This window comes from Molothrus ater, chromosome 17 (assembly GCF_012460135.2).
Source record: "Molothrus ater isolate BHLD 08-10-18 breed brown headed cowbird chromosome 17, BPBGC_Mater_1.1, whole genome shotgun sequence".
NCBI lineage: Eukaryota > Metazoa > Chordata > Aves > Passeriformes > Icteridae > Molothrus > Molothrus ater.
The window spans coordinates 969,229-1,194,865 of NC_050494.2; the positions used below are offsets into that span (position 1 = coordinate 969,229).

At 57.6% G+C, this 225,637-nt stretch overlaps 2 protein-coding genes across 10 annotated transcripts; one reads left to right on the top strand and one right to left on the bottom strand.

Annotated features, from left to right (window-relative positions):
- The first annotated feature begins 5,822 nt into the window (after nucleotides 1-5,822).
- TGIF2 (TGFB induced factor homeobox 2) lies at nucleotides 5,823-10,462 on the top strand. The gene is made up of 2 exons (XM_036395969.2): nucleotides 5,823-6,097; nucleotides 9,373-10,462. The coding sequence occupies exons 1-2, from the start codon at nucleotides 5,897-5,899 to the stop codon at nucleotides 10,177-10,179; spliced, it is 1,008 nt and encodes a 335-aa protein (XP_036251862.2). The 5' UTR covers nucleotides 5,823-5,896; the 3' UTR covers nucleotides 10,180-10,462.
- Nucleotides 10,463-14,760: 4,298 nt separating this feature from the next.
- DLGAP4 (DLG associated protein 4) lies at nucleotides 14,761-168,596 on the bottom strand. 9 transcript variants are annotated; one of them, XM_036395941.2, is made up of 15 exons: nucleotides 168,515-168,596; nucleotides 140,630-140,798; nucleotides 84,500-84,590; nucleotides 74,900-75,917; nucleotides 73,543-73,689; nucleotides 68,010-68,227; nucleotides 65,048-65,162; nucleotides 62,367-62,417; nucleotides 61,028-61,274; nucleotides 22,794-23,155; nucleotides 21,419-21,510; nucleotides 20,591-21,000; nucleotides 18,760-18,851; nucleotides 17,460-17,612; nucleotides 14,761-16,387 (listed from the first exon to the last, which is right to left on the bottom strand). In XM_036395941.2, the coding sequence occupies exons 4-15, from the start codon at nucleotides 75,848-75,850 to the stop codon at nucleotides 16,172-16,174; spliced, it is 3,054 nt and encodes a 1,017-aa protein (XP_036251834.1). In that variant the 5' UTR covers nucleotides 75,851-75,917; nucleotides 84,500-84,590; nucleotides 140,630-140,798; nucleotides 168,515-168,596; the 3' UTR covers nucleotides 14,761-16,171. The 9 variants fall into 9 exon arrangements, with proteins under 9 accessions (XP_036251834.1, XP_054372639.1, XP_036251827.1 ...); XM_054516664.1 differs by having other exon boundaries at nucleotides 65,048-65,165; XM_036395934.2 differs by lacking the exon at nucleotides 73,543-73,689 and adding an exon at nucleotides 74,309-74,362 and having other exon boundaries at nucleotides 168,515-168,595.
- Nucleotides 168,597-225,637: the final 57,041 nt, after the last annotated feature.

The window sequence follows — 225,637 nt, forward strand, 5'->3', positions numbered from 1 at the left end:
CTGCTCAGTCCCTGTGTCAGGATGGGCAAGTGCCAGCCATGCTCCCCACATCAGCTGGCCCAGGGTCCCAGGGGCTTGGCCACCTTCTGTGTCACCCTGCACGGGTGGGGGAGCAAGAAACAGAGAGGATAAGAAATGGGGAGGAGCTTTGTCCCCTTGGTTTGGTTATTTGTCACCTCCCTGACAGGGGTGTGGGAGCATGGGGTGCTCCCACCTTGTGAAGCTGTGGTCTTAAAATGCTGCTTGAAGGCTGCCCTGGAGGGTGGCAAGAGTTTCCAGCAATTCTTTATTTAAAATGGGGGGACAAACCTACAAAGCCTGGTGAGGGCATAGTGCATGGCAGAGATGCTACCAGTGCTGGGAAAGCTTGGGTAGGGTCTGTGGGAGCTCCAGGGGCATATGCTGGGCTCAGAGGCATCAGAGACACTTCAGGCCCCAGGTGATGCTCTCTCCCCTGGGAGATGATCCATGAATGAAAAGCTTCTCCTTGGTCTCAGTGCTCCAATTTTGCAGGCACTACCAACACCAGGAAAAAGGAAGTAAATTGTTAGATGTGAAAGGGTGACCTGCGGTCTCCAGGGAGTTCCCCAGGGTCAGGGCTTGTGCTCTGCAGAAGCAGCCCCAAACCAGCCAACCTCCAGCCTCATGGGTACCAAGCTTGTTCCTTAATTCACTGCTGTGCCAGGGAAAAACTACAGTTCTCCCACAGCCAGAGAGAATTCCCAGGCCTGAAGGCTTCTGGAGGCCTGGATGATTTATAAAACCTTCACTGCGACACCCAGCAGAGTGAACATCCACAGACATCACTTTGGGGCAGAGGAGCTGGTGCTGGAGCTGGGGCCAGATGGGCTCCCAGGGCAGCTGCATGTGGGAGTGCTGCTCAGCCCCTCTGACCCCAGGGATCCCCCTGGGTGAGCAGCCCAGGTCCTGGCAGTGCAGGGGTGGGATGGACTCACTGCTGCTCCAGCTGGGAGCTGCCACTGCTCCAGCCCGGGGCTGTCAGAGCTACTGCCTCAAGCAGCTGCCAAAACTGCTGGGTCTGAGCTGCCTCTTCACTGGTGAGGCTGTGGTGGCACCGTGGGACTTTCAACCCTGATGCAGCAAAGCAGAACAAATTGGTTATTGGACACTGAGGTATTTATGGGAAGAGTAAATAAACTTACTCCACTGGCACAGGTTTCCCAGAGCAGCTGTGGCTGCCCCACCCCTGGAAGTGTTCAAGGCCAGGTTAGACAGGGCTTGGAGCACCCTGGCATAGGGAAGGTGTCCCTGCCCATGGCAGGGGGAGGAATGAGATGAGCTTTAAGGTCCCCTCCAACCCAAACCATTCTGGGATTTGATGAATGTATGAAACTCCAGAACTACCTGGGCACAGGTGAACCTCATGGAGCTCAGCCAGGCCAAGGGCAAGCTCCTGCACCTGGGTCAGGGCAGCACCAGCACAGGCTGGGGCTGGCTGGGTGGGGAGCAGCCCTGGGAGAAGGACTTGGGGGTGCTGCTGGTGACAAACTGGATGTGACCTGGCCATGGGCACTGGCAACCCAGGAAGTCACCTGTCCTTGGGCTGCATCAGAAACAGCAGAGGCAGCAGCTGGACCTGACCTGACTTGTTTCAAAGGTATCAAATAGCAGCAAAATAAAGACATTCATTTCAGAAATGTTCACTTGGGGCAGGGGGACACCAAGTCATGTGAACCTTTTGGTCAGTCTAGAAGAGCTGCAGAGCTGCTCCCAGTGCAGAAGTGTCTCCTGAGCTCGCAGGGCCCCTCCTGTGGGTCACTTTGTGCCCGAGGCCCCCGGGGCTGTCCCTGGCCCTGTCCCCTCTGCAGCCTCCCCCTGGCTTTTCATCCACAGGGATGAGATGCCCTGAGCCTGCTCTGCTCCAGGCTGGGCAGGGCCAGCTCTCTCAGCCTCTGCTCATGGCAGAGACGCTCCAGTCCCTCCATCAGCTTCATGGCCCTGTGCTGGACTCTGTCCAGTCTGTCCCTGTGTCCTGTCCTGGGCAGCCCAGCTCTGGGCCCAGCACTCCAGGGCTGGCCTCACTGGTGTGGAGCAGAGGGAAAGGATCCCCTCCCTCTGCCAGCTGTGACACAGCTCCCAGTGCAGCCCAGGACCCCCCGACCCCAGTGTTTGCTTTTCTCAGTGCTCTCAGCAGTGCTGTGAGCTCACTGCAGTCCCCACACTCCTCTTGCCATGTCCAGAGATGTAGATTGAAGAACATCAGAGAGGAAGAGGGTACAGCAGTGCCTGCTGAGAGGGTCTGTCCTGCCCTACGGCCTCCAGGAAGGAATCAGAGCAGAGCTTCCCCGTGGGAAGGGGCAGGAGGAGATGGAGGGGCTGCAGTGCCCAGGAGAGGGGCTCCAGCTGCATCCCAGCTCCCAGGACCAGGGGTTTTTCCTGCTGGGGGAATCCAAGCCTGCAGCAGGTCCAGTGGCCCTGAGCAGGGAGCAGGGCCTGCTGCTGGAGCAGTGGCCCCAAGGGCAGGGTGGCAGCAAACAGCCAGCACAGCCAACCACAAATCCAATTTGCCTTGCTAAAAATGCAGATTGAAGATCAGAGAGTGGGCAGAGGATGGAGAGAGTCCGCTCTGGGAAGTGTCCATACCTGGGAGGCTGGCTGGGGATTCCAGCATCCCCCTGGGGTGCCAAACATCCCCCTGGGAATTCCAGCTTCCCCTGGGAGTTCCAGCTTCCCCGGGATTTCCAGCATCACCCTGGGGTTCCCAGAATCCCTCTGGGTTTCCAGCATTCCCCCTCAGGCTCTCGTTGGCTGATTGTTGTTCAAATTGCTGAAGTTTAGCAGTATTATCATGTCAATGGGCCCGGGCAGGGCTCAGCACGGACAAGCTCGGAGTGGGAAGGACAGGGAGATGCACCTCAGCCCCTTCCCTGGCCCCTCATCCCCGAGGCTCCCTAGTCCCCATCAGCCGGGAGCTCTCTGGGATGCCAGGCTGGGCTTGCCCAGGGATTCGGGCTCCTCCCATCAGGCACCCGATGGGATTTTTCCAAAGTTGCTTCCACACTACCGGTCCGGGGAGCAAAGGCAGGTGGAGGGACCCAGGGGTGGCTCATGGCCCAGCCTGGGGGGTGGTTGAGCTCAGGGACCGGGTCCCGGTTGTCTCAATTCGGTGGAAGACTGAACTAGCATTTCCCAAAAGGTGGGAACACGAGCAGCCTGCTCAGGACGGTCCTGCTTGGGCACTGACCCAGCCCGGGCAGTCCGGGGGTGTCGGGGGGTCCCGGACCCGGCTGCAGAGGGAGCAGAGGGGCAGGAGGAGCCCATCCCTCCCGGCCGTGGCTCACAGCGGGCAGGACCAGCCCGGGGGTGCTCCCTGCCCGGGGGGACCCTGCACAGGGTGGGAGGTGCTGCCAGGGCTCCCCACACCCACCTGCGCTTCACCAGCCCTGCTGCCTTGGCATTAATGCAGCCATAGCAGGTTGGGACACAGTTCCACTCAGGTCATGGAAGATTTAGAAGCAACAAAATAAGTGATTTAAGGAGTTCTCTTTTTTTTTGCTATTTAATCCCTTATTGCACCACATATCCTGCTCTTCTCAGACCAAAAATAGCACATAAAAGAAGGGGGTTTGTAGCTTTTTTTCAACACATGAAGGGATTCCCATCTTTTAGTCTGCAAGCAGCAAAGAGGGGAGGGAGGGGAGAGCTGCCCCTGGGGCAGGGTGACATCAAGCCAGGGGTTGGTGGGGAGAGGTGGAGCAGGACCTGGTGAGCTTTGGGGGCTGTGCCCCAGCAGCACACAGGTCCTGGGGGGTGCCCACACTGTGCTTGTGCCCAAGACAGGGGAGGGACATCCCAAAAAGGACATCCCCAGGAGATGCCCCCCAGGACAGGGGGCTCTGGGCTGGCTGCAGGACAGGGTTCCCATGGTGGCACTTTGTCCATCACAGGCGCTGGGATGTGGCACCACTGCTCAGAGCAGCTCCTCTCTCTTCTTCCTTCCCACTGACAAAGGCGCCGCTCCAGGGGACCCCTGATGGACCCATCCCCTTGGGCTCCACGGAGCACCTGGCAGGGGGTGGCAACGCAACCCAGCCCCACAGCACACAGGGGCACACAGCTGTGCTGGGGAAATCTCATGCTCGTCACACCCTGGACCAGCAGCACATAAACGGAGCAATTTGGTCTCCAAAACTCCAAAGGTGACCTTGGGCTCTGCTGTGGTCAGGGAGAGGCACAGGGAGAGCAGAAAGGCTTCCAGAGACCTTGGCCAGCCTGATGGCCATGGCACAGCAAGGGCTCCACCTGGATCCTTCTCAGTCACCACCTTTGCTTGAAAACACCTTCCTCTGTCATGGGAGCAGTGATGTGCTGGGCTTCTGATTTCCCATCTGGTAAAGAAAAAGCGAGGCACTGGTGGAATTTCAAGGTGCCCAGAGGTCCCCAGGGTCGTCACCCACACCTGTCCCTGCAGCTCCTGTCCTTGTCCCTGTCCCCTGCCCACAGACACCGGTGACCCCTGGGGCCCAGCTACAGCATTCAGCCAGAGGAAGGAACTTGTGCAGTGCCTTGTGGGGCACCCCTGCGTGGGTGTCCCTGGGTGGGAGTTCCAAAGAGGGTGTCCCTGCTGGGTGTCCCCAGGCTTGGCTGTCCCCACGTGGGTGCCGTGGCTGGGCCCCCGTGCGGGCGCAGCTCCGCGGGGCCGGGCGGCTGCGGGGGCTCCGGGGCTCCCTCTGTCCCTGCCCCCTCCCGCCGGGGGCCGTGTCCGGCAGCGGGGCCGAGCCCGGGGCTGCGCCGGCGCCAGGTACCGGCCGGGGCTCGGCGGGGCGGGGGGGGCTCGGCGGGGCGGGGGGGCCCCGGTGCCCGGTGACAGCCGGGGGCGGGCGGGCCGGGGCCGGGGCCGGGGGCGGGGGGCCCGGCGAGTTCCTGCCTCCTCGGGAACAAAGGGAACTCTGTCTCGGCATCTGTCACCGCCGCCCACCCAAAACTTTCCGCCGCGCCCGGCTGCCCGCCCGCCGCCGCGGGACGGCCCCGCACCGGCCCCGGCACCGAGACCCCGGCGCGGCCCATGCGAGCGCCCAGGCGGCGGCGGCGGCCCGGGGGTGAGCGCAAAGATGGATCCCGGGGGGCGCGGGGGGAGCGGGGCGGCCCCGCGCCTTTGTGCGGGACGGAGCGGGACGGGCCGCGCCGGCGCTTCCCGAAGTTTGCGGGAGCTGCGGCCGGGGGTCCCGCCCGGCCCCGCCGCCGCTCGGAGTCACGGCGGAGTTTGCCCGCCCGGGGACGACTCGGGGCCGGCGGCGGAGCGCGGGGGCCGCTCTCCGGCCGCTCTCCGGCCCCTCTGTGCCCCCGCCGCCCGGGGGGGCCGCGGCCGCCGCTGCCCCGCTTTGTGTGGGCGGCCCCGGCCCCTCACCGCCTGTTGCGGCCGGAGGGGCGGCGGGGCCCGGCCTCAGAGTCCCGCTCCGCCGAGCCCCCGGCCCGTGACAGCCGCCCCCGCCTCCATCCCCGCCGCACAATGACCCCGCGTGGTTCCTCTCCCACTCTCCAGCTCCGGCCTCTTTCTCCTGCTGAGATTGTTTTTGTTTTTAACTTCCCCTCCTCCACTCTACCCCACGCTTGATTTTTTTTTTTCTCCCCGTTGCGGTGCCCCCCGAAGCCCGACTGCCCCCGAGCCCCGTGCGTGCGCTGAGATCCCCCGCACCCCCGGGGCTCTGTTCGGTGCCCCCGTTGTCCCGCCGGTGCCGGTTGTTTGTGTCCCGCCCCCGGGGGTCTCTGCCTCGGGATTCCCTCTCAGGCGGGCCCGAGGGGGTGAGACCCCCGTTGGAGGCGGGGGGAGGTCGGTGGGAGGCCCCTTCCCCTCCCCCGACCGGACACCGCCTGAAGCTCCCTTTGGTTCCCCTCGCCAGGCTTCAGCCAGGGGGGTCCCGCGGGCAGCTCCACCATGTCGGACAGTGACCCGGGGGACGAGGACGGCGCCACATCCCCCGACCCCGCGCAGTGCAAGAGGAAGAGAAGGGGCAACCTCCCCAAGGAGTCGGTGAAGATCCTGCGGGACTGGCTGTACGAGCACCGCTTCAACGCCTACCCCTCGGAGCAGGAGAAGCTCAGCCTCTCGGGGCAGACCAGCCTCTCCGTGCTGCAGGTAGGAGCCGGCCCCACCCGCTGGGGACACCGCTGGGGACACTGCCATGCTGGGGACACTGCCATGCGGTGTGGGACAGGAGAACCCTACCGAGGATCCCAAAGGTCTGGGCAGGCTGGGATCATTCGCCACGGGCAGGGCAGAAAGGAAGCAAGGGAAGGGATGTTTGGGAAGGAAAGGCACCTGTGTGAAGGGAGGGTCTTTCGTGGGAGAGGTCTGAGCCCTGGGGACCAGCTCTGCTGGAGCTGGAAGGTGGAGGGACTGGAGTGGGGACAGGCTGGATGTTGTCAGTAAAAGCTGCACAGGTGGGAGGGTTTTGGGGGATGCCTCTTTATCCGGTTCCCCTGGACACCCCCAGCAGGATGAGCACCCCCTGCACACAGAGCTGGGCAGAGAACAGCCCTGGAGTGGGCAAGGCCAGGAGTTGGACTTGATGATCTCTGTGGATCCCTTCCAGCTGAGGATATTCTGTGATTTTAGCCAGAAGGGAGAGGCTGGGGTGTGCTTGGAGTGCCCTGGGCTGGCTGACCCATCTGGTCCCAGTTACACCAGCTGCATTAAAGGGGAGCCTTGTCCAGGAGTCTCCCTGTCCTGCTCCCAGCTGTGGGCTGATGTTCTCCATGTGGCACCAGGGTGGGTGCCCAGGCAGGAGCCCTGGGCAGCAGTGGGGGTGAGAAGCATTTGTCCTTCCCACTCTGGTGTGGTCCCTGCTGTGTTTGGGGTGGCTGGGAGGGCCTGCCCAGCTGCTGGCCCTGTGCTCTGTGCTCAGGCCTGGTGCCCTGGGCCCCATCCCCCTCTCCCAACCTGACAGGGTGGGGGGTGCAGGCAGAAGGCAGGGGCTGGTGGGTTTGCTCCTCTCCTGGAGCTTCCTCTGTACCTCTGGCTCCTCTCCCCGTGGCTCAGCACAGTCCTGGCCAGCTGTCCCAGCCCAGACACAGAGTGTGGGCAGGGCTGTCTGCTTGCCCTCTCCCTGGGCAGCAGGGCAAACCTGCTCTTTCACTTTAGTGTGTTTCTGTGAGTGCTGGCTGTGCCACAGAGCCATGTCCAGCAGCTGCTCGGGGACAGCCTGGAGCCCCTGGCTGGGCTTGAGGCTGAGTCAGGGGAGCAGGGACAGGCCTGGCCTGTGGGAGCTGGGCTGGTGCTGGCCCGGGTTGGCCTGGCAGTGCCTGGCACACGGGGGTTGCCCCAGGCCTCGGGGGCACTGGCAGGTGCCCGGCTCTCGGTGCCTGAGCCCCGTGGGACCTGGCAGGGGTTGGCACACGGGTGGGCTCTGTTGAGGTGTGGCCCTGCTGTGTGCCAGCTGCTGTTTGCTCCAGGTGAGCCCAGAGCCAGCATGTGCCCCCTGTACCCGCTGTGCAGGGGGTCCCAGCCCGAGGGCATCCCCAGTGCCAGCCTGAGGGGCTGCAGCAGGAACCCCTGGGGTTCCCTCTGCCTGCTGGGGGAGGTGTGGGACACCCCATGGTCTGGCTGTGGGGTTCAGTCTGTGATGCTGATCTGGCCCCTCCAAAAATCCTCTGGAATGCAGGGCTCTGCCACAGCCACTGGCCAACCCCCCCCCCCCCCCCAGTTGTTTCTTTATGCCCCCACCTGGCTGCTCCATGGCCTGGGGAGCTGGAGCTGTGCACGGCAGCCAGGGATCAGGGGGAGCAGGAAGCCCTGTGCCTCCCTTGCAGGAATTCCAGCACTAGGAAAGTGGCACCTGCTCCCACTGAGGCTTCCTGGACAGCAGCAGCTTTCCCAGCCTGTGCCCTGGATGGGCTTTTCCTCCCTGTGGAGGAGATGCTGCTCTCACAGTGCAGGGGACAGACACTGCCCAAAGGGACAGAGCAGGGTGTGCTGGTGGGAGGAAAAGGGATGGACTGAACCCAATAAACTGCTTCAGAGCCAGAGCGTGTCCCAGCTCTGTGGCAGTGCCTGCTGTCACAGTGGCTGTGTCCCCCCATCTCCGTGCCCCGTTCTCCAATGGGAATTGAATGCTGGAAGGAGCATGGTGGTGGGGACAGGCTGGATTTTGGGGGTTCTCAGCCCTGAGGAGTTGGGCTTTTCGATGGGAGTCCATCTCTCTAGTTGGGGATCACAGTGGTGGATGGCCAGGATCGTGTCAAGGGGACCCAGCCAAGGCCTGCAAGGGAGGGGGTTTGGAACAGAAAAGGGAGTAAGACTGGTGTGTTTGAGAGTTTTAATGCCAAATATTGTCATAAAAAAAAAAAAAAAGACAACTGAGATCTTGCTGTGGTTGAAGTTGTGGCAAGTTCTCTCTCCTTGGGGGAAATATTTTCCATAGCTGTTGATTTAGGAAAGATCAGACTTTTTTTTTTCCCCTTGATTTATTCTCTTCTAATTGTTTTCTAGGAAGAAGGCAGTTATTTAAATGCAGCATTTTATATAAAGATGCTGAAACAATTCATGGCCAGGGCTCAATAATGGCAAAGGGCTGCCAGACGTGCAGCCTCCATGCTGTGCAGTTTGGGAGAGCCTTTAGCATGAGTTGTGACCCTGCTCGTGGGCAGAGGCACAGGAAGGTGTCTCTGCTGTCCCATCCCCGGCCCTATTAGGGGCTGAGGGGCTGCAGCTCCATCACCTGATGGCTTCTAGGGTTTTCCATCTGTGCTGCTCTCCTGCCATCCATCTGCTCTGGCAGCCTTGGTGCTCCTGTTTGGGTTGGCAGCAGTGTGGAAACAGGGCTGAGCTCCAGGATGGGTCACCTGGAGAAGGAAAGCCTGTCCCCAGGTTGGGGACCTGCAGGGTGGGCTCTGGGCTGGCTCTGTGCAATGCCCTGGGTGCAATGCCCTGGGCTCTGGCTGGGGCATGGCAGGAGCTGTGCTGTGCCTGCAGCCGGGGCCTGTGGCACAGCACTGAGCCCCTCCTGCCCCGGGGGCAGCTCTGCTGAGAACCGCCCCAGCTCCCGGGGCCCCGGGCACGGCTGCTGTGCCTGGGGGCGGCTCGGCCCGAGGCAGGGCGGGCTGTGCCCGTCCTGGGCTGCGATGGAGAGCAGGAGCCGCGGGCACGGGCCCGAGGGGCGCTGGCAGGGCCGGGGAGGAAGGGGCTGCCCCGGGCAGGCGGTGCCGTGCAGGAAGCAGCCGGTGCCGGGGTTTCCGTGGGTGCCAGCGCTAGCTGTGCCTCTCCGGAGCCGCACGGGAAGGGGGTGCAGGGCTGAGGGAGACCTGTGGGAGTCCGGCCGTGTGGGAGCCGCTCGCCTGCTCTGGAGGAGCTGCTGCTGCTCTGAGCCGGGGCTGCACCCCCGGCTGACCCCGCCGCGCCCTCTCTCCCCGCAGATCTGTAACTGGTTCATCAACGCGCGGCGGCGGCTGCTCCCCGACATGCTGCGCAAGGACGGCAAGGACCCCAACCAGTTCACCATCTCCCGCCGTGGGGGCAAAGCCGGCGACGCGGCCGTGCCGCGGGGCGCTGCCGCCGGCCCCGGGGTGCTCGTGGTGCCTCCCGCGGGCGCCTCCAAGGTGCTGTCGATGTCGGTGTGCCCGCAGGTACTGTGCCAGCCGGCGCGGGCGCTGGCCGTGGTGAGCGCCCACAGCCCCGAGTGGGAGAAGCCCCCCGGGCCCGAGGCCAGGGCGGGCCCCCGGCAGCAGCACCCTGACCCTGCTGGCGCGGGCCGAGGCGGGCAGCCCCACACCCGGACTCTTCAACACGCCGCCCCCCACGCCCCCCGAGCTCTTCGGGGACGACTTCAGCAGCTTCCAGCTGCTGGTGGAGGTGGCCCTGCAGAAGGCGGCCGAGCTGGAGCGGCAGCGGCAGGGGGGGCAGCTGCCCCTGGCTCCGCACGCCGAGCCCCCGGGAGCCTCCAAATAGCCCCGGGCCGGGTCCCGCAGGGTGCCCTTCCCGGGGCTCCGACCCTCCCTCACCCCCATGGCCCATCCAGGAGCGGCTCCTGCCCCCGGGGGCTCCGGTGTCTCTCGGCAGCCGAGGCGGCAGAGGAAGGCCGGTCCCACCCCGCCATCCTCCCCGGAGATGCCCCGGCTGCCGAGCACGGTGCCCCGGTGTGTGCCCGAGCCCAGCGCTGGCAGTGCCCTGTCCCTGCCGCACGGCCGGAGCGGGCACGGGAGCTCCCCTGGAAAACCTGCTGATCTCCTCCTCTCCTGCAAACAAGGGTCCAGCCAGCACCGTTTCTTCAGGGAGACAGAGAGAACCTGGCTTTTTAATGCCAGTGTAAGGACTGTGGCTGAAGAGCTTTGTCTCCCATATCTCTGATCCTTTCTCCCTGCCACCCTTCCCCCCTGGCGCCCCTTTTGTTTTTGGGGGCTTTTTTGTTTCCCGGTGCTGGCCAGGGGGCCTGCCTTGCCCAGGGAAGGGCAAAGGACAGATGAACTGGAAACATGGAGTCTGTGGCATTTTATCATGGAAAAAATAGGATCCTCCTCTTCCTTTTTAGGTTGTTCTGGATGCTGCCAGTAGAAATCTCTATGGTGCTGTTTAGCAAGTTTTTTGTTGAAACATTTTCCCTTTAATTGTGATTTATTCCATGATTATTACTTTTTTTTTTTTTTTTTTTTTTTTTAATCTGTAAGCATTTCCACACCCTCCCCGCGCTCCCCTCGAGTTCATGCCGAATGTGTGCCCGCTGTGCCCGGAGCAGTGAGCGCGGGGCCAAGCCCGGGCAGAGCTGAGACTGTGAATTTTGTACCCGATTTCATTTCCTTTTATATTTTATTTTTTATTTTTTTTTCCATAAAACCTTTGGAAGGAGGCGTGGTGCGGGCACGGCCATGTGCGTCCTGCAAGTGCAGCGCGGGGCTCCTGGGAGGCAGCGCGGGGCGGGCGGAGGATGGAGATGTCGCTCCTTGTCCCCTCCCCTCGCAGCGTGGCTGTGCGGCGCTGGGGACCTCTAGTGACAAACTGGCGTGAGCTGGGATGGCCGGGCCTGAGGGGCTCCGGGGCAGCTCCTGGCTGGGTGTCGCTCGCTGTCCCCGGGCGCTGTGCCGGGCCCTGCGGGTTGTTCAGTGACTGTACCCTGGCCATGGCAGCGCCAATCCCCTCGGTAATCACCGAGCCAGATGAGGTGATGGCTGGAGGGGGTAAAGCCGCAGGACTGGGAGCTCTGCGGGGCAGGGGGAGAGCACCGGAGGGGACAGGGCTGGAAGGGAAAAGCACTGATTTGGGGGACTGGTGTGTTCCCACCCCCAATTTCTTCAGAGTGCCAGGGAGGGGCTGCTGTGGGAAGGTTTCCCAACAGCATCACCTGGGCAGGTGCCCTGTGCAGTGCTGGGGGACACCGGGGTGGGTGGGTGCCCATCGTGTGCCTCTCACCCCCACCTCCCTTTCTATGTCCAGCCTTCGTTTGCCCTTGTCTCCTCCCCAGGGAAAGTCCTCTGCTTTGGGACTCTCACCTCGTCACCCCCCTGCAGCTCTGTCCCTTGTCCTGGGGGAGGGAGAGGCTCTTTGGCCTCCTGCTCTCTTGCCCCAGTCAAACCCAAGTGGTTTCCTTCCCCCGAGCAGTGCCTGTGCCAGGGGCTGGTGCTGCTGCCCTGGCACGGACCAGAGGCAGGAGTTATTGGAATTAAATTTATGGAGAAATAACAAACTACTGTAAATATCTTTTTGGTTTTTTTTTCTATTGTCAAATAAAAGTTTTTTTAGTTTTGGTTGTTATTTTTAAATATGAGCTGTGTGTTGGAGCGAGATTTGTCATTTTGTGGGTGCCTCACCTGGTTCTCCACCCCCAGATAAACCCCTGGGCCACCCTGGAACAGCACCCAGGTGTCCCCCACTGTCCATGGACTTTGTGCTCGGGGTGAGAGATGTGGGATGGGGCACATTCCCATGGGGAGTGGGGAGCTGGAGCCAGGGCAGGGTCTGCCAGCCCAGCTCGGGGGTCTGCACTGTGACAGGGGGTCACAGCTGGGGACACCACAGCTCTGCTGCCCCTCCTGTGGGCCCCAGGCAGACCTCGTGGTTCCTGAGCTGCACACGGGGCTCTGTGCCTCCGGCAGGGCCTGGGGACCCCCAGGCAGCTCCAGCAGAGAGCAGCAGCTCCCGGGGGCTCGGGGACAGTGAGCTGGGTGGAGGTGCCGAGGGACAGCATGGGGCACAGGGGGAGGCGCCGCTCTGACCTGCCCCACACCCACCTGCACCACCTCCCCGGGCAGCAGCTGGGGCTGGGAGGGTCCTCCAGGAGGGCCCCCAGCCCTGCAGCCCCCCAGGCCCCGGGCTCTGACCCAGGCACACACACAGCCCATTCATGTGACACTCTCATACTTCCCAGGGTGGTTTGGGTTGGAAAGACTGTAAAGACCATTTAGGCACAGCCCCCTGCCATGGGCAGGGACAGCTTTTCCACCATCCCAGGGTGCTCCAAGCCCTGTCCAGCCTGGCCTTTGATTCTTCTAGGGATGGGGCAACCACATCTTCTCTGGGTAACCTGTGCCAGGGCCTCCCCGCCCGCACAGGGAGGAATTTCTTCCCAATATCCTTGATCTCTGATAATGTGAAGCCATTCCCATCCCTTGTCCCAAGTCCCCCTCCAGCTCTCCTGGAGCTCCTTTAGGTCCAAGAAAGGTCTCTGAGGTCTCCGCAGAGTGTTCCCTTCTCCAGGCTGAACACTCTCAGCTCTCCCAGCCTTTCCCACTTCTCCAACTACTCCGCCACTGCCAGCCCTGCCCCAAAACTCCCCACGAGTGGGTGAGGCTCTGGGACCCTCCCTGGCAGTGCTCCCCCATGGCTGGGCCGGGGCTGTGCCCAGAACAGCGCAGGAAGCGGGGAGCGCTGTGCACCCCCGAGGGTCCCGGACCGCTGTGCACCCCCGAGGGTTCCGGGACCGCTGTGCACCCCCGAGGGTCCCGTGACCGCTGTGCGCCCCCGAGGGTTCCGGGACCGCTGTGCACCCCCGAGGGTCCCGGGACCGCTGTGTACCACCGAGAGTCCCGGGACCGCTGTGCACCCCCGAGGGTCCCGGACCGCTGTGCACCCCCGAGGGTCCCGGGACCGCTGTGTACCACCGAGAGTCCCGGGACCGCTGTGCACCCCCGAGGGTCCCGGACCGCTGTGCACCCCCGAGGGTCCCCAGCCCCGCGGTTGTGCCGGAGGCAGCGCGATCCCCGCGCATGGACGGAGCCGGGAGCCGTCCTGGGGTGGCCCCGGGGACAGGCGCTGTCCCGCTCCGGGCGGGGACCGAGCCGAGCCGGGCAGAGCGAGCCGAGCCGGCGCCACGGGGCATTCCTGGGGATTCCCGGAGAATGGGCCTCGCGCGGCAGGGGCTGGGCCCGGGGAAGCCGCGGGAAGAGCCGAGAGCGGCTCCAGGAGCCGGAGAGCGCGGGGCTGCAGCGCCCGGCCGAGACGGGGACGGGGACACGGACAGCGGGACAGAGACACGGGACAGGGACACGGATCCCAGACACGAAGAGGGACACAGGCGGGCACCGCGCCCTCCGTGCCAGAGCACGGCACGGAGCAAGAGGAGACCACGCCCACCGCCCCCTCGAGCCCCGCCCCCTCCCAGCAGCCTCACGGCCATTCGCCGCAGCAGTACGTTCTGTGCTGTGATTGGTTGATAGGGCCCGGAAGTACTGTGACACAGAGCCTCACCCCTTGTATCCACTGGGGGCGGCCATTTTGTTTCACCCGCCATCTTATGGGAGGGCGCAGCCATTTTGTTAAACGTCACACCGTGCTGTGATTGGCAGGCAGCCATCTCGTGACACCACCATCCCCACGTGATCTTAGGCAGCCCCGTGATTGGCTGCACCTGTCCTTTGGGCTCAAAACAGGTGGATTCAAGGAGTAGGCATGAAATTATTTATAAAAGGGGTGTTAAATATCTGCAACAAATAATTCTCAGATTTATAAGAGGTGTGTCTAAATACGTATAACACGTTTTTGTACACGTCTTACACATATTTATATGTATATGCATATAGAAGTATGTAACTCTACCTCTGTATTTGTGTATGCATTTTAATACATGTAGGGGAATTTAAAGTATTGTATTAATTATAAGATACAAAACCATATTAAAATTAATTAATTTTTGCATCTTTATAAATTCACTTACATGTTAAAATATATGCACACATATATATATATATAGATATAGATATATATAGATATAGATATATATACACAAATCCATATTATATAAGAACATAAATATTATGAGCAAGCCCAGCCCAGGGCAGCAAGGAGAGCTTGACCACTCCATGAACAGCAGCAGGGAAGAGTAAATGATAAAATAAATAAATGAACTCCCACATCTCCTTGGTGTTCCGTTTCTCTGCCAGTGATTCCTAAAGCTGCATCCGCCCCAAAACCAGACAGTGCAACCCAACAAAGTCTCTGCCCCCACAGAATCTTTAGGTTTGAGAAAGGCCTCCAAGAGGAGTCCCAGCTACTGCCAAACCCTGCCATGCCCACGCACCACCAGGTGCCACCTGCACAGACCCTTCCAACACCCCCAGGGCTGGGGACTCTCTCCCTGCCCTGGGCAGCCCTGACCACATTTTCCATGAAGGACTTTCCCTCAGTATCCAATGTAAACCTCCCCTGGAGCAACCTGAGGCTGCTTGCACTTGTCCCCTGAGAGCAGAGCCTCATCCCCAACTCCAGCCCAATTTGAATCCCAGCACAGCCAAGCTTTGGGAATTCTATGGCTGGGGCAGAGACCTCAGAGCAGTGTTCATGGACAGCCCCAGACAGCACACAATGGGCAGCAGGCATCGTTCAGGATTTCACTTTTATTTATTTTTTGCCTTCTGGATCACCAACACTCTCACTGAAACCACTGGGATTCCACCTCCACCCCCATGACAGTAGCACACAATCTCCCAACTTGTTCAAACGTGTGAAGAGGAAAAAAAAAAAATCCCCAGCAAGATCCCTCAGGATGGGACAAAAACCTTCTGTGTGAGAGGGTGGCAAAGAATCAGGGGGTGGCAGCTCTGGCTCTGAGGAGCCAGACCGGAAAGGAGACCTACAAAGGGGAAGAAAAAATGGGCTAAAAAATATTTAGCAATCCTTCCTCTACCCAGAGAGCAGGGAGATAAGGAAAAAATAGTCATCTGCTTACACACAGGGTATATATTTTTACACACACTTGGACACACATCTAGATATAGTACATGTAAAAATATATGCTATACATCTGCCCACCCCCGCGGTGGCGTGGGCAGGATCCGTGTGTAGGAATTACTATACAGGTACTACTAAGTGTATATGTGCATATGTACACCCTCCTGTCTCCTCCTGGACACGCTGACCCCACAGCCCCCGCTGCAGCAGCTCCTCTCTCCACCAGCCAGCCAAGGACAACGGTGTGGGAATGGGAAGAGGAGGGAAACCATAGTGATGTGCTCGTGCTCTGTGCTCCTTCAGCTCCGGCCCGGAGCGGGTTCCGGCTCTCGGGGTCCCCTGCGCCAGGTTTATTGCACATTTTGCTTCTGGGCTGCATTTCAACCCCACATTCCACAGCCCCGGCGTCCTCTCCCTCCAACAAGCTGAAGATAGGGCCCCCTGTGCCCAGCCTCCCCCAACCCCAGCATCCCCATCCCAAGAACACAAAGCCCAGCAGGCTGCTGGCTGGAGAGGGCAGCAGGAATGACACACCACAGGTGTTCTCTGCGGGGACAGGGGGGTCCGGACACGGGAACCGAAACCATGCAAAGGGTGGGAGAAACGGGAGCAGGAGGAGGGAAAAATAAAGGATGAGAAGGGCAGAACAGATCTGAGGAGGAGGAAGAACACAGCATGGCAAGTGCTCAAGGCTTCGTGTTTTCTTGTCCTCTTCTTGTAAACAAGCTAATAATTCTCATGAGATAGAACAAGTAAAAAGACTGAAGTTCCAAGTCGAGGGGCTGGAGTTCCCAGGAGTCTGTCCAGTCCATTCAGCAACACCACAGCTGGGGAGAAAACGAGGGGCATTTTTTCTTTTTTTTTTTTAATTTTTTTTGTTTGTATTTTTTTTTGTTAAAATCTTCATTACTTAAAGCTGAGAGAGAAAAAAGCCAACTCAGGAGCCCTTTTCAAGGATGGCTCATTGTCTCTAGACTGAATAAATCACACTAGTTTCGAGAGAACCTTTTTTTTCCCATTTAATGACTTATAAAAGCCGCGGGCTGGCCGTGGCTGGGCTCAGAGGCGGGTCTGGGCCTCGGGGACGTAGATCTCGATGCTGTCGGCGCTCTCAGTGGCCGAGTTCTGCCGCACGGAGGCCGCGCGCTTGGCCGCCATCAGCCGCTTCCGCGCCTCCTGCCGCTGCTTGTCCGAGTCGGAGCCTTTGTCCCGGCTCAGCTGCGATTTGGACTTGGCTGGCTTCTTTGGCACTGGAGGGGGTGGCTTCTTCTCTTCCTTTAGGGAGACAGTAAGGAAAAACCCACAACTGATACAAATGTGCGCAGCTGGGCGCCGGCTCAGCCCCGGAGGGACTGGCATGGTGCTGGGGAGAGCAGCTCTGCAGCCAGACACCCCTCAAATCAACTGCCCCTGTTTCTATAAGGAGCCATTTTGCATTTCACAGAATCACAAAATGTCCTGCATGGGAAGGGACCCACAACAATCATGGAATCACAAAATGGTCTGGGTTGGAAGATCACTCAGTTCCACCCCCTGCCATGGCAGGGACACCTTCCTCTAGACCCTGTCCAACCTGACCTTGGACATTTCCTGGGATGGAAGTCCACAATCCAGGGGCTGATGATCCACAACCAGGATGATCAAGTCCAACCCCTGCATGGACACCTGCAGGACAGACACCCTGTGCCTGAGAGCAGTGTCCAAACACTCCTGGAGCTCTGGCAACCTCGGGGCCGTGCCCATTCCTCGGGGAGCCTGGGCACTGCCCAGCACCCTCTGGGGGAGAATCTTTTCCTGTTATCCAGCCTAACCCTCCCCTCCATGCAGCTTCCATGGTACAGGATTCTTCTGGAATGGCCTGGAGCTCAGAAATTGTCTGGTTCAGCTGCAGCTCAGAGCACAGCACAGGCAGCACGAAGACACAACTTCACATGGAACTGCAAAATTTTAATAAGCCACCGTGCCCTGAGTCACAGTCCTCCCTACCCTTACTGGCAGAGCCAGGACCTCACCTCTCCTGCATTTTTCAAAGGTTCAACTTGTTTTTCACATTACTTGGGCACAAGGGATAGTTAAATCCATCTACACAGTGCTAGGAATAGTTGAGGCCCCTGCACCACTGCCCACCACTCTGGGCTTTCTCCATCCAACACCTTTTCCCCTTGCACAAAACTGTTCCCACTATTACTCAAGAGGAATGGCCTTGGTGCCTTACGAGGCTGTGAGATGACCAGTGCAGGATGGCAAAAGCCCTTGGGAGCATCTGTTTGCAGACAAAACCAGACCTCAGGTACCCCAAATGTGTACAGCAAGGTGCTGTGGCCACTCCCCAGGGCCCCTCACTCACCTTTCTCTCCGGTGTCTCTGCCAATTGCCAGCTATTAGCTTTGAGGTGGTACAGCTCGTCAAACTTCATGCTGATGTCTTCGATGGACAGCTGGAGGAGATCCCAAAATCCAGCCAAGTCCTGGGCTGTGGGTCTGGGATTGGCATTAGGGTTCTAGAAAGGGAGAAGCATTAAAAACGCCATTTCAGAGAGAACACACCCAGCAGAGCAGCATGAATAGCACCTTCACCCCTTTTATGTCTGCCTGCAGCCAAACTCAGTGAGAAGCCACAGGAGACAGCGGCCCTGAGCATGGACACACAAAGCCATCATTTACAGCCCAAATAATTTCTGCCAAGCTCAGGAAGCAAGTCCTGACTCCTTGTAAGCGCTCCTCCTTACAGCAGAGTAATCCTGAACCAGACACCCAGTGCTGGCACTAACCCCACAGCAGGAACCTCCAACAGTAGGTGCCCAGCGTGGCAATCAGAGTGACAACACTGGCTTCTTACACAGAGACTGCCATTTCAGGGGGGGGAATAATGGAAATGGATACCCAGCTCTGATGCCTGGATGTGCAGCACTCTAAGGAGCCAAACTGAGCTTTCATGAGCAAAATTATTTTGCTACATTTCTGCCCAAAACAACCTGAAAGCATCAGTACTTCTCAGGCTGGGTTGAAAAATTTTAAGTAGCTTAAGTTTCTTCCAAGAATAGAATTTTCCCAGTTCCCAGACAGCTGAACCACCACCACAGACCCTGGAAAGCATGGGATCAGATCCAAGCAGCTCATACAAAGCTCTGCTGGTGCTGCTGCTCAGCTGGGATCAGCACTATACCCCCTCCTGGTCCTTAAGTCTCTCCAAGATTATTTTACATCTAAAGAGGAATTCACCCCTGAGGAAGTTTGCAAAATCCATATTACCATAAAGCTTGAGGGGAAAACTAAACCACAGATTCCATCAATCCCCATTAGCCAGGTCAGCTCTGAGCAAGGGCAAAGCCCTGCATTCCCTTTCAGAGATCAATTCCAGTGGCCTGGGGACAGTGTCACCAGCCACACACGCAAAGGGAGCATGTGTGGTCAAGAGCAGACCTTTCAAACAGGCCCCCCTATCCAGCCAGCCTCAGGGGTTTGCCTCAAAAAGCCCTTCAGAAGCAGGAGGCCCCTCTGTGCTAACCCAGCCTTCCCCCAGCTGGCACTGCAGGCTGTGGCTTTGTTTTCACAGGGACTGCAGCCTGTTAACACTGACCAACTCCTTGTCGTACTGTTCAAAGAGAGGCATCCTCTCAGAAACCAGGAAAAGAGATTCAGACTCACCAAGTTTTGCTCACAGAGGCCATGGAATTGCTGGAACTTCTGTGACATTAGTAACTGTGCACTGCCCACTGCACTCAGGACTTTTCCTAAGACTGTGAGGGACAAAAAAAAAAAGAGGAAATAAAAAGACCTGAATTGAATAGACTATTAATTGTAGCAATGAGGTCCAGCATTTCTGGAGCAAACACTGGAGTCATCATAAAAGGAATTTCAGAGATCCTTAAGGCACCAACTGCTCTCACGAACTACATTTGCAACTACATTTGTCTGCCACTGCTCCTTCTGGCAGGCCAAACACAGACCTGGCTGAGGACATTACAATATCCAAGCTGGCAGGGAGCTCCTCAAACTGCCCTCAGCCCCTCAGAGAAGCACCAGCACCACCTCAGCAAAGTCTGCTGGCACCTGCTTAGAGATCCCAGCCTGCTCTCCCAGCTCTGCCCAGGGGAAAGGTGACAAAGGTGACACAGGGACCACTCTCCAGCCTCCCTGTACCAGCAGGGATTAACACCCAGGCCAGGACTTTTAACACTCAGGACTTTATGCTGCTCTTAATGGGTTTTCCAAGCAGCCTCTGGGCATGGACACGTTCCTCTGCTCATTAGAGGAAATACAGCCTGGGCTTTTCCCTCCCAGAGGCAGGTTCAGAGTCCCAAGCCTGCAAGGTGCATCACCAACAGGGACCACTGAGTCCTGCTCCCGCTCTGCTGCTGCCCCTGAGCCTGCTCAGCAGATCCTGGCTGGATGAGCACACCCTGGGCTCTCCCACCCACCAGGGCTGTGGTTACACAACCAAGCAGCCTGCTCCTGGCACACAGAACAATGCCATGCAGGTCTCACTGTCTTTCCTTGCCACAGGTCAAGCCAGGCCAGCCCCAAGGCAGGGAGATTCCCTGCCAGGCAGCACCTCAGGGAATCAGATTAGGGATTAGCTCCTGGATACCCAACAGTGACAGTGAGCTAAAACTGAGCCTCACCTTTGTTTCACCTTTCTCAGGTTTTAAAAACATCAAAACCAGGCTCCACACAAAGATCCTGCCTTTTGCAGCCTTGACTCCCACTCCTGTCACTCTGTATGCACCAGAGGCATGATTCCCACTGCAAAAAGCCCAGGGGTTTTGCCAAGGCATTTGAAAATAGAGGAACAAGCCTAGCTGGGACTGAACCCCATAAAATCAACTGGTCTCTTGCTCCCTGTTCCATGCTTTTGGTGTACCCAGCATAAATTCAGTGATGCTTTCCCATGTGAGGAAACCTCTTCTTTGCTTTAAAGACCAGTTCACCAACTGAACTGAGCAAACAAGCTCCAGAGTTGTGCTCCTTCTGCCCCACTGCCAGCTAAGGTCTCCCCTGCCTGTTTGAGGGTAATGGGTGAGGCAGGGAGATATCCCACAGCCTCCCTAAAAGCTTTTTCCATTTGACCTTTTTTAAGATTAAACCAATTTAAGCTTTTAGCAGTTTTGAGTGGTCAGAAGTCACACCATGCCCTGTACATCTTTCATGCTGCATCACAGCATTATGTTGTACTCCATTTGCCACAGGAACTACATTACCCTTTCCAAGGAAAAAGCATTCCTCATCTCATCCTCATCTCCATGCTCTGGCTCTGTGGGCTGTCAGCAATTTCACAGAATGGTTTGGGAGGGAAGGGACCTTAGAGCTCATCTCATTCCATGGGCAGGGACACCTTTCACTAGACCAGGCTGCTCCAAGCCCTGTCCAACCTGGCCTCGGACACTTTCAGGGATGGGCCAGCCACAATTTAACCGACCCAATCCTCAGCTCCAACTCCTTCTTGAGGGAGGAGCTGCTGGGCGGGTTCCCCACCCACCTTCCTCAGAGAGATTGTTCTCTTTGGTCTCCTGGTCCATCTGGCGGCACCAGCCCTCCAGGCGCTCGGTCTCTGCCTGCAGCAGCTTCAGGAACCAGAAGCCGTCCCGCCGGCAGGGCCCCGCCTGCGCCGGCTCCGACGGCGACGTGGAGGAGCTCTCGAGCCAGGGGTCAGGAGGAGGGAGAGAAGAAGGCTCCAGGGCCGGGTCGTTGTTTTCTCCATAGGAGAGGTTTCTCTTAATCTGTGAGGGCTTGGCTGGTTGCCTGGTGGAGGCATCAACACCAACAGAGTTGTTGTGCTGGGGGCACTCAGCGAGGCTTCTCTCAGATGATTTACAGCTGGAGTTATTGGGCTCCTGTGTGTCAGAGTCTGTGTCCTGTTTGGAGGACATGCTGCGAGAGTGGCTGTTTCTGCAGGGATCAAAAGCCATCGTTCAATAGGGCTCAGCCTGGCTGGCCTTCCACACCGACAGCAAAATCCATGGGCACAGCAGAGCCCCCCCTGCCCCTCCTCACACACAGACACACCACACACTCACAATTACAAGGTTGCCTGCTTACTGCAGCCGGCCGTTCAGACGAGAGGCTGACGCATGACTATAATTACAGCCCGGAATTTTTTAATTTTTGATTTAATTTCAACCTCCCATTGATTTGGCTGTTAGAGAACAAATGCTTTTTGCAGCAGGTGTGCACTGTGGAGGAAGAGTTCTCCGTGGGCCCCATTCAACACCACTCACTGGCACAAAGCAGGGCAGAAGGTCTAAGCACAAGTGGGGGAGGCACCATTTAAAAGAAAAGGAAACTGCACAAGTTGCGTCTCACTTACCGCCACTCGTCCTCTACCTGTACCCCGATGGACTGGAATTTGGTGGCTGGTGGAGGAGGCTCCTCTTTTGCCACTGGCTGAAGGCAGTCGACCTTATTGAACAAAAAAAATACAGACAAAAACAGACAGAAGAACTTGTGGCTGGAATCCACGTTAGCAGATAGACCAGGAGTGTGCACACACAGAGCATGCTGACACCACACGGGAGGGCTGGCTAAGGACAGGCACGAGGCTACTGCTCAGCTCTGCTCCCACCTCAGGAGCAGGGCTGTGTCCTGCCAGGCTGCTGCCACCACCTGTGCCAGGAGCCCTGGGCTCTGCATGGCTGTGCCTGTGGCATTCCACACAGGCAGGCACCATGGCATCCAAGGGAGGACAGCAAGGTGATTGAGACTGACAGCAAAGCCTCTCTCCCAGGGATTGACACCCTCCATGGCTCTGGATAAGAGGGTTAGAAGGTTTTAGGAAAGAAATCCAGGTGACTTAAGAACCAGCTCAGAAAAGGAAAAGCAGTGGAAGGCAGTCAGCCTCTCCAGTGGATTCCCTCCCCTCGCTGCCCTTTCAGGTGTTCTGTCCCACCAGCTTTGCTGAGAGCCCCTCACTGTCACCTGTACTGAGCTGGCCTTGCTGTAAAGCAGATGGAGAACTCGTTCAGCACACACAGAACAGCTCAAAGCTCAGACCCTGCACTTGGAGCTGCCCAAGCTCCCCTCTGCTGGTAACCAGCACCTGGGACAGAACCAGAGCTCACAGCCACCTGTGACTGAGAAACCCGTCCCAGAGGATGCATTCTGCTGACTAAAGCACCAATTTACACTACTCACTGGGCTCTCATTTCACTGCTTTATCCACAGCTCTTTTCCATCTATTCCCACAGTTAAATGCTTCCAGCAAGGGAAGCATCAGCCGGCTGGGAACATGGGGTAGCAAGGAATTGCACCCTCCTGCCTGCAGCCCTGGGACCATTTGGCACTGCAGCAGCCCTTCCCACATGGACATCAAGGAGAAGGGCCCACCTCTCAGGGGAGAATTGTCCCTACAACCATGATGGACAAGAAGCAGACTGATTAGAAGCAACACAGAGTACAGGGCACAGGCAGAGCAGCAGCAAAAGGCCTCTTCAGAGGGACTCACCCAGTTAACATGGCCCCTCTGCTCTAGAAAACATTTCAAATTTGTACTGAAAGAGCTTAATCCTTTTGGGGCTGTTAAGGGAAAGTGCTGCTGTCTCTCACCCTGGGAACACAGGCAAGGCAGTGAATGTCCCTTGCTATTCTAAGTGAGCTCAGATGCACACCTGGTCAAGCAAAGGCACATGCTAAATGGATGGGGCAAGGACATTCCTTGGGACAAAGGAGAACAAACTATTCCATACTTGTATTCCTATAGATGATAGCTTTCGTTTGGGGATATTCTCCACTTTAGGCTCTTCGTTAGTCAGAGTCCCTTTGTCACTTTTCAAAGTTGCATTTTTCTGAGGTAACTCTGGAGTGTCTCTGGCTGGAGTCACGACGCTGCCCCTGGTGACGCTGGGCGTCCTGGTGCTGTCCAAGCTGTCTGAGGAATTGCTGAGCCCCGACTGGCTGGTGACCTCACTCTTGTGGTCCTGGCTGTCCAGGTAGGTGTCCTGGGCTGACTCAGTGCTGCTCTGCACAGTGACAGAGATGAAGGGCTTGGACGTGGTCCGAGGTGGGACGGGAGGTGGAGTCTTTTTATATGCCACTAGGCATGATGAACCTGCAGGGACGGAGGGGGACAACGGAGAACGCAGGAGACAGATTGGAGGGAAGGAGATACAGTGGAAGAGAGAGAAAAAGCAGGTCAGTCACAACATCCAAGAGGAGCCTCCGAGCAGCAGCTGGAGGCAGAGGTGCAGAACCAGCCCACAGGCAGCAGCTCACGCTGGGGACCCACACCAAAGCATAGGGGAAGCGAAGGCAGAGCCAGAGCTAGCTTGCAAAAGAAGTCAAAAGGAATACCATGATGTGTGGAAATCTGGAAATGGAGAAGAGGGATAGAAAAGCCTCCCAAGAATGCTACAGGGTTTGGCAGGTGTAAGCTTCCACAGTGGGGAAATATTCTTTGGCTAAACCCTATGTTTTAGTGTCCTAGTACAGCCAAGTGTCTCAGCTCTTTGTCCCATCAGTTGACGAGTTTCAATGTCTGGATCAGGGTGATGTTTTTTCCTATAAAAATGGAAAGAAGCCATAAAAATTGTTAGATGTTGATGGCAGGAACACACATTTGAAGCCCCTGACAAGCCCAGCTGCTCCTTGCCAGAAGAAAAGGCATTATCTGGATGCAACAGCCCAAGAGTGGTGAGGCTGCTACTCCATGGCCCCAGATCCAAGTGGCAGCAAGGCTGGAGACGTGTACCCAGCAGACACAGAACACACATATCCCACCTGTAGGGATAGATACGTGGCTGGCTGCACAAACCCAGACAGCAGCCACAGCCCCACCCTGCTCCTGTCTCTGGCCAGGATGGAAGTCCACCAGTGAAAATACATGTAAAATACAAGTAAAATCCATGTGGATGCTGCAGCAGCCATGTTTAGGCTCTCAGTCTGACCAGGATATACAAGCCCCTGAGGCCAAAGTCCCACCCCAGGTGCTGTGCATGCAGGACAGCTGCACTGGGCAGGGCATGGCCAAACACATTGAGCAGCCACCTTCCTACACACACCTGATCCCCTTTCCCCTCCTATCCATGCACTCTCAGTCCTCCCCAAGTCACTAGACTCCCTTTCTAATCCTACCTCCACCTCTATCCTACCACTAGACTCCCTCTTCTTATCCCTCCTGCTATTAAGTCCTGTGCAATCCCAAACTGGTTTTCACTCGCACCCCATAACACATCCCAGCCCTTGCCAGCAGTCTCCTTAGTCCCAGAGATCTGCAGTTACTCCCCACTCCACACCTGCCTCACCGTTTCCAGCAGAGCCAGAGCCAGTTCTGAGCATCCCTGGGAGCCACATTCCCTGTGGGGCAATCAGAGCTGCCCCAGGAGCCTTACTGACACTACGTGGACATGCCTGCACTTACACATCCCACTATCTACCATATTAAGAGCTAAAGCTCCACTTCAAAGGAGGACCTAAAAGGGAGGAATCACAGAGGAGGAGATCTGTGTTTCCAGCAGCATTTCTGTGCCCAGAGATGCTGAGCAGCACCACAATGGTGCTGCTGGCAGAGGAAAAGTGAGAGGCCTGTGCAGGGCTGCCAACCCAGCTGTCTCCAGCCTGCATCTGCACAGGAGCTCAGAAAGCACCTAATGCATCCCAGTTTCCTCAAGCCACTACACCAAGTCCAGCACAAACTGAGCAGTGCCCTGATGGCAGAACCCACCACCCTCTGCCTCACAGGGGTGAGGGGTAACCACAGTCCCCCTGCCAGAGCTGCCTGACGTGGAGCATCACCTCCAGCAGCAATTCCTTGGCCCAGTCTCACGGCCTGACTCACACAGCCCATCTCAACAGAGCAGTGTAGGAGCAGCCTGACCAGAGCCATGGCAGGGGGCACTCCCTGGATCAGCTGTGCCTACACCCCAAAACAACAGGTTACTCTGTTACTGCACCAGGGCTACAGCAGCCACTGGCCAGGGCAAGCCAGAGCCACCCCAGCTGGCAGAGCTGAAAGCATGGCACATTTCCCTTCAGTTAAATCCCTCCACATGGCCCTGCTCTGCTCCAGGCACAGTGCCCAGGGTGCCCTGCGACCCACAGCCCCTGTGCCACTGTCCTCCTTGGACAGCCCTTGGTGGCTTGGCTGGCACAGCCACAGGAGCCCAGCACAGCTACCCAGCTGCTGTGGGCACTGCCAGGGCTGGGGACAGGACACTGATGGCTCTTTGCCATAGAACAGCCTGGCCAGGCAGAACAAGGGGAGGGCACAGCAGCACAGAGCTTCTGAGGCAGATCAGTGGTGTCCAAGGCCAGGCAGCCAGACCCAGAGTGGTTGTCCACCTACCAACAGACAGCACAGACACTCTTTGTGCTGCTCTGCTAAAGGGGGAAACCACAGTACCCCCTTAGCACGTTCATGGGATCCCTTTGTGCCACCTGGCTTGGCTGAAGGGCAGCACAGGCTTTGCTGGAAGGGAAAGGCCCAGGAGCAACAAAACACACCCCTGTCCATATATGTGTGCTCAAAGGGTTCACTGCCTGAGCTACTAAAGTAAGTCTAAGTCAGGCTCTAAGAAATATTGCAAATGACAAACACAAAAGGATCAGGAGCTTTGAACAACTGGGCATGCATTAGTTAGTGCAATTGCAAATTAACCCCACTGAAGCCCTCTGCAAATATAAAACAGGACTTCTGACTGCCCAGCAATCTCAGAAACCACACCTTAGAGAATGGGCTTCGAAAACCAAACTCAGAACAAGCCCATCCAGAAGAGTCTGTCCTTGGCTCTCAGCACAACACTGAGCTAAGGGTCACTGCTTCCTGCATCTGTGGGAAGAGACAAACCCTGAGGAAGACAAGAACATCCCAGTGCTTCCACAGGAGAAGCAGGCAGCATTCCCTCCTGGCTCTGAGGCCAATCCCACCAGTCAGGAGCATTCCAGTTGCTGATTTACCCCTCCAAAGGGCTACAGCTCAGCAGCCATGATCTGCTCTGGATTTGCTGAGGTTACTCACAGCTTGTGCTGCAATGTAGAACTACAATTCCTGCGGGCACTGGAGCAGGACCATCAGCTCAGTTTGCTTGGGAACATCATCCCTGCTCCAAAAAGTGTAGAACAACAGGAGAACATGGAAATCATGCTTAAGCTTCCAGTTTTGCAGCACTAGGCTTTTCCTGCTCACAGGATCTTCTGAGGCTTATTTCAGCAAGCAGGTGGAATTCACAGCATGCTGTGGATGATTGATTTTGGGGAGGAGGAGGTTTGTTTATAATCTTTCTTCTGTAATTACTTTTAGAAAGCAGCATGCTTCCAAATGAGCACCTTGCACCTGCCCTCAGGGGCTTGGGCAATGGCCACAGATGCAGCCCTGGGCAGGGGAGCTGTTTGCAGAGCCTTGCACTGGAGAGTCCTCTGCACCCTCAAAATCCAGCTGGGCATGCTGGGCTCCTCTCCCTCTCCTTCCAGAGGTGTTTGCTTCTTGGAAGACTAAAAGTAGAGTCACAAGAGAATGCGAAATCCAGCCCCAGTTCCCCCCACGAGGCTGGTACCTGCTCAGTACCTGGCAGCACCACCAGGGTCACAGCCAAGGTATTTGGGCTCAGATTTAAGCACCACAATTGCCCTCAAGTGTGTCTGGCCTCAAGTGCCAGTGCTCTGCTGCTATTGTTGATTCAGTACAGCCTGGTGACATTTCCAGTCCTTCCAGGAACTTCAAAGACCTTCTCAAACCATCTTTATTTTTGTTAAATCACCTCAAAGGCCCCAGCCAGAGTCAGCTGAGGAGGCAGAGTCAGCTGAGGAGCTCCCCTGCCCTCAAACATCAGGGCTGGCTGCTATCCCTGTCCTGCTCCATGCATCCCCCTTTCCCCTCGGGAAGGGCTGGAGGAACGACCTCATTTCCTCACACAGAAAGCAGAACACTGAAATAATCTCTCCTACAAGGCAAGCTCATTTGCCTTTTAAATAAAACAGCCATAGAATAATCTTGCAGCAAATGGCATCAGTGGCATTATTCCCTTGGAGATCCCAGCTGCAGGGCTTTGGGCTGGCCTGTGCCACAGGGTGTCCTGGCTGGAAGGAGCTGCTTTGGGAGGCACTTTCCAACAGCAAAGGGAACTGGAACAGCTGCATTCCAAGTGACCTGACCTCTGATTTTCATCAGCTTCAGGAACACTTCAAGGTTGGAGCTGTAATGAACTGTAGGATGTTTTCTTTGTAGAGAGTCCAAGTGAAAATGAGCCCCAGGGACAATTCATACCCAAGACAATATGGACACATTGATTTTATGGGTCACAAGAATCACTTCAGACCTGATTGTTCTCCTTCTGCAGGTGAAGATACCTGTACCAGTTAGAGGCACTGCTGAGAAACCTACCTAAATTTTGTTAGTCAAGAGGAAAATAATACAAGTTAGAAATCATAGAGGCTTGGGTTGGAGGGACCTTAAAGCTCATCTTTTTCCTACCTCTGCTATGGCAGGGACACCTTCCACTGTCCCAGGTTGCTCCAAGCCCTCTCCAGCCTGGCCTTGAACACTGCCAGGGATGGAGCAGCCACAGCTTCTCTGGGCACCCTGTGCCAGGGCCTCATCACCCTCACAAAGATAATTTTTCCCCTAATATCTAACCTAAATCTCACCTTTTAAAAACAATTTCTGCTTGTTCTATTACTATCTGCCCATGTGAAAAGTCACATGGCTCCCATGTATTTCCATCTAGACACAATGGGAAATGCCTGTGAACTGCCACCTCCTGCTCTGACAGAATGAATGTCTTTAGAGAGCTGGAGGAGATTTAAAAGAAGTTTTATAGTGATTAAACAAAACTCCCAGAAAACAAAGTCAAGTGACTGCATTTGTTTATAGAGGCAGTTTATGGAAATGCTATAAAATACCTCAGTGCTTTCCCTTTGTGAATCTCAGTAGCAGTGATCTTTGAAAAACTGAAAATCTCACCTTGATACTACACTGAGTAAGAGACACACACGAGGGGCTGTGGGAGCCAGGACAGGGCTCTGGGCTCTCCTGCCCAGGGAAGAGCCCTCTCACCTGTTGTGACAGCCCTGCATAAACCCAGCCCAGACACCATGAGTACTTCTGAAGGAGGTCAGAGGAGAAACTCAACACTTCCCATCCTCAGCTTCCAGCCCCAGCATGGCTGGAATGGCAGCTGGGACAAGGGGACCACTGCAGGCCGGTCACTTCTCCCACCATGTTATCCTCTTGTTCCCAGGACAGGGCCAGGCCCTGGGCTCTGCCACCCTGAGCCCACAGGGACTGCAGAGGCAGGAGAAGCCCAGCAGGGTCAGGGAGCAGAGCAGAGGGCAGGAGGGATGCAGCAGGGACAGAGGAGAGCAGAGGGGCAGCAGGCTGGGGTCACACCCTGCCCCTCCAAGGCAGGAGTGTCACTCCAACCACTGCAGCTGTTCCCACCAGCAGCTACAGAAGATGAGCAGCCCTCACTCAGAATGACACCCCAGACACTTTTCCTGACCCATGGCAAGTGCCCATTTCCCCCTGAACAGCATCAATTCATTGGTGGGAAAAGCACAGAGAGGGGAGATGCCATTCCTGAGTACCCCTGCTCCCACAGAGGCTCCTCTGGGAGCAGCCTCCACCCAGCCCCACGCTGCAGCTCCCCTGGCACAGCTGGTACCCCACGCTGCAGCTCCCCTGGCACAGCTGGTACCCCACACTGCAGCTCTCCTGGCACAGCTGGTACCCCACACTGCAGCTCCCCTGGCACAGCTGGTACCCCACACTGCAGCTCTCCTGGCACAGCTGGTACCCCACGCTGCAGCTCTCCTGGCACAGCTGGTACCCCACGCTGCAGCTCCCCTGGCACAGCTGGTACCCCACACTGCAGCTCCCCTGGCACAGCTGGTACCCCACGCTGCAGCTCCCCTGGCACAGCTGGTACCCCACGCTGCAGCTCCCCTGGCACAGCTGGTACCAGGCTTGCACACTGCCTTTCAGCAATCTGGCATTTTGTTACACAGAGAAATAAGTTGTTAGCTTTAAGCAAATGGCCTCCTCCAAGCCCTCCCTGAGCAGGCAGAGAGGCTGTCCCAGCACTGTCAGACCTGTGCCAAGCACATGGCCATGGCTGGGAGAGGTTTGTTACCCATTGCTCCTGTTCAGGTCCTGGCCACAGCACTCCTGCACACCCCAAAGCTCTGCTGGCAGGACAGTATTTTATCATCCATGTATCCATCTGGCACTTGGTGTCAGGAAAAAAGGGACTGCCCTGCACTTGCCTGACCACTCCAAGTACAGCACGTTCCTGTGTATCACTAGAATGAAAGAACTGGACATATCTGTAGAAAAAGGACTTCAAACTCAAGGGTGCATCTCTCAAATGTTGCAATCAGAAGCAAATGCAGAAGCAAAGGCTCCCTCTGAACATCAGCTGTGTTTGTAGGCCAGCACTAGAGCTCTCATCCAGAAATGCACCACAAAATGCTCTGTACAACCATTTGTGCTCTCTGATCAGCCGTGACTGAGATGCCCTCAGTGAGAGCTGCAGCCCTGCTCACCTCAGAGCCACAGGGTGCCCAGGGATGCCTGGGGCAGCCACAGGGACATTCAGGGCTGCATGAGCCCCAGCAGCCAGCTCCAATCACAGATCCAACCACAGACCCAGTCCCTGTACTTTGGGAGGGAACATTTCACCAGAGAAGGAAAGGCTGAGGGCTGTGAACTCTTTACATGAGGGACTTTGGATTTTTCAATGATTAAGCATCATGGAGATGCTCCAATTTGGAATTCCTGAGCACAGAAATGATAATAAGCACTGATATACTGAGAGCTATTACACTGGGAAGGCAAAGCAGGTTGCTTTTTTTATAAAAAAAGCCACTTGTAGAAGGTCACCAATTTAAAAGAGGCATGAAGCAACAGAAGACACACCCCAAGAATGCTGGGTTAAAAATAAGGTACCTCACTGCTGGCTCCTGACAGATCTGGCCAGCCCTCCTTTCAGCAGAGCCTGCTGCAGAGTCAGCAGGGACACAGCAGATGCTGCAGGGGACACCAGGCACAGGCACTCCCACAGGCAGCTGCAGCAGCTGACACTGGGGCTGCTGTGTGTGCCACAGGAGACACTGGCATTTCTCCCCAGCCTCCCCAAAGCCATTGTCAGGGGTTTTTAAGCGAGCTGAAGCCATGGTGAGCAGCTCCACCCTGCTCCAACCACACATCCAGCAAGTGTCCCTTCTGTCCTGCGGGCTCAGACAGGTCTCCAACCCAGCCAGCACAGGGCAGCAGCCCAAAGGAGCATTCCCTGCCTCTCCCTGCCCCGGGGTGAATTCATCAATAACCAGCAAGGCCCCCAAGCCCAACCATTCTGCCTCAAGGAGTCACCAGGTGGGAGGAGAAAAGCCATGAGCTGGTGCCAGGAGGAGCAGCCTGCATCTCTGGGTGGGGGTGCCTCATCCCAGGGATGGGTGCCCTGCCAGCTCAGTGCCCATTTAGTGCTGGCACACACTTCTTCCACAGAGGGGCTGGGATAAGGTGTGGTTTCTGAAGCTCATCTGCTCTGTGCTGGGCCTCAGGATGGGCTGATCCCCCTCAAGAACACTCACTAATGAGGGCTGAGGCCTTTCACACCAAAGAGGTGAAGCAGCACAGATAGTGGGAGCCCTGGCATCTCTGATCAGCACCACACTCCTGCTGTGCACCCAGCCCAGGACCCTGCCCTGTCCTGCAGCACCTGCACTGTCCAGGTGGGCACAAGAGAGTCACCAGTGCCTCCTCCTGCTGCCACATCCTGCCTGGCTCCTCCAGCACAGCCAGGGCTGCCAGAGGAGCTGAGAGCCCAGCCAGGCAGGCCTGGAGCTCAGTCCTGGTGGCCAGGCACAGCCCTGCACACGGGCACCCTGCAGCACAGCAGGGTGGGCAGAGGCCATGGGAGCAGGGCCAGTGGAATTCTGATCTCATGCAGGTTTTGTAGGAGCACAAAGCTCCAGGCAACAGGAGCTCAGCTGGGCTTTAAGGCCACCCCATTCCTCCCTGCTGGCCTTTGTGCAGAGGATGCAGAAATGGGGTCCCATAGTATTAAGGAGCACCAAGTTGTGAGACCCAGGACTTGCTGCATCACCCACAGCCTGTTTGCTTGCTACAGACTCCTCCTCCTCACTCCAGGCCTTCCTCACTCACAGCTCCAGAGGGCTCTGAGCCCTGGCAGCACAGGGGGAAGGAGCAGGTCCCTGGCTGCAGCAGTGGGGATGCCAGGATGGAGGGGTTGGAACCTTTCTGTGCACACAACTGGAACATGGGAGAACAGAGAGAACCCACACTGCTGCTTTTCCTGCCTCTGCAGAAGGCAAGGAAGCCCTGCAGACACCCTGCCTACACATCTGCACTGAACAGCCTCAGCAGTCCTCTTCAGAGGGCCATCAGGAAGGGCTCAGCTCTGAACCATCTGTGCCACAGAGCATTTCCAGAGAGAGCAGGCACTTCCATCAGCCCCTGGCACTGGAACAGGGCACATGGACCTTCCTGCAGCCAGGGGCAGGTAAGAGAATGCAGGACCGGACAGACTGGAGCACACAGCACCTCACAGAGCCTGCCCAGAGCCTGCCCACAGAACCTTCCCACCACTCCCAGGAGATACCAGACCTACATGGAGCACAGCTTAGGGACCACGTGTCAGCCACAAGCTCCTCAGACAGTGAGACAAGCTGTGCTGAAAGGTGCTGCCACAACAAGAGCAATCCTTTCTGCTGATGCACTGAAGCATCATCCACTTGACCTGCCTGATGCAGGGTCCTGTGCCTGCAGCATCTCATCCAGATGTGGCAAATAAAGCTCAGCAGCAGCACAAGGAAGTGTCCACTGGACTCAAGCACACACACAGGTGGTCAGTGCAGCAGCACAAGCACACAGTGCCCAGGGCAGCTCTAACAGCATGAGCCAGCAGCTCAGAGACAAGAGGGACCTGCTAGCACAACAAGAGAGGGAAAACACAACTGAAGATATGTAGAGATTTGCATTCCAGAGAGTATTTCCCAGGAGTGGCACTTATTGCAGGCAGGCTCCATCCCTCCTTGCTTTTAAACACTTTCTAAACATTGAGTGGCAGTCCCAAAATGTCGATTCTGTCACTCTGGAGCTGCAGGGTCTGTTCTGCCAACTGCACTCTGAGCTTTGTGTCTGGGCTGGTTTGGGCTCTGCAGGCTTGAATGTCTCTAGGATGTGCCAGACCATGGAACCAGGCAGAGAGGGGAAGGGAACTGGGTGCCACAGGATTCCTGTCCCACAGCAGTGACCAGCCCCTGTGTCCCTCTCCCTGTTTAATGCTGCCCTTTCTGCAAGGTTTGCTCAGGGTTATCCAGCACAGACATGGAATTAGGGCATAAATGTGAACCAGACAGGAATTAGCCAGTGTCACCAGGTCACAGGCTGCTCCCCTATCCCTCCTCCACGTGGGATGGTTTCCAGCTGCTCTGCAAAGCAGCAAACTGCAGGGAGGAGGGGATGCTTTGGGAGGGTCCATGTAAGGAATGATGGCAAATCCTCCATGCACCCAGTACTGCAGCCACTCCTAGGTGCACCAAGGGTATCAGCATTAATCATCCACGTTTAGTGCAATTAGGGAGGTCTTGTTAGTTTTTCTCTAAGCTAGCAGTTTCTAGAATCTCCTGCAGAAGTAAATTCCACCAGCTAATGATGCACTGCATGAAATATCCTCTCCCTTCACCATCACTTCACTTCAAGCACTGCCACATCACTTGGAGGATGGCATATGTGGATGCTTTTAACTCACTTCCCTGCCACTGCAGAAGTCCAGGGAATCTCAACACACCTCCTCAAAGTCACAGCCAGTCAAAATCCATATGGCCAGAAATGGCTGGAAACCATGGCAAACCAAATCTCTTCTTATCTGTGTCAGAGCTCAGCAGTTGAAACAAGCTATTTTAGGTTATGCTGATTGCTGAAGCCCAAATCCAGTCACTCCCAAGCATCTGCTCACGTGTCACAGCAGACACATCTCAAGCTCTCCATGCACAGGCAGCAAGATGCACCTTGAGCACACAATAAGTGCAATATCCCAGGTGCTGCCATCTCAGAAAGGTGAGTGTGCCAGTCCAGCATGGCTGAACAGCACTGAGACTCCCCACACGCCTCCCCCAGCCCACCAGGAACCTCTGCCCAGGACTTTGTGACAGCTCCAGGAACAGGAGTTGCTCCCCTACAGCAGAATCACCCCCAAAGCTGTGGGACAACCAAGCCCACAGAGGGGTCCACAGAAGGTTTTGCAAACACTGCCCCACTGCTGAGGCATTATTGGCACATTCCCACTTATGGACAGTCCTGGAAGCAGGGTGGAGCGGTCACCATCATTTGAAGTGTGCCACTAAACACTGTTCACAGAAGAGCTGGCCAAGAGGGTGCTGAAAACACTGATGGCAGCCAGCAGCTTGTCAGCACAGAGTGTGATAACAGGAACAGGCCTGTGCTGATGGCAGCAATCACTGAGCTCCCCAGCACAAATGGGGCTCCCAGGGAATTGCTGCATCCCCCAGAACATAAGTAACCAACAATCCTACAGCCCACCTAAAATTCTGAGAAATTGCCACCATCACTGCCAACAAAACCACCCTCAAGGTAAGAATTAATTTCTCCATCACTTTGTTCAGCATCAGGGCTTTTATCACTGTTTTCAGTTACTGTATCCCAAATTTTTCCTGATGCAGGAAATCTGCTACTCTCCCTTGCTCACAGGAAGATATTCCACTGTTTTAGGCAAGGACAAGCATTTAGTGATGCCACCAGAGGAGCAGCAGAGGTGGTTTTCCCAGGACATTATGAAAAACCTTCCCTCCCCACACCCAGATGACGAGGGATTCTTTGCAAGCTGAAAACAAACCCCACCCTGTAGCCATAGGGCCAGGGAAAGCACACGTGTCAGCAGCTGAGGAGACAGCACTGAACAAACTCTGCACCTGGGACATGGGAAGGCATCAGGCTGGACTCATCTCACAGTGCAAAATTCCAGCCTTTAGTCAACACTCTTTCCACTTGGACAGTGGCTGTCAGGCAGCCAGCACCCAAGATTTACATCTTCTAAGCTACAATCATCAAGAGGCTTTAATAGCCAGATTCAGTTGAAGCTATTTCCTCCCTTAAGTATGTACAAACCAAGATGTGGCAACATTATGCTAATAGTGAAGAATCAAAGTCAAAATTGCTGGGAAACTTCTGTTGGCTGAGGCACAGGACAAGCTTTGCATGTTAGAGAAAGCTACTCCATATTCTATTTCATTGTTTAACATGGCATTATCCATAAGATTAAAAAAAAAATCACATGAACAAGCACAGAAAAGACTGTAGCAGGCTGCTCCCTCTCCATTAGCATTAAATTTGACAGTGGTTCAGCTGTTGCAGCACAGTCTGGTCTGATCTGGAGAGGAAGGGAAGTCCTCAGACTCGGAGCAGACAATTAAGCAAATATTCCAACCTTTTATTCCCTTTGGGTAGAGTGCTAGGAAGCTTTGGAAAGCTGTGCTCATTGCTTGGATTGCCCAGGGCTCCCAGCTGAACTAACCATGGACCCTGCAGAGCACAGAGCTGTCCTCCCTGGTGACAGAGGCACACAGGAGCAGAGCCATGTGTCCCCAGTGCCACTGCTCATACTGCTCTCCCAGAGGCCAAGAGTCCCCAGCTCTGAGTACCTGAGAATTCCAAGTGTCACAAGCAGTCCCTGAACAATGGATGCCCCAAGGGAGGGGGTATCTGGAGCAAACCCAGCACTTTCTGCAATAGCTCATTTCAGGAATTGAGCAGGATTGACAAGAGGAGCCACTGTGCAACCCCAGCTCTGAAATCAGAGAGCACAACAGACCCCAGGCCTGCACACAGAGCCTTCTTCTGGGGCTCCAGTACCTGTGACCTACAAAGCTCCCAGCCACCACCAGGTCCTCGTCTTCACAGCTCGCTCTGCTTTTCCTGGAGGCTCCAAAGCACCACATTCCTGGTTCACAGGCCTCAAGAGTCCCCAGAAGCTTTCAAGTTCAGAGCCCAGACCACCACTTAGCCACAAGCATGGGTAGCAGGTCTGGATTCAGGGTGCAGGACCTGTTTGCCCACAGCCTGGCCCCTCCAGCCTGCAGAACCTGCCATGAAGGAATGCCAAGGATCTGAGACTTTGCTAGGAAAGGGACACAAGGGAGAGGCCAGAGCCCAGCTCTGCCCAGCACATCCAGGGAACAGACTCAGTTCTAGCCCACAGAGCTGAAGGCACTGCCTTAATCATGCTGTTCCCGTGGCACTGGGACCTACTCCCTTCTGTCCCCTGTCTGGAATTCAGGATGTGATAATGACTCCCTGGCCTTCCAAGGAGGGTTATCAGTAAAGCCCAGCCTCCAGCAACAGCATTAAACATCACCAGAGCACTCCCTGCTGCTTTCAGGAACCTGCTCACTGTGGAACAGACCATTCTCCTGCCTTGGCAGTTATTGCCAAAAGCCTTCTTGGCTTCATTTCCCACCTTGCTTATATTTATTCCTGTTTCCAAATGAGCGATCTCCACTCCTTTCAACTTAGGAGTTGTGTAACTCCAGCTACAAAATAAAAACCATCCACACCAAATTCAGAAATCTCAGGGTGTTCTGCAGGATATTCCAAAAAGCTTCCTCTCCAGGAAGCTTTTCTCCTTCCTCCCTTCACCTGTAAACACCAAGTACCAACCAGCAGGTGAAGAGAGGCATTTTGGCTTTTCCTGATCAGTGGCTCAGCACTGGTAGAGAGTGAATGGCAGGATAGAGAACATGTAACAAGTGATTTAGAGTGGCTTAAGGAAGGTGATGAGAATGATCCAGACAGATCATGTTTTGAAGGTGCTCCTGAAAGAGACAGTTAACCAGAGGTGTCTTTGGAAGAAGCCACTCCTTGCTCAAGCACAGCAATGGGACCTTCCCACAAAACAGTGCTCACTTGGTCTCCCAGAGCCTGAAGGAAAACACACTAGCCCAGCTATTCCATAGTCCAAGGAGCTCTAAACAGATCAAGAGCAGCCTTGAAAGAAGCCTATCCACAATGCCCTCTTCCTGCTCATCTTCAGCACTCCCTCCCAGCATGTTCCAGGTGCTCTGAGGCATCTGCACCCACAGCAGGCACCACAAGGAGCACTGGGGTTCTCAGGAATGTAAAGCCCCTGCTTTGGCAGTTCTGAAGTGACCTAACCAGGAAGCACAATGGGGCCACAGCAAAAATGTGGGATCTGCTGGACTCAGTTTAACAGAAAACATCAGTCCAAGGGACATTCCAGATAGGAATTTCTGGGGCTCTGCTTACAGGTCTGCAGAGTTACAGCCCTGCCAAGAGCCGTGTGCCAGCCTTTGAAGGCACTGAGAGGTTCAGCAGGCTGGTGATGTTCTAACCATGTCCATACCCATCCCTTCCCCTGCTCCCAGCCCAGGTCCCAGGCAGCTCCTGCTCCAAAGCACACAGGGCAAGTTCCTCCTGCAAGGGTAGATGGAGGCAACAAATCAAACTGCTCCTTGCAGACACCTCCTCACCCAACCAAGGCCATAATGGTTTTGGAAAGAACCAGCTCAAGATTTCTAAAACTTGACTACTAAGAGCTGACACACCAAGGAAAAGATGGTGCCATCAGTTCTCCAGGAAAAATCCCATCTCTACACTTCTCTGAAAATCCCAGCCAAACTGCAAAGATTGCCCAAGGCTGCAGTTATTCCTCCACTTGGCCATCTCCCCACACTTGGCCTGGGAACAATTTTAGACTTGGAATGCATTACTGCATTCAAGCAGCCACTCCTTGTCATGCCAGTTGTCCAACCCCCAGACCAGCTGGAGGATGAAATTCCTAGGAACAGTGACATGCCAATCTTTGGATGCAGGGCTTTCCAGGGCAGCCACCAGCTCGGCCTCTGCTGTGCTCAGCTCCAAGGCATTGCTGAGAACAGCTCCTGTGGCCTCCCAGGACAGACTGACTGTGTCAGCTACTTGGGGTGAGTCCAGCAAGTGCTTTCACCTGAAGTGGCCTCGTGAAATAAGAGCCACCAGCCAAAAATAACCCAACAGTGAGCACCAACAGAGCCCCAGAGCAGCACTGAGCTTGTGGGATACGAGGGTGGCCGCAAGGAGCAGGTCTCCAACTGCCTGCTCAAGGGGCTTGTTTGCCAGGAGGAATCCTCCATCAGACTATGGCAAAATGCTCCAGAACATGGTGCCACTGTGGGGGCACACGGCTGGGAAGGACAGAAGGACACTGCTCTGCCCTTGTCACTGCAGGGGGAAGCACAGAGCATATCCAGGCAGGACCCTCAGCACACACAGTGGGTCCCAGTGTCACCTGTACAAGGGCTTGGAGTCACTTCTAATGACTGGGACACCACATTGGGAAACAAACCCACTGTATCCCTGCTGCTACATTTTCCTGGAAAGCACTTTCAAGGAAACATCGGGTTGTTTATGTAGCAGAGGCCCAGTTTCAGAGGAAGAGCTGCCCAGTCAAGTTTCTTGGATCTGGGCCCTGCAGAAGCCTCAAGACAGGCACAGCAGATACTGACTGAAGATGAAGGTCAGTGGAACAGGATGACTCCACCAGACAATTCCTCTGTAGGGCTCTGGCAGCCAGGCAGGACCAACACTGTGAACTTGCTGTCAGCAAGAGACTGATCCAGCAGGGAGAAGTCCAGTGCTGGAAAGAGAGAGGGGTTAAACTCTCACTACAGCCCAGGTTACTGGAGACCTGCAGCTCATACTGCAGGAGTAACTGTCCTCCTCAATACACCTAAAAAAGTCTGCTCTCAGCTCTGTCACTGTATGATAGCAAGTGAAAAAAGTCCTTTATCCAACATCCTTTCCAAAGCCAAAACCAGCCACAAATGCTTTTGAAGATAAATCAATGGTAAACTGAAGGCGGCAAAGAAGTGGGACATCAATGAATAAGAGCATTAATTTTCACATCTGACATCTCTTGTTTCCAATGGCACAGAGCTGGTGAAGAGCTGGCAGATCTTGGACCCCAGTCAGAGGGGGCTGGTGCACCCCAGAAACGTGTGGGGCCCAAAGCCCTGCTGCCCCACAGGGCCCCCACACTGCTGCTGGGTGGGGCTCCACCTGCTCCAGGGGCATCCCAAACCCACTGGAGGTGCCAGCTGCTCTGGGATTAGCCTCTTGTGGCCTTTCAGGGAGGCACAGCAGCTTTGCCAGCCCTTCCCACAGTGGCCATTCTCCAGATGCTATGGCTGGTGCCCCCAGCAGCACCATCACACCAACAAATCCTCTTCTCAGGGGTGTTTCTATTCCTGTCCCAGACATGCAGCAGATACAGGATGCCTATGAGATGACAGCAGACAAGCTTCATACCTACAAGCCCAAGGCTTGAGATGGAGAAGACAGCTCTGCATTAAAGCAGCCACAGGCAAAAAAACCCAACAACCCCTTTTAGCAAGAGATTCAATACTAGTCTTTAGCTGTAACTATGACACACAGCCCAGCTGAGGAAACAGAACAGCAACACATTATTTTGGATACTGCTTTGTAAACAGATGTGTGGCCAGTTATCTAATTGTGGGAACATGGACGGGAGTAGGCTTGGAGGGAGCAGCAGAGCACTTGCAGGGTTATTTCACTGCAAGCTCACAGCAGTTTGCATCATCTCCATCAGGAAATTTCCATGGACTGCAATGTCAGCAGCTTTGCTGCAACATGCCTGGGAGAATGTGTGAGGTGCCACCTCCCTTGGGTACCACAGGACCATCCCCTCCTACTCTGGCCACTTACAGACACAACTGAGGAGACAGTTACAGGAGGTATTTCCTCAGCTAATTGCTAATTACATTAATTGGCAAGATGTCTGACTCAGCTGCTCTAGAGCCTGGTGGAAGCTGGGCCTCCTTCTCCCTGTAGCAGGAATGCCTTATCCGTGGGGACAGGGTGTGACAGCAGTGAGTCACCTCAGCCACAGCAGGCCACCACAACTGGTGCCAGCACAGCGTCCTGACTGCAGGAGGATGTGTCTGCCCTGGCAGCTCCCAGCAGGCAGGCAGTGCTGGCAGGGATCCAGCACCAACACAGGTGTTCTGCACAAGGTAACACAGCCAGCATTCCTGTGATGGCATCCATGGACAGAGGACAGCAGCCAGAACCACTGAGCTCAAAGGAAAAATGGACAAAATAGCCCAGGATTGGGGTGGCACAACACAGAACATAGAACTGTGCTTGCACTCTGCCCTGCCACACAGTGTCACAGCCACAGGGACAGCAGCAGAGCTGGGAACAGCAGAGCCAGGGCCCTTTTGCTCCCACCTGCACCAGACTCCCCTCAGTGCTGAGCAGCCCCTGCCCACGCCCAGGTGCCAGATGGACACACAACCCCATCCCACTGTGGGGCCGTGGGGGGCTCAGGTCTGAGCTCTGTTAACATCCCACTCATGAGGGACAGAAGATCCAGGTAACTTCTGGTTTCTCTAGGTCTGGCACCCAACCAAGCATGCTCCAATTTAAAATACAAATATCAGTACTGTGTTAAGTACCAGCTGTCCTGAAAGCCAGGGTGGCATCCCAAATCCAGCACAGCCTCTCAGGCTGCTGTCTGGCAGGACATGTGCCTGGCACAACAGAGTCTTCCCCAGGACTGTTCAGCTGGAGTGTTTCAGAAGAGCTCCCTGTTCAGAACTCAGGAACACAGTTCAGTGCTATGGCAGGGCTGAAGGAAACATCTCAATACAACTCTGCTGGGAGTTTTGGCCAAGCTGGTAAATCTCCCACAGGAGCACCAGTGCATGCCAGTTCTGCAGGCACAGATATGCACACAGCATTTCAGGGAGTGGCCAAGAATGGACTGGACACTGAGTACCCCCTTCTAAACTAACAGCACTCTGGAATTGTCTTACAGACTTCAGTCTGAGCTTTCTCTTTGCTCACTTCTGCTGTGATTTTGTAGCACAAACATGATTTTAACAAACAATTTTAACAGGGTCTGAATTCACATGCTGGCTGGAAGCCTTGCCTTAGCAGGCTGCCTTTTCTTCCTTCAGCTGCATCACAGGACACCTGTGCCCTACCTCCTCAATACATGGAGCACTCTGAACACAGAGGAAGGCACAACAGCACTTCCTAAAGCTAGAGAGGGGCTCTTGTGAGCAAATGATCCTGCACTTCCTCATCCAGGCTGTTATCAGAGAAATAATGCTCTCAGGAATCTAAGCAGAGAACTGCTTTATGGTTTGATTCAGCAGCCCCTGCCAGAATGAAGCACTGTGCTTTAGGCCTTGGTTCTTGCACACCAGATGCCAGGAGTTTCAAAACCCTCAAGTTATTTAGATTTCCCCGTATACCATATGTTCTCTGTAAGGGTCAGAACAATCCTTAGTTACTGTTAGGTGTAAGAGCCATAAAGTGCAAAGAGCAATGCCAAGGAACAATAATTGCTTCTGCAGTGTGGAAGCTCTCAGCCTGGCTGTGGCAGGTTTCAGTCAGACTTTGTCCTGCCATGTCCCACTGGGATCCCCCTGGATGAGGGATGTTGACCTGCTGGCTCCCTGAAGGTACCAGGGAACAAGAAGACAAACTGAGCAAACAAGAAGGCTCAACCTGAAACTCTGGAGAGAGAGCACACCACAAAAATTCCCAAACCACTACTAAGTGTAGGTTTCCCTCCATTAAGATGACCCATCCCTGCTCCCCTTCCAGCCAGTAAGTACTGTGGGGATCTCTGTGCAGCCCACCAAGGTGAGCAACAAGCACCTGCTGCCCCTCAAGACCAGAAACAACCACAACACCAGCACACACCGTAAAGCAGCCGCACTCTGAGGAGCAGGTGCAGAGCTGGAACCACAGCACTTGAAGAGTCATTTCCCATAGGAGAACATGGGCCCAGATTTTCATGCCTTGGTGCCTAACAGGATATCAGGTAGCAGTTCAGAGGTGTTAAGCACTATGCTTTATCAATACCAGAAAAATCAGACCTCCCAAGCAGAAACTCCTTACTAAGGAAATTCACTTGCTTGTCTTACCTGTGAGAGTTCATCATAAAGCCAGCTAAGAAGTTTTATTAATAAATCTCACCTGCAAGAGGAAAAATAAGTTCTACCTTCAGTTTTTAGTTACTGGAACATGCAGAAATTGTGCAGAGACCAGAGTTGTCATATGCACAAGTTTCACTGCAGAACATGCAGAGTTCCCCCTTCAGCAGCTCTGTGCTGGACTATTTCCTTCCTACAATTCTGACTGTAGCTACTTGAAAACCCCAACTCTGACCTTCCCCACTTAGAGATGGAGGAAAACAGCAACCAAGAGTTCAGAACTGCAGTCAGTGCTTGCCAGCAAGAGAACTCCACTGGCAGCCTTCCAAGCCTGTGCACTGGACCTCGACGTGTTACACACGGCCAGCTCCAAATCCAGGCAGCCAGAAGTACCATGGTCCAAGAGCAGGGCCAGGTCTGGCAGGAATCAGCTGTGATGCAAATGGATGGCTCAGAGAACCTCAGCACAAGAGGCCAATTGAACAGCAGCCATGACCCCTTCAAATAAAGAAATCTGCTGGTAACTTGAAGCCAAGTGCACAGAGAGAATGTGCAGAACAGCTGAGCTCAGGTGTGCCCACGGTGCAGCACAGCACACACAGGTATTCCCAAACCAGCACAGACCAGCCTCCTCCTGAATCCATCCCCTCTCCAGGAAAACCTCAAAGGACTTGGAAAACCTGGGCACGGGGTTATGGCTTCTGGAGTTTACTGAGAATCCCAGGAAGCTCTGGCTGGAAGGAACCCAGAAGGTCATCCAGTCCCACACACCTTCCACTAGCCCAGGCTGCCCTGTCCCTGTGGCCAGGTGTGCAGGCTTCCCAGTTTACCAGCCATTCCCAAGTTTCTGGCAATCCTGCCAAGAGGATTAAGCACCCGTCAGCCCAAAGAGAGTTAAACTGTCAGCTCAGCTTTCAGCACCAGGAGCACAGAGGTGTCTGACAGCACTGCCAGCTGTGCTTCCCTCCAAGCTCCAAAGTTTCTCACAGTGTTGCACAACACACAGTGCAGCAAGTCTGCCTAAAATATGCAAATATTACTGACACACAAGTGATTCACAGCCTGGCTGGACAAGGAGATCTTTAAGACTGAAGAGCAACCATGTGCCACCCTTGCCCATTCTGGGCTTGCCCCACCAGTACACAGAGCTCAGGCACAGGTACCTTGGCTCACTGAGCTATCTTCCTTCTGCTGAGGGCTTAGAGAAGCACAGACAATGAAAAAGCAAATGCATTTCTCTCCAAAGCAGCAGGAAGGATTCTCTTCTCTTTAACCACTCACTGACCAGTTACCAAGAGGCAAAGGGACACCAAGGGAAAAATCCTGCTCTGTGTGGCAGCTTGTCCAGATGGGAACCTGAGGCTTCACCACATTCAGTAACTTCACTTTTCTACTCATCTGCCAGCTCTGCAGCCTCTTCTTCTGTTTGCTTTGAGCACAAACCCATATTTGTTAACCTCCATCTCTGGGTGATGCTTGCAGGAGCCATCACCTGTATATGAGTACACAAGGCCATGGCTGCAACAGGATCAGGCAGCTCTGGTTTCACAGCCTTTATCAGAGATCACACACAACAATTTGATGCCTGCTGCAAGCCAGGACCTGGAGACAAGCAATCTCTTGACTTGCAATCTGAACAAGCACTCAGTGTCACAACCCTGAACCAGCTCCTGCTGCAGGAATGAAGGAAACTTCAGTGCTGGGGAGATGCCCAGAGAGACTTGTAGCAATTTTCACTAATTTATCTTTCAGGCAAGAACACCATTTCCCTGTATCTTGGATATTTTTGCAGATATTCTGTAAACACTGTCAGTGTCCACTCACTCTTCCCTTTTAAGTCTAGACACTGTTTACCACCCTGTAGGTGACCCTCTTCTACAAAGACATTTTAAAAGTTGTTTGAACACTGGTCTGAAGTTCAGATTTGCAGAATATTAGGTTTTATGATTCTGTTCCCATCCTCAAGCACTCAGCCTGCCTTGGTTGGCACCTCAGGTTTTCCCTCTTTTCCTTTTTCAGAGGCCAACTGAGCTCACCTGAGGGGCTTGAGGAACCTGCAGGTCCTGAGAGAAGGGGGTTGGCACAGGGGAAAGAACATCACCCAATGCATTTGCAAGGGTAAAACCCTTGCACTGCAGCCCAGGGGGGTCTGTGCAGCCCTGCAAGGAAAAGCAGATAACAGCTAATCCTCTAGGGCTCAAATCTAGGGGATAAGGAACTCCACACAGTCCTATTCTGAGAGAATAAACCATTTCCCAGTGACTTACTCATGCAATAAAGGAATTTGATGAGTTAACTATTTAGACAAGCCCATGAGTAAGGACAGAATCAACCTACTCTTCCAGGAAGCAACCTACTCATAGCCTTTCATGGAAATCTCCAAATACTTGGGAAGTAGTTGTTTTGCTGTATTAAGGGAAACTTCATCACCCTTCCCTGTGGCTGAAAATGTTAAACATGCACACACTGAAAATGTTAAACATGCTACAATATAGCTAAACCTACAAAGCGTGCAGTTTGTAGGTGAGTTTTTAACTCCTTTCCTGAACAGCCTCTGTCTGCCCACTGCAGCCATAAACAATGTCAATCCCAGACCTTCATGCTGTTATTTTCTCCTCTACAGGAACCTGAGTGCTGGAAGTCAGAGTCAAGTAGCCTTGGAATGGCCTTGCAGCCACCAGGACAGATGTGACCAGTGTCAGGAGAGAATGAAAACATCTCCTGCCCTCTGTTTTTCTAAGCAGTGCTGGTTAAAAAGCAGATTTTAGCATCTTTAGCCAGACAGCAGCTACTTTAAAAACAGCAGCAGTATAAATTAATATGATTCAAATGCAATTGGCCTTTCAGTCATTTTTCCCCTAAACAGGACATGTATCAAATGTTTCAGGGGAACAGACAAGGTAAGAAAAACCTTTGTCTTCATGCTAAGAGCTGTTGTAGCCTTTAATCCTGAAGACCCAGCAACCCAGAAGAAAAACTAGGAAAAGAAAAAAGGATGAGACTGTCAGCAGAACTGCTGGAAAACAGTTCTGATCTTTTCAGGAAAACAGCCAAAAATTTCTCTCACACTGAAGAAGTCAACGCGTTTGAGCTTCCACATTACACAAAGTTTTGTCCTTTTTGCCTGAATACAAGGTTGCTTAAAGCAAGCAAAGCTCAAGGGAGCTGATACACTTGCCAAGGAAGTGTCAACCCTGAGAGATGACAACCCGGAGCAGCCCCAGCCAAACTGTGCAGGTGCCATGCACAGGTCCCTGCTGAGCAGTGGGACCAGCACACAGCACCCCAACCTCACCCAAAGACACCCCACAAACAGGGGAAATCTGCTTGTCCATCCCCCAATATCAAACATTACAAACAGAACAGTTACAGGTAACAAGCTTCTGTGTGTTGTGCTTCTTGGTACGACAAAGCCCTCTAACAAAACCAAGAAATAACTGGAAAGCATCAGCTCCCTGCTTGCCAGGCCAGGCACTGACACCAGCCTGTCTCCCATTAATCAGGAGGAAGTTAGTTAATATTTGAGTAGGCTATTACAGCTCAAGGCAGAGGATCGAGTACACCGTGCCATGCTCTCAACCAGACTCCTCACAAAACAGTTAAAACAAGATAAAGCTGGAGACAAATGCACAGCAAAGACTGTACAGGGCAGAATACATCCTCACAGTGTTTTGGTGACAAATCATGGTATTTCAGGAAACAGGAAGTTCCCCGGTTTTGGCAGAGTAGAATTAAGCCATGAAATAAGCCCAGTTCTCTGCTAATCCCTGCCTCTGCTGAGCTCACATAGACCGTGCTGGCTCTCCTGGTCTCATCACCCAGCTCACCCCACTGGGTGCTTTCCACAGAGGAGGCAGCTGTCTCAGGAGTGCTGGAAAGGCAGGAGGCCCCAAAAAAAGCTCTTCCAAGTCACACCCTGGTGAAACACCAGCTTTTCTGACTGATGTCAGAGCTGACACAGCTCAGTGTACCTGTCCCCCAGCCCAGCAGCACCATGCCCAGGATGTGACCCAGTGAGGGCCTGGGTTTTTAGCACCACAAGCATTTGACAACAGAGCCCACAGCATAGCAACTGCTGAACATTTGGGACTTCCTGGCATTAACTTAAGTGAGCTCAACAACACACGAGGAGAGGGAGACAGTTTTGAGAAGGAGAGTATATGAGATCTTTTCTGCCACCACTGCTCTGGTAACAGCCTTAAAATCACAGCTGTAATTCAGGCTCATTTCAAAGCTCCATATCTTCCCTGAAGTCTATTGAGCTGTTCTGCTTTCTGCTCCAGCTATTGATTACTGGGATGGATGGGGTGAGGGGGAACATGAGCCACTGCCTCCCAGCCACTTCTCAGTGATGCCACATCTTGTGACATCACGACTGTCTCCATGGTGACACAGCAACACAACTGAATTGAAACAGGAGGAGGCCAATTAGAACAAGAAAGCTCTTTTGTGGCTGGAACCATAGTAATGAGCAGAAATAAGAGAAGCTGTTATAAAAAAGACATGGTTGTAACAATAAAAAGCTTGCTTTTAGCTTGCTAGGTGAATCCCAAACCATATCTGTATGTAAAATCCCTTCTAAACCAGGAAACCCATGATACCACTAGCTGCATTCCCAGATCCACAGAACGCCTGGATCTAAGAGATCACTTTTCATCTCCCCTCTGTCAAGTTCTCCTCTCCCCTGGAGCTTGCTCACACACTCAGGAGGCTGCTCAGCCCTTGAGCTCGAGCAGAGCACCCAAGCTGAGGTGCCTTTCAGCCTCCACAATTAGCACACACACGTGTGCGGGGGCACACACAAAAGAATCCAAGCCCAGGCCGCCAATGCACAGTGACTCAGCCAGCAAAGGCTCCACCCTCAGGGATGAAGCACACTCCGGGTTTGGAATGGATGACATGAACAAGATCTGGACCCTCTAAATATCTATTCTGATTTATTTTCAACCTCCAAATGAGAGACACACACAAGCCATCTCAGCCAGAGCCAGCAGCACCACGACAGTGCCAAGTCCGACTCCAGCTGATCTGTGCTTCCCATCCTACGGCGCAGGTTGGTCAGGAAGCACTTGCTGCAGTCCCACAGATGAGACAGCTGCTCCATTGCTCCAGAGTGCCTAGAAGCAACACACAACTCCAGGAACTCCCCAGGGAGAGCAGCTGCTTGGAGTGTTCCACAGCCAGGCTCTCAGCCTGAGGCACCTCCACTGTGGCTATGCATTCAGCCCATTAAACACCAGTGACATGCCGTACACTCACCGGATTTTTCTTTTCTCAACCAAGTCTAAAAGCTGCAGCAGGAGGGAACAAGCTGAGCACAAGCTTCCCAAGAAAGGAAGATTGAAGGTGTGAGGCACAGCACAAAGTCAGGGCACCTGGAGCAAGGAGAGCAGCCAACAAAGCCACTGAAGCACAGCAACTCTGCACACACTGGAGGTTAAACCTGCACGGGAAACGCTGCCTCCCACAGCTCCTGGGAGCAGCCCTGTTGTGCTCCTCTCCTGCAATTCCATGGGAAAGCGAGGCATGCAATGCTGCCAGGGCAGGCAGAGCACACAGGTCCCTGGTCCTGGCACCCCCATGGCATGAGGAGGCAGGGCAGCAATCTGCTTGGCAGCTGCTCTGTGATAAGAGGCACAGCTGCCCAAAACTGAGTTGCCTTAGAAAAAAAAAAAGATGCTGAAAAGCACCATAAGAATTAGGATAAATTAGATTTAACAGGTGCCCTCAACCTCTGCAGAAGCATTTTTTGGTCCTAATCCATTCAAGTGAGTCTTTGTACATAACCCTTGTACCAGCCCCTGCATCTGTCAGGTGAGGTTATTTCACATGCAGCAGCAGAACCTGAAGTAAGGCACTAACAGTGACTGGGGTTCTTGCTGGGATTCACCATTAAAAATGAGCCATCCTGTGGCACATGGCTGAGAAATGGGACAATGGCACTTCCTCAAGCCACTGTCACCTCTGAACACAGCTGGTTCAAGCACAGCTTTTGGCACACGGCTTCTGTAGAGCTGCACCTGAGTGGCTCCAATTTCCAAACGGCAGAGACCCTTCAAAAGGTTTGTGTTCATGTTTTAGTACATTCTGGACCCTGTGTTTCTGCTTTACCAGCTCCTTCACCCAGATCTGCAATCACATGCACCTGCTGCCTGCACACACCATCACCCACACCCAGAGCATGTTTGCTAACAGAGCAAGAACTAGCACAGAGCAGAAAACATGATTTTCTCTGTGAACCAGGCCTTGCAGCAGTAGAAAAAGCATCAACTACAGAAGGGAAAGAAACAGGCAGAGGCAGAAAAAATGGCTTTGGAAATAACCAGCCTCTAAAGTTATTTTTAGAGCTGCCTCCCCCAACACCCAAGATATTCAGAGCCGTTCAAAAAAAATATAAATCAAAGGTAAGTGCACAAATAGCACTGCCAGGAGCAGGCAAACAGTGCTTCAAAGTTACTGCTGCCACCAACAGCGATGGCTGGCCTGCTTCTGCTCCATTCAGGCAGCCTCCTCAGCCTGGGCTCTGCTTTGCTGTGCCACAGTGAGCTCAGGGCAGCCAGCCCAGTGTGCTGGGCACTGCACACAGTGCCAGGCGGGCACTGCGGTCCCGGGGGAAAGAACAGCGCTTCCATCCCCTTGGAGAGCACACAGGTACAGAATCAATGAGATTGGAAAAGATCCCTGAGACTGAGTCCAGTCTATGACCGAACATCATCCTGCCACCTAAACCAGGACTGAGCCTCCTGAGCCGCCTCCTCTGAGATTGAGTCCAACCTGTGACCGAACATCATCCTGTCAACTAAACCACGGCTGAGCCTCCTGAGCCGCCTCCTCTCCAGGCTGCTCCAGGTGCCCCATTCCCTTCCCTGGACAACGGGACTGTGTCCCTGCGCACTCTCGGAGCTGCACTCGGAGCTCACCCGGCCCGGCCCCGGCCCCGCGGGCAGCGCCTCAGCAGCGGCCCGGCCCGGCCCGGCCGGCGCTCAGTTCGCCCTACGGCCCTGCTGCAAAGCGCGGCGGCCGCAAAGCGCGCCCGGCGGCGGCCAGGGCAGGGCAGGCAGCGCCCGGGGCCGGGGCCGAGCGGGACCCCCCGGCCCTGGGACCGCCCCCCCCCCCCGGCCCGGGATCTCCCCCCCGGCTCCGGGATCAATCCTCCCCCCCTCGCCCGGCCCGCAGCGCCCGGGGCTGCCCCGGCCGCTCCCGCTGCGGCCCCCGGAGCAGCACACCGCCCCCGTGCGAAATGCGCCCTGGGCCCGTCTCGCCAGCAGGCACCGGGCAGCTCCCAGCTCCAGCTCCCGGGGCCCAGGCGGCTCCTGCTGTCACTGAATCACTTGGGCTGGAAAACACCTCTGAGACCACTGGGTCTAACCTGTGATCTGTCCTCACCTTGTCACCGGCCCAGAGCACCCAGTGCCACATCCAGTCCTTCCCTGGACACTTCCAGGGAAGGGGACTCCACCATGTCCCTGGGCCAGTGCCTGACCACCCTGTCCGTGAAGAAATTCCTCCTAATGTCCAACCTAAACAGCTTAAGGACAGTGTCCTCTCATCCTGTTGCAGGCTGCCTGGGAGCAGAGGCTGGTCGCTGCCCTGAGGACACCACTCAAGATGTTCTCCCTTGTATCTCTTAACCTGCACATTTCATCAGTCCTGATGCACTACAAAGAGGAATTAAAGCATCCACAGATGAACACCCAAAAGGCAGGGATCCCTTCTGGCTGGGGCGCACACAGGGCCCCAGTGTGCCAGAGGGAACGTGTGACTGTCAGAGCTGTGTGTCCAGCAAAGCCTCACACGGCTGGGACAGCAAGCAGCAGCCACAGCAGCAGCCACCCGGGCACGGTGACAGCAGCCACAGCTCCATCAGGCCTTTTGGCTGCCCTCCCCAAAGCCCTGATTCCCCCAGCCAGCCTGGTTCAGTGCTTGACTCGTGTGAGAAGAGCTCCTGGGAGGGAGCAGGGCCTGGAGGGCTGCTCTGGCAGCATCTCCTCAGCACCTGGGTGCTCTGCAGCACTCATCTCCAGCAGGGCCCTCAAAGGAGCAGCGATAAAAGTTAATGTGTGGCACCACACTGCTGGTCGTGCAGCAGCGAGAAGATTGCAGGGTGACAGCAACGCTGACACTGAACCTGTGCCAAGAACAAAGGCCAACAGCAGCAGCACCGTGGCCAAGGCAACAGGCTGCTGGTGAGCAGGGCTCTGCTTCCCAGCATCCAGGATTCCCTGCTCAAGGCCTGGCGCTTGGCACGCTGAAAACCTAAGCATCACTGAAACCCAATACTTTGGAAATAAAGTAGCTGCTTTGTCCAGAACCAGAAGCTCAGAAGGTGCAAGCACTGTCCCAACACCCTCATACTTCCAAGGGATCAGACTAAACACTGTTTCAGGCACTGGGAGAAGTTTTCCAATTCCATTCCACCAGCATCCATCTCCCCAGAGCCACCTTCTTCCCAGGAAAGCATCAGCCCAGGCAGTACAAGGCTGGGCATTACAGCAGTCCGGCACTGCCAGGGAGCTTGCTGTGCTGAGAGGCCAGAATTCCCAGTCTGGGCCTGCTGCTGGAGGGGCAGCTCAGACTGGCAGCACTGGCAGCTGCTCAACGGAGCACACCAAAGCCTGGAAGAGTTCCTGCACAGAAATGTTTGGGGCACACTGAGGGACTGAAAAGCCTCAGGGTTCAAACAAGGGAAAGGAGGGCTCCCAACAAAGCAGCCACTGCAGTGACCTGAGAGCCCTGGCAGGGCCCAGGACCTGTCCTGCACACATTGTTCTCCACAGAGCAGCACTGACCAGGCTGGCAGCCAAGCACAGACACAGCTCCTAACGAGGGCCTGCAGCAGGGTCCAGGCACTCCCTCAGGGACAACCCCACAGCAACCTTTGGGACACCTTCTCTGGCTTCAGATACAGGTAGCTGGCTTATGTGTAAGGCCTAAGAGGGATTTACACTTCAGCCTCTGAATTTTAACTTCTAATTCAATGCAGCTCTAGATATGCCCACTCTGGGTATGAAGTTTAGGCTTGGAGATCCCTCCTGCATGCAGCAGATGCCTGGCTGGGCCCCGTTCAGGTAGATCTTAACCACTCCCAGAACAGAAACAAAACAAGACAAATAATACTTAGAAGTTTGACTAATCTTATGAAAAGAACTTGTAATAAAAATTCCCTTTTATGAACTCTTAAATAGCTTTCAGCTTTCATCAAACATCACGTTGCACTATGACAGTGCATCAGCAGAAAGGCATAAGCAACTTCTGATCTCCACTTCAATTCCAGCTCTGACAGACCAGCACCACAGGTAAGAATTTACCTTTGAAACATTCACCACTCAAGTTTCTTGGTCAAACTTCAAACTGAAGAGACAAAACAGCAGCTTAAGCTTTGATCTCTTGGAACTAGGTTCAGAAAAGATGCCACCACAGTGAAAAGATTTTCACTGCAGTGAAACCTGGATATCTTAATGAAGAGCACTAAATGGGATACACAAGACTGACTGTCAACACACCCTTGATGTAAATACTAGTGCTAAGGTTTAAAACTTATGCACATTCCTTTTCAAGTACTGCTGTCTGATGCACCAAGAGACTCGGGTGAGTCTCCTTAGAGACTGGTTTCATGTTCTTGGTGTTCCCAGAGAAACTGAGAAATTTCACCCCCCTAGACCCTGCAGAGCAGAGGGGATAACCCAGTTCTGCATGCACGGTCTGCTCAGGGGATGCTGCAGCACCTGTGCAGGCATCAAGCACCCTGCCTGGGTGCCAGCAGGTGCATGTGCCCCTCTGCCTTTACTGGCAATTCACACTGCAAGGCTAAGGAGGAAGGAAGGAGGAGAGAATCAGAACTCAGCTGCTTTCTTAGATATACAGAAATTTGGGAAGAGGCCTGGCAGTGCATAACCCACAGCCCTGTCCTCTACAGAAATGGAGCAGTCTCCAGACCTGGGGGGCCATTAACTCCCTCAGCAATGCTTGTCACCTTCTGTGACAGCAGATCAGCAGCCACATTGAGCTATGTCGGCACTGGGACTGGCCTACCTAATGCTGCCCATTTATTTAATTAGAGACCAGACTCATGTGGGCAGATGGATCTGAGCACTTACCTCGCTGTTTTCAGTGAAAATCACAAATACTTTTCAATTGTGCCTTTTTCATTCACCAGCCAGACCCTAGCAGAGCAGAAGTTGTTTCCTCTTGCTTCTCCAGGGACAGAAGGTTGGTACTTAATGCACCAATCTGCACCAAAGGGCCAGCAATTAATTAATTCTGCAAGATAAACTGAAGTGGACAGAATTTCTGAATATTTTCTCCTCTCCTAAACTGGCCCATCTGCAAATAGTTTAACTTTTGCCTGTTTAAAGGCAGCTTATGTTAAACCCTGGTGTCATTCTGCACCCCACTTCTTCTGTCTAGGCGGGAGACCAGGAGAGAAGGGAAAGAAACTCATTTTTCCATGAGTGCTTCTGGAGAGACCCAAATTCACCACTCCCAACTGCAGCTCTCACAGAACTTTATCCAACGCCTGAACTCTAATCGCCTTTCACAGCGAAGAGCAATCATACTTAGCACTGCTCCCCTCCCTTTTAAATCTGCTCTGATAGAAAACACACTGACAACTTTTCACTGCAGAAATTACAGGGGATTTTTCTTGAACAAGGCCACCCGCCTGCACAGCCTTAATCCTTCCAACTCACATATGTCCCTGTAACTTGCACTGCTCTGAATCCAATTATGCCTCTTCAATCCATTAAAAATATTTGAGGCTGTTGTGCAGGTTGCACATAGCAAGAGTATCAGCTGAAGAGGCACAACCAGGCCCTGCTGTACCATGGCTCTGCAGGTGGGCATGAAGTGGGTTATGAGAAAAATTAAAGTGTCACGGTGACTTTCACACAATCCAGTGACTAGCTCACTCCAGACCATCCCAGTCTGGGCTCAAACAACAAGAAAATCCATACAGGAGACAAGACCTGACACCCAGCTGTTTGTAAATGCCCAGCTGTCATTAGTTACCCATGAAAGCTTTCACAGTTCTCTTGCTCTGGCAGCACACATGGCTGGGAACATGCTCACAGAGCAGCAGGTCTCCTGTGCATCAGCTGGGGCAGCAGAATAACCTCGAGCTGAGCAGTCAGAAGTGTCCACAAACCCAAACTGCACACCACACACAGATCAAGCACCCAACCACTGACATACAGAGCTGTGAGCAAAGCAAGCTGACAACGTGTGCTGTGACACCGGCTACAGGGACCTGTGGGGCTCGCAGCACACTGTGCTTCGCTGATCCCACTGGACTGTACAGACAGACAACCCACACTTCACAGAAACCAAGTTCTTCCCTTATCACCTTTGCTACCCAGGGTCTCCTTGTCCTTTCCAGGCTGGCACAGTGCACAGTAGTTACACTCCAGCACTTCCCCAGATCCTGGGGCCCTCAGCTGCACCCCAAAGTTACACTGCCATGACAGAAGTGGGATGAAGTAGCAAGCTAGATGCAAAATTAGCATGCGGCAGTTCGGCATTTGCACCTTAAAGATGAGGTTTTAGGTTTTCCACACCTGCCAACAACAGACAAATTCTGCAGATAACCCTCCTCCAAGTATCTGGGCGCAGACACACATCAATACTTATCTGAAAGCCAAAGAGACTGAATTTGATCAATAGTTACAGTTTTCTCCATGCCTTCAAGCACATGTAACTTCATAGCACCAAATGCCTGTTGGAAGAGCAATTACCAGCAAAGTAATTTGGACCCTCTGGAATCAAGTCTGCCAACTTACACGACTTGGCAATCTGGCTTGTTATCATCCCACATGATTGGAATTTATTTTAGGATTCAATGCCACATGCTGTGGTTTTTTTTTTTCCTCCCTTTTCTTCTTTTCCTCTCCCAAGTGACAAGCTACAGCCTAGGATTCAGAGGTCCTAATTCCATTCTCATCTCAAAGACATTTCCTGCCCACCTTGGGGTCAAGGTCTTGGCAGAATAAGTGATATTAGCACTACCAACAGCATCCTGCAAACAATCCTCCTTTTTGAGCCTCTTCATCAAGCCTAGAGTAGAAATTAAGAGCTACATCCCCTGACTGCTCACAACCAACCGCAACATCCTCACCGTCCTGCAAGGCACACTAAAGCCGGGTTGCACCTGCAGTTAAGTCCCCAGGGGTTCAGCCTCAACTCCTGCACAGAGCGAGCCTGGGCTGCCACACCAGGTACCTTCAGCCAGGACCTGTTCTCCCAGGCTAAAAAAAGAGACTTTTCAGAGCCAGCTCTGGGCGGGAGGTGCCAGCTCGCTGCGCTGCGAAATGTCAGCCTTCAGCTCCGTGCCTCGCCCAGACAATTCGCTTTTCTTCTCCAGGGGAGGAAGAATCCGAACGCCTCTCCAAAGAAAGGGCCCGTGTCCCCCGGCGGGGAACCCATTTCGTGAAGCGCCGCTTCCCTCCCTGCGGCACCCAGAGCCTCCGTAAGGGCCCGAAGCCCCGGGCCGGGCACCGGCCTGACCCCGCGCGGCCCCCGGGGACGGCTCCAGCGGGGCTGGCAGCGGGCAGCGCCCACCCCCGCCCGGCCCGGCTCCCGCGGCGCAGGCGGCATGCGGGGGAGGAGGAGGAGGATGATGGAGCGGCCCCCGGAGCCCAGCCCGGCCCGGAACCGAGCGGGGCGGCCCCGGCGCTCCCACGGAGGCCCGGGACGCGCGTGGGAAGCGGAAGGGGCGGCGGGCCCGGCAAGCGGCGGAGCAGCGGCAGCAGCGAGGGAAGGAGGGAGGGAGGGGGCGGCACCCCCGCCCGCAGCCATGCAGGGCCCGGCTCGGCGCCCCGCTCGCGCGGTCACTCACATTGCCTGAGGAGCTCCAGACACAAAGCCATGGGAGACACAAAGAGGGGCGGAGGGGACCAGAAAGACGGGGGGGGCGCGGGGCGAGGGCGCTCGGCCCGGCCTGGGTCCCGCGGAGGGGAGGAAGAGGAGGACGAGCCGCCGGCGGGGCCGCTCGCGGTCCGGGGCCGCTCCGGCTGCTCGTACGGCCGCCGCTGGAGAAGGGAGGAGACGCGCGGAGCCGCCGCCGCACTCACCGCGCCCGCCCGCCGCTCCGGCCGCGCGCCCGGGCGGGGCCGCGCATTAAACGGCCGCCCCGCCCCGGGACCGCCCCGGCACCGCCCCGCGCCCGGGCACGGCACCGCCCCGCGCCCGCCCCGCCGCGCTCCCACGGCCGCGCGGGTCCCTCCGCCCCGCCGGACACACGGCGGGACCCCCGGCAGTACCGAGAGGGGACACGGGTGGCGGCGGCCGCTGCCTCAGCGCCGCTGCCGCGGGGGGAGCCGAGCGCTGCTGAACAAAGCGGGCGCCGCTCCCACCCCACGCGGGAGCTTTGTCTCCTTGTCTCGGTGACATCTTCCCCAGCGCGGCCGCGGTCCCACCCACGCGCAAACGCGGGTTTGGCTGAAGGAACCCTCCCGTTTTCCCCGCTCCAGCCGCGGAGCGGGCGCGGTGGGACCCCCGTGGGCGGTGGTGCAGGGGCGCAGCGCTGCCGCCACGCACCTCCTGCAGCATCGCCGAGAGGAACCCTCCTGTGCAGAGGGAAACACATGGAAAATGAACAAGTGGGACGAGGAGGTTTCCTTTGTGGGTGTTTTCCCCTGGTCCTAGATTTGCTGGTGGAGTTCTTCCCCGCTGGGCGTGGGGAGAGGGATCGGAGGCTCAGCGGGTGCGGGCGGTGTGTTGGGGCTGTGCTTTGAGCCTCCCCTGGGGCTGCCAAAGCAGGGCTGATGGAGGATAGAGGTGTGGAGGGGAGCAGGGCTGGCACAGCGTGCGGGCTTCAGGAAGAACCTGCTAGGCAGAGCCACCCGGCTCTGTGCCCCGGGCACAGCCACGCTGGGTGCTGCAGGAGCATCCAGCTCTATCCCTCAGATCCTGCCCTGGCACATGGAGCTCATGAGCACAAGGCTCCCCCGGCCCGGGACAGCTCTGCGAGGCCGGAGTCGCTCTGTGTGGCGTCTGATCGAGACGGGCAGCACTGGCGGTGCTGGGCCCTGGGCAGGGCCGGGCCGTGCGAGCCCCGGTGCTGCCTCGTGGCCCCTGCCAGCACAACGTGTCCTGCCCTGGCCCCTCGCTGCTACCATCACTCCTCGGTGCTGGGATTTATTGATGGCTCGCTGGGCTCCCAGCACTCGGAGAAGGGCTGGTGTGCAGCAAGGAGCGATCAAAGCGCCGTGGGAAACAGCACGCTGAGCTCAAGCGCTGCCGGCTCCGCAGGCAGGACCGAGCCGCCGCCGCCCTCGGCGTTCAGCAACAGAATCGCTACGGATTTGCTGCTTCCACTCTTGGAAGCAGCATCACAATGGGGCTGAAGGAGAATTTGGTCACAGAGTCAGTCCTGAGCCTTGGGACCCTCAGCCTAGGGCCTCCCCACTCCGCTGCCTACCAAGGAAAAAAGGAAACTTGTTTTCAGTTCAGGGTCTCCCGCGTAGCTCTGAACTGCCAGTCTCTTCCTGAACCTTCAGAAATACCCAGGTCATGGCTCAGTAGATGGAAAAGAAAATGGGAAAGTGTGAAGGAGAAGAAAACAACCCAAACCAAGACATACACAAAGAAACCCTCATTTGCCTGCACTGTCTGACATCCTGAAAATGCTCCAGGCTGTTTGCAGAGCCTCACTCAACCCCACCCAGCCCTGCTCTCCTGGCACATGTGTGTCTGTCTCAGCTAAGGCTGTCCTTGGCTGCTGCAGGGACTTCCCCAGAGATGGCACAAGCCTTGTGGCCCTGGGGAGCCACAGAGGGGCTGAGCATCACCAACAGAGGGGACACAAAGGGGCACCTGTGACTGTGTGGTGTCAGGGCAGCTCTCTGCTCACCTGGGTCACAAGGATGGCCAGCATGTGGGGATGCCACCAGGCCCCTTGGCCTGAGGAGAGACCTCAGGAGTCTGTGTGCCTGACATACTGCCCTCCAGCCAGCTCTCCTCACGGGCAGAGCACAGCACTGTGCATGGACTCCTGGTGCTGCCCTCCCAGAGGCTCTGAGTGAGCTGAGGCACCCCTTGGTGCTTTGGCTTCTCCTCTCCCACGAGGACAGCACCAACTCCCTTTCCTGCTATCAAAGCTGATAAAAGCAAGCAACAAGAAGGACTTGTCTTTCTGACCATGTCAGCAAAGGGAAATGCTGGCAGCTGCCTTTGTTTCTACTCCTTTGTAGATGATCCCTGCTGGGAGAAGGCAGGCTGGGCCAGGACCTTGGAGCCGTGCTCACCTCCTGTCTGTGCCAGCACAGCATCCCACAGCGTGGCTGCAGCCCCCCCTTCCCGGGGACCTGGGCATTTCTGTGGGCTCAAACCCACTGCAGCTGGTTCTGCGTGCCAGCCACGTGCCTGCAGCAGGCAGTGGGCTCAGAGCCCTTGGTGCTGCCTGTGGGAGTGCTGAAACCTGGCAGCAAAGAGCACCGGGCACATAAAGACAGGGATGGTTTGGGCTGGGGGTGGAGCCGAGAGCGGGGCTGTGGCCGTGGCTTCCGGGGGAAAAGGGAGCGCTGGCTGGGCACAGGGCGGTGCTGGAGTTTCCATAATAACAAGGCAAAGATCAGAGGTGAAAATTGAATTGACAAATGTGGACAGAAACAGCTGTCATGAATTTCTTTTTGTCCCACAGACACATGAATACATCACAGAACGTGTGTGCGTGCCCTTTTTTCCTCTGCAAACACTGATGGAGCATGCAACAGAAATCTTTCCCTGGCACACACACATACACACACACACACTCTCCCTCTAATCCCTTTCCTGCTTGTATGTCAGAGAAAGCTATTTCTGGAACGTGAAATCTAGGTCAAAAAGAAGGAGAAAATCTGAAGGGAATGATAGCAGTCCCTCCCAAAGGCCGCGTGGGGTCAGCTCAGGCTGAGGGGATTAGTGAGGGGCCGCAGTGGTGCTTCAGCCGCGGCCCAGCCATGGCTCCTGGCCTGGTGTGAGCTCCCTGTGCCTTCCCACCGCTGCTGCTTCCCCACACAGGAGAGAAGGCCATGACAGCCAAAAGGAGTGCAACAGAAACTGCCTGCCCACACAGAGCCCGGGATCACGGCACACCGAGGAGGAGAAGGAGGAGGAAGATACACGACTTTCCCAGAAGCTGTGGAAACTCATCCCACAGTGAGCCAGCCCTTGGAGGGTGCAGGCACTTAGGCACTTTGTCCTTCCTCCTAAGCACAGCCCTGCAGCCCCTGCAAGAGCACCAATGCCAGGGTCCTGTGTGCCTTCCCCCAGCACAACCATGGGCCCTGAAGCCAGCTCTCTAATTTAGTCACAAACAGGGAAACAAAAGCAATACAAAGAAGACAGGAAACAGGTGGGGGTGGGAGACAGAGGGCAGTTGTTCTGTCCTGACCTTTGGGAGTATCTCTCCCAGGCAGTGCTCTCCTGCCCAGCCTGGGCTTGGAAAAGTTCTGGTACATGGAGGGCACAAGGTGCGTGCAGCCCTGGCCTCCCTGCAGGAGATCTGGACACAGGATAAGGAGCTGGACACCTGAGCTTTTTGGGAGCAGGCTGCTGAATCCCAGGGCAGGATGCTCTGAGCAAGGGTGGTGTTACCAGATGGCACAAGGAGGACTGGGAAGAGCTCGAGTACAAGTGGCTTGGTGTGAGCTTTCCCTGCTGTATTTGCTTGCTCACCTCTGCTTTCCTGTTTCCCCTGGACATCAAATACTCTGCTCTGCATTGCAAGCAGTCTATTAAACAAGTAATTCCCAGAGCTGCCTCTAATAAGCAGGAGCCGGGGCTGGGGAGCCCTTTGTGGTGCTGGGAGCGGGCGCGGCTGTCACTGCACGCCTGGCAATTAGAGGAATGGGTTCCACTGGGGCTTTTGAGTCTCCGGCTGTGCGAGGCACAAAGCTTTGTTTAAGGCTGATCAAGGGCAGCTCATCATCTGTCTCGCTGGCTGTCAAACGGGAGCTAATTGCCCTGTAATGTGCCGATGACACAGGCATTAGTGGGAGGAACTGGCGTGGCAGGGGTGTGACAGCTGTCAGGGCTCTCCCCCGTGCTCCCCACACACCGCGCATGCAGCTTCCTGCCCCTCCTCCTGCCCTCAGACGGTGCCCAAATCCCTCTGCTTCAGCATCCAACCCCCACATGGCCCTCAAGGAACAAGAAGCCTCTGTTGGCCCCAGAACTGCTGCTGCTGCTGGTGCCTCTTTAGGATGTGTCCCTGCACAGACAAAAGCGTGGTGGTCCCCATTGCTCTGGGCTGGTGCACAGATGCTGGATGAAGGAAAGTGTCCCTGGGATGTGTCAGCCAGGTGGGATCAGGGCTCTTAATGGTGTCATCCCAGAGCCCTGCGTGGAGCAGAGGCCTCGAGTGATCATTACACCTGCGGGTGACAGTGCACCCACCCCTCCCCATGTGTCCAGGCTGATGCCACCAAGCTGCCACCCGCTGCTTGGGAGGCCCCTCCCCTACACCAACCAGCCACTTAGAGCCTCAGGGATGCACAGAAAAGGCCCTGGGGGTACTGGTTGACAGCAGCTGAACATGAGCCAGGTGTGCCCAGGTGGGCAAGAGGCCAATGACACCTGGCCTGTACCAGCCATGGGGTGGCTGTCCCCTGTGACTGTCCCCTGTGCTGAGCACTGGTGAGGCACCTCATGTGCTGTGTCCATTTGGGCCCCTGTGACAAGAAAGACATTGAGGGGCTGGAATGTATCCAGGGAAGGAAATGGAGCTGGGAAAGGGGCTGGAGACCCAGGAGCAGCTGAGGAAGCTGAGGGGCTCACCCTGCAATAAAGGAGGCTCAGGGGGGACCTCACTCTCTGCAACTCCCTGAGAGGAGGGTGCAGCCAGGTGGGGATCAGGCTCTTCTCCCAAGTAATAAGTGGCAGGATGAGAGGAAATGGCCTCAAGATGCACCAGGGGAGGTTTAGGTTTAGGTTGGGTATTAGGGAAAGCTCTTCATGGAAAGGGTCAGCTCAGGCACTGGCACAGGCTGCCCAGGGCAGTGGTGGAACACATCTCTGGAAGTGTTCAAAAAACTTGTGGATGTGGCACTTGGGGACATGGGTTTGTGGTGGCCTTGGCAGTGCTGGGTTAACAGTTGGACTCGATCCTAAAGGGCTTTTCCAATCAAAATAATTCCATGATTTGCAAGGGAACTGAACCCAGATGGCTGATTAGAGGTGTGAGTGCTGTCCAGATGTGTCTCCTGCCTCCCACATCCTGTGCATGCACAACCACAGATGCTCCTCTCTGCTCCTCAATCCTCCACCAAAACCCTTCTCCTCCCCAAGGCCCAGCAGCCAATGTGAAGGGCTGGGAGATGCTCTGGGAACCAGCAGAACTGTGCTGGGTCATGTCAGAGAGAGGTGGCACCCAGGCATTTTGGAAGCCCCCTCTGTGCTGTGCCTGCTGCTGCTGCCCAGTGCCAGCCTGGACCTGTGGCAGCACCGAGCCCAGCAGCACTGAGAGCAAGGAGAGGGCTGTGGGACAGGGGCAGCCAGGTGTGGGGAGTGGGACAGAGCAGAGCAGAGAGGGTGGCAGGAAGGAGGGACAGGGCTGAGCAAACAGCCCATCCCTCCCAGGGATGTCCTCCAGTTCCTGCCTCATCCTGGGGACCTTGACTGGGATGGCTCTGCAGCTCAGACCACTGAAGAGAGATGTTCCATGCCCATATCCCTGGGGAGGAAGGCCTGCAGCCAGGCAGGAAGGCTGCAGTGTCTCCTCCCCATTCCCCACTCTACCCAGAGCTGGGATGTGCTGTCTCCCACTGACAGCCCATCCCATCCCATCCCATCCCATCCCATCCCACCCATCCCATCCCAGTCCTGTGGCAGCTTTGCCTACAGCAGATGAGCTGAGGCTGCTCTGAACCCCCCTTGGTGCCAGGGCTGGTGCTGAGAGGCTCCATCCTGCTGGGGACCCATGGGGATGGGATGTGCTGCCTCCACAGACAGCCCTGGGGAGGTTCTGCATTCCTCCTGCCTGCTCTGCCACCTGCCTTGCACCATGAACAGGCGCCACCATGTTCAGGAACACCAAGGCATCACCTTTGCTAACCAGTTCCCAAAATTATCCCCAGGATGGGACCTCTCAGCTCCTCACACCTTGTGCTACACCTGAGCCCCATCTGGAGCACCGGGGCTGGCCAGAGCTGGGAAGGGCACAGGTTGCCTTGGAAAAATTGATGCAAAGTGATGCAGATCAAGTGACTTGGAGCATTATGGAAATGCTGCCATGGCTCAGCACAGGGATGCTGGGCTCTGGGGCTTGGGAACGCTTGTTGGTGCCTTAAAACTCAGTGCAAGATCTGTTTGTACTCCACAGCCAGGGATGTTGGGTTCTCTCTATGTGTCATCACAGAGTCACAGAATGGTTTGGGTTGAAAGGAGCTTAAAGCTCATCCAGTCCCACCCTTGTCCTGGGCAGGAACACCTTCCACTAGACCAGGTTGATCCAAGCCCTGTCCAACCTTGGATCAGCTTTGTCCAGCCTCGGACACTTCCAGGGATGGGGCAGCCACAGCTGCTCTGGGCAACCTGTGCAAGCACCTCACTAACCTCTAAGACTTTCCTGGAGCCTTCTCTTTTCCAGGTTGAACATTCCCACCCCCTCAGCCTATCTCCAGAGCAGAGGGGCTCCATCCCTTGGAGCATCATCTCCATGGTATCCTCTGGAGTTGCTCCAGCAGCTCCACATCTTTCTTGTGTCAAGGGCCCCAGAGCTGGAGTCAGCTCTGCAGGAGGGGTCTCATGAGAGCAGAGTAGAACAGGAGGAATCTCCTCCCTTGACCTGCTGGTCACACCTCCTTTGACACAGAGCCCAGAGCCCGTCTGCCATTCCAGCACCCACATCCAGCTGCTGCCCATCCTCTCGGGCACACAGCAAGCCCCAACACGCCCCAAAAGTCACGGTCAGCCACGGCCGGGGATGCAGGTAGCCGAGCCCAGCGCCTCGCATGCCCGAGAGCCCCCAGGCAGTGCCAGCCGTGTCCCTGTCCCCGCACGCCGCGGCACTCACTGCTGTTGGTGGGCAGGGTCCTGCTGCCGCTGAGGCTGCCCGTGGGCGGCGGGGAGATGGAGCGGACGGAGCCCGTGTCGTCCTCCTGGGAGCAGCCCGCCTGGATGGCACGGAGGTAGCTGTGGCTCCGGGATCGGAAGTAGCTGGGCAGAGGCAGGTCCAGCACCTCCGCAGCCGCCGACTCGGCCTCGCTGTAGGTGGAGTCGCAGACGGGCTCGTACTGCTCCCCCAGCTCCGGCTCGGGCGCCTGTACGGGGACAGCACAGTCAGCCCCTGCCTGCGGCCGCCCTTCCTTTCCCTTCCTTTCCTTTCCCTTGCCTTCCCGTCCCGTCCGTCCTGCTCCTCGCCCTCCGGCCGCTCCTGCAGGTCCCGCTCAGGGCAGGGGGGACGGCAGGTCCAGTGGTCAGTGGTCAGTGGTGCTGGGCACAGCGTGCCCGGGGCTCTCTGCTGAGAGGGAAGAGGGCCCCTCCTTGGAGGGGAGAGGGTCCCAGCTTGTGGAGTAGGGGACACTTACCAGCACAGTGCCTGTGAAACACCCCCAGTCCTGCTGCTGAGAGCACCTGTGGCCAAGATCCCAGTGCAAACTCTGCCACGACCCCATCCCAGCACAGCTGGGATACCTCAGCCTGAATGTTAGAGCTCACCAGGGCATGCTTGCTCCTCGGGGGAGAATGTGGGGAGACAGCAGGGGAGAGCTGTGGGCTGGGGGACAGCCCCCACACTTGCCTAGGGTGGGTCTCGGAATCCACCCCAGCCCCATCCCTGGTGAGGGCCAGGAGAGGGCTTGGCTGTGGCCAGGGGTGAGCAGGGCAGGGGCAGCTCTCCCACTGCACTCCCCTTCCTCCCTCCTGCCCACAGCCCTGCCTTGCTGTCCCATGGCAGCTGCTGGGCAAACTCGGTCTTGGGAGAGGCTCAGCCAGGTCAAACCAGACCCAGCCCAGAGCAGACTGGTCTGAAATACAGGTGAGAGATGCTGAGACTGGCCCTGTTGCCCACATCCATCTCTCCTGGCCCTTTCTTTCTCCTGGCACACAAGGACATTGTTTCTGCCCAGCACTGGCATCTGAGCTCCATGAGGTTTGGCTTAAGAAGTTCATCTGCTTTCCCCTTAAAACTGAGGGTCCCTAAGCCCCTGCTGGGCCCAGGACTCAAGCTCTCCAGCTGCCTTGCAGTGCCTGGGTAAGGAGTGCTGTCTCCTTCTCCTCCTCTTTTCCTTCTCCTGCCACTGGCCTGGGCATGGGCTGACCCCAGAGCCCACCTCACACCCTGCCATGGGTGTCCAGGCTGGCCCCAGAAAGCTCCATGAGGAAGGATGAGAGAAACGCCAGTGGGACAATACCTGCTTTCCATGGGTAAATATCTGAGGGATAAGTGAGGGGGGTCCAAAGATCTGGAAGAAAGAGTTGGAGATGGTTAAAGGCCAAGAACAGGGAGCCCCTCACACAGACAGTGACTGCACAGGGACTGAGCACAAGGGGAGCAGGGGGCTGTCCCCTGGGGCCACTGCTGCTGACACTTCAGTACAAACTGCAGAGCTCGTAAGATGCCAAGCGAGGCCACACGCCCCTCAGACAGTGGCACGGACACGGCAAAGCTCCACAGGACACCTCAACCACGGGAGAAGCTGCTGAGCATTCAGCCTGCTGTGTGCACCATATCCATGTACACCACAGGGGACACTGGGGACACTGTGCTGGGACAGCCCTCTGCACACAGGGGCAGCTGCACAAGGTGGCCGTGGCTCCCACTGAGCACCTCTGGGTAGCCCCCAGCACTGGCCACACCTCAGAGCCCACAGAGCCGTGGGCAGCCCGAGTGCTCCGTGTGAGGGGAGCTGTCCTGCAGCCTGCAGGGCTGGCCTGGCCACCTCACTGCTGTCCCCCTGTGCCAGAAGAAGCCACACAGAAGCTGTTCTGCCTCCCCAGCAGAGCAAAGCCACAGCACACATATGGACAGAGTCCTGACAGACACTGCACTGCCCGGGGGCACGGCTGCCTCCTCCTCCTCCTCTCCACCCTCAGGGCTTTGCCTGGCACCACCTGCCCTGGATGACCCTCTTGGGGAGAATGTAGGCTCAAAGTGTGCCTGAGGGAAGAGGCTTGGCTCTGGGAATGGGCCTGGCCCTCTTGCACAGGGCACAGCTCATGGTGGGGCTTGGCAGTGTTGGGGCCACCAGCTCTGTCCCCCTTGGTGTGACAGGAGGTGCTGACACATGCACCTGGTGATCCCCGGACTGCCAGAGGTGGAGCTGAGTGGGACCGAGCAGAGGGGACTTGTCTGTCAGAGTTGGGGGTGTTTCCATGTGGGAAGACACTGGGGTCTGGCTGGACACACAGGGAAGGTGGTGGAGGTCACACTGAAGTGAGGGCAGGGCAGGAACTGCCTCTGGCACTGAGATGGATGAGACCAGCACACACTGACCATGAACCAGCTCCATTCTGAACCAACAGACATGCAGTTTGTGGGAGGCCTCTCAATCCTGACCAGCTGCAGCTGAGCTCTCTGGTTTTCAGGGGACAGTGGCAGAGTGCCTGTGTTGGCAGCAGCCCCCCGTGTGAGCGGGTGCTGTGGCAGTCGGGGTGTCCCCAGCAATCCCAGTGCCACCAGCCTGGCTCTGGGCTGGCTGCCTGTGCAGCTTCTGGCTCATCATGGGCTGCTCAGACCCTTCAGCTCCAAGACCCTCCTGATGTCTCTGTGGGGCTGCTGCACTCAGCTTCTGGAAGCAGCTCTGGACATGGACAGAGCACAGAGCCATGGTCTCCTGCAGGGACTTCAGCACGGACTGACACGCAAAGGACGAGGACACGGCGGTGCTGACCCCGCTGTGCACTGAGACACCCAGCACATGGCTGCTGCTGCTGCTGCTGCTGCTGCTGCTGCTGCTGCACAAGGGTCAGGACTGGCCACAGGGAACAGGAATGCCCAGCAATGCCCCTGCTCCCCCAGCTCCCCTCCAAGGGCTCCGACTGCTCTGGGACAGCAGCAGACTCCAGCCAAGGGGCTCAGTGCCCCCCACACCTGGATGGGAACACAGGCAGGACATGCCCTTGTCCCCCCTCCCCCAGGGCTCCTGATGCTCCCTGCTGCTCTGGTCCCCTGCACACACAGAGCAGCGTGGGGGTGCTGCCCATGCAGACACACAGGAACAGATGGGACAGAGGCCCGGGGTGACAGGGCTCGCTGGGCAAAGCCGTGGGGCCATTGCTGCCCTGCGATGGAAGGGCTGAGATGAGCACGTGGAACCTCTGCTCATCCTGGCACCAGTTATCTGTGGCCTGGGAGGCAGCTTCAGAGCAATCCCAGCCCCAGGGAGCTCCAGAACAACCCCATAACCATAGTGTGGGAAGTTAGACCCATTTTGCATCAACTACATCCCAAATGTTGCAGTTGGGGCATGAGCTCACCTTGTGGCAAGGGGTTTGCCACCCTCTGCCAGCATCTCACAGGCATCCTTGGCTTTGCCATGGTGCCCAGGAATATCCAAAAGAGACATGCCCAGCTGGCTGGCAGGACAGCCTCCCCAGCTGTGGGCTCTTTGTTCCTGGGGCCAGTCTGCTGCACAAGGGGCAAGGTCCTGAGCTGAGCAGGGTGACTGTCCCTGGTGACCCTGCAGGGTCCCAGGCTGGACATCACCAGATGAGGTCGGCTCTGGACCAACCCAGTGGGCATGAGGGGCTTGCAGCAAGGTTGAACAGCCTTGTGGATGGTTCTGGGGGTGACACAGTGAGACCCTGCACCTAGAGAAGCCATGAGCTTCACCCAGCACTGTGGGGCATCCTCTGGGTTACCATATCTGTGGCAGAGGGGTTTTGGCTGCACCAGCAGTGTGAGAGGAGGCAAAGCTGCAGGAAGGAGGTCTAATAGGAATCCTGATTAAAGAGCTGGCTATGACACTGGTAAAGCTGCCAGGGAACAGCCTGTGCATCTCCTGGAGCACAGCCAGTGCCTTGCTTTGAAGAGGGAAGAAGATGCTCCTTCCCTCCTGAGCTGGCCTCCTCACTGCCTGTGCCAGCATCTCACCTGGTTGATGCAGCTGGACTCGTTGGCACTGTCAGAGATCTGGTTGTATTCTTCCTCCCAGGTGGGGAACTTCGGAGGTAGCAGGATCTCGACAGAGTCCAGGCGGTCCAGGCTCCTGCTGGCAGAGAGAGGGTGTGAGGGTGTCCCCATGGCAGGGGCAGTGCTGGGGCAGAGCCAGACCCCCCGCCCACAGCCAGACCCCCCTGCCCATGGCCAGACCCCCCAGCCCACAGCCAGACCCCCCTGCCCACGGGCCCTGTGCCAGGCACAGGCATGGGCACAGGCTCAGGCACGTGTGGCAGCGCTGAGGTGATGCTGGGCGCTGTGCCCACTGCTCGGCTGTGGAGAAGGCAGCTCTTCCTCGCCCTGCCAGCCCCTGGCTGGGAATGGCACACAGGGAAATGGTTGTGGGGTGCAGTGGAAGGAGAAGGGCAAGATTTTGGGTCCTGCTGCCCCAGGAAAGCACTGCAGATGCCAAGTTAGTCCAGCAGAGCCCCGGGGACCATGTGTGATCTGTGCCAGCCTCCAGCCACAGCACTGCCTGGATTGCTGGAAAAGGGGGGAGAGGCAAGGTGAGAAATGACTTTTAATTTGTATTTTGTGGACTTTGCAATTTGAAACAACTGCAAGATATATATATTTACATTTGTATAGATTATCTGGAAGAAGTCCAGTGGGAACCTAGCTGGAATGACAATGCTGCACGAGCAGTGGATCAGTATTTCCAGTACAGCTTTGCTGGGAGAAACTGCCACTATGTCCTGGGGCAGAGCTGCAGGCTGTGCACAGGAGAGCAGGGCTCTCACTGAACCTGACCCAGCCCAGATCTCAACTGAAACCCAGGCACATGGGGGCAGGGAGGGATGGGGAAGGATGGGGCAGGGAGGGATGGGGAAGGATGGGGCTCCCCTGGGGCTCTGTTCCACTACAAGACCATGTGTGAAGGAGTCCTGGGCACAGGCTGGGTGCACACGGAGGGGGACATCGCCAGCCACAGTGGCCCAGGACAGCTCTGGGGCCTCTCCCTCTGGAATGGCCTGTGATCCCAACACAGGCCCTCATGGTTGCCTCCCCAATGTCTGCCAGGGCCGTGGGTACAGAGCTTTGATTGTGACCTGCCTGGGGACAGCAGAGCTGGGGGCACGGCAGGCCCTGTGCAGCCTGTGGGCATCCCACAGGGACTCTGAGGTGTCCATCCCGGGGTGGGATGGGAGCGAGGAATTGTCCCCTCTGCCAGGAGAGATGGAGGAGACACCCCTTGGAGGGTCTTGGGGACCAAGGGCCTTGCGACTCCCCCAGCGTTGGGCTCTCTGCTGACTGCTGGCTTTCCCTCATGCTGAGGTTTTTATGCCATGAGCCAGCCGCGTCCTGGCGTGGGCAGCGTCCCTGTGCCACCCCTCCGGCCTTCCCCCCGCCTGCCCGCGAGGAAACCGAGCCACCGAGCGGCCAGCAGCCCTTGGAGGGGCAGAGACCATCGCAGAGGGCCGGCCCTGTGCCTTGCCCTGGCTCTGGCTGGCCCTGCGGCCCCCCTGTCCCAGCCCCGGCCCGGGGTCCCTCGGCTGCCGGGGCTCGGGGCTGCGCTGGACGGCGAGGGCCGGGCACCAGGTGGCGGCCGCGCTCCGCTCCCGGCTCCGGCCGGGGCCCGGCCCCATCCCCGGTTCTATTCCCGGCTCCGGCCTCATCCCCGGTTCTATTCCCGGCTCCGGCCCCGGCTCTATTCCCGGCTCCAGCCCCAGTTCCGCCTACATTCTTGGCTCTATCCCTGGTCTCAGCCCCGGCTCTATCCCCAGCTCCAGCTCCGGCTCCGTTCCCGGCCAGGCTCTGCCGGGTCCTGCCCCGCAGAGCTCCTGTAGGGCTCGGAGCCCTCGCAGCCGATCCCTCTGTCCGCGCTCCCCAGAGCTTCCCCAGGCCTGGCCCGGCCCTGGCTGAGCCCAGCGCTCAGGGCAGGCCACATCCCGAGGGACAGGCTGCATGGGCACAAGGAGCCCCAGCCTCTCTAGGTGGGTATTTTTCACCAGAGACTCCAGGACCCCACCCTGCTCCCCTGAGGCGAATGTGAGGGCTCAGAACAGGGATGGATCCAGAGCAGGCATTTCCAGGGCTCCCTACAGCTGATTTTGTCACCGTCTCCCAGCAGAAAGCAGCACCTGGTCTTGATGCGAAGGCTCTGTGAGGTGCCCCCGCGCTGCCTGCACCCCACTTCCCTCTGCCTGCTGACCCTCAGCAGTTCATCCCCAGCAGCTCCTCTGTAGCAGCCACAGCTGCCCCAGCTGCAGCACCCGGAGCACTGAGAGCCCCCAGGTGCCTTGTCCCGGGATGTGGAGCAGGTGCTGAGGACTCTGCACGGCATCACTGCCCAGCTCATGCAGAGTCCCTCCTTCAGGACCAGCCTCTGGCCCAGCAAAGCTCCTGCTCTGCTCCCCTGGCTTTGTCTGGCTCAAACCACTGTGGGTCTTCCTCCTTCAAAAACCTCTCAGCCCTTCAGGATATTGTCCAGCCCAGTGTGCCACCTTTCTGTTCCAGAGGGGGAACAGCTGGAACACCTGCACACCTCTGGAGCAGAGCAGCTCGAGGCACAGTCCCAGCAGGCTGAGTGTCCTCAGCCATGCCAGGTGAGCAGCTTCCATGGCCAAGAGGCCTCTTGGGGTTGGGATCTCTGCATTCCCCCAGAGCAGAGGATGCTTGAAGAGGAAATCCCCACAGCTCCATCAGAGGAGTGCTCCCCCCATGGCTGAGGGGACAGAGACCTAAAGCAGCTCCTAACGCCAGGGCTACTGGGAATCACCAGGATGGGGTGCCTCATCTTCTCCTGTCCTGCTGTCTCCTCATCTCTGTTAGAGCTGGGGTGCAGGAGCCCTGCTGGGCTCTGATGCCGCACTCTGTAGGGTGCTGCAACCCAAGGACTGCTCCAGGGGTGGCCCTGAGGGCCTGTGCAGAGCTCCCAGAGGAGCTCCAGCGTTACCTTTGTGTGGTGCTCTGCTCACTCAGGGACTGTTGTGTGGCCTTGAGGTAACTCTGCCTCCGAGCTGCAGTTTTTGGGGATGGTTTGGGGCTGGTTTCTGAGTCCTCGCTGTCATCATCCCCCATGGCTTTGATGTAGCTCCCGCTGCGCATGCGCCGGCACGGGATCTCGCTGTCCTTGTCCCGGGACAGCGTGCTGTTCCACTCCCCGTGGGGCACCTGCAGGAGGAAGGGCAGCATCAGCAGATGTGAGGGAGGGCACAGCCCACCATCCTGGGACCAGCAGGATCGTGGGGAGCTGGGGACATTGCTGTGCTTCTGCTGTGGTGTAGTGGGAAAAAGCAACACAATTCCTTCACAACCCTCCCTTAGCAGCTCATGCCAGGCAGCCCTTGCTTTGGTGGCCTCTGTTTTAGCACATCACAGCCATTCCCTGCCACTGGACACCTCCATCCCAGACATGCTCACACAGCCAGGACAAGCTGCACAATTCCAGGCGTCACAGGGGGAGGAGGGGACAGTCTCACTGGGCCTCTGTGGGACATTGGGACAGGGCTGGACCCGGCTGTTCATCACACAGACCACATCACTGAACATAAAGTGCTGCTGTGGAGCAGGGCTTGGGGCTCAGAGCCCAGACCTTCATGGGCTCTTTAAGGTTTTGAGTTGAATGTGACTCTGAGTGGCTGAAATTACTTCCTGAAACAAGTCAGGCTCACAAGTCCCTCTAGAGCAGCTTGGGCACACAGACCTTGTTCTGGCCTCTCTGCTGAGAGATGAGTGGCACCTTGGGCATGAAAAGCACTTCTAACCCCAGCAAGATGACAACTCCACAATTAATTTAAGGCAGACACAGTCTCTTGTTCCCTCACTAGACAGGAGTGAGCTGTTGGTGCCACAGGAGGCCTGAAGCACTGAGCAGCCACAGCAGCCTCCACCCCACCTGCCCATCCTGTGGGGGGGACCAGAAGCAGAGCCAGGGCACCCAGGACTGACCAGGATGAGCCACAAGTGGTGGGGGACAAGTCAGGAGAAAGATGGGGAAGCCCAGGCTTCCAGGAGCAAGCCTTGGCTTTGTGGCTCACTTGGATTGCTGCTGACCTTTGTCCTGCCCTCGAGGACATGGCCAAGGAGCAGCCAGGCCAGATGTGAGGATACAGCCATGTCCATGCCACACCAGTGCCAGGGCAGCCCAGACTAGGGCAGCAGCTGGGATGCCATGGGGAGAAGTGTCAGCCCTTGTGCTGAGCACAGCTTGTGCTGACAGGAGATTCCACCTTGGCTCTGCTGGATGGAGCTGCTGGACCTGCCCTGCTGCCCAGGGAGCCGTGGGGCTGAGCAGCCATAGCTCACACGGTGCTCTGGGGATGCAGGGCTGTGCTGCAGCTGTGAGGAGCCAGCCCTGCATTGACTGTTCCCATCCCTGCTCCCAGCAGGGCTTCCCTGGGAGCCAGAGCCAGTCTGAGGCTGTGTCTGATGGTGTTGGGTTGGAGCACCTCCAGGTGAGGCTCAGATCTGCTGGCTGTGTCCAGGTGCAGGCTCAACCCACAGCTCACAGCTGAGGGTTTGTTCCTGCCCGAAGGAGCAGGGACTCAGCCCGTGTCCTGCCAGCCTGCTCCATGTGCCCACTCTGGAACAGACCCCAGACAACCCCTGGGGCTGCTTTGGGGACAGGCCCCTGCCTGGAGTGCACCCATGACTCAGCACCCACATTCCTGGGGGTGTGGAACAGAGGCAGGGCTGATCCAGGTGTGTGAGATCCAGCTGGGACCCAAGTGGAGCGAGTCTCCCACATGAGACCCACACACTGGCCAGGCCTCCCTGGGCCCACTGCTGCTGGTGGGAATCTCCCAGCTCTTTCCACTCTGCTCCTGCCATCTTTATGCTTGGCCATGGCTCCCAGGCCAAGCTCACACCACTGTCCAGCTCAGGGGCTGTGGCTGTCAAATCTCAGGTCCTGATAAATGCAAGAGCTGAGAACCCTTTCCCTGCTGGGTAGGAGTGCTGCCTCTGTCTGTACTGGTGGCCTTGAGGCCAGGAGGGACCCCACTGGCTCCAGCTGAGTCCTGCCACTGGGAGGATCCCACAGGTCACTGGGATGCCTGGCTCTGACCCTTTCCAGAGGAGACAAGGACCCTGAGAATCACTTTTATATTGATTACCATCAGCTCTAACTGCAGATTGCATTTTGCTGCCTGCCTTCTACTCAGGCTAAGCTGCACCTCCTCCCTGTGGGGTCTGGGCCAGCATGGGGCTGGAGAGGGCAGGCAGGGTTGGTGAGGGGCAGGAAGGGCTGGTGAGGGCAGGAAGGGTTGGTGAGGGCAGGAAGGGCTGGAGAGGGCAGGAAGGGCTGGAGAGGGCAGGCAGGGTTGGTGAGGGCAGGAAGGGCTGGTGAGAGCAGGCAGGGTTGGTGAGGGCAGGAAGGGCTGGAGAGGGGCAGGAAGGGCTGGTGAGAGCAGGCAGGGTTGGTGAGGGGCAGGAAGGGCTGGTGAGGGCAGGAAGGGTTGGTGAGGGCAGGAAGGGCTGGAGAGGGGCAGGAAGAGCTGGTGAGGGCAGGAAGAGCTGGTGAGGGCAGGAAGAGCTGGTGAGGGGTGGGAAGGGTTGGTGAGGGCAGGAAGAGCTGGTGAGGGCAGGAAGGGCTGGTGAGGGCAGGCAGGGCTGGCTGCAGCCCCTGGCTGAGGAGGGCAGGGTCAGGCAGCAGCCAAGTGTGCCATGAAGGACAGGGGCTGCCTGGCTGTCTCTGTGCCGGGCCAGCGCTGGATGGTGTGGGGCAGTGTGGGGTGCTGAGCCCAGCCCAGGAGAGTGGGGGCTTTCAGATCTCAGGGTTCTATAGCTGCTCTGCTGCCACTGCTCAAGGGCACGGGCTGGGGGCTGCTCAGTTCTGCCATGGCTGCTCCATTTGCCCCCTGGCCTTGGGTTCCCTGGGCACAGCAGCACAAAGGCAGTTCCAGTGGCACCTGGCCCTCACCAAGCTGCCTTAATCCTGATTTCCCTGCCTCTCCTCTGCTCTGTGCCTTGGCAAGGCAGCAGGGCACAGAGCTGCTCTCAAGGTGCTCTGCATTCCAGCTCAGCACTCAAGGAAAGGAAGGTGCTTGGGAGGACACCCCTGAATCCACTGCCCCACTTTGGAGCATGTCCCACCTCTGCCTGCACAGGGTTCACAGGTATCACAGCTCCCGTGGGACAGAGAGCAGGACAAGTGTTTCCTAAGTGTCACACCTGCAGAGACAAGCAGGTGCCCTCGGGGCCCTGCAAAAGCAGTGCAGGTCCTTTGGGTGCTGTTTGGGGTCCTCCGGGTGCTTCTGTGCAGGAGGATGTGAGGAGCCTGTCTTGCAGTCTGCAGCTCTGACATGGGGGTGACAGCCAGAGCAGCTGCTGTGATCAAGGACAGACGTGACAGTGGCCAGTGCAGCCCCTCGGTGGCAGCAGAGCTCCTGGCAGGTGACACCCGGGGCTCTGAGCACTGACTGTGTGTCATGCCCAAGTGGGATGAGGGCACCCAGGCAGGCACAGAGCAGTTCCTCACAGGTGGTGGGGCCCTGCTGCCCTTCCTGTTGCTCTGCCAGGTGTGGCCTTGGCTCTGCCCGTTGTGCTTTGGCTGCTGAAAGAGTGGGGAGCAAGAGGATCCCAGGTCCAGAGACACTTTATGGGGACTTGGGGGCTGCAGGATGTGGGTCCTTCCTTGTGCTCAGTCATGGTCCGTGTGGTGCCATGTGGTGCAGGGGTGTGGGATCCAGGCACGTGTCCACCCCTGGAGCTGGGCTCCACTGCTGCCACAACACTGAGCTGTCACCAGGTGCTGCCACCACACTGCACTGTCACCAGGTGCTGTACAGTCCCCAGCCAGCAGCACTGTCTGCCTGTGCTGCTCTTCTGTCCCCCAGTCCCTGGAGCCCTGACAGAGCAGGGGCAGGGGGAAGGGGAGCTGCTCTGCTGGGCTCTGGCAGGAGCTGCAGTGCTCCCTCCACTCGGGGCAGGTCAGGGGGAAGAGACTGGAAAAGCAAACAGGGTTTCCATCACACAAGTGCCAGCTCTGCCATGCACACACGGACATGCAGCACAGAAGGCCCTGCTGAGTGCAGCAGGGCTGCAGGGCCATGCACAGGCTGCATTGCTGCGGGCACAGCACTGCTCCCTGTCCCTTGTGCTGTCCCACGGGCTCAGCCATGTCCTTGAGAAGCAAGCTGCAGCCAGGCTGTCCCTCTGGAGGGCACCCTCTGGGAAGGACCTGGGCTGTGCTCCTGCTCCGTGGCAGCTCGGTGGGGCTGGCGTGAGGCACTCAGCACCGTGGAGTGGCTGGCACTGGTCAGGCCACTCACTCTGGATGAAGAATTATTTTCAGGGCTCCTGGGGGTTAAGGAAGCTCTGGGGTGGTCTGGCTGTAGGTGGGGTTGGGGAGGCTGGTCTGGATGATGCATCAGGTCAATGGTGACTGTCCCCTCTGAGCCACCACACTGCCTCACTTCGGTGCTGTCTGTGGATCCACAGCTCCTGCTCACTCCTGCCTGGGGTATCTCCCACTCCAAGGAGCTCCTCAGCCTCTTTCCTTGTACTCTCAGCTGCCCAAGGGGCCCATGGGGACAGGGGGACCGGGGATGTGGAGCACAGCCTCCCTCCTTGGAGACTGTGCTCTAAGGATGGAGCTGTGTCATCCTAGGGACTGATCTGAGAGTTCCCTATCCTGATGGGACAGGGCTGGACCTGGGGCTGGGCGATCACCAGCTACAACATCTGGCTATGGATGTTTCCAGGGCCTGGAAACATCACATGGACCCCTAATAGTTGCTGATGAATCCCCAAAATACCCCCAAAGGACCTTTCAAATGGGGCAGGAGAGGTGAATAGCCTTGGGGCCTGGGCTGTCCTGTTTGTCCCCATCCCATTCCTGCCCTCCCCTGTGTCCCTGCACCTCTGGCACCCACTGGGCATTTCTGCCTGGCAGCAGCGCCCTCTGCAGCAGGACAGGGCCCCGTGTCCCCAGGCACTGGGAAAGCAGATCCTTGCTGTTCCTCCCCCTGGCACATGGAAGGAGTGGGCTCGCTCTGTCCCCAGGTGTGACAGGGGACATTTGGCCTTGCAAAAGGACATTCCCCACACACAGGCTCCAGAGGTCACTTCTCCATCGCCTCTCCTGTGCCAAGGAGGGGCAGGGATACAATGACCCCATGCTCCCGTGAGGTCCCTGAGCCCTGTGTCCTGATCTTTGGGGCTGACATTGGACACCTGGGGACAAGGTGAGCCCAAGCAGCTTGCGGGGGGGCACCAGGCACCGTGGTTTTGGGACTGGGTGCCCGAGGTCTTGTCTCTGGTGGTGAACCACTGGTGAACCAAGCACAGGGCCTGCCCCAGGCACTGGGGATGTTGGTCACACCCTGGTGTCCCCTGTGTCCCTCCTGCCATGCCAGTCGTGGCTGTTGGCTGCTCCCTGCCCGCTCCAAGTTCGGTGGCGCAGGCTGAGTCCCTGGCCAGCGGTCCCAGGAGGATCAGAGCAGGAGGAACTGGGCAAAAGCTCCTGCTCCAAACAAGATCCCTACCTGGGCGCTGCCTGCGTCGGTCGGCGCGGGGCTGAGGGGCTGGTCCCAGCTCTGCGGGGCAGCCGTGTCCTCCCAGCCGAGCGGTGGCGCTGCCCAGCTGCTGGCCAGGCCCGTGCCACCCAGCTGTGCCCACAGCCCTGCGTCAGGCTGTCGAGAAACGGAGGCTCATTACATGGGGGGAAGGAGCAGGGCAGCCTTGCACCCCAGAGCCCAGGGGCTGTCGGGGCTGCCTGCTGGGCTCGGTGCTGCAGCCTGAGGGAACAGGGCCCTCGGAGAGCTTGCCTGCAGCTCTTTAACCTCAAATGCTTAATGGGAAGGAGCAGGGGGAAAGAAAAAGAAACCAGGCCAAGATCATTTTCCCTGCTGGTGTTCCTGATGCAGTCAGTTCAGTCCCTTGGAAATTTGATTTGCAGCCATGGCCAGCGAGGTATTGGGAGCTGAGTGTGCTTCAATAATTCATCAGTTTTTAAAGCCTCTAACCTGGCTGGGCACAGCCAGGAAAGCCCCTGGCACCTCTGCATTAAAAGGATGCTAGAGATTTACATGCACAGGCTGGTCCCCTCCTCCCCCCACCCAGGCCTGGCTTATTTGTCTTCATTCCTCTCTCTGGGCACAACCAGGTTCACGCCGCTCCAGCGCCGCTTTCGGAGCCTGCTGCAGACCTGGAGCTGCAGGTGCCAGGCTTTCAAACCAGCATCAGCCATGCAGGCCATGCAAGCGGGGCTGGCACTGCCCTGCTGCCCCACCCTGCCCGCTGGGCTCCTACCAGTGCTCCGGGGAAGCTGGGCAGGGCAGGGCTGGCCGGGCACGCCGGCGCGTCCTGGGATGCGTGGAGATAAGGGGGGAGCGTTAGTCAGGGCTGCTGACCTTCAGGCACAGGGGGCTCCGTGGGGCCTGGGGGCTGTGTCTGGTGAGATGTGGCCCCTGAGTGTTCCCGGCTGTGTGGGCACTCAGGGCAAACAGCCACATGGGGCAGCTACGTCCCCACTGCTCAGGAGTGTTCCCCAGCAACTGCAGGGCCTGGGCAGGCAGTGGGGACACGTGGGAGCCCTGCAGGGAATGGGGTCACACCCAGCAGAGGAGGTGGGGTGGCATGTCCCCTCCACAGGGACTGGAGGCGCTGGGACTGTGCCGCAGCTGTGGGAGATGGACCCCATTAGCATCAGTGTCCCCACAGGAGGAGTAGGGGCCTGTTCCCAGGGCCCTCCCCAGCCCTCTCCTGGCAGTGTGACCCAAGCTGGCAGCTGAACCATCTGGAGATGTTGGATAAGGTCACATGGGTGCCCACCAAGAGGATGTCCCTGAGCTCCTGTGCTCTCCCTGCACGGAGCACCCCAGATTCCCCCGTGGCACCCACCTGCAGGTAGTGGTAGGCCAGGTCCTGGTGGCAGGACTTGGATTTGAGCAAGGCTTTGTCGATGGTGGCGGAGGCCTTCTGGCACACCTCCCGGGCATGGCTGAGCGTCAGCGTGGACCAGGAGCCCCGCTTGATGTAGTTGGAGTCGTTGTTGATGGGGATATTGGTGCAAGGGGTGACCTTGAGGTCGTTATTGCTCTTGGAGGATTTCAGCATGTGCTCGCTGATGGTGTTGTAGGCGTGCATGAAGTACTTTGGCTGGCTGTGGTCGGGCTGCCGGCCCAGCGTCATCAGCCCCATGGGGTTGCGGTAGCTGCAGGTGTCGCTGTCCAGGTTGTCATCGGAGCTCCACCAGCCCGAGATGTTGGACCTGGTCCTGCGCTTGGGCTCGGAGGTCTTTGCCCGGTCCTTGCTCTTGCTCCTCCGGTTTTGCTTGGTGTCATCTGCCCCCTTCTTCCCGTTCACGTTGCCCTTGGCGGGGCCCTCCAGGGACTGGGACTTGGCAAAGAGCTTCTGCACGGAGTGCACCAGGTGCCGGATGCGGCCCGGGCTCTCGCTCCGGTGCTTGGCGTCGCTCCGCTGGAACTGCAGCGTGCTGAAGCCATCCCTGTGGATGGGCAGCTGCTTCTCAAACTGGTCGAGGAGGTTGGCAGGCAGGCGGTTGATCTTTGTGGCTTGGGCGTGGCTCGGAAAAGGGTTTTCATCCGGGACCTCGAAGTGGGAGTTGTAATGGATGCGGGGGAAAGTGCTGCTGTTGGAGATCTGGTTGTTGAGCGGCAGGAGACAGTCGCCGTGTACGGTGTTCTGGGCCGGGAATCGGGGATCCATGGTGAAGGAGTCGGTGGGGCTGAGGAGATAAGGGTTCCTGTCCTGGGGGGCATAAAGAGAGTCTTGAGGGGAGTCCAGGTTTTCGGAGAGATGGCGGCTTCTGTTGTCTCCTAAGCCCTTCATGGTCCCGGTGCTTCCTAGACCATGGCTCAGGGACGGTGTGGCAGAGCCCTCGCAGACCTCCCTGCAGCTGGAGGAAGAGACCAGATGTTAAGAGACCACTGTGAACCCCTCTGGCAGCCCACTCCTCACTGGGGGCACATCCCTGTCCCCCTCTGAAAGCAAATGCCACCACGGTTAAGGGACAAAGGAGAGAAGCAGGATGGCAGAGGCAGGAGGGGAGGAGAAGGGGTGTGAGACCAGGGGCTGGAGAGAGCAGGCCCAGCAGAGGAGGGGCAGGATTCACGTTCCCACTGCAGCTGCAGCGCTCGTGTGCCTCAGTGCCCAGCCACAGGCTGCTCAGCAACACTGCTGCTGCTGCTCTGCTGCTGCACGTGGGATTGAACAGCGTGACAGAGGCACTGCCAGCAGGTCCCTGCTCTGTCCATCTGCTCAGCTGGGAGGAAAGCCTGCTGTCAAAGCCCAGCAGGTCCTGCTGAGCCCAGCCAGTCTGGAGCTGAGCACCCCAGCTTTGCAGGGTGCCTGGTGTTCCCAGGTGATGGATCCCAGGGCTGGCACAGCTCCCACAGCTGTGCTAATGTGACACCATTGCAAACACCTCTGCTGCCTTCCTGGCAGGTTCTGCCCTGGAGCACAGCGTGTCAGTAGCTCCATAAGAGCTGAGGTGTTTCTGAGCACTCAGAGCCTGACCTGAGAAGCTGTTGGCTGCTCAGACGATAATTCCTGCTGGGCTGCACCACTCCTTAGGAGCTGTGTCACCAGTTCCACCCTCCCAGCCAGCCCCTCTGTCCCCTCTGCCACAGTGAGGGGCTGGGGTGGGTCCTTCCTTTCAGCAGGTACAGAATCCCTGTGGGTGGTGGAAAGGCAGCTGGATCCCCTGAGGGATCCTCACTGAATATCTCCCCAGTGGTCTTGCCCCATCCTGCTTGGTTCAAAGGGATCCTCATCTTTACTGTGTTATACAGGGAAAAATGACAAACCTTTTGGGTTTGCTTAAAAGAAAAATCAATGAACATTTATATGAGTTGAGCTGTCAATCAACAAGTTGATTTTCCATACTCAAAACTTAAAATCACAGAGTGTATAAATGAACTCTTATTTCCTGTTACATTTTAGTTTAGTTTCTTAGTTCCTTTTTGGTTTAGTTTGAGTGTTGCTCAAAAAAGAGAGAGTGGCTTTTAAGAGATGCAGATGGTATGTCCCTGTGAGGAGCACAGGTGGCAGTCTGTGCTCCTAGCTTCTCCCTTTCAGCCATGAATGCGTCTCCAGTCTCCTCCAGGAACTTGTCCCCCACGTGCAGCGAGGCCAGCAAAGGGGTGTGGGAGTGGAGTGACCACTGCAGGGTGGCAGGAATCGACAGGCTCGTCTTCCTCACTCAGGCAAAAATATATTAATAATGAAAAGCAGCCAGAGCTTTAAATAATTGTTTGGAAGCACGAAAGAAAAAGAAGTAGAATTTATTCCATGGCTTAATGGGCTTTGCAGTCTCCATTTAACTCTGTCACTCCCAGTGGGTTGGCAGAGCCAAGCTGGGCTTTGTAAAGCTGCAGCAAGCACAGCCTGTGCTTCCCACCCTGCTCCAATGGAGACCCCAGTCCCCCTCCCCTGAGCCCTGCTCAGAGGGTCCTGCCCAGGCTGACCTCAGCCCACCTGCTCTGGGCACTGCCCACTGCTCCCTGCACCCATGGTAACTTCCCAGCACTGGGCATCCCTGGGCATCCCAGGCCCATGGGGCTGGTCCTGACCCGGGCCCTGCAGAGGCTGCACGGCCCCATGCAGTGGCTGCTCCTTTCCTCCTGCTGAGCTGCTCCAGCAGCCTCCACCTCCAAGCTGTGCCCTGCCCCTGCTGGGCTGTGCTGCTCTGGGAGTGAAGATTGGCCCCTCTGCCCCACACAGACAGTGCCCAGGCATTTGGGGATGGGGACATGGCCTGAGCTGGGAAGAGCTGACACCAAACCTGAACTTTCTGCCCAAACACCAAATGCAGCCTTAGCCTTGACTGGGGCCCAGCTGCTTCTGGTCCCTGTGGGTGCAATCCTAATGCCCCTGTAATTCCCCTGTGGGTGCGATCCTAATTCCCCTGCAGGTGTGATCCTAATTCCCACTGTGCTCTCCAGCAGCATCAGCCCCCTGGAGTCCCCTGCCCATGGGACCCACTGGGCTGGTGGATCTGGGGTGGTGCTGGTTGGGGGGTGCCAGCAGGGAGGCTCAGGCTGTGCCAGCTGGCACCCACAGTGCCCACAGAGCAGGGACAGAGAGTCCCAGGTGATGTTCCCAGAGGAAACCCTCCAGGCAGAAGGGAAGGATGGGGTGTAGGACAGGCTCCAGGCTGAGCTATTGATCTGAATTCCAGGTGGCTTTGGATGGCCAAGCTCCACCTGCACACCTTGGAGAGAAGCCCTGCAGGAGGCAGAAGCTCAAATCCTCCCTGAACACCACCCAGGCTCAGCTCTGCCTGCCACAGCCACTCTCCCTCCCCTCCTTCCCCCAGTAAATCCCAGTAAAATCCTTCCCTTGTGCCCAGGGCCCTCCTGCTCCAAGAGATGCTGTGGAACCAGGCTCACAGGAACCACCACAGGAACCAGGCTCCCTGAGGAGACTTCACACCCTGATTTGATTACAAAGGGATGTCTCTGGATATTGATAGTAAATACATCTTTGCCTTCTGAGAGCAGGTGATCTTTGAAGCAGGAATCTCCTCCAAAGGCAGCCCATGACTGCCTTGTGCTCACTGGGCTCCAGATAAACTCAAACTGCCTTAAGAATCAAAGGAAGTAGGGACATGAAATGGAATGAAGCAATGCAGATCAATGCTGTGCAGTGAAGGTCTGGTGTGCACAGGAGGAGGAGAAGAGCCAAGGCCAGGCTGGTTCCAGGTGCTGGAGAGGCAGAGGGGCAGGGAGGAAACCCTGAGGGGCTGGGGGATGAGTGGGAAAGGAGAGAAGAGAAGGTTTTGGAAGGGCAGGAGCAGAAGGGGTGGGAAGGTGGGAGCAGGGGAGGGCGGGGAGCTCCCTCTCTCCCAGACTGGTTTCCCCCTGCCAAGGGTGGGCACTCACTGCTGTGTGGCAGAGTTCACTGCTCCCTTCTGCTGTGGGGCTGCCCCAGGTGTGATCCTGCAGCCTGTCCTGCCTGCTCCAGGATCCCTTCCCTTGGCAGCAAGGGAGGTGTGAGGTGCATCCCTGCTGGGGGCACATCCTAGTGCCCACCATGGTGTCTTTGCTGCCTCCTCTGGCAGCTGGCCTCCCTCTAAGATGGATTAAACTGTTTTCCTACATTTCAATTACCCTCTGCAATCCTTGGCACTTTGTTGAGACATGGGGACAGGGAAAGGAAAAGTCCAGTAAGATCTTCCCCACCGTCTTTTGGATTTGGAAGAATGGAAAAAGCTTGAAACTAAATCTCCCAAATCCGAGATCCTGCAGCTCACAAACTGTCAAGGTCTGTCTCCTGGGACAGGTGTCAGCCCAGTGTCCCTGCTGTGTCACCCTGCCCTGAGCCAGGCACCCAAGCAGAGGTGGTCAGCCCCTGCACCACAGAGGGGACACCAGGGTCACTGCAGGAGAAGACCTGTCCAGAAGAGGGTCCCAGAGGGGCTGCCAGGGCCAGGACAGGACCCCTGAGCCCATGGAAGGGACTGGTTTCACCCCTTACCTCTGTTCCCCTCAGTCTGTTTCCTCAGGACTGCCCTTGCTCCTCCCAGTGGCTTTGCTGATGCTCAGAGGGGATGGACTGACCTGACCTGAGCTGATTTATGGCACTTTTGTGTGCACCAGACCCCAGCCAGAGGCAGCTTCAGGGCCTGGTTCACAGCCTGCAGGTTTGGGTGGGCTGCACCCAACCCACCTCCAGCAGCACCTCCAGCAGCTCCAGACACCAGGCAGGGCCTGGAACCACAGAACAGAATTCCTGAGTGGCTTGGGGTGGAGGGACCTTAAAGTCCATGGGCAGGGACACTTTGCACAAGACCTGGAAGGTTGCTCCAAGCCCCAACCAACCTGGCCTTGGACACTTCCAGGGATGGGTCTCCAGGCAGTGAGGCACCACAGGCTGTGATCAGCTTCTGGCTGGGGCTCTGCACCACAGGGGAATTGGGCAATGCCACTGCCCACCATGCCCCTCCTCAACTCCTGGGGTGGACGTGGCTTTCAGAAGATGCTGCTCTATTTCTATTGTCTTCAATGTTGCAAATCCACCTTAGACCAGCTTACCTGAGGGCACAGAGAAGGCAGAGAATGAGGAGACTCCCTGCCCTCTCACAGCCTCACCCCACTGCTCTCTGCTCCAGGATCTCTCTTTGCAGCTGGCTGGCATTTGCCAGCCCAAACCATGGCAGAGGCCCTGGGCAGGGCTCAGTCCTTCTCACCAAGCCTGCCAGATCCCAGGGAGCTCTGAGAGCACTCCACACTCTAACTACTACCCAGATTTCTGCCCCTTGTATGTGCATGTTGTAGCCAGAAGTGTTCCACAGGTGTGTGGATGTGGCACTTGGGGACGCGGTGTAGGGGTGAAGGTGGCAGTGCTGGGTCAATGGTCAGAGTCCATGGAGGCCTTTTCCAACCTCACTGGTTCCATGGGGGCACATCCAGCTCCATGTGGCTGTGGGGTGTGTGTGACACAGTGCTGTGTGTGACACAGTGCTGTGTGTGACACATCATGGCTGCCCAGGTGTACGGGCTGTGAGGGGGTGCATCTGTGACTGGGGTGCCCTGGGTGTTTCAGGGCTCCTGCAGAACCAGGGAGCGCTGGGCTGGGGGCTCATTTCACCCTCCAGGGCAGCTCTGTGCTGCCTCCCTGCTGCCTTTGCCCCTGCCCTTGGCACACAAGTGCCACACAAGGACTCCCTGTCCCCTCCCTGGCCACCGCGCTCTGCTGATGCAGCCATGGCTGCCACAGCTGAGCCATGCCTTGGCCCAGAAAAGGGCACTTGAAGAGCTCCCCACATGGAGCTGAGGCCCTGGCACAGGGTGCCCAGAGCAGCTGTGGCTGCCCCTGGATCCCTGGAATGTCCAAGGCCAGGTTGGATGGGGCTTGGAGCAGCCTGGGACAGTGGGAAGTGTCCCTGCCATGGCAGGGGGTGGGACTGGATGGCTTCAAGGTCCCTTCCTACCCAAACCATTCCAGAATTCTCTGGTTTCCTGGTTCCATGTAGTACTGAGGCAGGGCTGGCCAGAAAGGGCTGGGAGCCACTTGGGTGATGCTCAGGAGGGGCTGGCAGCACATCAGGAGATGCAGCAGCCTGTGAAACTGGACTGCCCAGAGCACACATCCTCTAGGAGGAAGCCACCCCGGGCTGATGGGGCTGAGGGCACCCTTGGGGTCAGCCTGTCCTGCCCTCTGCCCATCAGCTCCTCCAGGGCTGCACATCCCCCGGCCCAGCCATCCAGGCTGGCTGCAAACACAGAGGTGCCTTTTGTACCTGGAGCCAGCAGCTCGATAAACACGGGCTGCAATCCGGGGAGGTGATTTGCCACCTGCAGGGGGAAAATGCCTCCCTCTCCTGCTGTGGGAAGCTGAAAGGATCTGCGAGCTGTGCTGCAGGTGACGTGGGCCTGCCCACGCGGAGCCCAGCGTTCCCTGAATTAGCAGGAGCTCTGGATGTGCTGCTGGGGCCGCTGCCTGCCAGAGCCCTGCATTAATGATGATTCAGAGTTCACAATCTGATCGTGGCCGATAAAAATAGCTGGAACAATTCCTTACACAACAGAGCCCCCTCCTGCCACGCTGCTCCTGGGATGCTGGGCAGAGCCGTGCCCAGGGATGGGCAGCAGAGAGCACTGCCCGTCCTGGGATGGAGGCAGGGGCTCCTGAGGAGGAGTTAATGCCACCCACCGTGACAGTGCCACCAGGGAGCCAAGCACAGCAATGGAGGGGACAGCGGCTTCCAGCAAGCCAAGTGTGTCACCTTTTGGGATCCCTGCTTAGGGGACAGGGAGTCCTCAGTGGGTCTTCCTAGTGCCTAAGGGTATCCAGGGCTCACCCTGCCCATCCTCACCCTGCCAGGCAGGTGAAATGCAGCCAATGCCAGCCTGAGCTCGGCAGTCTGATCCCTCAGCTGCATCCCTGGGCAAGGATTTCCCCACATCCCTCCTCATGAGGGAATACATGGCTGGTGCCCTTTGAATGAGGCATCTACACACAGCTCCAGAGGCCCCATAACAGCTGAACACCAGTGGGTGATGAGAAGGATGGGATCTGACTGGCACCATCCCAAAATGACAAAGAGTAATTTATCTTAAGAACTCTAACTACTAAACTCTAACTACTATCTTTTTTTGTTTGTTTGTTTGTTTTTTGTTTTTAATCTACCAGCAAAACCAAATGCTGTGAAAGTCAAAGGCTGTGATATGCCAAAGATTTTTGACTTCAGGTGTTGTCTAAGCTGCAGGAGCAGATGAACTCCTGAGAGAGACAGAGAACTTATTTCCATACAGATGTCACTGGAAATATAACCAACTCTCCAGGGAACAAAACCCCAGAAATTCTGCAACCTATTTGTCTGTCCCTAAATAGAAGTTTCTCAAAGTTCTCTGTGAGATGGGATTTGCTCTGAATCAGGAAATGCAAAGCATTAAGTAGGTCAAATGAGACAAATGAGACAGATAAGAAAGGGAATTTTCAGGAAGGGAGCAGGACAGCTGATGAGGTGGCTGGAGGGGAAGGACCAGGGCAGGAGCTGGATTGTTGCCTTTGAAACCCACCTGCAGCCTCTGCTGCCTTGCAGAGCACTCGGGGCACAGGCTGGCGACCACATGGGGCATGTTCCAGCTTGGCTGGAAGAGCAGCTAATGAGAAAGAACATCCTGGCCCAAAGCCAACCTGTTCTGGCCAGTGGTGTTCAAGGTTGGTGTTCAAGGGGTCTGGAGGGGGTGAGGGGGTGTCTGCACGGCCTCCAGGGAGCGAGTGTGGGATGCAAAGCCCTCAATGCAAAGCCCTGACCATGGCTGCCCTTGAGCTGCCTCTGTCCTGCTCCCAGGGGTGGACGTGTCCAGCCTTGCACTGAGAACTTGGGACCCAGGCAAGCCAGAGACTCTGCTTGGCCTCCTGTGCTGCCAGCCTGCCCTGACCCCATCTGAGCCCTCCTGCCTCTCTGTGCTGCCAGAGCCATCAGCAGCCCCAGGGCCACGGCCCCAGTGCCCCTCCCAGGGCACAAAGACCACACTGAGGAGGAGGAACTTCAGCCTGGAGAGAGGAGACTGAGGTCAAACTCCATTGGAGTCTTTGAGGAGGAGGAACTTCAGCCTGGAGAGGAGGAGACTGAGGTCAAACTTCATTGGAGTCTTCACGGGGGGAAGGTGCTGAGCTCTGCTCTGTGTGACCAGTGACAGGACAGGGAATGGCTGGAGCTGGGCCAGGGCAGGCTCAGGCTGGATACCAGGGAAAGGTTCCTCATCCAGAGGGTGCTGGCACTGCCCAGGCTCCCCAGGGAATGGGCACGGCCCTGAGGCTGCTCCCCAAGGAGTGTTTGGACAGTGCTGCCAGGCACAGGCTGGGACTGTTGGGGTGGCTGTGCAGGGTCAGAGTAGGATCGATGATCCTTGTGGGCCCCTTCCAACTCAGCTCATTCCATGATTCTCTGTGTCGTTGCCCTTAATGTGGGTGGCAGAGTTGTTACAGGATGCTCTGAAAGGCCGTGTCTGTCACTGCTGCACCACCAGCTGAGCAAGGACCTTCCTGTGCTCCAGGGCAGAGGTTCCCGCTCCCTAAATCTCCACACGAAGGCAGGCAGGGCCCTGCCTGCATTTGGGATGCAGCCTGGAGATGCTTTTGGCACTGGCTTTGCTCAGGGCCTCAAACAAAGCAGCTCCTGTAGCCTGAGGGTCCTGGGATGAAGAGGAGCAGGAGGAAGAGGCAGCAGCTCCCTGTGCCCTCCCTTCGGAGCCGGGCTGGGCCCGTGTGCAGAGCTCGGAGCTCGGAACATTTCCTTTGTCTCAAAGTGGGTCAGGCGGAGGCGTGACGTTACCATGGCAATGGGCAGCAGATTTCATAACTTTATTTTGTGGGGCGTGGCGCAGGATTCTCCAGGAGACGGAGGGAGGGTTGTCATTGAATCACCCTCCAGCTTCCCTTCCCCAGGCTGCTCCCGCAGGAGCTCCACTGCCCCTTGGGCACACGCACAGAGCCGGGGCTGTGCCCCCCGGGCCCCTTGGGAGTGCCAAAGCCACCCAGGGCCATCCCAAAGCCACCCTGGGGCCATCCCAAAGCCACCCTGGGGCCATCCCAAAGCCACCCCAGGGCCATCCCAAAGCCACCTCAGGGCCATCCCAAAGCCATCCCGGGTCCACCCCAAAGCCACCCCAGGGCCATCCCAAAGCCACCCCAGGGCCATCCCAAAGCCACCCCAGGACCATCCCAAAGCCATCCCAGGGCCATCCCAAAGCCACCCCGGGGCCATCCCAGAGCCACTCTGGGGCCATCCCAAAGCCACCCCAGGGCCATCCCAAAGCCACCCTAGAGCCATCCCAAAGCCATCCCAGGGCCATCCCAAAGCCACCCCGGGGCCATCCCAAAGCCACCTCAGGGCCATCCCAAAGCCATCCCGGGGCCATCCCAAAGCCATCCCAGGGCCATCCCAAAGCCACCCCGGGGCCATCCCAAAGCCACCCCGGGTCCACCCCAAAGCCATCCCAAAGCCACCCCGGGGCCATCCCGTACCTCTCAGCTCGCTGGGCTCAGCACTAGGCCAGACTCAGCATCCTGAGCACCGTGTGTCCCTCTGGGCTCCAGGGCTGTCCCTCATGAAGACCTGCAGGGCAGAGCGAAAAGGGGCCGTGTCCTCCCAGGGATCAGAGAGGTGTCTGTGATCCCTGTGATCAGAGTTCAACTCCCTGACAAACATCCCACCGCCCAATGCTGCAAACACTCGACTGCTCTGCCTGATACCCAGGCTGTGTCCAGCAAAGGGCAAATGGCAGAGGGGGAGGCAGAGGCAGTGCCCACAGGATGGGGAAAGATGTGGGAGTGAGTCCTGTGTCACTCTGGTGTCACATGGACTGAGAGGCTGAGCTGGAGATCAGCCAGGTAGGGAGGAGAACATCCAAAATGCTCCTTGCTGGGGGCTCAGGCCTGGGCAGAGCCCCTTTGTGGGAAAGTGCTCTTTGTCTTCCCTTCCCTTGTTTGTTTATCATGGACTCAGCCCCTGCAGTCCGTGGCGATGCCAGGAGCCACTGAGCTGGGCAGGGGGATCCTGTCACCCTCTGTGCCTCAGCCTCTGGGCTGTCCCCTTTGAGCCGAGCCCAGGGAGGCAGGAGGGACAATCCTGGGGACAATCCCCCTGCCTGGGGTGGCAGATGGCACCTCTGGTGCTCCCCTTGCTGTGTCCCAGCACAGCAGAACCTGTTCTGACTGTCACCTCCAGCTGCTCACGGCAGCTCCCACTCAGCCTCTCCCATCTGGTCACTAGGTGCTACTGTGCTGCAGCTAAAGCCTGCTGCTTCCTCCTTCCCTGCCACCCAACCACGCTGCAAACCATGGCAAAAATGCTCCCTCTGTGAAAAACCAGCTAAATAAGTCTGGGAAACCCCCCCATGTTTCTTGTGTCCCCAAAACCCCACTGCCCCACAGAGAACACAGCCTGAGTTATCCACTCAGTGGTGTTGGGGTTTGCCTTGATGAGCACCCACAGCCTGTCTGCCCTGCACTGGGAGCTGCTGGGGCAAATTGGGCAGCTCCTGCTGCAGGGAAGGAGGGGTTGGAAATGGCATGGGAACCAAAACAGGAGTTAGCCTTCCTAGGACAGCTTTTTCATTCCCACTTGAATGGAGGAGGCCATCTAGGTTTGAGAAGGTCTGTGAAAGCTCAAAGAGGGGTGAAAATAGGTGAACCCCAGTTTCTTGGCTCGGATGGAAGGCTGGGACAAGGACACAAATCTCAGCAATTTTTCTAGGAAAGCCAGATCCAGGTGCTGGGCTTGACTCCCCCCCCCCGGTGATGCAGAAGAGGAGCAAACCCAGAGATGAGGCAGCAGCTCTTTGTCCCCAGAATGGAGAGATGGGCACTGCAGTGCTTCTGAGGCCCTACTGTGCCCCTGCCACACCCAGCCAGAGGGGCTTCTCCTGCCTGGGGCACACCCAGCCCGGGTGCCTGGCTGGGGCACCGTGCTCTCCTCAGACAGGCCCAGCAGCCTCCTGGAACCTGTGCCAAGGAAGCAAAGCCTGGGGAGATGGAGAGGCACAGTGCAGGCAGAGAACAGAGGACTGTGCTCACTCCAAGGCCCTCAGAGGGGATATCCCAACAGACAGAAGAATGGGAAGCCTGGGCAGATCAGCAGACTGGCCTCCTAAAGTGGGTACAAACCCTCATCACCTCCCCACTGTGGCCCAGCACTGCAGAGGGAAATGCTAAAGCAAAGGGATGTGTGCTGGGACAGCCGAGCAGGGCATTTGCATCTGTCCCCAAAGCTCCCCTGCCTCCTACACCAACACCCCCCTCTCTCCCCTGACTTTCTTGCTGCTGCTGGGCTGTGAGGTCAGAGGCCGAGGCTGAGACAGAGTGAGGCACAAGTGGCTTCACCCAGCCCAGGAGGCCTCTGCTGTGGCCCAAGGGACACCTCCCCAGCCCAAAGGCAGACATTCCTGGGCTCAGGGGTGTCCCTGAGGTGGCTGTCAGCACACTGTGTGTGCCAGGATGAGCTGTGGCAGGGCCAGGTGCCACGGGCTGCACTGCACAGTCACTGCACTGGCACTGCCTGGCCCTCTCACAGCTTCTCCACGGCAAAGGGAATTCCAGCACTGGCAGCTGTGCTGAGTCTGAGCCCATGGTGCAGACAGCAGAGCCACCAGCACAGCCAGGATCCATGGCCAGTGCTGCCCCCAGTGTCAGCACCCAGCTGTCTCTGTGACCCACTGTGTGACAGTGCCCTGCTCTAGTGCCACCAGTGCTGGGATGGAGGGCAGCAGCACCAGAGCCACTGATGGCCACCATGGAGCCAGCAGCGCCTTCTAGGGACACCCCAGCACCCTCCTGGCTGCACAGGCACCAGCACCAGCACCCAGCATCCTGTAGCAGCAGTGGTGGCCATTGGGATGGAAGTGCCTGTCCAGAGCTGGCACCCCCCATCACGTCTGTGTGTGTCACCAGCACTCTCAGGGTGCCTCAGGCCCCCAGGAACAGCCAATCCTGGCACCCCCTGGCACATCCAACAGGTGGGAGAAGCAGGGCCTGGGTGCCAGGCCTCCCCTCACCCAGCAGGTTCCTCCAACTAAACAAGGTCATTGAAGCTCTGGAGCAAGAAGCATTTTGGTGTGGAACACTGTTTTTCCCTTTGCATGCTGTTCTTGCACAGAGAAAATGGCACCATAATTGCTTTTAATTAATATCAGCATCAACGCCCAAGAAAATGCAAATGAGCAATTGTGTCAGCAGCCCAACCACCTGATGTTACCAACCAGCCAGACACCTCCAGTGCCCCTTTCCTCCTCCCTCCACCCAGACACGTCCATTGTCCCCCTGTCCCTGCCTCCACTGTCCCCCTGTCCCTGCCTCCATTATCCCCCTGTCCCTGCCTCCACTGTCCCTCTGTCCCTGCCTCCACTGTCCCCCTGTCCCTTCCTCCACTGTCCCTCTGTCCCTGCCTCCATTGTCCCCCCTGTCCCTTCCTCCACTGTCCCTCTGTCCCTGCCTCCATTGTCCCCCTGTCCCTGCTTCCATTGTCCCCCTGTCCCTGCCTCCACTGTCCCCCTGTCCCTGCCTCCACTGTCCCCCTGTCCCTGCTGTGCTCACAGCAGGGTGCTCTCAGCTGGGTGTGAGGGGTGGGATGGAAGCTGCTGTGTGGAAGGACAGGAGAGGGGCTGGAAGCCCAGGGAAGGGGAGGGGGAGCAGGGGCCCAGCTGGGGCCCTGCTTTTCCAGGCAATGAGGGCACAGGATGCCAGAGGAAGCAGTCAAGGGTCCATCCAGGACCCTGCTCTGCTCAGGGGTGCCTTGCTGATGAACTGGTGCCCCTTCAAGACAATTTTGGTGAATGAGGTCTCAGATGCTCTGCAGCCAAGCCTCACTGGAGAATCAGCTGGTGATTATTGGTCTAAGGGAGGAGGCCACAGCCTGCCCTGCTGCAGCCTGGGTGGTTCTGTGTGGCTGGAGAAGGCCTTGAAGGGATGGATCTGGTGCTCCTGGTCCCACCTCAGAGGTGGCTGCAGGTTGGTGATGAAATATGAAGCATCAGTGTCTGCTGGGGCCTCCTGAGGAAGGCAATGGGGTTTCAGCCCAGTGAGCAGATGAGGAGGGCAGGGTGGTCCTTCCCCTTCTGCCACTCCAGGGCCACACTGGTGTGGTCACAGCCAGGGCACAGCAAGGCCAGCAGAGCTGGGCAGGTGCAGGTGGTGCTGGGATCTAATTCTAGGGAAATCCTGTGGAATGTTACAGCTCAAACAGCAGCATCTTGGGATGGTCCCTGTGAAAGAGAGGACCCTCCCAGGCTGGGCTGTCACCTCCTGCTCCTTCCTGTTCTCCTCCAGATTTGGAAGAGCCTCAGCAAACCACCCACAGCTGCTTTTGGTAAACCTGAGAGGAGATGAAGCCTCCATGCCAGGGAACAGGCACAGTGACCTGGCAGCCAGCCCAGAGCTGGACCCAGAGCTCTGTGAAAAGGCTGAGAGTCCCTGTGGGATCCCATGAGCACAGCAGGGAAGCTGCAGGGCTGGGGGATGAGCAGGCCTGGCACAGGGGCAGGGAGGAAAGGGTGAGGAGCAGGGCACAGCCCCACAGGCAGGTGCCCAGCAATGGCAAGGGGCTGAACAAGGGCCCCTTCCTCCTGCTGCCACCCCTCCTGCTGCTGTCCCCAGACTGAACCCCCTCTAACACTTGGATTTACAGACTGTAAGATCAGGGACAGACATTGCCAACCTTTCTGAAAGTGGCCACAACAGCATTGTGTGCAAATCCAGCAAGAGAACTAATGAAAATAAATATACATGGGCTCTTGTAATCTCTGCACCACTTCTCTGGGTAAAACAAATGCATTGAGCTCCTTTGGGCATCCCAGAAAGAATCACCAGGGAGGATGTTTGGGGCTGAGCTGGGGGCAGCACCTCCAGGGAAGGACAAGAGGCTGCTTGGAGAGAGGGGAGAGCACAGGTGAGGTATGGCTGAGCATAAGGCAGGAGATTTGTAGGCAGGATTAAGATCCTTCTGAGGAGGCATGGAAGGAAAAATATGTGTGCGAAAACACCAGAGGGAACAATGGAGCAAAGGTGGGAAGGGTGGGAAGTCCTGCTGAGCTCTGAGGAAGGTGCTCCCCTCCCCAAGCCCAGAAGGTTCCCACGCAGATGCCTCGTCAGCAGGGTCCTGTTGGGGCAGGGCAGCAGGGAAATGAGGTTACAGCACATGGAACGGGCTGTTCCTGCTCCTGTCCCTGCTCTCCTGACAGGAGGGTGTCCTGAGCACAAGGACAACACACACTGATCCTGCTGAAGATGGAAGTTGAAGTCAGCGAGAAGCTGAGGCAAAAGATCCACCCTGACAACTCCTACAGGTCAAACCCCACATCAATGTCAACAGTGATTCCTCTCAGTGTCCTTGGGGACAGAGTGGGGACCTGACAGTAGCACTCCTTTATACACAGGGGGGACTACCAGACCTTGGAGACACCTCCTAAAGGAAGAAGAGTGACTTTGAGTGCCTGAAGTCTGTTTGATTTGAAAGAAACATCACCCTCCCTTCTGCTGAGGTCTTATATTAAATTTGCTGGCACCAATTTACTAAATAAACACCGAGATAAGCTCTGCTCTACTCAACTGGTTCAGATTAGGTATTAGACAAAACAGTTTCACTGAAAGAGCGGCCAGGCACAGGAATGAGCTGCCCAGGGAGGAGGTGTGGAAGTGTTCAGGAGCCACTGGGATGTGGCACACAGAGATGTGGTTTAGGGGTGGCTATGGTGGGACTGGTGATCTTGATGGCTGGACTTGGTGATCTTGAAAGTCCCTTCCAAGTTGAGGATTCTGTGAGAAGGGAGCACGGCCAGGCCAGCAGCCCTGGAGGGCAGGGGAGGGCACTGAGGGCAGGGGTTACCTGTCCTTGGCATGGGAACAGCAGCAAACAGCCCTGAGATCCCAGGGCAGGAATGGGGGAAGGAGCTGGAAGGAGCGGAGCTGAGCCTCTCCCTCCAGGCAGTGAGAGACCTGTGCCCCCAGCAGGGAGGACAATGCTCCTGCTGAGGGACCCCAGGGGGGTGGCACATCCCCTCCCCAGGGCCCATCAGGGCATGTCTGTAAAGCTGGGCAGCCTGGAATTGTGAGCAGGGATTCTGCACTGGGGCCACAGCCCAGGGACAGGAGCTCCCAGGAGAGGCAGGGCACACCTGAGGCTGGGGACTGCAGGGACCTGGGAGAGGCTTCCTGAGGGCATGGGGGTGTGGGACAGACCACAGGACAGGAAATAGTGAGGGAGAAGAACAAACAGGAGGGACTGGGAGCCCTCACCTGTGTGACATCATGATGTGGAGAATAAAATTGGTCCAGACGAGGGACTTGGAGAGAAGAAATTCCCTAAGTGCCTTCCCACCAATGCCAGGGAGCCTGATAAAACACTCTGCTCACATATGGACAAGGATCTGACCTAGTTGTGCTCCTGAAACCTGGCTGGGAGCGTCACATAATTGGAGTGTTAAAACCAGCAAATGCTAAAATCAACAACTTGAGGGAGGAATGAGGGCGCAAAGGGGCATCAGATGTCATGGCAGGCAAGGTCAGCAGTTTGAATCATACCCACCTGCAAAGCTCTCAGATCTGCTCCAGCAGAGGAGAAGAAGGTGCAAGAATGCACAGGGCCCTCCCCAGGCTGGCAGCTGCTCTGCCAGCAGCTCTGTGATCTGCAGGGGAAACAGGTTCCCTTGCTATGGGAGAGACCAGTGCTGAGCCTGCATCCCAGGGTGAGCCCACCAGGGATGTGCAGGACACGGTGGCTCAACAGCTGGACACATCTGCACAGAATCCTGGCTAAGGTGAGACCCTGCCTCAGCCAGGGAAGGCAGAGGAGCAGGGCCTGTGTGGCACCCACAGTGCCCTACTGGAACAGGGAGTCAGTTTATGGCAGCTGGGTGTCTGGGAGGACGGTCACAGAATCAGGGAGTCAGTAAAACCAGAAAAGCCCTCTGAGATCCCCAAGTGCAACCCTTAACCCAGCACTGCCAGGTCCACCACTAACCCATGTCCCCAGGTGCCACATCCCCACCTTTTTTTAACACTTCCAGGGATGGCGGCTTCACCAGTGCCCTGGGCAGCTGTGCCAGTGCCTCAGCACCCTCGCTGTTAAGAAATTTCCCCTAATATCCAGTCTGAGTGACTGTGGAAAAGAATGGAGGCACACTGCCCCAAAGCCAGAGGAAGGCTTATTTCCAGTGCTACAGCTGCCCCTACACCCAGCCAGGGACTGTCCCTGGTGCTGCTGGCTCCTTGTGCAGCCCTGGGCTGAGCAGCACAGCCAGGGCACAGCGGGCTGGGACAGCCAGCCCAGGCTGCAATGGGGCTGCAGAGGGAGGAGAAGGCCAGAGGTGCTGCCTCAGAGCCACCTCCTGTGGCACCCAGCCTGTCCCCAGCCTGTCCCCACCGGGGAACCCTGGGTCCTGCTCATGCCTGGGGTCAGGGGACAGAGCCCAGCCCATGTCCCACATCCTGGCCCTGCTGGGAGCTGCCCTGCTCTCCTGTGCAGGAAGGATCTGTCCTGCTCCCTGTCCCTGACACTGCCTGTCTGCTGACCAGGGACAAAGGGCAGCATCTCTCATTGAGGCTGGGCACAACCTGACATGGCCACACCAAATTCAGCAAAAACCCCCTAAACCGGGTCAGACACACCACACAGGTGCCAGAAAGCTCGTGCAGTCCTGCTGAGAAGCCTCAGCTTTGCTCTTGCTCTGCCTCTGGCAGGGAAGGGACAAAGAAGCTCCTGGTGTGACTCCTGGGAGAAGCTGCAAACACCCGGCCTGGCCTGGAGCAGGTCCCTGCTCTGTGCTGGCCCTAGCCCCGCGCTGAGGTGGCCACAGCAGCACCTTGGGCACAAGGGATGGAGCGAGGAGAGGCAGGGCAGGGCCGGCCCCGGGCTGGGCTGGGCTCTGGGGCTGGGCTCTGGGGCTGGGCTCTCTGCTCTGGCTGCTGTCACAGCGATGTCACCGCCTGCCGGCCACCAATTCACGGCAGTGCGCGGGAGGCGCGGGGCTGGTGGCCACAGGGTCGGGCTGGTGGCCACAGGGCAGCACTGGTGGCTGCCGGAGGGGGGGACGTGCCGTGCCCATTGGGGCTGCCCCAGCTCTGTCACCGCGGAGCTGCCGTGTCCCTGCCGTGTCCCTGCCGTGTCCCTGCCGTGTCCCCTCGGCAGTGTGGAGGATGCTCGTGTTCTGAGAGCAGGGAGAGCTCTGCAGGTGCTGCCTTTAACGATTACGATGAGTAATTCCCTTTCAGTCCTTTAATCAGTCGCTTTTAATTAGCGTGCCAGTTGTTTTTTCCTTAGCAAACAGCTCTTTCAATGAGGGTTTTCGCTGCATCTGCTGGGTTGGGAAAACACTGCTCCCTGATGGGGCTGTGCGCTCATTCTTTGGCAGGAGCTTCCTCCTGTGCAGGCTCTGGGTCTGGGCTCACGTGCAGAGCATGGCACAGGTCCTGCTCGTCCTTGGGAAGCCCCTTGTTGCCGGGATGGAGCCATTCCTGGAGGTGCCCCGTGCTGGTGGCATCCTGGACGTTGCTTTTTCCAGAGCCCCTCCTGCAGGCAGGGCCGTCCTCCTCATCCACACCCCTTTTGGCCTTTGCCATTTCTCCTTTGAAACTCCCTTAGCTCTGTGACTCTGGTATCTCAGGGCAGCAAGTTCCCCAGGGGAATTCTGCCTGTGGAAGAGGATCCCAGCTTGGTCCCTTGGGATGCTTTGTCCCCTGGTGGGGAACAGAGTCCCCACAGCAGCTGCTCCCTGTGGGCCAGGCTCTGTTTCCCAGCTCCAGCCCCTCTGACAGACACAGAGGTGCCCTCACCTGCAGAGGTTTGTTCATGGTGCAGGTGTTTCCCTGCTGCTCTGCACAGCTGGGCACTGCTGCCTGTGGGTCACCCAGCCCCACATTCAGAGCCAACACCCCAGTGCTCCTTCCCCTCCTCAACTCCGCATCACTGAACTCCTCCTGAGCTCATCCTACATCCATGTCAAGATCCAGCTCTTGGGCCAAAAGATTTGCTTCCATTTTCCCTTGAATAATAGCCTCCTTTTGGATGGGTTTTCCCTCTCCCTGGATAGGCTTTTCCCTCTCCTTGGGTGGACTTTTCCCTCTCCCTGGCTGGGTTTTTCCCTCTCCCTGAGTGGGTTTTTCCCTCTCCTTAGGTGGGTTTTCTCTTCTCCCTGGCTGGGTTTTTCCCTCTCCCTGGCTGGGTTTTTCCCTCTCCCTGGCTGGGTTTATCCCTCTCCCAAGGTGGTCTTTTCCCTCTACCTTCAGAGGACCCTGTCCCTCACTCCTTTGCCCTCTGGAAGCTCTGTCTCTCCGAGGGGCCCCAGCCTCTTCCCTTTTCCTGCCCAGGGCAGGATGTCCAGACTGGCCCAGCTTCCCATGAGTCACCAGCAAATCCCAGCTTCCTTCTCAGGGCCCTGGCACCAGAGCCCTAATTACAGGGCAAGACTAGCGGAAACAAGCTTATTATTTACCAGGCTAATGAAAATTAATCATGCCTCCCCCTCCTTTCCTGGGAGAACAGTCACGGACAAGAAAGCAGATTATAAAAGCATTAGGGGTGCCTGCTGTGCTGGGCTCTGGCACTACCTGAGGGCTGTGTGGGGCTGTGTTTGCAGTCACCTGGAACTCAAGGGTTAAAGCTGCCCCCCAGTGCTGCCCGTTCTCCTCCTGGTCTGCTGTGGCTGAGGCTGGGCACAGATGAAGCCCCCAGGCACTGCCAGCCAGGCTGGAGAGCCCTTCCCTGCCTGTCCAGGCAGCTGCTGGATCCCCAGGGCCTGGACCCCTCTGGCATCCTTGCAGAGAGCAGTGTGGGGTGCAGAGAGCCCCCAGCCCAGGGCAGTTCCCAGCACAGCCCAGTTTGCTCCATGCAGGCAGCCAGTGGCTCCAGGCTGCTGCACAAGGCAGGGAGATGGGGAGCGAGGCTGATGGAGGAAAACATGACAAGGAATGGCTCACATTGCACAGATGTGGAAAACCAGAGCACCCTGTACCCACTGCAGCCACTGGTTCTGGAGAGAGTGCTGCGGCAGAGGAATGAACTCTGGCAAATGCAAAACCCACCAGCCTCACTCAAATTATCACCCCCACTCAAAATATCACCCTCACTGATAGAGGGGAAACTGAGGCATAGGATGGGGCAGGTCAGCCTGGAGACAGGAAGAGAGCTCCAGCCTGCTGAACCCTGCCAGGACCTGCCCCCGTGGTCCAGCTGGGGAAGGAGATCCCAGGGAGGCAGCACTGCACACCCAGTGCCCAGAGCTGAGCCCAGAGCTGCCCAGCCTGCCTGCCAGGCTGGGCACAGCCCTCCTTTTCCAGGCTTAAACATCTCCACACCCATGATCAGCCTCCCTCTCCCTGAGGCTGCACAGGCTGGGACTGGGGAAGGGACCAGGAAGGGGAAGATTGCCTGGATCAGGGTGTGGGATGGAGGGAAGGAGGTGAGGCCCAGGTTCCAGGGCTGGCCTGGAGAGCTGCTCCCTGCCAGGCCTGTCCAGGGCAGTGTTGCCCACCACAATAATTAACTGTTGCTGTGAAGAAGACAGGAATGAGCAGGAGGTCAATTTTCCATTTCCCAGTTGTGCATAATCAGTTCCAAGTACACAGCCTGCAAATAAATCTCCATCAGGCTCGTTACCTCTTAATTAGCGTCACCAGCTCCGACACGTACTGCCCAGCCCAGCCCCAGCCCCTGCCTATGTACAGTGACATGGAGCCAGGGCTGGCCATGGCTGCTGGGAATTCTCCAGCTGGAAATTCCAGCCCTGCTGTCCAACAGGCTGATCCTGCCCTGCTCAGACAGGAAAGCTCTGCTCCAGCATGGGGAGAGCTGCTGGATCTCCCCAGAACCAGCTGCTTTGGGGGCAGCTGGCACACACAACTGGAAGGAAGTTGGTGACACAACTGGAGTTTGTTTTCCTTTTGAATAGATTGGAATAAAGAAGAAAAGAAAGTCCTGTGGGTGAAATATTAGATTAGAGGGATGGAACCTCACTCATGAGGAAAGGCTGGGAGAGCTGGGGGTGTTCAGCCTGGAGGGCAGAGGATCCAGGGGGACCCCTGAGCCCCTTCCAGGGCCTAAAGGGGCTCCAGGAGAGCTGAAGAAGGACTTTGGACAAGAGCCTGGAGGGACAGGACAAAAGGAATGGCTTCCTACTGCCAGAGGGCAGGGACAGATCAAATAGGGGATAGGGAAAAATTTCTTCCCTGTGAGGGTGGGTAGGCCCTGGCACAGGGTGCCCAGAGCAGCTGTGGCTGCCCTGGATCCCTGGCCAGGCTGGATGGGGCTTGGAGCAGCCTGGGACAGTGGGAGGTGTCCCTGCCATGGCAGGGGTGGAATGAGATGAGCTTCAAGTCCCTTTCAATCCAAACTTTCCATGATTCTCTTTCCCATCAGTGATTTCCCTCTCAGGCTGTCCCCTCCCCTGCCTGCACCTGGAGCAGCCCTGTCCCCCCAGGTGAGCTGGCACAGGGAGGGCACAGGGGCTGCCACCCTCAGTGAGGGGAGGAAGGAGATGGGATGCAGGAATCCAGTTCTGCTCCTACCACCCTCCCACCTGGCTCTTCCCTTCAAAGCACTACGCAAACATCAACTCCTTAATCCTCCCAACACTCTCGGGAGGGAGAGACATCGACAGGGCTCTGTTCTAGACACCTGATAAACACAAAGGGAGGCTGGAGGAGATGCCAGACAGGCAAAACCTGCAGGTCACAGGAGTTGCTCTGCTCTTCCTGCTGCTCCTGGCAGGGCTGGGCAGGCAGGGGACGTGCCAGGAATCCTCCTGTGCTCTGGGATGGAGGGGGCACAGCCATGGAGGAGAGGGGTGCAGGGCAGAGCAGGGACTGTGGCAGAAATATGAGAGATGGTAAAACAAAATGAGAATGGGAGGAAGAAGATGAGCCCTGTTGTCCTCACAGACAGACAGACAGACAGACAGACAGACAGACATTCTGTTTCCAATTCCAGCTTTGATGGAATTTTGTAAGTATCATGAAATTAGCTGAAATGGAAGGAAACCCTAACACTGCTGCTGAGGCATCCTGGAGGGAAGTATTGAGAGGAAGCACTTGGACTTTAAAAAAAAATGGATTTTGACTTGCTCAGTTTGGCAGGTGAGCTCCCCAGAGGATCTGAAAAATCAAACCATTGGTTTCCAGCCTGAACATCCCCAAACACTGCACCAGTTCTTGTGTCCTTTAGCTGAGCTCTTTCTTCTCCACCCCCGTGTTTACCCAGGAATGCATCAGGAGGCAGCTGCTGCAGCCCCTTCCTTTCACACAAGCCAGGCATCCCAGGATTGGCAGCCTGGCTCTGATCCCTCTGGATTGGCCTCTCTGGAATCCTGCATTTGTGCTTCCTTGCCTCCATCCCTAAACCCTCCTGGAGCTCCCTGCGTGCCAGGATCCACTCTGTGCTCCCCAGGGCGTGCCCTGCATCCAGGCTCCCCCAGCCAGCTCTTGGGAAGGACCCTGGCTGCAGGCAAATCCCTGTGCCAAGGGATGCAGCTCCAGCCAGGGAACCCCTCCAGTGCTGCTGGGGCTGCCTGGGGACCTGCCCACAGCCCTGGGACCTCCTGGGCCTCTCCAGCCTGCCTGTTCCACGGATCCCCAGCACAGTGGGATCCCCAAAGCCCAGCCAAGGTCCTGCTGCTTTCCTGGGAGCTGAGTTCAACTGGTCCAGTCCAATTGTTTCCAGGAGAGATTTGCCTGCTGTGCCTGAAATCAGAGCTGCTGAATTTTTAAACTCAGCAGCATGGGAAGGCCAAAACCGGAGACCAGGGGCTCCTCCCAGTCACTGCCCAGCTCTGCAGAGACACAGCCTTGGGTCTCAGTCCCCTTGGGGGGTTTTTCTGGAGATGGAAAACCCTGGCAGAAACCTGCCATGGCACTGGCTGGATTTTGGGCTGGGCCTGGAGCCCCACCTCACTCAGACACACACACTTGGCAGAAGGGGATGTGCTTTGCTCTGGTTCCCCAGCATACAGAGCAGATTCTGGGATAATTCCTCCCTCTTGCCCCAACGTTCCCCAGGGGAAAAGCTCCTTGAGGGTTTCTGCTCAGCTGCCCCTGCCCAGGGACACCTCACTGCTCCCCAGAACCACAGAAGAATTTGCTCTGCTGGTGTTTCCCCATGAGGCTGCTGGTCTGGTGCAGCTCAGAACCCCAGTGGGGAAAGGGAAGGTGACATGTGCAGGGGTGGCAGGACAGCCCTCTGCCCAGGCTGGTAATGCTGAACCTCCAAAATCCTCCCCAAACAGAGGGATGAAAGCCCAAACCCTGATGTTTCCAAAGTAAAACCCAGCCAGGAAGGGTGACTGCCCCTGGCTGCCAGCACACAGGCTCCAGGTGCCTGAGGCCCCTCTGAGGGAGCTGTGGGCTCTCCTTTCTCTCTCACAGGACGTTTTTTAGCAGCTTGATCCCATTCTTGCCATGTCCTGCCCCAAAGCACACCCACCCCAGCAGCCACAGGCACCAGGCAGAGCCAGGGCAGCCCCTCTGTGCCCAGCCTGGGACAGGGGCTCTGCAGCAGAGCAGTGCTGGGGCTCCCCCCTGCTCCCACACCAGCCCTGTCCCATCTGGGAGGGGACACAGGAAAAGAAGAGCCTTTCCCAGGGTGGTCATGGGCCTCTATCAAGGACTTTGAGTACTAAAGTCACCCACTCACTCTTACACAACCTCCCAGAGAAGCTGTGGCTGCCCCTGGATCCTGTCCAAGGCTGGGTTGGACAGGGCTTGGAGCACCCTGGGCAGTGGAAAGTGCCCTGCCCGTGCCCATGGATGGTTTTAAGATCCTTCCCCACCCAAACCACTCTGTGATCTCCTCTGTTCAGCTCAGCCCCTGCTCCAGTGCCTGTGTGGCAGCAATGCCTCCTGCAAACAGCTGGGAACAGCTGTCCCCTCACCATCCAGGGGGAAACTGAGGCAGGCAGCACACCCAGACAGGTCTGCAGTGCTGCATGCAGCTGTGCAGCTCCCCAGCTCCCTCAGTGCCTCTGTCCTGCCAGCCCAGGATGGCAGAAGTCTCAGTTTCAGTCTCTTCTATGGCAGGTGATGGGGAATGCAGCTGTGGGCATTCAGTGTCTGCAGCTCAGGCTGGAGCAGAGCTGAGGCCAAAGGTGGGAGGCTGAGCAAAGCCCAGGGTTCTGCAGCTGAGAAAGATCTGAGTTTCCCACTCCAGGAGAGTGATCTGGGGAGGGGATGGAGTCACAGAATCAGAAAACCACTAGGGTTGGAAAAGCTCTCTAAGGTCATCAAATCCAACCATTCTTCCAAGCCCACCATTAGCCCATGTCCCCAGGTGCCACATCCACACCCAGGAATGGTGACTCCACCACTGCTCTGGGCACACTACTCCACTGCCTGACCACCCTTTCCATGAAGAAATTTTCCATAATATTCAACCTAAACCTTCCCTGGCACAATTTGAGGCCGTTTCTTCCTGTCCTAAAATATATTTGGGGACACCAGCAGCCTCTGCATGCTCTGGGAACATGGGTTGAGCATTGGAGCCCCCATCCCCAGGTTTGCAGCCCACATTGCCGAGGTCTGGGGTGCCCAGGTGGCTCCAGCCTGCTCCTCTGCTCCAGTTTGGGGATCAGGAGACAGCTGGAGCCAGAGGAGCTCCCATGACACTGCAGATGTCACAGATCTGCCAGCAGGCCCACAGGTGACACAGCTACCCCTGAGCCTCAACCAGCCCCTTCTGGGCCACGGCTTTCCTTGTTCCAGAGCACAAAAGAGGGCAGGCTGTGTGCCCCGGGGTCACCTGCTCCCACTGCTGCCTGTCTGCACAGGTCACAGCCCCAGGGCCATCAGCAGCCCCAGCCCCCAGGCTCACACCCTGCCAGAGCCCAGGGAATGTAGCCCTGGTGGCCAGGACAGGCTGATGGCAGGGCTGGTGGCAGTGCTGATGGCAGGGCTGATGGTAGGGCTGGTGGCAGTGCTGGTGGCAGGGCTGGTGGCAGGGCTGGTGGCAGTGCTCATGGCAGGGCTGATGGCAGGGCTGATGGCAGTGCTGGTGGCAGTGCTGATGGCAGTGCTGGTGGCAGGGCTGATGGCAGTGCTGGTGGCAGTGCTCATGGCAGGGCTGATGGCAGTGCTGGTGGCAGTGCTGGTGGCAGTGCTGATGGCAGTGCTGATGGCAGTGCTGGTGGCAGTGCTCATGGCAGGGCTGATGGCAGTGCTGGTGGCAGTGCTGGTGGCAGTGCTGGTGGCAGGGCTGATGGCAGGGCTGATGGCAGTGCTGGTGGCAGTGCTGATGGCAGTGCTGGTGGCAGTGCTGATGGCAGAGCTGATGGCAGGGCTGATGGTAGGGCTGATGGCAATGCTGGTGGCAGTGCTCATGGCAGGGCTGGTGGCAGGGCTGATGGCAGTGCTGGTGGCAGTGCTGATGGCAGTGCTGGTGGCAGTGCTGGTGGCAGGGCTGATGGCAGAGCTGATGGCAGGGCTGATGGCAGCGCTGGTGGCACCCAGCCCAGGGAATGCAGCCCTGGTGGCCAGGACAGGCCGATGGCAGCCACTGGTGGGCACCAGCAGCCTGGGAACAGCCACAGGGGCTCTCCTGCAGCACTGGGCGAGGCAGACGGGGCTGAGGTGCAGTGGGAGGACAGGCTGTGGGATGCAGGAGGGATGCAGCTGTCTCAGCACGCACACAGCTCCAGAAATCACAGGGAATTCATGTGAGCCCTCATCCCCAGCCTGTCCCAGGAGCTGGGGGAGGTTCTCCTCTCCCAGTGCTTGGCACAGTCCTGGCACAGTGACTCTGAGTCCCAGGATGCAGCTGAGGTGGCAGAAGGGCTCCCTGGCACTGCTGCTCCTCTGTGGGCACCCTGCAGCCGTGCCCAGCTCCCTGTGGAACCTCCTCTGCTCAGGGGGATCCTCCCTGGTGCCTGGGGCTCAGAGCTCTGCTGGGGTCCCCTCCTCACACACTGGGCAGTGTCCCGAGGTTCTGCTGCCATGGAACACCAGGACATCAGGCAGGGGTTGGGGGAGGCCCCGGGCCAGCCCCAAAGCCCAGTGGGTGACCATGGAGAGCCACAGGCACACATCCACTGGGTCCAGGGACAGGGAGGTCAGAAACAGCCCTGGGCTCACCCCAACAGGGCAGGGACACACCTGAGACACTGACTGCTCACAGGACAGGCAGGTTATAAACAACCAAAGCCTTTCACCCCAAAATATGCAACAGATGTGCCTCAAATCCCTCCAACAGTGTCTCAGAACCAGGATTCACAGCCCCAGCCTACACTGGCACACCTGCTCTCAGCAACTCCCCCGCTCCTCCTGTCCCCACCATCGCTACAGCACCTTCCACCTGGCCTTCAGATAAAAGGAAAGGAAGAAAACAGCACCAGAATTCTATTTTTTGGCTTGCAAATGCTGGTTTGCAAAGCTGAGCACTGCTCCACAGGGGAGGGGGTACCTGGCCTTGGCCTGATGCTGTTGGGCCTTGAGACCCCTCCAAATGGCCCAGCCTGGGCGGGGGTGAAGCAGAGGGGCTGTTCTGTCACACAGCAATTCAGACCCAAGGGTGCAGGAGCCCCTCTGGGGCACCACAGCAATGCCCCCACACCCTAAGCCCAGCCAAGAGCCCCTCTGGGTGGGAGAGCATCCCCCCCATACCCTGAGTTCATCCAGAAACCCCCGTGGAGGGCACAGCACCCTCCACATCTCTGAGGGCAGCCAGGAGCCTCTCTCCAGCCAAGCTCCACACACTGCAGGGCCTCTTTGCACTTCCACAGGAAATTACCAAACCTTTTCTGCAGCTCAGAGCTCAGGTTACTCCTCCCCACAGCACTTTCTGGTGCATGAACACTCAGTGAGGGGTCCCCCTGCCCAGCTCCTGGGGTCACCCCAGCCTGCTGTCCTGTATTTAATCAGCAAAGCTCTGGCCTCCTGATCTCAGCATTCCCACGGGGTGCCAAACAGCTTGGAAAGTCAGAATGCAGCAAATAAACCTCGACATGAGGTGTTTACAAATTCCTCCCTCTCTGGCTCTCTGGAAGGCCGAATGTGACACCTCAGCACCCAGCAATGCTTGTCCTGTGCCCATTTCCAAACCCACCTCAGTGCCCCTCTGCAGAGCAACTCCTGACTCCCCAGAGCACGGGAGAGCTGGGCCCAGGGCTGGGCTGTGCCAGGAGAACAGAGCCAGGGCCACCTGCATGGCATGGCCAGTCCCTGGGGACACAGCCCTGCCCTGGATGTCGGCAGGGATGGATCCTGGGTGAGCACAGCCTGTGCTCGGGCTGGCAGCACTCACCCTGCTCCAGGTGAGCCCCTCTCACCCCCAGCCCCTGCCATACCCTGCAGGGATGCTGCTGGGCATCCAGGGCTGTCCCCGTGTGCCCATGCCCACGCAACCCTGCTGACATGGGCACGCACACCGGGCACGTGCTGACACAATTCCCCAGGCTGTGACAACGAGCCAGAGCCACCACAGTGCCCACGAGAAGGGGGAGCAAAGGAGAGGGAGACAAACCCCTTGGCATGTGCCCAGGAGAGCTCAGGTGCCAGCAGCAGGCGGGGGACATGCAGGATGACAGAGCCCCGGGCAGACAGGCGCCCTGGGATCGCCTGGCTCCCTCTCCAGAGCTCTCCTCCACATTCCAGTGGCTCCTGGAGCTGCTCTGGGGTGGCTGGGCTGCTCCCTCTGAGCCACTGATGGCAGCAGGACGGTGGCCTTCCCAACCTTGGCACAGGCAGCACTGCTGCCCCCCTGCGTGGCCCTGCACAGGCAGGGACAGCTGAGCAGAGCAGGAGGGGACACGGCTGCTGCTGCCTGGCCAGGTCCCAGGGGCTGCCTGCAGCCCACCAGCCTCGTGGCACGGGGGGGCTGGGGGCTCCTGGAGGAGCTGGGGGCAGCTGAAGGATTTGGGGGCACACAGAGGAGCTGGGGGCTCATGGAGGAGCTGGGGGCACCTGGAGCAGGGCTGGCAGCTGCAATTCTCCTCTGAGGCCACCTCCTGCTTGTGCCACCCGGTGTTTTTAATGAGGGGACACTGAAAGGCCACACCTTCTTCCAGGGATGCTTCTGCACCTGGGCTCTGAAGATGTCCTTCTCCAAATCCCTTTTAAGTCACTTAAACCTTTTGGTACCTCAATTCCTCATCGGTAAAGCGAGGCTTATCCCATTTCCTCTGCCTGGCTTAGCAGGAGAGCTCCTAAGCCCTGCAGGGCTGGAAAAGCCTGTGGATGTGGATTTCTGTCTGCCTGGCACAGTGGGGCCCGGCCTCATTAGGGACTAACGTGCTCACTGTGCTGTGTGTGGCAAGCAGAGCCTGATGCTGTGTGCTGCTGTGCTTGGAGCTGGCAGGGGAGCAGGGGTGACCCTTCCAAGGCCTCCTTGTCATTTTGATCCATTCCCATGTAACGGGGGTGGTGAGCTCAGCTCAGGCAGCCACAGACACCAATTTACCTCGTGCCATTATCTGACAACAGACTCTTAATAAGGAGTCTGGATGGGTGAAAAACTCCCTTCCAAGGCAGGGGGGCTACAGTGCTCCTGTATTCACACATATTTACATTGTGGAGAAGTACAACACCTCAAATGAGAAGGATGGTCACCTAAAAACACCCTCCTGTCACACTTCCCTTGCTGTGTCCCTGTGCCTGTCCTCCAGGGAAAGCTGTGTAAGGATGTGAATAACCAGAGAGCAGCCTGAGGAAACAAGGTGGTTCTGGCCTCAGCTGCCCCTCAGGCAGCCCTAAAACACCCCCTCAGACATAAAAACCTCTAAATCATCACAGCTGAACATTTACCCCTTTGCACTGCACCCCTGGGGGAGCAGCAGAAACTCTCCAAAGGGTGAGCAGGGTAAGGGGGCTGCTGCACCAAGTGTCTCCTGGGGAAATCTGGGGATTGTGCAAAACTTGTTACAGCTGTGGAAAGGGAAGGATCTTGGTAGAAAGGGAGGAACAAGCATTCAGGCTGTCCTGCCTTCTTATTTTCCTGTCTGGTCCATCCCATGTGGTCACTGGAGATGCTCACAAACTCCAGCGTGGCCTGTGAGTGCAGCAGGCTGTGCTGGAGTCAGACCCTGGGAGACTGAGGGTCTGGGAGCAGATTCCAAGGAGGCTCAGGGGGCTTTGTCCCTGAGCTGTGAGCTTCAGGAGCAGGATGGGCCTGTTCCTGGTGCCTCTGTCTGCTTCCTGCCCTGGCTGTGGGTGTGTGCCCAGCAGGGACCTGGCCACAGCGCTGGGAAGAGATTCCTTATCTCAACCACATCCCTGGGCCCTTCAGCCCACAGCACTGAACTGCTCTGAACAGTCCTGGCCAAGGACAAGCTCAGGAATGACCCCTAGGACAGGAGAGGCTGAGAAGCCCATCAGTGCTGGGCTGGCTGTGGGAGAGTCCTGCAGCTCAGGGGTGTCACTGTCCCACTGGCACAGCAGCCCTGTGACCAGGCCAGGCAAGCTGCTGCTCGAAGTGATGAGTGAATGTGAGATGAGAATTTATTGAGCTCTCCTTAGGCCTGTCTTTGGGACCATTTGTCATCAGGGCAGCTCATGCTGCTGGCTGGGAGTGCAGGGCAGGGTGAGCTGACCTCACCAAGAACACCTCCAGAGCCAGGCCAACATTGGGATGCCACAGAGCACCAGCTGGAAACGGCTCCTGACTGTGTCCTCCTTGCCCCCTGCACACATGGAGATGATCAGAGCCAGCAGGTCCCTGTGGGAGCTGATGGGACATCTCATCACATGCTGCTACCCAGGATCTTCCTTTCCCAGCTCCCCCACAGGGCAGGAGGCTCCACCCTCCCTTTGCCCAGGTTTAGGAGCCAGTGCTAATCCCATTGGGGATCCTGCAGGAAGCACCCGGTGGACTTGGGAGGGCAAATTCAGGTCCCCATACCCAGGTGCAGCCCCTGCCCCAGCCTGGAGCTGTCCCAGGGCTGCTGTGGGGCTGGGAGGGTGGAAGCTGCACCTCCCTGCAGTGCTCCATGTGCTCCTGGCAGTGCTGGGTGTCTGTGCCTGCATCTGCCAGACAGCAGCACTGCCAGGCAGCTGAGAACAGCTCCTGCAGCGTGGGCACAGCAGCCACAGTGCCACTGGCACAGGAGCCACAGTGTCACCGGTACAGCAGCCACAGTGTCACCGGTACAGCAGCCACAGTGTCACCGGCATTGCAGCCACAGTGTCACCAACATGGTAGCCACAGTGACACCAGCATGGCCAGATGGGCAGTGACACTGTGGGCTCCCACAGCCTGGGCCAGGGAGCTGCGAGCAGGAGCCGGGCCAGAGCAGGCATGGGGGGCCAGCATCCCCCTCAGAGGGCTGGAGAGGGGCCTGTGCTGAGTATGGAGCCAGGATCCCCCTCAGAGGGCCAGGAGAAGGGTCTGTGTTGAGCATGGAGCCATCATTCCCCTCAGAGGAGAAGGGTCTGTGTTGAGCATGGAGCCATCATTCCCCTCAGAGGGCCAGGAGAGGGACCTGTGCCAAGAAGGAGCAGCACAGCAAAGATGAGAGGGAGGCCATGCTCAGGGCAGGGGACGACGTTTCAGCCCTCGCCCACTCAGAAGCAGCTCTCCAGCTGTCCTTTCTTCCTTTTTCTGTTTCCTTTTGTGACCCACAGATATCAAAGTGCCTCTTCCAGACCTGCTGCAGCCTGGGCTCCTGCTGAACACTCTCACAGCCCATGGGGACACAGGCAATGGCTGTGGCACTTGTGAATGCAGCTCCTCTGCAGAAACACACAGTCAGGAGTGACTGATCAGCAAAAATCCCAGAACAAACCATCTGCAGGATGAGCGAGACAGAGCCACCCCCTCCCTCCACAAGGGACACGTGTGCTCCATCCCCAGGACATGGGACAGGCTGTGTCCCCAGTTGTTCACCCTGTCACTGCATCCCACTCTAAACACTGCCTGACTCTTTGGAAGGCACCTTTGGAAGAATTATTTTCCCACCAAGAGTATGAAGTAGATTTTTGGCAGGGGGGCCATTTCATCAGGGCTGCCTGGTCTCCTCCAGCTCGGCTGGGATGGAGAGCAGGACCAGGGAACAGCAGCACTGGGCAGAGCTGGGATGTCTGTGCTGGCAGCAGCCTCAGCTTCCCGGCCATCTGGGGCTATCCAGGAACAGCTGCCAGCGCCAGGCATGGCTACAGGCGGTGCAAAGCACCACGAGTGTGCAAAAGTGCAAGGGCAAGGACACGCAGTCACTCACCTCCCTCTGCCTCCCCAGCAGCAGCACCCAGTCCCCAGCTCCAAGGGCTGTGGCTGGGGCCCTCTGTGACCCCCATCAGCTGGGGGGTTTTGAAGAAGCTGATGTTGGAAGTGGAGGCAGAGAAGCGACAGGGCTGAACTCAGTGGCAGCCTGAGAGCACCATTCCTGGAGAGGCAGCACTACCTCCCTCTGAGTCCAGCTCCACACAGCTCCCACGCAGGGCCCCATCCCAGAGAGACACCGGGGCCACATCTGACATAGCCGGGGCCTGGGGGGACACAGCTGGCCCTGGGCTTGGTGTCACCATGACTCAGGAGCTTCTGGAACCCCAATTCCATAAAAAATACATTAAATTTTCCTCTGCTTTGTGGTCTCTGCAGAGCAGCAGCCACCCTCAGCTCAGAGCTCTAGTGCCCAGCAAGCCTCTGCCTCCTTCGGGAGCTGAAGGGCATCAGCAGCCCTTGGGATGCCTTGAGAATCAGCATCCCTTGGGATGTGCCTGGAGGCTCAGCATCCCTTGGGATGTGCCTCTCCTGCAGTTGCCCAGTTTCCAGGACTGGGAGCAGGGTTTGAATTTGCAGTTTGGGCCCCCTGAAGAGCCATCCCTGCCCCCCAGCAGCATCTCCTGAGGGCAGGGCATTGAGGGTTACTGTGCCTCTGTGCCTGAGCCAGAAGAGGTGGGAGGAGAGTAAACACCTCCCCCTCTCCAAATAACAGAGCCCTGGTTTTGGAAGATAATTCTCCTGTAGAACCTCAGCTCAACCTGGGTTTAATTCACTGCATCACCCAGCACCTGCAGGAACCTGGTTTGTCATGGGAGCCCCAGCAAATGGTCCTGATCTGGAGCTGACCCTGCAGTGCTCATCTGTCCCAGCCCAAGCAGCACACACACACCTGGGCTGGCACTGTGCTGGGACCCTCCAGGACACCAGGTTTGCTGGCACCTCTGGGGTCCCTTACTGCCCCAGAAGGCACATGGACCCAGGAAAGAAATCACTGGGGTCACTGCCACCAGCCCTGCCACCAGCCCTGCCACCAGCCCTGTCCCTGCTGTCAGGCCCAGTCCCTCCATCAGCCCCAGCTCTGCCTCCAGCCTCTCCAGCACATGGCCCAGGCAGGGCCTTTTTCTCCTCCTGCAGACAAAGTCTGGCACCTCCAGGCTCTCTGTGAGCCCTGCCAGCCTCACACTGCCCAGCCCATGGCCTCCTCTCTGCCAGGGCTGGGGACATGGCCCAGCCCAGGCTGTCCCTGTCACTGTGGGCTGAGTGAGCAGAACAGAGCTGTGTGGGGAAGCACCGAGGCTGCTCCTGCTCCTGGGCTCCCAGGGCTGTTGTGGCACAGGTGGGCTCCAGCCAGCAGCACCACAACACACCTGGCTGGCAGGGAGGTGAGCAATGCAGGGCAGCCTTGGCTCAGCTGAGGAAAAGGGATCAGCATCCCAAAGAGCACAGCAAGGGATGGCTCCAGGGTCTGCTTCTGCCTCTGTGGGATCCCTGCTTGTGCCTGCTGAGATCCAGGAGGAGAGGCATGGCAATGGTCAAGTGGCAGCAGGGTGGGGAGGGTGTGCAGCCCCAGCTGCAGCACAGAGCAGCCTCCTGGGGCTCTCTGTGCCCTGTTCATACAGGAAAGCACAGAGCAGGTTTGTGGCTTTGCCAGGGCTCAACAACCCTCACTCTTGAAGTACTTTACAAGCCCTTTCCTATAGAAAATACTTTCCTCACACCAAATGCCCCTGCTCCCTGTTAAAATGCACAGCTCTTGGAGAGGAGCAGTGCAGGTGGGAGGGTGGTGTCCCTCAGGAAGCTCCAGCAGCTCTCCAGCCTGGGAGGCCAGCTGGGAATTCCAGAGGACACTGAGGGTCTGGGTGAGAGCTCTCTGGCTGGGATGCACCCTGTCTGCCATGGCTTGCTCTGTGCTGGGGATGGCACAGCCTCCTCTGCTGCCTGGCACAGGAGAGAGAGGGGCACAGCTCCCTGGGCTTCTCTCAGTCCCTCAGCAGCCATTCCTGAGCCCGCAGAGGTGACAAAGCTCCCTGGCTGCCGCTGTTCCCTGTGAGGCCCTGCCCTGTCCTCCCCCCGCCCAGCCAGGGCTGGGCCTTGTCCCAGAGCTGCCAACCCCGCCTGGACCTGCAGGACCTGCACGGGGAGGGTGCAGGGGATGCTCTCAGCCCTGCAGTGACCTGGAGCCCTGCACTGATCCTGAATCCTGCACTGATCCTGAACCCTGCACTGATCCTGAATCCCTGCACTGATCCTGAATCCCTGCACTGATCCTGGATCCCTGCACTGATCCTGAACCCTGCACTGATCCTGGAGCCCTGCACTGATCCTGAATCCCTGCACTGATCCTGGAGCCCTGCACTGATCCTGGAGCCCTGCACTGATCCTGAATCCCTGCACTGATCCTGAACCCTGCACTGATCCTGAATTCCTGCACTGATCCTGAATCCCTGCATGGATCCTGAACCCTGCACTGATCCTGGATCCCTGCACTGATCCTGAATCCCTGCATGGATCCTGAACCCTGCACTGATCCTGGATCCCTGCACTGATCCTGGATCCCTGCATGGATCCTGAATCCCTGCACAGCTCCTGAATCCCTGCACTGATCCCGAATCCCTGCACTGATCCTGAACCCTGCACTGATCCTGGATCCCTGCACTGATCCTGAATTCCTGCACTGATCCTGCAGCCCTGCACTGATCCTGAATCCTGCACTGATCCTGAATCCCTGCACTGATCCTGAACCCTGCACTGATCCTGCAGCCCTGCCCCAATCCTGCACCCCTGCTGTCCCTTGCAGCAGTGCTCAGCTCACCTCCTGCCCCGGGATCTCTGGCATCCTGCAGTGCCATGGGCTCTGCCCTGGTGCCATGGGCACTGCTCTGTGCCACCACCCACTGCCAGGAATGGGAGCAGCCCCTCCAGCCCCCTCAGACCCAGTGCCTGCTGAGGGGGTGGCTTTGAGCTGCTGAGGCTTTGGCTACAAATTGTCCCGTGGCTGGTGATGATTCCTTTCCAGTCCCACTCAGCTGGTCCTGAGGACTGGCCTCTCCTCATAATTCCTGCTTTTGCTCATTCCCTGCAGTAACAGCTCCAGAAGAAGAGGGCTGAGCTCCCTGACGTTCCTGGAGCAGAAACAAGGGCTCCCTTCCAGATGTGCCCTACCCAGTTCTCCTTCACGTTGTCATGGCTCTTCCTACTCACCTCTGGCTGCTCCATCCCTGGTGCCCAGCGCTCCCCAGCTGGTGTGGGCTGAGTGCCAGCACTGGGACAAAAGTCAGGACTGCCCAGGGCAGAACGTGCCAGGAGCAGCCGGAGGGGAGGGCATGGCTGGGGACTCATTGCACATGGAGGGAGCTGCCCTGGAGTCCCCAGAGGCCACCGGGCTGGTGACAGCTCCCTGCATGGCTGAGGGGCTGCTCGCGGCCCCGCAGCCCCTGTCAGCTCCAGCTCCCTGCTCGGCTGCCTTTGTTCGGGACCGTGGCCAGCTGCCCGCCCCAGGGTCCTGCCTGCTGAGTGCCCGGGATGCCACAGCGCCCGTGCCAGCTGCGCGGGTCACAGCGCGCTCAATGTCACCTTCCCGAGCTGCGGGGGCAGGCAGGGACTGCGCGGCTCCGGGGGCAGGAGGTGCCGCAGGCTCCCGAGCCTCTGATCCCGCAGCAGCTCCAGGGACATCTGCTGACATTCAGAGACACAGGCTCTGATGCACGGACTCCACATTTGCACAGTTTGCAGCAGGGAGCTCAGGGACTTCTGTTTATTCTCACAAACGGGAAGAAACCCCCACATTTAGCTGCAGTCACTCCTCATTCCCAGCGGTGACCGACAGGGAGCGGCTCCCTGGCTGTTCCCAGTGACCCACCCCGCTGGCACAGGTGTACCCTGGCTGTCCCATCGGGAATGCCCTCCCCTGTCCGCTCCAGCGTGAGCAGAAGGCACTGTTGCAGCGGAGCCAGCAGTGCTGGGCGACACAGGGGCCTGAGAGCCAGCACTGGGCTCCAGCGCAGCCCCTGCCCAGCCTGGAGCGGAGCCTCCCTTCCCCTGCCAGCCGGGGGGCACAGGGCTGTGACAGCAGCCACTCCACAGAGCTAAAAACAACCACCCTGGTCCTCCAGCGCTCACCACAACACCTTCACCTGGTGCCAGGCCTGCTGAGGGCTCAAACCACTGCAGGAGCCAGTAGCGAACACAAGCAAACACCCAGGGGTGGAGCTTGGGCAGCACTGGGAGAGCCCTGCACTGTCCTGTTTGTGGGGAGAACTCCCAGAGCTCCCCTGCAAGACTCAATCCCCACGAGATCCTGCTGATCAGGGCTTGGCAGTGCTCATAGAAACAGCCAGCAAGACACCCAGGTGTCCCCAGAGCAGGCTGTGAGTGCCACCAGTGCCCCTGCCCACCACGGCCACCCTCCCCTCCCTGCAGGGAGGATGGAGCTGCTTGAGTGTTGCTCAGGCTCTGGCTTGACCTCCCTCTAATGAGGGAGGTGATGGAAGCTGTGCCTGGGTCTCTGCAGTTCCATAACCCCTGGAAAGTCCCTGCAGTGAAGAGAACCCTCAGCCTCGTGCTTGCAGCTGGCCAGGGCCCAGGTGTCCCCAGAGCCAGCCCACCCCATGGCATCGTGTCCCACGCTCTGTCCCAGCCCTCTGGGGGCTGGAGGTGGGCACAGAGCCCTCTCAGGGCTCCCAGGTTGGGTTCCCAGCACAGACACCTTGCTGAAGGGACTCGGTGTTTTTGCATCTGGACAACACTGTGGGATCAATGGCATCAGTGGGATCAATGGGATCAGTGGGATCAAGAGGATCAATGGCAGGTGCCATCACTGCTGATCATTGAACAACAAATGTGTTTCCTTACACAATTCCTCATCAATCCCTGCCCCACCCACTCTAAAAATGCAGTTTTGCCTTGCTGCCTATGAGCAAGAATTTCATTCCAGGTGATTTCTCCCAAGGACTTCACTTTCTTAGGTCTCCTCCACAAATCCACCAAGCAATTGTGTCAGCAAGACCCAGAGATCACTGTGGCCATAGATCCTGCAGCAAATGGCCAATAAACCTCTGCCCTGGGCTGTGTGTGCACCAGCCACAGCAGGGAAGGTTTAGTGAGAGCAAGGAGACTCTGGAGTGTTTGATTTCTCAGTGTTTCACCACAAAAGAGATGAAGGACAAGAACATTGTCTTAAAGCTCTGGGGGAAAGGCACAGCTGGTAAACAGCAAAGGAAATGATCACCTGTGGCCTTCACAAGTCTCACCTCACCCATTTCCTGATGGACTTGGGCTCATCTTTCCCTTCTAACCACTGTAAGACACAAGCATGAACCAAGCAGTGAGGGAACGAGCCCTGGCACGTGGGCAAAGCACTGCTCAGCCCAGCACTGTCCTGGCAGCGCCTTCCAGTGCCTGACCACCCCTTCCATGAAGAAATTTTCCATAATATCCAACCTAAACCTCCCCTGCCACAGCTTGGGGCTGTTTCCTCTTCTCCTGTCCCTTGTTCCCTGGAGCAGAGCCTGACCCTCACCTGGCTGCAGCTTCCTGTCACAGGGACTTGGAGAGAGCAAGAAGGTGCCCCCTGAGCCTCCTTTTCTCCAGGCTGAGCCCCTTTCCCAGCTCCCTCAGCCTCTCCTGATCAGATCTGTGCTCCTCAGGCAGGCACTGATGGCTCTGCTGGACACAATTCCCTCCCTCCATGGGAGTCCTGGCAGCGTTTGGAACCTCCAGAGCTGCCAGATGTCACTGGCACCTCTCCTGAAGAGGTCTCACTCCTCTGTGTGCTTCCAGAGGAGCACAGACTGAATCACAGAATACAGAATATCCTGAGTTGGACCCACAGGGATCACCCAGCCCAGCTCCTGGCCCTGCACAGACACCCCAACAACCCCACCCTGGGCATCCCTGGCAGTGCTGTCCAAACCCTCCTGGAGCTCTGGCAGCTTGGGGCTATGCCCATTCCCTGGGCAGTGCCCAGCACCCTCTGGGGGAAGATTTCCTGATATCCAGCCCACGCCCTCTGAGCCCCCCAAACTCCTGTGATCCTTTGGGTCAGCAGCAGCTCAGAGCTGGCCCAGGGGGAGATCTCCAAATTGCCAGGTGGTCAGACAGTCTCTTCCCTGGCCTCCTGAGCTCCCAGAGCACTGCCATGGCTCAGGATGGCACTAATATATATTCATACATATAAATTTGGAACCACAGCCTGCTCAGGTCATTACAACCCTGCTTTCCTCACCCAGCTCTGGGCCTGCTGGTGCTCCCACTGCTCTCACAGGGGCAGGGGCAGCAGATGAGTTCTCCCAGCCCTGCTATGGCAGCATGAGAAGAGGAAAAGCTTGATTTCCAAGGAGAATGATGGATTTGTGAGGACCTCTGACAGCCTGGGGGACAGCATGGCAGCTGGGGCCCTGCCAGGGGTGGCCACTGTGGGTGACAGGGATGGGATCAGGAGCAGAGCATGGGAGTCAATGGCTCCCAAGGCTGTACTTCGGGGCTCTATCTGGGGCTTTCAGGGCCAGTAGAACCTCTCCTGTCTTGAGAGCAGCCTGCAGGGTCACAGCCCTGTCCCTTGGGGCCAGACCTGGCTTTTGTTACTCTTTCTTCTACCTGAGGCCCCTCACCTTCACAGAGCACAGGGGTACAAAGTCCCTCCTTCAGAGGTGACATTTTACTCCTCTGCCTGAGACAAAAACTTGTAGAACCTCCCAGCTTTTCCCCTCCCAGCTGGGTAGCTGGGTGTCCTATTCCAGCTCCAGAAATAGCAGCAGCCTTTTAGTTCCCATAAGATCTCAGAGGGGTGTTAAGGTGACAGGTGAACTGTACCTAAAATGACCTCAGAACCAGGTGAAACAGTCTCTGAGGGTCAGAAACATCCTCCCAAAATAAAAGAAGTGCTGAGATCCATTTATCTTTCCATGGGGTTTGTGTCTTGAGGATGTCTGTCATTTGTGCCTGCTGAAAGAAGCAGTGAATTCTGTTTTATCACCCTCTGTGATAAAACAGAGGGTGATAAAACACCCCCCCTTTGGCCAGGTTTCCCCAGTTTCACTCATTGTATTAATTTCTTGGATAATTTTTCAATGAAAGCTTGGCTCTTTGTGGGAAGTGAGGATTTTGGGTTGGATGAACATTGAAAAGGAGGAAAAGAAAGAGAAAGAAATAAGAAGAAATCTCTCACCATAGGGACCCTGTGCTCAAGTTATATGTCATAAATTGTTATGCCACATGGATTTCTGTCTGATACAGGCAAATGCAGCTTATGGACAAATAGGGAAATGCAGAATTAGGGGAAGGCTGAGCTCCTGCAGGTCACCTCTGCTGCCAGGGCTGTTCCTGCTCCTGGATGCACTGTAGGGCTTTGCAAAGACTCTCCCCTCGACCACATCCTGCAGACAGGTCCTGCAGCCACTCCTGCTCTGGGAAGCCCTCTGGGAATGTCCTTTCCCAGGACACTGTGTGTGGGGTGTGCTGCTGTTTCGGGGTTTCAGCAGAGACCTGAGATCCTGCACCTGTCAGAGCTTTGCTGAAGGTGACTTGCAGGTGGAAGGGACTAAACATGGAATAGTGGGTGGAGGGGACATGGGAGAGCTGTGGGATGTGCTGGGGTCATGGTGGCAGTGATGGAGCTGTCATCAGGCCCCAGGCTGAAATCCCAACTAAATCACACACACTTTAACGTTCCTCTTGTTCCAAAGCCCCTGCCATGGGCAGGACACCAGGTTGCTCCAAGCCCTGTCCCACCTGCCCTTGAAGACTTTCAGGGAAAACCTCCAAGAATCAAACGTCAGTAACCCTCTGTGAACCTCCTTCCCAGCCAGATGAATGAGCTCCTTGTGACCCTTATGCTTGGCAGGCTGTGTCCCTGTGGCCACCCCAGAGATGGGAGGGGGCTGGGTCTGCACAAATCCCCCCTGCCCCCCTCGCTGTCCTCACCCACCCCACCCACGGCAGGGCCGGAACGTTCACACCCCACGGGCAGGGCCAGGATTTCCTGCTGCCACCACGGGATCAGGGTGCAGGGGCTGCTTGCAAGGCTCTGTGGGGACACTGCGGACAGCCTGGGATGAGATGGTCCCAGAGGCAGCCCAGCTCCTCTGCAGGAAGCTTTTCCATGGGTTCCTGGGGAGCAGTGTTCCCAGCGCCACGCTCCGCAGAGCCGTGGCTGGCTGCAGCCTGGCGGCACCAGGGCTGTTTGTTATTCACTGACTTCCATCCTCCAGCCAAAAGAGCTTTGCAAGTAGTCATAAAAGAGGATGAATGGGATGGCATGGGATGATTAACCAGGACTGTGGAAGATGGGCCAGCACCTGGGCTGCTGGCAGCACAAGCACCTGGTAAACAGGGCTGTGTCCCACATCCCATCCTCTGCTGGAGGGGCTGCCCTGAATCACTGAGCCAGGGAATGGTTGGGGTTGGAAGCGACCTTAAAGCCCATCCAGACTCACCCCATGCCACGGGCAGGGACACCTTCCACTATCCCAGGCTGCTCCAAACCCTGTCCAACCTGGCCTTGGGCATTTCCAGGCATGGGGCAGCCACAGCTGCTCTGGGCAGCCTGGGGCAGTGTCCCAGCCCCTGCACAGGGCATTTGGCACTGCCCATTCCCAGCACGACACTCCCAGCAAAGCTGGGCTCTCACAAACAGGCTCTCTTGTGTTGCTGTGTTCAGGTTTTTGATATCCTTCCAGCAGAACCTCTCAGATTTATCCCTGCTCTCCCTACACCTTGCCACGACAGTTGGGATTTTGATGCAGTTCTAATCGTTCTGGACTATAAAAAACAAGCCCTGTCTTTCACTAGCATATGGTTCTCCCCGTACAACAACAGACACCAGAACTTTCAATTAAGTTTCTGGAAGCGGTGCTGAAGCACACATGACTCATTTCACAAGTGCACTAACGAGTGAAACGATCCTGCTTTTTGCCAGATCTCCATTCCTCAGGAAACAAGCAGTATCTGATGTCTTGCTTGCTTTACACGCTGACGAAAACAACACCCTTCTCTGAGGCTGCCGAGCCCGGGTAGAGATCGCCCAGCTAAATATTCTAATATTTGATAACAGCCCTGCCAGCATGGAGCTGACTCATTCCATGGCATGTGCTGCTCCCTGAGGATTGCTCTCAGCACAGTGAACAATTAGCTGCTTCATTCATCCCAGCTTGAGAATGGCAGATAGTTACAGGACCACGGGCATGCTCCTGACGGGAGGGATTTATCAACACTCGTAGTTGTTGCTCCTGTAATTAATCTCACGCTATTTCCACACGCTCTCACTCACCCTCTGCTCCCACTCTGCTCCTGGCTCCCAAACACTTCTTTATGGTCAGAATGGCACAGAAATAATTTTGGTTTCTGGTCAGTCACATGGAAATGACCAGGAAAAAAGGATGTAATGTGGGGGCTCTGCTCCCCAGCATTCCTTAAATCCTTTGGGGCAGAGCAGAGGCGTCCAGCCCCAGCCCCAGCCCCAGCCCGCGCTGCCCGTGGGCCAGCACAGCCCTGTGACAGCGATGTCACACCTCCCTCCACGTGCCTGGCCCCACAGCAGCCCAGGAACACACGGCTGCTCCATCCCAAGGCAGCTGCTGGCTCTCGGTGTCTCAGGGCTGCTGCTCCTGCTCCTGCCTCTGGGGTGGAGCTCAGCATCCCTCTGGGATGTGCTTCCTGGCTGCCTGGGCAGTGGGAACCCCCGGCAGTCCAAACCCCCCCGGCAGTCCAAACCCTGCCGTGCCCCTCCTTCCTGCTCAGGAATCTGACACTTGCATCCTCCAGCTCACAGCGAGATGGCAAATACCAGGCAAAGCATTTCTGTACCCCACATCCCTGCAAAACAGACAGCTCCTGGGATCTTCTGCCTCTAATTTTGTCCCTTCCAAGTCCTCAGACTGAGGCTCCAACTGGAGATTTATTTTATTGGCTGTTCATTGCTACAGTGATGGCCAGTGTGAGGACGGCGTCCTTGGCACAAGTGAACACAGCGCTGACTTCAGCATCCTCCTCTTGTAATTACTGCCCAAAACCTCGCCATGGAAACCACGAGAAAGGGGGGATGCTCAGGAAGGCATGGGAAGGAGCACTCCCAGTGTCCCCAGGAATCACCCCAGTGGCTCTGAGAGTGGGACCCAGGGTGTGTCTGGCTGTGAGGAGGCAGCCCCTGGCTGCAGAGGGCTGGTCCTGCCACCCCACTGCCACGCTGGGCTGCCCATCCTCCTGGGACAGGGCAATTGTGTCCCCACAGCTGCCATTGCTGCTTTGGGATCACACCCTGACCCCACGGAGGTGTTGCCACAGGGGATGGAGCAGGGACACCTCTCACATCTCCATGGACACCAAGAGGCCACCACGGAGCACATCCATGTGTCACAGAATCCCAGGATGGTTTGGCTTGGAAGGGACACTCAGGCTCATCTCATTCCAGCAATCTGCCATGGGCAAGGGACACCTTCCCTGAGGGCACAGCCTGAGCCTGGCCCGGGCTGTCAGAGCTCTGTGTGCTCTCATCCCTTCATGGTGGCTCTGACTGTGACCCATGCTGCTCTGCCCTCCCTGGGCACATCCACCAGCCCCTGCCTGCACAGCACACATCCCTGATGTCCACACTCCCCACCTCCCCGTGCCAACCAGCAAGGACAGGTGTCCCAGCAACCTCCCAGCTGTGGCTCATCCATCCCAGCTTCCAGCACAGCCTGACAGGAACAGGGGCCTGGGCAGGCACCAACCGTTTCCCAGGGTGGCACAGCCCCTGGGGCTGGCACTGACCTGCTGTGCCCTTGGTGCCAGGTGCCCTTGGTGCCAGGTGCCATCTGTGCCCGCTGCCATCACTCCCTGGTTCTCCACTGGCTGGACATGGACACAGGGCAGGGGACACCTCAGCAGAGCACTGCTGGGGCAGCTGCCCAGCTATTACTGTCACCCTCAGCTGGACCAGTGACAGCTCATGGATTCTTTGTAGGAGCTGGGGAGATTGCTCATGGAAAGGGGTCCAGGCATTGGAATGAGCTGCCCAGGGCAAGGGGGAGTCACTGTCCCTGGGGGCATTTAACAGATGTGGGGATGTGGCACTTGGGGATGTGGTCAGTGCTGGGTGATAGTTGGACTCAATGATCTTAGGGGGCTTTTCCAACCCTAATGGTTCCATGATTCTGTGAGATTTTCTGTAAGAGCTGCCCAGTCATGTCCCCACTGTGTTCAGCCTTCAGCTCCCCCCTCCCAGAGCCAGCACCTCCCTCCTGGAGCTCAGGAGCTGGGACAAGGACCAGCCCCACCAGCTGCCTGCCCTACCACTGCCAAACCAAACCAAACCATACCAACCAAACCAAACCAACCAAACCAAACCAAACCAAACCTAAACAAACCAACCAAACCAACCATACCAAACCAAACCAAACCAAACCAACCAAACCAAACCTAAACAAACCAAACCAACCAAACCAACCAAACCAAACCAAACCAAACCTAAACCAACCATACCAAACCAAACCAACCAAACCAACCATACCAAACCAAACCAACCAAACCAACCAAACCAAACCTAAACAAACCAAACCAACCAAACCAAACCAAACCAAACCAAATCAACCAAACCAAACCAACCAGACCAAACCAAACCAGACCAAACCTAAACAAACCAACCAAACCAAACCAAACCAAACCTAAACAAACCAACCAAACCAAACCAAACCAAACCAACCAAACCAAACCAAACCAGACCAAACCTAAACAAATCAACCAAACCAAACCAACCAAACCAAACCAAACCAAATGAAATCAAACCAAACCAAACCAAACCAAACCTAACCAAACCAAACCAGACAAAATCAAACCAAACCAAACCTAAACAAACCAGACCAAACCAAACCAAACCAACCAAACCAAACCAAATCAACCAAACCATACCAACCAAACCAAACCAAACCATACCAACCAAACCAAACCAAACCTAAACAAACCAAACCAAGCCAAACCTAAACCAACCAACCAAACCAAACCAACCAAACCAAACCAACCAAACCAAACCAAGCCAAACCAAACCAAACCAAACCAAACCAAACCAAACCAAACCAAACCAAACCAAACCAAACCAAACCAGCTCCCCCTGCCCCTCTCAGCACTGCCCCAGGGAATCTGCTCCAATGCAAGAGGGAAGAATCACAGAATCACAAACTCACAGAATGACAGAAACTCCTGAGCTGGAAGGGACCCACAAGGGCCATCGAGTCCAGCTCCTGGCCCTGCACAGGACACCCCCAGGACTCACATGAAGTGGATCACCTGCTGAGAGCTGTCCTGGGCCAGGGTGAGGAGCTGAGGTTTGGTGCTTGGCTGGAGCAGAGCAGACCCCAGACCATGCCCCTGCTCAGAGCCCGAGTGCCAAACCTGCTGTAGCTCCTGCTCACCTCCCCTGCACAGGAGAGCCAGGGACCATTAGCACTGGATGAATGGGAAAGAATTGAAATCAGCTTGGAGACAATCCCCAGGCCGGAGCAGAGGCAGAATTAACCAGCTTATTATTTTTATTTAATGCCCGCATTGTGTCCCCAGATGAATAATTGGTGTGTGGGGCTCTGTGCACAGGGCTGTTATGAAGTTTAATTCATTAGTGCTTGTAAAGTGCCTGGAACTCGTGAGATGAAAGGTGTTCTCAGAGCGCCAGGAGCTGTTCCAGCTCCAGCACTGCGGATCTTTAATAAGGATATTGAACGACTCCTCTGAGCCAGCACATTGCTTTTTAACTTCTTTATGGCTGTTTTTACAAGCAGGATCCTAGAGAGCCAAAAAAAAAAAAAAAGTTGAAAGAGAAAGCCCCATCACAGTGCACAGATCTGGCTCTGCACAGCCGCAGACCAGGGTGTGCCACCCTCAGCCCTGCCCTGGGGGACAGTGCCAGGGCTCTGTCCCCATCACAGCCCCTCCATGGGGACTGGGAGCTGGACAGCTCTGGGGATGTCACTGGATGGGTGCTGAGAGGGGCAGGTGGGAAGAAAGGAAGGTCTGGAGGAAGCTGGGGGCTGCTTGCCTGGTTTGCCTGCAGGGTCTGCGGGGCCCTGGCCTGTACTCCATGTCCTGAGTTTGGCTGATGCAGGGGGAGGGGACAGTGGGGGCCATCTGGCCATCCCTGACACCAACTCACCCGTCCATGGATCCATCATCCATCCATCCATCCATCATCCATCCGTCCATCCATCCATCCATCCATCCATCCATCCATCCATCCATCCGTCCATCCATCCATCCATCCATCCATCATCCATCCATCCATCCATCCATCCATCCATCCATCCATCCATCCATCATCCATCCATCCATCCATCCATCCATCCATCATCCATCCATCCATCATCCATCCATCATCCATCCATCCATCATCCATCCATCCATCCATCCATCCATTCATCCATCCATCCATCATCCATCCATCCATCCATCCATCCATCCATCATCCATCCATTCATCCATCCATCCATCATCCATCCATCCATCCATCCATCCATCCATCCATCCATCATCCATCCATTCATCCATCCATCCATCATCCATCCATCATCCATCCATCCATCATCCATCCATCCATCATCCATCCATCCATCCATCCATCCATCCATCCATCCATCCATCCATCCATCCATCCATCCATCCATCCATCATCCATCCATCACCCATCCATCATCCATCCATCCATCCATCCATCATCCATCCATTCATCCATCCATCCATCATCCATCCATCATCCATCCATCCATCATCCATCCATCCATCATCCATCCATCCATCCATCCATCCATCCATCCGTCCATCCATCCATCCATCATCCATCCATCCATCATCCATCTATCCATCCATCCATCCATCCATCCATCCATCCATCCATCCATCCATCCATCCATCCATCCATCCATGCCTGTTATCCTACTCTGACCCTCTCTGGCACAGTCAGACACCTGGGTGAGTGGAAGATTTTCATGGAATTACAGATTCATGGAATGATTCATGGAAGGGACATTAAAGCTCATCTTGTCCCACCCCCTGCCATGGCAGGGACACCTCCCACTGTCCCAAACTGCTCCCAGCCCCATCCAGCCTGGCCTTGGACACTTCCAGGGATCCAGGGGCAGCCACAGCTGCTCTGGGCACCCTGTGCCAGGGCCTGCCCACCCTCACAGGGAACAATTCCTGCCCAATATCCCATCCATCCCTGCCCTCTGGTAGTGGGAAGCCATTCCCTGTGTCCTGTCCCTCCAGGCCCTTGTCCAAAGTCCCTCTCCAGCTCTCTTGGAGCCCCTTTTAGGCACTAGAAGAGGCTCTGGGATTTCCTGGATCCTTCTCCCATCCAGGGGAACACTCCCAACTCTCCCAGCCTGGCTCCTGATGGTGTTTCCTGCCAGCCCCATTTCTCTGCTCAGTGCAGCCACTCAGTTTGTGACAGAACCATTGCACTGAGCCCAGCTGTGCCAAGGCCAGGAACACGAATCCTTTGGAACACCTGCTTCTCCCACATCCATCTTCCTGCAGCTACTGCTGCTCGGTTACCTGGCACAGAACCCTGGCTGTGAGTGCACAGAAAACCCTTCCAGCCTCAGCCAGGTGGGAAGAGCTTTCCTTGTCTGAAGTGCCACCTATGGCATCTCCAACTGCTGCTGCATTTCCCACCACAACGAGCTTGGAGCAGAAGGTTTTTTAAATGTCCCACTGGGAGGAGAGCGAGCTGTTGTAAATTAAAGATGACTCTGATGAAGGGGACAGAATGATGTATTTGACTCCATGGATATCAGAAGGTTAATTAATTACTTTATTATACTATATTATTTTATATTATTATACTATATTATTTTATATATCTAAATCTGCTGATATTTTATATATCTGAATCTGCTAAGTATTTAACCCTGCACACACTGCACACACTGCCCTGAATCTTGTGACTGTCAGCTGACACACACACACACACCTGGCTCTGATAGGCCAAGGAAACAAAACATCCTCACTGTGGGTAAACAATCTCCATATTGCTTTCTACTTTGGCACCACACAGGCACAGCAAGTGATAAGAATTGTGTTTTCCCTTTCTCTGAGGTTCAGCGAATGTGAATCTCAGAAATCCTTGGAAGAATTGTGCCTTGCTTTTCTCTGTGAAGGGAAATGTGGCAACAGCGAGCAGCACCAAGGAAGGATGCAGGACGGGGCCGAGAAAGCAGCAACTTCTTCCCTTGAGGGAAAAATGGATCCTCAAAAGTGGAGGCTGAGACCTCCCCACCTGCCTGCCACTCATTGCTCTCCTCCTGCTGCTGCAGAACTCTCGTGTTTCCCTGGGAGCTGTTCCCAGTGCTCCACACAGCACAGGGAGTGCAGGGAGCTCCTCCTGCCCTGGAACACCGGGAACAAGCCATGGCCTTGCCCCTGCTCACAGGAGAGGAGGACTCATTGTTTGCTTTAATTATCCCAAAGCTTCTTTACTTGGAGGAAAATAAAATATTTATCAGGGACTTGTGGCTCTGGCGAAGGAGATTATACTCAAATTAAATTTTTAGATGCCTGTAAAATTTAATTGGCCTTAGTGCAGGGCAGTTCCTGTCTCTGACAAGAAGGGTTTCTCTGACCAGCCCTCAGCCTTTGGAGAGCTATCCCCTCCAGCACTGCCAGTGCTGCCCAGGGGTCAGCTCAGGCTGCTGTGCCTGTGCCGCCAGCTGTGCCCAGCCTGGCAGCCCCTTCCCCACATCCTGGGAGCACAGAGAGGTTGATCAGTGTGGGGGAGCACAGAGCTGCCCAGCCCAGCTCCACAGCCCAACCCCAGCTCCTCTCCCACCACCTGAGGGATGGGTCAGGTCCTCACCAGCCTCTGGAGGACCCTGCCCCTGCCACATGTCCCTGACTTTCTGAGGTTTTTCATGGACAGCCTTTGGCCCTCTCCTAGTCCCCATTCCTGACTGAAATCCCTCCTGTCCCCAGGCCAGAGCCTGGCTTGGCCCTTCCCTGGCTGTGTCCCTCCTGCCCAGGGGGATGTCCCTCCTGGGCAGAGGAGCCTTCTGCAGACATCTGGAAAACCCCACTGTCTGTGGTGGGATGCTGTGGTGCCACCATGGTGAGGGGACAGGCACAAACCCCCATGGACACTGTCCCTGCTGGGGAGGGCCCAGGGGCACAGATCAGTTTATAATGACTGAACTGTTTGTTATCCCACGCCAGCCTTGCAGAAAATCCTTTTGCCCATGTGTGTGGAGTGATGGGCTCCAGCTCTCCCCTGCTGGGAGTGATGGGCTCCAGCTCTCCCCTGCTGGGAGCGATGCTTTGTGTCCAAAAAAAGTCAAGGATGGAGAAACTGTGCTGCCAAAGGGATGGAGAGCCACTGTCCCACTTGGGCTGTTCCTGACAGACAGGATCTGTCCCTGTGCTGTCCCAGGCTGCCCCACAGAGCCCTGTTGTGCCCTGCCAGCCTGAGCACTGCTCCACTGGGAATCCAGGTCTCCAGGCTCCTGCTCCTTGCCCTCACACTGTGCTTTTCCCATTGCTGCTGACAGCTTTGCCAGAGCTGGGGAAGAAGGATTTCATTTTGCTCTTATCCCTGGAGCAGAAACACACAAGCGCCGGGGAAAGAAATCTGAACCACAACGTGGAAATCCAGAGGGATTCAGGTCTGGCATGGCAGGGATCACCCAGGAGCCTCACTGCCAGTGAAATCCTACACTGAGATCACAATCAGGGAGTTTGAAAACACATCCTATCCCCTTTGTGCTGTCCTTGGGCTCCCAGCCCCACAGGTGCTCCCCCAGCTCCGCTGCCTTCCCAGCAGTTCAGTGGTTTCCTTTCCCAGCCAGCCCTGTCCATGCAGGTTTTTCATTTCAGGATTAATGTCCCCAGCTCCAACGGCTTCCCAAAGGCTTACAGGGCCATCAAGGGGGTTAACCCTTCCCTCTCCAGCAGGCAGGAACCTCCCCGGCATCACTGAGGGAATTAAACAGAGACATCAAAGGCCCTGTCAGAGCCAGGGGAAGGCAGAGACATTCCAAGTCCCAGCAGAGCCTCTGTCAGATTTAAAGAGGACAAATCCTTCAGAGATTTCTCCTTTAAGGGAAACAAGGATGGAAGCACGAGGGTGCCAGGGGTCTGAACAGGCAGAGAGCAGCAGGAGTGAGGTGGGGCTGGGGGCCCAAAGGACAACACAAAGTCTGTCCCCAGGGACACCCTAGAGCCACACCCTGCATGGGAGGGGACCCTGCTGGATCAGGCTGAGGCACCCACAGGGGACAGGCTGTGTTTGGTGTCCCCAAGGACAGCCAGGTCCTGCCCTGGCATCCCCCCAGTGCCCTCCCACTCAGCTCAACCAACCCTCCAGTGCCAAACCCACTGCAGCCCCCCCAAATCCACACGATCCCGTGGGATCCATCAGCCCTTGGGCTGGATGCACAACACCAGCCTGTGGATCATGGAGCAGCTGCCTGGATAGTGAGTGAATTTAGGGAATATAAGCCAGGCAGGCTCTGGGCCAGAGGCTGTTGTGACAGGGACACTTTGGAGCGTCTCAGATAATCAGCACTTAACTGCCCCCAAGGTTCTGGTAAAGTGTCCAAGCCCCAGGAGCTGCCCTGTGTGTGCCCCTGGTGTCCCCACCGGCTTGGGCAGCTCAGCCCAGTCCAATGTGGCTCCAAGGGGGGCTGCACAGGGAGCTGCAGGCTTCACCCAGCCTCTGCAGTCCTCCTCATCCTCAGGGGAGGCTCTTCATCTCCCCCCTTCCCAGCTGGAACAGATGGATGTGCCAGGGATGAGAAACAGTGACATGGTGGCATTTCAGGGGACTGAACACCAGAGACCCCTGAGAGCTGCTGGGCAGGGAGAGGGATGGGGAGGGATGGGATGGGATGGGATGGGATGGGATGGGATGGGATGGGATGGGATGGGATGGGATGCATGGCATGGGCATGGCATGGCATGGCATGGCATGGCATGGGGGCAGTGGGAATGTTTGGGAGCCCAGGGTAAGGTGGGATGGGAAGGTGGGGATGGCTGTGGTAGCCCAGGGCACTGCAGGGCGTTCAGTGCTGGGGTGGGGGGTACCAAGCCCTTCCTCCAGGCTGGTGCTGAGTCCAGGGCTGCCTCTGCCAAGCTGGGCAGGTGCTGGCAGGACCAGGAGTGCTGGACATGGGCATCCTGAGGTGTGACAGGGCCTGAGTGCTGGTGAGCCCTCTCTGCCTGCTGGGAGCTGGGGGACCCTTGGAACGAGTCCCCAGAAGCTGGGACTGGGACTCCTGAGGCCCCACAGCACTGGGACCACACATCCTCCCCTTGCCTGGGGCTGTCCTGTCCGTGTGACCACGGCAGCCCCACAGTGCCAGGAGGGGGGACACTGCTCACAGAGCAATGCTGCAGGGTGCTGAAGGGTGGGGCATCCCCCAGAGCTCCCTGCAGAGCCTGGACACCCTGCAGGCAACAGCCATGAGACACCTGAGCTCACACACAGGGAAGGGTCAGGAAAGGACAAGGAGACATCACAGGAGAACAGAATCCTGCAGGGGAGGGACAGGGACAAACCCTGTCCCTGAGTGGGGTCAAACCCCAGCTCATCCCCTTGTCCACAACACCAGCCAACACAGGAGCACACCTGGGTGAAATCACAGCCTGGCAGAATCCATGGACAAACCCCGGGAATGATGGATGCAAGAATTACAGAAACCTTTTTGATTGTTGGGAACGCCCAAATTTCTCCCAAGAGGTCACTCTGGTCACCAGAGCAGTGGTGGGAGCTGGGGTCTGTGCCAGGCAGGGGCTCTGCCAGCTCTGCCACGGGCACCCCACGAGCACCCCACGAGCACAGGGCACTCAGCTCCAGAGCCAGGGGAAAGCAGCAGCAGCAACTGCAGATGGAATCTGTGTTTCCAGGGATAATGGGAATCAAATGGAACGTGGCTGCTGTGGGAATGGCTGCAGCCCCTGGGGAGCCCTGCCTGGGCTCTGTGACCTCTGTCACACCATGGAGCTGCTGATGTTCCTGTGCTCCCCTCCTGCCACTGCCCCAGACTGGCAGCGTGGGGCAGAGCCTGGAGCAGGGAGGGCAGGGATTGGATCCCTGCATTCCAGGGAGGGATCAGGGACAAGGACACACCACAGCACAGCTGGCCTCTTGCAGCCCTGTCTCCTACAAGCTCTTCTCTTCTCTTCTCTTCTCTTCTCTTCTCTTCTCTTCTCTTCTCTTCTCTTCTCTTCTCTTCTCTTCTCTTCTCTTCTCTTCTCTTCTCTTCTCTTCTCTTCTCTTCTCTTCTCTTCTCTTCTCTTCTCTTCTCTTCTCTTCTCTTCTCTTCTCTTCTCTTCTCTTCTCTTCTCTCTTTTCTCTTTTCTCTTTTCTCTTTTCTCTTCTCTTTCCAAGCAAACTGTCTGGAACTCCAGGACGCCCCAACCCCCCCTGAGTCCCCAGGCCCAGGGTCTGGCACCAGGGAGGAGCCTCTGCTGTGCCCCTGGTGCCAGGCACTGCCTGGGGGACGCTGGCACACCTGGTCACAGCTCAGGGGAGGGACTGCCCCAGAGCCACCTGGGGCTGCCTCAAGCCAGGAGGGCACCCTGGGAGATGCAGGCAGGAATTCCTGATGGCTGCACACCAGCACTGGCACCACACCCAGGCCCCACATCTTCCCTCCCTGTGTCCCTCAGCGCCGTCCCAGAGAAGTGCCAGGACATCAACAAGGAGATGAAGTCCCTGAGACAGCCCAACACCATTGAGTAATGGGGTGTCACCTGTGGGACCACACGGCCTGGGTGACCCTGAGCCATAAGTATGGCATGGATGGGGGGTCAGGACACACAAGTGGGGATTTAGGGGGTGCTAGACACATAAATGGGTGTTTGGGCCCCATAAATGGGCTTTGGGGAGTTGTTTGTATTCACATATGGGGGTCAGGGAGTGTTGGGATCCATAAGTGGGGAGTTGAGGAGAGTTTGGATCTTTAGATGGGGTGTGAACCTCACAGATGGGGGTCAGGGGGTGTTGGGATCCATAAGTGGGGAGTTGAGGAGAGTTTGGATCTTTAGATGGGGTGTGAACCTCACAGATGGGGGTCAGGGGGTGTTGGGATCCATAAGTGGGGAGTTGAGGAGAGTTTGGATCTTTAGATGGGGTGTGAACCTCACAGATGGGGGTCAGGGGTGCATTGGGCCCCTCAGACTGGGTCTGGGGGGGTGTTTGGACCCATAGATGTGAGGTTAAGGGGGAACAAGGACACACAGAGAGGAGTCAGGGGGGCTTTGGGCTCCATAGGTGTGGGACTGAGGGGTGCAGGGGCCCATAGGTTGAAGGGACACCATCACCCTCAGATGTGGGGCAGAGGGGTTTTGTGACTCATATCTAGGGGTCAGGGTGCACTTGGAGGACGCAAGAGCCACAGCCAGGCTCGGGGGCTGTTCTGGGGTCTGGCATGGGGCAGGGGCCACCCCAGGAATGGTGTGGGGCACTGGAGGCACAGGTGGGGCAGGCAGGATGTGTCCCTGTCCAGCTGCTCATGGAGGCTCAGTGACAGGGACAGAGCTGGGGGTGTCCCACAGAACCCCCAGTGCCAGGAGCTGCTGCAGGAGGTGGGGCTGAGCTGGGCACCCGTGTGGGAACAGGGCACAGAAGGGTTTGCAGCTGGGAGCCCAGAACAATCCTTCACAGGACAAAACAGCTCCTAATCCTATTTTTATGCCGTGGTAAGAGCGTGCCCTACAATTCCCAGGGAGGCTCTTACAGGGACAGAGACATCAGGCAGGAGAAGGAAAAAGCAAAAAGCCGGAGGGAGGCAGGGCTGGGAGGATGAGTTACAGCAGAGACTGAGGGAATCTCATTTGTATGGCCTAGAAAGGCAGCGCTGCAGGGGAACAGGATAACACTGTATAAATATCTAAAGGGCACTTGTGTGAGGAAGGGGAAAAAAGTGACGCATGCAGCAGCCGTGGGAGGGACGCGATGGGCCGGAGCCGGGAACGCTTCCCGAGGAGCGGCGGCTGCTGCAGCCGGGCGGGCAGAGCAGGAGCCCCCAGGGCTGCGGGGGCTCCAGGGCAGGAGGAGCCGGAGGGAACAGCCTGGCACGAGCAGCTGGTGAGCCTGGCACAGCTGGGAGGCCGAGGTGGCACTGTCCCCACAGCCCACTGTCCCCACAGCCCACTGTCCCCACAGCCCCAGCAGTGACCAGGGCTGACCAGATCTCGGAGGTGCTGTTCCTGCTGCCTCAGCACAGAGCTCCAGGTGCCCTGGCAGAGCCTGACCTCTCCATTCCCTCTGCCACCACAGCTTCCCAAAGGATGGAGTCATTAAGGCTGGAGAAGCCCTCTGAGACCATTGAATTCAATCCTTAACCCAGCACTGCCAAGGCCACCACTAAGCCGTGTCCCCAGGTGCCACATCCACACGGTTTTTGAACACTTCCAGGATGGTGACTCCACCACTGCCCTGGGCAGCTGTGCCAGTGCTTTTCTATGAAGAAATTTTCCCTAATACTGAATCCAAACCTTCCCTGGCACAACCTGAAGACTGAGGCATTGAAAATGCTCCAAAAATTCACCCCGAATCCTTTCTAGCACAGAAATTCCCTGCAGAATTCCAGCCTGAGGCTGACCTGCTTCCCCTTGGCCATGAGGAACCTGCCCAGGCTGGTTTGTGGTGTCCTTGGAGCACAGCCCCCAGGCTGGGCTGTGTGGGATGAGCAGGAACCACAGCGGTGCCAGAACGGAGCGCGCTCCCATCCCTGTCTGCATTCCTGCCCCTCTCCCGGCTCTTCCCTGCAAATTCGAGCTGCTTTTCACAATCACATTTGCTTTTGCTTCTTCAAAATAAAAAAAAAAAATAAAAGAAGGTTTTTCTCTGTGCCGTTGCCATGTGCAAACCCACACAAACACCAGGAAAAGCCGGCGCCGGCTCTGCAGAGCCCGTGCCCGCAGAGCCCCTGTCACAGGCAGAGCCGGGAAACAGGAGAAAAATAGATTTTCCCTTCAGCCCTTCCAGACACATGACTGAGACTTATTATAGCAATAACAGGCACGGGGGGTTGCAGAGGCTGGCCCTGTGTGTTCCTCCCCTCGCTGCTGGGCCCCTTCCCTCCCCAGGGAAGGTGGGGCAGGTTCTGTGCAGCTGCCCCAGGGCTCAGCAGAGCTCGGGAAGGATTCTGGGCTCAGGAATCCCTCAGGCTCCAGCAGGAAGGCAGCCATGGAGCAGAGCTCCATCAGGAGATGGTGCTCCTCAGGAGCATGGTGGGGGGTGTTCAGCTTGAAGAAAGGAAAGAGCCAGGGAGAGCTCAGAGCCCCTTCCAGTGCCCAAAGGGGCTTCAGGAGAGCTGGAGAGGGACTGGGGACAAGGGCCTGGAATGCCAGGACAAGGGGAATGGCTTCCCACTGCCAGAGGGCAGGGATGGATGGGATACTGGGAGGGAATTCTCCCCTGTGAGGGTGGGCAGGCCCTGGCACAGGGTGCCCAGAGCAGCTGTGGCTGCCCCTGGATCCCTGGCAGTGCCCAGGGCCAGGTTGGACACTGGGGCTAGGAGCAGTTTGGGACAGTGGAAGGTGTCCCTGCCATGGCAGGAGTGGCACTGGCTGAGCTTTAATGTCCCTCCCAACCCAAACCATTTTAGGATTTCCCTAGGATTCCCAGCTGTTTAGCTGGCTCTGAGCCCAGTGCATGTTCCTGATCCCCCAGTTTGCAACAACACAGCACAAACCATAGGATGTGTGTGTGCTGGCACTGGAAGCCCTTCCTCTTCCTCCTCCTCCTCCTCCTTCTCAGTCTCTGTCTCCTTCTCCTTGCCCTCTTCCTCCTCCATCCCCACCCACCAGCCCAGCTCTGGGGGACCATGGGCACACACTGCCAGGGGCAGGAGCTCCAGCAGAGCAGCCTTTGGGATGATTATCCCCTATGCTTTTATCTCCAGAGGTTGGAAAACACCAGCACGTCTGGCTAGGGCCATTTCCGAGTGCATCTGTAACGAGCCAGGCTCCCTGGAGGAGGGAAACGGTGCTGCCTGCCCTGGAACTCCTGCCCAGCCAGCTGTGGGTCGTCATGGGAACCACATCTGTCACATCTGTCACTCACTTCTCCCCAGGCCTGGAAAAGAACCCAGGTCACCCCAGCCTTCCCACTGGGCTGTGTGCCCACCCCAGATTTCACCCTCCCCTCTGCTTTGGTGCCACTGTACCCCCAAAGAGCAGCTGGGGTGGCTCCTTTGCCTGCAGCCAGGGAAGGGGGAGCACCCCAGGGCCTGGGCAGGGCAGAGAGCTCCCCAAACTGCTGAAGAGAACAGCAGTGACAACAGAAGGACACAGGGCAGGTGTCACTTCTCACTGAATCCTGGCACATCCATCCAGTGCAGTGTGGATATCACAGCTGGGAAGGGCTGTCTGTGTGTCCTGTCCATGTCTGTGTGTCCTGTCTGTGTGTGTGTGTCCCATCTGTGTCTGTGTGTCCTGTCTGTGTCTGTGTGTCCTGTCTGTGTCTGTGTGTCCTGTCTGTGTCTGTGTCTGTGTGTCCTGTCTGTGTGTGTGAGCCCTGTGTATCCTGTCTGTGTCTGTGTCCATGTGTCCTGTCTGTGTCTGTGTGTCCTGTCCATGTCTGTGTGTCTGTGTCTGTGTGCCCTGTCTGTGTCTGTGTGTCCCATCTGTGTCTGTGTGTCCTGTCTGTGTCTGTGTGTCCTGTCTGTGTCTGTGTCTGTGTGTCCTGTCTGTGTGTGTGCGCCCTGTGTATCCTGTCTGTGTCTGTGTCCGTGTGTCCTGTCTGTGTCTGTGTGCCCTGTCTGTGTCTGTGTGTCCTGTCCATGTCTGTGTGTCCTGTCTGTGTGTCTGTGTGTCCTGTCTGTGTCTGTGTGTCCTGTCTGTGTGTGTGTCCTGTCTGTGTGCCTGTGTGTGTGTGTCCTGTCTGTGTCCGTGTGTCCTGTCTGTGTCTGTGTGTTCTGTCTGTGTGTCCTGTCTGTGTCTGTGTGTCCTGTCTGTGTGTGTGTCCTGTCTGTGTGCCTGTGTGTGTGTGTCCTGTCTGTGTCCGTGTGTCCTGTCTCTGTGTGTCCTGTCTGTGTGTCCTGTCTGTGTCTGTGTGTCCTGTCTGTGTCCGTGTGCCCTGTCTGTGTGTCCTGTCCGTGTGTCCTGTCTGTGTGTCCTGTCTGTGTCTGTGTGTCCAGGCTCCCCGCAGGCCCAGTGGCCCCAGGACTCAGAGCTGTGCCCTCCCTGCCCTGCCCTCTCTGGGCTCCTGGGAACAGTCAGGGCAGCACCTGCTGGGCACTACAGAACCACGGCTGCCCAGAATGCTTTGGGTGGGAAGGGATTTAAAAATCATCTTGTTCCACCCCTGCCAGGGCACAGACACCTCCCACCAGGCTGCAGGGGTCCTGGAGCCCCACCCAGCCTGGCCTTGGGCACTGCCAGGGATGCAGGGGCAGCCCCAGCTGCTCTGGGCACCCTGTGCCAGGGCCTCACCAGCTGGGCACAGCTCCTGCCCTGCCCAGGGCAGCCAGCCCTGCTCAGCACAGCCCTGCAGGGCTGGTGTGAGGCCACCTGAGCAGGAGGCTCTTCCAAGGTCTCTGCAGAGGGTGTAGGGGCAGGGGAAAATGAGGAACCACCCCCAGTGTGGGTCCACTGGGGATCACTGCACCCACAATGTTTCTCTTGGTTGCACATGAAGGGCTTCACAATGTCATTCCCAGAGCCAGCTCAGAGTCCCTCACTATGGAGCCAGGCTGGGAGAGCTGAGGATGGTCAGACTGGGGACAAGAAGGATCCAGGGAGAGCTCAGAGCCCCTTCCAGTGCTCAAAGGGGCTCCAGGAGAGCTGGAGAGGGACTGGGGACAAGGGATGGAGGGACAGGACACAGGGAATGGCTTCCCAGTGCCAGAGGACAGGGATGGATGGGATACTGGGCAGGAATTGTTCCCTGGCAGGGTGGGCAGGCCCTGGCACAGGGTGCCCAGAGCAGCTGTGGCTGCCCCTGGATCCCTGGCAGTGCCCAAGGCCAGGCTGGAGGGGGCTTGGAGCAGCCTGGGACAGTGGGAGGTGTCCCTGCCATGGCAGGGGGTGGGACTGGATGAGCTTTAATGTCCCTCCCAACCCAAACCATTTGGGGATTCCATAATTCCCTGACTCTCCACCTTCCTTCATCACTCCTCCACAGCTTTACCTCTTTCAGCCAAGCTGAGAACAGAGGGGAGTGAGTGACCCCAGGGTTCTGCAGCCCCCTGTGCTGTGCCAGGGCTGTGGCTGTGCCTGCTGGGGGAGGTGGGGCCGTGCCTGGTGGCACTGGGACACCCCCAGGGCTCAGGGCCAGCTGTGGAGGGTGAGGGGTGGGTGCTCAGGGGTGTCCCCCCACACAGGGCTGATGCAGGACAAAGGGATCAGCCCCAGGGAGCCCCTCCAGGGGGTTTTTCTCCAGCTGCTTTTCCCCAGCAGAAACCAGCCCAGAGGAGCAGCCATGGCTCCTCCAGGGCTGAATCCCTGCCCAGATGCCCCCTGGAGCAGGAAGGACTTGTCCTGCTCCCAGGCCTGTCCTGAGGCAGGGGCAAAGCCCTTGGCTGTGCCTGGCAGAGGCTCCTCAGCCAAGGACACGCTAGAGTGGCCAGGATCAGGATCCTCCCATTGCAGCCCAGACTGGCTTTGGCTCCTGGCAGGGATTGAGCTGCAGCCCCAGCCCTGGGGGAGCCTCCCCAGCACCTGCAGGGATCCCCTGTACAGAGCACCCAGGGGTGCTGGCCCTGCTGAGGCACCCCTGGGCCCTGGCATGGGGTCAGGGCACTGCTGGGACTGCTCCTGAGCCAGCACATGCCACACTGCATGTCCCTGCAGAGCAGAGGGAGGGAGAGGAGCTCCAGGAGAGATCCAGGCCCAGAACTCTGTGCCAGCCTGCCCTGGGCCCTGGGAGCGAGCCCTGAGGGGCTGGGCTGGGCCACCAAGGCCCCAAGGCCTGCACCAGCTGCTGCCTCTGCATCAGGCCCATGGAGGAAGCTCCAGCTCTTCCCTCCATGAAGGATCCAGCCTTTGTCACCCTCAGGTGACAAGGAGGAGCCCTTCCAGGGGCTCCAGGGCAGGACTGCCCCACTCACAGCTCTGCTGCAGAGCAGAAGTGCTGCTCCCAGTGCAGCACATGGCCCATCCCAGGGGCTGCCAGGCACTGAACAGGGGAACAGCCTGTCCCCAACCTGTCCCAGCCTGTCCCCAACCTGTCCCAGCCTGTCCCCAACCTGTCCCAGCCTGTCCCCAGCCTGTCCCAGCATCTCCCAGCCTGTCCCCAGTCTGTCCCAGCCTGTCCCCAGCCTGTCCCCAGTCTGTCCCAGCCTGTCCCAGCCTGTCCCAGCCTGTCCCCAGCCTGTCCCCAGCCTGTCCCCAGTCTGTCCCAGCCTGTCCCAGCCTGTCCCAGCCTGTCCCCAGCCTGTCCCAGCACACCCCCAGCCTGTCCCCAGCCTGTCCCAGCCTGTCCCCAGCCTGTCCCCAGCCTGTCCCCAACCTGTCCCAGCAAACCCCCAGCCTGTCTCCAGCCTGTCCCCAGCCTGTCCCAGCCTGTCCCCAGCCTGTCCCCAGCCTGTCCCCAACCTGTCCCAGCACACCCCCAGCCTGTCCCCAGCCTGTCCCAGCCTGTCCCCAGCCTGTCCCCAGCCTGTCCCCAACCTGTCCCAGCACACCCCCAGCCTGTCCCAACCTGTCCCCAGCCTTCCCAGCACGTCCCCAGCCTGTCCCCAGCATGTCCCAGTCTGTCCCCAGCCTGTCCCAGCCTGTCCCCAGCCTGTCCCCAGCCTGTCCCCAACCTGTCCCAGCCTGTCCCCAACCTGTCCCAGCCTGTCCCCAGCCTGTCCCAGCATCTCCCAGCCTGTCCCCAGTCTGTCCCAGCCTGTCCCCAGCCTGTCCCCAGTCTGTCCCAGCCTGTCCCAGCCTGTCCCAGCCTGTCCCCAGCCTGTCCCCAGCCTGTCCCCAGTCTGTCCCAGCCTGTCCCAGCCTGTCCCAGCCTGTCCCCAGCCTGTCCCAGCACACCCCCAGCCTGTCCCCAGCCTGTCCCAGCCTGTCCCCAGCCTGTCCCCAGCCTGTCCCCAACCTGTCCCAGCAAACCCCCAGCCTGTCTCCAGCCTGTCCCCAGCCTGTCCCAGCCTGTCCCCAGCCTGTCCCCAGCCTGTCCCCAACCTGTCCCAGCACACCCCCAGCCTGTCCCCAGCCTGTCCCAGCCTGTCCCCAGCCTGTCCCCAGCCTGTCCCCAACCTGTCCCAGCACACCCCCAGCCTGTCCCAACCTGTCCCCAGCCTTCCCAGCACGTCCCCAGCCTGTCCCCAGCATGTCCCAGTCTGTCCCCAGCCTGTCCCAGCCTGTCCCCAGCCTGTCCCCAGCCTGTCCCCAACCTGTCCCAGCACACCCCCAGCCTGTCCCAGCCTGTCCCCAGCCTGTCCCCAGCCTGTCCCAGCATGTCCCAGCCTGTCCCAGCATGTCCCAACCTATCCCAGCCTGTCCCCAGCCTGTCCCAACCTGTCCCCAACCTGTCCCCAGCCTGTCCCAGCCTGTCCTGAGCATGTCCCTGTGCTCCAGTGCTCAGCCTGGGCAGGGGAGACATCAGCTCCCACCTCCTACCTGGGGCCAGAGGGATCTGTTCTTTTCCTGCCCCAATGTCTTTCCCTGGCTGTGTCCATGGCCCCCGACCCTGTGCCACCCTGTGTCCCCTGTGCCACCCTGTGTCCCCTGTGCCAGCCCGTGTCCCCTGTCCCCACGGCCAGAGCCGGAGGTGGGCGCTGAGGGCGGGCATGGAGCCCATCCAGGAGGGGCTGTTTGAGCACTAATTAGATCCCAGGAAACCTCCCGGACGGCGAAGCTCCAGCCCTGCCGCCCCCTCAGGACATTGGCCATGCCTGGATTGCTGCGTGATTCCCATCTCCATAATTCACGCGAATCCTTGGGAGCGGCTCTGGCGGGCTCAGCTCACGGCTCACCGGCTCTGATCCCGCTGCAGCGGCGCCAGCGAGGCCAATGGCACAGGGGGGACACGGGGATGCTCCCGGGCACGGATTCCCCATCCAGCCCACCAGTGTTCCCAACCTGCCCTCCTCTTCCTCCCTCACCCCAGCACAGCAGCACTGGGAGGAAGAGGAGGGGAGGAAGGCTGTCCCCCGGGCTGGCTGGGCTCAGAGCCCTGCGTCCCCTGAGTCCCGGCTGTGGCCAGGGCTCGGCGGGGCTGGGGACCCGAGGGAAGCTGGGATTGCGGATGAGGGGAGGGGACAGATCCCGCTGAGGGAGGTGGCACCCGGTGTCATCTCCAGGGACAGCCCATTGACCCCGGCCCAAGCATGGACAGGCGGGCAGGACACCAGACACAGCCTCCAAACATTCCAAACATCCCGTGTGCCTGGAGCCATCCTCGCTGTCACACCTGAGGGATGGGGACAGGAACCACACCTCCCTGTCACACCTGCGGGATGGGGACAGGAGCCATCCTCGCTGTCACACTTGTGGGATGGGGACAGTCGTGCCCAGGTTCCCACACGTGTCCCCCCAAGGCAGGTGGCAGCAGCCCCCCTTCCCTGCCCCTTTCCCGGGTGCAGCTGAAGCAGAGCACAGAGCCCAGCGCTGCCACCCCCACACTCCTTGGGCATCCCCCCGGCTCTCCAGCTGTCTGACAGCAGAGGGGAGCTGGGGGGACCCTAAATGCCCCCCAAGTGCCCCTCCACGGCCTGCCAGCCCTGGGCGTTGGGCAGGAGAGGTTTCAGGGAGGTTTCAGAGAGGTTTCAGAGGGGTTTCTGGAGAGGTTTCAGGGAGGTTTCAGAGAGGTTTCAGAGAGGTTTCAGAGAGGTTTCAGGGAGATTTCTGGCGAGCCCAGGGCCCGGAGCAGGACAGAGCCCTGGCTCAGGATGAGCCCAGGCATTCAGGGTTCCCCGTGTCTCTGTGCTGTGCCTCAGGAGAGCCAGCACAGCCCCACCCTGAAGCCTCCTCAGCTTGAGGGGCTGCTGGGAAGGGCTGGAGCCACCAGCCAGGCCCCAGGCTCTGCCTCCCCCAGTCCCCAAGGCTGGTAGTGCCCGTGGGAAGCAGACCCTGCTGTGGCTCCTTGGGCATTGCCAGCAGGGAAAGGTGCTCTGCAGAGGCACTCAGAGCCCAAATTAGCCACTCTGGGCTCAGTCTGAGATTCTGACAGCGGATGCCAAATTTATTTCCAAACGCACTGTGGAAATGTCAGCGTGCTGGTCGGAAGGAATTGGGTACATGCTCCCTTTTAAATAGCACCAAGCATATGGGAGGAGGATGATTAGATTGCTTCCAAGCTGCCAAATTTCTTTGCTGCAGCTAAAAATCTTCTCCAAAATGTCCCAGCCCACAGTGTTTCTCAGCACTGAAGTCTGTGCCGAGACTTTGCCATTGACAGTTGTGCTCTGAACAGGAAAACATAGCCCTGCCGAGCATCCCGGGGGTCCCACTCCCCAGGGCTCTCCAAGGGGGAGCTCTGCCTCCTCTCAGAAGCTGGAGAAATTCCTCCCCTCCTGCCAACCCACCCTTTGTGAGGGAGCAGAGCTCCTGATGTAGAATCACAGAATATTTTGGCTTGGGAGAGACCTTAAAGCTTATCTAGCTCCAGCCCCTGCCATGTGCATCCAGTCCAGAGGGACAACAGCAGCCCAGCAGTGCTGGAAAACCAGGAGAGCAGGGAAAGCCCCTTCACCTTCCTGGACTTCCATGGAAATGTGTCCTGCAGTGTCCCCAGCAGTGGAATCCAGTGCTCCAGCACAGGTCCCTGCAGCTCCCACCCTGACTCAGCCAGGTGACAGCACAGGTGACAGCACAGGTGCCAGCTCAGGACAGAGCAGGGCATCCTCCACTGCCCAGGATGGGGCTCAGGCCTCCTGCTCAGCAGGGTGTGGGGGCAACGAGGGTGGGAGGAGATGGGGCTGTGCTCTGGACTCCTTGTTCAACCCTGAATGTCCTGCCTGGGTCAACCCTGAATGTCCTGCCAGAGCCCAGAAATCCCAAGGCATTCCCTCCAGATCACCCCACACCCCCCTCAGCTCAGGGGGAAGCAATGGGAGCCACCACAGCCCATTTCCCCAGGATCAGCAGCCCAAAGCACTGTGATGTCCTTCAGCCCAGCCTGAGCAAAGGGGTGACCTTGAGATCACCCAAACCTTCCCAGTCCCATGGAGGGACTGAGGAGGGCACAAACAGCTGCTCTGGGCCTGGCAGGGGTGTTCTTCTCCCCATGGGTGACACTGAAGCTTCTGCAGGGAGCAGAGCGTGGTGGCCTTCCCAGAAAGGATATGACCAACATCCCCAAACCCAGGGATGGTTCCCTCTCCCACCCAGCCTGTGGGAATTCCTGGTTCACTAAGGACCAGACATACACTGTCCCTCCAAAACCAACCTCCACCAGCCACCCTCACTCTCCCAGCAAGACCTGAGGGCACCAGGAGCCGTGTCCTGCCTTTGGATGTGGGACTGACCTGTGACACCTTGGGGTCCTTCCTCCTGCCAAACACCCACTCATGGGTCACACACGGATCTGCTGGATCCCAGACCCCAGACTCCCTGTCCTACACCTGCACTGCCTCCCCATGCCCAGGATGCCAAGAAAGGCACTCAGTGATGCCAGCCATGCCAGCTGTGCCAGCCACCCTGTCCCTGCTCAGTGGCTGAGGGAATGCAGCGCTGGAAGGAGACAGAAGCTCCAAAGCAGCAGGGAGCAGAGCATCACCTCTGTGGTCCCAGGGCAGAGCCCTGTCCTGGGGCACGGTACCCAGAGGGTCTCCATGGTCCCTCCTGGCAGGGAGGGGGTGCCAGAGGCAGGACTGGCCCAGGGTGGGCCGGGGCAGGGCAGGGTGTGGGGCCCAGCCCGTGGGAGTGCAGCCGCTGCCGGCTCCGCTCGCTGCCCACGCTGCCGCGTGGCGGGTGGGAGGTTTCCTCTGCATTGCAAATCCTTCTGTGTGAGTGCTGCAGTGCTGCTTGGGAGGAAAACAACCCCTCTGGAGCGAGCCCAGGGGTCTGGAGCAGCACCAGCACCTCCTCCTGCCCCAGGCAGGCCTTGGTTCCCTTCCCAGGGTGCCTGGCTCGGGAGATAAAGCCAAAGCTTCCCTGGCAGGCAGCCTGGCGGGAGCAGCACCAGCCGTTCCCATTTCCCTGTGCTTGTCTCTGGCACAGACAGCCCCAGCTGAGCTCTCCCTCCAGACCTGGGAAGTGGGAGGAGGAGGAGGAGAAGGCAGAGGGAAGAAGGCTCGCTGGTCTGCGGCAGCTGGCTGGAAGCAGGACAAGGGCTTTGCGAAGGGCAGAGCATCCCTGGGAGCACAGGCCAGGTGCTGTGGGGGCTCTGGGCCATGGGGACACTGATCCAGGTCTGGGGGAAGCTGGACTGGGGGTGGAGGGATCTGTTCCATATGGCATCTGCTGTTGGGCAAGCTGCTCACCTGCACAGAGCAGGGTTGGTGCTGAGCCCCAGGAGCAGGGCTGCCCCCTCCCAGAGCTGTGATTCCATGCTGGAAGCCATCCACTGCCAATCCCAGCCTGCTGATGCATCCCCACACTGCCAGACCCTGGCAACTCATTCTGCTCCCAGACTCATGGCACTGCTGGGCTGGGGAGATCTTCCCAGACCCACAGAGAAACAACCCCCACATCTGCTGGTGCATGAGATCCCTCATTACCAGGGGTTTGGGAGCCACCCAAATGTTTGGCACAACTCTCCAGGAAGACAGAGACTGGATTTGAGTTCCTCAGGGACTGGTGGATGGAGGAATCCAGGGACAGCAACCTCCTTTCCAGGGAACAAGATTTCAGGGGATTCAGCCCAGGGCAGGAGCACTGTGGAACCCAGATTCAGGAAATGCAGGGAGCCCCTCAGGAGGAGATCTGCCCCTAAAATCCATGGCTCTTCCTGCTCTGGGCACTGGGACCGAGCAAAGGGGATGCAGGGAGGAAGGGGGGTGCCTCTCACAAGGGACAGAAAATTCCTGTAGGCTTGGCCCAGCCCACCCATTCCTAATGGGAATGCTCATGCTGATGAGGGCTGAGGAGGAGGAAGACTAAAACATCAAACCCTAACAACAAGGGACAGCAAACCCTGGTAGCAGAGCCGTGTCTGGGGCAGGGTCCTGGGGAGGATTCCAGGCACCAAAGCCCCTGGGATGAAGCCCTGAGGGATGCGTGGGGTTGGATCCACCTGCCCTCAGTGGAGCCTGTGGGTCTGGCTCTGCCCCATCTTCCCACCACAGCATCCACCACCACACCTTTCTGGATTCAGGCAGCTCTTTAGGATAAATCCCTCCATCCATCCATCATCCATCCATCATCCATCCATCATCCATCCATCATCCATCCATCCATCCATCCATCCATCCATCCATCCATCCATCCATCCATCATCCATCCATCCATCCATCCATCCATCCATCCATCCATCCATCCATCCATCATCCATCCATCCATCCATCCATCCATCCATCCATCCATCCCGCATCCATCCATCCATCCATCCATCCATCCATCCATCCATCCATCCATCCCGCATCCCTCCATCCATCCATCCATCCATCCATCCATCCATCCATCCATCATCCATCCATCCATCCATCCATCCATCCATCCATCCATCCATCATCCATCCATCCATCATCCATCCATCCATCCATCATCCATCCATCATCCATCCATCCATCCATCATCCATCCATCCATCCATCCATCCATCCATCATCCATCCATCCATCCATCCATCCATCCATCCATCCATCCATCATCCATCCATCATCCATCCATCATCCATCCCTCCATCCATCATCCATCCATCATCCATCCATCCATCATCCATCCATCATCCATCCATCCATCCATCATCCATCCATCCATCCATCCATCATCCATCCATCCATCATCCATCCATCATCCATCCATCATCCATCCATCATCCATCCATCCATCCATCATCCATCCATCCATCCATCATCCATCCATCCATCCATCCATCCATCATCCATCCATCCCTGCCTGCCTCTGTCCTCCAGCCATCTCTCTGTCCAGTTTCCTCTTTTATCTCCACACAACCCAAATCCATTTCCTGTCTGGATCTCTGCCTATCCCAGAGAATCTCCATTTATCCCCTCCCAAGTGCCCAGGGGTTTTTCCCAGGTGTGTGACTCCAGCTTTGGCTTCAGCCAGGAGATGGATCTGCAGAGCTTTGCTTGCACAGACCCTGCTCTGAAAGCGTGGCCCAGGCCACAGACACCAACCTTTAACATCCATCCTGGCCTTTCCCCGTCCCCAAAGCAGGAAATGCCACCATTCCCACCCAGGGGTATCCCAGTGGCACGGGCAGGGCAGGAGCACATCCCATGCACACAGCCCTGACCTGACCCTTGAGCAACACAAGCAAAGACATCCCAGGGCTCTTGTACCCTCTCATCCCAGGTGGAGAGGGATTGGAGAGGGATTGGAGAGGGATCACCACTCCTGGTCAGGAGCAGCAGGAGAGGATGAAAGGAATTGAGGAGAGAGGCTGGGGGCACAGAGGAAAGAGGCTGGGCACACACATGCTGGAGGCATATGTGGAGTTTTTTCCCTCACCCTTTTCTTACAGGATAGAGAAAAGAAAAAAAAAAAAGAAGGAAAAAAATAGCAAAATAAAGCAAACCCAACAACTCCAATTTCTCTCTTAATAATAATAAGAATAAATGAAATGCATCCCAAGAGGCAATTAAACGCTTTGAACCAAACATGTGTCACATACATTAAAAAAACAGCCCAGAGAGAAATCCAGCAGCTGCAGTGAAGGGAAGGAGGCAGCTGATGACTGCTGGGGGCAGGGCACTGGGGCTGCTGCTGCTCCCACCATGGTGTTCGGGTCCCCCAGGGGAGGGGAGTCCCACCCAGGGGGTCTGGGGACGCCCCAATACCCAGGGGCATTCCCAGAGGTTTCTCCCACCCTAAGGACCTCACTGTCCTGTGAACCTTTCACCATTGTGCCCCATGGGAACTGGGACCATTTGATCCCAGGTCTTCCTTCCCAAATCCCAAAGTAAGTTTTGTCTCATGCTTCCTCTTGATGTCACCTCCAGGGAACACCCAAACCCACCCGACCTCCTGTCCTTGTCCCTGTCCCTGGTGCTGCCCAGAGTGTGGCTGGGTCCCAGCCTTCACCAGGCACTGCCCAGCTGACACTGCTGGGAGGAAGAGGAGGGCTGAGGAAGGCTTCCCTGCCATACAGAGGGGCTGTGATTGGGTTGGGCAGGGCCTGAATCCTCATCCCAGCACAGCAGCCACCCCATGGGTGGGTGTCTGACCTCCATCCTCATCCCCAAATCTCCTTCACATCCCTGCACCACTGCCAGAGCCTTGATATTGGGAGAGCCCTCCAGAATCCAGCCTGCAGAGCTCTTCTTCCAGAATGGCCCAGAAGGCTGCAAAGACCCCTTGGATTGGCCCAAAGAGGGGCAAAGAGATCAGCTTGGCCAAACCCCCCATGGATTATCCTGTGACACACTCACAGCAGCAGCTGCAGTGAGGAAGAGCCGTGCTGGGAGCGCCTGAGCTCCCCACACAGCTCTCTGGGGAAGCTGTGCTTTACTTCTGGCTGGTGGCACAGCAGGACAGGGCACCCAGGGCAGGACAGGGCACCCAGGGCAGGACAGGGCACCCACAGAAGCCCCTGCAGCACTCCCAGCCCTTGGGCTCCCACAGCTGCTGCCAGGCTGTGAAGGACAATCCCCTGACATGCTTTGGAAGCTCACTGGGTTTTCTGCCCATCTTCTCCCCTTGGGAGGCCAAACCCAGACTCTTTGAGTGGGCTTTTGGTGGGCTGGGCTGATGGAGCTGGTGTCACTTCTGGAACACACCAGGAAATCTTTGCTGATGTGGGAAAGCCATGGGATTCATTCCTCTGCAGGTCTGGCCTGTGTGTTCACCCTGCCTGTGCTTTCAGAACACGTCCCTTCCCCAGGGGCCAGCAGCTGCCACAGCTCTGCCCAAGCCCAGAGCCCTGTCCTTTCCTGAGGGGGAGCACAGGCTTCCCCTGGGCTGGCACGTTCCCTGCAGGAGCCTCCTTCCCTGGCCAGTCATGGTGCTGAGCCCCTGCACCCTGCTCGTGCCCAGCGTGCCCACAGCGAGCCCAGAGCCTGGGGAGCACATCCCAGGCTGAGGGTGCAGAGCCCAGGGCAAAGCACGGCCAGGGCAGCCCCAGGGAGCCCATGCTGGGCTGTGGGTCTGCTCCCCACCTGGCTGGGGCTCCCTGTGGGCTCTGCCCCCGCTGCTCCCGGGCTCTGGCATTGCTCACAGCCCTCCCTGCCCCAGGGACACCTGCAACAGTGCCCTGCAGTGTCCACAGCAGTGTCCTCCAGCCACCCTGTGTCCCCATGCTGGGGCATTGCCAGCCCCTCACAGCAGCTCAGCCCTGTCCCCTTAGCAGCCCCGTGCCCCTGCTCTGCCAGCAGCACCTCTGCTGCCACACTGGGCAGAGAGCAGCACCCCACGAGAGGACACAACCCCCAGCGTCCACAGCCTCCTTGTGCCCCTCACCCACAGAACCCCTGGAGCCACCCCGTGTCCCCAAATCCTGCCCCGAGCACTCACGGGCTGGGCGTGGCTCTCCTGGGTGGCACAGCTGCTGCAGGTGGCACAGCTCTCCTGGGTGGCACAGCTCTCCTGGGTGGCACAGCTGCTGCAGGACGCTGCCGTCATCCGCGGCGGGCGGGGGGACGCTGGTGGCCCATGTGCCGGCTGTGGGTGGTGGCAGCTCGGGCTGAGGAGGGACAATGCACACGTGAGCCCAGGGAGCTGTGGGTGCACCCCAGGCTCTGCCCTGCCTCAGAGCACAGAGCTGTTAAGGTGGGAAGGACCTGCTGGATCACTAAATCCAGCCAGCACTGCCACCATGTTCACCCCTGTCCCCAGGTGCCACTCGCCTTTTGAGCACTTCCGAGGACAGTGACTCCACCACTGCCCTGGGCAGCTGTGCCAGTGCCTGAGCACCCTTCCCATGAAGAAATTTTCCTAAATACCCAAACTAAACGTCCCCTGGCACAGCTTGAGGCCATTTCCTCTCATCCTGTCCCTGTTCCCTGGGAGCACAGCCCAAACCCCCCCTGGCTGTCCCCTCCTGTCAGGAGCTGTGCAGAGCCAGAAGGGCTCCCCTGAGCCTCCTTTTCTCCAGGCTGAGCCCCTTTCCAGCTCCCTCAGCTGCTCCTGGTGCTCCAGCTCCTTCCCCAGCCCCGTTCCCTTCTCTGGACTCTGATTGTGAGGAGCCCAAACCAACCTGGGGCTCCACAGAGCTGCTCTCAGCAGTTTGAGGAGCAATGGGGTTCAAGGCTTGAGAAGAGTCAGAGATGGCACCAAGAAGGGCAGGGCACCTCCCCACTGCCCTCTGCCACCCTGGCTGCTGCAGCAGGGACAGGCACATCTGTCCTCCCCATGCACTTCCCAAAGAGCAGCTTACACCCGGATCGGATTAGGGGAAGAAAACGGCATTGCAATAAATCCAGGGAGGGAACTGGCTGCTGGGCCTTTAATCTGAGAGGAGCCTTCAAGATAAGAGCATTAGGAGGGGATGAAGCAGTCTTGGTGCAGGAATGGTGGGGTTGGTCCCTTTTCTGGGATTTGGCAGAGGGAGAGATGGCTGTGCCATGCCCTGGCATTGGGAGGGTCCTGCCACACCTGAGCAGCTCTGCATGGCTGCAGGACAGGGCACAGCACTCAGAGCACTGCTGCAAACGGCAGGAGCTGGAATGCCACGTGGGAAGGACAGCACTGTGCTCAGTGGGACACCTCGGGGCAGGTGGGATGTGTCCTCCAGCCCCTCCTTCCACGAGGGGACCAGCCTCGAGTGCACCTCAGCCCCAAGCAGCCACGGGATCCCTTCTCTGGAAGTCCCTCCCTGGAGCGTGGGCTGGGAGGCACAGCGCTCATGGCAGGGCTCTGCTCCTCCCCCAGAGCCATCCTCTCCTGGTGACCTCCAGCCCAGCCCGTGCCCGGGGATGGATGGGACAGGAGCTGCTCCACAGGGCAGGAAGAAGCTGCCTGCTCTCCAGCTCGCTCTTTGGAAGAGGCAGGCACCTTCCTCGTGTGCATGTAGAGAGAATCCCCACAGCAGCACTGGGGCACAGGGAAGGGGAAGGCTCCCCCTGCATCCCCGGGAAGGAGGAGGGGAGCTGCCTGCTCCCACCCCCTGCAGGAGCCCCTCGGGATGGGCTCAGTGCTGAGAGCTCAGGGAAGGCCTCCCCTGCCAGGGGCAGGACAGCTGGGCACCAGTGGGGGCTGGGGAGGAGGGGACAGTGGCTGGGGTGGCCCCTCCTGTGCTCTGCCAACTCAGCCACAGATGGATGGAACCAGCCCTGCAGCCTGGTGTAAGTAATTGAGGGAAGAACATTTGTAAGGCAGGAGACAGCTGGATTAAAAAGGTGAAGCCCAAAAAGTAAATGAAAAGAGCATCACTGATGATGGATGGGAAGGCAGTGCCTGAGTCCAGCTTCTCCCTGGATGCTCTGGTGAGCAGCAGCAAGGCAAGGTGAGCTGAGATCAAACCATGGCAGAAACCTGGGCAGCCATGGGGGCTTGGAATCACAGATAAATAAAGGTTGGAAAATCCCTCTAAGGTCATTGAATCCAGCCCTTAACCCAGCACTGCCAAGGCCACCACTAACCCATGGCCCCAGGTGCCACAGCCACACCTTTTTTGAACACTTCCCAGGGATGGTGACTCCACCACTGCCCTGGGCAGCTGTGCCAGTGCCTGAGCATCCTTCCCATTAAGAAATTTTCCATATTATCCAATCTAAACCTCCCCTGGTGCAACTGGAGGCCATTTCATCTCCTCCTGTCCCTGTTCCCTGGAGCAGAGCCTGACCCCCCCAGCTGTCCCCTCCTGTCAGGAGCTGTGCAGAGCCAGAAGGTGCCCCCTGAGCCTCCTTTTCTCCAGGCTGAGCCCCTTTCCAGCTCCCTCAGCTGCTTCTGGACCCTTCCCAGGCTCATCCCCTGCCCTGGCTGCAGAGGCTGTGCCTGTGGAGAGGTGCCCAGGTGCCAGTGCTGCCTCCCCGGAGATGCCTCTTCCCCTGCCCTGCCAGGGCCTGCCCCTACCCCCGCAGAGCTCCAAACATCTGCCAAGTGTTCCCTGAGGCTCTGCAGCTTGCTTTGCTAATTGCTGCTGATCAGATGCTTCCTTGGCAAGGTAGGAAAGACATTTGGGTCAGAGAAAAGTAAATTGAATTTGTAAGACAGAAGAACTCCCAATTGCTTGGTCTGCAGGAGGGGCTGAGCAGACCCAGCCCCCCCCCCCCAAAGCAGGGGCTACTCCTCCAGGCAGAGCCCTGGGATGGGTCCCATCCATGCTGGGGGAGAGCAGAGGAGCCAAGGTGAGCCCACCTGAGCAGGGTCAGACGTGCCAGAGCAGGACATCACAGCCCCAGCACCCCAACCTCCCCTCTGTGACCCTGCCCCTGCAGCCTCACCACAGCTGTCACTGGAGCCCATCACAAGGCACAGAGTGCTGTGCCACCCTCTCTGCCAGGATGAGGCCACCACCAGGACACCTCCACACCCTCCCAGCACAGCCCAGGGCCCATCTCCCCACACTCTGCTGCCTTTTCTTTCAGGATCCAGGCATCTCCAAGAGGCTGCAATTCCTGTTCCCCATCCCAGGACAGCAACCAGAGCCTCCCAAACCATTCCCTGCCAGCTCTGACACTCAGCAGGTCCCAGCAGCTCACTGTCCCACTTGGTTTCCTTGGTTTGCTCCAGTGCCCTGGACGCCCCAGGAGGCCCCAAAGCATTCTCCAGGAGGTTTCCCAGACTGATAACCACAAGCAGACTGATCTCAGTGGGCACTCTGGGGACAGTGGCATGAGGCTGTCCCCACACACTGTGATTGTCCCTACACACTGCAGGTCCCAGCAGTGCACGGCATCAGCACCAAGCCCTTCCCCAGCATGGCCAGTGAGCCCCACCTCTGCCTGCAGCTGGACATCATGGGGGATGGAGGGGCAAGGCTGTGCCAAAGAGATCCCAGAGAGCCAAGAGAAGAGCCAGGGATGGTGCCTGGCTCTCCCAAAGCCCTGGCTCATGGCCCTTGATCCCACACATGAGGACAAGGAGATGGAGCAGCCCAGGAGCCTCCATCTCCCAGGGAGGGGTACAGTGGCTATGGCAGCACTCAGGCTGGGACATCACTGCCTGGAGAAACGCCCTGGGCCATGCCCAGCACCCTGTGGGCAGTGAGAGGCACAGAGCAGAGGGGCAGCACATCTGGGCAGTGAGAGCACAGAGCAGAGGGGCAGCACATCTGGGCAGTGAGAGGCACAGAGCAGAGGGGCAGCACATCTGGGCAGTGAGAGGCACAGAGCAGAGGGGCAGCACATCTGGGCAGTGAGAGCACAGAGCAGAGGGGCAGCACATCTGGGCAGTGAGAGCACAGAGCAGAGGGGCAGCAGCCCCCAGCCAGCCGTGGAGCAGAGCTCCAGGATCAGCATGCCCAGGATCTCCGAAAGCACCCCTGGAGCACCACCAGTCCAGGCTGGAATATTGCAGGAGTCCAGCTTGAGCACCAGGTGTGCCCAGCCTGGGGACACTGCCCTGGGGTCTGAGTCAAAGGGCAGACACAGCCCCTGCCCCAGCCCCAGGGCAGTGGAGCACCCTGGACCAGGTTCCCCTTGAACCCAACAGAAATGTAACCAGGAGAGGGGGCAGGGCACAGCCAGCCCTGCACACCCCGGGCAGCTCCAGCCCCCAGGGCAGGACAACTCCAGAGCTGGAGGAGCAGCAAGGCAGGAACCACCGGGCACAGCCAGGGCGGAGGTGGTACCACACCAGGGAGCAGCTCTGCCACTTCTGCCACTGCCATGGGACACTGCCACTGCCCAGGGACACTGCAACTGCTGAGGGACACTGCTACTGCCCTGGGACACTGCCACAGCCATGGGACACTGCCACTGCTGAGGGACACTGCCACTGCCAAGGGACACTGCAACTGCCCAGGGACACTGCCACTGCCCAGGGACACTGCCACTGCTCAGGGACACTGCCACTGCCCAGGGACACTGCCACTGCTGAGGGACACTGCCACTGCCAAGGGACACTGCCACTGCCGAGGGACACTGCCACTGCCGAGGGACACTGCTACTGCCCTGGGACACTGCCACAGCCATGGGACACTGCCACTGCCCAGGGACACTGCCACTGCTCAGGGACACTGCCACTGCCCAGGGACACTGCCACTGCTGAGGGACACTGCCACTGCCAAGGGACACTGCTACTGCCCTGGGACACTGCTACTGCCATGGGACACTGCCACTGCTCAGGGACACTGCCACTGCCCTGGGACACTGCCACTGCTGAGGGACACTGCCACTGCCAAGGGACACTGCAACTGCCCAGGGACACTGCCACTGCCAAGGGACACTGCTACTGCTCTGGGACACTGCTACTGCCATGGGACACTGCCACTGCTCAGGGACACTGCCACAGCCATGGGACACTGCCACTGCTGAGGGACACTGCCACTGCTCAGGGACACTGCCACTGCTCAGGGACACTGCCACTGCCCTGGGACACTGCCACTGCTCAGGGACACTGCCACTGCTGAGGGACACTGCCACTGCCAAGGGACACTGCAACTGCCCAGGGACACTGCCACTGCCCAGGGACACTGCAACTACACTGGGACACTGCCACTGCCCAGGGACACTGCCACTGCCCAGGGACACTGCCATTGCCACGGGACACTGCTACTGCCCAGGGACACTGCCACTGCCCAGGGACACTGCCACTGCCCAGGGACACTGCCACTGCTGAGGGACACTGCCACTGCCCAGGGACACTGCCACTGCACTGGGACACTGCCACTGCCCTGGGACACTGCCACTGCCCAGGGACACTGCTACTGCTGAGGGAGGGACACTGCCATCACTGAGGGACACTGCCATCACCATGGGCACGGTACTTGCTGAGGGATGCTGCCATTGCTGCAGGGCACTGCTGTGGCCATGGGGCACTGGCACTGCAGAGGGCACTGCCATGCCTGCCTGCCCTGCCAGGCTGTTCCTCCCTCAGCGTGGCTGTTCCCTGTTCCCAGTCGGGTCAGATCGGCTCTTCCTCTCTCCAGCACTGAGGGCACCGAGCTGGAACAAACCCACCTGGCCAGGGAGCCAGGCAGGGTGTGGGGACACAGGCAGGGTGTGGGGACAGGCAGGGTGTGGGGACAGGCAGGGTGTGGGGACACAGGCAGGGTGTGGGGACACAGGCAGGGTGTGGGGACACAGGCAGGGTGTGGGGACAGGCAGGGTGTGGGGACACAGGCAGGGTGTGGGGACACAGGCAGGGTGTGGGGACACAGGCAGGGTGTGGGGACACAGGCAGGGTGTGGGGACACGGGCAGGGTGTGGGGACACAGGCAGGGTGTGGGGACACAGGCAGGGTGTGGGGACACGGGCAGGGTGTGGGGACACATGGGGTGCTGTGGGGACACACGGGGTGCTGTGGGCACCCAGTGCCAGCCCCCAGCCACACCTCAGCTGTGCCCACACCTCCCCACAGCACGGGGGGAAGGCCTGGGCATGGAGAGGCATCCCTGGAGCAGAGAGCCGCCGGTCCAGGCACGGCTCTGCCGTTCCCTCTTCTCCTTGCCCGTTTCCCATTTCCCATTTCCCATTTCTCATTTCCCGTGCTGCCTGACCGTCTTTCCAGCTAATTACCCCCACTCCTGCGGGCATGGGCCATGTGGCAGCTGGCATCTGCACCGGCTCCAGAAACGACCTTGGCTGCTCAGAGGACAGCAGGAGCCTCTCTGCCTCCCGGGCTTCCCCCGAGGCAGACAAGGATCCTCCAGCAGGGGGGACGAGGAGCCCTCCCAGCCCAGCAGCCCTTCCAGCCCCAGCAGCCCTTCCAGCCCAGGAGCCCTTCCAGCCCAGGAGCCCTTCCAGCCCCAGGAACACTTCCAGCCCAGGAGCCCTTCCAGCCCCAGGAACACTTCCAGCCCCAGGAGCCCTCCCAGCCCAGGAGCCCTTCCAGCCCCAGGAGCCCTTCCAGCCCCAGGAGCCCTTCCAGCCCCAGGAACACTTCCAGCCCCAGGAACACTTCCAGCCCCAGGAACACTTCCAGCCCAGGAGCCCTTCCAGCCCCAGGAGCCCTTCCAGCCCCAGGAACACTTCCAGCCCCAGGAACACTTCCAGCCCAGGAGCCCTTCCAGCCCCAAGAGCCCTTCCAGCCCCAGTAACACTTCCAGCCCCAGAGCCCTTCCAGCCCCAGGAGCCTTCCCGGCCACAGGAGCCGTTCCAGCCCTGCTGCCAGCTCTGCTCTCCCTGCTCGGGGGCACCAACCTGTGGCTCCCTCCCGTGCTGGGGGTCACTGTCACCTCCCCCAGGACCCCCAGCACTGCCTCCCTGCAGAAATTCCCACTTTCAGGTTTGGAGATCTTTCTCCCACAGTTTCCTGTCCCGGTTTTGTGGCAGCGCTGCCCTGAGCCAGGTCTGGCTGCATCCCCTGCCAGCTGTGCCATGGAGAGGGGGCTCAGTGTAGAGAGCTTCGGGAGGAGCAAGGGCTGGGTCTGGGGTCCTTTAGGGAGCCACCTGGGGGTGGCAGCGCTGCCACTGTCACAGCCTGTCTTCCCTGGCATGGGGAGAGGTGGAGCAGAGAGGAGGCAGACACAGAATCTCTCTGGGATGGCAGCCCCTGGGGACATCTGACAGAACAGCCCCAAGCTCCCCAGGATGGGAGGGAGCTGTCAGCTGGCACATGGCTGCCAGGCACAGCCTGGGGGTGGAGGCAGGGCTGGCTGGCCCCAGGGAGGGACAGGGGCCAGCTGAGGTCATGGGCAGTGATGGGACACGTGTGGGAAGGAGCTGGGCATCGTGGGGACACCTCTGGCACCTTGGCCCCTGCCCTGCTGGGAGGGAGGGCAGGACAGGCAGTGCTGGGGGCTGGACATGCTGAGGGACTCCAGGGAACAAGGTCCTGGGTGCTGCCCATCCTTAGGAGCTGGGGCAGGGCCAGGGCAGTGCCTGGCCAGGTGTTTCACACCTTCCTGTCCTGACCTGGCTGCCAAAGGCTCAGCAGCTGCACAGGCTCCTGTGGCACCTGGGGAAATGCCCCCTCCAAACACCTCGGTGTGGAGGTGCTGGACTCCCCCGGGGCTCGGGCAGTGACACACAGGTGACACACTGGGTGTGTCCCCACTCCCAGGAGCTCAGCAGCTCCTCCTGCCTGGCTGCTGCCTTCACCTCGAGCCACCGTGGCACAGCTGTGTTTGTGTGGGGGGGTTTCCTTCAGTCTCCTCCCCAAACAGCCCCCATCTCCCTCCAGCTTTCACATCTGCACATCCCTTTGCCTTAAAACAACCAAGGCCCTGCTGTGAGGGGCTCACTCCTGCCCTGCTGCAATAGAGGGAAAAGACAAGGGAAAAATTTGCTTCTCTAGCACCTCACTGTTGCTCCAGCTCTGTGCTCTCCATCCTCATTCCTCATTCTCCTTTCCAGGAGCTGTCAGTAAGCCTTGGATAACACCCTCCTCTCTCCCAAAGCCCGTGTTCCCTCCTGCCTGTGCCACCAGAGACACGTCACACAGCCCTGTGATGTCAGGCTAATGTACAGCCAGCCCTGTGTGCCTGTGTGACAAACACCAACAGCCAGCTCTGCCCCACATCTGCTAATTCAGGGAGAAAAGGGGCAAAAACACATCTTCACATGAATTCTTGCTGTCCAGCACACAGGCTGGGCTTCCCAAGTGGCTGAGCCAAGGATGTACAGGGTCCCACTGACCCCCACCCTACTGCGCCCTGGGGGCAGCCCTGGCAGGTCTCTGTGCCCAAAAGTGCCACCTTGCAGCCTGGGCAGGGGGTGGGGCAGCTGCCAAGTGCCCCCTTACAGCAACCCAAGCAGCTCCACCCCAGGTTTGGCCTAAGGCAGTATGAGGGTGGATTTGCAGGAAGCCCCCACCCGCTGGCAGGGCAGGTGCCAGGGCTGTCCTGATGAGCCTGGCACCCCCACAGGCCACATCCCTCTCCAGCCCTGCTCCAGTGCCTGTGGGGCTCCCAGAACCTTCCACTGCTCCCTCTGCCTGAGGAGGGGTTTCTCTGATCCAAGTGAGCCAACACATTCCTGGGCAGGATGGAGGATGAGCTCCTGCCCTGCCCTGCCAGCCTGGGAGCAGCCCTGGCTCCAGCCCCCGGCCCCAGGAAACCTCCCCAGCCCCAGGGACCAAGTGCTGCCCCCTCCAATCCCTCAGAGCTTGGGATGAGCACAGGCAGGAGCCATCCTAGGAAGGCTTTGGATGTATCCAGCACCCAAAGATTGATGGGCACACACAGAATTCTGTTCCCACAGCCCTGGGTCTCCCCTGGGTGCCAGCAGGGTCACACCCTGCTGCAGACAGGGCACCCTGTGAGCCTGGAGGATGGACAGAGCAGCCCAGCTGGGTGAGGAGCCCCTCCAGCCCCCCAGCCCTGCAGGGAGCAGCACCAGGAAAGCAGGCAAAGCTCCTGTCCTTCCCCTCCCCTCCTCTCAGAGCCCAGCACCGTTTCCTTTCCATCCTCACATCCTGCTCCTGCAATGGCTCCACAACCAACCCAGCACATCCCTGACCCTTCCACCCCCAGCCCCCTCTGCAGGACCAGAGCTGTGTGTGCTGCCAGCACATGGAGGAGCAGGGGCTGACCCCACCAACCCCGGCCCATCCAACCCAGTGCCACCATTGCCACTGCTGCTGTCACCATTGCCACTGCTGGTGTCACCATCGCCACTGCTGCTGCCACCATCCCCACTGCTGCTGCCACCATCCCCACTGCTGGTGCCACCATCGCCAATTCTGGTGCCACCATCGCCACTGCTGGTGTCACCATCGCCACTGCTGCTGTCACCATCCCCACTGCTGCTGCCACCATCACCATTGCTGCTGCCACCATCGCCACTGCTGCTGCCACCATCCCCACTGCTGGTGCCACCATTGCCACTGCTGCTGTCACCATCACCACTGCTGGTGCCACCATTGCCACTGCTGCTGCCACCATCCCCACTGCTGGTGCCACCATTGCCACTGCTGGTGCCACCATTGCCACTGCTGGTGTCACCATCCCCACTGCTGCTGCTACCATCGCCACTGCTGCTGCCACCATCCCCACTGCTGGTGCCACCATTGCCACTGCTGGTGCCACCATCACCACTGCTGCTGCCACCATTGCCACTGCTGCTGCCACCATTGCCCCATTGCCACTGCACCCAGAGTGCCAGGAGGGAAGGCAGGACCAGTCCTGCTGGGCCAGTCCCTGCTTTGCCTAAAGCTGCCAGTGATGCTTGGGGCCACCAACTCGTCCCCAGGGAGCGTGATAAGTGTGGCAGGCTGGCAGGAAGCCCACGGCAGTGATGAGGCTCCGTGTGACTGCCTCAGGCTCTTGCTCATCCCGGCTCCATGACTCACAGCCCTGGCAGTGCAGGAGGGGCTGGGGGGTGTGTGGGGTGTGGGGGACACTCACCCAAGCACGGGGGTCAGGCTGGGACCTTCTGCCACCAGCAGGCAGCGAACAGCAGGTCCCGGTGGTGTCCCACAGGGTGACCCTGTCCCACACAGTGACCCCATTCCACACAGTGACCCTGTCCCACAGGGTGACCCTGTCCCACACAGTGACCCTGTCCCACACAGTGACCCTGTCCCACAGTGACCCTGTCCCACAGTGACCCTACTCCACACAGTGACCCTGTCCCACACAGTGACCCTGTCCCACATGGTGACCCCGTTCCACACAGTGACCCTGTCCCACAGTGACCCTGTCCCACAGTGACCATGTCCCACACAGTGACCCTGTCCCACAGTGACCCTGTCCCACACTGTGACCCTGTCCCACACAGTGACCCTGTCCCACACTGTGACCCTGCTCTGGGGTGATGTGACACTGTGACCCTGCTCCCTGTGGTGACCCTGCTCCCTGTGGTGACCCTGCTCCTTGGACAGAGACCTGCTCCATGATGACCCTGCTCTGGATATTGACCTTGTTCCATGGTGGCCCTGCTCCACACGGTGACCCTGCTCCTCTGCTTTGTCCCCTGCAAGCCACCCACAGCCAGGCCTGGCTTGAGGCTCATCTTCCAGTTCACCCCCAAAGGAGCTCTCCTCTCCTGACCCACAACTTTCTGTAGGAGCAGGGACTGCAGTGAGAGCAGCTCCTGAGGCTCCTCACTCCCTACTCGGGCCATGCTGCCCCTCCATCCCACAGACACCTCCTGCTGCTCCTCCAGGAGCTGGGGGCTCTCACTCTCCCCTGTCCTGGGGTGCAGCCGTAGCTGGGTTACCAGAACAAGCTCCAAAACTGGAGCATGTGGTTCCTGAAACCTCCAGTGACTGCAGCCTCCCCACAAAATCACTTCCTTTCTCCTATCTCCTTTCCCCTTTCTCCTCCCTCTGGCTCTGGAGCAGATCCTCAGCATCGGGGGAGCTGCGGGGGTCTGGGACTGGGGGGAGCACGGCCAGGACGATGTTGTCTCTCAGCTGCCCTCTCGGAACGCCCCGGACGGCCCTGCCCTGCTAATGGCAATGTGGGAGAGAGGCTGGGTTTGGCTAAGCCGGAGTCAGCGGAGCCCCGCTCGTCATTAGCGGTGAGTAAAGCGCGGTGAGTCACTGCTGCCATTACCACACTGCTGAAGGCAGGGAAATGCAGCAGGAGAGGGCAGCTCCTCGGAGTCACTGCCTGAGCTCCTGCCTTCCCCGGCATCTCTGCACTGCCCCCCGGGACGGCTCTGTGCCCCGCCTGCCCGCGGGTGGCTGTCCCCAAGGCCGTGTCCCCAGCGCTGACACCCTGCCCGTGCCCGCCCCGCTCCCCTGAGCTGCCCGGCTGCTCCTGGCCCGCGGCGTTTCTAAGGTCAATGCATGCAGGACACTTGTGCTTTTCCCCAGCTCACTGGCGCTAAAGACACGGCCGGCACGGAGCTGCTCGGTGCCACCCTGGCGAGGGCACTGTGACCCTGTCCCACTGCTGCTACCCCGGCTCTGTCACAGCCTGACCCTGCCTGTCACCCCTGCCCAGGAACCCAGAGCTATCTGTGAGCCCAGCACCCGAGGCCACCCTGTCACCACTGCCTGTCCCCTTCCCCGGGCTCAGCCCCACTCCTCGCCATGGCCACTGTCCTGTCCACTGCTCCTGCAGTGCAGGGGAGCTGCTGGGAGCCCTGGGAGTGCTGCTCCATGTCCAGCCCTGGGAGTGCTGCTCCATGCCCAGCCCTGAGCCCAGCTCCATCCTCAGCCCTGGGAGCTCCATGCCCAGCCCTGGGAGTGCTGCTCCATCCCCAGCCCTGGGAGTGCTGCTCCATCCCCAGCCCTGGGAGTGCTGCTCCATCCTCAGCCCTGGGAGTGCTGCTCCATGTCCAGCCCTGGGAGTGCTGCTCCATCCTCAGCCCTGGGAGTGCTGCTCCATGCCCAGCCCTGGGAGTGCTGCTCCATCCTCAGCCCTGGGAGTGCTGCTCCATCCCCAGCCCTGGGAGTGCTGCTCCATGCCCAGCCCTGAGCCCAGCTCCATCCTCAGCCCTGGGAGTGCTGCTCCATGCCCAGCCTTGAGCCCAGCTCCATGCCCAGCCCTGAGCCCAGATCCCTGCCCAGCCCTGCCTTGCTCCTGAGCTCTGTCCCAGGCCCACCCAGAGGCTCTGACACGGTTCAGCTGTGGCCTCACACCAAACTCCTGCTCCACACATTGCTGGGCCAGCCCAGCTCAGCCTCTCCCTGCCCATCCCACTCAGGGCTGCTGCTGCTCTCTGCCTTGTCTGCTCACCTCACACCCTCAATCCCTCTTCTTTCACGTCTTGTTTTTCAACCTTTTGGCTTTTTTCCATGCCTCTGCTCCAGCTCTCATTGTATCCTCGGCACTGAGAACACAAACACGAGCACACCTGAGAGCAGAGCCCTGCCGGGATGCCTTTGCCCTGGGGGGTTACCCTGGCCCCAGCCCATCCCAGCCCCAGTGTGGCCATGCCCAGCTGGTGCTGCAAAGGGCCCTGGTGACCAGGTACAGTGCCCTGCCACTGCCACCACTGCGGGGACAGCAGGAGGTGACCCTGCTGCTGGGGATGCCGTGCTGGGTACCACAAAGAGAAATGAAAATGCCAAAACTCCAAAGAAAGCAGAAGGCTCATGGAGCCTGAGAGGGCAGAGCAAGTCCTGCAGGCGCCAGGAGGACCCTGGGCACAGCCCTCATCCCTGCCCTGCTCCATGCTGCCACCCCCACGTCCTGCCCAGGCTCCAGGGCGAGACGCTCCGATCCTCCTATCCAAACGGATTACAAATTACTGTCTGATCCACTAATTAGGACGGGAAGATGAGTGTGCCTCTGACAGTGCTGTTTAGCAGCCATTTAGCAATGGCTGGGAAGGCAGCGTGGCCGCGAGCACCGCACGGTGAGCGGCCACATCTGCTCCAGCAGCGAGCCCGGCAGCGCCCCGGGACCACCCCCAGGGGCAGCCCTGCTGCCAGCAGCTCTGCCCGACCCCATCCCCGCTCCCAGAGCTGCTCCTGCCCCGCTGCAGAGCCCCCCCGGCTCCCGAGGATGCCCCCAGGCCATTTGGCTCCCAGCCCCGCTGCCATTACTCTGTATTTATTTAACAAAATTAAACCCTGCTTAGTGGGGCCGGCGAAGGCAGGGCAGGCAAATCGGATCTGCCGCTGCTGCTGGCACCAGGCTGGAGCCACCCCAGCGGCCGTGGGGGCACACGGAGCCTCCTTCCCGGGGCTGGGCAGCAGCACAAGCCCCGCAGCTCCCTGGCACCCTGGCCTGCTGTGTGACAGAGGCTGGCTCTGCCTGGGCACCACTCCAGGAGCAAAGCTCCGTGCTGGGCTGGGCTCCCTGAGAGCCCTGGGTCATGGTGCCAGGCATGGCCACGGCTCTGAGAGCAGCCCCCAGCCCTGTGCCCGCCTGCTGGCACGGGGGCAGCCGCCTGTGGGGTTTGGGTGATGCCAGGTGTGTGGGGGCTGCTCTGGACCCCTCCTTCAGGCAGTGCCCAGCCATGGGACACTGCCCCAGCCAGGACAGCCCTCGCTGTCCCTGGCAGGGCCCCTGTGTCCCCTGTAGCTCCTACAGGACCAGGCTCCTCTCTCCTTGGTGAGAAACCAAGGGTCAGGCAGGAGCTTGGGGGACCCAGGAACACCTCAGAAACAGCTCTACAGCCTTGGCCTTCCCAAAACTCATCCATCCCCCAGCATCAGAGCCCTTCCAAAGCCACCCCAGGGCTGGGCACAGGAGGCTCAGCTCCCACGGGACAGAGTCCAGAGCCAGCAGCACAAACCACATCCCCAGGGCACCAGGGCAGGGATCCCCCTGCCCTCCAGCCCACTGGGACCCCTTGGGTTCTCCCAGCCTGCTGCCCCTGGGCACTGAGCCAGCCCTGGCACAGCCCTGGCACAGCATCACCCAGCACAGGATTGCAAAGCCATTGGAAGGCAGAGGGAGGGGGGAAGCCTCAGGTGCAGGCACAGGCACCCAGAGAGGAAAAGCTTCAGCACAAAGCCTGGCCCAGCCATCACCAGAGGAGTTACAGTGCCATTAATGGATGCTTTCCATTTTAATGAAGTTAATCTACCTTTAAAAGCTCTTTAAGCCCATAAACATATGAGCTGAGAGAGAACAGGACCTGCAGCCACATTTTTACAGCATTTGAGCATGGTTTTTGCAGCCACCTATTTCCCAGCAAAGCAGCTGGAAGAAGAACATCCCTGGGCAGACTGCAGACCCTCCACTGTGCCAGTTACATGTGGAGATCCATGGCCTTCCAGGAAAAGTGAGATCCTATGTTCCCATTATGATAAAAGTTAGAAAAACAGTGAGTTTCAGTGAAAAAACACATACTGTCTTTTCTCAGCTGGGGAGGAGATGGTGCTGGCAGAAGGAGGTGCTCAGGGGGTGGTGAGAAGCCCCTGCCCAGCACAGCCCCCTGGCCCTGGGCTCTCCCTGTGCCCCCTGCTCCCATCCCAGCCCATGGTGCCAGCCAGGCTCTCACAGCAGGAGCTGTGCTGGGGCTGCCTCCAGCCCCCAGCAGGTCCCTGCCTGCTTTGCCAGCTAAGGATCATTTTCCCAATCTCCTGTTACTCCTGGACAGAGTGCCTGGATTTGATTCTCTGGCTCCTTTCCAGTTTCACCTTTCCCAGCACTGGGGAAAACAGGAGAGTTGGAGCTGGATTTAAACCTGGCATGACCTCCTCAAACACACAGGTCTGGATTCGTTCCTCCCTCCTCCTTGGGAATCCTGTGGAATTCCTGTGCCCTTCCAGCAATGCCAGCCAGGTGTCAGTGCCAGCAGCCCCTTGGGGAGCTGCTCCTTCCTTCCTGCAGGGGAGGACACACACAGAGCCACCTCCCCAAAAACCTCCAGCTGAGCAGAAACCTTCCCATCCCACCTGCAGAGCCAGGCAGGAGCAGGAATGGCACTGGAGGCTCAAACATGCCTAGGGACAGAACAGATTTCCTCCAGGAGAGGCAGGCAGGGGCTCTGAGGGCTCCTGTCACGGCCTGGGTGAGGGATCCCTGGGTGAGGGATCCCTGGATGAAGGATCCCTGGATGAGAGATCCCTGGGTGAGGGATCCCTGGGTGAGAGATCCCTGGGTGAGGGATCCCTGGGTGAGAGATCCCCGGATGAGGGATCCCTGGATGAAGGATCCCTGGGTGAGAGATCCCCGGATGAGGGATCCCTGGATGAAGGATCCCTGGATGAGAGATCCCCGGATGAGGGATCCCTGGATGAAGGATCCCTGGGTGAGAGATCCCTGGGTGAGGATCTTTGGGTGAGGGATCCCTGGGTGAGAGATCCCTGGATGAAGGATCCCTGGGTGAGGGATGGCCTGGGTGAGAGATCCCTGGATGAAGGATCCCTGGGTGAGGGATCCCTGGGTGAGGGATCCCTGGATGAAGGATCCCTGGATGAGAGATCCCTGGGTGAGGATCTTTGGGTGAGGGATCCCTGGGTGAGAGATCCCTGGATGAAGGATCCCTGGGTGAGGGATGGCCTGGGTGAGAGATCCCTGGATGAAGGATCCCTGGGTGAGGGATCCCTGGGTGAGGGATCCCTGGATGAAGGATCCCTGGATGAGAGATCCCTGGGTGAGGATCTTTGGGTGAGGGATCCCTGGGTGAGAGATCCCTGGATGAAGGATCCCTGGGTGAGGGATGGCCTGGGGCTCTCCCTGCCCCCAAAGCCTCCACTGAGACCCCTTTGAGGGGTGCCTGAGCTGGGTCCAGGGCAGAGCTGAGTCCTCTCCAGCCACACTGGTGCTTTGCTCTCCACCATTCTGTCTTTCCAACCAGAATTGCCTCTCCCTCCAGCCTGCCCCAGCCTCTGGCAGCACTGCCAGGGCAGGAGGTGCCTGTGCCATGGGAGCCCCCAGCAGCACCCGCCTTGCTGCCTCCCCTGCTCCTCTGGCACTGTTCCCACAGCTCTGTCACAGCCTGGTGGGTCTCAGGAAAACCTGGGAGGTTCCCAACACCCTCCTACCCTGGGGCCTCACCACAGGCTGCTACAGGGCCCCCCCTGCGCCAGCACTGAGGCAGGACAGCCCCACGTGCACCCCAGAGCTCCGGGCACTGCTCAGGGCCAGCACCCAGGGCTCCTCCTGCCACCAAACTCCCCAAAGGCCACCGTGTGCTGTGACTTCTCCTCATGGAGAATGTCCCCACGTGCCCCCAGCCCAGGCAGCCCTCAGGGAGTGACTCCCCGCCCACAGGGGCAGATGTCAAAGCAGCTGCCCCTCTCCCTGCTGCCCCTCTCCCTGCCAGAGCAGCCCTGAGCCCAAGGCACAGGGAATGTCCCCTCACACCCCTCTGAGGCAGGAAGGTCACAGCAGCTTCCCAGCCCCAGTGGAAACCAATAGCTCAGTGTAAACAGATGCTTGTGGAAATGAAATTCCTCTTGGCTTGCTCTGACATTTGCCTCTGTCCACAGAGCCTTGGCTGCTCCTGCCATGGGCCATGGGATCTCCTGGAGCACCCACAGACCCACCCTAGACCACGATGGAACCTGGCAGAGGGATCCTGGTTTGGTCTGAGCCCATCCTTGTGGAGGTGGCTGGAGGAATGGGGATGCCAAACACATTCCTGCCTTCTTGGCAGGGGGAAAAATGGCGGAGTTTGATCTGATGACACACAAAGCAGGAGTTCCTACACAACCATGGAATATCCTGAGTGGGAAGGGACCCACGAGGATCATAAGCCCAGCCCCTGGCCCTGCACAGACACCCCAGCAACCCCACCCTGGGCATCCCTGGCAGTGCTGCCCAACCTCTCCTGGAGCTCTGGCAGCCTCGGGGCTGTGCCCATTCCCTGGGGAGCCTGGGCAGTGCCAGCACCCTCTGGGGAAGAGCCTTTCCTTTATATCCACCCCAACCCTCCCTGACAGCTCCAGCTGGTATTTCCCTAATAGCTAAAACTCATCCTCATGGGGATGAGCAGTCCTGGAGGGTCCAGCCTGGGATGTGTGGGATGCTCTGGAGCAGAGATGCTCAGCCACACTGGGTGCCTCAGGCATGGGCACTTCTGAAGACCAGGATGGGTGTTCAGGGCTCTCCAGAGGCAGAGCAGATGCAGTTTGGGGTGTATTGAGGTTAAAGCCTGACTCAGAGTGACCCCTCCAACCTCTGGTTTGCCTGTGGGACTTTGGCTCCAAGACCAGTCCCATGTCCTGCAGCTGTGGCAGGCACTGGATTTGGAGCACCTCTGAGCTGTATCCTCACTGCCCTGCCCTGCAGGAGGGCTTTGCTCTATTGCATTGGATTTTTGGAAAAAATTCTTCCCTGTGAGGGTGCTGAGGCCCTGGCACAGCATGCCCAGAGCAGCTGTGGCTGCCCCTGGATCCCTGGAGGTGCCCAAAATCAGGATGGACAGGTCTTAGAGGAGCCTGATCTGCTGGAAGGTGTCCCTGCCCAGGGCAGGCAGATGGGGCTGGGTGGTCTGTGAGGTCCTTTCAACCCTTTCAGTCCTGGCAGGGAGGTGGGATGAGCCCAGGTGGGATGAGGGGCTGACCCAGCTCCCACCACCCCCTCCCTGACCCTTTCCTGCAGGTCACAGGGTCTCCCAAAGCCACCAAAGCCCAGCAAGGAGAGGACACGTGGCCCCCAGGCAGGAGAGAGTGAGGGAGGAGCCCAGCAGTCAGCGCTCCCGCTGGAAGTGGCTCACCTTCCCTGGGACCAGCAGTGCCACCAAAGTAGGGCTGCGGGCACGGAACAGGGCGTCCCATCTAATTATATCAGTGTGTCCCACAAAGAGCAGCTGCCACTGGGCTGCCCTATTTCCTGAGCCCTCCTCTGGGCCGGCAGCGCCGCGCTGGCACCAGCCCTGGCACAGCTCCGCACCCGGGACAGCCTGGCCTGGCTCACACTGGGCTCCCCACAGGCTGTGAGTGATCCCACAGTGCCACAAGGTGCAAACACCAGAGCGGTGCCATGGGCACAGGAGCCAGCCCAACCGTGCCCTCCCACAGGAAACTGCAGTTTGTGTCCCCACCTCCCACAGGACACTGCAGTTTGTGTCCCCACTGCCCCACCTCCCACAGGACACTGGAGCCACGAAGCCACAAAGGGCTCTGCAGGGACTGCCCTGGCTCCAAATGGGTGCTATGGGCACTCCAAACCTGACAGTGCCCTCACACCTCCTCCTGCCCCTCTCCCAGTCCAGCACTCGCTTTCCAGCTCAGCTCAGCCCGTGCCCCAGGAGAGCCCATCCCCCTCAGGGCTGTGGTAGGATCACAGAATCCCAGAATGGTTTGGGTTGGAAGGGACCTTAAAGCCCATCCAGTGCCACCCCCTGCCATGGCAGGGACACCTTCCACTGTCCCAGGCTGCTCCAAGCCCCATCCAACCTGGCCTTGGGCACTGCCAGGGATGGGGCATGGATAGCAGCCCTGTGCCAAGATCCTCTGGAGGTGGCTGGAGCCATCAGGAGGTAAACGGCACCTCAGGCAGCAGCAGGGCTCTGCCAGGAGCAAACCCCTCCTGCCCCTGATGGAACAACTGCAATGAACACGCTATGCTGGAATCATTCTCTGGCTCGGACAGCAGCAGGCAAGGGACCAGGCTGGAGCCAAGAACGCTCAGAGTTGCTGGTGGAGGGGGTGACAAGAGGTCAGCAGATCCCATCCGAAGTTCTCTGTGTTCAGTCTCCCAGAAACTTCACTCTGGAGGTCCTGGCACAAGCCTCTCTCTCCTGACAGAGGATCTCTGGGTGCTCCCCACTGCCAGCAGCCTGTCCAAGGGGTGCCAGAGACCTGGTCCCTCTGTGCATGCTTGGAGATGCCCCTTGGACCTCCCTGGGAGCTGCTCCTGGGGGACCAGGACCAGGTGCAGGACCTCTCCCTCCCTGCACCCAGCTGAGCCCTGCTGAGCCCCTGCTGCTGGTGTGTGGGTGGCAGGCACGGTCCTGCTCCCCACTTTGCAAACTGGACAGCCCTGAGCCCCTCTCAGGGAAGCCCAGGGGCTGGGGAGCGGCTGGGGGCTGCCTGGCCCCTGCCACACAGGGGGATGATGGTTTAATCCGAGACTTATTTTGGTTGCTAGGTGATCAAATCATCCATCTGCTTGTGACTGGAGAGCGCCGTGAGTCAGCCCCTGCCACCAGCAGCAGAGGGTTCACTCCAGCTCCAGCCTGGCCCGGGCCTGGCGTGCCCAGGGCTGCTCTGACAGCAGGGCCTGCCATGGACATGGGAATGGCCCTGCCATGGGCACGGGAATGGTCCTGCCATGGGCACGGGAATGGTCCTGCCATGGACATGAGAACAGGGCCTGCCATGGACACGGGAATGGCCCTGCCATGGGCATGGGAACAGGGCCTGCCATGGGCATGGGAACAGGGCCTGCCATGGGCACGGGAACAGGGCCTGCCATGAACATGGGAATGGTCCTGTCATGGACACAGGAACAGGGCCTGCCATGGACATGGGAACGGTCCTGCCATGGACACGGGAATGGCCCTGCCATGGACACGGGAACAGGGCCTGCCATGGACATGGGAATGGTCCTGCCATGGACACGGGACTGGTCCTGCCATGGACATGGGAATGGTCCTGCCATGGACATGGGAACAGGGCTTGCCATGGACATGGGAACAGGGCCTGCCTGGACAATTTGGGCCGCCATGGGGCTGGCCCCATCTGCCCACGTGCTCCTGGAGAATGAGATCCCCACAGCAGCGTGGAGAGCACCTCTGAGCTGTGTCCTCACTGCACTGCCCTGCAGGAGGGTTTTACTCTATTGCATTGGATTTTTGGAAAAAAATCTTCCCTGTGAGGGTGGGCAGGCCCTGACACAGGGTGCCCAGAGCAGCTGTGGCTGTCCATGGATCCCTGGAATTGTCCAAGATCAGGATGGACAGGGCTTGGATGAACCTGATCTACTGGAAGATGTCCCTGCCCGTGGCAGGCAGATGGGGTTGGATAGTCTGTGAGGTCCTTTCAACCCTTTCAATCCCATTCTGGGATTTAGTGATTCAATCAGAGTGACTTGGAAGGATAAGATGAGCCCCACTAGAAGTATAGGAAGGTTTGGTGTTCCCCCCCAGCACAGCTCAGCCTCCCAGCACAGCTCAGTCCCCCCAGCACAGCTCAGTCCCCCAGTAACTTCCCTCTTCTGCAGGGACATCCCTACCCCTGCAGACTGGGAGCCCAGGGAAAGCCAACAGGCTTCTCAGGAGAGCAAGGCAGAAAGGCAACAGTTTGGGAGAAAATAACATTTTCATAAAGTGTTTGAAGTCATTTGGAGGAGGAAAGTGGGAAGGGAGAGGAATCAGAGTCCCTGTGAGTGTGTGATGCGTGCGTATGTGAGAGTGCGACAACAGGAGCCTCCCTCTCCGCAGAGGAGAAACCATCTCAGCTTCTCAGCTTTGGGAGAGTGTTGAGACACTGGGAAATTAAAGCAATGCCCACAGAACGTGTTTGCAAAGTCCAGCTTCTTTGGTGAGGCACCACGTGTAGGTGTCACACTGCTGCTGGCAGCGGGCACGTGCTGGGCACGGGCGCTGGGTGCGGGCAGGGGCTGCCCAGGACCCTGCGCTCTGCCACGTGCAGCCCTCAGGACCTGAAGGCCACCAGGGCCAGTGCAAATCTCCTGTGAGATGCCCAGGCCTCTGTGGGAGCATCAGTGGCTACCCCTTGCTCATGGCAGCCCCAAAAGAGGAGCACCACGGATGGCAGAAATGGGACAGAACCACGGCAGAGCAGCTGGAGCTGCCCCAAGCTGCTTTCTCTGCCTCCTGCCACTGCATGTGGGCAAAAGAGCCCCGACTGTTCCCTCCCTCTTCCCCCAGCCCTGCTGAGCTGTGCCAGGGCTCAGCCAGCACCCAGGCGGCCCCACAGCATCCCAACCCCAGTGTCGGCATCCCAAAGCCCGGCAGTGGGGCCGGTGGCCACCCTGCTGCTCTCCACAGACCTGCCAGCTCCCCCGGCAGCTATCACGACTTCTTAGTGCAGAGAGACTCACTAATGAAGTGGAAAAGGAGGAGGAGGAGCAGGCTGAACGGTCCGTCCTGAGGGACAGTGCAGCAAGGAGGAGGAGGAGGAGGAGGAGAAGGAGGAGGAGGAGGAGAGCCTCAGCGCTGATCTCGGCTCAGCAGCCACCCAGGAGGGGAAGCAGTGGCGGGGCAGTGGCGGGGCAGTGCCGGGCTGGAAGGGCCGAGGGCCGGCAGCCGGGCTGGGAGCCGTGCCGTGGGGGCAGGAGCTCGGCCCCACTGCCTCAGGCCCATCGCAGCGGCCTCGCCCCCAGGGCGGGAGGGAAAGGGGACCTATGGGCCCAGGGACACCCTCGGCACCCTCTGGAGCTCAGGAGTGCCCAGCCCGCAGGGCAGCAGCCCCGGCAGGGAGCGGCAGCTCCTCACAGCAGCACGGCAGGGCAGGGGAGGGGAGGACAGGCTGGGCTGTGTGGGAAGGGGGTTTTTCTCCACATCAGGCGGTCCCCGTTCCGAGCTGCCTCTGCAGGGCCTGGCTGCTGTGCCTGTGGGCAAAGCACGGCCGGGGGCTGCAGGGAGCCACCGACCCCCGGGCACCGGCCCTGGCTGGGCAGCAGCCCCAGGAGCTGCCTGCTCCTCAGGGGGCAGTGCCACAGGAGGGGCAGGTTATCCCAGGCCACAGCTCCAAGCAGAACCTGGGAGACATGAGGGTGACGGGGGCACATGGGCAGAGGCTCCTGCAGCTCTGAGGCCTCGCTCCATTCCTTGGGGCCCTGAAGCTGGGGAGCCCCAGAGTGCAGCAGCCTCCTGTCCCCAGGTGACATGGGGGGCTCTGCGCCCAGCCGGGCCTCCACCGCTCCTCTGGGGGCAGGGGGGCTGCTGTCCCCTGCTCACAGCCCCAGTCCAGGCTGGGGACAGGACTCCTGAGCCTGCCCAGGGCCAGGAAAGGACCGAGGAGCTCATGGGGAGCTTGGGTGCCCCATCCCTGCCCATCCCTTCTCTCGTCATGGAGGGCATGCAACTTCTGGGAGCATCATCCCTTCCATGAGCACCTCTCCCTCAGGGAGTGTCACTCCATGCTGAGCAGGGCAGGACACACCTCTGTGCTGTGAAGGTCTGGCTGTCCATGTCCCTCCCATATATCCTGCCTGGAAAGCACAACCCCAACCTTGGCTTGCCATGAAATCCGTGTTCCCATCCCAGAGGCTTTCCACACAACAGGCAGGGCAGGCAGGGAATGGTTCCAGTGGCTGTGAGGGGACAGCTGAGAACTGCTCCTCCGTTCTCCAGCCAGCTGAAACATCTAACACTGTCACTGGGCCTTGAGCTCTGCCCAAACCAGCAGCAGTGCCCAGCTGAGACTGAAGGAGGGTGGGATATTTAGAAAATGCCAAACCAGCCCTTTCCGATTGTTCAGAAAATTGCCTCAAACTGTTCAGAACAAGAAAATCACTGGACAAAGGGCCTTGTCCATCAACTGGGTCAGTCCTAACCCCAGCCCCGAGCCCTGGCTGCCCCAGCAGCTCTGCCCAGGAGGGAGGTGATCCTGGTGCAAGGCAGTAGGTCCCTGTCCCACCTGGCTGTGGTGCCCATGTCCAGGACTTGCCCAAGCCAACGTGGCCCAGCTGCAGCCCCAGAGCAGCCACCCAGCCACCATCCCACCTCCGGCATGGGGAGGATGAGTCGGTCAGGCGAGCAGTGAGGGAGCGTCACCTTCGCTCCCGCAGTGAGAGCGGAGCCATTCGAATCCTCTCTCTCTGACACACACTGAGCCATTTCCGGGAGTTTGGCAGGGAATAACATTATCTATAAATATATAAATAATGTTATATAAATATACCATTATCTATAAATACCCTGGGGTGCTGCTGTGCTGACGGCCCTGCCCACCCCAGGAGGGCTCAGCCTGAGGGTCAGGGACAGCATGGCAGGGCTGTGCCAGCCCAGACTGCGGGCAGTGGGCACAGGGCAAGAGCTGGGCAGGACCTGGGGGCATAGAGTGAGCTGAGGAGCACAGGGGTAAGGGAATGAGGGGGTTCCCAAAGCACATCCTGAGGGTCCCTGTGGCTGCAGCCGAGGACTCTGGTGTGGCACAGAACCAGCTCATCTCTGCCTCCCCAGGGGGACCCCAGGCACAGAGGGGCTCTCACACCACAGCAGGCACCAAGAGAGGCTCCTCAGGGCACCAGGGGATGCCCTGAACACCCCAGGGACACTTGCTGCAGGCATTTTGCAGCTCTCCCAGCGGAGGGAAGCTGCTCCCTGCACACTCCTGGCCATCAGCTGGGCAAGCCCAGGACCAACATGAGGAATCAGTGACACCTCCAGCACCTGCTCCTCTACCAAGGCCCTGAGACACTGGGTGAAGAAAACCCTTCAGCCCAGATAAGAGGGAAGCAGTGGGGAGGGACCCAAGCCTCCCCACCCCCAGGCAGACTGTCCAGCCCCCCCTGGAATGGCTGGAGCCTGGTGCTGTCACCCGTCTGTCACCTGCCAGGGAAAATGGTGTGGGTGGTCCCAGTCCTGTGGAGACACACGAGACAAACAGCTCAGGGGCTGGGATATTAAATACTTGACGTAAGGAGACTCTCATGATGCTCACCACAGGCCTCACCACTCCTCCTCAGCACAAGTGTCACTTCAGAGCTCCTGCAGAGAGCCCAGCTGCTCTGAGTCCTCAGCAGCAGCCCTATGGACAGCACGGGAGAATGCAGGGGACACCAAACCCAAAGGCAGCTGTTGGAGGCCCGAGGAAATGGGGTCCTTCCCTGTGGGAGTCGATCAAGAGATGTGCAGAAGGGTCCACACATCCCAGGGACTGCAGAAGCCAGGCCCAGGAATATCTAAACCATCCCACAGCCAGCACAGCGTGGGTTTGGGGCTGTCTGTCTCTTTGCCTCCATCCCATTCAACCCCAGAGGGCATAAACCCACAGAAGACCACAGAACCATGGGATCAGGGACTGGTTTGGGTTGGAAGGGACCTTAAATATCATCTAGTTCCAACCCTTGCCCACGAGATCTCCACAACAGCTCTGGAAGTTGTGCTGTGCCTCCTTGCAGCAGCTTTGCTTTCCTGGCCAAGAGCTGCAGCCAGGCAAAGCTCTCAGGAAAGACAATTTTCCTGACAGCCCATGGTCCAGAGCTACCAGACAAGCACAGGAAAGGCTGACATACATGGGAGCCTTCCTGAGCAGAGCCAGAGCTGGCACAGGAGGGCTCTGCATGGTGGGAACCTTCTCTCTACAACATCTCTACAGCAGGAAGAGGCTCAGGACCTTCTCCTGCACACCCAAACCGGGGGTCACACAGAGCCCACAGCAGTGTCCACTGGGAGCTGCATGGTTGCTGTAGCCACAGTCTGTGCCCACAGATGGACCCAAGGGACCTCCCAGAGCAGAGCTGTGGGCAGCTACAAGGTGAGGAACACAGACATCTGCAAACCCTGCCATGGAGAGCAGCACAGGCCCCGCCTGGGCTGCAGGAGCTTGGTGCCAACCCCTGGAGTGTGGCTTCAGCAAAACTCTGCTGTAGGGGACCCAGATTGCAGCACCTCAAACCCTGAGCCAAGGGCTTCCCTCACAGACCTGAGCAGAACCTTCACCTCTGTTTATTCTGCACAGAGCTAAACACACCCCTGAAATGAGAACAACAAAGCAGCCTCAGTGCCCAAAATTACTGCCCCTGAGCCCCCCAGTGACAGCCTGAGATCTCCTGCAGCCCCTTTGCCTCAGTGAGTGTGACCAGAGGCCGCCTCCAACAGGCTCCTGGTGGGTGGTGGGCAGTGCTCAGCCTGCCCTGGGTGCCCAGCACAGAGGGGCAGGGGGGCTGCAGCTGGGGGCTGCCCACCCCAGCATGGCTGGGCCAAGCACAGCCAGCTGTGGATCCTGGGCAGGATTCCCCCTGGAAACAGGGAAAGAAAAACCCCACAAGCTCGGAATGAGCTCCTTGAAGCCCATCCAGGAGCAAACGGGAGCCAGCCCAGCTCCTGGCAGCCAGCACTGCCCGGGGCTGGCGGCCCTGGCCTGGGCTGGGCAGCAAACGGGGGACGCAGGTGGCTGTCGAGGCCAGAGCCCTGCCAGGGCCAGTCCTGGCTGCTGCCCTGCGCTGTGCCCTGCGCTGCGGATGGCACCGGGAGGATGCGGGGAGGCAGCTGCCATCTGGATCCAGGGCTCTCCATCTCTGCGGCGTGGCAGCAGCGCTCGGTGCTGATTGTGGGCAGATTAGAGGGGACACAGCGTGCTCATCCCGATCCTGCTGCGCTGCCGCTACCCAGGCTGGAAATAAAGCCTCGTTTTTCATGCAAAGATGCACAATGGTTAACAGGGAAAAGCTTGCCTGGGAGGCATGCAGGTAGCAAACCAATTTCCAAACGGGTCTCCAATTACTCCTGATGGTTATTCGATTTACATTTTTTTCTGGCTCACCAGATGTTGATGCTCCGAGGGTGAAATTGGGCCCAGCACGAGGGTGTGGGAAGGTGCAGGAGTCCCCTGCTGCAGAGTGGCACGTTTCCCTGGAGCTGCTCTGTTCCTCACCACTCACAGCCATGCTTCCAACCGTACCGTGCGTCACGGACACGGAGAGGAGCGAGGGAGCCGGGCTGCTGCAGACACGGAGCCACATCTGCCAAGCCCACAGCTGGAAAAGCCCCATTTTCCTGCCAGCACAGGCGGCAGCCCCACGTCCCAGAGCAGGAGTGGCAGCTCCTACCAGGTGACAGCTTCCTGTGAGAAGCCCCTGGGCTGGCTCTGTGCTCTGCTTCCTCGGAGGAGAAGCAGTGGAGGTGGATTCACGAGGCTCCGAGAGTCCATTTTGCAGGAAATGCTCCAAACTGCCTGGGTCCTGTGGAATGCCAGCCCCACGGACACGGCTGCCCCTGGCACTGCAGGTGCCAGCCCCACACCAGGCATGGGGTCAGGAAGGTCAGCAGGGCTCTGCTCCTCAAAGGCATGCTGGTGCCAAGCTCCAATGGAAACGATGGCAACAAGGCTCTGAATCCCATTCCTGCCTGGGCCTCATCCTGGCCCTGAGCTTCCAGAGTGCGTCACGGCAAAGGCCCAGAGCAGAGTTTGTTATGTGGTACCTCTCTCCTGCAGGGGACTGGCACGGGGAGGGGACATTTGTCTGCCCCTCCAAAAGCCTAATGATAGTGCAACAACCCAACCACAATCCTGGGACTGATCCCGGCCCTTGGTGCAGCTGGAGCGGCACCGGGGGGGGGCACACGGGGACAGGGACAGCAGGCACTGACCTGCCAGGCGCTGCCACTCGCTGCCAGCCAGCTCCATTCCCCATGGGCTCCACTGCTGCCCACAGCCCCACCAGCTCTGGGCAGCCTGGAGCACCTTTACACAGTAAATCCACTGGGAGAAGGGTGAGGGTCGAGCACAGGGTGAAGGTCAGGGAGCTCTGCCCGCAGCCACTGCCCACACACTGCAAACCATCCCTGCCAGGGGAAGGACAGGGCACATCCCAGGCACGGCAAACACAGGCCAAGGCCATGCTCAGTGCCAGTGGCCACTCGTGACATGGGGACAGGTGCCCAGAGACCACCAAGGCTGCAGCCAGGCTGGGGCCTGGGCACAGGTGTGCTCACACAGCTCCCCACACGTGCCTGCTGCCTCCATCACCCCTGAGCGTTCCCTGGCACACAGCTCCAGCCTTGTGCCCTGCACACCCACAGGGACATCACCAGTGACCGCTGCACACGCGTGTGTGTGACACACACCCCCAGAGGGACACACGAACCCCAGAGGGACACACAAACACACCAGAGGGGAGCACACACATATCCTAGGGGAACACACACACCCCCAAGGGGAACACACGCACACCCAAGGGGAGCCCACACATATCCTAGGGGAACGCATGCACATCCAAGTGAAGCACACACATATCCTAGGGGAACACACGCACATCCAAGAGGAACACACGCACATCCAAGGGGAATACACGCACATCCAAGGGAAGCACACACATATCCTAGGGGAGCACACGCACATCCAAGGGGAATACACGCACATCCACGGGGAACATACGCACACCCAAGAAGTGCACACGCACCCAGAGCGGAGCACACACATATCCAAGGGGAACACACGCTCGCCGATGGGAGCACACGCAGGCGCGGGCCGCGCACACCCGCACGGTCAGGCTGGGGCCGCTCCCCCGCCCCGGCTCGCTGCGGAGGGCACGCACCGGGAATCGGGGCCACCCTCAGCCCCGCAGCTCAACCCCGGCCCCGCGGGGTGGCTCCCGCAGCCGGCACGGCTCCGCAGCGGGTCCCCGCACACGCGCCGGGCCGGGGCTCCCGCACACGCACATATTTGTGATATTGGTGATGCGGGAAGCAGCGAGGCAGCGGCGGGGCCGGGCTCTGCCGTGGCTCCCGCACCCCTGCGCAGCCGCGGCCCCGCCACGCCGCAGCCCGCAGCGGCAGCCGGCCGCCCTCTGCCCCGCACGGACACGCGTGGGGTGGGCTGGGCCACGCCCCCGGGGTGCGGGATGTCTCTCTCACACACAGACACACACACACACACATTCACACTCACACACGCTCTGAGCCCGGTTGCTCCGCAGCCACTTAACTCTTTGTTGCTCGTTCCCGCACCAGCCAGCCCAGCCCTGCACCAGCCAGCCCCTTCCCGCACCGTCCGGCCACACACCCCGCTCTGTCCGGCCATCCCTGCCGCACCGTCCGGCCACACACCCCGCTCTGTCCGGCCACACACCCCGCTCCGTCTGGCCACACACCCCGCTCCGTCCGGCCACACACCCCGCTCCGTCCGGCCACACACCCCGCTCCGTCCGGCCATCCCTGCCGCACCGGCCGGCCCCTTCCCGCACCGGCCAGCTCCTTCCCGCACCTCTCAGACCTTCACCCGCACCGTCCATCTCTCCATCCCGCACCGGCCAGCTCCTTCCCGCACCTCTCAGACCTTCACCCGCACCGTCCATCTCTCCATCCCGCACCGGCCGAGCTGTTCCCCGCACCGTCCGTGCCCTGGCCCCGCACCGTCCATCCCCGCCCCGCGCTCCCGCCCCGCTCCCGGCGCCCCCGGCCCCCCGCAGCCCCTCCTCACCTGGCCCGGCTGTGCGGGTCCCGCGGCGGGGCAGCGCCCGCTGCTCGCAGCGCCCCGGCGGGCTGGGCGGGGGGCCCGGCTCGGCTCGGCCCGGCCCGGCCCGGCCGCGGCCCCGGCCCCGGCCGCTGGCCGGCCCCGCTGCCCCCCTGCCCGCGGCGCGGTGCGGCCGCCTCGCCCCTATGCGGAGGCTCGAGCGGCACCGAGGCGATGCCCATTCATTCAGCTTGGCCCCCGCAGCCCTCCCCTTCCGCCCCGCGCCCCAGCCGCCTGCATGGAGGGGGCTGGCGATGCTGCAGCGGTACCCAGAGCCCCCGGAGAGCACAGTGCGGAGAGGAGGGAGGGAGAGGAGGAGGAAGGAGAGCAGAAGGAGGGAAGAGGAAAGAGGGAGAGGGAGATGGCTGCCCCCAAAACCAGAGCTGGATCTGGAGAAGACTCTGGGATTTCCACCAGGAAATCAGGGCAGGGAGCGGAGCGGGGCCGGCGCAGCACCCCCCGCCCAGCTCGGCACGGCAGCCCCAGCCCCGCTCCCGGCGGTGCCGAGCCAGGGGCTGGGGGCTGCGGGCGGTGGGCACGGCCCCGAGCGGGGCCAGGGCAGGGCACGGCCCCCCTGCCCAACCCAGATGTCCCCCCTGAGACCGGGCTGACCCAGGTGGGGGACACCAACCTCCCCAGCCAGGAGCTTTGCTTTAAGGGCATGGAAAGCTTGGGGGGCACCTTTTGGTGGTGTTGCCAACCTGGTGTACGGGGGCTGCACGCTTGGCCCACACCTGCATTTTTGCAGAGCCCAGCTGTGCTCAGATGGGCCCCCTTGACCCTCACACACAGTCAGGACCCCCTCACACGCACCAGGGTCCTGAGCCCCAGGATAACGTCCTGCACGCCACATCAAAATTTCTCAGTTTTTCCTAATCTGGGTCTTGCCTAACCCTCTGGAAAATAATCCACTGACCATCTGCCACAGTGAAATTCATTTACAGCCTCGCACAAATTAGGCTCAACTGTTCACTTCCTGCTCCTCTTCTGCTCAGGGCTTTTGGTCGCTCTGGTGCACGTGTGTCTCCCTTCCCATGGACTGGGGGTGACCTTACCATGGACTGGGATGTCCTTGCCGTGGACTGGGATGTCCTTGATGTGGACTGGAGGTGACTTTGCCAGCGCTGGGCTGCAGGGCAGTGCCTGCTCCTGACACACTCTTGGATCTCAGGGTGCTTTCTCCATTCCCATGCCAGGATGGCATTCTCATGCCCAGCTTTGCCATGGACTGGGGGTGACTCTGCCATGGGCTGTGATGTCCTTGCCCTGTGATGTCCTTGCCCTGGGCTGGGTGTGACCTTGCCATGGAGTGGAGGTGACCTTGCCCGGACTGGGCTGCAGGGCAGTGCCTGTTCCTGACATGCTCTGAGATCTCGGGCTGCTTTCTCCTGGTGGGATGGCATTCCCATGCCAGGATGGCATTCCCATGCAGCCATGGCATTCCCAAGCCAGGATGGCATTCCCATGCAGCCATGGCATTCCTATGCAGCCATGGCATTCCCATGCCAGGATGTCATTCCCATGCCAGGATGTCATTCCCATGCAGCCATGGCATTCCCATACAGCCATGGCATTCCTATGCCAGGATGTCATTCCCATGCAGCCATGGCATTCCCATGCCAGGATGGCATTCCCATGCCAGGATGTCATTCCCATGCAGCCATGGCATTCCCATGCCAGGATGGCATTCCTATGCAGCCATGGCATTCCCATGCCCTGATGGCATTCCCATGCCCAGGGCACAGAGCTCTGCCCGCGGGAGGGCTGAGGAGCCTCTTTGGGGACCAGCCTGTCCCTCTGGCTGCCCTTGGAGGTGTGTGCAGGGCAGGTGAGGAGCCTTCATGGGTCCAGGCAGGACAGAGCAAGAGCTCCTGGATTTCCCTCTGCCAGGGATCCCAGCCTGACCTCGGGCAATCCAGGTATTGATCCAGGTGTTGGTGGTTTCAGAGGTGATTCCAAACCCGTGGATTTTGCTGGTTTGGGATGCCTGGCCAGGGCTGCCCCGTGGGAGTGAGGGCTCAGAGCCAGGACTGCTCAGTTCTGTGAAACACCTCTGCAGTCCCTGCACCTGCTTAAAGCCTGGCCTGGGGGTGAGCACCGTGTGGGAGCAGCAACCATGGGGATTTTCCCATCCCTTTGCCCTGGTGCTTTTGCAAATGGAGAGCTGGCTTTCTGGGGAAGAGGCTTCATTCTCTAAGGAAAATGGAAATATACAGATTTTTTTTTTCCTTCCTGTAGCAGATTCAGCAAAAGTGCAGCTGCCTTCCCAGTCCTGAATACAGAATTGACCATTCAGTTCATCCCTAAGGGGAAATGGCCCAGCAGAGAGGAACAACGAGCCCCACAGTGCTCTCTGCACCCTCCAAAGTCTTTCTCAACCCTGGAATTTTCCTCTCCCAAATTCCAGGGGTGCCTGGCTCCCTTTGCAGGGCAGTGAAGGTTTTCCTCATGCTTCCAACCCCCCTCTCTGAAAAGCTATCAGCTTCCAAATGTATAGTTTTTTCCCCTTAAACTGTAATTTTCCAGGTTATTTGTCCATGATGGAGCCTGGGGGGCAGAGGCACTGGCGCAGCCAGAGCAGGAGCTGGGTGGGTGCTGGAGGGCACCCCAGGGGGACAGGGCATTCCAGCCATGCCAAGGGCATGGAGGGCTGGCACCAGGCAGCCCAGAACCTTCTGGCTGTGAGGAGCAATGCCTCTGACATCCTTCTGCCTATTCCTGAGCCTCATGGCCACTCCAAGTGGCTGGAAGGACATGAAAGGAAGGCACAAGGGATGATGTTTGCTGCTGATTTCACAGTGAGTGTCCGGGTGCTGCTCAAGAAAGTCACTCAGTGTCCTGAGCTGGCCAGGCCAGGTGCAGTGCCAGGGGCATGGAGCAGCCCTGGCAGGCTGCAGGAGCCCCTGCTGGGCTTTCAGTCAGCAGCCCAGCAAAGGCTGTGTGGAGGAAAAGAGAAGAAGGGAATTTAGGAAGACATTTAGGAATACATTATTTTATAATATTTAAGAAGAAATTCCTCCCTGTGAAAGTGGACAGGCCCTGGCACAGGGTTCCCAGAGAAGCTGTGGCTGCCCCTGGATCCCTGGAAGTGCCCAAGGCCAGGCTGGATGGGGCTGGGAGCAGCCTGGGATAGTGGAAGGTCTTCCTGCCCAGGGCAGGGGGGTTGTAACAAAGATGTTCTTTGAGATCTCTTCCAGCCCAAACCATTCTGGAATTCTGGGATTCTATGAATGAAGGGCAGCTGGAGAGGTTGTCCTGTGAAAGAGCCCAAAGCCTCATTTCTCAGCTATACCAGAGTGAAGAGGGGGCTTAGGCAGCTCCAGAGGCTTCTCCAAGTGAAGACAAATGGTTCTCATTCCTGGTGATCCAGGAAGGAGAATGGAGGGTGACACAGTTCAAGGCAGAGGGGAAACGATCTCTGCAGGAGCTGGTGTGGTGAGCCCTGGTTCACTGCCAGGCCAGGGCAGCCCCAGTGCAATGGCAATGTCCCTGAGCAGGGCAGTGCTGTCCTGAGGCACTGACACACCTGGAGCACTGATGGCACAACAGGAGGGACTCAGGCATGCCTGGGCTCCAGGGGGAGCAGAGCAGTGTCTGCACAGCAGGGATGGGCAATGGGCAGCAGATTTCATAACTTTATTTTGTGGGGCGTGGCGCAGGATTCTCCAGGAGACGGAGGGAGGGTTGTCATTGAATCACCCTCCAGCTTCCCTTCCCCAGGCTGCTCCCGCAGGAGCTCCACTGCCCCTTGGGCACACGCACAGAGCCGGGGCTGTGCCCCCCGGGCCCCTTGGGAGTGCCAAAGCCACCCAGGGCCATCCCAAAGCCACCCTGGGGCCATCCCAAAGCCACTTCAGGGCCATCCCAAAGCCACTCTGGGGCCATCCCAAAGCCACCTCAGGGCCATCCCAAAGCCATCCCGGGTCCACCCCAAAGCCACCCCAGGGCCATCCCAAAGCCACCCCGGGTCCATCCCAAAGCCACCCTGGGGCCATCCCAAAGCCACCCCAGGACCATCCCAGAGCCACTCTGGGGCCATCCCAGAGCCACTCTGGGGCCATCCCAAAGCCACCCCAGGGCCATCCCAAAGCCACCCCAGGGCCATCCCAAAGCCACCCTAGAGCCATCCCAAAGCCATCCCAGGGCCATCCCAAAGCCACCCCGGGGCCATCCCAAAGCCACCCCAGGGCCATCCCAAAGCCATCCCAGGGCCATCCCAAAGCCACCCCGGGGCCATCCCAAAGCCACCCTGGGTCCACCCCAAAGCCACCCCGGGGCCATCCCGTACCTCTCAGCTCGCTGGGCTCAGCACTAGGCCAGACTCAGCATCCTGAGCACCGTGTGTCCCTCTGGGCTCCAGGGCTGTCCCTCATGAGGGGACACAGAGAACAGGGGCCGTGTCCTCGCAGGGCACAGGGTGGGTGACTCTGTGCTCAGGCGGGGCCCAGGGGCTGTCCCTGCAGCAATGGCAGCCAGGCTGGCTGGGTGTCAGGGCAAGAGACGAGGCTGGCACAGCACGGGGGAGCTGAGAGTCACCATAGTGATGTGGCTGGAGCAGGTGGGTGCTGGGGATCACCAGCCATGGCTGGGAGAGGAGACAGGCAGGGCTCTGGGCAGCCAGCAGGACAGGGAGCCAGGCCAGAGGCAGGCATGGATGACAGAGGCACGTAGGAAACAAGGGAAGGGCATCAGAGAGGCTTTCTGAGCCTTTCTGAGCATGGCTGAATGTGTGGAGAGCAGGAGAAAAATCAGAGAGCTTTGAAACCTTTGTGAGAAACACAGGGTCAGGACTCAGCTGGGCAGGGGGGACAGAAGGCAGGGACAGTGTGAGTGTGGGGTGGAGAAGAGAAGGCCTGGGAGATGGGGCAGCAATCCAAGCAATCCAAGGGGACTTCTCCAGGCTTAGAGATGTTTGTGCTGCAAACCTGAGGGGCCCTGGCACTGCTTATGGGGACAGCAGAGCAGGGGGAGGTGTGATCAGGCTGTGCCCGTGGCTGGGAGCTGAGGGTGCTGCCAGGACAAACAGAGGGATCCAGAAGAGTCCCAGCACAGCAGCAGGGCACAGCACAGGAGGGTGAGGCCCTTGCATCCCTTATGGAGGATGCTGTGTGGGAGGGCTGAGAAGAGCAGGGTCCTTTAGGGAGGAGGAGATGGGAGCAAATCCAGAGGAGCTGTGAGGAGCTGAGGAGTTGGCTCAGGTTGGGATCTTGTGCTATGGTTTGCCCCATGGGCACAGGGAGTGTGTGACCCCCCAGGTCACACCAAGGCCCTTCTGTTTCAAGTTTTGGCATGGCAGGGTTCAGCTGGTGGTGGCTCTGCAGCCCACAGGACAGGCTGGGGGTGTCACTCTGCTCTGAGGCAGGAACAGCTCCCCTGGCACTGCATTGCTGCTGTCCCCAGGGGTGACAGAGCGGGTGAAATGTGACAATGGCCAGTTCAGTTATAATGGGCCAGATCTTCAATGCCAGCAGGAGAAAATGATGGGTCTGGATCCCTCCAGGAAGCTGGGGAGGGATGGGGGAAAATATGTGGAATGGAAGGTGAGAGGAGAAGGAGGCAGTGCCCAGGGATGGACACAGTGCTGAGCATGAGCAGGCACTGCTGGGGCTGTGGGACAAACAGCCAGGGCTGGCCCAGGAGCTGGGGACAAGAGCAGGTAAGTGAAGGCAGGGGAGGCACTGCAGGTGAGCAGGGTGCAGAGCTCCCATTCCCACAGAGGGGCAGGAACAGGGATGGGCACTGAGCACTTGGCTCCCCCAGACTCAGCAAGCTCTGAGCCCCTCCAGGGAGATCCTGCAACCTTCTGCACTTCAGGGTGCTGCAGGTACCTCTGGAGACCACTGAGGGGTGGAAGGGTAGGAAATCTGAGGTGGGCTGTAAGAGATGAGGGATGTGCCTGGTGGGTGCAGATATCCCCCTCCTCCCCACCAGGCAGAGCACTGCCCTGCTTTGCTTTGCTCTCCTGCCCATAAATCTCTCACAAGTCAAATCTTGCCCTTTCTGCTCCTCACTGCAGTCAAACACTGGTGAGCAGCAGCCTGTTGAGGCAGCCTGGTGCCCAGAACCTCAGTGTCCCCCTGCCCCTGCCTTGCTCTGATGTGGCAGCCCCTCCAAAGCCTGGTCCACATGAAGGAACCTCTGCCACAGCAGCCTGTGCTACCCTTTGTCCCAGAATTCCTCCTGAGCAGGTAGTGGCTCATTCCAGGCCATGTGGCTCTGCTGAAGGTTTGAAATTCTCTCTGAGCACAGATGGGAGTTTGTTCTGTGGGCAGCTCTGGGCAGATCAAGGGGGTCTTGCCCTATCTGGAGGCCACCAGCCCTACTGAGGACAGACATGTTCCATGCAGACAAAATGCATCATCTCCATTCAATGAGATCTTGGAATGAAAAATGTCCTGTGCCCTGTTCTTGGAGCACACACAAAATAGGGCACAGCAAGGGCTGAATACCCAGCAGGGTGAGAGACTGAATGGAAGGCAGTCCAGCTGTCCCATGTGAAATGTTCAGTTCCACCCAGGATGAGCCAAGGAGCGAGCACAGCAGGGCTGGAGTGTCTCTGCTTAGGGAGGAGCACTGAGCAGTAATGGGATAGAGCTGCAGGGAAGGGCTCAGGAGGGCTCAGGAGGAAGATTAGGTGCTTAGGGAGCAGAGGAGCATCTGCAGCCTCCTCAGGCCCCGGGAGGAAGCACAGAAGGGATTGCAGCTCTCCTGCTGCAGCCAGGAGCTCTCCTCAGGGCAGGGCTGCAGCCCAGAGTCAGGAATGTCCTGCAAGGAACCCACCAGAGCCATCAGCCCAACTCCTGGCCCTGCACAGACACCCAGCAATCCCTGGGAGCAGTGTCCAAACCCTCCTGCAGCTCTGGCAGCCTTGGGGCTGTGCCCATGCCCTGGGGAGCCTGGGCAGTGCCAGCACCCTCTGGGGGAAGAGCTTTAGGTGTATTTAAGGACTTCCTTGGGACTGTTTGCCACTGCTGGACATGCAGACAGGGCACCAGTCTGCTCCAGTGGGATGTTTGAAGGTTTTTACAGCAGGAAACCATGGCCTGGGCATGAGGACACAGCTGGCCACTGTCCAGTGCATGTGGCATCTGCACAGCTCTGAGTGAGACCTGTGAGAAATGAGCCTGTACCAGAACAGAAGGAGGACATGAATAGGGCAGCTCCAGTGTTCCCTGCACCGCTCAGGAGCTGACAGTGCTGGTCCACTCACAGCAGGCTGGGGAGCAGCTGCCCTGAGGAGCTGCAGCCCCTTCCCTTCCCTGCCAGGGCAGGGCAGGGGCACCAGGCAGGGCAGGGGGTCCTGCTGTGCCCATCAGCACCTGCAGCATGGCCCTGAGCACCACAGCTTCACAGGGCTTTGCCCCTGGAGCCCAGCTCAAGGTGCTCCCCTGTGCTGCCAGCCTGGGGAGGTGCCAGGGCAGGGCAGTGCCAGGAGTGCAGTGAGCCAGTGGCTGAAGGGAGGCAGGAATCCCTTCTGGAAGGAGAAAAGGAGCAGGAAGGTGGTTGTTGTGTAAGGATGAGGCCAGAGCAGGATGCACAAACCTCCCTGTGCCCCGACTCCTGCCCTGTCCCCACGGCTCCAGGTGTGGCAGCTCAGCCCACCCACTCCTGTTTGCCCCCTGAACCAGGTCAGATCCTCAGCTCTGGGAATCCTGGGCTCCTTCATGGGGGGATCAGGCTGCAGGCTCAGAGCATCCCAGCTCCTCTGGGGGGGAATTTCACCCCCACCCTACTGAACACAGAGTTCTGCAGCTCTGGGGTGATGGAGCCCTGGGTCACCCTGTGCCTTGGGTGCCACCCAGTGCCCCTGCCCATGTCCCCAGGGCTGAGTGCCCGAGCAGGAGGGGCAGGCTGGCCCTTCCCCAGGCTGGGAACACGGGTCCCACCATCTCACAGCAGAGATCAGCTGCTGGATGCTCGTTGCTTGGCAGCCACAGGCTTAGAAATGTCAATTTCTAATTAAAACCATGCACCCAAAACCTGCACAGCCCCCCCAAAGCCTGGGATTTTGTACCCTGTTCTCAGCTGGGGGGGCATGGCAATATCCCACAGTGTGCCAGCACCTGGGCATGAGCCGGGCTTGTGCCAGGGAGGAGCCAGGGAGGCACAGGAGGGCCTGAGCTGGAGGCACCCAGCTAAAAAAGGCAGATGCCAGCTGAAAAGAAGGGAGATGGAAGATGTGACCCAGAAACAGGAGTGAGGAAAGCTCCCCTGGAGCACATGGCAGGGTGCCAGGGTGCCAGGCACAGAAAGCAGGGCAGTGGGGTGGGAATCCATGGCACAGGGCAGTGCTGGGGCCTGGTGTGGGAGTGAGGGCACTGAGCAGTGGGCAGCCCCTGTGCCAGGGCAGTGCCAGCACCCTGGGCCAGCCTGGCCACACTCCCTCCTTGGGGACCCCTGTGTCCCCTGGGCCCCTGTGCTGGGCAGTGATGCCTGGAAATCACCAAACCTCAGAATATTTTGCACGGGAAGGGACCTTAAAGCTCATCCAGTGCCACCCCTGCCATGGCAGGGACACCTTCCACTGCCCCAGGCTGCTCCAGCCCTGTCCATCCTGATCTTGGGCACTGCCATGGACCCAGGGGCAGCCACAGCTGCTGTGGGCACCCTGTGCCAGGGCCTGCCCACCCTCAGAGGGGAGAATTCCCTCCCAATGTCCCATGCAGCCCTGCCCAGGTGGTGCTCCTTGTGGGAAGTGGTGTTTGCAGTGCTGGGAGCTGGGTCTCAGCTGGGGTGACCTGTCCAGGGCACCTGGTCCCTGGCTCTGCTCTGGGCAGGGCCACAGCAAATCCAGCCCCTGTGGCTCCAGGAAGGAGAAGGTAACTCCATGGTAAAGTCTGAGCATGAAAAACTCAACCCACTGAAAAGTGCAGTAAAAGAAATTCGTTTTTTAAATCCATGTCATTGGATTGCAGATTTGGGGAGATTAAAAATTCAAATGTTGGCTCTGGTATCTGAACCTTTAGCATTTGTATTTCTATGCTCTTGCTCCATGAGAATGACAGGGAGAGGGAGGAAAGGCACTGGGAGCCCCAGTCCAGCCCCCTGCCAAGCAGGCCATGGCCAGCACGGGGCTCACAGAAGCAAACAGCCTCACTGGGGAAGGCAGTTTATTTTTTGAAGTTTGCAGAACCTCTTTTTAGCATTTTCTCACGGAATAATTCTGGGTTTCTGCTTCCAAGTGACATTCAATTTCCACATCTGAGCTAGGGATAAAATGAATATTTTTACAACCTGACTGAATTCAAACCAAAATGCTCAAAAAAAATGATGAAACTGTCATCCATGGAGCCAGGCAGGGGTGGGCAGGCAGCTCCAGCTGCATGGTGGCTGGGGGTGCTGGTTTACCCAGTTCAGACTGGAGGAAGCCCCAGTGTGCCCAGTGCCCATGGGGGGCACCCAGAGGAGATGGGCACTGGAGCAGCCCCAGGGCACAGCCTGGCCAGGGGCTCTGCCCCTCCAGGGGGCTTTACCCTGTCAGATCAGCCTGGTACCAGGCTCATCTCTCCATCCTCTGCCTCCCTTGTCTCCTTGCAGCTGATCTCAGGAGACATTTGATTGGCAGGTCATGCCAAACACATTTGCTTTGAAGTTTTCCCAGTTTCCTTGGAAAAGGCTTTCTTATCCAAAGGACCTCACTGCCTGATTTCCCTCAGGTGGAGAGCAGAGCCCTGGGCTGGGGAGGGTGGGAGATGTTTCACTGGGCAGCCTGGGCTACTGCAGGTGTCCCTGCCCCAGAAATCCCTGGGGTTTATGTTCTTTTCCAACCCAAACCAGTCTGGATTCTGTCATAAATAGACCAAGAACTTTTTTTCTCCCTCAAGGTCTTACATCCCCTATGCCATAAAATAATCCTTTAATTAGTGAGGCCAAAGTGTTCAATAATTAACAGAGGAATCTTTTTTCCATCATGTGCATAATGGACAAACCTAGTTAGTCAGGTTTAGTTAATCCTGGGTTTGCTCCACTCTCATCCTTCAGCACTTCCTGGCCTTTCTAAAATCTCCAAATTCTGTCTCAAAATCCAATTCCAGGCTGAAGCACAGACAAAGCAGCATTTGCTCCTTGTTTTGCAGGGTTCTTTGGGAAAAGAAAGCTGGGCAAAGACCAAACCTTTAGCTGGAGAGAGGAAAAATGCAGATTCCAGGTGTCAGGCTGGAGTTCCCTCAAGAGAAGTTGAATTTCCAGAGGCTGTAAGGAGCAAACACAACCTGTGGGGTCACTGGGCTACCCCAGAGCAATTGGCCCTACCCCAGTGCAGGGGAAATGTGAGAGCATTATTCCTGAGGATTTGGGGTTGGGATGCTGGGGTGTCCCCTGGCAGGATGGGATGGGGGATAGGGCTGTTCAGAGGTGCAGCATCAGCATCCCACAGGCCTGGAGTTAATTATCCAAAAAAGCCAACTATAAGCTTCATAAAAGCCTATAAAGGCTTTATAAAAGCCTAATAGAAATAGAAATAGCTGTGCTTTGTTTTTAAAATCACTTACAACACGGATCATTATTAGTCTAATTATCTCCCTGCAGTGTGGAGATGCCATGGGGTTTTTTGGGTTTGTTTATTTTTTTGTATTTTTCAGGCAGAGAAAGCACACAAGGCACATTTTGGGGATGAAATAAGAAGGCCAAGCAGGGGAAAAGGAAAGCTGTGCTGTCCCAGGAGCTTGGGGCTGACTCCTGGCCCAGTGTCCAGCTCCTTGCTGCCCTTCTGTCTTGGTTTGAACAGCCAGGTGTCTGCTGAGGAGGGCAGGAGCCTCCCCTGAAATGGAAAATGTAAACCCCCCCCCCCTCTGAATTATTATAATTTTGAAATTAAAAGGCTCTCAGGCAAAGATCTGGGAGCAGGAATAACAGTTCTTTATTAGGAAAATTAAAAATACAAATGCAATAGTACAAATAAAGAAAACAAACCCCAGCCAGAGTGAGAGCAGGCCCTGTGCCCTGTGTGTCAGGGGGTGGCACAGCCCCATCCCATGGGGGCTCAGCCCTCCTGCAGTGCCAGCTGTGGCTCTGCTGGAGCAGGGATCCTGCACAAGGGGGGAGTTTTCCTCTGCAGCTCCAGGGCTGCTGGAGATGGGCCTGGGCTCCCTCTGGCCATGCAGGGCAGCAGAAGCTGCTCCTCTGGCAATGCCCTGGGCAAAGGCTGCTGTGCTGTGCCAGGCTCACATTGGATCCAGGTAGGAATGCTTGGCTCCTGCCCTGGGCGCAGCATCTCCCCATGGGATGCTGGAATTGGATCAGCCCTGCAGGGACACTCAGTGGCCATGGACAGAAGATATTAATAATTAATAATTAATGGCTCATGGACAGCAGAGATCTCCTGGAGGGAGGATTGGTTGTGGGAGAGATAAAGAAAACTGCCCCATGGACAGAGGATAACTGCCCCAGCTCTGCCAGATGGCAAATGGAGCACACACACATCTCTTACAGCCCAGGACACCTTCCCAGTCCAGATCCTGGACCCAACAGCAGCAAGGTTCAGCCCAAGGCTGGGCTGAGGGGCAGAGCTGTGGCACCCCTGGCACAGGGTGTGAAGGTGCCAAGAGTGAACAGGAACAGAGGCAGAACAGCCTGAAAGAGAAATTAGTGACAGCACAACACAAGAGTAAAAAGTGAATAAATGGAAATAAATTAAATTCACAGACAATAAATTAAATCCTGGTCTTGAATATCCAGAGACCAGGTCTGTGTTGTGAAGTCCATGAGCTGAAGGGGACTGGATGAGCTTTAAGGTCTCTTCCAACCCAAAACTTCTGTGATTTTATTGTTCTGTGAAATCCCCATTCTGTGTTCAAGGCATTGACACCGACAAGATCCTACAGCCAAAGGACACAAAGGAGATTTCCCTTCATGACCTTGCCATTTTTAGTGCCAGATACACTTCTTCCCTGCCAGCCACTTGTTCTCCTTTACTGATATTCCATGCATTTCCTGCTGGCTGCTGCTCCCTGGGTGCATCAATGGCAGAAACTCAGCACATCCCAGAGCCTCTCCTGAGCTCCCTGTGGAGAAGCAGAGCCTGGCCCAAGGTCCAGGGAAGTTCAGAGGTGGCTCTGGGGATGAGCAGTGAGGCAGGAGAGACCTTGGGAGCAGCAGGGCCAAAAGCACTTTGCACTGGGGCACCCAGCCAGGCACCTTTGGGCACAGCCTGAGGTGTCCCCATCCTCCAAGGGCACTACAGCACCCACAGCTGAGGTGTCCCCATCCTCCAAGGGCACTACAGCACCCACAGGACTCCCCTGGAGCTGGGACACAGCCACTCCAGCTGGGAGCCTGCCTGCTGCACCCTCCTGTCCCCATCTGCTGCAGATGGAGCCAGGGGTGGCATTCCATGGGCACAGGGATTGCTGCTGCCCTGCAGGGGCATCTGTGCAGTGACAGGGACCCTGAAGACACTCTTGCCCAGGTGGAAAGGTTATTTCAGCATCCCCTCAAGTGCCACACTGCCAGGGGGCTGCCCAGGGTGTCCCTGTGCCCTGGGAGCCCTCAGCTGCCTCTGTGTGAGCTCCCTGGGCAGCCAGGCCAGTGTGGGCAGGGAAGGTCAGGCTGGCACCTCTGTGGGTCCTTCTGCTGGGATCTGGGAGAGACAGGAGAGGGCAGAGGCAGTGCCCAGGCTGGCACCCAGCCAGGGAGGGCGGAGAGGGGCCTGGCTGGGCTCACGTGCAGGAGGGGCAGCTCTGCCTCCCTGTGTGCAGCTCTGGCCACCAGAGCTCTCCTCTGACACCTTTGTGGCCTCTGGTGGCACCAGCAGGCTCTGGCACAGCCCTGCCAAGCAGGAGGAGGCAGTGGCAGACCCCAGCAGGTGGGGATGGATGGGCTCTGTCCCCCTGCCAGCATCACCTGGGTGTCCAGGGAGCCCTGGTGGAACAGGGAATGCCAGGCCTGGACATTTTGGGTGCAGAGCCCACAGGTGAGGGCCTGTCAGAGCTGCTGCACGTGTTGGGACAGGAGCAGTGGCCAGGATGGGGACAGTGACAGAGGCTTGGGGCAAAACAAGGGCACAGGGACCTGTGACCCTGCAGCCTGGAGCCCCAGAAGCCCAGAATGGCTTCTATTGAAAGGGACCTTAAAGCTCATCCTGTTCCAGCCCCTGCCCTGGGCAGAGACACTTCCCCAGGGTGCTCCAAACCCTGTCCAGCCTGGCCTTGGACACTCCAGGGACAGGGCAGGCACAGCTGCTCTGGCAGGAGATTTTCTGGCTCTCCAGGAGGCACCAGAGCAGCCAGGAGTGAGTTAATGCCACACCAGGGCCCCAGCTGCCTCCTGCTCCTCAGAACACAGGGAGGCCAGCAGGTCCTCGTGTGGCAGGAGGGACATGATGCTCCCTCCTGCTCCCAGCAGCTCCAGGATGGCACCACGGGCTCCTGGTGGAGCTGGGCCTGGGCTCTGGAGCCAGGAACAGAGTTAGGGCCAGAGGGGATGGCACAGGTTGGGCAAGGCCCCCTTGGATGCTGTTTTCCAGCACGGTCTGTGGGGAATCCCAGCATTCCCAAACTGCTCTGGCTGCAGGAGCCACCCCAGGGCTGGGACAGGAGCCTGGAATGTGGAACAGCCCCTGCTCCACCCCCTTGTGCTCCCACCCTTGCAAGAGGAGGGAGGTGGGACCCTCTGTGCAGCCCCTCTGGGGCAGGGGTGAGGGGGAACAGCTGGGCACAGCTGAGACATGGGGCTAGGAATTGGAGGGGTATTGATTAGAAATGGATATTTAGATGAAATATTGATTAATATTCGCTGCATTTTACTGTGCTAGCTGCCTGTAAAGGGAAGACAAGGATATGGGGGACCAGGTATATGTGGGAGAGCAACATCAAAGAATGCAGGGATGTGTGATAAGGGAAGGATGATATTCATCAAACAGGACAAAATTACAAGGCTACCAAGATAACAAGGCTCCTCTGGACCCCCAACTAGATCAAACCATCCTTGTGGTTTGGACTGTGACCAAAGAATCAGTAAGCATGTGCAAGAAGATGAGGTGAAGAGGTCAGCTCTGATGAAGAGTACTTACTTCATCCCCCTGTGACCTCCAAGGATCCCCAGATGACCACCAGAGACAAGTATGCAGGCACAGGGGACTGATACGGTAATTAACTGATAAGATAATTAACATATGAAGCAGGACAAGGTGGAGCCAGGAAATAAATATGCATTGATGTATTGCAAAACCTAATGTATATATAACATTTTAGAAGATAAAAAAGAATGCTGAGAATGGGGAGATGCACATGTCTTTGGGGAGGTATCCTGCCTGAGCCCAGCCCAAAGTACATTCCTACTTTATAACTCACTTTGTCTTTGGCTTTTAGAGTCTCTGTGTGTGTCACAGTCACGGGGCAGTGCCCAGGGTCGGTGTCACAGCAGAGCTGGCAGGAGGGGACATCCCCAGCTCCCCTGGCCACCAGCCCATGGGGACAGCAATGCACAGCCAAAGGGTGGCACCCACCTGCACCTGGCAGGGGCTGAGCCTTGGAAACTGCATCTCATAAAAAACTGTCACCACCTGGAACCTGCATCGATCCCAGCCGAGGGGGAAACTCTTCACTAAAGAGAGCATTTCCAAAATGGATTTAACTGGGAAAGCAAAAGTGCAAATTGAGTTTTAAAATAAAATGCACAACATTTAGAATAAAATGCTGACTCCATCCCTTTCCCAGGGATGCAAGTGGTATTTCTTTCCATTTCTCTCACCCAGCAGTGCTGTGTAACATGCACCAGGTACATGGTGGGGCAGAGGATTCCTGCTCTTCCATTAATTTATTCCTATAGCTGTATTTGTTTTACAGTATTCAGAACAGCTTTTACTCAGTGTTGATTGAAACATCTTATTTTCCAGATCAAAGTGCTGCTTTGTGCTTTAATGAAATACTTTGACACAATAGCTCTGTTTTTGTTGGAAATCATTATTGAATATATTGAGAGCTGCTGGTCCTCTCATTAACTTGCTGTGTGCTTGTCTTCCCATCTTGTTCAAAGTGTCAAAACATTTCCCTACAGAACAATTCCATCAGGATTTACCAGCAGTGCTTGTACACACCGGGATGAGGCTTTGGGTGGGATCTGTGTGCTGGTCCAGTATCAAAATAATAACAACAGTGAAAATTAGAGGCTTGAAATTGAAATTCATTTTGAGTGTAATTGTTGTTTCCCCAGTTCAAATTTTTTACACTTTGCCTGAATTCCACCCTATTTCTCCCCTTTTCTGTCCCTCGCCTGTCCCTTTTTCCTTTATGTTCATTTCTCTGCTTGCTTTATACCTGTAAAAGTCCCTTTTTTCCACTTGGAGTGCCCAGTGTGCAGTGGAACAGGGAGATGGTCTTTGCCAGGCTCTTCATCCCTGTTAGGAACACAACAATCCTGTTTCCACAACATATTTGCAAAATCCTACAAATATTTTCACTAAAAATTGCCAGTTTCTCTAATCCCAGGGAAAAAGTATAGAAAAGGAATTTTAAGAAGAATTTTAAGCATGATTTAAATTTCCTCAGCCTGAAAATATCCATTTTGTGACTCTCAGAGAAAGGCTCAACTTTAAGAGCAGAAATCTCAGATGTGGAGGAGCAGGGCAGAAATTTGGGCAGTGCAGAACTGAGCTGTTCCCCCCCTGCCCACCTGGCTCAGGGTTGGTGCTGCTGCTCTGGGGCACAAAGTGTGGCTGGGTTAATGTGGGATGTGCATCCCTGAGCTCCTGCAGACAGACACGTGCCCTGTCAGGGACAGGCTCGGGTTTTGCACTCCAGCTTGTTATAGATACACATTATAATATTGGCTTTTTGCAAATATTAACATGGATTCTATATGTGTGGTGTTAAAGTAACTTTGGTATATAGTTTTTATTTATACTGTTAATTAAGCTTAAGACATAATAGTGAAATAGCTGATATCAGTGTGCTTGTGTTAAACTGCCTGCTTGGATGAGATAAACCCCAATGCACACAGGATGAGCACACCTGGACAGACCTGCCAACCATCAGCACTCACCCTCTGAAGGTAGTGTGGGCCAGGGCCCAAAACCTGGAAATGATAAAGAGAAGGAGCCAAAACCACAGCCAAGAAACACACATGCTCTGAAAAGACAGAAACGAGGAGAGGCCATGTAAAATAGTCCTGAATATGCAAACTAGTTTATGGATATGCATAAGGAGCTATGAATATGCAACAGGCTGATGTAATTCAAGGTATTTCAGGGGGATCCCCGAAGAGAGCAGTGTGCTCCTGGCTGAGTGCCCAGATGCACCTGGCCCTGATAACCTTTGCTCTGTGCTCCTGGTCTCCCATTGTCCTTTCTTGAACATTTGACATTTTCACAGGAGAGTGAACATGTTTTTCACAAGCTGAACCATGAGAGGCTTTGAAAGGCTCTTTCAGGCCATGCTCAGCCCCTGCCCCCGTGTTCATCCAGCCTGTGATCCCAGTGATTCACCTCGCTGGGTTCCCTAAGCCTGAACCGGGCATGGCCCCTCAGTGTGAGGGTGTGCATGGCACACAAAGCACACTGAGACAACCAGCTCCATCCCTGTGCTGACCCAGCTCCATCCCTGTGCTCACTGAGACACCCAGCTCCATCCCTGTGCTGACCCAGCTCCATCCCTGTGCTCACCCAGACACCCAGCTCCATCCCTGTGCTGACCCAGCTCCATCCCTGTGCTGACCCAGCTCCATCCCTGTGCTCACCCAGACACCCAGCTCCATTCTCAGCTCCATTCTCAGCTCCATCCCTGTGCTCACCCAGACACCCAGCTCCATCCCTGTGCTCACCCAGCTCCATCCCTGTGCTCACTGAGACACCCAGCTCCATTCTCAGCTCCATTCTCAGCTCCATCCCCATCCTGGCTTTGGGCTCTCTGCTGCTGCAGGAGGCAGCTCGAAGCAGCTCCTCAGCCTGGACTCTGCCTCCCTGCTCCCTCCAGCCCCTTCCATAGGGTTTGGTCACTCAGCTGTGGGATAATCCAGGCCTGGACCAGGGAGAAGGGGCTGAGGGCATGGGGAGGAGGGCAGGGAAGGGCTGGCATGACCCTGGCACCCCCTTGGGGAGGGCGTCAACCAGACCATGGGCCCTGCTCCTGGGCATGCTCACAGAGGCAGCAATGCAAAGGCTTTGTGCTGGGGGGAGAAGCAAGAGTGTCAGGGAATTGTGCCATCAGGAAAGGCCCAGGCTGTGGTGGCTCCTGCAGGGTCCTTGGGGCATGGAGGGGAGGTGAGGGGACAGGACACAGGCAGCACTGGCTGTTCACTGTCTCAGCACAGGAGTTAATGCAGCACAGGTGCTGCCACACACAGGGTTTGAAACGTGCAAAAGGCAGGATCTGCCCACAAACATGTGTGGGAATTATGGAGAATGAGGGGATTTGGGGTGGGGGAAGTCAAACACCCAGGGTGATGGTGTGCACACAGTCCCAGCAGTCTCTGGCCCAGCAGTGGCACCTCAAGGAGGCAGCTGTAGTTTGCTTTTCATGGTCCCAGCCCTTCTCCCTCAGCATCCTCCGCTGGCCACAGACTCTCACGGCAGCAAAGTCTGGAGGTTCCTTTCCTCAGTACCTCAAACACCCTGGCATTGCCACCTCCATCCTCTGGAGCAGCTCCTTTCACAGCAAATCTGTCCCAGAATCCCAGAACGGTTTGGGTTGCAAAGGACCTTAAAGCTCATCTCAGTTTCCCCCTGTGCCATGGGCAGGGCACCTCCCACTAGACCAGGCTGCTCCATCCAAGCTGCCCTGGAGCACCTCCAGGGATGGGAAGTGGGCTCAGGGTGTGGAACCCAGCCCACAGCTTGGGACAGGGTTGGATTTTGTGCAGGGTGTCCCTGTGCCCCTCTCTGTCTCTGATCTTTGACAGAGAGGTGTGAGGCATGGCCATGCTTGCCCAAGCGTGCCTGCCCTGGCTGCTGATCCAGGCAGAGGCAGAGCAGGAATTGTCAGCCAGGAGCACAAAGCCATGTTTCATTCACCTCAAGTACATAAAGCAGGGTTTGGCCTCACTGCTCTGCCTATTCTGCACCACAGATCAAAGGAGAAGAGCCCTTTCAGCGTGGCACTGCCTGCTGGGGCACAGCCAGGGCTGGGGGACATGGCCAGCGGGGCAGGGCCTTGTTTGTCACCAGGGTCTGTCCCAGGGTACCCAGGCAGGGCAGCAGGGCAGGTTCAGCCCAGAGCCACCAACACCACAGCAAGAGGAGATGGCCTCAGGCTGTGCCAGGGGAGCTCTGCAGGGCACATCAGAGAGAGTTTCTGCAGGGAAAGGGTGCCCAGGGCAGTGGTGGAGTCACCAGCCCTGGCAGTGTTCAAAGCATGTGTGGATGTGGCCCTGGGGACAGGGGTTAGTGCTGAGCAGGGTTAGTGCTGAGCAGGGTTGGTGCTGAGCAGGGTTAGTGCTGAGCATGAGTTAGTGCTGAGCAGGGTTAGTGCTGAGCAGGGTTAGTGCTGAGCATGAGTTAGTGCTGAGCAGGGTTGGTGCTGAGCAGGGTTAGTGCTGACCATGAGTTAGTGCTGACCATGAGTTAGTGCTGAGCAGGGTTAGTGCTGAGCAGGGTTAGTGCTGAGCAGGGTTAGTGCTGACCAGGGTTAGTGCTGAGCATGAGTTAGTGCTGAGCATGAGTTAGTGCTGAGCAGGGTTAGTGCTGAGCAGGGTTAGTGCTGAGCAGGGTTAGTGCTGAGCATGAGTTTGTGCTGAGCAGGGTTAGTGCTGAGCAGGGTTAGTGCTGAGCAGGGTTAGTGCTCACCAGGGTTAGTGCTGAGCATGGGTTAGTGCTGAGCAGGGTTAGTGCTCACCAGGTTAGTGCTGAACATGGGTTAGTGCTCACCAGGGTTAGTGCTGAGCAGGGTTAGTGCTCACCAGGGTTAGTGCTCACCAGGGTTAGTGCTGAGCATGGGTTAGTGCTGACCATGAGTTTGTGCTGAGCAGGGTTAGTGCTGAGCATGGGTTAGTGCTCACCAGGGTTAGTGCTGAGCATGGGTTAGTGTTGACCAGGGTTAGTGCTGAGCAGGGGGTGCTGTGGGGTCCTGGCTGCACTCACTGATCTCAGAGGTTGTTCTGTCCCTAATGATTCCATGGGTGACTGTCCTAGGGTGAGGTTCTGATGCTGTATCCCCATTCCTGTGTTCTGTTCATGCTGGATATCATGTTCTGTGCCTTCCAGACTGGCTGTGAAGAGCGAATGTTTTGTTTTGGTTTTGCTCTCAGCTGCTCCCCCACGGCTGGCAGGACACACAGACAGGGCAGTACATGGGTGCTGCTTTTGCTTTTTGCTTTGCTTTTCACTTTGCTCCTGCTTCTGCTTTGCTCCTGCTTTGCTCTTGCTTTTTGCTTCTGCTCATTAGTTAGTTTAGCTAAGCAGCCCAAATTTTCCCTGGACTGTTTCTCCTTTCCCTTTTTTGGACCTACTCGGACCTGCTCCGGACTGGGAGCAGGGAAACACCGAGAGTTTGCACCTTGTGGCTGCAGCAGCTGCTCCAGCACAGGAGGGACTGAGAACCCAGTGACCACCCCCAGAGAGACTTTCTGAAGTTGTCATCTTTTTCAGAGCAGTGACAGAGTGGTGTCCCCTGGTATTGTTCATTCTGTGTGCTGGGGGTGCTGTGCCTGGTAAATAAACAGGTTCTTTCCACTTCTCTCCAAGGAATCCCTCCCCTCCTGGTTGGGAGGAGGGGCTGTGTGGGTTTGCTTTCTGGAGGGGCCCCTTTTGGAGGTTTTCTCCCAAATTTGCCCTAAACCAGGACAGTGATCAGACAAGTCCCTGGTGCAGGCACAGCTCCAGGGCCCAGGTGAGCCGGGGAGCAGGCCCAGGCTGGGCTCAGCCCAGTGCCCAGGAGCCAACCCAGGCAGGGCAGGGGCCCAGGAGCCAGGCAGGCCCTGGGTGCAGGGCAGGGCACGGTGCCACAGAGGGGATCAGCCCTCAGCAAAGCCCTGCAGAGCCCTGGGCCTGCACCCAGGGCCCCAAGGGACAGGGACACCCTGGAGCCTCCCCAGGGGAGCTCCTGTGGGGGATGCTCTGGGACCACCCTGTGGCTGCTGGGTGCCAGAACACGACTCAGCCTGGCAGGGGCACTGGCACAGGCACTGCCAGCACCCAGGGACAAAGTCCCTCAGCTCTGGGGTCACACAGCCCCTGGCAGCCTTGGTGGGCTGGGGTGAGGATGCCCATCACACAAACACAGCAGTGCACCTGGCTGTCCCCATGGAAGGACCTGGAAATGTCCCTGAGCTGCTCCCAGGAAACCTCCAGAGCCCGGTAGGGAACAGGAGCGTGCCAGGGGAGCTGGGGAGTGCTGATGGCAGGGGGTGCAGAGCCCCTCCCAGCCCACCCTGCCTGTCCCAGGCCTGGGACCCTGCTGGCTGAAGTGCCCCAGAGATAAACACTGCCCAGGACCTGGCTGTTCATTGTGTTTTGCAGTAGCTGCAGCCCAGGGGATGTGCTGGGGGTAAAAGGAGCACTGAGGAACACCTGCAGGAGCCACCTGGGAGGCAGCTGGGCCAGGCTGGCTGCAGTGCAAGTCATGGCTCATCCCCAAATCACAGAGCTGGGCTGGGCTTGGATGGGAACCTGAGTCCTCAAAGTGCATCCAGCACTGTCCCTTGGGGTGGGGGACCCTGCTGTCACAACCCCCAGCTCCAAGGACTGATATCACCCCTCTGTGGTAAAGGTATGGCACTAATGAGCCTGGGGACTCCTCCAGGACAGGACTCAGTCTTCCTCAAAGCACAAGAAAACACAAAAATGTGGGTTTGTCTTCCTTGGGACCTTCCAAGAAACTCCCACCAAACTCTGTTGGTTGTATTTGTGCCCCTGGGATACCAAAGTTTGGATATAAAAGACAAAAAGCCCCAAATGAAATGAAACTGCTGGCCACAAACCTCCCCTGAGACATCTGAGCACTGCAGTGGTGGAAGAGGCACAGATGGGGCAGCAGGGTCCTGCTCGAGGGCAGCAGCAGCAGGGCTGGGGCAGGACCCACAGGGATGGGGCAGGATCCCAGGGATGGGGCAGGACCCACAGGGCTGGGGCAGGATCCCAGGGATGGGGCAGGATCCACAGGGATGGGACAGGATCACAGGGAGGGGCTGGGCAGGATCCACAGGGATGGGGCAGGATCCACAGGGCTGGGACAGGATCACAGGGATGGGGCAGGATCCACAGGGATGGGACAGGATCACAGGGCTGGGGCAGGACCCACAGGGATGGGGCAGGATCACAGGGATGGGGCAGGACCCACAGGGATGGGGCAGGATCCACAGGGCTGGGACAGGATCACAGGGATGGGGCAGGATCCACAGGGATGGGGCAGGATCACAGGGATGGGGCAGGATCCACAGGGATGGGGCAGGATCCACAGGGATGGGGCAGGATCCACAGGGCTGGGACAGGATCACAGGGATGGGGCAGGATCCACAGGGCTGGGGCAGGATCCACAGGGATGGGGCAGGATCCACAGGGATGGGCTGGGCAGGATCCCAGGGATGGGGCAGGACCCACAGGGAGGGGCTGGGCAGGATCCCAGGGATGGGGCAGGACCCACAGAGATGGGCTGGGCAGCAGCAGCAGGGCTGGCTCAGGATCACAGGGAGGAGCTGGGGCAGAGCAGGACCCTGCCCATGCCGGGAGGGGGGACTGGGGCTCCCCCAGCACAGAGCCCAAGGAGCAGCCTGCAGTGCAGCTGGGACACGAGGGTGTGGCACAGGCTCCTGCAGGAACCTGCCCTGCCCAGGTCACCCCCAGCCCCTTCCCCTGCCCAGAGCACTTCCAGGGCACTGACATTGCCTGTGCTCACCTCTCTGGCAGCAGCAGCTCCTGGGGAGCCGCAGAACCTTGGTGTGAAGCCACCCCAGTGAAGTGCCAGGGTAAGGGCAGGGACAGCCCCCAGCACTGGCACCCCAGAGGTGACTCCGGGAGTGCTGCTGGCACAGTGGGGGCACATTTGGAAATGCACAGAGCTCAGGGTTGGTGCCCTGGCTCTGTCCTGTCCTTTCTGACTCCACCCTTGATCCAGCTCCCAGCAAGCACCAGCCAGGAGAGGTGCAGGACACGAGGGGGGACAGCCCTCAGGTCCCCACGCTCACAGCCCAGGGTGAACCTGCCCGCTCTGCCAGGGCCAGATCTCCCTGTGCTGGTGTCCCTGGTGCCACTGGTGTCCCTAGTGTCCCCGGTGTCCCTGGTGTCCCTGGTGTCCCCGGTGTCCCTGGTGTCATTGGTGTCACTGGTGCCACTGGTGTCGCTGGTGTCCCTGGTGTCCCTGGTGTCACTGGTGTCCCCGGTGTCCCTGGTGTCATTGGTGTCACTGATGCCACTGGTGTCGCTGGTGTCCCTGGTGTCACCGGTGTCACTGGTGTCCCTGGTGTCGCTGGTGTCCCTGGTGTCACCGATGTCACTGGTGCCACTGGTGTCTCTGGTGCCACTGGTGTCACTGGTGTCGCTGGTGTCCCTGGTGCCACTGGTGTCACAGGTGCCACTGGTGTCCCTGGTGTCCCTGGTGTCCCTGGTATCACAAGTGTCACTGGTGTCCCTGGTGTCCCTGGTGTCGCCGATGTCACTGGTGTCACTGGTGTCTCTGGTGTCCCTGGTGTCCCTGGTGTCACTGGTGTCACCGGTGTTGCTGGTGTCACTGGTGTCACAGGTGTCCCTGGTGTCCCTGGTGTCGCTGGTGTCCCTGGTGTCCCTGGTGTCACCGATGTCACTGGTGCCACTGGTGTCCCTGGTGCCACTGGTGTCACTGGTGTCGCCGATGTCCCTGGTGTCCCTGGTGTCCCTGGTGCCCCTGGTGTCGCTGGTGTTGCTGGTGTCCCTGGTGTCCCTGGTGTCCCTGGTGTCACTGGTGTCACAGGTGTCTCTGGTGTCCCTGGTGCCCCTGGTGTCGCTGGTGTTGCTGGTGTCCCTGGTGTCACTGGTGTTGATGGTGTCCCTCGTGTCCCTCGTGTCCCTGGTGTCACTGGTGTCACTGGTGTTGCTGGTGTCACAGGTGTCACTAGTGTCCCTGGTGTCACAGGTGTCACTGGTGTCCCTGGTGTCCCTGGTGTCACTGGTGTCCCTGGTGTCACTAGTGTCCCTGGTGTCACAGGTGTCACTGGTGTCCCTGGTGTCACTAGTGTCACAGGTGTCACTAGTGTCCCTGGTGTCCCTGGTGTCACTGGTGTCACTGGTGTCACTGGTGTCGCTGGTGTCACTGGTGTCCCTGGTGTCACTGGTGTCACTGGTGTCCCTGGTGTCCCTGGTGTCCCTGGTGTCAATGGTGTCCCTGGTGTCACTGATGTCACTGGTGTCACTGGTGTCACTGGTGTGTGTCAGTGACTGCTCAGAGCCAAGCCTGGCTCCTCACTGTGCAGCATCACCCCAGACCTGTTATTCACTGGCTCCATCCTTTTCATTGCTTCACCTCCTGATGGTTCCCAAAGCTCTGTGGTGTCTCTGCTGGCTGCCTTTGGATGAAAAGGCCCCAGTGGAGCCCCTGGGCTCTGTCCTGCCCTCCTGAATGCTCCACTTCACGTGAAGCCCCTCAGGGCTCTCCCCCCTCCCAGTCAGCTCCCATCCATCACCGTGTCTGCAGCCCTGCAGCCCCACGTGCTGCTCTTTGCAAACCTTGTGTCCTTCCCTGGCACAAACAGAGCCTCTGCCAGGTCAAGAGCACCAGGGCAGCTCATGCTCCATGAGCCAGTCTTTGTGTTTACCTTTGGGGACTGAATCCTGATCGTTTTGCGTTCATTCTGTGTCCTTCTGGTGGCTGTCTGAGCTTTTCCTCATCTCTGAATTGCTGAAAGGCCTCATCTCCTCTGAGGAATCCATCAGCCCTGGCAGTGTTTCCTCTTCAGACTCACAAGAGCCACAAATTCTCTGTGCTGATTTCTGCACTCAGGCCAAGGTACTGCTCAGCTCCTTGGGTTTTCTGAGGGGCACAGAGCTCCCCAGTTTCCCACCATTCCCCGTGATCATCATCTTCCTCTGCCTCCATTGGAGAGCACCACAAACATCCTGGGCTCCACGTAGGAGGTGAGGAGCTCCTTCCTCATCCTTCCCTCACCTTCCCTCACCTTCCCTAGCTGGCAGCGACCCAGATCCAGCTCCCCCTGAGGGGCTGTGCCCTGGCCAGCCCTGTGCAGCTCCTTGCTGGCCTCCTCCCCCTGGCACCCCTGCAGCCCCTGGGGGAGCCCTGGCATCACCCCCTGGCAGCGGGCTGGGCACAGCCCTGCAGCCTGGCCCTGCTCAGTCCTGGGGGACAGCTCCCATTTGGGGACAGCTCCTGCTTTGGGGACAGAACCCATTTGGGGACAGCTCCTGATCTGGGGACAGTCCTGCTTTGGGGACAGCTCCTGATCTGGGGACAGCCCCTACTTTGTGGCTCAGCCCCCTCTTTGGGGTCAGCCCCTGCTTTATGGCTCAGCCCCTGCTTTGGGGTCAGCCCTGCTTTGGGATCAGCCCCCGATTTGGGGCTCAGCCCCCCGTTGGGGTCCCTGCAGTGCCCTGCAGGAGCACAGCAGGTTTGGGGTGGCTGAGGGGAGGCCCCCTGGGCCCTGCTGCACTGGGGGTGCCTTTGCAGAGCCCTGGAGCCCCACAGCAGGCAGTGGATGCCCTGTGGGCAGCCAGGGTGGGGACAGGGCCAGCAAAGCCTTTGGCACGGGGTCCCTCCCTGCAGCCTCAGCCAGGGCTGCTCTGAGCTGCTCCATCCCCACGGCCCCAGAACAGCCCCTGAGCTCCGAGCACCAGGACAGCCCCCCTGAGCAGAGCAATGGCACAAATGGCCCATCCCACAGCACTCACTGGGGGCTCAGGTGGCCACTTGCCTTGGTTTGGAAAGACAGGAGTCTGCTAAGGAAGGCAGGAGCCTCCCCTGAGATGGAGAATGTAAACCCTCCCCACCCCTCTCAATTGCTATCAATTTTAAATTAAGGGGCTCTCAGGCAAAAATATGGGAGCAGGAAATGACAGTTCTTTAATAGGGAAAGGAGAAAAATAAAAGGATACAATAAACAATGCAATACATGAGAACAACACTGCCAGAGTCAGAACCCAACCTGACACCCTGTGGGTCAGGCTGTTGGTGGCAGTCCCATTGGAAATGTGGCTGCAGCCCTCCTGAAGTATCAGGTATGGTTCTGTTGGAGCAGGGGGGTCCTGTAGAGAAGGATGTATTCTTGCTCTGAGGATCCAATGGAAGAAGAGGCAGCTGCTGTTCCTCTGGGGAATCCCATGGAGAAAGCTGTGCTGGTGTCTCAAAACCTCTGGATTGTATCCGGGTAGCAATGCTTGGCTCCTCCCTCTGGGCTCACATCTGCCAATGGGATGCTGTAGTTCTTATCAGCCATGCAGGGACATTCAATAGCTGTTATCAGCAGATGTCCCCTCCCAGGGAGGTGTGAATGTGGTCACTCAAAGAGAGAGATCAGGCAAACTGCCCACTTGACAAAGGTAATCTGCCCTACAGATGGGAATTGAAAACATCTTGCATTGCAATCTTCAACACCACTTCACCCCTGGGATTCATGGGGCCTGTTCCAAACCTCCCTGTCCTTCACCAGCTGGCAGTGACTGATGGCCGTGCCCCAGAGCCAGCACGGGCACAGAGTGCCCAGCAGTGTGGGGTGAGGCTGATGTGGGTGCTTTGAGGACACAGGTCACCTGTCCCTGCCCTGCTGAGGGGCAGCTGCTGCCAGCGTGGCCAGGGCACATGGAACTCACTGTGCAGGGACAGGGCAGGAGCTCTCAGAGCCATCACAGCCCCACAGTCCTGCCCAGCACTGGCTCCCCCAGGGAACACAGCACCAGCTCCAGGCTGAGCCCTGGGACCCTCCTGTGCCCTCCTTCTGCAAGGTCACCCAAATCCCTGGAAATCACCAGATACTGGGAGTTGCTGTGATGAGTTGTCATGTTGCCCTGATTTTTTAAGATTTTCTAAGCCATCTGATGTTTACATTCTTGTAACAAACTTTCTCTCACACTTTATGTAAATAACTCATCGTTTTGCATTCTTTTATGGAGGAGAAATTTATGGACTGTTGGTTTGTCCAGTGTCATTGGAGAGGTGGCACTGTCACCCTCCAATCGACTGTCACTTTTGGAAATCTATAAATGTTGGAGTCAGAAATTTAAAAACTCTTTTACCTTGAAAAGAGCAGCGTGTCCACATTGTGTTATCTCGTGTCCTATAGTGACATTGTCCATGATGCATCAAACCCCTGTCACCACCAGTGTGCCACAGGCTCCCTTCCCTCCTGCTTCCCCCAGAAGAGCCAGGGAGGGTACCCAGCCTGGAGCAGGCTTCCTCCTGCACCCCCTGTGCCTCCTCCTGCCCCTGCTGTGCCTCCTCCTCCTCGCAGCACTGCTGAGGAAGGCAGGTGAGGTCCTGCCCAGCACAGCTCTTGCCTCATTCTGCCAGGGAGCATCACGTCAGGGCAGCGGTGCCCTGCTGTTGGCACAGGCAGCACCGAGCACACGGGCACGAGGGCACCTCAGCCCCTGCCAGGAGCTGCAAAGGTCCCAAGTGGCCCCAGGAGCCAGAGCTGAGCTCTGCCCCAGCCCTGGCTGGCTGCAGAAGAGGCTGCTGGGCCCCAGAGGTGTCAGCCCTGCTTTCAGGCTCGGCTGGACAGCAACGGGAGCAGTGCTGGCAGCAGTGGTGGCAGCAGGGACAGTGGTGGCAGCAGGAGCAGTGATGGCAGCAGGGACAGCAGCAGTGCTGCAGGGGACACCAGGGCGTCTCAGGGGGGAGCTGTGTCAGCTCTGAATGCCCAGTGTTGGGGAAGATGAAACAGGAAAGCCTTATAAATATGATTGTCTGGCAAAAGATTTTGAGAATATAGAAACTATAAGTGAGATTGAAATGAAAGCAAGCTTTGAGATCCCTCAGTTACTGAACAACAGGAAAACAATGGCATGGCCAGCTGAAGGTGATCCCCTTTTGATGGAACAACACCCTCTGCTTGCAGACAGGCCCAAGGCTCAGAGCAGACCCTGCCAGGTTGGCAGAGGGGCCCAAAGAGGAGTTTGTAGGGTTTAAAATGTAACACAGTGTGCTGATGTAGTGATTCTTATAGGCTGTATGGAAATGCTGTAGGATTTGTACCTTGTACTAGATTGGTTAGGGAGAATCAGAATATTCAGCACATAATTAGATTTATTGTATTGTAAAGGGAACTTTGCTCTCTTTCCCTCTTGCTTTCATTCTTCTCTCTCTCTCTCCCTTTTGGGCTCCTCTCAGTCCTGCTCTGAGCTGTGCCTGGCAGCTCCCAGCAGGGCCCTGCCCCCAGGCCCTTTGCAATAAACCCCAAGTTCCAGCCCTGGCTGCAGAGATCTCTGTCTCCATCCATCCTGACCATCCTGCCCTCATCACTCCTACAGCCCAGCTCAGAGCAGCAGCCCCCAGAGCAGGGCTCTGGACAGGCTCTGGTGCTGCTGGGAGAAAAGCAGGGCTGAGACCCCTCTGCTGCAGCCCCCTGTGCTCAGAGCACCTGGGGGGCTGCACCTGCAGCCCAGCCCTCACAGGAACTGAGGGAGCTGGCCAGAATTTATTCCCTTCTGACCTTTCCCTTCAGAGCAAGAGAGTCTTGATCTAAATTGGAGCTTTGAGTCTCAGAGTTTGGTTGTTAATTGCAGCCCCAAGATGTGCAGGATGTCTCTGTTTCAGCCTGTGTCTCCAAAGAATGAGTCAGAGCTCTTCAGTTTTTGGTCTTGAGGTTGTTTATTAATTCTTATCTATAAAATTTTCTTCCTGCCCAGCCAAGATCTGCTCAGCAGGGTAGCCACAAGCACTCTGACCGCCTCTGAGGTGGTGTTGTCTTTTTATACTACAAACTACTTATAACATATTTACACTTAATTCCCAATACCTATCACCTATGTTAGACAGTGAACTTCTACTCTAAAACAATCCCAAAGTGCCAACATCACTACAGAAAATGGAGAACAAGAAGAAGAAGAAGAAGGAGAAAGGCTAGACAAAGGCCCATGTTCCTCCATCTTGTCCCCATAACCCACATACCAAAAACCCTAACATCTACATTTTCACCTTGTGATAATTTTATTATTACACTATTGAAACCTCTGTGACTTTCAGGTCCTCATACAAAGCTGGTAATTTCCTCCACGGGTCCTAATCAAATCCCCAGGTGTTCTGGGCTGCCTGCCAGGGTCTCTGAGCCCCCCAGCGGGGTCCCAGCAACTCTGGACACCCAGAGGGATGCACTGAGTTCTGACACTTGAGGGGCTGAGCAATCTTTAACCTGTTTCTGCAAGCTTTTTCTTTTAAGACACCCAAGAAAGGGTCTGTGCAGTAGGAACAAACCCAACTCACTTGATTCCAGTGAGCTGTGTGCTCCTGCCCAGCAAACAGCCTGGGAAATCAAAAAGCCAGCAGGGATTGCTGAGGAGTGAGCCCAGGGATCAGAAAGGCCTGCAGGGGTCCCAGAGTGTCCCTGACCACGGGCACACAGCAGGGAGAGCATCCCTGTCCCTGCCAGAACAGGGATGGGGTGGGCTGGGACTCTGGGGGCTTTGGGGCCCTCCTTCCCCATTGCCCCTGGGAGGGAGAATGCTTTGAGCTGCAGCCACTTTTCTTCATCAGCCCTGGCTTTCTGTGCAGGATGTTTTGTGTCAGTCTGGCTCTGTGACAGTGCTGCTGCTGGGCCGTGCCTGCAGCCCTGGTGGCAGGTGGCTCCGTGTCACTGTGTCCTTGCCAGGGCCCTGCAGGGCTGTGGGGACAGTGCTGTGCCTCAGCTGTGCCTCTGCAGGCCCAGCCTGGGCTCTCTGGCCCAAATGGAGCCCTTGTCCCCTCTCCTCCATCCCAGCAACCTGGGGCTGCCAGAGCAAAGGGAGGCTGGGGCAGGGCTGGGTGCTTGTCCCCAGGGCTGGGAGCATCCATGGCTGTGCCCCTGCCAGCCCTGCCCCTCAAAGGGTGGGAGAGGCTGGAGCTTCCCAGCAGGACAGGGACATCCCACCAGGACAGGGACATCCCAGCAGGACAGGGACATCCCACCAGGACATCCCAAGGACAGACTCGTGGGCTCTGCTACCCAGAGCAGTGTCCCCAGCCACCTTGCAGTGACCCTGCTGACCCCTCCCTCTCCCCCTATCCAGGGCAGAGCCCAGCTGCTCCTGCAGCATTCCCAGGCTCTGAAGGCTTGTGGGCCTGGACAAGGCTGCAGAGACAGAAATGAACCCTCCAGGGGCTCGTCCTGCTGCTGCCATGGCTGTGCCAGCCAAGAGAGAAGGGTGGGAGGTGCTGTGGCTCTGCAGGGATGGGCACACAGAACCATGGCCCCGTGCCCTGCAGCCCAGGACTGGCACTGGTGGTGGCATCAGGGGACTGCAACCAGAGGGCTCAGGGAGGGCACTGAGCCTCCAAGGCAGCATCTGGGCAGATCTCCTGGATAAATCCAGGCCAGACTTGTAGACCAGGCAAACCCAGCCAGATCCAATTGGCAGATTGGGTTAGTGAGGAGAGATAAGCCAATCCACTTAGGGGCTTTGCTGGGCTGGATTGGCTAAACCAGATTAGGTACAGCTGCTTGGGGGGTGGAGGTGGCCCAGGGCTGGGACACAGCACCAGGGACACAGCACCAGGGCTTCCCTGCCAGTAATGTCTGCAGTCTCCAGGGGAAGAGCTGCCAAGTGGCATTAATACAGAGGGATGGATTACATGGCAGGCTTGGAGGCAGCATTAGGCACGAATTTCTGCTTTGGCTCACTCCAGACACCTCACCCCAGCCCTTTTCAGAGGCAGGGGGATGCAGCAGTGCTCGGCTCCCCTGCCAGGTGCTGCCCCTGGCACTGGTGGATCCCTTTGGCCAGGGCACTTCAAGCCCTGCCCAGCCTGGCCTTGGGCACTGCCAGGGATCCAGGGGCAGCCCCAGCTGCTCTGGGCACCTGTGCCAGGGCCTCAGCACTGTCACAGGGAACAATCCCTTCCCAATATCCCATCCAACCCTGCCCTCTGGCAGTGTCCCTTGTCCTGTCCCTCCATCCCTTGTCCCCAGTCCCTCTCCAGCTCTCCTTGAGCCCCTTGAGGCCCTGGGGCACCTCTCCCAGCCTTGCCTCCAAGGCTCAGAGAGCTGGGCCTGGAGAGGAGAAGGCTCCAGGGATACCTCAGAGCTCTCTTGGAACCAGGGGAGTTTTAAGATCCCTTCCAACGCAAACCACTCTGGGTTCCATGATCCATCCTCCCTCCTGTGTGTCCCTGTGGCTGTCCCTGTGTGTCCCTGCTCCTTCAGAGCCAGCTCCAGCGGTGGCAGTGGCGGGCAGGGCAGTCCCGAGTGGGGACAGGACAGGAGCAGCTCCCGGAGCAGGGAGGGCAGTTTGGCTCTCGGGTTTCCTGTTGCTGAAATGGCTCCCGAGGTATTAAAGAGTTTTTTTCCCCAGCCCCGAGACCAAAGAAGAATTCAGGATTCCTTGGCTCTGGTTCTCAAGGTTGTTTATTTTCTCTTATCTATTCCATTCTTTCTCTGACCTGCTGAGATCTGTCCAGCAGGTCGGGTTGTGGCACAGTCCCTGCCCTTGGGGTGGTGTTGGCTTTTTATACTAAGAACTGTGTGTACTTTATTCACAATAGTTTTCCAATACCTATCACCTATGTTAGACAGTCTGTCTCTACTCTAAACCAATCCAGAAGTGCCACCATCACAGCAGAAGATGGAGGACAAGAAGAAGAAGAAGGACAGGACATGCACAGATTCCTCCATTTTGCCTCTTGAACCCCCACTCTAAAACCCCAAAATTCTACTTTTTCACCCTCTGACACATTAACTATCATTCTACTCAAACTCTTGTGGCTTGTAACTCTTCACACAAAGTTGGGAATTGTTTCCATGGGCTAAAACCAAAGGCACAGGTGTTTTTGACTCTGTGCCGAGGTCTCTGAGCCCCTGCCAGGGTCTCTCATCACCCAGGGCAGCCAGAGCAATGTCCTGGGCCCGACACTCGGGCAGCACCTGGGGCAGCCCCGCCCGCTGCTCTGAATGAATGAGGCAGCTGATGAATATTCAGCATTGGCAAAGCAGATCGCTTTCAGCTAAATTTGATCACAATACAGGATAAATTAAGCCCCGGGATGAATGCATCTGAAATGAAGATTAAAAGAACTCACTGTACAAAGTCAGGAAAGTAGGTTTAGCCAAAATCTGACAATGTACACAAACAGATAAAAATAAAGTTCCTTTCACTGAGCAAATAATGAGGTCGGGATCAGCCTCTCTCCAAGTTCCTATGGAAACATGGCTTTTTTTCTTTTTAATTTAAAAATAAAGGGGGTGGGGGTAGAATGCCTGGGAAGCAAATGATGCTCAGAAGGTCCACGAATAGAGGGAGGTGCTCAGCACAAGTGAGATGTGGTGAGAAAACAGCCTCGCCCCAGGGGAGGGCCGGCAGGGGCCTTGGCCCCCACACCCAGGAGCTGCAGGAGCAGCACAGCACCAGCCCCAGCACGGATGAGGCCCAGCTCAGATCCAGCTTGCTGAGTCCTGGATCAGGGCCCTGTGCTCTTCTGGCAGCTGCAAGAAGAGTGAAGAGGAGGAGGAGGAGGAGGAAGCTTTTGGGTTTGCCATGGGAGCACAGAACTGGAGAGCTGGCAGGAAGCTGAGGAGAGGAATGGGGGCTCGCATCACATCTGCTCCCAGGTTTGGAAAATTCACATTATTGTGGGTCCCTAAAGCAAAGCCAGGGATGGCACAACTGGGGAAACTGAGGCAGGGAGGCTGCCAGGGAGCTGGCACCCCCTGCCAGGCACAGACAGGGTTTCCATCACCTCTCACTGGTGGTATTGGCATTGCTGTCACCTCCAAGGGAACTATTCCCTCACCTCACATGTCCCCGGCTGTGTGCTGGGCAGGCAGGACAGTGGCAGCCCCACTCCTGGGTGAGGAGCATCCTTTGGGGTGGGATCCCCCTCTGCCAGGCTGGGAGCAGGAGGGCAGAGCTGCTGCAGGGGTACAGGACCTTTCCGAGCCCGCTGTCACCTGGCCCTGGTGTCCCTGCCAGCAGTGGGGACAGCCCTGCCCGTGGCTGGGCACAGTGGCACAGGGCAGAGGCTGCGTGTCCAGCCCAGGCAGTGCCCCCCTGGGCACAGTGCCCTTCTGGCAGTGCCTCCCCTGGGCACAGGCTGCAGGAGCCAGGGCAGGGCTGGCAGTGGCTGGCACCGCCTGTGAGCAGCCCCTGGCAGGTGAGGGGAGCAGCAGCCCCCGAGGCCAGGGGAGGAAGGGGAGGCAGAGGCAGCAGCGTGTCCGTGTCTGGGGCTGTTGTGGCTGAGCAGGCAGGAGGAGCCAGGGGGTTCTGAGCCCCCCCAGCCCAGCTGTGCTCCTGTGGGGGCTCCAGGCACCGGGGCTGCCCTGGGCTGGGGGTGCTGGGTCCCAGGGAGGGGGACAGGGACAGGAGGTTCCCAAGGAACGCCCTGTGCCCACCCCCACAGCACTGGGGTCTGTCCATCCCACTGGGCTCCAGCAGCACTGGGGGGTCTGATGGCTTCCCCTGCCACCCTCCAGTCCTGGGCTCAGGAACATGATGGATCCCCAGGGGCACCGTGGGTCCCTCCCTGTGTCCCTCTGAGGGGCAGTTCCTGAACCCGCTCTGCAGAGGACATGAAAAGCCACCAGTGCTGGAGCCAGGGTACGAGGGACCCCAGGGGACAAGGGGGAGGCAGGTGGCAGCAGGAACAGGCCAGGGCCAGGATTTCCAAATGCCTGGAATGGAGGGCATTCCAGCCAGGGAAGTACAGGAGGAGACGGGCCCTGGCATGGCAGCCCCCAGGAGGGCACAGGGCCAGGCAGGTGCCACCCCAGCATGGGCAGGGAGGAAGCTGATGGCCACAGCAAGGGGTGCAGAGAGCTGGGGGCTCACAGCCCTCAGCCCCTCCTTGGAGCTTTCCTCCTTCCCATCTCTCCCAGCCCCGGAGCTGTGCCCACCCCAGTGCCAGCCTGAGAGGAGCAGAGGGCTGGGGGCACAGCAAGGTCCTGCTCAGGCCAAGGGCTGTTAACAGCCATTTGCAGCTTTGGCCTGGAAGAAACGGGGATCTGAGCTCAGCCAGAGGGGCAAGGACACTGGAGGCAGTGCAGGATCCTGCCCTCTACGCATCCCCACCCCATGGCAGGGCCTCAGGAACTGTGTGCTGCCTTTGTTGGAAACAACTGCTGCACCAGGAATATTTATTTAACTATTTGTTTAGAGCTCAAGCTGGAAAAACCAAAAAATGATGATTTTAACCTTCTGGAGAGCTTTCCACAGGCCAGGAGGAGCATTCAGGTAGGGGTCAGAGGGAGTGAAAGGAAGGCACATCTGCAAGAGGCTCTCCTCTTGTTCCCAGGCTTCTCCCTGCTCCTCTGGGTTCTTTAGTGATCCCACTGTGCTCAGAGGGTCTCACCCCTATTTCCTGTGCCCTAAAGGGGAACTTGTTTCTGTCCCTGAAATGCCAGAACCTGCTCTGTCCCCCATGTGGGGGCATTTGTGCCACACCTGGGAATTGTGGCCCAGGAGGGGGAGGACCCCAGAGAGCCCCAGTAAGGACTCAGGGCCAGGGCTGAGTAACAAGTGACACAGGCTCCATATATTTCCTATTTCAGAAGGCTAATAATAATCTTTGTTAAGAAACCCATGCTTTTATACCCTACTTCACTACAGGTGGACTTGATTGGTCCTTTACTAAAACACCATCACCATTGGTTAATTAAGAAACCACCCTTTGGTAAACAAATCTCCATAACACATTCCACATGTGCACAACACCAGGTGCAACAAGTGAAGATAAGAATTGTTTCTCATTCTTTTCTCTGATTTTCTCTCAGCCTTTCCCAGAATGATGCCTGGGAATGTTGTGTTTCTCTCTGTGGCCAGAGAGCTGCTGCCACAAGGGGCATGGAGAGGCCAAATGTGCTTGCAGAGATCAGCACCAGCTGCTCCAGCAGTGTGGGACCCTCTGTGTGACAGGGCAGTGTCACCAGTGCCACCTGGGGAGCCTGGGTCACTGCAGGGCTGCAGTGACACACGGGGGCTGAGCTGCTGCAATTAGGGGCACTCATTAAAGGAAGTGCTGCATTAATTATTGACAGGTGGCAGCTCAACCCCCATCTCTGGCACTCAGCAGAACTTCCACTGGAGTTGGCTCCCACCCCAGGAACTCCCCTGGAGTCACCCCAGGACATTCCCAGAGCTCCCTGGGGATGTGTGGCAGGGGGGGCCCTGTCCCCTCCTCCTCCCTGGGCTCTGCAGGACCTGTGCAGCCTGAGGGCACTGAACACTGGGGCCATTTGCCACAGGCCACCAGGGCCAGGCAGCTTCTCTTTTCCTTCCCACTTCCCTCCTGTGCCGAGCCCTGGAGAGAGCCCAGCACGTGCCAGCCCTGGAGGAGATGAGGCCACACAGGCTGGGGGGAACTGTCCCCACAGAGGGGACCAGGGCCAGCATGAGCAGGCCCAAAGCAGCAGGTCCTCCCAAACTGAGGAGGCCTTGGAGTGATGAGGAGGGGTCAGGATGGAGCAGCTGCCTTGGCTGAGGCTGCCAGAGCCAAGGAGATCCTGGGCATGGCCTGGGCCACGCTCCTGTCACAGCCACGGGGCCCTGGCTGGGTAAAAACTGACAGAGACTCAATGTATTACAGAAGGCTGATCAATAATAATCTTTATTAAGGAACCCATTGTTATTTTATAGACAGTTATGGCACAGGTGGACTAATTGGTCCTCCAATCCAAACCCTATCACCATTGGCTAATTAAGAAACCACCCTTTGGTAAACAAATCTCCATAATACATTCCACATGTGCACAATAGCAGGTGCAGCAAGAAAAGATAAGAATCGTTTCTAATGATTTTTTCTGCTCTTCTCACAGACTTTTCCCAGAAAGGCCTGGGAAAGCCAGAGAGCTGCTGCCACAGTTCCCACTGTGCTGCTGTGAGTGAGCCCCCCATGGCTTCCCCTTCCCCTGCAGCCCTGCCTGGCTGTGAGCCCCTCCTGCCCTGAGCTCAGGTGTTTTACCTGGGCTTGGCCCCTCTGAGGGATGGCAGCTTTGGGCTCTTTCTCCAGTAAAGGCTCAGGGCTGGCAATGCCAGTGGGAGCTGCAAAACCAGAGCAGGAGTCTGGGCAAATCCCTTCCAGCCCTGGAGCTCTCACAGAAGGCAGAACAGAGCTCATGCTGAGTGACAGGAGCTCTGCTCTGCTCTGAAGTTTGGTCTGTCCTGTTCCATGGAGTTAACAGCCACTGACACAGGATGGAGAGGGACCAGGGCCTTCACCTGCCCACAGGGACAGAACTCCCTCTGCAATGGACTGGCTCCTGTTCCTGTCAGCAGCACTGGGACCAGGACAACAAGTGTCCTTTAAACCCTTTACATTCATTCCCCACCTTACAGGTACAGGAACAAAAGGATCTTCTTGAGTCAGAGATTCCAAGATCACAGAATCATTGGACCACAGCATAGTTTGGGCTGGAAGGGAATATAAACCTCATCCAGTGCCCCCTCTGCCATGGCAGGGACCCCTCCCACTGTCCCAGGTGCTCCCAGCCCCAGTGTCCAGCCTGGCCTTGGGCACTGCCAGGGATCCAGGGGCAGCCCCAGCTGCTCTGGGCACCTGTGCCAGGGCCTGCCCACCCTCACAGGGAACAATTCCCAATATCCCATCCATCCCTGCCCTCTGGCACTGGGAGCCATTCCCTGTGTCCTGTCCCTCCATGCCTTGTCCCCAGTCCCTCTCCAGCTCTCCTGGAGCCCTGCAAGGGGCTCTGAGCTCTCCCTGGAGCCTCCTCCAGGTGAGCACCCCCAGCTCTCCCAGCCTGTCCCAGAGCAGAGGGGCTCCAGCCCTGGGAGCATCTTTGTGATCTCCTCTGGACTCACTCCAAGGCAGAGAGATCTGCAACAAGAGATCAGCAACAAGAGATCTGCAACAAGAGATCAGCTGCTGCTTCCAACCCCTGCCCCAAAATCAGGCAGTGCTGAAGAGAGGAGCTGGTTTTGGTTGAGCCATGGGCAGTGCCCTGCAGCTCTCCTCCCACCCTGAGCTCCTCCTGCTGCATTCCAGGGGGGTCCTTCCCCAGACCCCAGCCTGGCACTGATTTCTTCTTCACTGTTCCCCAGATGTCGATGTTTAAAGAGCTCCACCCAGCCTTACTTAAAAGCCACATGAAATTTTCATGTTGTCAGTCTGCAGGGACAACTTTAATGCTGTTTAATAAAGGCTGATGGTGCCTGAACTTCACAGCAGAGTTCCTTGGCAGACTCCCTGGAGGAGGCTGCTCTGGTCCCCACTGCCTCTTCCACTCGATCTGTCAGCATGAGGAACAAGGCCTGGTGAGCCACGTGGCTGCTGTGCTCCTGAGACAGCAGAGGAAACCCTGGGCACTCCTGGGTATTTTGTGCAAATGAGTCAGCATGGTGAAAAGCTGTGCTCTGGGTTTTACAGTCGGGTTTTGCTCTGAACCGAGCTGCTCTGGGTTAGAGAGCCCGGGAAATGCTGTCCCTACACCCCAGGAGGAGTCTGCTGGGGAGAGCCAACAGAGCTGGACAGGAGCCCAGTGTGGTCCTGCCCAGGTGTGCCAGTGCTCCCTGGGAGCCCAACCTGCTGCACCCAGGGCAGGTGTCAGCACCTGGCACTGCCCAGCAAAGCCCCAGCACAGGGACCCTGCCCTGAGCTGGCTCCAGGCTCAGCTGCAAACCTGCCCAGCCTGGAGCTGCAAACCTGCCCAGCCTGGAGCTGCAAACCCCATCCTGGAGCTGTAAACCCCAGCCTGGAACTGCAAACCCCATCCTGGAGCTGCAAACCCCAGCCTGGAGCTGCAAACCCCATCCTGGAGCTGTAAACCCCAGCCTGGAGCTGCAAACCTCAGCCTGGAGCTGCAAACCCCAGCCTGGAGCTGCAAACCCCATCCTGGAGCTGTAAACCCCAGCCTGGAGCTGCAAACCCCAGCCTGGAGCTGCAAACCCCATCCTGGAGCTGCAAACCCCATCCTGGAGCTGTAAACCCCAGCCTGGAACTGCAAACCCCATCCTGGAGCTGCAAACCCCAGCCTGGAGCTGCAAACCCCATCCTGGAGCTGTAAACCCCAGCCTGGAACTGCAAACCCCAGCCTGGAGCTGCAAACCCCAGCCTGGAGCTGCAAACCCCATCCTGGAGCTGTAAACCCCAGCCTGGAGCTGCAAACCCCAGCCTGGAGCTGCAAACCCCAGCCTGGAGCTGCAAACCCCATCCTGGAGCTGTAAACCCCAGCCTGGAGCTGCAAACCCCATCCTGGAGCTGCAAACCTGCCCATCCTGGAGCTGCAAACCTGCCCAGCCTGGAGCTGTAAACCCCAGCCTGGAGCTGCAAACCTGGCAGCCTGGAGCTGCAAACCTGGCAGCCTGGAGCTGTAAACCCCAGCCTGGAGCTGCAAACCCCATCCTGGAGCTGTAAACCCCAGCCTGGAGCTGCAAACTCCATCCTGGAGCTGCAAACCTGCCCAGCCTGGAGCTGTAAACCCCAGCCTGGAGCTGCAAACCTGGCAGCCTGGAGCTGCAAACCTGGCAGCCTGGAGCTGTAAACCCCAGCCTGGAGCTGCAAACCCCATCCTGGAGCTGCAAACCCCAGCCTGGAGCTGTAAACCCCAGCCTGGAGCTGCAAACCTGCCCAGCCTGGAGCTGCAAACCCCAGCCTGGACATGCAAACCCCAGCCTGGAGCTGCAAACCTGCCCAGCCTGGAGCTGCAAACCTGCCCAGCCTGGAGCTGCAGACTTCCCCAGGCAGCCTGGAGCCCCTCCGGGGCTCAGGAGCCCCCTCCCAGCAGCCTCAGAGTGGCTCAGGCTCCAGCCCATCCATGGGCACACCCCAGGGCTGCTCCCAGCACACCCAGAGTGGGGCTGGAGCCTGTCCCACCACGGCTGGGGCTCTCACTGGGGCATGGCAGACCCCCAGGCTGATGGCATCTGAGGAGGAGAAGCTCCCTGGGCACCTCTTGGCTGAGATCTGAGAGCCCCCAGGAAGGTCTGGGAGCCAGAGGGGCTCTCAGTCTGTTCAGGAGACTGGAAGGTACTGAGGTGACAAACCCCACCCAGGGCTCAGGTGTGGCACCAGCCTGGTCCCTTCCAAGCTGAGATGGATCAAGGCAGGTGGCAGGAGGGAGGGGAAGGGCAAGGCAATGGTTTCCCTTCCCCAGCTGGGGGACACAGCAGGAGCACTGCTCTACCTCTCTGTGCAATGCCAGGGCACAGAACAGACCCACAGTTGCTTAGGGACACATTTCCCCATGGGTTCATCTCCTGAGAGGAAAGGAGCAAGGCTGCAAACAGAACATCCCACTGGAGTTACAGGTCTGGAATTCAGAGCTCTTGGCTTTGAGAGGTGTGTCCATGGCAAATGCCTCTGGGCTGCAGGACCAAAGGCATCCTGAGAATGGCATGAGGCAAAGAACCAGGTAGACACCTCTTAGACATGGGCAGTCACCCAGGACTGTGCCAGCATCTCCCAGATGGACTGGGAGCATCTGCCAGTGCCAGCCAGAGGCAGGGGGTCCTTGCTGAGGAGTGATCAGCCAGGGCCTCACTGGCTCCCCTGGAGGGTGCAGGTCAGTGACAGGGACACCCACACGGGTGTCACAGCTCACCTGGCACGGGCAGGAGGGAGCTGCCCACAGCTTGGCAGTGCCACCAGCACTCACAGCCCGTGGTGCCCACCTCCCCTGTCTCCCCAGGCTCTGGGATGTGAGGGCATGGATGCAGCTCCATCCCTCAGAAATCAGAGTGGAAATGATCCCAGCCCAGGGCAAAGCCATCCCTGCTGTGCTCTGTGCAGGAACAGCTCCTTGGTGCTGGCTGAGCTCAGTCCTGGGGCTGCACCGGTGTCCCCAGCGTGGCTGTGGGTCCCTGTGCTCCCCTGGACCCTCTCTGGAGCCCCAGGCCAGCTCCTGCACTTCTGTTCAGATCTCTGAGCCCTTCAGACACTGCCCAAGAGCAGAGGGAGCCACAGGTGCCCCTGTCCTACATTCAGAGGCCCAGCACCATCTGGTTATTTTGGGTTGAGCACCTGCCTCCTCTCTCCAGCGACAGCAGTGCTGTGCCAGGAGGTTGGCATGGAAGGGCTGCAGGTAGGAGGGAGCTGCCAGCCCCCTGGCAAGGGCTGCCCTTGGCCTCCTGCCCCCTCACCTCTGGCTCAGCCCCCCCTGCTCACTGGGGCACCCCTGAGACCAGGATGGTCCCCAGGCCTGGGGGGGCACTTTGTCCTCTCCTGGGGCACCAGGGGCTGCAGCCAGGGAGCAGATCCTGGCAGGACACAGCAGCCAAAGGAACAGAACAGTCAGCAGCAGCTTGGACAGCCCTGGGCACTGCACAGACACAGTGCTGGCCAGGACATCAGGATTATCTTTCTCCATTAGCAAAAAGCACTATGGGAGTGCTGGCATCCACCTGGAAAGCCATCAGGGACGGCCAGGAGGACGTTTCTCATCAAGAAGGGCTGCTGCTGCTCAGCATTTGCTCCTGGGAGGCTTTGCCTTAGACCCCTGGGTCCCCTTGAAATAATAAACCCTTTATATTCCATATCTTGATGCTTGGAAGGAGGGCACAGGACACTGGAGCTTCCCCAGGAAGTTCATTTGCACATTTGGCCTTGGCTGGCTCCTGGACCAGGAGGGTTTAGGTGGTCAGACCACAGCGTCTGTGGCAGGGCAAGGAGCAGGGGGTGCAATAAAATGGACTCAGGCCCCCCTGATGCAGGTGACAGCACCCTCGAGTGCCCCTCTGGCACGGCACTGCTCCAGCAGCCCCGCTGGGCTCCTGCTGTGCCACAGCTCACACCAGGGAAGGAAAGCCTGGCAGCAGCAGCAGGAGCAGGAGGAACATCTCCTGCTCATGTGAGAACAAACTCTGCTCTGCAGCTGCTCAGGCTGGGCCAGGGGTGCTGCAGAGCCACTGCCCCAGTGCCATGGCTCTGGGGACATCCTGGGGGGAGCTGGCACCCCTTGGATCCCCTCCCAAGGCTAAGGGGCTCATTAGAAAGAGACACAGGGATTTTACAAGGGCAATGGCTTCAGATGGAAAGAGAGTAGTTTAGGTAAGATACTGGGGAGGAATTGTTCCCTGTGAGGATGGGCAGGCCCTGGCACAGGGTGCCCAGAGCAGCTGGGGCTGCCCCTGGATCCCTGGCAGTGTCCCAGGCCAGGCTGGCTGGGGCTGGGAGCAGCCTGGTCAGGGGGCAGGAGTCCCTGCCATGGCAGGGCGACCTGGGATGGTCTCCAGGGTCCCTGGCAGGCCAAGCCCAGCTGCTCCGGGGCCGTGTCCGTGTGTCCGTGCCCAGCCCGGCGCCCCCGGGCAGCGGCTGCAGCGCTCTGTGGGCTCCAGGCTCTGTGCAGGGGCTGCCGCCCGCCCGGGGAGGGCAGCGTGACCTTGTCCTAGATTTTAGAGGCCACTTTTCATCTCCAGCACGCAGCCAAAGGAGGGCAGCAGCAGGGAGGAGAGGATGAGCGATGCAGCGAGGCACGGGCGGTGCCTGGCACGGCCGCCCCAGCCCCGCTCCCCTCCTGCCCTGAGCACAGCCCTGGGGACAGGGGGTGCCCGGGGGTGGGACAGCCCTGGGTGGGTGTGACCGTGTTCACAGGGGTCCGAGGATGAGGGGAGAGACGAGGATCTGACTCCATGTTTCAGAAGGCTTGATTTATTATTTTATGATATATATTATATTAAAACTATACTAAAAGAATAGAAGAAAGGATTTCATCAGAAGGCTGGCTAAGAATAGAAAAAGAAAGAATCAATAACAAAAGCTTGTGTCTTGGACAGAGAGTCCGAGCCAGCTGACTGTGATTGGCCATTAATTAAAAACAACCACACGAGACCAATCCCAGATGCACCTGTTGCACTCCACAGCAGCAGATAACCATTGGTTACATTTTGTTCCTGAGGCTTCTCAGCTTCTCAGGAGGAAAAATCCTAAGGAAAGGATTTTTCATAAAATATCATGGCTACAGGTGGGGGCCCCTGAGCTGCTCCCACCAGGGTTGGTGCAGCCCCCCCAGCACAGCAGCCACAGCCCCTGGCCCAGCCCTGCTCTGGCTCTCGAGCCCCAGGGAGCTCCAAACCCGGCAGGAATGTGAGGCAGGAGCCCAACACATCCCACAGACATCCTGCACAGTGACCATCCTTATTTCCTCAGGGAAAGGTAAGAATTCTCTGCAAGGGACCCCAGCAGCACCATCACACTCCAGACGTGTCCCCCAGCCTGGTTCAGAACTTCAGGACACCAATGGAGAAGCCCAAGTCGGCTTTGGCAGGGCAGCACAAACTGATGGTGGCACACAGACACCTCCCCAGGCGGTGCCAAGGGCCCTCCAGGGACTGTCCTGTCCCTGTGAGCAGCCCTGGCCCCAGGGGAAGCAGGCACTGTCCTTGTCCCTGTCTGTCCAGGGCCTGCCTGTCCCATCTGCTGGGGACGGGAGCTCCTCCAGGCATCTTGTGCTGCAGCTGTGAGCTCTCACTCCCCCTCTGGAAAGCACCTCAGAGATATTCTTCAGCATTTTGCTGCTTCAGGGCTTTAATGACAAGTGCAGGGCTTGGCTGGCAGGAGCTGGAGCTCCCCTCCTCCCTGGGAAGCATTAGCAGAGGACAGGAAAGCTGCATTAGGGGCTGATGGCCTCCATCCAGTCTCCCAGGTTCTGGGAGGAAGGATTGCTCAAGTGCAGCCATTAGGGAGGAAAGCAGGCCCTGCCTCCCAGCCCTAAAATTGGAAGGTTTGCCCTGGTTAAACAATTCAAGAATTCCTAGGAAAAAAGGCTGAGGTGTCTGCAGAGGAAAGGACAGGGAAGGTCAGAGCAGGGGTGCCAAGGGGACACAATTGTGCACCTGGAATCCAGAGGCAAAGCCTTGCTCTGCTCACAGGGCCCCGCTACAGCCCAGCCTGGGGCTCTGTGCAGGTCTGACAAAACCTGGCACTGCCAGCCTGGGATGGGCTCCTGCCCTCATCCCCCAGTCCCTCCCTGCCAGCCCCTCCCAGAGCCCAGGGTGCCACGGTGGGTGCCACGGTGGGTGCCATGGTGGGTGCCACAGTGGGTGCCACCTGTCCCTGCTGGGAGCCCCCAGCCCTGGGGATGAGGGTGTGAAAAATGCCAATCACTTGTTTTTAATATTTTAAAAGTTTAATGATAATAAAATGGTTATAAAAATAGCAACATAATTAGAGTAATAAAAATTTGGACAAGTAGGATTAGGACAATACAAGACAATAAAAACAAAGAGTCATGGACAGTCTGGGTACCTTTTCTGGGCAACACAAGCCCGAAAAAGGACCCCCATTAACAGAGAATTAACCCTTAAAAGCAACCGCCTGTTGCATATTCATACATTTCATCCATGATGCATAAATTCCATTCAAACACAGGTTTCTGTCTGGGCAGTGTCAGCTTCTTCCTCTGAACCCTGATGGCACCTTCATGGCCAAGTGAGGCAGGAAGAAGTTAATTTCTTCTCATAGGAGAGCAATAAATCCTCTTTCTCTGAAAGATTTCGGTGTCCTGTGGCTGCTATCTCACTGCAAGTCCTCTCTTTAAAAAAGTATCCTACATAGCATCGTTTCCATTTTAACATTTTGTTATAACCTAAAACTATATTTAACACACTACTTAAGAAAATTAATCCAGCATAACTTTCTAACATAACACATATAATATTCATTTTAATATTTGTGAAAAGCCAATCATAAAATACCCATTTTTCACAAGGGGGATGTTTGGGAATGTTTCCCACAGTCCTGGCTGCTGCTCTCAGGTGCAGCAGGGGCTCAGCCCCTGAGGCTGTGGCTGCTCAGAGTTCCAGGCTCCCTGGAGATGCTCTCAGATGTTTTTGCCTCCAACAGTGGGCACAATTTGAAGTAAAAAAGGGAGGTTTTAGACAGATGGGGCTCGGGGCTCTCCCAGTAATGAGTAAGAGGACAAGAGAAACAGCCTCAAGTTGCAGCAGGGGAAATCTAGGCTGGAAATTTGGGACAAGTTCTTCCCAGAAAGGGTGGTCAGGCACTGGCACAGCTGCCCAGGGCACGGTGGAGTCACCATCCTTGGGGGGTGGCTGTGGCACTGGGGGACAGGGGTCAGTGGTGCCCTTGGCAGTGCCGGGGGAACAGCTGAACTCCAGGATCTTAAAGGCTTTTCCAACCAAAAAGAAGGCACTGTGCCCTTGGTGGCACAGCTCTGGGGTCAGACCCGGGCTCCATGGCCACGGTTCAGCTCCTCTGGGGTGAGCTCAGGGCTGCAGCCCAGGGATGGTGCCAAACCTGGGCACGGAGCCTCCTGCAGGAGCCACCCAGCCCCGCTGGTGCTGCTGTGCCAGCCCAGCCTGCACAGTGCAGGAGCCACAGGGGTGCCCACACCACGGGGGAAAAGGGGCACCAGGAGCAGCTGGGACTACAGGAAAAGAGAAAATACAGTCCCAAAGGCACTGCTGTGAAAATCACCCCCAGTGCCAGGAGGAGAGGCAGGGCAGGGAGTCCAGGGGCTGTGCTGAGCTCCTGCAGCCCTGGGGAGCAGCCAGGGGCTGAACAGAGGTGCCTTCATCCCTCACACGGGATGGGACCACTAATGGGGTTTTTTTGTTTGTTTGTTTTGTTAAGGTTGGGATTAAATTGTGAGATGGTATTTTTGTTTACATTTAGATGTTTATTAGTTTTTATTTATATTATTTTATAGTAGAAATATTTTTATTTATGCTATTATTATATTATATTATAATTTTATTTATTTATATTTTATTTATTTATATTTGTATATTTATATTAATTTTTAAATTTTTATTTATGTTATATTATTTATATTATTTATATTTTATTATATAGTAGTCATACATTACATATTATATTATTTTAGTATATAATAGATGGGCTCCTGCCCATAATTTATGTTATAATATTATAATATTATGTATCACTATATATAATATTATAATATAACATAATATATTACATTATATTATATTATTATATTATATTATATTATATTATATTATATTATATTATATTATATTATATTATAATAATATAATATATTATATTATAATAATATAATATATTATATTATATTATTATATATAGTGATATATATAATATTATACGATATAATTTTGAAGTTGTGAGTTTCATGGTATTTTATTCTAATAAGGTAAAAAGGGAGACATCTTTTTTGTAAGGTTTTTTAAGGGTGAATTGTTTAATTAAGAAATTATATTTAAATTATTTTTATTTTTAACTTAATAACTAATTATTTGTGTTCTGTAATGTGGATTTTTAAATTTAATTATATAATACTACTTAAACTTATGAAGACGGTTAAGAAGAAGGATTAGTTTTTATCTTAAAACTTCTATTTTGTTTTTTATATATTGCTATATTTTAAAACTTTAAACTTAAGTTTTCTATTATGTGATATACACTTTTAATTAAAAAAAAAATTAAAAAGTGACGCAGTGGTGCCTGGAAGGAAACAAGGGGAGGAAAGGAGGGGAGGAAAGGAGCCTGCAGCAGCCCCAGGGGCACTCCTGGTGCTCATTGTCTGCCTGGGTCAGGTCTGCACCCTGGGCATTTGTGTGTGGCATCCCCAGCCCTGCTGCTCCTGCCAGCCAACATCCCCGGGCACAGGGGCACCAGGGGCACCAGGGGCACCAGGGGCACCAGTAACCTGCTGGCAGAGCAGGGCTGCACACCCAAGGGTTTATTCTGCTGAAAGCACAAAGCTCAAAGCAGCCATGGAAACAGTCTGGCCTGGGGAGCCAAGCCGTGCTGGCAGTGGTGAGCAGGGTGTGACAGGAGGGACAGCAGCACTGTCCCCTCCGTGCCGTGGGACAGAGGAGCCAAAGGGAGGGGCCCGCAGCCGTGGGAACACAGAATGCTCTGGGCTGGAGAGACCTCAAGGGTCACTCGTCCCACCCCTGCCATGGCAGGGACACCTGGCACTGTCCCAGGCTGCTCCCAGCCCCGTCCAGCCTGGCCTGGGGCACTGCCAGGGCTGGGGCAGCCCCATGGGCACAGAGCCGGGGCAGAGCTCCAGGTGTGCCCGGCTGAGGCTGGTGAAGGGAGGAGCCTCCTGCCCGCCCCTCCTCTCCCGGGCTGGATCAGTCCCTGGCCCTGACCTGGAGACACCAATCCCACCACAGCCACATCCAGCCCTCCCTGTCCCCTCCCCACATCTCCCTCTCGATTTTTTCTCCTCATGGGATGCTCTGCTCCTCGAATGCTGCCGTGTCTGTCACTGCTGCTACGAGCCCAGAGCACGTCCTGCTGCCATTACCCATTCCTGTATTCCTGTCTGCCCCTCCCCGTGCTCCCAGCGCCCTGCCCTGCACAGGGGGAAGGGCTGCGTGCCCTGGGGCTCCCTGGGGCTCCCCTGCCCGGCCGCATTGGGCATTTCCCTGGGCAGGGCTCTGGGCACTGCTGCTCTGCTCCATGGCTCTGCTGCCCAGCAGCAGGAGCAGCAAAGGGAATTCTGCCCCTTCCCCTTCCTGCCATCCCTGGGACTGTGTCCCTGAGGGGCACCTGGGAGGTGCCACTGAATTGGTCAGGCTGGAAAAGCCCTCCAGGATCATGGAATCCAACAGTTCCAGCAGCACTGCCAGTGCCACCACTCAGCTGTGTCCCCAGGTGCCACATCCACACCTTTCTTCAACACTTCCAGGGATGGTGACTCCACCACTGCCCTGAGCAGTCTGTTCCAATGCCTGACCACCTTTTCCACAGAGAAATTTCCCCTGCTGTCCAATCTAAACCTCCCCTGGTGTAACTGGAGGCTGCCAGAACCAGGACTTGTCGCACATGGAGCAGAGCAGCCCTGGGATGTCCCAGTGCCCCCCAGCCCCTGGAGCCCCTGCCCAGCCTGCCAGGGCCAGGTGCCACAGCAGGGCTCTGCAGCTCGCTCCTCTCCTGACCTGGGCTGAGCCAGAAGGGATGCAGGGCTGGGGAGCTGCAGGGTGCCAGTTCTGAGCAGGGACAGGCCATGGCAGGAGCCTCAGCCCAAATGCCCAGGGCATTGCCAGGGGCCACACTGGGAGCACAAGCCCTTTAGCCAAGGAACAGTTCCCAGCCTGAATATCCAGGGAGGGAAGAGAGGAGCCTTGTGTGGGACAGAGAAGGCACCTTCCAGGCTGCCCTCCTGGTGCTGCAGCTGCTCGAGCACAGAGCAGGGGGCACAAGGACTCACCAGGGCCATCTCCAGAGCCACAGACCCCCCAGCAGCAGAACAAGGCAGATGTTGCTCTCTCTCTCCCCAGCCAGCCACATCTGGGGGTTCCCTCAGCCACAGATGTTTGCCCAAAGCTCTTGGAGGTTTTCTCTCCCATAGCTCAGGTCTGTACCCCACCCTGTGAGGAGCTTCCCAGGCACACCTGGGGCTGCTGGAGGGAGGCTCTGAGGCCATCAGGTGCTGCCAGCAGCTCAATGGAAGCTGTCCTGGATCCCACCTCTCCTCCACAGCTCTCTGGTTTCCGTGATATTTTCTGGAAAATCCCTTCACCAGGATTTCTTCTCCTGGGAAGCTGGGAAGCTTCAGCTTCTCCATGTTTTGCTCCTCTGGAATGTGAGTTGGAGAATTGTTTACCCAGCATGTGAATTGTTTTTAATTAATGACCAATCACAGCCAGCTGTGTCGGATTCTCTGAGTGTGTCACGGGTTTGTTTTTATTATCATTCCTTTCTAGCTTTCTGATGTATCCTTTCTCTTTCTTTAGTATAGTTTTAGTATAGCATTTTCATATGAGATGATATATGATATGATATGATATGATATGATATGATATAATATATATCATAAAATAATAAATCAGCCTTCTGAGAACATGTAGTCAATTCTCATCTCTCACCTCGTCCTGGGACCCTCACAACACCACAACACTCTCTGCTCTCTCAGTCTCAGCAGTGCCTGTGGTGCCTGGGACACAGGCACACCCCCTGCATCCCCAAAATCCCCCTGTCCCCCCACAGCCCCACAGTCACTGCAGAGCAGCAGGGACACTGGCACACATGGGACATTGGCACACATGAGACACTGGCACACACGGGACAGTGGCACACACGGGACAGTGGCACACACAGGACACTGGCACACACAGGACACTGGCACACACAGGACACTGGCACACACGGGACATTGGCACACACGGGACAGTGGCACACACAGGACACTGGCACACACAGGACACTGGCACACCCGGGACACTGGCACACACGGGACAGTGGCACACACGGGACACTGGCACACACGGGACAGTGGCACACACGGGACAGTGGCACACACAGGACATTGGCACACACGGGACAGTGGCACACACGGGACACTGGCACACACGGGACAGTGGCACACATGGAGTACCCAAGGGGACACAGACAGGCTGACAGCACTGAGGGCACTGTCCAGGCCAGCTGGGTTACCTGGCCAGGTGTGGCCATGGCAGCTCCTGGAGGGCCACAGTCCCCCTGCAGGCCCCACGGGTGCCCTGCTGTCCCTGCAGCCCGGGGACACAGGGACACAGAGCCCTGGTGGCGGCCGTGCTGCCCCCAGCCCTGCCCACGGTCCCCAAAGGAGGAATGAGTCAGTGCTCCAAGGCCACTCATGCACGGTGTGGGTGGAGCAGAGCTGCAATTTCTTCCCCAGGAGATGACACTCCTTGCAAAGGCTCTTTATTTATTTCTCCTTTTGGAACACAGCAATTGCTGACTCGCCGGCTCCCCCGCAGCCGGGGCTGCCACACGTGGGCAGGGGACACTCCCAGCCTGCAGAGTGCCAGGCTGGCAGCACAGCTCAGCCAGAGCCACAGGCTCCTCTGGGACCCGTGTGACACTGAGGGGTCGGGAAGCGAGCAGCAGCTTCACTGCTGGGCCACAGGGCACCTGCAGCACCATGGCCACCCCTAGCCTGAGTGGGGCACTGGGGTGTGGCACCCAGAGGGTGCCAGAGGCGCCCAGCAGTCAGACACAGCCTGCCTGGGGCAGTGCTGGCAGAGAGGCAGGAGGAGCTGGGAGGATGCTGGAAGGAGCCTCAGGGCTCCTCCTGGCTCTGTGGCATTCTGTGCAAGCTGAGATGGTGTCACCCCATGTCCCCAGAGAAATGCAGGTGTAACTCACTGCCAGCTGCAGACAAACAGAGCATTTAGTGCAGGGGACACTCCACCACACTTCCCAGGTGTAAGAGCTGAAATGAGAGATGTGAGACTCCAGGGCTCTCCAAAATGCAGTTTATTGTATCCAAAATGCAGTTTATTCCATCCAAGAGGTTACAGCAGCCCAGGGTTGTGGGTGACAGAGCTGTGCCCACAGCTGTCAGCTCCAGCTGCAGGCAGGCCTGGAGACCCTTTGGTTTTGGTTACAGTGCATTAGAGACTTTTCTTTGCTGAGCATCTTAATACAGTGGAACCAATCTGTACCTTAACTATCATCTATAGCCTATCATAACTACTGTAGTTACCATATTCATGTTACTGTTCTCCAGCCACTAAAAGTTAGTACATTACAGTTTAAGCTAGAAGTTGGTTTTCAGTTTTCTTGCAGTGGAAAATTCTGAGACCTTTTTTCTACTTGCAACATTTGCTGCCTTGTTTGCCTGTTCTCTCTTCCTGCTTGGTAAAAACATCTTCTTGTTTGGGGTGGGTTTATCCTTTGCTCTAAGTCATTAAACCCCTTCTAACTAACACACCCTTTGCCTCCTTGGTTATCCAGTCAGACTGGCTCAGCAATTCTTTTCTTCTATATCAAAACTTGCTTCCATCTCTATTCCTTCATCAGACTCTACATTCCAAAATCTTTCTGCCAAGCACACATATCTGTGAGACTTTCTTGTCAAACTTTCATCCTTCCCAACAGGCAGGGACAGCTGCAAGGTCCCTGCTCTGAGCAGAGCCCTGGGGCCGCTGGTGGCCCTGCAGGAGCCCAGTCCCAGCCCCACAGGAGCCCTGTCCCATCCCTGTCCCATCCCTGTCCCATCCCTATCCCACCTCTATCCCATCCCTGTCCCAGCTCTGTCCCAGCTCTGTCCCAACCCTGTCCCATTCCTATCCCAGCCCTATCCCAGCCCTATCCCAGCCCTGTCCCAGCCCTGTCCCATCCCTATCCCACCCCTATCCCATCCCTGTCCCATCCCTGACCACCCCAGTCCCATTCCTGTCCCATCCCTGACCACCCCAGTCCCATTCCTGTCCCATCCCTGTCCCATCCCTATCCCATCCCTATCCCACCCCTGTCCCATCCCTGTCCCATCCCTGACCCACTCCAGTCCCATCCCTGTCCCATCCCTGTCCCATCCCTGACCCACCCCAGTCCCATCCCTGTCCCATCCCTGTCCCATCCCTGACCCACCCCAGTCCCATCCCTGTCCCATCCCAGCCCCACAGGAGCCCTGTCCCATCCCTGTCCCATCCCTGACCCACCCCAGTCCCATCCCTGTCCCATCCCTGTCCCATCCCTGTCCCATCCCTGTCCCACCCCTGTCCCACCCCAGTCCCATCCCTGTCCCATCCCTGTCCCATCCCTGACCCACCCCAGTCCCATCCCTGTCCCACCCCTGTCCCACCCCAGTCCCATCCCTGTCCCATCCCTGTCCCATCCCTGTCCCATCCCTGACCCACCCCAGTCCCATCCCTGTCCCACCCCTGTCCCATCCCTGTCCCATCCCTGTCCCACCCCAGTCCCACCCCTGTCCCATCCCTGTCCCAGCCCTGTTGTGGTGGCCCCACCTCCCCCAGCTCAGCAGCGCTGGGTCCTGCCCTGCCGGGCCCGGGGCTCAGGGAAATGAGGGAACTGCTGAAGGGCTGCGAATGGGGAAGCATTCCTTCCATCTTCATTCCTTTAATAGTTTCATTGCTTTAATTTTCTCTATTACAGCTCTTAGATTAGTCCGTGGTTCAGCCTCCAGGTGATGATCCTGTATCCAGAATCAGATGCTTGTTCTCAGCAAAGGAGTTGATTTATCCATGCTGATTGGTGCTCCTGGTTCTTGAAGGAAATTGCACAGAGTGGTTCATTGTGTTAAGGTGAGGAGTGTTTGGGTGACAGAGGAGGAGCTCATCCATATCAGCAAAAGTCCCACCATGAAAGAGGCTGCTGCTGATTTCAGCTGCAAGGGCAGGAGAGAACGGATGGAGGAGAAAAGGACTGGGAGAAACTCCCATTGCAGCTTTCCTAAAATAGTAGAGGCATTCTCTGTCAGATATAGCAAGCCTGCTCCCACTAGCTGGGTTAATAAGACCATGATAAAAAGCCTGAGATAAGTCCAAAGAAATCCTGGGCATCCCTGTGGGCAATATCCTACAAATATCCCTCACCCACAAAGTGTGGTGAGATTTGGGGCCCAATATTTTGGAAACAGCTTAGAATTCTTTCCTCTGGAGAGCTGAGAGAAATCCACCTCAGGGCTGGGCACGAGCCAGGCTGTCCTCTGGGGAGGGCTCACGGCTGAGGACAGCACCCAGCACAGCTCACATTCAAACATCAGGGCTGCCTTCAGTCAGCATCACCAGAGCTCAGGGCTCCTCTGGGAGCAGCTTCAGGCACTGCTGGGAGAGACAGAAAATCCACCAGATGTTGTCCAGGCAGGATGGAAGGAAAGCAGAAGCACTCCAGGAAAGGTCACCTCAAGGAAAAGCTCCTCCTGTTGTCCTCTCCAGGAGCTCTCCTTGCTGAAGGGCTGGAGTCTTCCCAGCACATGGACTGCACTGCCTGAGGCCTCTGCTGCCCACAGGAGGGCACAGGGAAGCAGCAATGCCCCCATGTCCTGCCAGGAGGGGCCCCCAGACCCAGCCCAGCCTGTGGCACTGCTGGGCTGCCCCTGCTCTGCACCCAATTCCTGCCCAGCACAGAGTCCAGGGCAGCAGGAGGTGTCCCCTAGTGCTGAAGATTGCAATGCAAGATGTTTTCAATTCCCATCTGTAGGGCAGATTACCTGTGTCAAGTGGGCAGTTTGCCTGATCTCTCTCTTTGAGTGACCACATTCACACCTCCCTGGGGAGGGGACATCTGCTGATAACAGCTATTGAATGTCCCTGCATGGCTGATAAGAACTACAGCATCCCACTGGGAGATGTGAGCCCAGAGGGAGGAGCCAAGCATTGCTACCCGGATACAATCCAGAGGTTTTGGAGACACCAGCACAGCTTTCTCCATGGGATTCCCCAGAGGAACAGCAGCTGCCTCTTCTTCCACTGGATCCTCAGAGCAAGAATACATCCTTCTCTACAGGACCCCCTTGCTCCAACAGAACCACACCTGATACTTCAGGAGGGCTGCAGCCACATTTCCAATGGGACTGCCACCAACAGCCTGACCCACAGGGTGTCAGGTTGGGTTCTGACTCTGTCAGTGTTGTTCTCATGTATTGCATTGTTTATTGTATCCTTTTATTTTTCTCCTTTCCCTATTAAAGAACTGTTATTTCCTGCTCCCGTATTTTTGCCTGAGAGCCCCTTAATTTAAAATTGATAGCAATTGAGAGGGGTGGGGAGGGTTTACATTCTCCATCTCAGGGGAGGCTCCTGCCTTCCTTAGCAGACTCCTGTCTTTCCAAACCAAGACACATGGGCAGGGTCACTCCTTACACACGTGTCACTCCAGCTCCCAGCGCACCCAGCTGGCAGGGGGATGTCCCTGTGGCCCTGCCCCAGCCCTGGCACGGGCTCCCACCCCCCCTCACCCTGTGTGCCTCTCCCCACCATCTCCCCACCAGCACATTTCTCATCCCCAGTGTGGAGCTGGGGCCTCCCCTGGCTACTGGCCCTGCTGCAGAGACCTTTCCCTGGCTGCTCCCAGCCCTGGTGCTGAGCCTGTCCCAGCACATCCCAGGGAGGAAGAGCTGTGGAGTTGGAGGCAGAGATCCCCTTGTTCAGCCCTGTCAGGTTTTGCTGTCCTTTCTCATTCCAGACACCCCTGTCTGACCTCCCCCAGATCCCACTGCCCACACAGGTCCCCATCCCACCTCACCCCCTCAGACATCCCCCAAAACTGCCTTCCTCATGTCCTCTTGCTAAATCCAGGCATCTGCATTCCTCAAACCTCCTCCAACCTGCTCCTGCCCCATGTCCTGGTGCCACCATCCCCATCTGGGAAGGTCTCCAGAGACTGCTCTGCTCCCCAGACCTGCAGGGGCTCTGCTCTCCTGGAGATCCCACTGGGTGTTTTCTTGGGCTACTGGTGCCACACAGGGTTGGGAGAGAGCAAAACACCTCCAAGCACCTCCTCAGGCCAGCCCTGGTGCCTCTGGTGCTCAGCACTCCCCACACTGACCCCACAGTGAGCCAGCTCTGATGTGTGCCCCCATCCCTGCCTTGGCCTCTGCAGGTTCTCCAGGGCAAAGGGCCCTTCCAGGGATGCTGTGGCACCATCCTGGTCACACATCTGTGTCCCATCTCACAGGACAGGCTCCTGGCACCAGGAGTGTGCTGGGGCCAGGTCTCTGCAGCCACCATGTCACTGTCATATTTTCTGGAAAAATCCCCTTGCCCAGGATTCCTCTCCTGGGAAGCTGAGAAGCCTCAGAGAAAAAGGAAAAAAATTCTTATCTCATTTGCTTCTCCTGTGTTTTGCTGCTTTGGAATGTGTTTGGAGATTGTTTACCCACAGGTGATTGTTTCATTGGTTTCATGTGAGTTGTTCTCACTCTTTGGCCAATCAGGGCCAAGCTGTGTCAGGACTCTGGAAAGAGTCAGGAGTTTTCATTATTATCTTTTTAGCATTATGTAAGTATCCTTTCTGTGTTCTTTAGTATAGTTTAGGACAGTATTCTTTTACATGATATAGTATCTTAAAATAATAAACTAACCTTCTAAGAACATGGAGTCAGATTCATCATTCCACAGTTTGGGAACCCCACAAATCCAAGAGCACCACACCAGCAGGGCCAGTGGACGAGGGCAGGTACCTTGGGCAGCCTCCACTCTCATTCCCATTCCCTTGGGGAGGCAGCCAGGCCAGTGGGAGAAAAATGATCCTCACTTCCAAGAATTTAAAAGGTTTATTAAAACCTAATCAAAAATCACAACAGAAGACTGAATGGGGAAAATATTACAGTGCCAGGAGCAGAGGATCTTTCTCACCATGTGCTCACCCGCACTATGGAGGTTTCATATCTACAATCCTTTAGCCCCTTCTAAAGTTCTGTCCATCAACTCCTCCTTCACTGTCCAGTGCTGGAGATCTCTTCCTTAAATCCTGATTGGAACTCAGATGCTGCCATAGTAACAATCCCAGCCTCCCAAAGGTCCCAAACCCAGGGCACCCCTGATAACAACACAAGGGGGTAAAGCATAACTATAAATCTACAAAACATAACATACATACAGGATATTTGCCCTTTAATTGTGAGAGTCAGCCGTGGCATTGCTCACCTGTCACACCAGGGGCAGGAGGGCACGCAGAGCTCCCCAGCCCTGCATCTCCCATGGGGCACAGAGCAGCAGAGGCCGGGATGAGCAGCAGAGAGAAGCCAGGGCCGTGGGGAGGAGGAGGAGCAGCTTTGGAAGCGGGGCAGCCCCAGGGGATGGGGGCACAGCAGTGTTGCAGTGTGATGTGTTAGCCTGTCTCAGTCATCCCAGTTCTTTCCCCAGGTGTGCAATCACCTCTCCCTTCCCCTCCCTTGCCCCTGCTGAGTGCTGCCCATCAATCTTGGCATTCCAGCAAGGGCGTCGTGTGATTGGCAAAGTTCAAAAGCTGCCTCTCAGCCCTGGGGACATTGGGCCATCCATCCAGGTGTCATTGTCCCCTGAGACTGCCCCCCCTTACCTGGTTGGTGGCATCCCTACCCCTTCCCTCCCTCTCCCTGGGGTTCAAAGACACAGCAGCCACGCTGTGGTTCTGTTGGAGCTGGTGCTGCATTCAGAGGCCTGTGGGCCAGGAATAAAGCTCTGGGTCTAAACCCTCCAGCAGAACCTGAGTCCTTTTTCCTTCAGCTCACCTAAAGCCTTTCCTCCAGAGGTAAACCTGAGCTCCTGCATGCCTGGGCTTGTCCCAAGTGCCAGCTGCAGCATCCAGCCAGCCAAAGGTGTCTCTGAGGTGAAACCACCACACATCCAGCTTAGCCAAAGGTGTCTCTGAGGAGAAACACCACAGCTGCCACCCTTGCTCAAGCAGCAAGGGCCAGACGAGCCCAGGCACATTCCACCTGGTTATTTTGGTATTTAATTCCAGTACAGGAGGAACAGGGAGGTTCTGAGGGCACTGGGCAGAACCAGGGGCAGAAGCTGAGCCCAAATCCCACTGCCTGCCCAAGCCCTCAGCTGAGTGATGCACACACAGGAGCTGCCCTTCCTGATGAGAGGAATGACAGGTTTGTCTTTTACAATCAGTCTGTGGGTCTGCTGGTAGATAAAACTGCACTGGGAGATAAAAGAAACAACGGGAAGGATTGCACTGATTGATGAATGGAAAAAGATATTTGCCTTTACAAACAAACTCTAGGTTTGCTGATAAATTAAATTGGATATGAAAGATGAAAGAAACAATGGGGAAAACCCCTAAATTCCATAAGAATTAAAAGGGAGAGTTATACATTAGAGGAAAATCTCTGGTATCAGGCACATTAGGGAGTCTGAACCTCCCAAGTACCTCAGCCAATGGGGAAAGAGAGAAGGGAAATGTGGCTGGAAATTGGGATAAAAAGGAGGCTGCGTCCTCCAAAAGTTTGAGAGATCCCAGGGGAATGCCCCATGGCCTCTCCCTTTATTTGAATAAAGTAAAAGGACTCCTCTGTCTCTGTTTTGGACATAAACCTCTGATGTTTGTGGATTAATTTTCCTGGCACTGAGCACCTTGGGCTTCAGCTCTGAGGGACCCTCCTGGGTGCACACCAAAAGATGCTTTCACTGTTTTGGAAAATATACCAAGTTTAAATTGTTTTATTTTATAGCTTTAGTCAGTTTTGTTTGCCCTTGGTATGGGGGAAGGGAATTTCTTTTCAGGGGATTGGTCCAGCAAGGTCTGATGAGCTTAAAACTCAACAGACTGGGAGTGGCACAGAAGGTACACAAAAGATAATGACCATTAACAGCCATTAATGACCATTAACAGCCATTAATGACCATCAACACCAAACATCCCCCCTGGCTTGGTCAGAGATACCTGGCCTGGGAAAAGAGATAAAAAAGAGAAACTAGTTAACATTGAAAGTGAAGAGATTGATAAGCAATAGGAAACCAAATACTGAGAACTGAGCAACGTGGGACCAGTGAACATTGAACCAATGAATTTCTATGGGTTATGACAGTGTATGCAAAAATTCTGGTAAAGTTTATATGTGATAGAATGATATCCCCTGCACACCTGGGCAATGTGTGGATGCAATGATTTCTGTTGCACATCCTGGCCAGAATGAAGTAATGCCTTGATTCTTTTACACTGAAAATGTTGGAGAGATTTTGTTTTTCCTGCAGCTTTGGTGACAACTGGGTGGTGACCATGGGGAAAAAAAATGGTTTACTGCTGGTGCACGACAAAACCTTCCATCTCCTTCCATCTCCTTCCATCTCCTTCCATCTCCTTCCATCTCCTTCCATGTCCTCCCACTCCTCAGGTGTGGGGAGGCTGATGATTGAGCCTCACTAGGCCTGGGTGAGGACCCCAGCCACAATCAGAGGAGTTGTCTCATCCTTTGAAGCAGCAATAAATGTTTTGCCACTGAAGAAGGGAGAGGAAGAAAAAAAAAATGTAAATCAAAGGTGGCTTTTCCCTTGGAAGTTTAAAAGAATCTTTGCAGGGAACAGTGGATAATAAGGAAGGTGGAACATCTTTTGCTGATGCAGGAGAGCTCTTGACCTCCCCAATTCTGCTGAGGAATGAAACGAGTGAGAGCCCCGGAAGGAACATTAGGTACACTGGTTATGGGGCTTGTTAAGAAATTCAGTGCATTAAATGAACACTCCTGGGCAGTGAGGAGTTTCAGCAGTGCTGAGCACGCAGAGCCCTCCCCAGTGAGCTGGTGCTCATGAAATAAAGCCATTAGAGCCCCCAAGTGACCAGCAGCACAGCTGGGTGACATGTTTAACTGCTCCCTGCTGCACTGACTGCCTGCCAAGGTCTCCCAGAGTCTGTGGAGCTCAGCAGACTCTCAAGTGATGCTTTTTACATCCTGAAGTGGCTGTCTGACAAACAAAACAAAAATACCCCCAGACAGGAGGCTGTGCTTCACACAAAGGGAAAATGGAGCCCACGGGGGTGTCCAGCAATTCTGCCTGACCCCTCTCCCTCTCCCCTCCTCTGCCAGCTCATCCTGCTCCAGCCCCTGCTGCCCAGGTGCCAGGAATTCACCCCAGGGCCATTTGTGTCTCTCCCAGGGGTGCTCAGGCAGTCCCTGTGGCACTGCCCTGCCCTGGAGCTGCTGGCCACAGGTGGCAGAGCAGGGATCCCATCCCATGGATGTGTGTGAGCAGCTCACACCACTCTGAAGGGCCTGAGAACCTTCCCAGAGAAGGATTTCAGCACTGAGTGAATACATATTAATGTGGCCCCATAAAATCCTCCATCAAACCTTATTAAAGGATAATTCACTTCTGTCACTGGGAGCAGTCGGGCTCTGCCTGGAGGGAGCAGCTGACTCAAAATCAGGCTCTGCCAGGGCTGTGGTGCAAAGCCTGCCCTGCTGATGGATTATTCTCTTTGCTGACCCAGAGATGAGAGGTCTAAAAACTGAGGGGTGTCTAAAAATTTTTATTCTATTTTTAGTCTCATGAGAAGGATGAGATTGTTTGTATTTTTATGTTGAAATTTCCAACCCAGCATTTTGAGCTCCATTGATGACACTGTCTAATGATCTCAGGTGTGACCCAACACCCTGGTGCTCCATGGGCCAGGCAGACCTGGTGGATTCCTTCCACACCAGCAGGAATTGGGGCATGTGGGAAGCACCAGCTCCCAGCTGGGATAGCCAGGACAGCCCAGGATGTGTCACAGCACTCCCAGAATAACCCTGGGATAACAATTCCTTGGAATGGCTGCAGTGAAACAGCAATCAGGCCCCTGGCTGGGTAATAATTGATATAGACTCCATGTATTACAGAAGGCTGATCAATAATGATAACCTTTATTAAGAAACCCCATACTTTTATACTTTAGTTTGCTACAGGTGGACCTGATTGGTCCTTTAATTAAAACACCATCACCATTGGTTAATTAAGAAACCATCCTTTGGTAAACAAATCTCCATAACACATTCCACCACATGTTCACAATAGCAGGT

Excerpts from the sequence above, each read along its gene's own strand:
- TGIF2 (XM_036395969.2), top strand. The coding sequence starts at position 5,897 with ATGTCGGACAGTGACCCGGGGGACGAGGACGGCGCCACATCCCCCGAC. Across the intron at positions 6,098-9,372 it reads CCAGCCTCTCCGTGCTGCAG|ATCTGTAACTGGTTCATCAA; the intron begins GTAGGAGCCGGC and ends CTCTCCCCGCAG.
- DLGAP4 (XM_054516664.1), bottom strand. The coding sequence starts at position 75,850 with ATGAAGGGCTTAGGAGACAACAGAAGCCGCCATCTCTCCGAAAACCTG. Across the intron at positions 61,275-62,366 it reads TATTTACCCATGGAAAGCAG|GCGCCCGAGCCGGAGCTGGG; the intron begins GTATTGTCCCAC and ends GTCCCCGTACAG. Across the intron at positions 18,852-20,590 it reads GAACAATCTCTCTGAGGAAG|TCTTAGGAAAAGTCCTGAGT; the intron begins GTGGGTGGGGAA and ends TGTCCCTCACAG.